This window comes from Rhinoraja longicauda, chromosome 9, assembly GCF_053455715.1.
Source record: "Rhinoraja longicauda isolate Sanriku21f chromosome 9, sRhiLon1.1, whole genome shotgun sequence".
NCBI classification, from domain to species: domain Eukaryota; kingdom Metazoa; phylum Chordata; class Chondrichthyes; order Rajiformes; family Arhynchobatidae; genus Rhinoraja; species Rhinoraja longicauda.
In genome coordinates this window covers 32,077,516-32,365,873 of record NC_135961.1, presented here as the reverse complement: position 1 = coordinate 32,365,873, position 288,358 = coordinate 32,077,516, and the positions used below count along the sequence as shown (strand labels likewise).

General features: G+C 44.8%; 5 protein-coding genes and 1 pseudogene across 7 annotated transcripts in view; 3 read left to right on the top strand and 3 right to left on the bottom strand.

The window, feature by feature from the left end:
* rgs7b (regulator of G protein signaling 7b) overlaps window positions 1–16,804 on the bottom strand; it is a 298,641-nt gene extending 281,837 nt beyond the window's left edge. For both annotated transcript variants that reach the window (XM_078405059.1, XM_078405060.1), the window contains exons 1-2: window positions 16,595–16,804; window positions 15,557–15,661 (exon numbers count right to left, since the gene is read on the bottom strand). In XM_078405059.1, coding sequence (XP_078261185.1) covers window positions 15,557–15,640 — 84 coding nt within the window. In that variant the 5' untranslated portion in view covers window positions 15,641–15,661; window positions 16,595–16,804. The remainder of the gene's footprint in view (window positions 1–15,556; window positions 15,662–16,594) is intronic.
* A 36,714-nt stretch (window positions 16,805–53,518) lies between these two features.
* On the bottom strand, window positions 53,519–89,969 carry fh (fumarate hydratase). Of its 2 annotated transcripts, none has more exons than XM_078405056.1 (10): window positions 89,161–89,550; window positions 80,749–80,883; window positions 77,784–77,894; window positions 72,745–72,921; window positions 71,727–71,909; window positions 69,916–70,081; window positions 67,399–67,602; window positions 65,568–65,695; window positions 64,409–64,562; window positions 53,519–54,667 (listed from the first exon to the last, which is right to left on the bottom strand). In XM_078405056.1, exons 1-10 carry the CDS (start codon window positions 89,254–89,256, stop codon window positions 54,525–54,527), a joined length of 1,497 nt encoding a protein of 498 aa, XP_078261182.1. In that variant the 5' UTR covers window positions 89,257–89,550; the 3' UTR covers window positions 53,519–54,524. The 2 variants fall into 2 exon arrangements, with proteins under 2 accessions (XP_078261182.1, XP_078261181.1); XM_078405055.1 differs by lacking the exon at window positions 89,161–89,550 and adding an exon at window positions 89,809–89,969 and having other exon boundaries at window positions 53,520–54,667.
* A 2,157-nt stretch (window positions 89,970–92,126) lies between these two features.
* Window positions 92,127–117,249, top strand: kmo (kynurenine 3-monooxygenase). Its single transcript, XM_078405057.1, has 15 exons — window positions 92,127–92,843; window positions 95,541–95,610; window positions 97,894–97,991; window positions 100,809–100,898; window positions 101,864–101,912; window positions 102,003–102,090; window positions 103,579–103,741; window positions 103,836–103,907; window positions 106,547–106,668; window positions 107,593–107,740; window positions 110,484–110,541; window positions 112,758–112,840; window positions 114,292–114,393; window positions 114,491–114,550; window positions 115,256–117,249. Exons 1-15 carry the CDS (start codon window positions 92,769–92,771, stop codon window positions 115,385–115,387), a joined length of 1,410 nt encoding a protein of 469 aa, XP_078261183.1. The 5' UTR covers window positions 92,127–92,768; the 3' UTR covers window positions 115,388–117,249.
* A 5,010-nt stretch (window positions 117,250–122,259) lies between these two features.
* opn3 (opsin 3) lies at window positions 122,260–152,044 on the bottom strand. The gene is made up of 4 exons (XM_078405852.1): window positions 151,521–152,044; window positions 125,857–126,176; window positions 124,784–125,035; window positions 122,260–122,642 (listed from the first exon to the last, which is right to left on the bottom strand). The coding sequence occupies exons 1-4, from the start codon at window positions 151,828–151,830 to the stop codon at window positions 122,340–122,342; spliced, it is 1,185 nt and encodes a 394-aa protein (XP_078261978.1). The 5' UTR covers window positions 151,831–152,044; the 3' UTR covers window positions 122,260–122,339.
* A 5,366-nt stretch (window positions 152,045–157,410) lies between these two features.
* LOC144597052 (uncharacterized) lies at window positions 157,411–161,045 on the top strand (annotated as a pseudogene).
* A 13,042-nt stretch (window positions 161,046–174,087) lies between these two features.
* Window positions 174,088–273,136, top strand: LOC144596954 (WD repeat-containing protein 64-like). Its single transcript, XM_078405851.1, has 26 exons — window positions 174,088–174,138; window positions 178,545–178,651; window positions 181,805–181,834; window positions 189,962–190,072; window positions 195,750–195,964; window positions 198,771–198,911; window positions 203,303–203,382; window positions 208,627–208,766; window positions 213,526–213,649; window positions 215,737–215,885; window positions 217,528–217,651; window positions 220,677–220,846; window positions 223,039–223,167; window positions 226,343–226,470; window positions 228,822–228,959; window positions 232,890–232,965; window positions 242,456–242,495; window positions 244,334–244,443; window positions 253,179–253,281; window positions 255,535–255,596; window positions 258,039–258,151; window positions 259,934–260,110; window positions 265,341–265,449; window positions 267,490–267,570; window positions 268,204–268,326; window positions 273,019–273,136. Exons 1-26 carry the CDS (start codon window positions 174,102–174,104, stop codon window positions 273,103–273,105), a joined length of 2,904 nt encoding a protein of 967 aa, XP_078261977.1. The 5' UTR covers window positions 174,088–174,101; the 3' UTR covers window positions 273,106–273,136.
* Window positions 273,137–288,358: the final 15,222 nt, after the last annotated feature.

The following is a 288,358-nucleotide window of genomic DNA, read 5'->3' as shown; positions in this document are numbered from 1 at the left end:
GCCATTCATTGTGATCATGGCTGATCATCCACAATCAATAACCCGTGCCTGCCTTCTCTCCATACCCCTCGATTCCACTAGCCCCTAGAGCTCTATCTAACTCTCTCTTAAATCCATCCAGTGATTTGGACTCCACTGCCCTCTGTGGCAGAGAATTCCACAAATTCACAACACTGTGTAAAAGTTCTCTCTCACCTCAGTTTTAAATGGCCTCCCCCGTGGTTTGTTTTATGCGGGGGTTGGGGGAAACGTTTTTTCAATCTCTTACCTCGATGGAGATGCAATTTTTTTTCCATATCTTATCTCCGTCCGCACTGCGGCCTAACAACATGGAGTTGGTGGCCTTTCCTGGAGACTGACCCGGCACTCCAAGCCACGGGAGTCTGCGAGTCTGAGGGATTAACATCGCGATCCCTTTGCCAGGGATTGAAGCTCTAACTGCGGGACCTGTGGACTTTAACATCGTGAAGCACGCAGTCTCTGGTAAGAAGCCAACTCGGAAGCACCATGCCGCGGAGAGTGTTTCAACCGCCCCGACGCGGTAGTTTCGAGCACCCCGACGGGTGCTTCGATCGTCAGCTACGGGGGCTTTGATCGCCCCAACTGCGGATGGTTTGACTGCCCCGACTGTGGGAGAACAAGAGGAAGATTGAACTTTATTGCCTTCCATCACAGTGAGGAATGTGGAATCCACTGTGATGGATGTTTATGTTAACTTTTATGTGGTTGTGTGTCTTGTTGCTTTTCACTTAGTATGGCTGTATGGTAACTTAAATTTCACTGTACCTTAATTGGTACATATGCCAATAAACTGATGTTGAAACCTTGAAACTTATCCATGTTCTCCAGAGATGCTGCCAGACCTATTGGGCTGCTCCAGCGCTTGTCTCTATCTGGAGATGAGGGCATATCTGGCCTCCTGCTCGCAACCCCAGTGTGAATCATGTCTGTGGCCGTTGAGTGACTCCTGTTGGTAGGCCCAGCACAACTGTGCAACAAAGTACAGCAGCCTCAGAACAATTACATCTAGGTTCAAAAATAGCTTCCTCCAATCAACCATCAGGATCTTGAACCACCCTACACAATCCTAACAGCAATCCTACCCACCAAAATATTAAAGACTTTGTAGAATGGTCACACTACATACTTTGGTTTGCTCTATTATGTTCTAGTTACCTGGATAACTGATAATTTGCTGGAGTACCTCAGCGGCTCAAGCATCATCTCTGGAGAACATGCCTATCTTTGCTCTCCAGAGATGCTGCCTGACCCTCTGAGTTACTATAGCATGTTGTGTTTTTTGTTTGTAAACCGGCATCTGCAGGTCCTTGTATCTACTTCATTGATCATTTATTGCATTACAATTTGTGGTATATTTATTTATTGAGTCATTGTATTACTGTGCCTGTAAAAAGTGCAGCAAGGAAGAATTTCATTGTTCTGTTCCTGGTGCATGATAATTAAACACTCTTAACTATTGAAAACAGAACTAGACATCATGAACAAATATATTCACTGAGGAAGTCAAAATGAATCTTGAACTCCTCCTTCATAGCTCCTCACCTCAGAACTGCTGAGGATATGTCAGTCTATGCAGAGGAGTTAATTTATTGCTAGGTTTGGATCACTGTGGTTTTATGTCAATCAATTTAATTTCCTTAGCATTTACACTACTAATCTCCCTATCGGATCTACAAAAGCTACTGAGTGACTGGATTAACCTATCCTTGCAATTATCGAAGAATAAATCTGACAGCTAAATTATCAGCTAAAAAGTCTTTATTTATCTTACAATCATAGTTGTGAAGTCTTAACTATTGAATATGCAAGTAATTAATAGATGAGGTAAATTAGTGAAATTAGCACAATGCCACAATAACCTTCTACTTACAATGTAGCAATTCAGGAGTACTTTGTTGCTGACTATACGTTTATAGCCAAGGTCAATGTCAGAGGTGGAAATAAAGTGGTCAGGTTTGTTGACGATCAGTCTCCTTGGATAGCTACTCATTACAGAGCCTGAAATTCAAGCATGTTGAAATATGCTCAGAAACCTATATGACCAGCGAGTGAGAGTGAGTGTGACTGAGCTTTAGGGAAAGGTTGAGCAGGTTAGGACTCTATTCCCTGGAGCGCAGGAGGATGAGGAGTGATCCATAAAGGTGTACAAAATCATGAGAGGAATAGATCGGGTAAATTCACAGTCTTTTGCCCAGAGTTAGGGGAATCGAGAACCAGAAGACATAGGTTTAAGGTGATGGGGAAAGATTTATTAGGTACCTGAGGGGTAATTTTTTCACACAAAGGGTGGTGGGTGAATGGAACGAGCTGCCAGAGGAAGTAGTTCCGGCAGGTACTATCACAACGTTTAAGAAACTTTTAAATAGGTACATGGATAGGACTGGTTTAGAAGGATATAGGCCAAATGCAGGCAGGTGGGACAAATCTAGATGGGATATGTTGGTTAGAGTGGGCAAGTTGGGCCAAAGGGCCTCGATCCATGATTCTTTGACCCTGCCATTATGGTCTGCTGTGGATGTATATTTTACCATTCAGCTAAGCTTCATCAGATGGCGGGAATAATCTTCCTGAGATGTCGCATAATCACAAGAAGCGCTCTCTTCATTTTGGATGAAATTACCCTCAGTGCCAGTAAGTGCATCTGGACAGGATGATTTGAATGTCACCTCTAAACCTTATGTAAGTGACATGCTTACAGCTGACTTTTACTCACTGAACCTTTTTTCTATCAAATGGGGTGTACTTTTATTTTTTAACATTTGCAGCCAACCTAAATATATCAATTACTTATGCAGCTTCCTGTCCAGAATCAATTATGGGAAATGCTAATAGAAATGGCAACTAAACTAAGAAATTAAATCTGAGTTTGCGTTTGAGTTTAGTTTATCGTCATGTGTACTAAGGTACAGTGAAAAGCTTTTGTCAGCTGCAAACCAGTCAGCACAAAGACAATACACGATTACAATTGAACCATCTGTAGTGTACAGATACAGGATTAAGGGAATAACGTAAATAGGTTTAGTGCAAGATAAAGTCCAGTAAAGTCGATCTTAGATAGTCCAAGGGTCTTGAATGAGGTAGATAGTAGTTCAGGCCTGCTCTCTCGTTGTTGGTAAAATGGTTCAGTTGCCTGATAATCGCTGGGAAGAAACTGTTCGTAAATCTGGAGATGTGTGTTTTCACACCTCTATACCCCTTGCCTGATGGGAGAGGGGAGAAGAGGGAGTGACCGGGATGTGACTCATCCTTGAGTCCTAGAGCTACTGTCTGAATGGTAGTGCTTAAAACACTACCTTGTTTGTCTCCAACTTGCAAATAAATCTATACAATTTTACTGGCCAATCTAAGTGAAATATACCCAGGCCTTTCTGTCAGTTACATAAAACAGACTCCAAATGAATCATGCACAGATGCCCAATACGAGCAAGTTACCTGGTTTCAGAACCCTTCAAGTCTTTGATAGCAAAGGGCTTGCACTGTAAACCACCTGAGAATGATCCTAGGGATGATTAGGTTAACATTTGATGAGCGTTTTATTGCACTGGGCCTGTATTAACTGCAGTTTAGAAGGATGATGGGGGAACTCATTGAAACTTACCGTATATTGAAAGGCCTGGATAGAGTGGATGTGGAGAGGATGTTTCCACTAAGGGGAGAGTCTAGGACCAGAGGTCATAGCCGCAGAATAAAAGGGAGTACCTTTAGAAAGGAGATGAGGAGGAATTTCTTTAGTCAGAGGTGGTGAATCTCTGGAATTCATTGCTACAGATGGCTCTGGAAGCCAAGTCGGTGGATATTTTTAAGGTGGAGATTGACAGATTTTTGATCAGTACGGGTGTCAGTGGTTATGGGGGAGAATGGGGCTGAATGGGGCTGAGACGGAAAGGTAGATCAGACATGATTGAATGGCACAGTAGACTTGATTGGCTGAATGGCCTAATTCTGCTCCTATAACATGAATTTACAAACCAATGAACCCAAATTAAGACATTATGCTTCAATTAACATGCCACCTTTGAACCTCTGGTAGTAATGATTTATTTTTCATTGCTGATAAGAAATATTTCTCAGGGCTACCCTTTTCTTCGCTTTTCATTGGATTTGAACCCAAGTTGCTTGAGGACATAAGCCAAGACGATCCTTGAGGAATTTCTTCCACATATCTTTCATAGGAAGATGAACAGAAAATGAAAACAAAAAGGAAAAGAGAAAGAAAAAGAAGAACTGGATGAAGAAAAGTCAAAAGTAAAATAAAAAAGAAACAAAACAAAGCAAAAGGAAAAGAAAAACAAAATGAAGAATTGCAAGAGCTGTCTTATTATTTCAGGATTAAAAGGCACGTATACCAACAGGAAAATGTTGCAAAATTAATTTAAAACAATTGAAACTCTCCCTAACTTTCACAGTTTCTTTATATTCACTCATGTTTAATAACATATTTTAATGAAAAGTGTTAAATTGAATGTGAATTATTATTATTAAGTTTAAACATTGTACCGATTTAGAGGAAACTCGTGACAATTTATCACTTGAAATTCCAATATACTGGTAACATCATTATATTGCCTTGAATTGCATGTACTTGGGATGTATAATAAATCCAATCTCATACATCGCCATCTCACCATCATGATTTGGAACGAGCCTGGAGCTGCATTCATTTGACAATAACATTGTCAGGATGCCATCTACTAGGACCTCAAGGACCCTGGCAATACAGTGGGCCATGCACTTATTTTATTCAAGTGAAAACTGTTTTGTTCCATACAAAGCACAGCTGGATTAGCAAAAGGCAACCAATTAAGTATATTTTCAATTGCTTGAGAAGTGTGAAGGCAGCATTACACTTGGTTTACTTTTTGCTGCTAGGTCTCGAAAAATATAATGGACAAGAAATTTGCAAAATCACATCTATTTACTTGAGTCATTAAATTCTACAATGGGAGGCACAGATAGTAGGGCTGCTCAGCGTCAGAAGCCCGGCTTGAATTCAAACCTCGAGTGCTGTCTGTGTGGAGTTCGCACAATCTCCCTATTACTTCATGGGTTTCCTCCAGATGCACTGGTTTCATCCCAATCACAAAGGTGTGCGGGCTTGTAGGTTAATTGTAAAATTGCCCCTGATGTGCAGAGAGTGGATACGAAAGTGGGATAACATAGAACTACTGCAAACAAATTATTAATGGTCGGCGTAAACCCGGTGGGCCAAAGGGCCTGTTTTCATGCTGTAAACTAAAATAAAGTCTTAACAAAAGAAGCAAATCATTATCTGGTTCCTCTCAGTTATTTTCAACATTTGGTTCACATCAATGACAGATGGGTAACATACCTATGAATGATCCACCTGGTATTCTGAGCAGCAATATTGGGCTTTATCTTGTCAATTGCTGGTTGAAATATAGTTTTTGTACAGTCACTCTGTATTTTCTTCTGGTGAATTGTTAGCGCAAAGTGAAATATTAAGTCAGAAGCACTTCAAATGCAAATCACACTATGTAGTATTCTTATTAGAATTAAGTATAATATAAACATTTAATGATTCAATTTCCTTCTTTACAATGAACACAGTGCCTGTAATTAAAAAAAGAGAACTACAGGCTGGAAGGAACCAGATACACTAGGGATTATTGAGGCTGGTCTACAAAAAAATCAAGACTGAGAATTAAACAATATCTCATTCATTTAGAAAATATAGTGAAGGGAAAGGAACAGAGGGAGTAACTTTGCTCATGAAGATAGCAGAAGAAAAAAAACAGAGGTGTCAATAAATCAGAAATACAATCCACAGGGATCGATTTGAATGGTAATAAAATATTAATCACGCTAATGCAGATGACGTCTATCTACGGATCACAAAACAGTGGAAGGAAGATGGAACATAGGTTAGTTATGATGCAAGTCAACACCTGCCTCAGTAATGGCCTGGACCCACTTCAATGCACCTACGACCACAACAGATTGACAGCACATGCACGCAATTTAAAGTATTGTGTTCAGTTCTGGGCACCATGTTTTATAGGAAAGATGTTGTTAAACTGGAAATGGTACAGAGAAGATTTACGATGATGTTGCCAGGGCTCGAGGGCCTGAACTATAGGGAGAGGTTGAGCAGTCTAAAACACTATTCCTTGGAGCACAGGAGGATGAGGGATGATCTTATAGAGGTGGACAAAAACATGAGAGGAATAGATTGGGTAGACGAAGAGTCTCTTCCCCAGAATAGGGGAATCGAGAACCAGAGGACATAGGTTTAAGTTGACGGGGAGCCTGAAGGGTAACTTTTTCACACAAAGGGTGGTGGGTGTATGGAACGAGCTGCCAGATGAGGTAGATGAGGCAGTTACTATTGCAATGGTTACAAAACATTTGGACAGGACAGGTTTAGAGGGATATGGGCCAAAATCAGGCAGGTGGGACTAGTGTAGATGGGTCATGTTGGTCTGTGTCGGCAAATTGGGCCGAAGGGCCTGTTTCCACGCAATATGACTCTATGACATGCTATCGCCACTCTGCGCTGTATCATTTGGACAACAGGATCGCACACATCAGGCCTTTGTTTGTCGACTGCAGCACGACAATCAGCACCACCATCCCTTCCAACCTTGTCAAACTTGACCCACGGAAACTGGGTCTTTGCTCTTCCATATGCAGCTGTATCTTCAATTTCATCGTTGGCAAACCTCAATTCAGTTCTCTTCAAAACTCCAAACACGTACAGGTTTGTATTTAGCTTCTGTAAATTTTAAATTGTTCCTAGTGTATAGGGTAGTGTTAGTGTAAGGGGTGATCGCTGGTCGGTGTGCTGAAGGGCCTGTTTCCGTGCTGTATCTTTAAAGTATGTAAAGAGTAACAGCAATAGACGAATAAAAAAAGTAAAATTAGTATGAGAATGCGGACAGGATAAAATTACTGGAAGTGGCAGAGTAAACAAAGGGACATAAAGTAATTATTTTGTCTCAGTGTTCACCAGGCAGAAGTCAGGACATACCAGAAGATGACATTTAAAATTATGAAGAGCAATCTTAAGTAAACTAAACAAACTCAAAGAAGATAGGACCCACAGTCCAAAGGAAATAAACATCACGTTATATAAAAAAATGAAGGAAAGTTAGAACAGAAATACTATTTCATTCAAAGAGTGGTGGGTATATGGAAAGAGCTGCCAGAGGAGGTAGTTGAGGCAGAATCTATAACAACATTTAAAAGACATTTGGACAGATACATGGATAGGAAATGTTTAGAGGGATATGAACCAAACACAGGCAGGTGAGATTAGTGTAGAAGGGGCACGTTGGTCAACATGGGCAGGCTAAGCCAAAGGGCCTGTTTCTGAGCTGCCAGAGGAGGTAGTTGAGATTTTTGCAATGCTTAAGAAACATTTAGATAGGTAAATGGACAGGACAGGTTAAGAGGGATATGGGCCAAATGCAGACAGGTGGGACTAGTGTAGATGGGACATGTTGGCTGGAGTGAGCAAGTTGGGCTGAAGGGCCTGTTCCATGCTATAAGACTGAGGATTAAAACAAATTGAAAACATGGCATAAATAAATAAATGGCACTATTGAACAGTCACATAACCATATAAGGGATAGTAGCTGGAGTAGGTGTTTACCTTGTGGCATGAAGGGGATAGATAGGGTGAAAGCACAGTCTTTTACCCAGGGTAGGGGAATTATGCTGGCGTTTGGTTCATATCCCTCTAAACATTTCCTATCCATGTACCTGTCCAGAGTAGGGGAATTAAAAACCAGAGGACATACGTTTAAGCTGAGAGGGCCAAGATTTAATACGAACCTGAAGAGCAACCCTTTCACTCAGAAGGTGATGTGTATATGGAAGAGCTGCCAGAGTAGGTAATTGAGGCATATACTATAACAGTATCTAAAATAAACTTAGACAGGTGCTGGGATAGACAATAGACAATAGACAATAGACAATAGACAATAGGTGCAGGAGTAGGCCATTCAGCCCTTCGAGCCAGCACCGCCATTCAATGCGATCATGGCTGATCACTCTCAATCAGTACCCCGTTCCTGCCTTCTCCCCATACCCCCTCACTCCGCTATCCTTAAGAGCTCTATCCAGCTCTCTCTTGAAAGCATCCAACGAACTGGCCTCCACTGCCTTCTGAGGCAGAGAATTCCACACCTTCACCACCCTCTGACTGAAAAAGTTCTTCCTCATCTCCGTTCTAAATGGCCTACCCCTTATTCTCAAACTGTGGCCCCTTGTTCTGGACTCCCCCAACATTGGGAACATGTTATCTGCCTCTAATGTGTCCAATCCCTAATTATCTTATATGTTTCAATAAGATCCCCCCTCATCCTTCTAAATTCCAGTGTATACAAGCCCAATCGCTCCAGCCTTTCAACATACGACAGTCCCGCCATTCCGGGAATTAACCTAGTGAACCTACGCTGCACGCCCTCCATAGCAAGAACATCCTTCCTCAAATTTGGAGACCAAAACTGCACACAGTACTCCAGGTGCGGTCTCACCAGGGCCCGGTACAACTGTAGAAGGACCTCTTTGCTCCTATACTCAACTCCTCTTGTTACGAAGGCCAACATTCCATTGGCTTTCTTCACTGCCTGCTGAACCTGCATGCTTCCTTTCATTGACTGATGCACTAGGACACCCAGATCTCGTTGAACTCCCCCTCCTCCTAACTTGACACCATTCAGATAATAATCTGCCTTTCTATTCTTACTTCCAAAGTGAATAACCTCACACTTATCTACATTAAACTGCATCTGCCATGTATCCGCCCACTCACACAACCTGTCCAAGTCACCCTGCAGCCTTATTGCATCTTCCTCACAATTCACACTACCCCCCAACTTAGTATCATCTGCAAATTTGCTAATGGTACTTTTAATCCCTTCGTCTAAGTCATTAATGTATATCGTAAATAGCTGGGGTCCCAGCACCGAACCTTGCGGTACCCCACTGGTCACTGCCTGCCATTCCGAAAGGGACCCATTTATCCCCACTCTTTGCTTTCTGTCTGTCAACCAATTTTCTATCCATGTCAGTACCCTACCCCCAATACCATGTGCCCTAATTTTGCCCACTAATCTCCTATGTGGGACCTTGTCGAAGGCTTTCTGAAAGTCGAGGTACACCACATCCACTGACTCTCCCTTGTCAATTTTCCTAGTTACATCCTCAAAAAATTCCAGTAGATTTGTCAAGCATGATTTCCCCTTCGTAAATCCATGCTGACTCGGAATGATCCCGTTACTGCTATCCAAATGCTCAGCAATTTCGTCTTTTATAATTGACTCCAGCATCTTCCCCACCACTGATGTCAGACTAACTGGTCTATAATTACCCGTTTTCTCTCTCCCTCCTTTCTTAAAAAGTGGGATAACATTTGCTATCCTCCAATCCACAGGAACTGATCCTGAATCTATAGAACATTGAAAAATGATCTCCAATGCTTCCACTATTTCTAGAGCCACCTCCTTAAGTACTCTGGGATGCAGACCATCAGGCCCTGGGGATTTATCAGCCTTCAGTCCCATCAGTCTACCCAAAACCATTTCCTGCCTAATGTGGATTTCCTTCAGTTCCTCCATCACCCTAGGTTCTCCGGCCCCTAGAACATTTGGGAGATTGTGTGTATCTTCCTCAGTGAAGACAGATCCAAAGTAACGGTTTAACTCGTCTGCCATTTCTTTGTTCCCCATAATAAATTCCCCTGCTTCTGTCTTCAAGGGACCCACATTTGCCTTGACTATTTTTTTCCTCTTCACGTACCTAAAAAAACTTTTGCTATCCTCCTTTATATTATTGGCTAGTTTACCCTCGTACCTCATCTTTTCTCCCCGTATTGCCTTTTTAGTTAACTTTTGTTGCTCTTTAAAAGAGTCCCAATCCTCTGTCTTCCCACTCTTCTTTGCTATGTTATACTTCCTCTCCTTAATTTTTATGCTGTCCCTGACTTCCCTTGTCAGCCACAGGTGTCTCTTACTCCCCTTAGAGTCTTTCCACCTCTTTGGAATAAATTGATCCTGCAACCTCTGCATTATTCCCAGGAATACCTGCCATTGCTGTTCTACCGTCTTCCCTGCTAGGGCCTCCTTCCAATCAATTTTGGCCAGCTCCCGCCTCATGCCTCTGTAATCCCCTTTGCTATACTGTAATACCGACACTTCCGATTTTCCCTTCTGCCTTTCCATTTGCAGAGTAAAACTTATCATGTTGTGATCACTGCCTCCTAATGGCTCTTTTACCTCTAGTCCCCTTATCAGATCAGGATCATTACACAACACTAAATCCAGAATTGCCTTCTCCCTGGTAGGCTCCAGTACAAGCTGTTCTAAGAATCCATCTCGAAGGCACTCTACAAACTCTCTTTCCTGGGGTCCATTTCCAACCTGATTTTCCCAGTCTACCTGCATGTTGAAATCTCCCATAACCACCGTAGCATTACATTTTTGACACGCCAATTTTATCTCCTGATTCAACTTGCACCCTATGTCGAGGCTACTGTTTGGGGGCCTATAGATAACTCCCATTAGGGTCTTTTTACCCTTACAATTTCTCATTTCTATCCATACTGATTCAACATCTCCTGATTCTATGTCACTCCTTGCAAGGGAATGAATATCATTCCTTACCATCAGAGCAACCCCACCCCCTCTGCCCACCTGTCTGTCTTTTCTATACGTTGTGTACCCCTGAATATTCAGTTCCCAGCCCTGGTCCTCTTGTAGCCATGTCTCAGTGATCCCTACAACATCATACTTGCCCATGACTAACTGAGCCTCAAGCTCATCCACTTTATTTTTTATACTACGCGCATTTAAGTACAACACTTTAACTTCTGTATTTACCTCCCCTCTCACATCGTTCACAATTGGCCCTGCCCTTAATTTCTTTTCCGCTCTAGAACTTCTGTTCCCATTCTTCCGAGAGTCTTTTGCAATATCTCCTGTATTCCCTTTTACCTCATCTTCATATTCACAATTTGTTAACCCCTCCCCCCCACTACTTAGTTTAAAGCCACAGGTGTCACACTAGCAAACCTGCCTGCCAGAATGTTTGTTCCCCTGCTGTTAAGATAGGAAGGATTTAGAGGGATATGAGCCAAATGGGCCAAAGAGACTAGCTTAGATGGGGCATATTGGTCGGCGTGGGCAAGTTAGGCCGAAGAGCCTGTTTCTGTGCTGCATTACTCTTTGACAATATATCTGCATCCACATGGAACAAGATGATAGCTGATCTTTCACATGCCTGCATTTGTCCATATTCCTTGATTCCCTTAATATCCAAGAGTCTACCAATCTTGGTTTTGAATGAGCTCTACACTGTCCTCTGCATGAAGACATCTTTATTTATCTCTGTTTTCAATGCCTAACCCTTGTTTTAATACTTCAGCCCATGTCTTGAGACACATCATCTGCCCTACGAGTATTAGGTAGGTTTCAATGAGATCACCTTTCATTCTTCTAAATTTGGGAGTATATGGATCCAATCTGATTACTCCCTACTCATAGAACCATCTTCCCAATCCAGGAATCATTCTAGTGAAGCTGCAACAGAGCCCCTCTATCACATATATGTTCTTAGATTGAGAAGCCACGACTGCATATACAATTCAATGTGCACTCGAATTAAGGTGAGGAGGAATTTCCTTAGTCAGAGGGTGGTGAATCTGTTGAATTCATTGCCAAAGATGGTTGTGAAGCCCAAGTCTTTGGGTATTTTTAAAGTGGAGATTGGCAGACTCTTGATTAGTAAGGGTGTCAAAGATTCTGGAGAGAAGACAGGAGAATGGGGTTGAGATAGATCAGACACGATTGAATGTTGGAGTAAACTCGTTGGGTCAAATGGCCTAATTCTGCTCTAATGACATGAATTTATGAACTCTATCTCATATTGAGCTCTATATTATTTTGTTATGGCTGAATGGGCTACAAACCATTTGCATTCTTAAATCTTGCTGGATCTGCATGTACCCTCTACTGATTCTCACATGAATTGTGCTCCACAGGTAATGTCAACTAATTTACCTCTGTTTGGGAATAGCTGATTCTTGAAGAATCTATGTAAGCAGGAAAAAAATCTTGCAACATCAAACATTCCACACCTTTTCCCTTTAGCAAACTTAAAGCACAGAAAAATTGCACAGCACCCAGTGGAAATCAATAGCAAATGATCTGAAAATAGTTGGTGACCTCTATAAACATCGGCGTCAACTGCAGATGGAACACATATTCAGCAGTGCAGGTTAGGAAAGATTTGGCTCGAAGGGCCGAATGGCCTACTCCTGCACCTATTTTTCTATGCTTCTATATTTTTTTCTATTAATAACCTACACACTTGAGCTCCAAAATGGCTGTGCAGGCTTCAATTCAACAGACTTGTGCCACAAATGTCTCTGCGTGTACAATTTATGCCATTTTGAAACCAATTCAGTTTCTGTAGCACCGACACTCACTCGTAACAAAAAGGAAATCATAAAACCCGAGATTTTCAATGTTAGATTGGTACCAATAGGTCACATTGGGAGTGCAGAGAATAAGGAACCTGCTGACAGAAGGAATGGATGAGACACACAGTGCTGATTGATTTGAAAGGTGCTTGAATAATGAAGGGAATAGGGGATTATGCTGATAGAGTTCGATGAGGAAAGGCAGGTGTAGGCTTGTGCAAATATTTTTGGCTGAATATTTATTCTAAGCAATTTTATGCATAGACCAATGCAAAAACAAAAACAAAAAAAATGATTGAAAATCATTTAATATAAAATGCACAACTGCATTTTCCATAGCTGCAATTAGTTTTTTTCTTTCATGTACTTGAGAATACCCCCAGCATAATTCTTAATGAATCAAATTTTAATCATGGTGATAAAATCAAAAACTGGTGGAACTACTGGAAAGTTAAAACAGTAACTCTGGAGAGCATAACAAAGTTAACATTTCAGGTTGATAAAAAATATTTCTGAAAGGTCACAAACCGAAAACATTAACTCTATTTCTATCTCCATGTATGCTGCCTGACCTGCTGTTTTTTTCCAGTATTTACTATATTATCTTTGATCCTGTGTAGTTATTTGCTATACCCTACGAAGCACCGTGAACTTAGAAAGAACGTTACACTCCCAGGACAGGTGATATTTACTCTCAAAATTGAATGTATAAGCTTGTGCCATACAAGTCAAACAGTGGCGCAGCTGGTAGAGCTGCTGCCTCACAGTGCCAGAAACCAGGTTAGATCCTGACCTTGGGTGCTATCTGTGTGGAGTTTGCACGTTCTCTCTGTAACCATGTGGGTTTTCTCCCACATCCAAAAGATGTGCAGGTTTGTAGGTCAATTGGCCTCTGTAAATGGCTTCTTCTGTGTATTCTGTACTAACCAGGGGATTGTGCTTATGTACAGGGATAGACTTGCTGAACGGTATGCAAAGAAAGTATTTCACTGTACCTTGGTACAAGTGATAATTTGTGGACCAACCACATTGATGCGATGGCCAGGAAGACACACCAACACCTTTACTTCCTGAGAAGGCCATAACTCCAATGATTCTTACATACTTGCAAAGATGCACTATGAAAAGCATACTGTCGGACTGCATCAATGCTTGGTTTGGGAACAACTCTGCCTAAAACTGTAAAATAAAGCAGAGAGATGTAGATTTAGCCCAGTCCATCACACAGACCAGACTTCCCACCACTGACTCCATCTACACTTCACACTGCCTCAGAAAATCAGTTAACATAATCAAAGACTTGTCCCATCCTGATCATTCCTTCTTCTCCTTGCTCCCAACTGGCACATGGTACAGGAGCTTCTAAGTGTGCAGTACCAGACTTAGAAACAGCTTCTTCCCCTCTATTATCAGGCTTCTGGACGGTTCTTCCATAAGTTCACTGTCCAATTCACCACTACCCCATTAAGGACATTAGACTTTGTCTATGGAACTGATGCACTACAATGTTGAGGACTATATTCTGCACTCTGTATCATGCACTTAACTCTATTTTGTGTACCTGATTTTGACTTAATTGCAGTTATGTATAGTATTATCTGATCTTATTGGATAGCATTCAAAACAAAGCATTTAACTTTACCCCGGTACACGTGACAATCATAACCTAAACCTAACTAATGTGAACAGGTGATCGATGGTCCACGTGAACTTGGTGGGACAAGGGCCTGCTTCCATTTTTAAAAAGGCAGAAAGTGCTGGAGTAACTCAGTGGGAACAGGCAGCATCTCTGGAGAACATGGATAGGTGGCGTTTCTGTTTGCATTCCGTCATTTTCAATCAATCAAAAATGAAGGATTAATGCAAGAAAGAGAAAATACAAGAAAACAGTGATGTTTCTAGCGTTGGGAAAGTCCGCGTTCTCTAGCCTGCAGCAGCTGATCTTTCAAGCAATGTCAGAACCATCTTATGTTGCTGCATGTCACTTGGATTTAAAAGTGGTTGTAAACGATGTCATTTAATCTTTCCTTCTGAATGCTTTTGTTTCCTTGCACCCATCTCCATCGCTGAAATATATTTTTCTCTATATAAAGCCTGCTACGTAAATACATCTTATTAAAATTATGATTCAGGACATTTGGTTCATCTGAATGTTAAATGATGCTACAACTCAAAAATCTTTAGGTTAATCAACGAAAATGTAATCAGATGTTAAAAGACATTGGATGCCATTAAATAACTGGGAAGAATATTTTCCGCTCAGGACAATGATAAAGCCATAAAAGTGCTGGAGTAATTCAGCGGGTCAGGCAGCATCTGTGGAGAACATGGATAGGTGGCGGCTCCGATCCAGACCCTTCTTCAAACTCAAGATAAAGAAGGGTCTCGACCCGAAACCTCACCAATCCATGTCTTACAGAGACGTTGCCTGGCCCGCTTAGTTACTCCAGCACTTCGTGCCCTTTTGTGTATTAACCCGCTTCTGCAGTTCCATGCTTCTACATTGACAAGGCCATGTTTTATCTAGCTCCCACAGTAAAGCCAAGGGTGTGGGCAAAAGCGGACTCTAAAAATCACACCAGGTTGTGTAATTCACGAAGCAAGAGTCTTCCATCATCACTGACACTTCATTTGCCATCGGCCCGCTGCGGTAACACTTGGACAAGCTCAGTCCTTGCATCTTCCAGTGACACACCTGCTGGCTGCTGGGCATATGGCAAAATGGGAGTGCGGTGCCAGCTCTGACTCAGAGTGCCTCTGCAACTCGACCACCTCTCAATCCAGAACAACGCCAGGGAAACCAGCCCCCAGTGGGGTTCGCGTCCCCCTCTCCTGCGGGACACAGCGCAGGAACTCACAAATCGCCCCCCCTCCCCCCTCCAATAAAAGAAGGTCAATCTGCTTGGGAACCCCGGAGTTGAACTGCCCTCGGCTCCAAAGCTGGGGCACGAACCAGCCACCCCCACTGCCAGACAGGGCAGACAAACAACTGCACAGAACCCAAACAATGCTTCTGCAAGGCGTTGCATCCTCCGCCACAAGTCTCTCCCTCTCTCTCTCTTTCTCTCTCTCACACACGCTCACTTGCCTTACCTTTCTATACACCAGCATGTTGGGCGATTCGTCCGCCGTCCCGTTGTTACTAGCGTTCTGCCCATAATTATTTCCTTGCGCCATCGCAAGATGTTCCCCGGGTTCCTGCAACAACAAAAAAAAAGATCTTATTTTTAAATCATACTTTTAAAAAAATTATTGTTATTATTAAAATGCAGGCAACCCGTTCAGAGGAGCCCTTGCTACAAATGAAATAGCAGCAGACATCAAATGCTGTCGCTGCAAAAGGACACCACAATACCGGGGGGAGGGGAGGGGAGGGGAGGGGAGGGGAGGGGACCTGAGGTAAACTTAGATCCTAAACCATTTACAATTTCACGACGGCCGCTTTAGAGGGTGACAGCGCGCCCACTGCAAAGGCAAGACATGGAAAGCGCGAAGGGACAAACCAAGCGAGTGCACTATAATGCAGCAGATTGCAAAAAAAATCATCAAAACAGCACTGCAAGTGTTCATTCGCTGCACGGTGCCTGTGTTTCCTCGCCAAATAATATATATATATATATATATATATATATATTTGCAAATGTGCTACTCCTGCCGTTTGCATTGCGAGTGCGTGCAGCAGGGTGCATCGTCAGTCCGGTGGGATGGGTGGCGTTGGGGTGATACATGCGGTACATTCAAGCTGTCACTCCCTCCCAGCACCTTACAAGGCACTTGGCTTCTTTTTACACAGCGAGCAAGGCGGTCAGCCCCACGGACAGCACCACGGACAGCGAACAAGGCGGTCAGCATCACGGGCAGCACCACGGACAGCGAGCTGAAGACCCGGCCAGCACCACGGACAGCGAGCAAGACGGTCAGCACCACGGACAGCGAGCTGAAGACCCGATCAGCACCACGGACAGCACCACGGACAGCGAGCTGAAGACCCGGCCAGCGTGCACTCATCGGTCAACCAACCGGTCAATGCAAACAACTCCAGCGCCCGGCGTCGCTGCCAAACGCTTGGATTCCGCTCCCCCCCCCCCCCCCCCGCCCCAGAGATTTGTATAACGAGTCGCTTATATTTACCTCAAGCACAGAGCACTGCACGGTAACAGCCAAAAGTCCTGATCTCTGCAACGCTTCCACCCGACCCCGGCCTCACACAATTCATTTGCGATTTGCAGCGAGGCTCTGAGAGGAGGGCAAGGCTTGGGAGATATGGTTTTGGTTTGCTTTCTCTCTCTCCCTCCCTCCCTGCCTCCCTCTAGTCAGCCTTGCTCCAGGAGATGTGTTGCAGCGCGCGCTCCCGGCTGGGGCTCGCGCTCCCCGCGCGCGTTCACGCGGCCGGCAACCAGCGCGCGCGCCCGCGCTCCAGGGCTCCGGACAGACAAACATCGCACAGCGTAGACCCCTCTCCCAGCACCGTGCACCGTGCCTTTCTTAAAGCTGCAGCCCACTAACTACACATTTCGGTCGGAATGCAAGTATGGATATATTAAACACATCTCATCAACTGCCACCAGCTGTGCAAATCTCCAATATATTTTTTTGTACCTTCAATTCTTGATCGTCAAGAATTCAATCTTCATTGCAATCACTTGGTGAAGGTCGAAGGGTCTGGATGATCTTGTCCCACGCTGTATGACTCCATGACTATGACTAAGTGCCTTCTGACAGCCTAAGCCGTGGAGTTCCTTTCCCACCCCTCTTAGTCATTAGAGTTCCTTTCCCACTCTTCTTAGTCATTAGAGTTCCTTTCCCACTGTCCTCCTAGATTTTAGTCATCTCCTCTAGCAGCTCCTAAATGAGTGAAGTTTGGAGAGAATCTAGGGGTTCGGGTCAGTGATCCCAAAACATTAGTAGGCAGATCCAACAGTAGTTAAGAAGCCCAATGACATGTTGGCCTTTATTATTAAGAGGTTGGAGTATAAGAATATGGAGGTTTTGTTACAGTTGTACAAGGTGCTGGTGAGGCCTCACGTGGTATATCGGGCACAGTTTCAGACCCCTTACCTAAAAGATTGGTCAAATCGCAATGAAGGCAGTCCAAAGGAGATCCACCAGATTAATTCCTGGAAGGAAGGGTTGTCCTAATAACCTAGACTAGACAATTTTATGGTGAGAAGTTTTGCACTTTGGGTGGTCAAATGTAAAGGGAAAGTATACAGTTAATAACTGCATTGCACAGAGGAATCTTGAAATTCAACTCCATAGCTCCCTTAAAATGGCAGCACAAGTAGATCAAGTGTTTTAGTTTAGAGATACAGCGTGGAAACAGGCCCTTTCGGCCTACCAGGTCTGTGCCAACCAGCGATCCTCGCACATTAACACTATCCTACACCCACTAGGGACAATTTTTACATTTACCAAGCCAATTAACCTACATACCTGTACGTCTTTGGAGTGTGGGAGGAAACCGAAGATCTCGGAGAAAACCCACGAAGGCCACGGGGAGAACGTACAATCTCCATACAAACAGCACCTTGTCGGGATCGAACCTGGGTCTCCGGCACTGTATTCGCTGTAAGGCAGCAACTCTACCGCTGCGCCACCGTGCCACAAAAGAAAATGTATGGCATGCTTGCCTTCATCAGTCGAGGCATTGGGGATAAGAGTCATGTTACAGCCGTATAAAACTTTGGTTAGTCTGCATTTGATGTGTCATGTGCAGTCTGGTCAACCCCAGTACAGGAAGGATGTAGAGGCTTTGGAGAGGATGCAGAAGAGGTTTATAAGAATGGTGCAGGATTAGAGTGTATTAGCTATAAAGGGAAGTTAGACGAACTTGGATTCCTTTCATTGTAGTGGCAGAGGTTGAGGGGAGGCCTGATAGAAGTATATAAAATTATGAGAGGCATAGATAGGGTAGACATTCAAAACCCTTTTCCCAGGATAGAATTGACAAAGACTAAGAGGGAATGGTTTTAAGGTCAGAGGAGGAAAGTTTAAAGTCGTGGCCAGGTTTTTTACACCGAGAGCGATGGGTGCCCGGAACGCACTGTCAGGAGCGATGGTGGAAGTAGATAAGATAATGACAATGAAGAGGCAATTAGATAGGCATATAGTGTAACGGACCGTAGGTAGACCCAAATGCAGCACACGGAACCAAGGAAGTAGTTTTAGAATGAGCTTTATTCCTACCTGCTAGTGGTCGGGGACAGAAGACTGAGGCGTTCACCAGGGCTACGACGAGGCATGAAGGTCGGGAGCAGGCAGGGTCGGCAACGGGAAATCAGTCCAAGAGAGAATGCTGGAGAGTCTTGCATGAGGGCTAAGAACAATCTGGCAAAGAGTGTGTGTGTGTACAGGAAGGGCTTATATGCTGGCTTGATTGGTGATCTGGAGCAGGTGAGTGAACAGGTGAGGGGAGTTGGCTTAACATGGTGGGCGTGGCTGGCAGGTGAGTGAACAGGACAGACTGTGACATATAGATATGCAGGGAATGGGGGGATATGGATTACATGCAAGCAGAGGAGATTAACATGCCACAGACATTATGGGTCAAAGGTTGAGTTGAGTTAATCATCACGTGTACCGAGGTACAGTGAAAAGCTTTTGTTGCATGCTAACCAGTCAGCAAAAAGTCAATACATGATCATAATTGAGCTATTCACAGTGTACAGATATGTGATCAAGGGAATAACGTGAATAACGTTTAGTGCAAGATAAAGTCAGTAAAGTCCAATCAAAGATAGTCCCCAGATCTCCAATGAAGTAGATAGTAGTTCAGGACTGCTATCCAGCTGTGGTAGAATGATTCAGTTGCTTGATTACAGCGGGGGTTCTTCCTCTGATGTACTTTATTCCACAGAGTTCAGAAGGATGAACGGTGACCTTATTCAAACAAATAAAATCCCAAAGAGGTCTGTCAGTGTTGAGGACAACATGTATGATTCATGGTCATACGGAATGGCAGGGTAGGCTTATGGAGCCTGCCGGCCTGTGCCTGCTCCTGCTCCTATTTCAATGGTGCTTTATTTGTCACTTGTACAACTGCACAGTGAAATTCTGTTTGCACATTTACACATGTAGGCACCACCATATTTTGGCACTATTTCCAAAGTCCAGTCCGCCCATGCGCCCGGCTTCCTGGAGCAGTCCTCGATCCAGGTAAGCCCAGGCTCCTGCAGGGCCTACCACTTTAGCGTCCGACCAGATCGGCCCACGAACCAACATCCCTCTCCTCGCCCGGCCATCTTTGTGTCCTGGGAACATCTCCTGCAGCCAACCTTGAATGCGCTGGAGGCAATACCTCGGTTCACCCTCCTACCGGCCCTTGCTCCTCGTCTCCAGCGGCTCCCTCCCAGTAACACCGTCCAATGAGCCTTTGGGTCCTCCGGGCATGTTCCCGGTTATGTGGTCCATCAGTCTGCTGAGTTTCCAGGGCAAAACCCCAGTTCCATGGTCGTGGCACCTCTGGAAGGACATTTCTTGTGTTCTAATCCACCATGCACCAGCTTTAGTTCAGCAACGCCATTGTGAAAAACTGTGGGATGTTTCACTTTGCTTTATTAGTTGTTTTGTGGATCATTTTAAGTGGTGTTGAACAGTGTAGTTCAAGTGATATTCAGTTCTATCAAAACAAAACATAAATACAGGGAATATTCAGCAGGTTAGGGGCCATCTGTGAAGAAAGAAACAAACCTGATATTTCCTGAGAACGAGTAACTGTTAGATGTGTAAAAGGTTTTTAGCAAGTACAGTGGCAGAAAGGGGTAAGAAGAAATTAGAAGGATGATCTATAATAGGACGATGAGCAATAATGGTACCATAGAGTGTGGGCCCATAAAAGCAAAATGCAGTTGGGTCAGTTACACTGCAATAAATAGGAGATAGACATAAAATGCTGGACTACCAGCGGGTCAAGCAGCATTTCTGGAGAAAAGGAATAAGTGATGTTTTAGGGCCATAGTCAATCACCAATTGTAAAACTCAGAGTGATAGATCTTCCTGAATAAAATGTTTAATGGATGAAGATGGAGATTATGTCATGGGTCAGCCATAACCTGGTTGAATAGGAGAACATACACAAGGGTCTAAATGTGCCCTTCTGTTTCTCTGTTCATAAAGGGCCTGTCCCACTATAGGCGATTTTAAGGCGACTGCCGGCGACTAGGCTGTCGCCGACAGTTCGCCGGGTGTCGTGGGCATGATCGTGAGGAGTCTTCCAAGCATCGTAGTGGATCTCAGCGCGTCGCTGAGAAATCATCCGGAGTGAAATTTCTTGGCGACAGCTGGCTTGTCGCCAGGTATCATTGCTTATTGCGGGCGCTGTGGCATGCTGTCCCCAGGTTTGCTAGGCATTTAGAAGCACATAATATTAAAATAAGTAAAGTCATTTCAAAATATCATAAAATACTTGTGTTTAACCAATTTATTTACCGTCAGGACATTTGACAGGTAGATTGGAGGCGACAGTTTGATGGTCAGGTAAGCGTGGGAATTTTGCGATGTTTATGGCCATCAGCCATTACATTTAAAGTGGGTTCCCAACCCAGATATGCAACCCAGAAACCAGATATGCATCTCCCGTACATTTTCAAAGAATGCCCACACACTTTTCACAAAAATCCACATAAACCACTTAAAACATTTTTTTTTTAATACAGCTATTAGTAAACTGGAAGTAAATCCAGTTTATGCCTTGTTACAGTGAAGCTTGGTTTTCAAGTAACCCATACAAGATGTTATAGTTCAAAACTCTCAAGTACTTACCAACTTGTCAGTGATTTCAGCGAAAATTAGGACGCCGGAGAAGTATTGACAGCGTGGGAATTTTGCGATGTTTCCGAAGACTGTGTAATCTAGACCTGACTTGGCATTGTCGTGGTCATTGTCGTCGGGTAAAATAAAATTTCAGCGATCTGCTACGACTTTGATAGTCGCCAAAAAAATCGCCTGGTGGGGCAGGCCCTTAAAGCTCCCAGAACTAGTCCACCAGGTTTCCTTTGAATAACTGAAAATCAGTACGATAGTTTGAAAAAGCATACCACCAAATCAGCATCTTCCCAGGTAATTGAGTGGTCTTCTCATCAGCTAGATCTTTGATCTCTCTTTAATCAGACTTGATTGGACTTCAATGTTATATCTTTACACTAAATATTGTACCCTTTAACCGTTATCCATGCACTTTGGACGTCTTGATTCTATTTATGTAGAGTCTTTACTTTGACTGGATAGCACACAAACAAAAGTTTTTCACTGTATCTCGTGACAATAATGAACTAAACTAATTTTTTTAGCGATAAACTCCAACTCCATTATTTCTGAATTCTAAATCTGCATATCAATGCAACCAGAATGCAATCCTTATCAATCACTTCCCTTTTTAATTCTTATTTTATACATTTTTTAGGATGTGGATGTTACCAGCTAATTCCCAATTGCCATTGACAAGATGGTAGTGAGTGACCTTCTATTACCTCTGTACTTTCTCTGGTGAGGATACTCCCACTATGTTATTGGGCAGGGAGTTGCAGGATTTAGATCCAGCAACAATGAAGAAACGTTGAATGTTGTTGGATTAGAGGGTATTATCTATAAAGAAAGGTGGGACAATCTTGGATTGTTTTCACTGGAGCATTGGAGGTTGAGGGGAGACCTCATAGAAAGAAGCATTTAAAATTATTAGCGGTACAGATAAGGTAAACAATCAGAATATTTGACCCAGGTTGGGGATGTCAAAGACTAGAAAGCATAGCTTGAAAGACAGAGGAAAAAGGGTTAAAAACTAGACCAAGTGGACCCTTTGGGCCCAAACCTCTCCTGCATTGGTGCAGCATCCTCCCCTCTCCTCTCCCCCCCCTCCACCCTCCCCTCCTCTCCCCAACTCCCCCCTCCCCCTCCCCTTCCCCCCCTCCCCCACTCCTCCCCCTCCCTCCTCCCCTCCCCCTCCCCCCTCCCTCCAACTCCTCCCTTCCTCTTCCCTTCTCCCCTTCCCCTCACCCCCACTCCATCTCCCTCAACCCCCCTCATCCTCCCTCCTACCCTCCTCCCCCACTCCCTCACTCCCTCACTCCCTCCCCCTACCTCCCTAGGAGATAGATTTCTTTAAAATGTGAATAACTTAAAAAATATAACACCAATTTCAATGAAACATCTCCCATTAGCACCAAAAGGACGACGGTGAATAAGGTGGGCCTCAAATTGTCACGCTCTCGTGTATCGTTTTAGCTGTAGCTCAGGAACAAACAAACAAACAAACAAACGAGAGTATTAGTATATAGATGTGCAGGGTAAGTTTTTCACATAGAAAGTGGTGGGTGCCTAGAACGCACTGGCAGGGGTGGCAGTGAGAGCATGTACATTTGTGATGTTTAAGAGGCTTTTAGATAGACACGCAGATATGCAGGGAAAGTAGCGACATGGATCACGTGCAGGTAGAGTAGATGAATTTAACTTGGCATCATGTGTGGCACAGACATTGTGGGCTAAATAGTCTGTTCTTATGCTGTATTGTTCTATGGTCTATGTTGATATATTTGTACGTTGGAAGTCCAATAAGGCCTCTATAATAAGGCTGCCTTGGACATTGGCAACAGGCTGTGACAGACAAAGTGGCTAATTGGATTGTTGCAGGGCACACAGTGTCTGAGATCAAAGGCATTGATGATAAACAGTCTGCGAGGCATTTGTCAGAAAAATAGGAAGGAGAGCAGCAGGTAGATGGATATGAAAGAAAAGGATAGCTGTGCTGATTGAAGAAGGCTTGAAAGAGGAGCGCTCCAAGGATTAGTGCCCCGGGTTCATTGTGTATTTGGATCATTATTTGGATTCATATGTAGGAAACACAACATTGAAAAAAACAAAAATCACCAACCTGAACGCTACCGTCCGGTTGCCCTAACTCCTATATTCATGAAGTGCTTTGAAAGGATGGTCCTCTCACACATCAAATCCAGCATCCCTGCCTCACTGGACTTGCATCAATTTGCATACAGGGCAAACAGATCCACAGAGGACGCCATCTCTCTGGCACTGCAAACTGTCCTGACTCACCTGGAGAGACAGGGCACGTACGTGAGGATGCTATTCATAGGCTATAGCTCTGCCTTCAACACGGTCATCCCCACCAAGCTCATCACCAAACTCCACCAGCTGGGCCTCAGCTCGTCGTTATGCGACTGGATCCTGGATTTCTTGATGGAGCGACCACAGGCAATGAGAATGGGCCCGCACCTGTCCTCCACTATCACCCTGAGTACCGGCACACCACAGGGCTGTGCTCTACTCCCTATTCACACACGACTGTGTTCCTGCATTCGACACCAACACCATTGTCAAGTTTGCAGATGACACAACGGTGATCGGGCTGATCACCAACGGGGATGAAACACAATGCAGAGCGGAGGTGCAGAACCTGGCGGACTGGTGCTCCGATAACAACCTGTTCCTAAACACCTCCAAGACCAAGGAGCTGATCATCAACTTCCGAAGGTCACATAATGGGGAATACGCTCCCATCTTTATCAATGGGGACAGTGTGGAGAGAGTGTCCAGCTTCAGGTTTCTGGGCACTCACATTTTGGAGGACCTCACATGGTCCAATAACACTGCTGCGCTGGTCAAGAAGGCACAGCAACGAATGTTCTACCTGAGAACACTGAAAAAGTCTGGTCTGCCCAAAAAGCTGCTGACGACCTTTTACCGCTGCATCATAGAGAGCATCCTAACGCATGGCATCCCTGTGTGGTATCTCAGCTGCACGGAGGCAGAGGCGAGCTCTTCAGCGTGTAGTCTATAGAGCTCAGAGGACTATTGGAACACAGCTACCAGCCTTGGAGGGCATCTACAACACATGATGCCTCAGGAAAGCCACCAGCATCCACAAAGACTCCTCACACCCCTGCAATAGTCTGTTCGAACTTCTACCATCGGGCAGACGATACAAGGCCTTCTATGCCCGCACCTCCAGACTCAGGAACAGCTTCATCCCCAGGGCCAAAGCTGCTATGAACCGGTCCTGCTGAGTCAGATGGTCACATCGCACAGTGACCCGGCACAGACATATAAGATAATTAGGGGATTGGACACATTAGAGGCAGGAAACACGTTCCCAATGTTGGGGGAGTCCAGAACAAGGGGCCACAGTTTAAGAATAAGGGGTAGGCCATTTAGAACGGGGATGAGGAAGAACTTTTTCAGTCAGAGAGTGGTGAAGGTGTGGAATTCTCTGCCTCAGAAGGCAGTGGAGGCCAGTTCGTTGGATGCTTTCAAGAGAGAGTTGGATAGAGCTCTTAAGGATAGCGGAGTGAGGGAGTATGGGGAGAAGGCAGGAACGGGGTACTGATTGAGAGTGATCAGCCATGATCGCATTGAATGGCAGTGCTGGCTCGAAGGGCTGAATGGCCTACTCCTGCACCTATTGTCTATTGTCTATTGTCTATTGACCTATTTGCACTATAATCTGTTTTAAAACAGTTTCTAATTTTGTTTCACTGGGTTGTCTAAATTTATACTGATTAGCTACTTAATTTATTGCATCGTATGGAAGTTGCATTCGCAATCTCGTTGTACCCCTGTACAATGACAATAAAGATATATTGTATTGTATTGTGAAGTTTGATGATAGCAAAAAGAGGAAGAGGGTTAACAATAACATAGAAGACTAAAAGACTTCATAAAGTTATGTAGATCACAGAGTGCTGGAGTAACTCAGTAGGTCAGGCAGCATCTCAGAAAGATAGGAATAGTCAATGTTTCAGGACAAGACCCTTTTTCATAACTTTATGAAGTCTTTTCGTCTTCAGATTGAGTCCATAACTCATTACTTGTGGACAGGTTCCTGGAAAGGGCAGATAAAACTTAATGTGGATATCTCACTGTGGGTGGCATGGTGACACAGCTGTAGAGCTACTGCCTTCCAGCACCAGAGACCTGGGTTCAATCCTGACTACGAGTGCTTGTCTGTACAGAGTTTGTACGTTCTCCCCGTGACCTGCGTGGGTTTTCTCCGAGATCTTCCGTTTCCTCCCACACTCCACAACACGTACAGATGTGTAGGTTGATTGGCTTGGTGTAAATGTAAAAATTGTCCCAAGTGTGTGTAGGATAGTGTTAGTGTGTGGGGACCGCTGCTCGGTGTGGACTCAGTGGGCTGAAGGGCCTGTTTCCTCGCTGCATCTCTAAATCTAAAACGGAAACTAAATCTTTGAGATATATTGAAAGTTCTGGCAGGAAAGGTGACATACAGTTAATGGAAAGAGTAAGATATGGTTGAACAGTGGGACCAGACATGTAAAGATATATAACGGGTTCCGTCTTTAGCAGTTTGGCAGAACAGTACATCAATTTTTTGTGGAAATTGTACTTTATTGATTTCAGTCCAAATGCACGTAAATAAAGCTGTGCAAAGGCCAACCATACTTTGATTACTAGAAACTGAATCATAGCTTCAAGAGTGAAGAAAATAAAGTTATATAACATTGAAAATTGTGAAACTACAGTATATTTACTGAAGTCATAGAATTGGAAGTAGTTCAAAAGATATTTAGAGTGAAAGAGTCATACAGCATGGATGCAGGTCCTTCAGCCCAACTTGCCCACACCAACCAACATGGCCTAACTACAATAGACCCACCTGCCTATCTTTGGTCCATATCCCTCTAAATCTACCCTATCCATGTACCTGTCTAAATGTTTCTTAAACATTTCTACTTATAGTTAACGATATAAAAATGAACAGCTTTTCCTTCTACACTCAGAATCCGCTAACCCATTGCACTCAGGACTTGAGTGATGCTGGACCAGTAGACAGAGTCACAGAGTGATACAGCATGGAAACAGGCCCATCGGACCAACTTGCCCACATGACCAACATGTCCCATCTACACTAGTTCCACCTGCCTGCATTGGCCCATATCCCTCTAAACCTATCCTTCCCATGTACCTGTCTAAATGTTTGTTAAAGGTTGTGATAGTCCCTGCTTCAACTACCTTCTCCAGCAGCTCGTTCCATACACCCACCACCTTTTGTGTGAAAAAGTTACCCCTCAGGTTCCTATTCAATCTTTCTCCACTTACCTTAAACCTGTGTCCTCTCGTTCTCGATTCCCCTACTCTGGACAGGAAACTGCGTTTACCCGATTATTTCCTCTCATGATTATGTACACCTCTATAAGATCACCCCTCACCCTCCTGTGCTTCAAGGAATAGAGTCCTAGCCTGCTCAACCTCTCCCTATAGCTCAGGCCCTTGAGTCCTAGCAACATCATAAATCTCTGCACCCTTTTCAGCTTGACAACATCTTTCCTATGACATGGCGCCCACAACACATTTTTAAACACATTTATGGGATCTGTTACTGTGATTAGAGAGAGACCAGCCTATTGGAGAAAAGAGTTAGAAGAAATGTTTGGACATAGAAAGTTAATGCGTCAATGGTGAACCCAGGATATAATATTTTGTCAATGGGAATAGTTTGGACCATACTTGATAATATCTTTAAAGTTATTGGACTGCAGTTTCCGGTTATAAAAATAAATAAATAAGACTCACTGGTTCATCCAGTTCAAATCCACTCACTGGATGTCTGGTTCCATACATAATACTTACATATAACTTACTGTCCTGGACCAGCCACATTGAGGCAATGGCTAAGAAGGCACGCTAACGCCTCTACTTTCCTTAGAAGGCTTAGGAAGTTTGGCATGCCCCCAACAACCCTCAGTAACTCTACAGATGCGCTGTGGAAAGCATCTTATCGGGATTCACCACGGCATGGTTTGGGAACAGCTTCATCCAAGACCGCAAGAAATTGCAGAGATTTGTAGACGTAGCCCAGCCCATTACACAGACCATCCTCCCTTCCATTGACTCCATCTACACTTCACGCTGCCTTGGCAAAGCCACCAGCATAATCAAGGACCAGTCTCACCCCGGTCACTCCCTCTTCTCCATCACCGATCAGGCAAGAAGTTTGAAAATGCATACCTCTAGATTCAGGGACAGTTTTTCCCATCTGTTATTAGGCAACTGAACTATCCTCTCGTGAGCGAGAGTACAGTCCTGACCTCCCATCTACCTCATTGGAGACCTTCAAACTATCTTTAATCAGACTTTACTGAACTTTATCATGCAGAAAAAACCTTATACCCTTTATCTTTTATCTGTACACTGTGGACGGCTGGATTGTAATCATGTATAGTCTTTTCGCTGACTGGATAGCATGCAACAAAAGCTTTTCACTGTACCTCAGTGCACATGGCACTAAGAAACTAAACTAAACATTATGGAAGCATTTAATAGTAAGGTGCAGAAGGCCATTCATTTTATGTTAAACTGCAATCTTGTTAATACTACATGACAGCTGCATCTCATGGACCTAGACATTATTCAATTATTTATGCAAGTCTCTTGAAAGATATTATTCATATCCACTATCCTATTGGGCAAGTCGTTACAAATTGTAATCCTGTTATATCAGTTTTGTTTTTGTTTCCTTGGGATTCGTTTTGCCCACCAACTTCAACCTGTGATTTCTGGCTAATGGCCAACCATTGGAACTATTTTGGCTTGGAAACTCCCCCTTGTTTGTTTGCAATAAAACACAGAGAATAGTGACATTGTACTTTGCTTCCAAAGTTCGTGTTCGTTTACAAAACATGATACGGTGCTTAGTGTCAAAAAATGCACTTCTAACAGGAGGTTTTGTAGGTTTCCTGTAAGCCGCAGATACCAGTGATTCTTGGGATGCATTGAGATTACTCAGTCTTCTCAACAAGGGCGGCACAGTGCCAGAGCCTGGGTTCGATCCTGATGGTGGGTGCTGTCTGTACGTAGATGGAACGTTGCCTCTGTGATCACATGGATTTTCTACAGGTGTTCGGGTTCCTCCCACACTACAAAGACGTGCAAGTTTGTAGGTTAATTGGCTTCTGTAAATTGTCCCTAGTGTGTAGGATAGAACTAATGTACAGGTGATTGCTGGTTAGCATAGACTCAGTGAGCTGAAGGGCCTGTTTCCACACTGTATCTCTAAACTGAACTAAACTGTCAGTTCTCGAGTGATTTAGCACTGTTGGGATGGCTGCCCAGGAGGAATCTGAGTGCTGTTTTTGTGCTTGTTTATTATGGATTATTTTATATCTTTTTTTAAACCCATTTCTTTCCAAGTTCATGGAACACACTGTAGTGTATGTAAAGAATGTCTGTTTTTATTGATTGGATATTTCTTCCCTCAGCCACCCGATTCATTGGATACAAGGTACAGATGAGCAGGGCGTGGAGGATAGTATAAGTTGTTTACATTCCATTAGCTGTTTTCTATTTCATTCCTCCTTTTTATCAATTTTCTCCAGAGCCCAAAGGCAGGATAGAGCAATTTAAATTGACATGAAAATGGAGAATCAAAAAATTGACAAAATAAGTGCAAATCAGTGTCAGCTCAGATCATTAGATATACTTTAGATGTCAATACTTCTTGTATAGAAAGGCTTCTCCTGCCACTCTTATTGTTCATGTACCACTCTGACATTCACAGTGGAATTGAGGTCAACATATGTTGCAACAAATATGTGAATTCCTCATCATTCCAAGCAAAGCATCGTAGATATTTTCCTTCATCAGCTGAGAGACAAGTGGGACAGTCTGTCATTCAGACCCACCATGAAAATCAACCCCTGCACTCCACATCACTGTACCTGACTGCAGTGTGAATGATTCCAAACCATATGACTTATTAAATAGCACACCTTTGGCCCATAGTGTCCACGTCGACCATCAATCACCCGTTCACACTAGTTCCATGCTATCCCACTTTCACATCCACTCCCTACACATGAGGGGGAATTTACAGAGGCTAATTGACCCACAAAACTGCACATCCTTGGGATGTAAGGGAAACTGGAGCTCCTGGGGAACCCCATGCGGTCCCAAGAAGATCTTACAAACTCCACACAGACAGCAACGGAGGTTAAGATTGAACCCATGCCTGCGGCGCTGTGAGGTAGCTGCTCTACCGGCAACACCACAAAAAGCATGGCCTGAAAAATGGATAGAACTATTTCATCTATAAAGGGTCTTGGTTGGTCATTTGACATCGGTAAACAAATATAGGGTAAGCCTGTTTCTTGGTACAGTAAAAGTCTGATAATCTACTTCCTACAGACGTTAGTGGTGCTGGACTGCCAGATGTTCTAGTGAGTTTTGCTGCATTGTTACTTTTTCTGATCTCAATTTAAACATCTTTTCATGTTGGTCAAACTTGAGCCAGTGCTCTGAATCATCTTTATTTTTACCTAGCTTCTCATATTATCTGCATATAGTCCCTTGTCGTTCTCATAATTAAAGTGTGCAATCTTTTCTGAAACTGTTTCCACCATCTGTTCCTCTGACACCAGAGATCAGTGCATGCTGAACCTTTCCTGTAGTTGGGTAGTTTCTTTAAGCCTCTGAAAGCTGCGCATTATTCAGCGTCGCTGTTTCCGCAAGGGATTACGAGAATGATTCCGGGGATGATTGGGTTAATGTGTGTGGAGCATACGAAGGCTCTGGGCCTGAACTCACTGGACTTTAGAAGGCTGAGGGGATCTCATTGAAACCTCACAGATAACCAAAGGCCTAGATAGAGTGGATGTGGAAAGGATGTTTTCAGTAATGGGAGAGTCTAGAACCAGAGGGGAAAGCCTCGAATAAAATAATGAACCTACAAAATAAAGATTAGGAGGAATTTCTTTACTCAGAGGCTGATGAATTTGTGGAATTCATTGCCACAGATGGCTGTGGAGGCCAATAGGTATTTTAAATGCAGAGATTAGTCGATTCTCGATTAGTAAGGGCATCCTAGTTTATGGGGAGAAGGCAGGAGAATGGTGCCGAGAGGGAAAAATTGATCAGCTCCTACATCTTATGATCTTAAGCTATAACTGACATTATTGTAAAAAGCACAAACACACACAAAGCACTGGAGTAACAGCTGGATAGTCAGCATCTGAGGAGGACATGGGTAGGTGATGTTTTGGGTTGGGCCCTTCTAGAGTGACGGGTGAATTGTGAGCTGTTCTGTTTCCTTTTCTAGGTGCTGGCCATACGACATGAATATCAGTGACTATATACCAGAATACAGGTTGAATATTTGAGTGATTTCCCCCATCAACTCCTGATCACGACAAAGGTGGCAGTATAAGGATGCCAATGATGGCACAGTGTCACAGAGGTAGAGTTGCTGCCTTACAGTGCCTAAGACCTGGGTTTGATCCTGACTACTGGTGCTGTCTGTATGGAGTTTGTATGTTCTCCCTGTGACTATGTGGAATTTCTCCAGGTGCTCCGGTTTCCTCCCACACTCCAAAGATGTACAGGTGTGTTGGCTTCGGTAAAATTATATATTGTCCCTAGTATGTAGAATAGTGCTAGTGTATGGGTGATCGCTGGTTAGACTGGATTCGGTGGGCCGAAGGGCCTGTTTCCATGCTGTATCTCTAAAGTCTAAAGTATATTGGTCTCCACAACCAATTTTCAATGTAGGGACACTGCCAACTGCAATCTGAATAATATTGGTTCTTCTAAACTAGCGCAGAGTATGTAACCTGAGCCAATATCCCGAGGACAGCTCCAACAATGAAATAACGGATTCAACATTAACTGGGAAAACCACTTACAAAACCCTTACAGTGTATGAGCAGCAGCAACTCAACAGCATTGAAAAGCTTCACAGAAACCCAGCGACCACTGTTAGTACCATGCTGGCTGGGGAGGCAATATCGCATCTCCACAGTCAGAGGACTCTCACTCCATCAATGTGTAGCTGGTCCCACATAGCCTCCCATGATGCTTTTCTTTGAGTCATAGAGTCATACAGCGTAGAAACAGATCCTTGGGCCCAACTTGCCCACGCCAACCAACATGGCCTATCGACACTAGTCCCACCTGCCTGCATTTAGAATGAAGGTGAATCCAGCCAGTTTAGGTCAATAGACATAGGGGGTCATAAATGAATAGGACAACATATGCCAGGATAAAGTCGCAGAGGAATAGATCGTTTTATTTTACGTCTGGTTAAAGATTGAAGGTTGGAGAGGAATGGTCATGTTTTGAAGTAACAAAGCAGTAACATAAATGCAATGTAAGAGTCAAAATATTTCCAGCGGTGGAAATTGCCATGCTTATTGATGGGGCAGAGATAGCCAGAACCTCAATCTGGGAAGGTACAACAGTAAGACAGGGAAATTATTTGGTCTCAATATATTACCAGAAGGAAGTTAATGTACCTTGGGAACACAGCTTGTGATGGGGGCTAAGACAGTCATTTCACACATTCCGATCTTTAGTCAATGCCAATGTTAAAGGCCTATTGCACATACACGGTGAACATCAAGGACTCCAAAAGGTTCAAAGACAGAGTGGTATGTTGAGGATGGCTGCCATCAGTGTAGATGTAGTATGTAACATCTTCAAGGATGGTTTTTAGTTTTAGTGTTAGAGATACAGCATGGAAACAGGCCCTATGGTCCATCGAGTCCACGCTCCAAAGATGTACAGGTGTGTAGGTTAATTGGCTTCGGTAAAATTGTATATTGTCCCAAGTATGTAGGATAGTACTAGAGTATGGGTGATCGCTGGGTCCAAGGATCACCCCAACACTACTTCTATCCTACACACTCGGGACAATTTACAGAAGTCAACTAACCTACGAACCTGCACATCTTTGGGATGTTGGAGGAAACTGGAGCACCTGTAGAAACCGCACGTGGTCACGGAGAGAATGTGCAAACTCTGTACAGACAGCAGCCATAGTCAGGATTGAACCCAGTCTCTTGCGCTGTAAGGGAGCAACTCTATTGCTGTACCACTGTGCCACCCATGGTACCACTGGTATTTTGTTCCCACCTCTCAAATCTTGGCCGGGTCCTCTGAATGTTCATGGCTCTTCCTGAATAGGCCGAAGTCAGTATGGCTTTGTGAAGGGGAGGTCCTGCACGACAAATTTTCTGCAATTCTTTGAAGAAGTAAATAGCAGGACAGACAAAGAAGAATCAGTAGATGTCGTTTACTTAGATTTTCAGAAAGCCTTTGATAAGGTGCCACACGTTAGGCTGCTAAGGAAGATGAGAGCCCACGGTATCAAAGGACAGATACTGGCATGGATAGCAGGTTGACTGACTGGCAGAAGACAAAGAGTGGCAATAAAGGGGGCTTTTTCTGGTTGGCTGATGGAGTTCCACAAGGGTTGGTGCTAGGGTCGCTACTCTTCACATTGTATATTAATGATTTGGACGAGGGGATTGAAGGCTTTGTGGCAAAGTTTGCGGATGATACGAAAATAGGTGGAGGGGCAGGTAGTGTAGAGAAAGTAGGACTCTGCAGAAGGACTTGAACATGTTGGGAGAGTGAGCAGAGAAGTGGCAGATGGAATATAGTGTAGCAAAGTGTGGAGTCATGCATTTTGGTAGTAGGAATAAAGGCGTAGCCTCTTTTCTAAATGGGGAGATAATCCATAAATCGGAGGTGCAAAGGGACCTGGGAGTGCTGGTGCAGGATTCCCAAAAGGTTAATCTGCAAGTCGAATCAGTAGTAAAGAAAGCAAACTCAATGCTAGCATTTATTTCAAGAGGGCTTGTACACAAAAACAGGGATGTAATGTTGAGGCTCGAAAAGGCGCTGGTAAGGCTACATTTGGGATATTGTGAGCAATTTTGGGCACCATATATGAGGATGTAGTGGCTCTGGAGAGGGTCCAGAGGAGGTTTACAAGAATGATCCCAGGAATGAGTAGGTTAACCTATGATGAGCGTTTGTCGGCACTGGGCCTGGACTCGCTGGAGAATGAGGAGGGACCTCACCTGAACCATACAGAATAGTGAAAGACTTGGATATAGTGGATGTGGGGAGGATGTTTCCACTAGTGAGAGAGTCTAGGACTAGAGGTCATAGCCTCAGAATTAAAGGACATTCCTTTAGGAAGGAGATGAGGAGACATTTTTTATTCAGAGGGTGGTGAATGTCTGGAATTCTTTGCCACAGAAGGCTGTGGAGGCCAAGTCAGTGGATATTTTTAAGGCAGAGATAAATAGATTCTTGATTAGTACAGGTGTCAGAGGTTAGGGGGAGAAGGCGGGAGAATGGGGTTAGGAGGGAGAGATAAATCAGCCATAATTGAATGGCAGAGTAGACTTGATGGGCCGAATGGCCTAATTCTACTCCTATCACTTATAGAAAATAGGTGCAGGAAGAGGCCATTCAGCCCTTCGAGCCAGCACCGCCGACCTTATGACCTTACGACCCTACGACCTAATAAGACTGTTTAAATGAGAAAAATAATAATTTCTTGATAAATTTTTCAATTCACTGAAAATTGGAACAAACAATTGAAACAATTGGAAGGATGCAAATGTTTAAAAAGGAAGACAGCTACTGGTATTAAAGTACAATTGTAAGTTTAAAAAAATCAAGATAACCGTGCCAAGAATATATAAGAAGATAACTGCAGATGCTGGTACAAATCGAAGGTATTTATTCACAAAATGCTGGAGTAACTCAGCAGGTCAGGCAGCATCTCGGGAGAGAAGGAATGGGTGACGTTTCGGGTCGAGACCCTTCTTCAGACTGAATATATTCTATTTGTTTGAAGTAGTTACTACTAAAACAATATAATAATGCTGGTAAGACTCTTTATCCTTATTTATTCATGAAGCATATTCTTCTTAACTGTGCATGTAAGATGCATGAAAGTGCAAAATTGTTTTTGTACATGAGGCTGTTGACAGATGGAATAAATTACATTCATTCCACCTGATGAAATATGGGTGCATGTTGGAATTAACAATTATAATTCGATTTTAAGAAGGATGGATGTCTGATAAATTGAAAAACGTTTGGCAGTGTAACCTAACATGCATGGAAAGCCAGAGAGCTGGGAAATCAACTGGAATATCTGTCCCAGAAAATCTATTTGGTTCAGAATGGAATAGGTTTGATTTCTTGACCACTTATTAGATTTTAGTCTTTAGACTTTAGAGATACAGTATGGAAACAGGCCCTTCCAAGTCCGTGCCGACCAGCAATCATTCTGTACACTAACACTATCCTACACACTAAGGACAATTTCCAATTTTTAACAAAGCTAATTATCCTACAATAAGATAGACACAAAAAGCTGGAGTAACTCAGCGGGACAGGCAGCATCTCTGGAGAGAAGGAATGGGTGACATTTCGGGTCGAGACCATTCTTCAGACTGGTTAGGGATAAGGGAAACGAGAGATATCGATGGTGATGTGGAGAGATAAAGAACAATGAATGAATGATATGCAAAAAAGTAACGATGATAAAGGATACAGTTCCATTGTTAACTGTTTGTAGGGTGAAAATGAGAAGCGACTTGGGAGGGATAGAGAGAGAAGGAATGCCGGGGCTACTTGAAGTGAGAGAAATCAATATTCATACCACTGGGCTGTAAGAAAATAACTGCAGATGCTGGTACAAATCGAAGATATTTATTCACAAAATGCTGGAGTAACTCAGCAGGTCAGGCAGCATCTCAGGAGAGAAGGAATGGGTGACATTTCGGGTTGAGACCCTTCTTCAGACTGAAGAATACTGTAAGCTGTAAGGGTCGAGACCCTTCTTCAGACTGAAGACTGTAAGCTGCCCAAGCAAAATGTGAGGTGCTGTTCCTCCAATTTGCCTTTAGCCTCATTTGACAATGGAGGAGACCTAGGACAGAAAGGTCTGTGTAGGAATGGGAAGGAGAATTAAAGTGTCCAGCAACCGGGAGATCAGGTAGCTTCGGGCAGGCTGAGCGAAGGTGTTCCGCGAAACAATCACAAACCTACAAACCTGTCTTTGGAGTGTGGGAGGTATCCGGAACACCCAGAATAAACCACACGGTCATAGGGCGAACATACAAAGTCCATACAGACAGCACCCATAGTCAGGATCGAACCCGGGCTCTGGTGCTGTAAGGCAGCAACTCTACCACTGCGTCACCATGGCGCCATGGGAAATAAACTGGAATATCTGCCCCAGAAAAACAATTTTGGCCAGAATGGAATAGGTTTGATTTCTTGGCCTCTTCTTATTAAAGTATAAGATCATAGGAAGACTGAAGTGGAAAGGACTTTCTTCCCTTTTGTAATCAGTGAATAAAGTGCAAAGTGTAAACTTGCTTGATAGAAAGATTATAGGGAGAATGAGAAAAAATGATTTCCCACACAACAGTTGTTGGGAATCAGGAACTCACTGCCTTGCTATAAAAAGGACTTTGATAATAACTTGAAAAGCTATAACCCGCAAGGAAATCAACCAAGGGATGGTGAATGGTCCATGGTTGTTCAACATTGATACAGTGAGCCAAATGATCTCCTTCTACACCACAACTTTCTATGATTCTGCCTAATTTATTCTGATTGTTGAAGCTATATAGTATACAACAACTCATATGAAACATAGAAACATAGAAACATAGAAAATAGGTGCGGGAGGAGGCCATTCGACCCTTCGAGCCTGCACCGCCATTCAATATGATCATGGCTGATCATCCAGCTCAGTAACCTGTACCTGCCTTCTCTCAATAGACAATAGACAATAGACAATAGACAATAGGTGCAGGAGTAGGCCATTCAGCCCTTCGAGCCAGCACCGCCATTCAATGCGATCATGGCTGATCACTCTCAATCAGTACCCCGTTCCTGCCTTCTCCCCATACCCCCTCACTCCGCTATCCTTAAGAGCTCTATCCAGCTCTCTCTTGAAAGCATCCAACGAACTGGCCTCCACTGCCTTCTGAGGCAGAGAATTCCACACCTTCACCACTCTCTGACTGAAAATGTTCTTCCTCATCTCCGTTCTAAATGGCCTACCCCTTATTCTTAAACTGTGGCCCCTTGTTCTGGACTCCCCCAACATTGGGAACATGTTATCTGCCTCTAATGTGTCCAATCCCCTAATTATCTTATATGTTTCAATAAGATCCCCCCTCATCCTTCTAAATTCCAGTGTATACAAGCCCAATCGCTCCAGCCTTTCAACATACGACAGTCCCGCCATTCCGGGAATTAACCTAGTGAACCTACGCTGCACGCCCTCCATAGCAAGAATATCCTTCCTCAAATTTGGAGACCAAAACTGCACACAGTACTCCAGGTGCGGTCTCACCAGGGCCCGGTACAACTGTAGAAGGACCTCTTTGCTCCTATACTCAACTCCTCTTGTTACGAAGGCCAACATTCCATTGGCTTTCTTCACTGCCTGCTGTACCTGCAACTTATGGTGCTTCATAAGTTCATAGGTTGTATGAGCAGAATACTGCGCCATTCAATCATGGCTGATCTATCTTTCCCTCTCAACCCCATTCTCCTGCCTTTTCTCCATAACCACTGACACCCATACTAATCAAGAATCTATCAATCTCCACCTTAAAACTATCCATTGACTTGGCCTCCAAAGCCGTCTATGGCAATAAATTCCATTGATTCACCACCCTCTGCGTAAATAAATTCCTCCTCATCTTTCTAAAGAAACGTCCTTTTATTCTGAGTCGATGGCCTCTGGTCCTAGACTCTCCCAAGATTTGAAACATCCTCTCTGCATCCACTCTATCCAGGCTTCTTGACATTCTGATAATCAGTGTTGAAAAAAAATTGCATAGGTTAAGCTTTACTGATTCCAAATGCAATGATTTGTAACAGTTAATGTGGTTGGATTGTGGTTGCCTCCAGTTTCCAGTCAGACCTACCTTCATCTGCAAAGGAGTTTTATCTACTTTTAACTGTAAATTGAGCCAATAAATCAGAGCTTATTTAAAATGAATTAATTTGTTTATGTTGGTAACTTAAGTGAATCCCTTCGGCTAAATTATTAAGAAATGGAAAGCAATAACCTGGTTGATAGAAGTTCAGCGAGGGCAAATACAAAATTATTTTTTTATTTATCTTAAACAACACCAACTACAATGGACTGTCAGAAGATAGTGTTATAAGGTAATAACAGATAGGTTCATACATTCATAAGTCATAGGCTATTTGGCCCATCAAGTCTACTCCTCCATTCAATTATGGCTGATCCATCTTTCCCTCTCAACCCTATTCTCCTGCCTTCTCCCCATAATCCTTGACACCCTTGCTAATCACGAATCTGCCAGTCAGATGTTGCCAAAGTGCATCTAACATTGGAGACAAAGCTAGGGAATAATCTCTTACAACAGGAAAAAGCTAAACAGACTGAGGATAATAATATCACAATCTTAATATCTTAATATCACAATTTACTGCTAAACAATGTCTGCTTATTAACAACATGGGCAAAGTTATCCTATAATGAGAATACATCACTTTTTTATGGTCTGTGAGCTGCTGGCAAAACCCGCATTTATGCTTAAAAAAAGGCACAAAGTGCTGGAGGGACTCAGCGAGAACATGGGTTATTTGCAACTTCAAAGAGTGCAACTTCAACTGGGTTGCAAGTGCCAGTTGAAGTTGCAAATACGCATGAGTCTCCTCTATATCGAATGGTAGCAATATTTAATGTCATCTTGCAAATGCCTTGTATCCTGAAGTACTATTATTGTAAATTAATACATGACATTGCCTTCTACTGTGCAAACATCATAGTTCATATTGTTGTGGGACAATATCTATAAAACCGCATAACATTTCACTTGTCATGAGGTATTTGCCGACTTTATAATTTTCTGTGCAATGTGATTAAAAAAATATCTGCCTGGCATGATTTATAAATTCCAATGGGGACAATAGACAATAGACAATAGGTGCAGGAGTAGGCCATTCGGCCCTTTGAGCCGAATGTGATCATGGCTGATCATCCACAATCAGTACCCCATTCCTGCCCTCTCCCTATACCCCCTGACTCTGCTATCATTAAGAGCTCTCATTAAGAGTATCTAACTCTTTTACTCTTTGGTGCAGTGGTTAAATGGCAGGATTTATAATCCAGAGAATGTGATTAAAATCTCAGCATAATACCCGTGGAATTTAAATACAGTTAAATAGTTTGGAAGTATGAACTAAGAAATAATTGTGAATAATGATTGTCACTTAACAACTAGATTGGTGCAAAATCTATGTTGGTTCATTAATGTTCTTCGGGGGAGGACATTAACATTTCTTTCCTGCTCTGGTCTGGATTCCAGATTCAATATGGGTGCCCATTTAAGGATGGGCATTCAATGCTGATCTTGCCAGCATCTCCCAGACTATTAAATCAGTGAATTTTTCATCACATCATTGGATAACTTTGACCATGATCTTAACCTGAGAAAACAAGGTGGTTGATAAAAGACTACAGAAAAGATGACATGAATTATTTAGTAACTCAGTGTCACCAAACTCTGATTGTAAATGCCTGACAACTATGGGATTAAGACAAGTGGAGGCGATAAGGAATTCAGCTCGATGTTCTCAGCATATTTTAAAGAAGGATTGATATCAGGAGTTTCAGTAAAAACAGGAAAAGTGAAAGCAGAGAGACAGTGATTGCTGGCTAAATCTGTATCGTATGCATAAAATATGAAATCAATAAAGTCTTCCGATAAACGGGAATAATATTTAACAGACTAAGTAATACCCAGAAATGTTATTCTTAAAAAATCTCCAGCCCTCTGAATACAACAGCACAGTATAACTAGAAATGCCTTTAATAATTTGTTTTGATAAATGTTATGAATTTTATCACAACAGAGAGATACTCGACTAAGTTACGTTTCGTTAACATATACTCTCACAATAATCAATAATTATTGGGTTGAGCAATTTTATTGTACTGAGCAAATGAGTGTCATTAAGCTTTTCATATATAACAAGTAAATCCGATTTTTAACTATTAAATGACAGATATTATGTCTTAATAGTTTGGTGTTGATGTGAAGGCTTTATCTCATTACTTCCTTTAAGATATCACACAGTAGATTCATGATATTGTTGACATCTTTATTTTCAGACATTTTCAAAATAGATTGGATACCTCATCAATAAGATTTAATCGCTGTTCTGTTGTTGGTAACAGATGTTCATAGAGGATATTCCTGCTGATTCTTTCTCAATTTAATTAAAATCAGAGCCCAGGGACAAAGCTGAAATGTTGTTTGCTGTGGGAGGAAAGTGGTGATTCTCACACACAGACTGAAAATTGACAACCCCTCGGTAGAGAAAATGATCCAAGTCTTCTCTGATATAGCCCATGAGGCGCTGGAGATTGTAGTTCATTTGTTCATAAATTATAGGAGCAGAATTAGGTCATTCAGCCTATCTAGTCTACTCTGCCATTCAATCATGGCTCATCTATCTTTCCCTCTCAACCCCATTCTCCTGCCTTCTACCCATAACCTCTTACCAATCAAGAATCTGTCAATCTCCACCTTGAAAATATCTACTGACATGGCCTCCACAGCCGTCTGTGGCAATGAATTCCATGGATTCACCACCCTCTGATTAATTGAATTATCTTTCTAATGGTACATCCTTTTTTTCTGAGGCTATGGCCTCTTGTTCTAGACTCTCCCACTAGTGGAAACTTCCTCTCCACATCCACTCTATCCAGACCTTCCACTATTCGGTCAGTTTCAATGAGGTCCCCCCTCATCTTTCTAATCTCCAGCATGTAAGGATGGTGGAACAGAGTTAACACTTCAGGTTGGAAACCTTTCACAAGAACTTTGATCTATTCTGTTACTTCTATTTCTCTTTCCACAAATGCTGCCTCAACTGCTGAATGGTTTCAGATTTTCTGAATCTATTCCAGATTTTTAGCATTTACGGGTTTTTTTTCCATTTATAAGAGTAATGTGTTTAGGTATCACTGTGAATTATTTACTCTGCCAAACATTACTTCCATGTGCATGGAGGCTCTTCTAACCAGACATTCCTGCACAAGTTGCTGTTCAAAATTTGCTGACGTATATTTGCTTTGTTTATGTATCCCTGGTGTTTTTAAAGTACAACATTCAATCAGTATGAGACATCTTACTCACCTGCAAAAACACACAACTGGAAACTACTAGCAGACTTTCATTTGGGAATCTTGTTCAGTGATTTATTGTTCACACTTTGGTGATAAAACTGACAGATTCTTGATTAGTACGGGCGATGGTTATGGGGAGAAGGCAGGAGAATGAGGTTGAGAGGGAAAGGTAGATCAGCCATAATTGAATGGCGGAATAGATTTGATGGGCTGAATGGCATAATTTTGCTCCTTTAACTTATGGACCTCCACAGTGTAGGCTATCTATGATCACATTAAATGGCAGGGCAGACTTGAGGTGCCTACTCCTGCAGTTCATATCATATCATATCATATATATACAGCCGGAAACAGGCCTTTTCGGCCCTCCAAGTCCGTGCCGCCCAGTGATCCCCACACATTAACACTATCCTACACCCACTAGGGACAATTTTCACATTTACCCAGCCAATTAACCTACATACCTGTACGTCTTTGGAGTGTGGGAGGAAACCGAAGATCTCGGAGAAAACCCACGCAGGTCACGGGGAGAACGTACAAACTCCTTACAGTGCAGCACCCGTAGTCAGGATCGAACCTGAGTCTCCGGCGCTGCATTCGCTGTAAAGCAGCAACTCTACCGCTGTTACTTTCTTTTAGTAGAAATGAAGAATTGCAGATGCTGGTTAATACACAAAAGGACACAGAATATCTTATCAGATCAGTGCAGCACAGTGGTGCAGTGGTGGAGTTGCAGCCTTACAGCACCGGAGACCCGGGTTCGATCCTGACCTCGAGTGCTGTCTTTACAGAGTTTGTACTTTCTCCCTGTGACCCGCATGGGTTTCCTCCCACATTTCAAAGTCGTACAGGTTTGTAGATTAATTGGCTTGTGTAAATTGTAAATTATCCCTAGAGTGTAGGATAGTGCTAGTGAATGGGTTGAACCCTGGCTGGTGCAGTCTCAGTGGACCGAAGGGCCTGCCTGTTTTTGCACTGTGTCTCTGGAGTCTAAAGTAAAATTCTCTGCAGAACATAGATAGGTGACGTTTCGGGATCGAGACCCTTCTTCAGACTTTCTTCAGACTTTTGCTCTTCTGTTCTCATAGCTTTTTGGGTAGACCGAGGAATTTACCCACGAGGTTTGGAATGGACATAATTTGAAGCAAATATCAAAACAGCAAATTGAAGATTTTGTTAATGAAATGTATCTTGGAGAAATTAGATCAAATTGAATATTTACTAATTGGTATCTTACTTTCAAGCAAAGCCAGAACTTTATCTAGGTCAACAACTGTAATCCAGTAGCTCTGCTTATTTCAAAGCAGAAACATGACACATCAAGAGCCAATACTATTCACTCAGACTGATAGGTAAGTGGAAAACCTGCTATCAAGTCAAAACCTAAACCAAGCTTAAAATCCACCTCCATTCCATTACCATGAGACCTTAAGACACAGCAGAATAGGCCCATTCAGTCTGCTCCATCATTCGATCACAACTGATCTATTTTTCTCTCTCAACACCATTCTCCTGCCTTCTCCCCATAACCTATGCCCTTACTAATCAAGAACCTACTTCACAAATACTCATTGACTTGGCCTCCATAGATGTCTGTGACAATGAATTCCACAGATTCACCATCCTCTGGCTAAAGAAATTCCTCCTTTTCTCCATTCTAAAGTCCTTTTATTCTGAGGCCGTGCCCCTTGGTCCTGGACTCTCCCATCAATACTTGTATTCAACTTGTATTCCTACTTGTATTCAACTGCTGTGCATATCATATATTGGATTTGAACTCATTAATGGGGAAAACCCATATCTAATTTTAGTATTGCAGTACATAAAAATAAGAGTTCAACTCTGATGGGAGTCCTCTCCAAATTATGACTGCTTTGTAGTGTGATTTCCAAATCCATTCTTCTATGAGGATCTCAGAAAATCCAGTTTTGTTATTTATACACTGCATTTGTACAGTAGTCTATGAATTATCATATATGTTATTGCTTCTCATCCACTAGCAGTCCCTGGTGGGTTTTGGATGGTCAATTGAGGGTAATAGACTGGCAATGGACTCAAATATACTCTGAATTGGTTGTATTGTGAAAAATTTCATTCACAAAGATAAAGGGTTCATGTTCATAGAGAATATCCAGTTAACGTGGAATGGTTATCAAGGGCATTTCATTGTGAATTGGAAGATTATTTTAATCCCACACAATTGATTGCAAAAACCATATCTGGAGTTGTATCTGCCTCATTGGTTTCAAGGAGATATTGAATGTTCAGAAAAGGATAATAAGGATGATCTTTGGACTTAAAGGTGTACTTTGTAGCGAGAGTCTGAAATCTGAAAGGGAATATAATGAAATTTATGGCGGTGAGAAATATGAATAATATAAATCGAAATAATTGATTTAACTCAGACTTTGAGTGCCAATTGAAGAACTTGAAGAGCAAATTAAATAACAGTGGAGATTTTCAGATACATTACAATGCCTGAAATAACATAAGGGATTTATACAACTGAAGAAAAAGCTTTTTAGCAGAATCAGCCAGTAGGCATATATATTTCACACAAATAAGTCTTAATCCTGGCTCTGACCTGACTCTGTAATTATGTGCACAGATTCATGCTCTCACAGTTTACCAAAATGTTTAGGTTTATAGAGGTTGTGTGGATATTATGATCGTTTATTTTTAGTTTAGTTTAAAGACAGTGCAGAAACAGGCCCTTCGGCCCACCGACTCCGGGCCAACCAACAATCCCCACACACTAACACTATCCTACACACACTAGGGACAATTTTTTTTCAATTCTAAGTAGCTTACAAACCTGTACGTCTTTGGAGTGTAGGAGGAAACTGGAGATCCCGGAGATAACCCACGCAGGTCACAGGGAGAATGTAGAAACTCTGTACAGACAGCACCAGGTCGAAACCGGGTCTCCGGCGCTGTAAGGCAGTAACTCTAGTGCTGCGCCATCATGCCACCCTTTTGCTGTGCTATTGAGCTCAAAGATAATGGGAATAAAGGTAATTGTTAAAATAATCAGCGTGGATTCATTTTTTTAACACAAATATCGAAAAGTACAGCATAGAAATAGGGCATTCAGCCCATAGAACGTAAAAATGTACATCACAGAAGCAAGGCCTTTGGCCTGCAATGCCTGTGTCTACATAATGTACCACATAATGCCAAGATAAACTAATCTCATCTGCCTACCCACTCAGATAGGTCTGTCAGTTCAAAGTCTGTTATCAAGTCAAAACCTACACCAAGCTCAAAATCCACCTCCATGCCATTACCAGCCACACTTGTATTTAACTGCTGTGCATGTCATACATTCCCCAGCATATCCTTTTCCCAACTAAAAGCCTGTTAAGCACCACTATCGTATCAGCCTCCTCCACCATCTCTGGCAGTGCGTTCCAGGCACTCACGACTCTCTGTGTAAAAAACTTGCCCAGCACATCTCTCTACCAAAACTCTCATTTGTTTGTTTGTTCCTGAACTACAGCCAAAACGGTACACGATAGCGCGACAATTTTAAGCCCACCTTACTCACCGTCGTCCCTTTGGTGCTAATGGAAGATGTTTCATTGAAATCGGTGTTATATTTTTTAAGTTATTCACATTTTAAAGTTTAAATCTATCTCCTAGGGAGGGAGGGAGGGAGGGAGGGAGGGAGGGAGGGAGGGAGGGGAGGAGGGAGGAGGGAGGGAGGGGGGAAAGGAAGGGGAGGAGGGAGGGGAAGGGGAGAGGGAGGGAGGGGAAGGAGGGGGAGGAGGATGGGAGGGGGAGGGGGGAGGAGAGGGGGAGGGGGGGAGGGGAGGGGAGGGGGAGGAGAGGGGGGAGTGAGGGAGGAGAGGGTGCAGGAGAGGTTTGGGCCCAACGGGTCCACTTGGTCTAGTCTCCTTTAAATGTTACACCACTCACTCTTGCATTCAAGAGAGAGCTAGTTAGAGCTCTTAAAGATAGCAGAGTCAGGGGGTATGGGGAGAAGGCAGGAAGGGGGTACTGATTGAGAATGATCAGCCATGATCACATTGAATGGTGGTGCTGGCTCGAAGGGCCGAATGGCCTACTCCTGCACCTATTGTCCATTGTCTATTGTCTATTGTCACTTTAAAGCTATGCCCTCTAGTCTTTGACACCCCTTCACAGTGACTGCTCCAGATATTACAGGTGCATGTTTAAAAACAAATTCTATCTTGTTTGAAAATGCCTTCCATTAATTGGTGCAGCCAAACCACATCAAACCATCCCATAAAATATGGCTACAAACTCCACCGATTCACCACCCTCTTTTCTAAAGGTACGTCCTTTGATTCTGAGGCTATGGCCTCTAGTCCTCCCACTCTCCCACTAGTGGAAACAGCCTCTCCACATCCACTCTATCCAGGCCTTTCAATATTCGGTTTCAATGAGGTCCCCCCTCATCCTTCAATAATCAAGCCATGCACAATGCACAGTTAAGGATGAAGGGTACAATATTTGTGCAAGATAAAATACGATTAAAGATAGTTCAAAGGTGTCCAATGAGATAGATGGGAGGTCAGGACCGCACTCTAATTATTGAACCGTCTTGTCCTGACAGAACACTACTGTGTAAAATGAGAGAGAATCGGACTTTATCTTACACTAAATGTATCCTGTATCCTTTATCTCTACACTAAGGACAGCTTGACTGCATTCATGTATAGTATTTTCTATCACTGGTTAGCATGCAAAATAAAGTTTTTCACTGTACCTCAGTACACATGACAACAATAAACTACTCTAAACTTGTCAGAACAGCCATATTCTTAAATCATGATTACCACACATGTGACTCTCACCACACTGTCATTATTGTACATCAATTTATCTTCATGTAAGTCAAGCAGAAATATGCCTGTAGGTATGTCTGTGAAAACACCTGTGCGTATGGTGACACTACGATGAATTCCTTCATTCCTCTGATTCACAAGGTTGTAAGAAGGAACCTTAATTAGGTCACCAATCTAGATGAAAGGTCTTGACCCAGAACGTTGACTGTTCATTTCCCTCCGCAGATGCTGCCTGACCCACTGAGTTCTTCCAGCACCTCTCCTTTCTTCGACTCCAGAATCCAGAATCTGCAGTCTCTTGTGCTGCAAATCTTAGTATTTATCAACTCCTTTGGTTCTCTAAATTAATTGTGATGTTACATGGAAAATTATTTATTTTAACATCAAGGGCAACTCTATTTTTAATATGTATCGCAGACAACAGGCATCCAGTTTGTCCAATAGGTTTGCTTCTATCTAAATGTGTCATACATGTGCATACACTAAACAGCGAGTAACAAGGCTAGAATAATTGCAGGTGATCAACACAAATCAAATGAATGTGTATTAGAAGTGATATCTGGTCTCATGGGCTATCAGTGGAGATGCTATTAGCTCTATCCCCAGGCAACCTCATGGGGCCAACTTCCATTTGTTCTTCATAAATATCTTCCACTGCAATGGAATCAATGCCTGCAGTTTCTTTACAGTGAAAAATCTGAACAATAGCTGGTCCCCAGTAATGCATGTAGCTGCTTGTTCCATATTAGAATTATAATGTAAAGAGTAAGGATTAATATATGACTTTCTATGCCAAAATTCAAATCTAAAATTATATATTTTTAAATTCTGATGGAAGGCTGTGCATTCTAAATCAAACAGGCATTTTCAATGCATTAGAAACATAGAAACATAGAAAATAGGTGCAGGAGTAGGCCATTCGGCCCTTCGAGCCTGCACCGCCATTCAATATGATCATGGCTGATCATCCAGCTCAGTAACCTGTACCTGCCTTCTCTCCATACCCCCTGATCCCTTTAGCCACAAGGGCCACATCTAACTCCCTCTTAAATATAGCCAATGAACTGGCCTCAACTACCTTCTGTGGCAGAGAATTCCACAGACTCACCACTCTCTGTGTGAAGAAATTTTTTCTCATCTCGGTCCTAAAAGACTTCCCCCTTATCCTTAAGCTGTGACCCCTGGTTCTGGACTCCCCCAACATCGGGAACAATCTTCCCGCATCTAGCCTCTCCAACCCCTTAAGAATTTTATATGTTTCTATAAGATCCCCCCTCAGTCTTCTAAATTCCATTGTGTAGAAAGGAACTGTAGATGCTGCTTAGAGGCATTTCCCTACCCTTCCCTCTTCTTTCAGTCTGAAGAAGGGTTCTGACATGAAATGTCACCCATTCTTTTTCTCCAGATATGTTGCATGACCTGCTGAGTTATTCCAGCACTTTGTGTTTATCTTCAATGTATCACCACCCTTGTTTTGAACAGAGGCACATAGCAACTTTGAGCACAAAGTTTCTGCGCCACATTGTGTCCTTTTTATTTGTAAACCAGCACCTGCAGTTCCTTGTGTAGGAAAGAACTGCAAATGCTGATTTATACCGGAGTAACTGAGCGGGTCAGGCAGCATCTCTGGAGAAAAGGAATAGGGCAATATGCATGCAAATTCTCTTGGTTGCACAATTTTACAATAAAAAAACAGCAATAATAATATAATGGGAATTAATTAGAATTACACGAATCCCTGAGAAGTTCATTTCTGCTCCACCAATACCTTAACAATAGTTTCCTGAATACTTCTGCATTATTTAGAGCACTTAAGTTTCCGTGAGCCAAATCAGAAATAGACCACAGCATGCATCAGATTTCTGGGGTATGGCTCAATAAAAATGCAAAGGAAAGTAAAAAATAAATGATGTGCATGCTATGTGATTCTTCATTTGCAGACGCAAAGTGAGTTTGCACTAAGGTAGATCACAAAATGCTGGAGTAACTCAGCGGGACAGGCAGCATCTCTGGTGAGAAGGAATGGTGGACGTTTCGGGTCGAGACCCACTCACTCCCCTGACATCAGTTTGAGGGGGTCATGACCCGAAATGTCCCCCATTCCTTCTCTCCGGAGATGCTGCCTGAATCCGCTGTTACTCCAGTATTTTGTGATCTACCTTCGATTTGAAACAGTATCTGCAGTTCTTTCTTACACAGTGAGTTTACACCATACTGGCAACAAATTAGCAAATCAATTAACACCAAGTTAATCAAAAATAGAATTCTGCTTATAGTTTAAACAATATAGAGATGAACAGCATTCCCTTCTAAAATCAGACTCCGCTAACCCATTGCACTCAGGACTTGAGTGATACTGGACCAGTAGATAGAGTCATAGTCATACAGCATGGAAACAGGCCCATCAGACCAACTTGCCCACACGACCAACATGTCCCATCTGCACTAGTTTCACCTGCCTGCGTTGGCCCATATCCCACTAAATCTGTCCTATCCATGTACCTGTCTAAATGCTTCTTAACGGTTGCGATAGTCCTTTCCTCACCTACCTCCTATGGCATCTTGTTCCATACACCCACCACCCTCTGTGTGAAAAAGTTACCCCTCAGGTTACTATTAAATCTTTCCCCCCTCACCTTAAACCTATGTCCTCTGGCGTTCCAGATTATAGGATGCTACAATTATTAAAACCCAAACATACTTTAGTTTAGTTGAGATTAGTTTAGAGATACAGCGCAGAAACAGGCCCTTCGACCAGCACTAGCACTATCCTACACATTAGGGACAATTAACAATCTCTGCCAAAGCCAATTAACCTACAAACCTGTACATCTTTGGAGTGTGGGAGGAAACTGGAGCACCCGGAGAAAACACGCACAGGTCATGGGGAGAACGTACACACTCCGTACAGACTGCACCAGTAGTCAGGATTGAACCAAAGTCTGGTGCTTTGAGGCAGCAACTCTACTGCTGCGCCACCCCTTCGCCCTGTTTTTTTCCCATTAAAATGCATCACAACGTTTCCAGAGAACCTGGTGAGTTTGAGTGTGGGGTGAGGGGGGGAGAATATGAGCTGTCCTGTCCTTGGTTCCAGCCATTAAATTAATCCATGTTCCTGACCCCCAGCACTCTGGACCCGAATCCATTCTCATCCCCAATCCATCCTCCATCATCCCTGACCCCTCCTGCAACTACTAACCCCTCCTGCAGCTCCTGACCCCTCCTCCATGCTCTGATGCCTCAACCATCCTCCACACACCCCCTCCATCCGTGTCGACCCCTCCTCCATCCCCCCGACCCCTCCTGCCAGCCACAGCCACCCGCCTCCCCGGCCCACAGTCTGGACTCAAGCTCCGCCTTCACATCCCTGGCTCCGGCCACACACCCTGCTCACACTCTGGACCTCCAGCTCATTATTGAGCGATGGAAGAGGGGTCCGTTTGGGGTTGGGGGGAGGGGGGGGGCGGGGGATTAAAGTCAGGGGGAAGGATAGGTTGGAGGTGGGGTCAGGGGTGCATGGAGGAGGGGGTCAGGGGAGGATGGAGGGGGGTCAGGGAGAAGGTGGAGAAGGGGTCAGGGAGAGGGTGGAGGGGTCAGGGAGAGGGTGGAGGGGTCAGAGAGAGGGTGGAGGGGTCAGGGAGAGGGTGGAGGAGGAGTCAGGGAGAGGGTGGAGAAGGGGTCAGGGAGATGGTGGAGGGGTCAGAGAGAGGGTGGAGGGGTCTGAAAGAGGGTGGAGAGGTCAGGGCGAGGGAGGAGGAGTCAGGGAGGGGGTGGATGGGTCAGAGAGAGGGTGGAGGGGTCAGGGAGAGGGTGCAGAAGGGGTCAAGAAGGAGAGTTTGGGGAAGATGGTGAGCGAGAGGATGGAGGAGTTCGGGTGGTGGGTCGGGCGGACGGAGGAATGGTCAGGGACAGGGAGGAAGCTCGTCGGGATGAAGATGGAAGAGGGGCAAATGGAGGTGGTGATGAGGATAATGGATGCAGTTGGGGGGTTGGGAATCGAGTGAGGGCGGAAGAACAGTGGTGTCCAGGGGAGTGTAATTAGGTGCTGGAGTCGGAAAGTCAGGGGTGGGGGTGGGGTGTCGAGACAAGGAGGTGAAAAGGATGAATGCCTTTTGACAATTGTATTCTGGGCTGCCTTTTTGAAATGCAATCATGAAAGGTATTCAACACTTGAGAACTGAAATTAATAGTGTCATAATTGCATAGCACCAATTTAACACAGAAGCAGCTTAAAATTACATTAAATATTTTGAATTATTTATTCACTATAATGCAGAAAATTACAGTATAGCACCATTGCTGAATCATTTTAGATATATCATGCAGCTTCTAAGTTTAATTCTGTGATTAATAGCACCTTTGCAGATCAAGTTAATGCGAAGCTGAATAATTCAAAAATATTAATGATGCAGCCGTCAACAGCCCTCAAACCCGAGCTAAATGGAGCCACGTCTAAGTGAATTAATGGCATAATCATGGCAAATCAATTTAAGTTAATTTATTCTCTCTATCTTACCTCTGCAATACCAAAGGCAGACTTGCTGTGGTATCTAATCCAGTAAAAGGATGAGCAGCACTAGATTCATCATGGATGTGACACCATTTGCAAGACCACCAGGCTCCACTTGTGTTTGGAAAGTGGGGGAGGGGATCCTCATATTTATCTTTCAATCAGTAACTCCCAAAGTGCAACAGGGGCTGCATTGAAATTCAGCAATTGCAGGTACCAGCGCAACGTTCAAGAAACAATTAGCAAGTACATGGATAGGACAGGTTTAGAGGGACATGGGTCAAACGCAAGAAGGTGGGACTAATGTAGATGGGGCATATTGGTCGGTGTGGGCAATTTGGTTCCACGCTGTATGAATCCATGACTAATTAAATATTGAGGAGTATTAATTCAGTTTTAGTTTAGTTTAGAGATACAGTGTGGAAATGCCCTTCAGCTCACCGAGTCTACGCTGACCATTGATCACCCCATACACTAGTTCTATCCTACACACTAGGAAACATTTACAGAAGCCAATTAACCTACAAACCTGTACATCTTTGGTATTTATTCACAAAATGCTGGAGTAACTCAGCAGGTCAGGCAGCATCTCAGGAGAGAAGGAATGGGTGACGTTTCGGGTCGAGACCCTTCTTCAGACTGAAACGTCACCCATTCCTTCTCTCCTGAGATGCTGCCTGACCTGCTGAGTTTCTCCAGCATTTTGTGAATAAATACCTTTGATTTGTACCAGCATCTGCAGTTATTTTCTTGTACATCTTTGGAATGTGGGAGGAAACTGGGGCACCTGGAGAAAATGTACCAACACCATATGGACTGCACCTATAGTCAGGATCTGGCGCTGTAAGGCAGCAACTTTACTGCTGCGCTAAGGTATGGTAAGATGGTCAATTTCACAATGTTTTACTTACACAGATATTCAATCTCCCAATAAAACCCAACTTCTCTACAACATTAATGATACCAAAATGATCAATTGGTAACCTCGAGAATCACCAGCTAGTATTAAATGGCGCAGATGGATCATGGCTTTGAAATGTTACAAATGTTGCATCCACCTCTCATGGAGTGTGACATTGGTTTCCCTAAAGAACGATTCAGCCATAAAGATAAAAGCCTGATGGATATCCCCAAGTAGAAAGTGGACATGAATGATCTTGTGCATGTTGTGATTGAATTGCACTTGCATAACACTGCACCTACACTTAATTATCTTAGGACCTGCTACAACTGCACACTGTAAATTGATAACAATTAAGAGCTACATCCTGCAAGAAAAAGTTTGCCGTGATACTTGCAAGACCAAAGGCAGTCGAGACAGTTTACAATCACAATGTTTAAAATACTTTTTATCAGTTAACAGGCAACTGGAGAGTGGTCCTCACCTCCCATCTACCTTATTGGAGGCCCTCAGTCTATCTATAATTGGACTTCACTGGACTTTATCTTGCACTAAATGTTATTCCCTTTATCCTGTATCTGTATAATGTGGACTGCTTGATTATAATCTTTTCACTGATTGGATAACACGCAACAAAAAGCTGTTCACTGTACCTCAGTACATGTGACAATAAACTGTGAACAGCTTGATTGAAATCACATATAGCTTTTCACTGACTGGATAGCACACGACAAAAAGCTTTTCACTCTACCTCGCTACACGTGACAATAATAAACGAAACATTTGGACTGGTATGTGGATAGAAGATTTAGTGGGAAAGGGGCCAAGTGCAGGCAACTAGGATTAGTTTGCACAGATATCTTTGTTGGCATGGCCTCTTTCCATGCTGTGTAACTCCATCATTGCTGATACCACTATATTGGAGTGATGTAAGGTTGCAGGACAGGGAGCTCGAGCAGAGGATGCCAGTGTGGTAGGATATTGGCTCACACCAGTAGCTTTATTTGTGTGCTGAATTCTGCTTCACAAGCTCTACATTTGAAAGTGAGAAATTACACTGTTAAGTTCCAAGTTGTTCTTCTGCTTCTTGCTAATAGCTGGAACGGCATTCCGTGTTTGAAAAGCAAATGCCTCACTCGATTACTGGAAGATGAACAGCGTTAAGAGATAAGAGGGGGTTATGGGGGAAGTACAATCAACAACACTCAAACTGCTTCATTTATTATACTTTATTTCTCAAAATATAACAGTTCAAGTCCCATATCACACTGATTCCAATTGTCGAGTACAATATATTGCTCAAATGCTCAAGATATCCCTCACCTTCAGATATATTTCTACAAAATATATTTGACACTTGTTCACAAGTCAATTAAAAATTAACTTTTAAAGAATGCACCTAGACTTCATCAGCAAGTTATATCATGTTATGTGTCCCCCTCAGCTTTGATCTTTAACATTAAACTTAGTCCAGTGCCATTCTATCATGCAGAATGCAAAATGGATAACCCAGATGTGTGTTTGGAGCACCAACGAAGCCAAGCAATATGGTACTTATGACAATTGCTGGTCTGCAATATTCAATCTGGTCATACCTGGCACTAAGAAATATTATACTGCATTCTGAACTGGTGTTTGTTCCTTATTCCTAAAATTCAAAAGCTAATTCAAAAAGGGCGGCACAGTGGTAGAGTTGCTGCCTCACACCACCAGAGACCGGGGTTCGATCTTGACTATGGGTGCTGTCTGTACAGAGTTTGTACGTTCTCCCTGTGACTGTGTGGGTTTTATAGGTTCATAAGTTATAGGAGCAGAATTAGGCCATTTGGCCCATCAAGTCTACTCCGCCATTCAATCATGGCTGATCTACCTTTCCTTCTCAACCCCATTCTCCTGCCTTCTCCCCATAACACCGGACACCCGTACTAATCTCTGGATGCTCCGTTTTCCTCCCACACTCCAAAGACGTCCAGGTTTGTATGTTAATTGGCTTTTGAATATTGTGCCTAGTGTATAAGATAATGCTAGTGTACGGGGGTGATTGCTGGTTGGCGTGGATTCAGTGGGCTGAAGGGCCTGTTTCCGTTCTGTATTAATCTCTAATTTCCACGATTGTGACGACTGCCAACAGAAACTCTGCTCATCCAGCAGTCAAATAAGTTACATTGTGCGGTTGTTGTGACACTGATGCAAATATGGCATTATGCTTAGATAGGGAGAGAGCAAAGAAGAGTAGAAACCATCAGGAATCAGTACAGATTGAAAGGGAGGAGGCAAAAATTGACCTAACAATAAGTAATACATCAATGATCAATTGATACATCAATTGAGATTTGGTGATATGACAGCAAAGATCAACATGTTTTAGTCCCTTACGAATTTGTCTGATGGACATGCCGGAGCAGGAGATGGAACTAATTGGACAGCATTGGGAGACCCATCTTAGACACACTGGGTGCAAGCATCCATTGAATTTGATTTTATGATGGTGTTTATTTTATAAGCATTGTGCCTATTTTCCCCAGGGGAGGAAAAAATTAGAAATTTGGTTGTTTACATTTTAAACATTAGTATCGTATTGTTTGTTGTCGTGTCTACTACATTCCAGTGAAAAACATTGGGAAATACAATGCAGACTGGAACAGAGAATGAGGCCACATGCAAAATAGAGAAACAGCACCTCATATTCCGCTTGGGTAGCTTACAACCCAACAGTATGAACATTCAATTCTCCAATTTTAGGTCACCTCTAACAATCATCCTTCCCCCCCTTCTTCTCCCCCACTACACTCTTCTGGGCCCCACTTGGACTTGCATCTATTTCTCCCCTCCCCCTCTATTCCTTCATCTGGCTTCACAATTCACAACACTCGAAACACATCCTGCTTTTTTTTCATCTCTAGCCTTTTCATCCCTAGCCTTTGCCCACCCATCTATCAAACACCCGCCCCCTCACCTATGTTTTGTCCTGCCCCTCCTCTCTTCCACCTTTCTTTCCCTCGCCTACAATTGGTCTGAAGAAGGGTCCCGACCTGCTTTCTCCAGTGATGCTGCCTGAACCGTTGAGTTACTCCAGCACATTTTGTCTTTTTTTTTTTAGCAAACCAGCATCCTCAGTTCCTTGTTTCTACACATTGAAACATTTATAGGAATTTAAAAGGAATTGTTACACCTCCACTACATGATATTCAATGCTGTCTGTATTTTCCTCGTATTGTCAAGTTTAATGGAAGCATGTATATGAAAGCTTCATCTCCAGCACACTGGACACTTTGAGGCATTTCTTAATGCAAAAGAAACCCTAAACTATTTTAATTTGCCACATTAGATCAGTTAAAAATAAAATCACAACTGCGGATGGTTCGAACAGATGGTTGTCAGCCAGGTGAATGGGGCACGTTATGCATCCTTATCCCTTTGTTATTAGAGAATCAGGTCACTTCTTCTTATCATGTCAGGAACATGTTTTAAGAGTGTTGTATGGTGACACAAGGGTTAAAATATGCTGCCTTGAACGTTCTCTTGAAGTCAACAGAAGCGATTTCAGAAGTGGAGTTTATCACATTTATTGCAGACAACACACATCAGGTTCTGTCTCCGTTGTCTGTTATGAAAAGCCGTGCACAAGGCAGGACACGGCTCCAGATGGGCCTCTTCAATTAGCAGCTGCGACTGCAGCAGTCAAAATATTCCATATTATATCAAGTTATGTGCTTCTCCTCTTTACCCTAGCCCCGTCATTCAGTCCCAAAATAGTACACTCACCATAACATTTTCCATGCTAAATAACAAAGATTGCACAGAAGAACGGTAATTAAGGAGTTTTGCAAAACATTTATTTCCCAGTGCTATGAAACAATTGGAGCCAATGCACCGGCAAAAAGTTACTTGGGGCCAAGCATTTCATGCGGTTTGACCCACTGATCGAACTCCTCTGCTGTAAGGAATCCTAACTTGACGGCCATTTCTTTTAATGTCGTGCCTTCCTTGTGGGCTGTTTTGGCAATCTTGGCAGCTTTATCGTAACCTGTTTACAACAAAAAATTAAAACCATCATTCCTCAGTTATGAACAGTCCAGACATCTTCTCACAATTTTTGGGCAAGCAGGGTATTAAACCTCTCCCACAAAGAAATCCACATAAATAGGCTACATTCCCATCTTTCTAAACATGAAACTTGCTAAAACAGTCTTATTATTCAAAGACGTACACTAGTTGCTGTGGAAGGAATCCAAATTACTGCCCTACTGCTCAGGAAACATACAGAGCAAGACCAGTGAATCAAAATGTGTAAACAAAAAATTCTGTCAAAATCACAAGCAGACCTGTCTCAAAGTTGAGAGAGAAAATCCACAGATAAGCTGAAGGTAATCGTCACATTCAATTTGGTGATGATCAGGATACTTCATCACTATCCCTGTCCAAATCTAGACCCATCAAAATGGACAGGTGATGTTTCGGGTTGGGACCCTTCTTCAGACTGGTATATCTTCAATCTTTGGCATAAACCAGCATCTGCAGTTCCTTCTTATTACTTTATAGAACAGTACCGCACAGGAACACTGTGCTGAACATGATGCCAAGACCAACTCTTACCTGCCTGCCCATAATACGTCCCTCCATTCCTTGTATTTATCAGATGTAAAGGAAGGCTGATGGGAGGGAAGTAGCCTTAGGATTTCTCAATCGTGTACCTGGAACTGAGGGTGGTAGTGGAACGGACACGATAGTGGCGTTTAAGAGGCTTTTAGATAGGCACATGTATTTGCAAGGAATGGAGGGGTATGGATCATCTGTTGAGAGATTAGTTTAACTTGCCACCATGGTCGGCACATTACTGTGCTGTCGTGTACAATGTTTCTATTTCCATACCCAAAGTTCATGGAAATTTCCTCCAGATGCCTCATCCATTGACCCAACCTCCCTCTACTGATGGATGGATTTCTCTGCATAGTACATTACTTGGAGGTGTCACAGAGGGCATGTAAGGCATAGAATAAACCCTCTAAGTGGGAGTACCAACATCTGTCACTAAATTACTTATTTTATTATCTACGCTAAGGACATGCTTACCCGACTGTGTTTAGGGCTGGTTGAAGGCTGGTAATGTTTGCCTTCATTGATAGGGCATTGAATATAAGGGTCAGTGAGTCATGATACATCTCGATGGGTTTTGTGATGGGACACATTTGGAGTATTGTATGTAGTTATGGTTGCCCCATTACGGGAAAAATGGTTAGCCAGAATGTTGTCTGGAAACAGGGATGTAGGCTTTATAGGGCACTGGTTAGACCATGTTTGGAGTATTGTGAGCAGATTTGGACCACATATCAGAGGAAGGGTGTGCTGGCATTGGAGAGGGTCCAGAGGAGGTTTACGAGAATAATCTCAGGAATGATTGGGTTAATATATGATGATTGTTTGACGACACTGGGCCTGTACTCGCTGGTGTTTGGAAGGATGAGGTGGGACCTCATTGAACCGTACAGAATAGTGAAAGGCCTAGATAGAGTGGATGTGGAGAGGATGTTTCCACTTGTGGAAGAGTCTAAGACCAGAGGCCATAGCCTCAGAATGCAGGAGCGTACCTTCAGAAAGGAGTTGTGGAGGAATTTCTTTAGTCAGAGGGTGGTGGATCTGTGAAATTCATTGCCACAGATGGCAGTGGATATTTTTAAGGTGGAGATTGACAGATTCTTGATTAGTACGGGTGTCAGGGGTTATGGGGAAAAGGCAGGAGAATGGGGTTGAGAGGGAAAGATTGATCAGCCATGATTGATTGACAGAGTAGACTTGGTGGGATGAATGGCCTAATTATGCTCCTATGACCTATGAATACATGAACATATAGGGTTTTGGCTACAGGGAGAGGTTGCATAGACTTGGTTTGTTTTCTATGGAACAGTCGAAGGGAGACTTAATAGAAGTATATAAAATTATGAGGGGCAAAGATAGGGTACAGTCTGAACCTTTTTCCTCAATGTGGAAATGTCCAAAAGTAGAGGGCATAACTATCAGGTGAGACGGAATGTTTAATGGAAATTTGTGGGGATCATGTTCGGCGCAAACATTGTGGGCCGAAGGGCCTGTGCTATTCTGCTGTACTGTTCTAATCAACGCAAAAGATTAACAAATGGATCTCTTCCTCACCAATTAATATATCATATCTGTGTTTCCCCACATCAGCACTGTAAAGTGAGTGTGCCATTGTTATTATGAAGAACTGAGCCTCAGCTTCACACCCACAACCCAATAAACACTCAGTTCTGCTACCTATCTAAGTGCACCAACTACAACTCAAAAACGGCATGCGAGAGACTGCTTCACAATACTGCTGCAGCAGCTGAATGATAGCCATCCATAACACAATTTGGAGTGCAGGAGGATAGGGGGTGATTTTTGAAAAGTGTACCAAATCATGCCAAGAATAGATCGGGTAAATGCACAGTCTTTTGCCCAGGGTAGGGGAATCAAGAACCAGAGGACATAAGTTTAAGGTGAAGAGGGAAAGATTTAATAGGAAACTGAGGAATAACTTTTTTTACATAAAAGATGGTGGGTGTATGGAACAAGCTGCCAGACGAGGCAGTTGAGGCAGGTAATATCACAACGTTTAAGGAACATTAGACAGGAACAGTGCCCTCCATAATGTTTGGGACAAAGACCCACCCTCTGTACTCCACAATTTGAGATTTGTAATAGAAAAAAAATCACATATGCATATTGTCAGATTTTAATAAAGGCCATTTTTATACATTTTGGTTTCACCATGTAGAAATTACAGCAGTGTTTATACATAGTCCCCCCCATTTCAAGGCACCATAATGTTTGGGACACAGCAAAGTAATGTAAATGAGTCATGTTTAGTATTTTGTTGCATATCCTTTGCATGCAATGACTGCTTAAAGTCTGTGATTCACGGACATCACCAGTTGCTGGGTGTCTTCTCTGGTAATGTTCTGCCAGGCCTGTATTGCAGCCATCTTTAGCTTATGCTTGTTTTGGGGGCTAGTCCCCTTCAGTTTTCTCTTCAGCATATAAAAGGCATGCTCAATTGGGTTCAGATCGGGTGATTGACTTGGCCACTCAAGACTTGACCATTTTTTAGCTTTGAAAAACTCCTTTGTTGCTTTTGCAGTATGTTTGGGATCATTGTCTTGCTGTAGAATGAACCGCTGGCCAATGTTTTGAAGCATTTGAACTTGAGCAGATAGGATGTGTCTATGCACTTCAAAATTCATTATGCCACAACCATCAGCAGTTGTATCATCAATGAAGATTAGTGAGCCAGTACCTTCAGCAGCCATACATGCCCAGGCCATAACACTCCCACCACCGTGTTTCACAGATGAGGTGGTATGCTTTGGATCTTGGGCAGTTCCTTCTCTCCTCCATACTTTGCTCTTGCCATCACTCTGATATAAGTTGATCTTTGTCTCATCTGTCCACAAGACCTTATTCCAGAACTGTAGTTGCTCTTTTAAGTACTTCTTGGCAAACTGTAACCTGGCCATCCTCAGGCATGTGAGTGAGGTGCAAAAACAAAGAGGACAAGGGCCGAGTGCTTACGTGAGGTGGACAGCGGGGGGTCAAAAACTTGGAAATGTTTTGAAAATTTACACACAAAATGACCAGTTTCAAGCCTCTTTTAGTTCATTTCAAAGTAAAAACAGACATCAAAAAATAATGTGAATATGTCACTGTATACTAATAACATTTAAGAAAATTCACACATTAATTGATAATCAGGCCAAAAAGATGGTAATTGGCTTTTCTGCTGTGTTTTATGTTTTAACCCTATCTTAATTAATTGAGTTATATAATCTTTCACTTAAATTTAATATTTACTCATTACAGTTCCATCACTGATTTTCTGGCACTCTTGGTTCCAGAGCTTTGCTGGTTTATCGAGCCGGCTATGGGGATAGATTTTGCTGGCTCCAGAGCCCCGGCCGCAGGTTGCAAATTCAACCCACCGATCGGCCGTGGAAGTCCCGATGTGGTCGAGATTGGCTACCTTGCCCAGCCTAGGTGTCACATTTTCGGGCAGACTTCCAGAGTGGGCGGGGGATTTCTCGCTGAACTCCTAGCGACCTCCAGCGGAACCCTAGTGTTCATTACAAGTCTATACATCGTTTCTTTTCTTTTTTCTCTCGATCCAATTTTTTCTGTTGGTAAACGCGATTTTGGCAAAGTGAAAAACGCGGAAATCATGCAAAAAGGGCAGAAAATTGATTTTAAAAACGCGGAAATCCGCGGAAAGGCGGAAAATTCACATGCCTGCATCCTATTTTTGCTGCTAACCAATGGTTTGCATCTTGCAGTGTAGCCTCTGTATTTCTGTTCACGAAGTCTTCTGCAGCCAGTGGTCATTGACAAATTCACACCTAACTCCTGAAGAGTGTTTCTGATCTGTCGGACAGGTGTTTGGAGATTTTTCTTTATTATAGGGAGAATTCTTCTGACATCAGCTGTGGAGGTCTTCCTTGGCCTGCCAGTCCCTTTGCGATTAGTAAGCTCACTGCTCTCTTTCTTCTTAATGATGTTCCAAACAGTTGGTAAGCCTGTTTGGCTGATGTCTCTAACAGTTTTATTGTTGTTTCTCAGTCTCAATGGTTCTTTGACTTTCATTGGCACAACTTTGGTCCTCATGTTGATAAACACCAATAAAAGTTTCCAAAGGTGATGGAAAGACTGGATGAAAGACTAGGTGCTGAGAGCACTCTTATACCTGTATTAAGGAGGCAATTAAACACACCTGAGCAATTACAAGCAATTGTGAAGCCATGTGTCCCAAACATTATGGTGCCCTGAAATGGGGGGGGGGGGGGACTATGTATAAACACAGCTGTAATTTGTACATGGTGAAACAAAATGTATAAAAATGGCCTTTAATAAAATCTGACAATGTGCACTTTAACCACATGTGATTTTTTCTATTACAAATCACAAATTGTGGAGTACATTGGCAAATAAATAAATGATGGGTCTTTGTCCCAAAATTATGGAGGGCACTGTACATGGATAGGACAGGTTTGGAGGGATATGGGCTAAATTCAGGTAGGTGGGACTAGTGTAGTTGGGGCATGTCGGTCGGTGTGGGCAAGTTGAGCCGAAGGGCCTGTTTCCACGCTGTATAACTCTATGACTCTAATCTAAGTATCATCAGATTAATAAGTACACAATCTGCGACTCTAAACCGGTTACGCGAGATACTGTTTCATATCCCAGCAACTGAATAGTACCCGGCCATACCCTATAACCCATTGGCCCAGTACTACCCTCACTCCTCCAGCTGAGTACAATCAGAGGACACAGTCAAGCCAATATGGAGCCAAACCAAAATTTGCCAAGAGTGAGATAGATGCCAAGCTGCTGAAACAACGACACAAGATTAAATGCACAATGGACAAAGGCAGGACAACCAACAGATCGGATTAATCCTCAGCATGCCCTAACAATTGGAATCTTGAATAGTGTGGACAATTAAGAGATTAAGGGTTTCTTAAATAAATTAGCCGAGAGCGAGATGTCAAAGTGGTGAAACCACCCCACAAGATTAAATGCACAATAGTTAAGAATCCAGACAACCAACACATATGATTAAAGTTCTACAGCCCTAACAATTGCAATCCTGTATCCTGCAGACAATTGAGAAATTATGAGTTTCGCAGAAATTCTTAATGACAGCAAATGAATGCAAGGGAAGTCTTAAACTTCTGTAACTATCTTCATCCAGAAGCATCTCATGGCTGGGTTCAAACAAATTAGGCCATTCGGCCCATCAAGTCTACTCCGCCATACAATCATGGCTGATCTACCTATCCCTCTCAACCCCATTCTCCCCATAACTCCTGGCTCCTGTACCAATCATGATTTCTCAATCATGTGCCTGGAATCAAGGGCTGGTTTCCAGGGGTCCAACATCACCAAAAACAGTCAGCCTACTCAATTCATTCTGCACAACATTGATAAAAAGATAAATTCAAATAGCCCAGCATAGGTTAGAGATCCCAACAACATCTCAATTGTGATACACGTGCTTGTGTAATTGAACTGGACACACTGTTCCAAAGGAGATCAGTGGTGCTGTGGTTTAACTACTTGGTTGTGTAATGTTCAGTGCTACTTTATTAACTCCTGTACAAGGCTGAGGTTGAAGAAACCACAGGAAGTTACAGAACTGTTGTTTGGGTAAGAAACTCGTGTTTTACGAGAATGATCCTGGGGATTGTTGGGTTAACGCATGAGGAGCATTTGAAGTCTCTGGGCTTTCCTCTTTAGACTTTACTTTAGACTTTAGAGATGCAGCAGGGAAACAGGCCCTTCGGCCCACCGTTCACGCCAACCAGCGATCACTCAGTATACCAGCACTAGGGACAATTTACATTTTTTTACGAAAGCCAATTAACGTACAAACCTGTACGTCTTTGGAGTGTTGGAGGAAACCGGAGCACCCGGAAAAACCCCATGTGGTCACAGGGAGAACGTACAAACTCTGTACAGACAACACCCATAGTCAGGATCGAACCCGGGTCTCGAGTAAGGCAGCAACTCTACGGCTGCGCCACTGTGCCGCCACACCACTGTACATCCTGGAGTTTAGAAGGATGAGGAGGGATCTCATTGAAACCTACCGGATAATGAAAGGCTCAGATAGAGTTGATATGGAGAGGATATTTCCAGTGGTGGGAGTCTAGAACCAGAGGGGAATGCCTCAGAATTAAAGGATGCAGCTTCAGAATGGAGATGAGGAGAAACTTCTTTAGCCAGAGGGTGGTGAATCTGTGGAATTTGTTGCCTCAGGCAGTGGTGGAGGCCAAGGCATTGGGCATTTTTAAGGCAGAGATTGATAGATTCTTGATTAGTAAGGGTGTCAAAGGTTATGGGGAGAAGGCAGGAGAATGGGATTGAGGGGGGAAAATAGATCAGACATGATTGAATGGCGGAGTAGACCCAATGGGCTGAATGGCCCATTAATGCTCCTATGTCTTATAGATGTTGTCTTATGGGATGCTGGCATTAAAGCAAGGCAAGCATTTACTGCCCTTGAGAATACATGATGCGCAAGAAATACTGGCCCTATCAACCTTGTCTATATCTCAACAGATGAATAGGAAATCCTTCTGTGTTCTTTGATTTTACACTGAACACGAGCAGTGACTAGAGTACTGATGGCATTGGAATTAATAAATTTATGAAGGGAAAATCATGCTTGACCAATCTTCTGGAATTTTTTGAGGATGTAACTAGGAAAATTGACAGGGGAGAGCCGGTGGATGTGGTGTACCTCGACTTTCAGAAAGCCTTCGACAAGGTTCCACATAGGAGATTAGTGGGCAAAATTAGAGCACATGGTATTGGGGGTAGGGTACTGACATGTTAAGAAAATTGGTTGGCAGACAGAAAGCAAAGAGTGGGGATAAATGGGTCCCTTTCAGAATGGCAGGCAGTGACTAGTGGGGTACCGCAAGGCTCGGTGCTGGGAGCACAGTAATTTACAATATACATTAATGACTTGGATGAAGGGATTAAAAGTACCATTAGCAAATTTGCAGATGATACAAAGCTGGGTGGTAGTGTGAACTGTGAGGAAGATGCTATGAGGTTGCAGCGTGACTTGGACAGGTTGTGTGAGTGGGCGGATGCATGGCAGATGCAGTTCAATGTGGATAAGTGTGAGGTTATCCACTTTGGTGGTAAGAATAAGAAGGCAGATTATTATCTGAATGGTGTCAAGTTAGGAAAAGGGGATGTACATTGAGATCTGGGTGTCCTAGTGCATCAGTCACTGAAAGGAAGCATGCAGGTACAGCAGGCAGTAAAGAAAGCCAATGGAATGTTGGCCTTCATATCATATCATATCATATATATACAGCGCGGAAACAGGCCTTTTCGGCCCACCAAGCCCGCGCCGCCCAGCGATCCCCGCACATTAACACTATCCTACACCGACTAGGGACAATTTTTTACATTTACCCAGTCAATTAACCTACATCCCTATACGTCTTTGGAGTGTGGGAGGAAACAGAAGATCTCGGAGAAAACCCACGCAGGTCACGGGGAAAAGAGTAGTTGAGTATAGGAGCAAAGAGGCCCTTCTGCAGTTGCACAGAGCTCTAGTGAGACTGCACCTGGAGTACTGTGTACAGTTTTGGTCTCTAAATTTGAGGAAGTATAATCTTGCTATTGAGGGCGTGCAGGGTAGGTTTACTAGGTTAATTCCCGGAATGGCGGGACTCTCATATGTTGAAAGACTGGAGCGACTAGGCTTGTATACACTGGAATTTAGAAGGATGAGAGGGGATCTTATCGAAACATATAAGATTATTAAGGGGTTGGACACGTTAGAGGCAGGAAACATGTTCCCAATGTTGGGGGAGTCCAGAACCAGGGGCCACACTTTAGGAATAAGGGGTAGGCCATTTAGAACAGAGATGAGGAAAACCCTTTTCAGTCAGAGTTGTAAATTTGTGGAATTCTCTGCCTCAGAGGGCAGTGGAGGCCAATTCTCTGAATGCATTCAAGAGAGAGCTAGATTGAGCTCTTAAGGATAGAAGCATAGAAAATAGGTGCAGGAGTAGGCCATTCGGCCCTTCGAGCCTGCACCGCCATTCAATTTGATCATGGCTGATCATCCAGCTCAGTAACCTGTACCTGCCTTCTCTCCATACCCCCTGATTCCTTTAGCCACAAGGGCCACATCTAACTCCCTCTTAAATATAGCCAATGAACTGGCCTCAACTACCTTCTGTGGCAGAGAATTCCAGACTCACCACTCTGTGTGAAGAAATGTTTTCTCATCTCAGTCCAAAAAGACTTCCCCCTTATCCTTAAGCTGCGACCCCTAGTTCTGGACTTCCCCAACATCGGGAACAATCTTCCCGCATCTAGCCTCTCCAACCCCTTAAGAATTTTATATGTTTCTATAAGATCCCCCCTCAGTCTTCTAAATTCCAGCGAGTATAAGCCTAGTGGAGTCAGGGGGTATGGGGAGAAGGCAGAAACGGGGTACTGAATGATCAGCCATGATCACATTGAATGGTGGTGTTGGCTCGAAGGGCCGAATGGCCTACTCCTGCACCTATTGTCTATTGCTATCATCACAATACAGACAATTACCCCCAATTCACACTTCTTATTGATTTACAGAGCCGTAGCTTCTGAGACTCGATGTTCCATTGACACAGTGTTAACTGAAAAAGTCTGGATCAGCTAGACTATTATCTTAGGTCCTCTTTAAAGGCAAGAGCCTGTTGTTTAAAAATGCTGGGCACAACAACAGACCCAAAACACTTACTTCTCACCCTTTGAAAGTTTTGAATCCATGTTGTCCAGAGACGCTGCCTAACCCGCTGAGTTACTCCAGTACTTTGTCTCTTTTTTTTTGTAACCCTGAAAGTGTTGTTTATTTTTAAGTCTACAACGCCGCTCACAAACAGCTGGAAACCTTTCATTTGATATCCCGATTCGAGTCAAAAGGGATTCTTTCGACTTAAGGTCAGGGCCTTCTTTCAAAGATGAGAGATGATTTTGTTTTGTCTTTTATTCGTACCCAGCACTACACGGCGACATGCTAGGTTTTTGGTTCACAGTGTAAGCCAAGTGACATTAGAAAATCAGTCCTGGAGTCATGTACCATGCAGGGACTGTCAACCGCAGCAGGAATATTGATCCAAGTACTTCACTCTAGTTCCAGCTCTGTCAGCAGTTTCACAAATGGAAGACAAGAAGACATAACATAAACAATTTAAATCTGTTCTCTTACCGATATGTGGGTTAAGTGCTGTAACCAGCATTAGTGATTCGTTCATTAATTTGTTAATCCGTTCAGTGTCAGCCTGAATTCCCACCACACAGTTGTCTGTGAAGGAGACACAGGAATCTCCAATCAACTGGGCTGAATTCAGCACATTTTTAATCTGGAAGAGAACAACAAAATATATCAACTTATCTCAAAATTTAGAGCATACAGTTTAGTTTACTTGAGAGCCCGTGCTTGCTGGAGTTTAGAAGGATGAGGGGGACCTCAGCTATGTAGGCCAAGTCAATGAATATTTTTAAAGGCGGAGATTGATAGATCCTTGATTAGCGCGGGTGTCGGGGGTTATGCGGAGAAGGCAGGATAATGGGGTTGATAGATCAGCCATGATGGAATGGCGGAGTAGACTAGATGGGCTGAATTACCTAATTCTGCACCTATAATAAGATACAGCCTGGAAACAGGCCCTTAGGCCCACTGGGTCCGTGCCGGCCAATCGTATGCTAGTTTTATGCTATACACAAGGGACAATTTACAGGAGACAAATACCATACAAATCTGCACGTCTTTGGTGTGTGAGAGGAAACCAGTGCGCCCGGAGAAAACCCACATGGTCACAAGAAGAAAGTACAGACTCCATAAAGAAGTAGTCAGGATCGAACCCGGGTCTCTGGCATTGTAAGGCAGCAACTCAACCACTGTGCCACCCCAGTTAATGTGAAAAAGTGAAAATTAGCACGGCTTTGTGACCGTAACAAGAAATAATAATCTTCCTTGACTTGTCCCCCAACCCAATTATCATACTGACATGCAGGTGCCTTTAGTTCAACATGTTCGAAAAATGGCTCAAAGGACATGACAGAAGAATAAGTTATTTGGCAATGTTTACAAAAGTCCTTATGCCAGCAGCCATTTGAACTTTCTATTTGGGTATATGGCCTCCTCCTTGGTCAGCAGGCACGAGTTGGGCCAAAGGGCCTGTTTCCATGCTGTATGACTCTACACAAAGACATAGGCACCAAATACAACTATAGTTCAAAGACAATCAACCAACATTAGAGACACATGGTACATGCCTTCACTGCCCATCCCATTGCAAATCACTCATGAACTGACCAGCAATGAATTCCTTCAAATAATAAAAATCAGCTTTCTTTTTACTTACCATCATGGGCTTGAAAACATTCAGCTCAAAATGACCATTACTTCCTCCGACAGTAACGGCCACATGATTTCCCATGACTTGCGCTGCTACCATGGTGATAGCCTCACATTGGGTGGGGTTCACCTTACCTTTCAAAACACAGAAAATACTTTGTGAAAACTAAAGGCAGATGCCAACAGAAATTAAGATTTTATTTGAATCATTGAGTTAACTTTAGAGATACGCAAGAGATACAGGTCCTTCAGCCCATCGAATCCACGCCGACCAGCGATCACAGCATACACCAGCATTATCCTACACACTAGGGACAATTTACAATTTTTTTGTTAACCAAAGCCAAATTACCTACAAACCTTCGAAATATGGGAGGAGACTGGAGCATCCGGAGAAAACCCACGCGGTCAACGTACAAACCCCGTACAGACAGCACCCGTAGTCAAGATCAAACCCAGGTCTTTGGCACTTTAAGGTAGCCACTCTGCCACTGCGCTATCTTGCAGCCCCAAATTTAAACCGCAAAAACACAGCAGCTAAAAAAAAATCCATTGACTACATGAGGTGGAATCCCTCATGAGCGTGTCCATGATCCCAATTCATCAGTTTGCTGTGGTTCTCTCACTTTCTGCATACACTCAAAACATTCATGTTTTCCCAAACTGCACATGAGCATTGGAAACTCTGAACTCAAATCCGAGTCCTTCCCGACCAGAAGAAAGGGAACTCTAACCAGCATCTAACCAGCAAGAAACCAGTTCCTTGTTTCTAAAAATGATTACATATTTGTCACTGGTCCCAGTCAATGATTGGGCAATTCCAGTCGAGCAATTCGGTAAAGGACAGGGGCTGATTTTACACACACATCAATGTGGATTTGTTGGCTTTGTTCTGTTAAAGATCTCCTGAGTCCATGAACCAACTGAAATCTTTTGCAGATGTAAACTCGGTCCCAAAGGCACTCTTTTGCATTATTTATTTAGTTTAGGAATACAGTGTGAAAACAGGCCGTTTGGCCCACTGACCAGCGATCACCCACCCTATGTTATCCCACTTCCTTATCCACTCCCTGCACTTTAGACCTTAGAGATACAGAGTGGATACAGAGTGGATACAGCCCCTTCGGCCCACTAAGTCCGCGTTGACAAGCGATCACCCCGGAAAACTAGCACTATCCTACACACTAGGGACAATTTACAGAAGCCAATTAACCCGCAAACACGCACGGCTTTGGAATGTAGGAGGTAACCAGAGCAACCGAACAAAACCCATAGTCACAGGGAGAACCCTACAAACTCCGTACAGACAGCATGTGTTGTCAGGATCAAACAAATGTCTCTGTCGCTGTAAGGCAGCAACTCTACCGCAGCGCTACCTCACCGCTCACTTTAGTTTAGAGATACAGTGTAAATACAAGCCCTTCGGCCCACTAAGCCCATGCTGACCATCGATCACCCGTTCACACTAGTTCTATGTTATCCCACTTCCTCAAACACTCCATATGCACTGGGGGAATATTTACAGAAGCCAATTACCCTACAAACCTGCACGTCTTCAGGACGTGGGAGGAAAACGAAGCACTCAAGAGGAAAGCACGCTGGTCACAGGGAGAAGATGCAAATTCCACACGGACAGCACCCGAGGTCAGGATCGAACCCGGGTCTCTGGTGCAGCTCTACCAACCTTAAAAATGAATCCTGCTGCAATCAAGCCCAAGCTGGATGTTATCCTCTGCAGTTGTGCCTCAAAAAGGCATTCCAGCCACACACAGAAGTCTGTAACGTATCTATATCTATCTAGCTGGCACTCTTCTCCAGAGTGTAGACTGTGGAATTACCTGGCATGATGCTGCTCCCTGGCTCATTCTCAGGCAAGATGAGTTCCCCCAATCCAGAGCGCGGTCCAGAGCCCAGAAAACGAATATCATTGGCCACCTTCATCAAACTGCAGGCAACCACGTTCATGGCACCGCTAAGTTCAACCAAGGCATCATGTGCAGCAAGGGCTTCAAACTTATTGGGTGCAGTCACGAATGGTAAACCTGAAAACAAAAGCAACAGCAATTTCAGTGGTCATTTGCTGCAGTTTGGTGCTTATTGATCGGGGAACAAACACTCGATCTAGCTTGTGCTGAGTGTTAACTGTTGCCAGTGTAACTGCAACATAGCACAGACATTAGTAGAAATATAGAACTGTACCAGCTGGTTAACACACAAAAGGACACAAACTACTGGAGTAACTCAGGCAGCATCTCAGGAGAATCGGAGGGGCAACTTTTTCTTACACAAACGGTATGGGTGCATGGAACGAGGTGCCAAAAGAGTTGAGGCAGGTACTTTGACAACATTTAAGAAACATTTAGACAGGTGCATGGATAGAACAGGTTTAGAGGGATATGGACCAAACACAGGGAGATGGAACTGATGTAGATGGGACACGTTGGTCGGTGTGGGCAAGTTGGGCCGAAGGGCATGTTTCTGCACCGTATGACTCAATAACTATAAAATGGATGGGTGATGTTTCAGGTCAAGACCATTCTTCAGACTGAGAATGAAGAAGAGCCTGGTCCCGAAACATCACCTATCCTTGTCCTCCAGAAATGCTGCCTGACTTGCTGAGTTACTCCAGCATTTTGTGTCCGAAAGCACAGGCATTGCTCTCTACAAAAGGTCTTTCCCAGCATTTGTCAGCTTCATTCCACCACAAAGAAGTAACTGTAATTAAATTTCTGATTTTTGGTGACGTCTAACAACTTCCCCTTCCCTTTTCTCCCCCACCTCCCCCTCCCCTGTGACCCACCTGGACTGGCACCTATTTCTTCCCTCCCCTACATTCTTTCGTCTGGCTTCACAATTCTTCAATCGTTTTCTCTCACACCTTGTTTTTTTCATCTCTGGCTTCTGTCCATCCATCTGCCCATCAGAAATCCTCTTTCCTGTGTTCACATATTACCTGCCATGCTCTGTCTTGGCAGAGAAGCTGCCTCAGAAGGCAGTGGAGGCCAATTCTCTGAATGCATTCAAGAGAGAGCTAGATAGAGCTCTTAAGGATAGCGGAGTCAGGGGGTATGGGGAGAAGGCAGGAACGGGGTACTGATTGTGGATGATCAGCCATGATCACATTGAATGGTGGTGCTGGCTCGAAGGGCCGAATGGCCTACTCCTGCACCTATTGTCTATTGTCTATAAAAAGGTGTACTTTCCTAATCTTGTTAAATTCCATTATATCAAATTGCATCCAGTGAACTGGTACAACAGCGTGTCTCATGCTTAATTACATTGGTATGAATTTCTGCCACAATATGCACTGTACATGGAAGAAGGCTCCTCATACAAGATTTTTTACAAGTGAGTCACCTTTCAAAAACTGCAATTAATGCTTTGGAGACCTCTGAATCCATTTTCAAGGTTTTACTTTGGGTCACCAGTATTTGTGGTTTCCCTTTCCAGCACCGTGCAATGTCCAGCATGAGATCTGTCCCTTTCACATTGGCTTTTGGTTTGTTATTGTCATATGTACCGAGTTTCAGTCCAAAGCTTTGTTTTGCATGCTATCCAAACAGAACAGAGTGGCACAGTGGAGCAGCAGTCAAGCTGCTGCCTTAAAGCTCTAGCGACCCAGGTTCGATCCTGACTACGGGTACTGTCTGTACGGAGTTTGTACATTCTCCATGACCACGTGGGTTTTCTCCTGGTGCTCTGATTTCCTCCTACATTCCAAAGATGTACAGGTTTGGAGGTTAATTAGCTTTGGTAAAAATTGTAAATTGTCCCTCGTGTGTAGTATAGTTTTAGCGTACAAGGCGATCGCTGGTTGGCGTGGATTCGGTGGGCCGAAGAGTCTGCTTCCACGCTGTATCTCCAAAGTCGTAAGTCCAAAGAACAGATGGAGTTCTATGTAGTCAATAAAGTCAAACTAAAGTACAGTAAATAGAGCACAGGGAGAAATACTGTGTAGAACATAGTTCTCAGCATTGTAGCGCGCTAGTTCCAGACAAAATCTAATATCCTCAATGGGGTAGAGGTGAATTGGACAGTACACTAGCTGATGGAAAGACTGTTCAGAAGCCTGATGACCGAGGCGAAGGAACTGTTCCTGAGTTTGGCAGGGTGGGCTTTCAAGCTTTTGTTCCTTCTGCCAGACGGGAGCAGGTAGAAGTAGGAATGACCCGGGTGGGACAAGTCTTTGATTATGTTGGCTGCTTTTCTGAGGTAGCATGAGTGTAAATGGAGTCAATGGTGGGATGTCTGGTCTGTGAGATGGACAATTGTATGTAAACGATAGTAACATTTCAACATTTTGAATGAGAACTGCATTAATAGTTAAAGCAGTTAGTATTTGAAGCACAATTTACCTGTGAACTCTGAAACTTTGGCAGCCACCTTCTCTGCGAACCCAATCCGTGTGTTCAACCCAGTTCCCACTGCAGTCCCACCAGCTGCTAGTTGGTATATCCTTGGCAATCCACCCCTAATCCGTTCCATGCTATATTTCATCTGCTGGACATAGCCACTGAATTCCTAAATTGAATGAAAACCAAAGGCTGTGAAATCCAATCAATGCCTTAAAGATAACTCAGAGAGCTTGAAAGAATATTTTGCAGCAGAGCGCAAATGCTCACAGTAATCTGAAAAGAACTGTTTTACGAAGACCGTATTAGCAAGTTAACCTTTTACTTTGGAGACACGGGTTCTAAATCACGTTAGATTTATGGCATCAAGACCTCCTTGCGCTTGGCCAATCTCAAATCCTTTCCTGACACACCAGAAAATCAGCAACAATTATCCACAAATAAACAATTTCACTCAAAGAAGCTGCAAAACCACTGGTGCACGTAACTTTAATAACCCCATGGCTGAACTGAAGAGTGTTTGGTTCCCCAGGGATGCTCTACCGTGACAAATGGGCACACATTTCAAGGCGTGTAGGAAGGAACTGCAGATGCTGGTTTACACTGAAGACAGACACAAAATGCTGGCGTAACCGCAGCCAATGATGGACCATTGTGGGCTTCATGGCCATCGTGCTGGCTCGAATTTGTTCTGTACCTTTTCATACATCCAGTTTCCCTCTCCCCCGACTCTCAGTCTGAAGATGGTTTGTGACAAAAACGTCACCTACACATTTTAAGGCTATATTTGGAGTATTTATTGTATTCTACTTTGTTCACCCTGCTATGGGAAGGATGCTGTGAAGCTGTTAAGTGCATGGAGAAGATTTACCAGAATGTTGCCACGACTTGAGCTACAGGGAGAGGTTGGGCAGGCTCGGTATTTATCCCTTGGAGTGCAGGAGGCTGAGTCCAGTCGAGATCTTTCTTCAGACTACGTGTCTGACATCTGCAGTTCTTTGTTTATACATTGCACACAAACTCCTTTTCTCAACTGAGCTATTCACTCAATTTTTTTTCTGAGAGATTAATCCCTTTCGGATTCCTCTAGGGTTATTGTTTTCATAACAACTGCGAGATTTCACAGAACAGAGTATTGTATTCAGTTTTGGGCGCCATGTTATCTGAAAGACGTTGTCAAGCTGGAAAGGGGGCAGGGAAGTACACGAGGATGTTGCCAGGACTTGTCGGCCTGAGGGAGAGGGAGTCTTTTCCGGCTGGGTTTTCTCCGGGTGCTCCGGCTTTCTTCCACACTCCAAAGGCTTACAGGTTTGTGGCTTCTGTAAATTGTCCCTAGTGTGTAGGATAGTGCTAGTGTATGGGGTGATCAATGGTCAGCATGGACTCAGTGGGCTGAAGGGACTGTTTCCACGCTGTATCTCTAAAATTTACAAAAAGCAAAGCAGGCTAAGACTCTATTCCTTGGAGCGCAGGACGATGAGAGGTGATCTTATAGAGGTGTACAAAAACATGAGAGGAATAGATCGGGTAAAAGCCGAGAGACTCTTGCCCAGAGTAGGGGAATTGAGAACCAGAAGACCTAGATTTATGGTGGGGGAGAAAGATTTAATAGAAACCTGAGGAGGTAGTTGAGGCAGGGACTGTCACAACATTTAAGAAGCATTTAGACAGGTACATGGAAAGGACAGGTTGAGAGGAATATCGATCAAACGCAGGCAGGTGGGTCTAGTGTAGATGGGGCATGTTGGTCGGTGTGGGCAAGTTGGGCCGAAGGGCCTGTTTCCCCACCCGTGTTACTCTATAACAATACCCACCTGCCCGAGGGTCAGAGGCACCGCGTCTTGTGTATGTGTCCGGCCAATCTTGATGATGTCAGCAAATTCCTTGGCTTTGGCATCAAGAGCATCGTGGAGCTTCTGTATACCAGGTAGAAGCACCTCGTGGACCTCTTTGGCTGCAGCAATGTGCATGGCTGTTGGAAATGTATCATTGGAACTCTGGCAACAAAGAGCAGATAAAAACCAACTCAAAACTTGGAATAATTCAAACATGACCATTTTATAAACTGCATTTTAAGGTAACTTGCAACTAAAGACTGTATGCATAATTCCTTATTTATTTTTAATTAAATGCAATCATATTAAAATGGTCGGGGTTACACTTTTGTAAAAAAAAAAAAATCACAAGATACTCAAATTATTGCCTGCCAATAATTCATTTTTAAAAAACTGCTTACGTTGGAAATCTAAAATTAAAAAACGTTCAGCGTGTCAGGCAGCATCTGTGGATATAGAACAGCACAGAGGCGCAGCGGGAGAGATGCTGCCTTACAGCAACAGAGACCTGGGTTTGATCCAGACTATGGGGGCTGTCAATACGGAGTTTGTATGTTTTCCTGGTAAGTTTCCCGTGGGTTTTCTCTGGGTGCTCCTGTTTCCTCCCACACTCCAAAGATGTACAGGTTTGTAGGTTAATTGGCTTTGGTAAAAGCTGCAAATTGTCCCTAGTGTGTAGGATAGTGCTCGTGGATGAGGATCGATGGTCGGCACCGACTTGGTGGGCTGTGCTATATCTCTAAACTAAACTGAATTAACATTTCAGTCTGAGACACAAACATCAACCTTACTTCGTTTCCACAGATAATGCCTGACTTGCTGAGTATTTCCAGTTATATTTTTTGTCGTAAAATTATATCCAATTATGTACAAGATAACAAATGCTATTCAGATAAAATAGTGGTCGCATTACAGACCCCTTTTGCTCATTTTTATGGATCATGAAAAGAAAAAGTCTAAGTTTCAATAGGGACGGGATTGTGTCCCTGACCAGTACCTGGCTCTTGTTTACATGGTCATTGGGGTGGACTGGATCCTTACTGCCCAGTTTACCTCCAAGAATCTGAATTGCCCTGTTGCTGATCACTTCATTCACGTTCATGTTGGTTTGTGTTCCTGACCCAGTCTGCCATACAACCAGAGGGAAGTGATCATCCAATTTTCCAGAAATCACCTGCATGATAACATAATACTTCAATTTAAGGTTCTTTCAACATGTCGACATGACAGTGTTAACTTTTATTTCGTGTTGGCAACAATGAATATCATAAGTAAGTTGCTCTCCCCATCACGATACAAATCACTCCCATCAGGCAGAAGATGCTGAACCTTCAAAGCACGTTCCACCAGACTCAGGCGTCTATCTTTGGTTTAAACCAGCATCTGCAGTTCATTCTTACACAGCCTCTTCCCCTCTGTTTCTGAATCGTCCTTCCACAAGTTAGGGTACTTTCCAATTCATCTCTTCCCCATTGTGGACATTGGATAGTATCTCTGGAACTGTTGCGCTGCAATGCTATTGGGTGGCACAATGGTAGTTGCTGCCACACGCCCCATAGACCCGGGCTCAATCCTGACTACAGGTGCTTGTCTGTACAGTGTTTATACCTTCTCCCTGTCACCTGCATGGGTTTCCCCCGGGTGCTCTGGTATCCAAACTCCAAAGATGTACAGGCTTGTAGGTTAATGGGCTTGGTACAATTGTCCCTAGTGTATGTGTAGGATAGTGTTAATGTGCAGGGATCGCTGGTCGGCACGGACTCAGTGGGCCAAGGGCCTGTTTCGCACACTATCTCTGAACTAAACAAAAATGCTGAGAAACATATTTTGTACTCTGTATCTTCCCCTTTGCTCTAGCTACTGCACTTGAATTGCTTGATCATATTTTACATAGTATTATCTGATCTGATTGGATAGCATGCAAAATAAAACTTTTTACTGTATCTCAGTACACGTGACAATAATAAACCTAAACTTTTGGCTTTGGAACTGATTCGCTACAAAGCTGGGAACTATACTCTGCACTCTGTAATTTGCCCTTTGCTCTATCTATTGTACTTGAGTTTGACTTGTTTACATTTATGTACCGTATTATCTGAGATGTTTGAATAACATGTAAAACAAAGCTTTTCATTGTACCTCGATACACAACCATAACAAACTTAAACCTAAAGAATGTTGCACGTTATAAAATACAAGGACGAGGTCATACACACCTTCCACCCTGATCAATCATCACAACCAACCTTGAACATATTCCTGCCCAAACCTGTTCTTCTTTGCAAGTAATACTATGCTGCACTATAATATCTAATACAACACTTTGAGCTTCTAATCACACTTCAATGTTAAACTTAACCATGCATTTGAACTTAATGCCACCACTGCATGGTCCTGCAGTGTGACGAGAAAATGCCACCCACTGGCCAAACCTTAGTATGGCAACAATAGTGGTTCGAGAAGTACCAGTAACAGGGAAATAAAATTGTGTGCAAATCACCGTAATCCTTTATCACACAAATATTATATATTCTGTAATGATCGGAGTATTATGGAGTAAGTATTAATTTCTTGAGTGTAGATAAGCTTTCAGTGGGATTTTTCTTGAGTGTAGATAAGCTTTGAGGTGCAACTAATCAACAAAGGCACCTTGAAATGGACATATCAAGAATCAAGACTGTTTTGTTGTCATATGTCCCAGACAGTACAATGAAATTCTTACTTTTGCAACAGCATAACTGGCATGTAAACATAGTACACTGTAAACAATATAATAAACAAAAGAGAGTTCAGTACAGTGGCACAGCGGTAGAGTTACTGCCTCACAGGGCCAGAGACCCGGGTTGATTCCTGACTACGGGTGCTGTCTGTGTGGAGTTTGCACGTTCTCCCTGTGTTCGCGTGGGTTTTCTTCAGGAGCTCCGGTTACCTTCCATACTCCAAAGACGTACAAGTTTGTAGGTTAATTGGCTTCGGTAAAAATTGCAAATTGTCTCTAGTGTGTAGGATAGGGCTAATTTACGTACACGGATCGCTGGTCGGCCATGTCTCAGTGGGTCGAAGGACCTGTTTCCGTGCTGTATCTCTACATTAAAATTATATAATATACACACACACATGCATCCATACACATCAAAACAAACAAATAATAATAATGCAAAAAGTCAAAACCAATGCCCCCAAATCTCTGTAGTTTAAAACGTATGTGGAAATTGTAGGGTTTAATAGCCTGATGGTTGTCGGGAAGATGCTGCTCCTGAACCTGGACGTTTAGTTTTCAGGCTCCTATATCTTCGTCCCGATGGAAGGAGTGAAATGAGAGCGTGGCCAGGGTGGTGTGGGTCTCTGATGATGTTGGCTACCTTTGTGAGGCAGCAATTCCTCCTGTAGAAAGAACCCTTCCATGGTGGAGAGGTCAGTACCCATATGGACCATGTTCTTTTGAATAACCCTTTGAGACTAAAATGTTCTGGACTGGTGATTTGGAGTCAATACCAATAGCATCAGTATTTGCTACATGCTAAACTTAGAACACTTCAGCACAAGATAAGGTCATTCGGCCCACAATGTCTGTGCTGAACATGATGTCAAGATAAATTAATTTATGTCAAGATAAATTAATTTCATCAGCCTGCACATGATTTATATCCCTCATGCTTTGCGCATCCATTAGCCGGCCTAAATGCCTAATAGCTGTCACTATTGTATCTCCCTTTACCACCAGCCTGGCAGTGCATTCCAGACACCCATTACTCTTTGTGTAAAAAACTTGCCCTTCACATCTCCTTTAAACTTCATCCATCTCACATTAAAGTTCTGCCCTCTAGCTTTGACATTTCCACCTGGGGAAAAATAATCTGAAAGTCCCCATCCATGCCCCAAAATTTTATATTCTTCAATTAAATATATTCCAAAATCTCACACACTTGTTACACAAGTTAATCATTGTTAAATTTGTTTAATGTTGTAATGAGAAATTGTTGATCTGTTCCTCAAAACCCAAACACAAATAACTTAAAGTATCCTACTCCATTTGGACTGTTTAATAAAAGCAGAACTGACAACTAGAGAAGACCACTTAGTAATACAGGGTCCATTCAATCCAAGGAAGACACAATATCAACATGGGCTTAAATCAGTTTCATGAGACTCATGTCACAAATGTGTTCTGTATAATTTCTCTTTCATGTAATTTTCTGAAAAATATCTATAGTTCAGTAATATTCAAACGGGTGATTAAATTTGATTTTACAGGACCATAAATCAAGGTACTTAGTGAAGCTGACAACAAATAAGAATGTCTTCAAGAGGTGGCAAAAACGTTGTCGCTCTAGTAGGATTGTCACTCACTTACAATTTCAGTGCAAACTTCCAAAGCCGTGTAGGCATTGATATAATTTTCTCTCATGATACTTGGTACATAACACTTAGTCTTAAATGCGGCACAGTAGCGCAGCAGTAGAGTTGTTGCCTTACAGCGCCAGACACCCGGGTTCGATCCTGACTATGGGTGCTGTACGGATTCTGTGCAGTTTTGGTACAGTGCTCCGGTTTCTTCCCACACTCCAAAGATGTACAAGTTTGTACGTTAATTGCTTTGGTAAAATTTCAAATTGTCCCTGGTGTGTAGGATAGTGCTAGTGTACAGGGTGATCGCTCGTCGGCACAGACTTGGTGGGCCGAAGGGTCTGTTGCCGCCCGGTAAGTCTAAAGTAAACTCTTGCATAAGGTCTCAAACTCCTTTGTGAGTTTATGGTTGAAATGAACTAGGCTGAGTTAACATGCAGTTATGCAATTTGGTGTAGGAATGTCAGAGTGCAGTAGCTTTTTGAGTATCTCTCCACAGACAGCTAGCCATCGTGGTAAAGATAGAAAGACATCGTCTTTCCTTTCACTACATTCCCTAAACACAGGTCCACCAACAATTTTCCGGCAACTACTGCTCCGGCATCTCCTTTAATCCGACAAAATTACGAGAGTACAATTGAAGTCCCCCACAAAAACATTGCGCCTATGCCAATTGAGGCGACTGATCTCGACCTCATCAGACTTCCAAGGCCGATCGTCAGGTCAAATTTGCTCCCTGCGGCCGGGGCTCTGGAACTCCAGCCCAGCCGGAGCTGGCACATCCAGTCCCACAGCCGACCTCTGAGGCCAACTTTGCAGGCCAGTATCTCGATTCCCCAACTGCCTAGGTGGACATTTCCCGTACCGTTGGGACTACTTTCCAAGGCAGTCACCTCTGTTGGACTGGCAAAATGGATAATCCAGAAAGGCTCTGGAACCAAGATGTGGACCTGTTTTTACCAGTTGCTTTGGAGCACCTAAAATAACTACTGCAGGTCTTTTTTTTGCCACTGACCATGGTCTGTGCCAGCTAAAATGCTTGCTTCCCTTCAAACCCACTAGATCTGCCATCTGTTCTCAAGTCCACCAACTCAGCCAGGATTGGGTTCTTCCGACCATCATTGGTGGAGGAAGATTTCACATACGATCATGGTTTTTACGAGAATGATCCCAGGAATGATTGGGTTAACAAATGGTGAGCGCTTGTCGGCACTGGGCCTGTACTCGCTGGAGTTTAGGATGAAGGGGGGACCACATTGAAACTTGCCGAATAGTGAAAGGCCAGGATAGAGTGGACGCAGAGAGGATGTTCCCAATAGTTGGAGAGTCTAGGACCAGAGGGCATAGCCTCAGAATAAAAAGACATACCTTTAAAAAGGAAATTAGAACTTTCTTTAGCCTGAGGGTGGTGAATCTGTGGAATTCATTGCGTCAGACGGCCAAGTCAATGGATATTTTTAATTCGAATATTGACAAATTCTTGATCTGTATGGGGATCAAGGGTTATGGGGAGAAGGGAGGGGAATGGGGTTGAGAGGGAAAAATAGATCAGCCATGATTGAAGGCCAGAGTAGACTTGATTGGCTGAATGGCCTAATTCTGTTCCTGGAACTAGTGGGTCAGCGCAGACACGGTGGGCTGAAGGGCCTGTTTCCACACTATATCTTTAAAGTCTAAAGATCACGCTACCTCATCTGCTGCCTTCATAATACCATTCGCAATCTTTGGGTCCAACCCATAGTCCACATTCACTTCTGCAGCAGCTCTTTTCAAAATGCCAAAGGCTTTTATCACTTGGATCTGTGAACAGAAACAGTGGAAACAACATCAGTTTAGTTTCGAGATAACTCGCGCAAACCGACACTTCGGCTCACCGAGTCTGCATCGACCAGCGATCCCTGCACACTAGCACACTCCTACACACTGTGGACAATTTACAATCTTTACCAAAGCCAATTAACTGACAAACCTGTGTGTGTTTGCTATGTGGGAGGAAACCAGAGCACCCGGGGAAAACCCACACGGTCACAGGTAGAACATAAACTCTGTAGAGACGGCACCCATAGTCAGGATCGAACCCGTGTCCCGGATGCTGTAAGGCAGCAACTCTACCACTGAACCACCATGCCACCCAAATATCATTCTTTTACTTTCTCTCTCCACTATCCTACAGAAGGGGTGGCACAGTAGTAGTGTTGCTGCCTTACAGCGCAAGGGGCCCGGGTTCAATCCTGACTACTCTGTACGGAATTTGCACGCTCTCACTGCGACCACGTGGGTTTTTACCGGGTGCTCCGGTTTCCTCCCACATTCCAAAGACATGCAGGTTAATTGGCTTCCTTAAATTGTCCTTAGTGTGTCGGATAGAACTAGTGTATTTTTTCATTTGTTTTCATTTCATTTCTATTCAGATTGTAGTGACTGTGTACTGCTGGAGTCCAGCAAACAATGTACGGATGATCATTGGACTGCAAGGACTCTGTGGGGTGAAGGGCTTGTTTCCACGCTGTATCTTTAAACTAGAAAGGTTTTGTTAAAATATTGTATTTGGAAAAGGCATATTGATTGAATCAATAAAGAATGCAATTTCCTTATGGTTTAGGTAAACATTTCTGACAGATCACGTTATCTATTTCACTGTAGCAGACATCGCAAACAGGATCTGTTGATATTGTGCTGGACAAAACTGTGATTACACTGCTCAGTGCGTCACTGTGCAGTGGGGAAGGACAGCTCCAAATGAGCTTGCTGAAGTATACACAAAACCCCTGCTTGCTGGGCACCAGCAGTTCACAAACACTCAGTAGTTCACAGTCACTACAATCAGAATAGCATTTAAATGAAAACAAATAGGTCGGCGTAGACTCGATGGGCTGAATTTTCTGGGCTGAGTTTTTCTGCTGCATCTTTCAATTAATGAGAGGAATAGATTGGGTAGATGCACAGTATCTTGCTCAGAATAGGGGAATCCATAGGTTTAAGGCGAGGGGGAAAGATTTAACAAGAAACTGAGGTGTAACTTTTTCACAAAGAATGGTGGGTTTATGGAACGAGCTGCCAGAGGAGGTAGTTGAGGCCGTTCCTATCGCGACGTTTAGGAAACATTTAGACAGTGCATCGATAGGACGGGTTTAGAGGGATATGGGCCAAATGCAGGCAGGTGGGACTAGTGTAGATGGGACATGTTGGTCAGTGTGGGCAAGTTGGGCTAAAGGACCTGTTTCCACAGCGTATAACTTTATGAAATGAAAAAAGGTTTAAGTTAAGTTTAAGTTTATAAGTTTATTGGCCAAATATGTGCATATTCAAGGAATGTGCCTTGGTGCTCTGCTCACAAATGACAACACAAACATACAGTTAATAATTAAGAATAAAGCATAAACATATCAAAACAATAAGGATACAACATTACGGTCTAAACATGTGGGTGAAAATAAACCAGAGCAACAAAGAGACTACAGACTTTGGTTATTGAGTAGAACTACTACTCGTGGAAAAGAAGCTGTTTTTATATCTGGCTGTGGCTGCTCTGACAGTCCGGAGTCGCCTTCCAGAGGGAAGTGCTTCAAAGATTTAGTGGCCATGGTGAGAGGGGTCAGAGATGATCTTGCCCGCTCGCTTCCTGGCCCATATAGAAATATGCTTTTCTGGTAGGTATTAATATTGGTTTTATTATCATGTGTAGCGAGATACAGTGGAAAAACTTGGTTTTGTGTGCTACATAGGGGAGAACCTTATTTCCCGGGATAGAAATATCAAATATTAAAGGGTATAGCTTTAAGGTGAGTGGAGCAAAGCTTAAAGAGATGTGCGGGGCAAGTTTTTTTTTTTTTTTACAGAGGGTGGCGAGTTCCTGGAACGAATGCTGGAAGTGGGTAGTGGAGGCAGATACGATAGGGACATAGACAGTTTTGGATAGGCATATAGATTATCCAGGGCTTTGAGGGATATGGATTATGTGCAGGCAGATAAGTGCTGATCTCGGCATCATGTTCCGCAGACATTTTGGGCCAAAGGGCCCGATCCCTTGCTGTGATGATCTGTGTTATCCAGGCAAATCATACCGTGCATGAGTGCATCAGGCGGTACAAAGGAGAAAATCGACAGTGTCATAGAGTCATGCAGTGTGGAAACAGGCCCTAAGGCTCAACGTGCCCACGCTGACCAACATGCCCCATCTACACTAATCCCTGCGTTTGTCCCATATCCCTCTAAACCTGTCCTACCCATGTATCTGTCCACATGTCTCTTAAACGTTACGATAGTATCTGCCTCAACTACCTCCTCTGGCAGCTCCTTCGATATACCCTCCAGCCTTTGTGTAAAAAAAAGATACTCCTCAGGTTCTTATTAAATCTTTCCCCCCTCACCTTAAAACAATGTAATCTGGGTCTTGATTCCCCAACTCTGAGCAAAAGACTGTGCGTTTACCCAATTTATTCCTCTCATATTGTGATGATATAGAACCATTTATAGCATTAAAAGTGCGTAATATAGGATTAAAAATAGAGAAAATCCAGATAAAATAAATGCAAGGAATGCAACAAGGTATGCAATTCAGCATTAACTTAGGAGAATACAAATTAGTTCTCCTCACCTAAGAAAAGATAAACTTACCATAGAGGGAACTATACTGTATGGACATTTTACTTACTGGCATCCTCTCAGAAATCCCACCGATTTTAAAGTTCATCATTGATCTCACTGTCTGGGCTCCATAATATCTGTCATTTGGCACCTTCAACTCACCAAAGGTATCATACTCAATTCTGTACCCTTCAGAACTTTCCTGCAAAAAAATCAAAAGGCCAATTGTGTCAATTTCTTAAGTAAGCGCATAAAAAGAGATTGTGTAATTAACAAATTAAATCGCAAATCCCATTATGCCATCCCAATGACATAAAACTTAGTCTTGAGTCAGAGGGTGGTGAATTCATTACCACAGACAGCTGTGGAGGCCAAGTCAATGGATATTTTTAAGACCGAGATTAACAGATTCTTGATTAGTAAGGGTGTCAGCGGTTATGGGGAGAAGGTAGAATGGGGTTGAGAGGGAAAGGTAGGTCCGCCATGATTAAATGGCAGATTAGACTTGATGGGCCGAATGGCCTAATTCTGCTCCTAGTACTTATGAGCTTTACAGACCACAGACAAAATTACAGTAATGACATAAAAGATTACAGGAGGAGGACATTCAGCCTATCATGCCTACACTGGCTCTATATGAGAGCATTGTGGCACACTTACCCAGCTGTAGAGTTGCTGCCCTACAGCGCCAGAGACACGGGTTCGATCCTGACCATGTCTGTGCAGAGTTAGTACCTTCTCCCTGTGACCGCGTGGGTTTCCCCTGGGTGCTCTGGTTTCCTCCCACATCTCAAAGACTTGCAGGTTTAGTGTAATTGGCTTCTGTAAATTGCCTTCAGTGTGTAAGATTGAACAAGTGCACAGGTGATCAATGGTCGGTGTGGACTCGGTGGGCCGAAGGATCTGTTGCCATGCTGTATTTCTAAACTAAACAATCAACCAACCCCACTCTCTTTGTGGTCACGAAATGTGTTTCTTTTAAAGTATTTTTCACAGTTTCCTTTTGAACAGAAGAATTTAAATGATCTTTTTGGATTAATTGCAAACAAGTTGATTGATTGTGGTCTCTTTTAACTCAAACAACTTGCATTTAAACAACTCTACAGTATTAGGTTTGTGATATATCCTCAGGTGCTTTATAGAAGCACCACTTGGTTTAGTTAGAGATACAGCAATGGAAACAGGCCCTGAGGCCCACCGAGTCCACGCTGATCACCAGTTCTATCCGACACACTAGGGACAATTTGCAGAGGACAATTAAGGTCATAAGGAATAATTCAGCCCATCAAGTCTACTCCGCCTTTGACAAGGTCCCACACAAGAGATTAGTGTGCAAAATTAGAGCACATGGTATTGGGGGGAGGGTATTGATATGGATGGAGAACTGGTTGGCAGACAGGAAGCAAAGAGGAGGAATTAACAGGTCCTTTTCAGAATGGCAGGCAGTGACTAGTGGGGTGCCGCAAGGCTCGGTACAGGGACCCGTTATTTACAACATATATTGATGATTTAGATGAGGGAATTAAATGTGACATCTCCAAGTTTGCAGATGACACAAAGCTGGGTGGCAGTGTGAGCTGCGATGAGGATGCTATGAGGCTTCAGGGTCACTTGGATAGGTTGGGCGAGTGGGCAGATGCAGTATCACGTGGATAAATGTGAGGTTCTCCACTTTGGTGGCAAGAACATGAAGGAAGATTATTATCTGAATGGTGTCAGATTAGGAAAAGGGGAGGTCCAACGAGACCTGGCTTGTACATCAGTCACTGAACGTAAGCATGCAGGTACAGCAGGCAGTGAAGAAAGCTAATGGCATGTTGGCCATTGTGAGAGGATTTGAGTTTAGGAGCAATGAGATCCTACTGCAGTTGTACAGGGCCCTGGTGAGGACACACCTGGAGTATCGTGTGCAATTTTGGTCTCTTAATTTGAGGAAGGACATTACAGCTATTGAGGGAGTACAGCATAGGTTCACCAGGTTAATTCCCGGGATGGCGGGACTAACATATGATGAAAGAATTGGTCAACTGAGCTTGTATTCACTGGAATTTAGAAGGATGAGAGGGGATCTTAGAGAAACATATAACATTCTTAAAGGATTGGCCAGGCTAGATGCAGGAAAAATGTTCCCAATGTTGGGAGAGTCCAGAATAAGTTTAAGAATAACGGATAGGCCATTTAGGACTGAGGTGAGGAAAATTTTCTTCACCCAGAGAGTTGTGAATCTGTGGAATTCTCTGCCACAGGAGGCAGTGGAGGCCAATTCACTGGATGTTTTCAAGAGAGAGTTAGATTTAGCTCTTACGGCTAAAGGAATCAAGGGATATGGGGAAAAAGCAGGAACGGGGCACTGATTTTAGATGATCAGCCATGATCATATTGAATGGTGGTGCTGGCTGGAAGGGCCAAATGGCCTACTCCTGCACCTATTTTTCTGTTTCTAATCATGGCTCAACTATCCTAAACCCATTCTCCTGCCTTTTCCCCATAACCTCTGACACCTGTATTAATCAAGAATCTATCAATCTCTGCCTTAAAAATATCCACTGACGGCCTCCACAACCTTCTGTGGCAAAGAATTCCACAGATTCACCACCCTCTGACTAAAGAAATTCCTCCTTATCTCCTTCCTAAATGAACATCCTTTAATTCCGAGGCTATGACCTCTGGTTCTAGACTCTCCCACTAGTGGAAACATCCTCTCCACATCCACTCTATCCAAGCCTTTCACTATTCTGTATCTTCACTATTCTAATTAGCCTACAAACCTGCACTTCTTTAGAATTGTGGGTGGAAACTGGAGCACCGGTAACAGAGAGAACGTACAAACTCTGTACAGTCAGCACCCAAACCTGACCTTTATAACGTGCTCTAAGGTGGCAACTCTACTGCTGCACCACCGTGCTGCCCCTTGACATGAGCCACGGGATCAAGAATTAGTTTAGGTGATCAACAACCTGGTCAGAAGCTATGAGTCAGGTTACAGTTCAGCCACGGTATCACGGAGAGGATACTAAGTCATCTAAAAACGGTGACCCAAAACGTCAACTGTCCATGTTCTCCAGAGGTGTAGCCTGACCCGCCGAGTTACTCCAGAACTTTGTGCCCTTCTATGTAGACATGCATTCCTTGTTTCTGAGTGGGTTTACCAAGTCAGAAGGGTAAACGTACAACTCCCATCTCCCTGGGTGGATTTTGAAAGGCATCATAGAGGAGTCAATAGAGACATGAAGCAGAAAGATTATGCAAGGGAGACGTTTCCATTACAGATGCGTCAATTAATTAATAATTAATTCATTGTAAACAATGTGCAGTGACAGAATGATTTGCAATAAGATAAAATAAATATTTGCAGTCAACGTACAAAACTAATTTACTCATAAAAACAGGGCCCATTTAAAATGCAGATTAAACAAGAATTCACAACAGAAATCCTTGCCAATATATAATTTCTCCTGAAAAAATAGTGTGATTGGAAATAACATAAACCTATCTCAGGCATCTAGTTCAGTTAGGAGGTGCAGCATGGAAACAAGCCCTTCAGCCCACCTTATCTAAAGCCCACTGATTCTACACCATTGATCACCCATTCACACTAGTTCTATGTTATCCCACTTTCTCATTCACTCCCTACACACTAGTGGGCAATTTAGAGAGCCAATTAACCCACAAACCTGCGCGTCTTTGGGATATGGAAGGAACCCAGAGCACCCGAAGGAAACCCGGGCGATCACAGGGAGAACGTGCAAACACCACATGGACAGCAGACGTAGTCAGGATCTGTGGCGCTGTGATACAGCAGCTCCACCAACTGAATTAACCAATCACCTTCACTCTTGCAAGGAATGTCGTGGTCTATTTTAAAATATTCCGAAAAGATCATTCTTCCCCCTCAAAATGTTCAACTAACTGTACCCTCTTCCAATGTCTTGAGTGAGTTTAGTTTAGCTTAGAGAGACAGCGCGAAAAAGGGCCCAAAGGCACACCGAGTCCAAGCCGGCCATCGATTCCCATACATTAGCACTACCTTACATACTAGGGACAATTTACCATTTTTACCAAGCCAATTGGCCTGCAAACCTGTGTCTTTGGAGTGTGGGAGGAAACCAGAAATCCAGGAGAAAACCCAGGTGGTCACGGGGAGAACATACAGACAGCACCCGTAGTCAGGCTCTAACCCGGGTCTCTGGCGCTGTAAAGTAGCAACTCAACCATTGCGCCACCATGCCACTCTCGAGGTGTGACCAATATTTATTTTGTCAATGTCTTTAACTGAATTTCCTTCAATTTTGAAACTGGATAGGTTAGGCTTGCTTTACCCATAGCAGAAGACTGTATGGAATGATGGAGGGCATGGATGGGGTGGAAAATGAGAAATGTCTAAAACTAGAGAACATTGGTTTAAAATGAAGAATGCAGGGTGTAAACAGGATCTGAGGTAGAAGCTACGCACCCTGTGAGTGGAACATCTGAGAGGGAGGGGGATGCGAGTAACCACACAACCTTAAAAATTATCCAGTTGAGCAACTAAATCACCAAGGCATAGAAGGCTATGGACCAAGGATTAAGATAGATGGATACTTGGTGATTGCCATGGTTATGGTAAACCGAGGAGCCTGTCTTTAAGATCATGGACTCCACAACTCTCGATTGGATGGAAAAACAAGACACAAAGTTGTGGAGTAACTCAGGGATCAGGAAGCATCTCTGGAAAACGTGGATAGGTGACATTTTGGGTCGGGACCCTTCATCGGACAAAACGTCACCTATCCATGTCCTACAGAGATGCTGCCTGATCCGCTGAGTTACTCCAGCACTTTGTCTTTTCATGTGAATTAGCATCATCAGTTCCACGCTTCTCAGGATTATATGGAATTAGTGAGTCCTAAACATCAGTTAGAACTTGATCATAGTACTTAAAAATCCCATCATAAATAGGAACATGTACAGTACTTAAAATATTAAAAAGCATACTGCATTAATTTAAACAACTGTTTCAGTTTGAGATTCAAAGGGCACGATAGAACACCAAGTAACCTTTATCAAAACTGCTCTTTAATAGTTTGAGGTGGAATTGTTGAAGGCTGATTAACAGCTAAGCTGTTAACGCTGGAGCAGAGCTGATTATGAGCAATAGCTCAATTACAATAAATAAATAAAACCCCAAACAGGGGTCTTGAAATCACAAATAAATTACACTCCTACAGAAGTGATACTGTGGAAACAGGCCCTTCGGCCCAACTTTCCCACACCACCCAACATGTCCCATCTGCACTAGTCCCACCTATACATGTATCTGTCCAATTGTTTCTTCATGGCCCCTGATTTTTGATTCCCCTACTCTGGGCAAGAGACACTGTGCGTCTACCCGATCTATTCCTCTCATTAATTGAAAGATACAGCATGAAAAACAGACCTTTCTGCCCATCGAGTCTACACCCATCATCAATCACCTGCTCACACTAGTTCTGTTATCTTCCTTACTCATCCACTCTCTTCACACTATTAACAATTTAGAAAAGACAATTAACCTAAAACACGCATATCTTCGTGATGTGGGAGAAAAACGAAGCACCCAGAGGAAATCCACGTGGTCACAGGGAAAACACACACGCTCCACACCTAGACAGCACCTGAGCTCAGGGTCAAACCTGGGTCTCTGGCACAGTGAGGCAATGGCTCTACCAACTGCACTACTGTTGACCATAATCAAAATTATTCCTACAACTGGACGTTTATCTCTATATGACACAAAGAGATTACCGCTTCTAGTTTGATGCAAATTGTAGTCCTAATCTGATTGGAAAGATGTTAAAGCAGTGTCCATTGGATACAACAAAGGTTAAGAAGCCCAAGAATAGTTTGACAGCAGGACCAATAATTGCTGCCAGAGCCAACTGCTCTACTTGCAAAGCTATTTTAGTCAGCTCTGATACTGGATACCAGTGATCCAGCAGAAGCTATTGATTTATTTTCCTGCCTTCAGAACCAAGCAGTAAAGTCAGAAATAGTCCACAACAATGTCATTTTCAGTTTCATGAAGAGAAATAACCTCATTAGTCCCATACTCCACAATACACTCTTCAGAAAAAAAACCCATTTTACGTTAGACTTTTATGTAAGACAAGGTCGGCACAGTGGCGCAGCCTCACGGCACCAGAGATTCCACTAGCCCCCAGAGCTCTATCTATCACATGCTGGATCCACAAGGTCGGCACAGTGGCGCAGCCTCACGGCACCAGAGATTCCACTAGCCCCCAGAGCTCTATCTATCACACATGCTGGATCCACAAGGTCGGCACAGTGGCACAGCCTCACGGCACCAGAGATTCCACTAGCCCCCAGAGCTCTATCTATCACATGCTGGATCCACAAGGTCGGCACAGTGGCACAGCCTCACGGCACCAGAGATTCCACTAGCCCCCAGAGCTCTATCTATCACATGCTGGATCCACAAGGTCGGCACAGTGGCGCAGCCTCACGGCACCAGAGATTCCACTAGCCCCCAGAGCTCTTTCTATCACGTGCTGGATCCACAAGGTCGGCACAGTGGCGCAGCCTCACGGCACCAGAGATTCCACTAGCCCCTGGAGCTCTATCTATCACACATGCTGGATCCACAAGGTCGGCACAGTGGCGCAGCCTCACGGCACCAGAGATTCCACTAGCCCCTAGAGCTCTATCTATCACATGCTGGATCCACACAAGATGCCGGTCTTGAACTTACATATGTGCAACTGGATGAATCTCCTAATTTACCAGCTTTTATTCCTGTCATCTCTTTATGACTTTCTTTCATGCACCACAATTACATACAACAACCTGTATGCTTAAGGACATCTTGAAGGGAATGTGATAAAATAAATGCAATTTTTTTTGGCTAATATTATCGAACCTTTCAAGTTTCACACGATCAAGTTCTAAAGTATTTTGGGGGGAAAAACACTGAATATTTTGGGGAAAAAACACTGGATTTACTCTTTTCAGTTACTGAATCTGTTAGCAATAAGGAACTGCAGATGCTAGTTTAGATGCTAGTCTGAAGAGACGTCCCGAACTGAAATATTACCTATCCACCACATTCTCCAGAGATGCTGCCTGACCCGCTGAGTTACTCCAGCACTGTGTCCACTTTTTACTGAATTTGTTAGTTTTCAGAGTAAAACCTTTGGGTTCAAAGTAATTATCCATTCACAAAAAGCCTCATAAGAGGCCTCAATTGCCGAAAGAAACATAGATAAAGGACAAACGGGAATCTCTTAACCTACACGATCCCTTTCTGAATTGGAAGAGTGTCATTCAAAAGCATGAGAGTAACCTCCACAGGTCTCTGTCTGAAGAAGGGTCTCGACCCGAAACGTCACCCATTCCTTCTCTCCAGAGATGCTGCCTGTCCCGCTGAGTTACTCCAACATTTTGCATCTACCTTCGATTGAAATCAGCATTTGCAGTTCTTTCCAACACAACCCCCAAAGGAAGTTCTGCTGTTCAAGGCAGTGGCTAACCCAAGAGAAATTAGCAGAGGTATTAAATGCCGTAATTGGCAGTGACACTTTATAAATAAAACACCCACACATTGTCAGTGTCATAGAGCACAGAAAAAGGCTCATCAACTCAACTCGTCCATGCCAACCAGGATACAATAGACAATAGGTGCAGGAGGCCATTCGGCCCTTCGAGCCAGCACCGCCATTCAATGTGGATCATGGCTGATCATTCTCAATCAGTACCCCGTTCCTGCCTTCTCCCCATACCCCCTGACTCCCGCTATCCTTGAGCTCTATCTCGCTCTCTCTTGAATGCATTCAGAGAATTGGCCTCCACTGCCTTCTGAGGCAGAGAATTCCACAGATTCACAACTCCCTGACTGAAAAAGTTTTTCCTCATTTCAGTTCTAAATGGCCTACACCTTATTCTTAAACTGTGGCCCCTTGTTCTGGACTCCCCCAACATTGGGAACATGTTTCCTGCCTCTAACGTGTCCAACGCCTTAATAATCTTATACGTTTCGATAAGATCCCCTCTCATCCTTCTAATACCATCTTAGTTGGATGGTCTGAAGTGTCCGGACCCAAACTGGCACCTGTCCATCTCCTCCACAGATGTTTCCTTCCCGCTGAGTTACTCCAGCACTTTGTGTTTCGTTCAAGATGCCCCATATAATCTAGTCCCATTTGGCCACGTTTGATCCACATCCCTCTAAACCATATCTACCTAAACACTCTAGTCATGAAAACCCCATAGAATAACCTGCCAAAGGCAGGGGACAAAACACAATCCACAAAAAATTATAAAAGGAAGTTCATAAATATTTTACTTTAAAAAAAAAAATTGAACGGAGTTCAAGTCAATGGTTGCCCTCTTTCAAAGAGCAGCTACGGGCAAACTTCACATAAATTGTCATGTCCGATTTTGCAACAATTTAACGTGACAAACTACAACAACCGACAGTGGCAGTGTGAGATGGATTGCAACATACTCGCAAAGAAAAATGTCTGCCTCCTGCACTCCCTACATGTTCTCCGCTGCTTGCGAAGAATGATTTTGGGTCGACGGAAGCAAAATTGTTATCCATCTGCTTAACAAGTGGATTGCCAACTGCACGCAAACTACGGCTCACTGTTCTTATTTAAAATATGTGGCGTTTAAGAGAGTTAGGAGCCGCGTAGGCCTGTTGAGTTTCCTGGTTTTGCGAGCACGGTCCGCTTTAACAGCAAAGCAAATGAAACAGCAAATTAAAAAGCGAATTGCTGTTTTTTTTAAAGGAAACGTTCCTTATAATGAGTTCAAAGCCCGAGAAGTTGCAGAGCGCTGCTGCCTGTCTTCAGTGTGACCCTGTCCCTGGCGAGCGGCGCTGCAGCCGAGCTCCGGTGACCTTGTCCGGTTGGAACGTTGTCCGGAGAAACCCGGGGCAACCCCGGGCTGCACGCGCCTGATTGACAGGAGGACCACGGCACCGCAACACGGGGAGGGGAATGCATGCATGCATGCATAATGCAACGTTTTAACAGCAAAGCTTCGACCTGGTTGCAAGCCGAGTTGTGTATTGCAGGAAAGGCCGCACGACGTGTGCGTCCTTGTCTGCTTTTTGTTCGGGGAGAGGGTCATTCGGCTTAATTGCACTCACCATCCTTTTACTGATTGCAACAACAGTGGCCGGGAGCGAGTTTTTGGGAAATAGCTGACAGCCCTGTGTTACTCGGAGTTTGCTGTGGACGCACTGGAGGTTTCGGACAAAGCGGAACATGGTGCAACGGAGGACAGGGGGGAGGAACTCGGCGCGGAGTTGGAAAGGCCGCCAGAGGGAGTCGTGCAACGAGACCAAACTCGTTGCAACCAGACTTTTCGCTTTACCATTGGGAGTTTCGTGCAACTAAATATCCGAAAAGCCTTAAGATTTCACATGTTTGACTTTAACCATTTTTTTTTTTTTGCATCTGAACTTTGAATATGTTGTAAAGATGATGAAACCTGAACTTTGATGCATTGCCTAACTTTAGAATTGATAAAGTTCCCAAAGTAAAGTTTACAGATTCACGGCGTTGATAACATCCAGAAATCGAGTTAATTTGATACGTGATGTGTAGAAGGCGTTTTGACCCCTCCGCAAAGAAAGTCACATACACAACAATTATACACAAAACACGCGTAGCCCAATACCGGTAATCATAAAGTTTTTTTAAAAAGTGCAGATATTGCTACCATGACATTAAAAAAAACACAGAAATGTTGGAAATACTTGGTAGGTCGGGCAGCATCTTTGGAGAACTCTTTTCTCCAGGGATGCTGCCTGAACCGTTGAGTTAATCCAGCACTTTGTGTCCATTTGTTATAAACCAGAATCAGCAGTTCTTTGTTTCTACCTCACAAGTTTAACTTTATTCACTTTCGCCAAATCAAAAAGGAGAGTAAGAGTTAACCGGTCGTCATTTTGTCTTGGTTTCATTCCAATTCGAGCCCCCTTTCTAATATCTAATGGTATTAATGCTGTTTCCTGTTCAAATGTCTCATCACCTTTGCTATCAAATTCACCAGCTCTTCCTTATGGAGACCTCACCTCCCCGCACACTGTTTCCTCCAGCACTACATTCCATTCTCCACATTTTCAGTCTCCGTTGCATCTGTTCTAATGGTGACACACATTTTTTGCACCAGTGTTTCAGAGATGTCTCCCAACTTGTTCCTCCTCCAAAGGTTGTCTTACACGCCTACTTCACTTCTGCGTACCTGTCCAGTAAGCATTGGAGTCCCCTTTATCCTCGCCCATCAGTTTACCACCTTCCACGGGACAGCAGATCAGATTCCACAATTTTAACCATCTTCAGTGAGATGCCGCCAAAATTCTTTCCCACTCTTTCGGCAATGCAAAGGCATCATTCCCCCCACAAACCATTCCCAAAATTCACGTTTTATTCATTTGTCATGCTGATTATGGGTAAATTAAGGACGCCATCTGGCCTTAACATCGCGAAGGTAGAGATATTCCACACCACTCCCCACTTTTTATAAACAAACTTTAGATTTTAGAGATACATTGTGGAAACAGGCCCTTCGGCACACAGAGTGCGCCAACCAGCGATCAACCTCATACACCAGCATCATCCTACACACCAGGGATAATTTATCATTTTTACTGAGGTCAATTAACCTATAAATCTGTACGTCTTAGGTGTTGCAGGAAACCGGAGCACCCAGAGAAAACCCACGCGGTCACAGGGAGAACGTACATCCTCTGCACAGACTGCACCTGTAGTCAAGATCTCTGGGGCTGTTAGGCAACAACTCTACTGCGACGCCACCCTATAAGGGTGGTTAGAATTTTTCCTCCATGGCAGAGATGTACAAGACCAGATGGCATAAGTTTTAAGTTGAGGGGTAAGAGACTTAATGGAGGTCTGAGGAAGAATATTTCCACCGAGAGAATGAGTGCAATCTGGAATGCACTGCATGTAAAATGGGTTGAGTTAGCTCTCTTGCAACATTTAAGAAGCATGCGAATGAGAAACATGGACGGGTATTTAAATCACCAAGGTCTTGTAGGTGTGAACTAAGGCGGGTAATTGGGATGGGTATGGATGGAACCTGATGGGTTTCATAAACACGGTGAGCGAAAGGGCCTGTTTCTGTGCTTTATGGCACTGTGACTCTACATCCCCAGAGAACAAATTATAAAAATCCAAATAAAGTATTTATTTTTGTAGTAAGGAACTGCAGATGCTGGTTTATATCGAAGATAGACACAAAATGCTGAAGTAACTCAACGGGTCAGGTAGCATCTCCGGAGAAAAGGAACAGGCGATGTTGCGGGTCGCGACCCTCCAGACAGGTAGAGAAGGCCAGAACATATCATTACTTCTTTGTTTAGTTTATTTTCTAGAGTTCGAAACTCTCTTTGAACGTTTATTTTCCACCCTCAGTTATCCAGTTCTTGGTCATTCCTGTTTTGAATCAAATGTCTGCTCATTTGTCTATTTCCACAGATATTAACAGACTCTGAACGCTAACAGGGATTCAGATTAGTGTCGAGATACAGAGCGGAAACAGGCTCTTCGGCTCACCGAGTCCACACTGACCCAACACTATTCTGCACACACTAGGGACAATTTACAATTTTTATCAAGCCAATTAGCCAACAAACCCATAGGACTTTGGAGTGTGGGAGGAAACCGGAGCAAACCCACGAGGTCACGGGGAGAATGTACCAGATCCGTACAAGAATGAACCTGGGTGGGTCTCTAGTTTGTAAAGCAGCAACTCTACTGCTCCCCAGGCTGGGGAGTTTTATCAGATTTCCAAAGTTCACGTTTAGCTTGCAGCGCTGGAAGGGATGAAATAAGCCAAGGACAAGATCTGACGCTAGGAACTGAGAGAGAGAGAGAAGTCGCTGGTGTTTCATCATGCTGCATTTCTTGTTTATGACCACAAGCTGGTGCCCTCCAAGCCAAAGTTGGGGAAGTTAACCTTCAGCTTGGAGTTTGAGATCACAGTCTCCTTTCGACATGGAGTGAAAGCCGACTGGTTGTCAATGGTTCAGAGAGGTCTCGTTAATTTATATGAAGTCAGTGGGTACCTTGTGCTGTCTGCAAGATGTCATCTGGACCCAGTCTCCAATGCTACGAAAATGAAAACACAAAGAAAGTTGCGATTGTTGGAGGTGGCTTGGTAAGGTTCAGATACCTTTTTAAAAAAATCTAGTTGGTCACAACCAAAGATACTGGAGGAGCAAGATAGACCACTCGACTCTAAAAACCGTAGTAGGGCATGGGTAAATTTCAACACCATTTTATTAGGCAAATTCTGTGTGCTAGACTGGGCAGTGTTTACAACTCTCTGCGACTTCTTCGTATATAAAATGTTTGCAAACAATTATTTTTGTTCAACTGCTTGATAAGTTGATAGTTGACATTTATAACTATTTCTTGATGAGTTGCTGCTTTGTGATCTTTTAACTTTGGATGTTACTGATTGAATATTTGCACTAGAGATCCACTCTGTATCTGGCCAATTGATCATTTTTAATGAACTGTTCTTCTTTGCATTCTCTGTTAATTTTAATTTCACCTCCACAAGCTGTATCTCTTTTTATTTTATTTTAAAAAGTCATGGAAGCAGAGGGGGGGGGGGGGGGGGAGGAGGGGGGGGGAGGAAGGGGGGGGAGGGGGGGGCGGAGGGGGGAGAGGAGGGGGGGAGAGGAGGGGGGGGGAGGAAGGGGGGGAGGGGGGGGAGGGAGGGGGGGAGGAAGGGGGGAGGGAGGGGGGGAGAGGAGGGGGGGGAGGAGGGGGGGGAGAGGAGGGGGGGGAGAGGAGGGGGGGGAGGGGAGGAAGGGGGGGAGGAGGTGAAGAGCTGGTATAAATCAGATAAATTATCTTTTCATTGGTTAGCTGATATGTGAAACAGTGCAACCCTGTATATTGCACACAAAATGATGTCAATCTTGCCATGAATGACAGAAATAAAAAGTCATCCTTGGTTATGAAGTTCATTTTTGAATGATGTAAAATTGAAGGGGGTTGGTGCAATATACTGCTAACCCACAAATGTGTTGTTATGAGATATTCACATTTGAAAAATCCATAAATCACAAAGAAAATGAAGGTGCCTATATTATTTGACCAACTTAACAGTTGAATTTAAATATGAAATTTTTATAGGTTGTAGGGTAGTGGGTAAGGATCCTGTTAATATATATAACTCATTTTTCATAAAAGTGAGGGTTAGCACTATATTGCACCGACCCCCTCAATTACATGTTAAATTCAAAACTAAACTATGGTAACAATATACATTATTCATGTCTAAAGCTAGCACTTCTGTATCAGTGTAGGTATGTATGCATTACATTTTATTACACTAATATAGAATAAAAAAATATCTTGTCATGTGTTCATAGTTATTTTATTCACAATATTAGGGTTTCTGGAAATAAGTGGAATCGCCATTGTGGTTTATGTACATCATGTGAAAAATAAGATGAAGAGAGAAATAAAGCATTTCTTTAAATCAAAGTTGCTTCTGATCCATGAGAAGGAACTTTGAGATCTATTTATCTCTGTCTTGCCTCTCACACAAACACACATACACACACAAACACACGTTCATATATATAAATAAATATATATATATATACAAGGGGATCTGCGCGAAATAGGGGGCTGGGGAGGAAGGATGGGAGGGAAATGGGCAGAAACTAAGAAATAATAAAATCAGAGAAAGTAATCAGGGGGAAAACATGTTGATAGATGAGATATTTTCTGCATTTTAATGGTATCATCATAATGGTATTCCCCCACAACGCAGATTACACTGCGAGAGGCATAGCGAACGGTGGGTTTTGCCTACTAAAATGGTGGACGTTCCGCTCCGTTGCGTACTATACTTCAGTATAGGCGATTTCGACGGAGTGGTTCATTTTGCTCCTCTAGTATCTTTGGTCACAACCATATAACAAGATTCGAGGCACACGGAACTCGAATTGTGCCCTATTGAAAGCAATGCAGTGGTGTTTCAGAGGAGAGTGAAATTTACAATTCAAGCGACTAGGCTTGTATACACTGGAATTTAGAAAGATGAGAGGAGATCTTATCAAAACGTGTAAGATTATTAAGTGGTTGGACACGTTAGAGGCAGGAAACATGTTCCCAATGTTGGGGGAGTCCAGAACAAGGGGCCACAGTTTAAGAATATGAGGTGCTGTTCCTCCTTTTCTCCAGAGATGCTGCCTGACCTGCTGAGTTACTCCAGCATTTTGTGTCTATCTGTACTGTTCTATGTTCTATGTGTTTTTCCAATCACGGTTTTCTATTCTTTGCTCTTTCCATACACTAACACTAACTATGCACAGCCAGGTGGCCCAGCAGTATTTCAGTGTAGCAGCCAGATAGCTTTTAATCCAAAGATAGATACAAAATACTGGTGTAAAGGTCTCGACCCGCAACATCACCCATTCCTTCTCTCCAGAGATGCTGCCTGTTCCGCTGAGTTACTCCAGCTTTTGTGTCTATCTTCGGTGTAAACCAGTATCTGCAGCTCTTTCCTACACTAGCTTTTATTCCAGTTATGATTCATACTGACATAATTTTTGTCAACTGTGGGAAAGCTCCTGTTTCAGAACAACCAGGTCTGAGTGTGCTCAGGAGCATGAATGGCAGGCAGATTGACGTTTTGCAGTCATCCATTTGTGACATTAATTGATGTCGTCATTTCTCTCCCATACACTTTTATCAGAAATGAATACTGCTGAAAACCACAGTATTTCTCTGCAGAGAAAGATAACATTTGCTATGAAAAGTAGTGATGGGGAATGTTTGTTAATATGTTCTTTATTTGCAGAGAAACAAACTCATATATTTTGTTCCCCAGGTTGGTGCTTTAAATGCATGTTTCTTTGCAAAACGAGGCTTCCAGGTGGAGGTGTACGAGGCACGGAAAGGTAGGGTTCACTTCTTCACATTTTGTTCTCATACATTGAGATCAAATTTGCTGTGTTGTCTTACTTACAGTTATCATCAGAAGTATCCACCTATTATTCACTTGTTAAATAAACAACGTAGACAGACAGACAGAAAGCAAAGAGTGGGGATAAATGGGTCCCTTTCAGAATGGCAGGCAGTAACTAGTGGGGTACCGCAAGGCTCGGTTCTGGGACCGCAGCTATTTACAATATACATTAATGACTTGGATGAAGGGATTAAAAGTGCCATTAGCAAATTTGCAGATGATACAAAGCTGGGTGGTAGTGTGAACTGTGAGGAAGATGCTATGAGGTTGCAGGGTGACTTGGACAGGTTGTGTGAGTGGGCGGATGCATGGCAGATGCAGTTTAATGTGGATAAGTGTGAGGTTATCCACTTTGGTGGTAAGAATAGAAAGGCAGATTATTATCTGAATGGTGTCAAGTTAGGAAAAGGGGACGTACAACGAGATCTGGGTGTCCTAGTGCATCAGTCACTGAAAGGAAGCATGCAGGTACAGCAGGCAGTGAAGAAAGCCAATGGAATGTTGGCCTTCATAACAAGAGGAATTGAGTATAGGAGCAAAGAGGTCCTTCTGCAGTTGTACAGGGCCCTAGTGAGACCGCACCTGGAGTACTGTGTGCAGTTTTGGTCTCCAAATTTGAGGAAGGATATTCTTGCTATTGAGGGCGTGCAGCGTAGGTTTACTAGGTTAATTCCCGGAATGGCGGGACTGTCATATGTTGAAAGACTGGAGCGACTAGGTTTGTATACACTGGAATTTAGAAGGATGAGAGGAGATCTTATTGAAACGTATAAGTGGTTGGACACGTTAGAGGCAGGAAACATGTTCCCAATGTTGGGGAGTCCAGAACAAGGGGCCACAGTTTAAGAATAAGGTGTAGGCCATTTAGAACTGAGATGAGGAAAACCCTTTTCAGTCAGAGAGTTGTGAATCTGTGGAATTCTCTACCTCAGAAGGCAGTGTAGGCCAATTCTCTGAATGCATTCAAGAGAGAGCTAGATAGAGCTCTTAAGGATAGCGGAGTCAAGGGGTATGGGGAGAAGGCAGGAACGGGGTACTGATTGAGAATGATCAGCCATGATCACATTGAATGGCGGTGCTGGCTCGAAGGGCCAAATGGCCTCCTCCTGCACCTATTGTCTATTGTCAGCAAGACAGGCAGCATCTCTGCAGAGAAGGAATGGGTGACATTTAGAGCTGAGACCCTTCTTCAGACCAGCATCTGCAGATCTTTCCTACACATAAGTAGTCACATTGCCACACAGCCCAACAGAGCCCATCATAAGATCATAAGTGACAGGAGCAGAATTAGGCCATTCAGCCCATCGAGTCTACTCTGCCATTCAATCATGGCTGATCTATCTCTCCCTCCTAACCCCATTCTCCTGCCGTCTTCCCATAACCTCTGACACCCGTTTCTTCCCATAACCTCTGAAACCCATCTGGTTTAGGTTTATTCATATCAGGTGTATCGAGATACAGTGAAAAGCTTTTGTATGCTATACAATCGGAGGAGATAACACTGTACATGGATAGAATCATATCAAACTCCAGTACCAATGGCAGAGCAAAGGGGAAAATACCGAACATATCTCTCAGCATTGTAGTGCACCAGTTCCACAGACAAAGTCCAATATCCAAAATGGGGTGGAGGTGAATTGGACAGTGGCTGAGTTCAATGATCAAGATTGCCCAAGTAAACTAAACGAAGGCTGCTTGGTCTGAAGCGACGAAAAACCAACTTTAAATACTTGATACTGGAATACTGCTGCATTCAAACTTACTGACTTTCATAGAATTTTGCAATGCAAATTATGGTTGTTCAGTTCATGGTACATGCCATCTCTTTGGAACAGCTGCATAATTAGTATCACTCTTCTGCTCTTTTCCATGGCTTTGCATGATTTCCCATTTCAATGGTATGCTAAACTCCTTAAAGTTGTTCTTGATTCATGTCACTTATGATCTTATGATGGGCTCTGTTGGGCTGTGTGGTAATGTGATTTTCAGAGTATTTCTTGAGGATCCTGCACCAGAGGGTGACTAATCAATGGTGAGATATTTACGAGAGAATTATCCTGGCAGACCAGTAAATAAAGATAATTACCGTTATTTTATTTTTTTAATGAATGCTTATTTATTTTTGCTATCCACTTTGCTGCTGTCACCCTGTTGTGGGACAAATAAAGTACTTATTATTATTATAATTTCCAAATATCTATTCCCTTTCTGACAGATATTCGAACTGCTAAAAATGTACGAGGAAGAAGTATCAACCTTGCCTTGTCGTACAGAGGTCGGCAAGCTCTCAAAGCCATCGGAATGGAAGATCAGGTATGGTGTATCTATCTATTTTTCCATGAATTTATTGGAATTCAATGATACTTTAATGTCACATGTACATAGGTGCATTGAAACTCGTTGTTTTGTATACAGTACACAAAGTATGCAAAGAGTCGCCACATATAGGGCGCTGACAAAGTTACAAAAGTATTCATTGTGGTCCCGATGGTTCCTCTTTGTTCTTGGCGGGACTCACGCGACCTGTCTTCGGCCAATTTCCGGCACAATGAATTACATCTGAGCACATTTTATTCTTTATATCAAGTGGAGGATTAATTGCCTGTTTGTATACAGTCTGTCGAACCAAAATTAATTTCATGGATTCTCACAGTGTTAAAGTGTAGTTTTAAGCTGATGAATACCATGTTAGGAATTAAAACAAAATGAGCTCCATAGTTGAAGTTGAAGGGGTTCGAGCACAGGTCTTGTAAACCAGGGGTCGTGTTCAAATCACTCTGGAGCCTACCTTAATTTTGCCTTCGGGTTGGCAGAGTGGTGCACAGATGGGTAGAGCTGCTGCCTTACAGCGCCAGAGCTCCGAGTTCGATCCTGACCTCGGGTGCTGCCTTTGCGGAGTTTGTACATTCTCCCTGCGACTCTCTGGTACTCTGGTTTCCTCCCACATCCCAAAGGTTTGCTGGTTAATTGGCCTCTGTAAATTGTCCCCAACTGTACAGGGAAAGTATTCAAAAGTGGGATAGCATAGAACTGGTGTGAATGGGTGATCAGTGGACAGCATGAACACGCTGGGACGAACGGCCTGTTTCCTTGCTGTATCTCTCTAAACACTAACTTCTACATTTGTTCGCTTCTGGCAACTGTTTCCTGTGATTTGCATTGAGGGAACGGGCTGCCCTGTGTATTACATTTCGCTGGCTGAAGAGCAGCATGATTAGACTTCACAAAACCATTCTAGATGCAAATGTTAGTTAGATGCAAATATTGGTCATTAAATGCAAATATCTAGATTTTTGGTCGTCATGGATCTTAAATTGTAATATTTAATGTGACCACGAACAAGGTTGACGTGTTCAACATAAATGTTACTGGTGAAAAACATAAGGTCATAAGTGATAGGAACAGAATTAGTCCATTCGGCCCACCTAGTCTACTTTGCCATTCAATCATAGCAGATCTATCTCTCCCTCCTAACCACATTCTCCTGCCTTCTCCCCATAACCCCTGACACCCGTACTAAAGATATCAGTTGACTTGGCCTACACAGCCTTCTGTGGCATTCTTTGGCAGGACTCTGGGGACTGTTTTAGAGGAGAGGGATCTAGGGGTGCAGGTGCATTGGTCCTTGCAAGTGGCATCACAGGTAGTTAGGGTGGTCAAGAAGGGTTTCGGCACTTTGGCCATCATCAGTCAGAGTAGTTAGTATAGAAGTGTAGGAAAAAAACCTGCAGATGCTGGTTTAAATCGAAGGTAGACACAAAATGCTGGAGTAACTCAGCGGGTCTGAAGAAGGATCTCGACCCGAAACATCACCTATTCCTTCTCTCCCGAGATGCTGCCTGAGCCGCTGAGTTACTCCAGCATTTTGTGTCTACCTTTAGTTAGTATCGAAGTTAGAAGGTAATGGTACAGTTATAAAAGAGATTGGTGAGGCCACATTTAGAGTATTGTGTTCAGTAATAGTCATTGTGACAGCCTCTCCCTCAGATATCGCTCTGATTGCTATCACTAGCTCACAGGCCAGGAGAGGCCAATCCCCAGCATCATTGCTAACATCTGGGTCTAGTTAGCTGATATTGGTTGGCCACTTGATCCTTGTCAGCCTACTCTCTATAAAACCCAGGTATTCTAGATTGAAAGAAGGGAGAAGATGAGAGAAAAATCAGGAAAGGACGAAGGAAGAAAGACAAAGGAGAGAGGGAGGAAGGGAGTGCCTTCCTGCTAGTTGTGTTCCCCTGTCGAAGGTTGGAGGAAGACTGAGCCATTGGGATAGAGCTGAGACCACCAGTGCCACCGTGTGGTCAAGACTGGACTGCCAAGAAAGAAGCCCTAGGCAACCAGCACTTCTACACCAAGGCTAAAACTGAGTGGCTGGGTTAAGCCTGAGATGCCAGAACCTCTTCCTGCCCGCAGACAACGAGGGACTGTACACGCACGCACGCACGCACGCACACCCCCCCCCCCTCTGCCAGCGTCGCCTCTTCAAGCTCAAAGTTGAGCCGCCAGGAAGAAACTTGTACAGTCAGTGCCTCCTCTCGAAGCAAAGGGTCAACTGCAGGAAGAAGCCTGAGATTGCCATGCCACTACTTTCAAAGACCAGGACTAAGGTGCTGGGACAAGCCCAAGATTGCCAGCGTCATTGCACATGAGCTCTGACAGTGAGGGGCAGTGACCCCATGTGCTCCTGGATGTTCTTACCATTGTAAATAGAATAAACCATGTGAGTTCACCATGTGAGCGAATGCCAGTGTGGCCATTGCGAAACCCGGCGTCAACCCTGACGTTACATCACAGGAAAGATGTTGTTAAGCTGGAAAGGGCGCAGAAAAGATTTATGAGGATGTTCCCAGGACTCGAGGGCCTGAGCCATAGGGGCAACCTTTTTTCACAAATGGTGGTGGATGGAACGAGCTTCACGAGGAGGTAGTTGATGCAGGTACCATCACAATGTTGAAGAAACATTTAGATAGATACATGGATAGGATAGGGTTAGAAGGATATAGACCAAACAATGGCAGGTGGGATTAGTGTAGATGGGGCATGTTGGTCGGTGTGGGCAAGTTGGGCCATAGGGCCAGTTTTCATACTGTAAGACTCTGACTCTGCCTCTGTTTTAATTCTCTGTTTAAGGTGGTTTCCAAGGGCATTCCCATGAATGCAAGGATGACCCATTCTCTTTCGGGCAAGAAGTCCTCGATTCCTTATGGAAAAAAGGGCCAGGTAAATTTTGTGCTTGGAAAGGTGGCCAATATTACATAAAATGCCTTTTATGTTTATGTACACTTATGAAAATAACAACATTTACCAACTGAGATGACCCACGTGAGTAAGTATAAATAAAACAGTTTGAAGAAGGGTCTCGACCCAAAACGTCACCCATTCCTTCTCTCCCAAGATGCTGCCTGACCTGCTGAGTTACTCCAGCATTTTGTGAATAAATACCTTCGATTTGTACCAGCATCTGCAGTTATTTTCTTATACTGAGTGTATAAATACTTCCCTTGTAGCAAATGTGATGGACGGTCATAGTCATACAGCATGTTAACAAACCCTTCGGCCAACTTGTGCACACCAACCAACATGTCACGTCTACACGTCCCACCTGCCTGACGTGGACTTTGTGGTCTGAAGGGCCCGTTTCCATGCTGTATCTCTAAAACTAAAATTAATTAACTAACTAACGGCACTGTGCCATCAACTGTGAGATAAAGTTACAAATTGACTATGCTCATCCATTATTTTTTTTTGCAACTCGCATCTCTTGGTACATGTACAGATGACCGCCCCCTCCACACCCCCACCCCGGATTAAAACATTATTCCCGTTATCATGTATGTGTACACTGTGGATGGCTACATTGTAATCTTGTATTGTCTTTCCGCTGACTGGAAAGCTTGCAACAAAAACCTTTCACTGTATCTTGGTACACGTGATAATAAACTAAACTAACCAACTCTGTAATGGTGGGATCGGCCGAATTAAATTCTTCTTGTAGCAATTTGAGCCTTGGCGTCAAAGTGCAAAAGCAACCTTTTTAATATGCGTGCAAACATATCAAAAACGACTAGGCAGTTGCTCTCAATTGTAACCCTGCTAAACTCACACATGTGATGCTGTACAGTGACTGTGTTTGTATTGTCACTGTGTAAGCATATTATATTTGAATTTCTCTTGTTACTTTCCAGTACATCCTGTCAGTGGACAGAGCAAACTTAAACCGAGAACTGTTATTTGGTAAGTTAATGCTTCAAAACTTCTTCCAAAATGGTTTTGATCCACTTTGAACCATCCTGCTGAAGTGCGTTTGACATATTTGATTTTCAGCGGCTAGCCAGTACCCAAACGTTAAGTTAAACTTTGAAGAGAAATTGCAACACTACAGCTTGGAGAAGGGGTCACTGACTTTTACCAGGTAACTTTTATTGCCAGTTCATCTGCATTTTGAAAAAAAAAAAGAATTTGTGTGTTTACTCCGCAGTGTGAGATAAGACAGGCGAATAGTTGTGGACAAATGCAAAACACTGGGGACAGAACCGCATGAAGTGTTCACAAGGGAAGTGAGGAATTAACAAAGTGTGGACAGTGGAAGCTGCACCAACTTGCATGCTTCAGTTTGGTTCAATCTGAGCAATTGCTTTTTCCAGAGAACCTAGAACAGTACAGCACAGGAACAGGCCCTTCAGCCCACAATGTGTTGAACATAATGCCAAGATAAACTAATCTCATCTGCCTTCACATGATCCATATCCTTCCATGTCCGGACCCTGTTAGGACAAGCCCCTGGAACAGCTGAAATCTGTAGAACAGACTCGAGCTGAAACGTCATCTATCCATGTTCTCCAGAGATACAGCCTGACCCGCTGAGTCACTCTAGCACTTGTCATAGAGTCATACAGCACAGAAATAGGCTCTTCGGCCCAACTTGCCCACGCTGACCAAGATGCTCCATTTACACTAGTCCCATTTGCCTGCATTTGGCTAATATCCCTCTAAACCATTCCTATCCATTCACCTGTCCAAATGGTTTTGATTTATTTGAAAAGTGAGGATTTCAAATTTCTTTCCCAGCCTGCCTGCAAGCTAAAAGTTTTTTTTTGTTGGTATCTTTATGTTAAATGTCATATAGTGTGGGAACAGGCCCTATGGCCCAACTTGCCCACATTGACCAACATGTTACATCTAACGAGTCCCATCTGCCTCCGTTTGGCCCATATCCCTCTAAATCTATCCTATCCATGTACCTGTCTAAATGTTTCTTAAATGTGCGTTAGTACCTGCCTCAACTAACTCCTCTGGCAGCTAGTTCCATAAACCCACCACCCTTTGTGTAAACATAAGTTACTCCTCCGGTTCCTATAAAATCTTCCCCCCCTTACCTTAAACCTAGGTACTCTGCTTCTTGTTTCCCCTACTCTGGGCAAGGGAATCTTTTCCTCTCATGATTTTGTACACCTCTATAAGATCACCGTCATCCTCCTGCGCTCCAAGGAATAGAGTCCTAACCTGCTCAACCTCTCCTGTAGCTCAGACCCTCGAGTCCTGGCAACATCCTCGTAAATCTTCTCTGCACCCTTTCCAGCATGCCAACATCTTTCCTATAACACACTACCTAAAACTAAATACAATACTCTAAATGTGGCCTCTCCAATGTCTTATATAACTGCAACATGATCTTTGAGTCTTTGTCTTTTGTTTGTATTTAACCAGCATCTGCAGTTCCTTGTATCTCCTGTTCTCTTTAATTTGTTACTTTATCTTCTCATCTTTTTAACACTGACAGCTGGAACATATCTTTGTTTTAGAAAGTTTTCCCATTGCAAGTTACGAAACATTTAGTGTTGAAGTCTCCCATGCTTAATGTAATCTTTAGTAAAATGATTATGTTTTGTGTTCATGCCAGACCTGATAGCTCCTTTGAAGTTTCACATGATCTTGTTGTTGGATGTGACGGAGCTTTTTCAACCGTAAGGAAACAGTTCATGCGACAGCCCAGGTTTGATTATAGCCACATATACATCCCGCATGGTTATAAAGAGCTTGTCATGCCTCCAAGAAATGGTGATGTAAGGTTTAGTTTCAATAAGCCCAATTTCTTCCTACCTATTTTTATCTCTGTCTGAAGAGGTCAACATTAAAGATTAGAATGTTTCCTTCCAGTTTGCAATGGAACCCAATTTTCTACACATATGGCCCAGAAACACCTTTATGATGATTGCTTTGCCTAACCTGGTGAGTATTATCCTGTATTGGAGGGAACTGCAGATGCTGGTTTACACCAAAGATAGACACAAACTCCCAAAGACTGGAGTAATTCAGTGGGACACGCAGCATCTCTGGAGAGAAGCAATGGGTGATGTTTCAGGTTGAGCCCCTTCTTCAGACTGAGAGTCACAGAAGAGGGAAACTGGTGATTTGGAAGGGTAAGGTGTGAAAACAACAGATCAAAGCAGACGATGATAAGGAAATGTAAAATGGTTCATTGTGGGCTGAGGGGAAGGTGACACTGAGGCATTCAAATGGTAAAATTAACCAGGAGGACAGTGAAACTACTCGGACAACTAGGGTGAGGGAGGGACGAGAGAAAGGGTTACTTGAGGTTAGAGAAATCAATATTCATACTGCTGGGTTGTAAGCTGCCCAATCAAAATATGAAGTGCTGTTCCTCCAATTGGCCTCACTCTGGCAATGGAAGAGGCCCAGGAGACAAAGTTCAGTATGGGAATGGGAGTTAAAGTGTTTGGCAACCAGGAGATCGCATAGGCCCAGGCAGATTGAGCAAAGGTGTTCAGCAAAACGAACGGCGAGACCGAGCGCAGACTTGAAAGGGACTTCTGTAGGAATACAATGCCAAGTTGAGTATAGAAGTTGGGATGTCAAGTTGGGAGAGTATAGAGAGTTGGAAGGTTGGGAGAAGTTGGCAGTTATATAAGATGTTGGTGAGGCCATTCAATTCTGGGCACCATGTTATAGGAAAGATGTCAAGTTGGAAAAGGTGCAGAGATTTACAAGGTTGTTGCCAGGGATCTAGGGTCTGAACTTCTGGGAGAGATTGCGCAGGCTTGGACTTTATTTCCTGGAGCGCAGGAGGATGAGGAGTGATCTTATAGTGTTGTATAAAATCACGAGAGGAATAGATCGGATAGAAGCGCGGAGTCTCTTGCCCAGAGTAGGAGATTCGAGAACCAGACAGCACAGGTGTAGGAGCCATTTTGTGTTTATTAGCTATTTTAGCATATTATATTACTTTGTCTTCGGCTGTATTATTTTTTAGACACCAAGAGGTTGTCTTGAGTTTAATATTAAGCTTATGTATTGGACTGGGAGGACCCAGAGGTGTGGTTAGGGTTATGGTTATGAGTATAAATTCTTCTGGCACTGACGTAATGCTGTCATCAGGATCAGCTTAGACACAGGGATCTTAGCTGCCATTGAATATACGAGAAGTGCCTGCTGGATATAGGGTCTAGCAAGTCAGTATAGGTCACGAAGGAACGACGATAAGATATTAAATTCTTACCAAGTTAATGAAAAGAGATATGTTAATATGTTTTTATTGCAACTGCAAATAAATGACCAACTAACTGAAATGTCGTGAAGATCTCTCTGCTGGTATTTGCGTCAAGAAGTATCTCTCCCGTTCCTCGTCAACGGTAAGCTTGAAGTCTTTATAGGAAAGGTGAAGCTGCCAGAACACATAAGGTGAAGAGGGAAAAAATGTATTGGATCTAAGGGGTAACTTTTTTACGCAAAGGGTGGTGGGTGTATGGAACAAGCTGCCAGAGGAGGTAGTTGAGGCAGGGACTCTCACAATGTTTAAGAAGCAATTAAGAAACATCAGGCCAGGTCTAGAGGGACAAGGGCCAAACACAGGCGAGCGGGACTAGTGTAGGTGGGACATGTTGTTCGGTGTGGGCAAGTTGGGCTGAAGGGCCTGTTTCCACACTATATCACTCTATGACTCTGTAATGTTCCAAGACTTGGAGTTCCGATTACATTAATTCCAGTAGTGGTTTTCTTGACAGTCCATAAGTACAGAAATTATGAGTAACAACCTTTGGAAATTTTTAAATGGTAAATTAATAATTGTCAAATAGTGACTTTAAAATCATTGGGGACTATTGTTAGAAATTGTGATTGCATGCAATTGATCTTATGGAATAGGTACAATCAAAAAAAGACCTTGTTGGATCCATATGTATGGTGCTATTTTAAATGGGGAGAGGGTCAAATTGAGAGGAGTCAAAAAGAGATGTTGAGGGTGAGGACAAGTTCTGCTAGGCTGAGGAGAGTGTTGGTACAGGAGGAAGGAAACTGATTGAGACTCTGTTTCAAGGATGAATCGGAGGGCCTTGAGAACTTTCTGGTTTGGAATGAAGGTGTAAAGGTACTGAATGTCCAAGGTAAAGACGGGCAATCGTGGCCGAGGAACTGAAAGTTGTTGAAGAGAGTGTGAGGTGTCTCGGATGTAGATCGGGAAGGACAGGACCAGGGGGGGAGGGGGGGGGGATAAGATGGAGTAAAGGTATTGGAGATGAGTTTAGTTTGGAGATACAGTGTGGAAACAGGCCCTTCGGCCGACCGACTCCGCACTGACCAGCGATTCCCGCACATTAACATTAGCCTACGCACACTAGGGACAGTTTTACTCTTATACCAAGCCAATAAACCTGTACTTCTTTGGAGTGTGGGAGGAAACCAAAAATCTCGGAGAAAACGCACACAGGTCACGGGGAGAACGTACAAACACCTTACATGCAGGATCAAGGGGGGGGGGGGGGGGTGGGGGGTGGGGGTGAAGGGAGAGAGAGGGAGGGAGGGAGGGAGGGGCTGGTGGATGATAACTGACATTTCCTCTGTTGCCTTAACAGGACAAGTCATTTACGTGCACTCTGTTCATGCCTTTTGAAAACTTTGAGAAACTGACGACAGGAGATGAGGTGCTTCAGTTCTTCAAGAAATACTTTCCAGATTCCATACCTCTGATAGGAATGTAAGACTTTCTTTTAAATCAAGATAATTGCTCAGCAGTTTTCTCTTTAACCAAGTTATCATTGAATCTCATAATGGTTACAATACAGAAGGAAAGTATTAGGCCTGATAAGATTCAGCCATCAATTTGTATGAGCAGCCAAGTTTGCCCACTCCCTGACCTCTCCCCTGCAAATTCTTTCTTTTTTTCAATACACTTCCAGCTTTCTTTTCAAAGCCACAAATGTATCTGCTTCCACCATGGCTTCTTGCAACACATGTTAAATTCTAACCATTTGCTCCATTTAAAAACTCTCTTCCTCCAGTCACTGTTGGTTCTTTGCCTCTCACCTCCACTCTCTGTCCCTCAGTTCTTGGCCCATCAATTGGAACAGTTTCTCTAAATCCTCATTAGTTTAGAGATACAGTGTGGAAACAGGCCTTTCGGCCCACTGAGTCTGCACCGACCAACAATCACCGTACACAAGCTGTATGTTAGAGTTCTATACTTTCCTATCCTTCTATCTGTCCAAATGTTTTTTAAAAGTCGCAATTTTATCCACTTCTGTAGCTTTTTCTGGCAGCTCATTCCAGATGTGGACAACCCTCTGAGGGAAAAGGAAGGTTGCCCCTGAGAATAGAATAAGCATTGATAAGCATGATGCTTTTGTTTTACTAAAATGTCAGTGATCCGACCATGATATTAAAATGCAGTGTCCATTGAATAAATCCCAAATCACTGAAGTAGAGACAATACATGGATTCATAATCTAATCCAATTCCTTTCTGGAGAGTGAACAGGCGAAGGGATGAGTGGACTAGATGGGAGGGTGGATTTAAACAAAGGAAAGCTGGAGAGTGTAAGATTCTCCATGCCCTTGTTTGAGCTTTTATGTTCACTATTGTCAAGGGTTGCGGATGACTGCAATGTGCCTTTGTTTTCTAGTGAGTCGCTGAAGCAGGATTATTTCCATTTGCCAGCCCAGGCCATGATCTCGGTCAAGTGTTCCACCTATCACATTGGGGCCAAGTGTGTTCTGATGGGCGATGCAGCTCATGCTGTCGTTCCTTTTTATGGGCAAGGCATGAATGCCGTAAGTGTTGAATATCACGCCTGCACTCCAATGCCTCCTGATCTTTAGACTTTAGAGATATGTAGGTTAATTGACTGGGTAAATGTAAAAAAATGTCCCTAGTGTGTGTAGGATAGTGTTAATGTGCGGGGATCACTGGGCGGTGCGGACTTGGTGGGCCGAAAAGGCCTGTTTCCGCGCTGTATATATATGATATGATATGATATGATATAGCGTGGAAACAGGTCCTTCTGTCCACTGAGTCCTTGATCACCCGGTACACAAGCACTATCCTACACACTAGGGACAATTTTTACCAATGCCAATTGACCTACAAACCTGTACGTCTTTGGAGTGTGGGAGTTAACTGACCTTGAAACCTTGAAACCAGAGCACCCGGGGAAAACCCAAATAGTCACGGTGAGAACGTACAAACTCCGTACAGACAGCACCCATAGGCAGGATTGAACATGGGTCTCTGGCACTGTAAGGCAGCAACTCTACCACTGTGCCACTGTACCATCCCTAAATCCTGAGTACTACCTGCCGTAGCAGGTTTACAAAACCTAATTTCATCTGTACCTGAAATTCTTTTAGTTACTTCTGTCTGAGTTTTAATGATTTGAAAAGTTGTGAACTAATTATCTTATCAAACTTTACAATAAGTGCAGTGACTGGTGTGACCAATTAAGTTATAGGAAGGTCTCGATCCGAAACGTCACCTATCCATGTTCCCCAGAGAAGCTGCCTAATGCACTGAGTTAATCCAGCGCTTTGTGACTTTTTGTGTATTCACCATCATCTACAAGGAAAACACTGGATAGGAAGTAGATGGAGTTTTACACCCAATTATGGTTGTCATTCTTTAGGAAGAGTGTGGAGGCTCTAGAGAATACACAGAAAAGATTTACTGTCCTTGAACAGTCATGCTTCATTGTATGGCTCTCGCTGTGAAAATCAAATGATCTTCACTATTTTGTACCATCCACCAACTGTCTGAACATAGTTTATTTCAATCAAGATAATTCTATCCCCAGGTCATTGTGAAATTCTATTCTAGTTAATAGCAGTGAGATCTATACCAATTCAATATGCCTTTCGGTTCTCTTAATTAGTTCAACTAATTAGTTTTTATGATTAGTTTAGTGTAGAGATACAGCGAAGAAACAGGCCCTTTGGCCCACCGAGTCCGTGCCAACCAGCGATCCACGTGTATTAACACTATCCTACACACACTAGGGACAATTTACAATTATGCCGGGACAATTTACAATTATGCCAAGCCAATTAACCAAGCCTGTACATCTTTGGAGTGTGTGAGAAAATCGGAGCACCCGGAGAAAACCCACGCCGGTCACGGTGAGAACATACAAACTCCGTACAGTCGAGCACGCTTCAGGATCGAAACCAGGTCTCTGGTGCTGTAGGGCAACAACTCTACTGCTATGCCACCATGCTGTCCTGATGAATATTTTAATTTTGGCTTTGGTGCTTTTATTTCTTTAGTTAATAATTGTTTTTAATGCAAAACCTTATTTGCAACTGTTGAAACATCATCACTCACATTAAGCAGTTTTTCAAAATCATCACCGATCCTGAAGTATAAATGTGCCCTGAAGGGGATTTATTGTAACTGACCAGATTCTTAGCTAAGGGTTTGGAAAGGCAAGGAGAAGATTTGAGTGATGTTGAAATTACTTTGACAAAATAACGCATGAAAAATCAGATTGATTTTGGTCACTTTGTATCAGAAAAGTCCAGTTGAATAATTTAGTAAATTTAGCAGTTGTGACCTACCTAGCTCATTGGAGACTCAGACTATCTTTAATCAAAGGCATCTGAAGCATCCTATCACCAACTAGAGAGTGGTCCTGGGCTATTATCTACCTCATTGGAGATCCTCAGACTATCTTTAATCGGACTTTTCTGGACTTTTATCTTCCATTTAACGTTATTCCCTTTACCCTGTATCTGTGCACTGTGGACAACTGTGGTAACCATGTATAGTCTTTCCACTGACTGGATAGAATGCAACAAAAAAAGCGTTTCACTGTACCTCAGTACAGGTGACAATAAACTAAAATAAAGGGTTATACCCATTATCCTGTATCTGTAAAATGTAGAGTACATGGATTGTAATCATGTATAGTCTTCCCACTAACTGGATAGCATGCAATAAAAACATGTTTCATTGTACACGTGACAATAAACTAGATTAAACTAAAAAAAACCAACTATTAGTTTGGAGAATAGGTATATCGATCGCTATATTTAATGAGGACATACATCTTTTCACCTTCCATTTGATGGAGGATATCACCTAAGTGGTGTACTGCAGAACATGGGAAGGGTAAGGCCTGCATTGGAAGCTGAATTGTTTTCGTGTGGGTTTGGCTTCTCATGACAAGCGTATAAAGAGGGAAGATAGACACAAAAAGCTGGAGTAACTCAGCGGGACAGGCAGCATCTCTGGAGAGAAGGAATGCGTGATGTTTCGGGTCAAGACCCTTCTTCAGACTGGTTAGGGATAAGGGAGATGAGAGATATAGACGGTGATGTGGAGAGATAGAGTCGGTGAGCAGGAGGAATCACAGAGGGGGAGCAGCGAGAGAGGATGTTGCAGAACTCTCGTCGGAAGCGAAGAGGATAACTTCTTCAAAGTAGACCTACCTTGAGGAGATTTTGCAGTGGAGCAGACGAAATTTGTAAGAAGGAACTGCAAGTATCAATTATCTCTGACTTTTTCTTCCTCTTTTTCTTCAAGGGTTTTGAAGATTGCATTGTCTTTGATGAATTAATGGACCAGCTTCACAATGACCTTTGTGAGTCTATTAATCTTGTGCAGATTGCGATGTTACAACATGATCTTTCTACAGTGCCATTAACATCATCATTGTAAACATTGCTAGCTCCTCGTCTGAGTAGTAGGTACATGAAGCGAGGTGCCAGAGGAGGTCGTTGAGGCAAGTACTATAACATCATTTAAAAGAAATTTGGATCGGTGCATGGAAAAGAAAGGTTTAGAGGGATACGAGCCAAATGCAGACAGGAGGGGCTAGTGTAGATGGGGCATCTCGGACAGCATGGACAGGTTGGGCCAAAGGGCCTATTTCCATGCTGGATGACTCTATGATGGATTAGCATCAGCTTTACAAGAATGTGTTGGAATTTCACATAGCAAGTGTGCACTTTAGATTGGGGGTACTGCAGAAAATACAGTCTCCTTCCTCCATTCTAACCTCCCTCCTATTGACTCCATTTACACCTCGTCAAGGCCACCAGCATAATCAAGAATGAGGCTCACCCTGGTCACTTCCTCTTCTCCCCTCTCCCAAAAGGCAAGAGGTACAGAAGTGTGAACATGCACATCTCCAGATTCAGGGACAGTTTCTTCCCAGCTGATAATCAGGCAACAGAACCATCCTACTAACAACTAGAGAGTGGCCCTGAGCTATTATCTACCTCATTGGAGACCCTCAGACTATCTTCAATCGGATTTTACAGGACATTATCTTGCACTAAACGTTATTCCCTTTATCATGTATTTGTGTGGGTGGCTCGAATGTAATCATGGATAGCCTTTCCTCAACAAAATCTTTTCACTGTACCTTGGTACAAATGATAATAAACTAAACTAAGCCTGTTAAAATCGGTATTTGGGTACAAGCATCCATAATTTAAATGAAAATGCTTTTTCAAAGAGACATCTAATTTTTCTACTAAAAAAGGAGAACTGCTGGAGGAACTCAGTGGACCAGGCAGAGTCTATGGAGGGAAATAAACAGTTGATGTTTTGGGCCAAGTTTCAGTCCAGGTCTTGACTCGAAATGTCAACTGTCCATTTCTTCCACAGTTGCTGTCTAGACTGCTGAGTTCCTCCAGCAACTTTCCTTGTCTTTGCATCAGATTCCAGAGTTTGCAGCCTCTTGTACTTTTGTCTCAAGAGAGTCAAGAATGTTTTATTGTCATGTCTATTGGCAAGAGTGTGTAAACAGGCTCTTCGGCCCAACTTGCCCATGCCGACCAACATGCCCCATCTACATTAGTCCCACTTGCCTGCATTTAGTCCACATTCCTCAAAACCTATCCTATCCATGCAGCTGTCCAAATGTCTTTTAAATGTCATGTGCCTTATGTCCCGAAATGGAACAGTGAAATTCTTACTTGCAGCAGCTGCATAACAGCTTTGTAAACACAATACTCAATGGATAATATAATAAACAAAATAAAAATAAATTCAATACCATTAAAAAATCCAATATAATGCAAAAACAAAACAAAGGCCAAAGTTCCTAATGCTACCCAAGCAGTTTGGAGTTTAGTCTCATTTTGTTAATTGAGTGTTTCATTCATTTATACAGAAAGTGTGTCAATAATAAACTAAGATCCAAAGTGCTGGAATAATTCAGCGGGTCAGACAACATCTCTGGAGAAGGTGGATAGGCAATGTTTCGGGTCGGGACCCTTTTTCAGAGACTCATGAAGCTGTATACTTGAAGATGGGTCCCAAGAAATGCTGCCTGACCCAGTGAGTTACTCCAATTCTTTGTGTCTTCGGTGTAAACCAGCATCTGCAATTGTTTGTGTCACAATAACATGATTTTATATGTGTAGGGAGGATCTGCAGATGCTGGTTTCCACTGAAGATGGACACAAAATGCTGGAGCAACTCAACGGGCCAAGCAGTCATCATACTGGTTTCACAGTTGTCCTGCTTAGGTCACTGTTCTCCACTCGTTATCACCTTTTTCACAGCCAACAATGGACCATTGTGGGCTCCACATTTCCTAGATGCTGGCTTTAATCTGTTCATTTTATACTTTTCATTCATTTGTTCTTTATACCTTTTCTACCTCTGGTTTTCCACCCCCTTGACTCAGTCTGAAGAAGTGTCTCGACCCAAAACGGCACCTATTCCTTTTCTCCAGAGATGCTGCCCAACCCACCTAGTGACTCCAACAGATCTTTTATATCATATTCCAGTAACAAATTGATGTTTTGAGGAGCCTTTTAAAACAGGCGCACTTCTACATTGCAGCTAAATGCCTTCCTGAGTTTACAAGGCTGCGTGTTCCTGATGACCATGCTATTGCAGATCTGGCCATTGACAACTACGTGGAGGTAGGTGGCAAATAGTTTCAGGGATTCTATCTGCAATAAGTACCTTTCAATTTGATGTCATGTTCCACAGTGGGAGTTGGGATTGTTTTGATTTCTGAACTTACACTTTCTAATGGTTGTCATTGGATTACAGGGATAAATCAACAACTGCACTCCATTGTATAATGATCTCCTGATTTTACTCATGTTACAAAGGGCTGATTAGTTAATTGAAAGATACAGCATGGAAACGGGCCCTTCGGCCCACCAAGTCCACGCCAACCTTCGATGACACATTCACATTATTTTCTATGTTATTCCACTTTCGTATCCACTCCCTACACGTGAGGGGCAATTTACAGAAGACCGTTATCATAACTTTGGGATGGGAAGGAAACCAGAGCTCCCAGAAGAAACCCACATGGTCACAAGGAGAACATGCAAACTCCACACAGACAGCACCCAAGATCAGGATCAAACCTGGATTTCTGGCGCTGTGAGGCAACAGGTCTACCAGCCGTGTAACTGTGCCACGCAGGATAGTTAGCAGATTGAGGCAAAGTTTGCCAACAGCAACTTAATTCTAGTTCAAACTTAAGAGGATTTATTTCGCTTCTCTGAGGTTGGGATAATGTACCTTCTGAATATTACTGACTTCATCTGTCAGAGAGAATGTAAAGATGAAGGAATTTTATTCAGTCTCAGTTTTGTCACTGGCTGTCAGCTACAAAATCTGTGAATCATGGCATGGAAACACAGGCAGGAGGAGAGCATGAGCAACTCTGTGGATGGGGCCAGTGAGTATTTCAGAAAGTGAGTGCCAAAACTGTGGGTGGCAGTGTAGGTTCAATATTGACCTCTGGTGCTTTCGACTTTAGAGATACCGCATGGAAACAGGCCCTTCAGCCCACGGAGCCAACGCTGGCCAGTGATCACCCATTCACACTAGTTCTATCCTGTGCACCAGGGGAAATTTACAGAGGCCAACTAACCTACAAACCTGCACGTCGTTTGGAATGTGGGAAGAAACCGGAGCACCCGGAGAAAACTCACACGGTCACAGGGAGAAAGGATCAAACTCGGGTCTCTGGTGCTGCGAGGCAGCTATTCTACTGCTGCCTCAGTGTGCCGCCCCTAGAGCTGCTGCCCAAAAGCTTCAGCTCGTGGTCAGCATGGATGGGTTGGGCCAAAGGGCCTGTTTCTGTGCTGTGACTCTTGACACCCAACTCACAAAGGTGGACTCTGACAATGGAGGAGGCCTAGAACAGAAAGTCTGAAGGAGGGTCTCGACCTGAAATGTCACCCATTCCTTCTTTCCAGCGATGCTGCCTGTCCCGCTGTGTTATTCCAGCATTTTGTGTCTATCTTCTCAAAGGTGGAAGATGTTCTTTGTCTCCCTCGCCCATTCACTCTTCAGTTTTTGGGTCTGATCGCAAAGTGATTCAGTGTGTTTTCTTTATACTTACTTTCAGATGCGCGAGCATGTAAACTCAAAATGGTTTATATTCCGTAAATATGTGGATACTTTCCTCCATTTCTGTATGCCGAAGACCATTGTGCCACTCTACACCATGGTGAGATACGTGTCACTTCTTAAGCCTTGTATATTTTATAAGATGAACGGTACAATCACCTCAGTTTAAATTCTTTCCATTGTTGCTTTTATTTTAGGTGACCTTTAGCAGAATACGTTACCATGAGGTGATAAAACGCCATAAATGGCAGTGCAAGGTATTGGACTTCAATTTTGTTTTTGAATGGACTTATTCTGAAAAATAAGGGATGGATAATACAATAATTGATTGTGATAATTGATAATTACAATAATTAGCAAGATGTTGCTGGCAGTGTGATTCCTGCCAATGTTATCTTATTGCAGAAAAAAGGAACTGTAATGCTGGTTTACAAAAAGAAGGCAGAAGGTGCCTGAGTAACTCAGCGGGTCAGGCAGCATCTCTGGAGAAGATGGATAGATGACGTGTCCCACCCCGATCCTTCTTCAGTCATCTATCCACGTTCTCCAGAGATGCTGCCTGACCAGCTGAGTTACTCCAGCACTTTGTGATGTTATAGACAATAGGTGCAGGAGTAGGCCATTCGGCCCTTCGAGCCAGCACCACCATTCAATGTGATCATGGCTGATCATTATCAATCAGTACCCCGTTCCTGCCTTCTCCCCATACCCCTTGACTCCGCTATCCTTAAGAGCTCTATCTAACTCTCTCTTGATTATTGCAACATTTAAGAAACTGTTAGACAGGTACATGGATAGGACAGGTATTGAGGGATATGGGGCAAACACAGGCAGGAGGGACTAGTGTAGATGGGACATGTTGGTTGGTGTGGGCAAGTTGGGCTGGAGGACCTGTTTCCACGCTGTATCACTCTATCACTCCAAGGCTGCACTTGTCATCAAGCCCGTTCTTTTCCTTGCAGGTCATCAATTCCATTCTATTTGTTATGGGAGTATCGGCAACCATAACAGGAACAGTACTGCTTTTCCACTACTTGCCCAAGTCGCCTTACCTCCTGGAGCTGCAGGACTGGAATTATTGCTTCAAACAATAAACCAAATAATTGCAGTTTTAAAACAAAAGACAAATGGGCTCACTGTGTGGAATTTACAAATAATGATCATAATATGGATTTGCAGGTACACGGAAAGTTTGGAGCTGATGAAAAATGCTTGTTGCCCACTGACATTTAGCACTGCCTGTAATAAGTACAATTTATTAATGATTTATTTATTAATCATCACACCAGTCTTGTTCTGTCTTTCTCATTGGCATCCCAGGGTAGCACAGTGGCACAGAGTCGCTGCCTTACAGCGCCAGAGACCCAGGTTCAATTCTGACTATGGGTGCTGTCTGTGCGGAGTTTGTACGTTCTCCCTGTGTCCATATGGGGTGTTTCCGGGTGCTCCAGTTTCCTCCCGTATTCCAAAGACGTGCAGGTTTATAGGCTAAATGGCATCTGTAAATTGCCCTTAGTGTGTTGCATGCGAAAGTGGAAATCGTAGAACTAGTGCACGGGGTGATCTTGGTGTGTCGAGGGGCTTGTTTGCACACTTTATATCTAAACTAACCTAAATCAAATCCTGTGTTTGCCAGGAGGTTTTTTTTTGTGCCACTGCACCCCAATATTAACAGTGCAGCCTGCTTCCTATGCTCTCCTGTATAGCATGCAAGGAATCATCTTCCTTCGCAAACTGGGTGGAATCCTTGAAATTTGAAAGGCAAGGCTGCCTGTGGTGGGTGGGATGCTACTGATCATATTCAAGAAGGTGGCAGCAGCCAAAATAAGAGTGTTACAAATTGGCTAATCTTTTTCCTGTACGAACTCTTTAATAACTACGGCCGCAATTAGCAGCAAAACAAAAAGAAATGTCAGTTAAGATTTTGATTAAAGAAAATTTGACTCATCAAAGCAAAATAAGGATTAAAAACAATAAATACCTCTGTATAATCCTCGAAACATGTATGGACATTTTTACTTGATGAAATGCTACCACAAGTTGAAATACTGAACAACGAGAGATTAGTTGCAACAAACTGCCTCAGACACGCACCATTAAACTCCCACAAACAAAGCCCAATGAGTAACAACAATGTTGAATATCAGTAGAGTAGATGGCTCATCTTCAAAGCTGACAGATTTTCATTCTGTTGATGTTCACCTTGCAGTCGCAGTTATACAAGAAAGTGGTGACACTTGTAATAACACAGGAGGCCGCAGGAGACTGGAGATGCTGTAATCATGAGCAAATAAAATAAAGCATTGGAAGAAACTCAGCAGGTCAGGCAGCAGCATCTAGTTTTGGAGATACGGCACAGAAACCAGCCCTTCGGCCCACCGAGTTTGCGCCGACCAGTGATCCCCGTACACTAACACTATCCTACACACACTCAGGACAATTTACAATTTTACCAAGCCAATTAACCAACAAACCTGTACATCTTTGGAGTGTGGGAGGCAACTGGAGTGCCTGTGGGAAAAACTATGCAATGAACATACAAACTCTATACAGACAGCACCCGTAATCAGGATCGAACCCTTGTTACCGGTGCTGTTAGGCAGCAACTCTACCATTGCGCCACTTGAGGTAGAGATATAGCATGGAAACTGGCCTTTTGGCCCACTGAGCACACTGCACTGGTACACTACACACTGAAGCCAATTAACCTACAAACTTTTTCTTGTGTCTTTGGAGTATGGGAGGAAACTGGAGCTCCCGGAGAATACCCACACAGTCACAAGGAGAACGTGCAAACTCTGTACGGACAGCACCCAAAGTCATGATGGAACCCGGGTCTGACACTGTAAGGCAGTAACTCTACCTCTGAGCCACTGTACTGCCCTCAAAACTCCTAATGCAAAATTTGTACATCTGCTTTCATCAAAATAAGCCAATAAAAGCCCACATTCTTGATCTTCTGGGAAGAGTTCCTGTCTGTTTTCCATTTTATTTTGGATCAGATCGTTGAGACAGGCACTTGAAAGCAGGACATTTAGATTCAGTGATGAAGATGGACTACAATAAGCACATTATCTGAGAGAAGTGTAAACACTTGCTGTAATTTGCTATTTTTATTTCAGCTGAGTAAAAACTTTTCTACTGGTCCAAAGTGCATCAAGTTTAGTTTACAGAGAATGTAAATATTAACAGTCAAAACAATGCAAAATGCAGCACTGGTCATCGTGTCTGATACAAGTATGTGCACCCAGAAAATGTCGAAATCTGCATGTGACAAAGTAGATCTGTTTTGGTCCATGCCTGCAGTTACCTCTGCCTGTTCATTTATTGATGAGGCTATGCTGGAATGATAAAAGCTGATGCATTTGTCAGTACTACAGATCTTGCATTGGTTTAGTTTAGTTTAGAAATACAGCACGGAAACAGGCCCTTCGGCCCACCAAGTCCGCGCCAACAAGCGATCCCCGCACACTAACACTATCCTGCTAGGGAGATTTTACAATTCTACCAAGCCACTTTACCTACAAATTTGTACATCTTTGGAGTTTGGGAAGAAACCAGAGCATCCGGAGGTATACACTGGAATTTAGAAGGATGTGGGGATCTTATTGAAACATATAAGATAATTAGGGGATTGGACACATTAGAGGCAGGAAACATGTTCCCAATGTTGGGGGAGTCCAGAACAAGGGGCCACAGTTTAAGAATAAGGGGTAGGCCATTTAGAACGGAGATGAGGAAGAACTTTTTCAGTCAGAGAGTGGTGAAGGTGTGGAATTCTCTGCCTCAGAAGGCAGTGGAGGCCGGTTCGTTGGATGCTTTCAAGAGAGAGCTGGATAGAGCTCTTAAGGATAGCGGAGTGAGGGGGTACGGGGAGAAGGCAGGAACGGGGTACTGATTGAGAGTGATCAGCCATGATCGCATTGAATGGCGGTGCTGGCTCGAGGGGCTGAATGGCCTACTCCTGCACCTATTGTCTATTGTCTATTGTCTAATGCATGCGGTCATGGGGAGTAGGTACAAACTCCGTACAGATAGCACCCGTGGCCAGGACTCTGACGCTCTAAGGAATTGATATTTTTTTCACATCTTGATGTTATGAGTCCACAGCTGAACGTTTTTAGACTTTGTCGAGCAACTTGCAATTAATCTGTAACAAAAAATCAACAAGACCTCAACAAGACCTTTGATCCAAACGCACAACCTCTGTAAGGGCAATCACCCTTTCTCCACTTTAATTTTTGGGACTGAGCTATTGGCAAACATTTAAAATCCCCGCTCTTCCTGAGCCGTGGTGACTACACTTCTTCCCACCCCCTCTTCTGCAGAGTTTTGGTTGCAAACTACAAAAACCATATGGTACTTTACTGTCACACGTAATGAGATAGTGAAATTCATTTTTGTCTACACTACAGTACGTATTACAGTACATAAGCACATCTCAGAATCAGGTACGATATATAGTAATAGTACACTGAGACAATATATAGCGTCGCCAGGTTCAGCCCCATTTTCAAGTCCCAGTTGTTATAGGTGTAGATCTCTTAACCTGACCATGAAGGCCTGTTGTCCTGGCCCCCTTTGCAGGATCAGTGTGGCCAAGCGTGGCCGTTGATGTCCTCCAGCACTGCTCCACCACTCTGTGCCGCTGCAGGCTGTTTCAGATCCACAAGCAAGGCCTCTTGGAGTTGCGACCGATCCAGCCGAGCCCCAGGTGGCTACAGGGCTTCCAGCGGCCCACTCCACCGTCGCACTGCCTCCTGCAGCAGGTCTACTTACTGGCCCTCTGTTCTGACTCCCTCCTTCATGCTCCTCAGGACGAGCAGGGGCTGGGCTTGGTGGCTTCCCTCTCCAGGCAGGTTCCCCGTTCCACGGCGGGTGAGCTAGGACTGCTGTTAGGAACAGCCAAGGCTCACTGAGAGACCTTCTACCCCCCGGCTCGCATGGAGATCTTGCGAGTCATTACATGGGCGAGAGTCCAGAGGAGATGAAGCAGGATGTCACCAGATCAGGAGAGATTTAATAACATAGGGGAAAAAAACGTTCTGGAGTAACTCAGCGGGTCAGTCAGCATCTCTGGAGAACATGGATAGGTGATGTTTTGGGTCGGAATCCTTCTTACAGACTGTGGTGGTGGTGGGGGGTGTGGGTGGGAGAGAGAAAACTGGAAGAGTAAAGCTATTGGAGTAACAGCAGGTCAAGGCAGCATCTCTAGAGAAAGGAAATAGGTGAATAGGATGGGATAGGTCGAGACTCTTCCTCATCCTGATGTTGATCACCCCTCATCCTCCAGGGAATAAAGTCATAGCCTGCACAACATCTCCCTATGGCTCAGGTCCTAAATGTGGCTTCATCAATGTCTAATACAAATGTAACATGACCTCCCTACTCAATACCCTGATTGATGATAGCACTCTGACTGAGCACTAGTGCATGTATTTGCATGTTACATTCCTCCCTTATTGATGAGAAACAAAATGGAAGAAATAAAATGCAGCACACCTGCTTTGTTTTGGCACAGTTATCTAAAGGTTGGGTCAATGGGCCATGTGGTGCCAACAAGTTATAGTTCCTCAGAGCCTACTGTTGAACCTGGGCTTTCTTGGCCTGTCCTTCAGGGAAAAGAAAAGCCACGAAAAGAAAAGCCACGACCAAGGGAACCAAAACATATCTGAGAAAATTACGGAAGAGTTACTTGATCGCAAAATAAGGTGATATTTATTGCTCAAATGCAACTTTTTTTGTTCAACAAGATGGCAGACCAATTTTTTGCAATATTGAAGCATAGAACTTGGGAGGTCATGTTGCAGTTATGTAAAACTGGCGAGAGGCTGCATTTAGAGTATTACTAGACCAAGTTGGGCCCAAGCCTACATTGGTGCAGCACCCTCTCCACTTCCCCACTTCCACTCCCTCCCCCCTCCCTACCCCCCTCTCCTCCCCTACTCCCCTCTCTCTCTCCCATCCCCCTTCCTCCCTCCTTCCCCTTCCCCACTTCCCTTCCTCCCCCCACTCCATGCCCCCTTATCCTCCACCCCGCTCCCTCCCTCCACCCCCTCCCTCCCTCCACCCCCCTCCCTCCCTCCTTCCCTCGGAGATAGATTTAAACTTTAAAATGTGAATAACTTAAAAAATATAACACCGATTTCTGAAACTTCTTCCATTAGCACGAAATGGACGACAGTGAGTAAGGTGGGGCTAAAATTGTTGTGCTATCGTGTCCCGTTTTGGCTGTAGTTCAGGAACAAACAAAGAAACAAATGAGAGTTTTAGTAAATAGATGTTCAGATCTGGGCACCATGTTATAGGAAAGATGCTGTCAAGATGGAAAGGGTGCAGAGAAGATTTATGAGGATGCTGCCAGGATTCGAGGACACGAGCTATAGGGAGAGGTTGAGCAGGCTAGGACTTTATTCCTTGGAGAACAGAAGGATGAGGGGCGATCTTATGAAGATGTACAAAATCATGAGAGAAATAGGTCGGGTAGACGCACAGAGTCTCTTGCCCAGAGTAAGGGAATTAAGAAATAGAGGACAGAGGTTTAAAGTGAGGAGGCAAAGATTTAATAGGAACCCGAGGGGCAACTTTTTCCACACAGGTGGTGCTTGAATGGAATGAGCTGCTGGAGGAGGTAGTTGAGGCAGGTTGTATTGCAGCATTTAGGAAACACAGGACAGGTACAAGGATAGGACAGGTTTAGAAGAATAGGGGTCAAATGCATGCAGGTGGGACTAGCGTAGTTGAGACATGTTGGGCCGAAGGGACAGTTTCCACACTGTATAACTATTCCCTTACATCCTTCTTTGGGGTGTTCTAATTGGAGAGCTTATTTACATATCATTTAACATTTAAAGTTTGATACTGTAAGTGACGGATGATTAGAACTAATCAGATCAAGGTTGGTGTGAACGTGAACGTGTTCCGCATACGTCTCACAGAAGACCAGGAATGCTCAGCAAACCATGGAACCCGACCAGAGGACCCAAAGGCTCGGCGCACTGTGGTGCTGGGAGAACGTGAGGAGGGTGAACCGGGATAATGTCTCCAGTGCCTTCAAGGTCATCTGCAGGGGGCACCAACGGGACACAAGGATGGCCGGGTGAGAAGAAACATAGAAACATAGAAAATAGGTGCAGGAGTAGGCCATTCGGCCCTTCGAGCCTGCACCGCCATTCAATATGATCATGGCTGATCATCCAGCTCAGTAACCTGTACCTGCCTTCTCTCCATACCCCCTGATCCCTTTAGCCACAAGGGCCACATCTAACTCCCTCTTAAATATAGCCAATGAACTGGCCTCAACTACCTTCTGTGGCAGAGAATTCCACAGACCCACCACTCTCTGTGTGAAGAAATGTTTTCTCATCTCGGTCCTAAAAGACTTCCCCCTTATCCTTAGGCTGTGACCCCTGGTTCTGGACTTCCCCAACATCAGGAACAATCTTCCTGCATCTAGCCTCTCCAACCCCTTAAGAATTTTATATGTTTCAATAAGATCCCCCCTCAGTCTTCTAAATTCCAGCGAGTATAAGCCTAGTCTATCCAGTCTTTCTTCATATGAAAGTCCTGCCATCCCAGGGATCAATCTGGTGAACCTTCTCTGTACTCCCTCTAAGGCTAGAATGTCTTTCCTCAGATTAGGAGACCAAAACTGTACACAATACATCAGGGATAATAAGAGGGATGTTGGTTTGCAGACCACGCTGGTTGAGAGCAACAGAAGGCCTTGCAGGTGCCTGGGACTTCCTTGGATCAGGAACTGCTCCAGTAGACCGAGCGCATAGGCGATCGGACTTTGCACTTGTGGAAAAGGGGGCAAAACGTGGGGGCTGCTGCATGTGCAAATGTACAAGAAGAATTCCACTCTGCAGTTGCACATGTGACAAATAAAGCACCATTGAACCGTTGAAAATAAAACACGGACTGCTAAAATATAAATAACACAATTTAATATTGCTTTTCCTCAGGACTTAACTGTACAAACCATCGCGATGCCGTGTCTCAGTCCAAAAGGGTCCATGGCACAAGCAATCCTTCCTGATCATGTCAACATTCAATGTTTCCTCTTGATGCTCTTTCCTGTCTCAAAGGTCTCACCTGGACAGCATTGGGGTTGGTGGCATTAAGTTCAGCAGTGCTACCAATATCCTGAGTTTCGTCATTTGTTATGATGAAGATTATCGATGATGAACTGAATGTCACTCTCTTTTTTGGCCTGTCTGCAACTTTTTCAGAAGTGACAATGGGCTTGATCGGCGTGTCACTTCGGACTCTAACGGTGCGATCTTTAATTGCCCACTTGATGCTCGTAAGACGAGAGCAAAGGAGTTGCATGAGGCACCATCGATACTGTTGAGAGGATCACAGAAATGTCAGTTTTACTTTAATTACTGTTCATGAATTAGAGTCAAAGAGATATACAGAGTGGAAACTCTGTATATTGGCCCAATTTGCCTAAACTGATCAACATGCCCCATCTACACTAGTCCCACCTGCCTGCATATGGCCCACATCGCTCTAAACCTGTCCTACCCATGTACCTGTCTAAATGTTTCTCAAATGTTGTGATAGTACCTGCCTCAACTACCCCTCCAGCAACTTGTTCCATACACTTACGATCCTTTGTGTTAAAAAAAAGCAAAAGCCCTCCAGGTTCCCATTAAATCTTTCCCCACTCAACTTAAAGCTTTGTCCTCAGGTTCTCGATTCCCCAACTCTGGGTAAAAGACTGTGCTTCTATCTTGCCCATTCCCCTCATGGTTTTGTATGTAGAGGCAGAACTACATGTGATGAGGTGGCTGTGAATAAGAGTATGAATGATTAAGTAGAGGAAAAATATAGTGAGACGTTTTGGGCACCAGATATGAGGAAGGATGTGCTTGGGCACCTATATGAGGAAGGAAGGAAGAGGGTCCAGAGGAGGTTGACAAGAATTATCTCAGGAATGAGGTTAACATGGATGAGCATTTGACGGCACTTACATTTACCCTGCCTAGTCCTCTCATGGTCTTATGCACCCCTCTGTGAGATCATCCCTCATCCTTCTGCACTCCAAGGAATAAAGTCCAATGAAATTGTAGTCCAATTCCGTAGTATTGCAGCAGATTACTGGTCCAAGAATATAAAGACCTGGATTAAAGGCAGACACAAAATGCTGGAATAACTCAGCGGGACAGGCAGCATCTCTGGAGAGAAGGAATGGGTGACGTTTCGGGTCGAGACCCTTCTTCAGACTAATCAGTCAGAAGATGGGTCTCGACCCAAAACGTCACCCATTCCTTCTCTCCAGAGATGCTGCCTGACCTGTTGAGTTATTCCAGCATTTTGTGTCTGCGTTCGATTTAAACCAGTATCTGCAGTTCTTTCCTACACAATACCTGGATTAACATATCTATCAAATCGGCAGGAAAATTGCACTCAGTTGATTAGATAAATATGGATTGAAGCTACTGGATTATCACAAAACCCAACTGATTTATGTTTCTGATTTGGCCTATACATGATGTAAGAACAGTAAGGGTGGCACTGAAGTTTGTGTTATGTCCCCATAGTCCTAGAGACCCACGTTTGACTGTGGCTTTGGGTCCCCGTGATGGAGATAGGGAGAGATCAAGAAAGGAGAGAGAAATGTCAGAAATAGTTAGTGTACTTGGAGCAGGGTGGAAGTTAAGAGGAAAGTTAATGAAATCAATGTGTTCTGCATGGGTGCAGGAGGCAGCCACAATGCAATTGATGTACTGAGAAAGAGTTGGGAAATGGGCCGGGGTATATTTGCAGCAAGGCGTGATCTTTGCAATGAACAAGAAGACAGGCACATCTGGGGCCCATGCAAGTGTCCATGGCTACACCTTTGACTTAAAATGAGAGGAGTCCAAAAAAAATTGTTAAGGGGGAGGGCAAGTTCTGCCAAGCAGAGGAGTGATAGTTGAGGTGAACTTCAACTAGGACAGCACAATGGCACAGTGATAGAGTTGCTGCCTTACAGTGGCAGAGACCTAGGTTCCATCCTGACTACAGGTGCTGTCTGTTTGGAGTTTGTACGATCTCCCCATGACGGCATGGGTTTTCTCCGGGTACTCCACCTTCCTACCACATTCCAAAGATGTGCAGGTTTGTAGGTTAATTGGCATCAGTAAACATTGTAAATTGTCCCTAGTGTATACGATAATGCCAATGTACAGGGATTGGTCGGCATGGACTCGATGGGCCGAAGGCCTTTTCCAATTTGTGCCCCTAAACTAAATTAATTGTGTCTCCGTTTAATTAACAACAGAGGGCTTGGAAGCCTTCCTGATGGGTTCAGGTGATGTAAAGCCACTGAATGTTCATGATAAAGGTGAGGTGATGGGGATATAAGAATTAGAAGTCATCACAGTGGTGAAGAACATGCAAGCTGTCTCAGATTATTCACTCTCCAACAACCAGGCTAAAGTGAGGGAATTCAAAATGAGCTGTTCCTTCTATCGAGGATGGTAAGTATCACGACTTACCTTTCTGCTCGTGAAAGTATAAATGATGGGATTCGCTGTTGTGCTTGATTTAGCAAGTAGTGAAACTATAATGGCTACGGTGGGCGTAATGGCATCGGTGTAACCGTAAACCACCATAAAGGATGTCACGGCATAGGGCAGCCAACACAAAAAGGCAACAGTGATCATGAAGAAGCACATCTTGGACATATTCTTCTCGTACGTTAAGATCTTTGCAAATCGGGTTGTCTGGAGGTCTTGAATGTTTCGAAGCTGCAGGAACAAGAAAGCCGAGGTCATATTTGGAAATAGATAAACCAGATAAGATTGCTTTCCTTGGATGTGCATCCTGATTATTGGGGAAGGTTCTGATTCATGCAGGAATGCAATGCCCAAGGTTCTTCACCCAACACTGTGAATTCCCAGTGTCGTCACTCTGGATTTTATTCAACAACAGTGACCCAGTATATGCATACATCTCCACAAATAATTACAGCACAGGGGCCAAAGAGTTGGTGAATGGTGCAGTACTAGGTAGTTTCTCTTTTCCTGCTCTAGGGTTACCTCTGAAGTACCTTTAGAAAGGAGATGAAGAGGAATTTCTTTAGTCAGAGGGTAGTGAATCTGTGGAATTCATTGCCACTGGCAGCTGGAGGGGCCAAGTCTCTGGGTATTTTTAAAGCGGAGATCGACGCATTCTTGATTAGTAAGGGTGTCAGGGGTTTTGGGGAGAAGGCAGGAGAATGAGGTTGAGAGGGAAAGTTAAATCATCCGTAATTGAATGGTGAAGTAGACTCGCTGGGTCGAATGGCCTAATTCTGCTCATAGGACATGATCTTATTATGAAGAGCATAGCACTGAAGCAGAAGCTCCTATTGACTCAATCAGACCACGGGTGAGTGGGCACCCTCAATGTCTGCCCGTCATCTGACAAAAAAACATTGTCATTACAACAGCAATTGTAAAAAGGCTTTCAGAACATCTAGACTAACATGAAAAGAAAAGATGCTGCTTGTGTCTTCAATAGTAAACAGTTTTCATCAGTGTTCACTCTGAATGTCCCCTTACATTGGACAGAAAAGGTTTTAACTTACCATTATCATGGTGTATAAAATATTCCCATAGCAGTAAGCTATGACGCTTACAGGGACAAGCAGGCATGCCAGGAATAAAAAGAGGATAAATGAAGTGTCACTGGGGCTTTGCGAGTCCCAGTTCACTGAGCAGCCAAGTCTGTGGACCTCCAGAGTATATCTGTTCCAGCCAATTAATGGGGCTCCACTCCAAGCCAACGAGTACAGCCAGATATAAGTGACGGCCCGCCAAGCCCAGGGGAAGTCAATCGCCGTTGCATTCACCACCCGGAGGTAACGCTCATATGCCAAGACAGTCAGCGACATTATTGATGAAATTCCTGCAAAATTAAATGAGATGTGGATACATTAAATTCTTTCCACTGACTCCATTTACACTTCACGCTGCCTCGGCAAGGCCACCAGCATAATCGAGGATCAGTCTCACTTCCTCTCCTCCCCTCTCCCATCAGATGAGAGGTACAGAAGTGTGAAAATGCACATCTCCAGATTCAGGGACAGTTTCTTCCCAGCTGTTATCAGGCAAATGAACCATCTATTACCAATTAGAGGGTGGTCCTGAGCTACTATCTACCGCACTGAAGACCCTCGGACAAACCTTAATTGGACTTTACTTTGCACTAAATGTTATCCCCTTTATCATGTATCTGCACACTGTGGTTGGCTCAGTTGTGATCATTTACAAGTCATCACGCTGACTGGTTAGCACACATCAAAAGCTTTTCACTATCTCAGTACACATGACAATAAACTAAACTAAACTAAATATACCTGGCATCAACTCATTCCTTTCTTCCTGGTACTCCCTAGTTTTCAACAGTGATTTGCTATGTGGCCCTATAGTTTTTATTGTTCTTTACAATAAAATAATGTCTTTTATTAAAGAATAGAAGTTGTAAATCATACAACTTATCATACAATCATACAACCTCTCCTTATCCAGTGACCCAAAGTTGCCTTCTGCATAGAACAATAATCACACCTCCAGGTTCGGGGGCAGTTTCTTCCCAGCTGTTGTCAGGCAACTGAACTATCCTACCAACAACTAGAGAGCAGTCCTGATCTACCATCGACCTCATTGGAGACCCTCAGACTATCTTTAATCGGACTTGACTGGGTTTTATCTTGCAATAAACATTATTCTCTTTTTCCTGTATCTGTACACTGTGGATGGCTTGATTGCAATCATGTATATACTTTCTGCTGACTGGATAACATACACAATAAGCGTTTCACTGTACCTTTGTACACATGACAATAATAAACGAAACTAAAAAACCCAAACTAAACTTCGCAAATCCACAGTTCCAAGAAAATCTATCATGAAAGCAGAGTCATTCGAGACAAGTTAGATAATGGTAGAACATCAAACTTATGTAAAATGGGAAAACAGTTAGATGTCTTCCTTCTTTGGAGTTAGTGTAGTAGCAAGAATCTGGGCTTTAGCTGTCGGGATTGGGGGTCTACTATCCGAAAACTTTCATAAACGAAATAATAAACAAAGAACTGCAGATGCTGGTTAATACACAAAATGACAAAGTGCTGGAGTAACTCAGCAGGTCAGGCAACATCTCTGGACAACATGAAAAGGTGACATTTCAGTCGGCATCTTCTATAAAATCAATTAATTCTCTTGTAAATTGTTGATCATTATCTTTGGAGATTTGAGCCGTTTCCTTCAAAAAAGCTATTGACCATGAATACCACAGGCCATTAAAAGAAGCAACAAAAAAAAACATGGCAAAAAACAAACTGTTGGAGGAACTCAAGTGGTTCAGACAGCATCTGTGGAAAGAAATGGACAGATGGTGCTTCAGGTTGGGACCCTTCTCCAGACTGCTACGGTAACAGTGTGAAGAAAGGTCTCAAGCCAAAGTGTCATCAGTCCATTTACCTCCACAGATGCTGCTTGACCTGCTGAGTTCCTCCAGCAGATATTTGCCCAAGGTTCCCGCAAATTCGGTCTCTTGTATCTCCAGTAGTTCATGACATTGGATTCAGTCCCATTTCATGGTACAAGGGGCAGATAAACTTTGACCGTCAGCATTAGTAACAACCAAACTTTTCAAGTTGTTGTGCAACCCATCATCTGATGTGCTCTTGGAGTTAATATTTACACAAAATGACCTTGGATTTTGTTAGAGCAGTGCAGGCTTTGAAAATTGCTGTCCTCCCCATCTACCCACTCACTCCCTGTCACGGTTAATTTAAGTTGCAGGTTTTTGATTGAAAGATACAGCACGGAAACAGCCCTTCAGCCCTCCAAGTCCATGCCGACCATCGATCACCCGTTCAAACTGGTTCTATGTCATCCCACTTTCACATCCATTCTCGACACAATCGGGGCAATTTACAGAGGCTAATTAACCTACTTACTTGCACGTCTTTGGGACGTGGGAGGAAAACCGGAGCACCTGGAGGAAACCCATGTGGTCACAGGGAGGTAGACACAAAATGCTGGAGTAACTCAGTGGGACAGGCAGTATCTCTGGAGAAAAGGAATGGTCACAGGGAGAACGTGCAAACTGCACACAGACCTCATCCGAGGTCAGGATTGAACCCGGGTCTCTGGCGCTGTAAGGCAACAGCTCTACCGCTGCACCACCATGCTGCCATTAAAGTGGGGGCAGGTAATTTTAGACTTCTGCTCCTAATCCCTTGAGTTCTTGTGCAGAGAAGGAACAATTGCAAGCAAATTGTTGGATCAGGTATTAATGAAAATCAAAATAACACACTCCAGCAGATGAGGGAATAGCAGTCTGGTTTCTTTGTTGACTGCCTTCGTCTCATTATTCTTATCTTATGAGGCAATTAAACTGTATGCATGGCAAGAAAAAACACTGCCAAAATGCCACAGATGTGGCATTATGTAAAGCATGCTTCCATTTATCAATATAGCGTCATTGGAACGCAAGAAGCTGGAAAACAATTAATTAGGCAGCACAGTTTTACACAATGCCCCTCGGGTATCATGCATCCAACAAACAAAGTTTATATTAACATTGAAACATAGAAAAATAGGTGCAGGAGTAGGCCATCCGGCCCTTCGAGCCAGCACTGCCATTTAATTTGATCATGGCTGATCATCTAAAATCAGTTCCCCATTCCTGCTTTTTCCCCATATCCCTTGATTCCTTTAGCCCTAAGAGCTAAATCTAACTCTCTCTTGATAACATCCAGTGAAATGGCCTCCACAGCCTTCTGTGGCAGAGAATTCTACTCTCTGGGTGAAGAAGTCTTTCCTCATCTCAGTCCTAAATGGCATATCCCTTATTCTTAAACTGTGACCCCTGTTTCTGGACTCCCACAACATCGGGAACATGTTTCCTGCAACTAGCCAGGCCAATCCTTTAAGAATGTTGTTTTTCTATAAAATTCATAAAGGGATGTTAATAAACTGCAGAATAATACCATTTTTATTGACAGACTTTTCTTTAACAGCAACATTAAATTTTACTCACAACCTCTGGACATGGATTTTTAAAAATGTCCTGAAATACAGTCAGTCATACAGCATTGAAACAGGCTCTCACGGCCCAAATTATCCATGCCGCCCAAAATGACCCATCCAGGCAAGACCAAATCCAACAGTATTTATTGGTGTAGATAGACACAAAATGCTGGAGTAACTGAGCGGGTCAGGCAGCATCTCTGGAGAGAAGGAATGAGTAACGTTTCAGGTTGAGACCCTTCTTCAGACATCTTGACCCGAAACGTCACCCATTCCTTCTCTCCAGAGATGCTGCCTGACCCGCTGAGATACTCCAGCATTTTGTGTCTTTGTTTTAAACCAGCATCTGCAGTTCCTTCCTACAGTATTCAATGAGGTTTTATTTGTCGCATGTGCAACTGCTCAGTGAGAATCTTTTTGCATATTTACACATGCAGGCACCGCCATGTTTTGGCGCCATTTCCAAAAGTCCAAAGTACAGTCCGCCCGCGTGCTCAGTCTACTGCAGCGGCTCCCGATCCAGGAAAACCTCATCTACAAGTGTAGACTAAATGTGTAGGAAGGAACTGCAGATGCTGGTGCCCCTACCACCTTAAAGCTATGCCCTCCAGTCTTTGACATTTCTACCCTGGGATAAAGGCTCTGACTGTCGAGACACAAAAAGCTGGAGTAACTCAGCGGGACAGGCTGGAGAGAAGGAATCGATGACATTTCGGGTTGAGACCCTTCTTCAGCCAAGTGTAGACTGTTGGGTGTATTGGAAGCAAAAAAAATAGGTCCCTTTCAAGGAATTGAAAAAACTGAAAGAGAGAAATTCTGGCTCTATCCCAGCTACTACTGTTTCTTATTTATCATTCATGGTTCATTAAAATCTTAGTTATCTTTTAGTCCTCCCCCAGATGAGGGGACAGCGCCAAAGTTAAACCTTATCTTTCCCCTTGTTTTACCAGGCACTTTAATTTCTGCTGGCTTTGTTGCATTTAAAGACATTGAAATTGTTTTAAGTACATTTTGTTCCTTTGGTGCACCATCTTTATGATGTGTGCAAAAAGTCATCATAGCAAGATCGCCTGAAATACAAACAGCAGATGCAAGAAACATTTGGCAACTTAGGCAGCATCCGTCAGGAGAGGCAGCATTTTAGATCTGTGGTCTTTCAATTAACTACAAAACAGTCTTCAAACAAATTAAATTAGGGAAAGTTTAAGGAGTGTTTGTCAGACAGCATGGAAACAGGTCCTTCGGCCCTAATTATTCACACCACCCAAGATGCCCCATCAAAACTGGTCCCAAATCCAACGGTATCTATAAGTGAAGAATTCCGGGTGTATTGGAACCAGAAAACAGGGTCCCCTTTCAAGGAATTGAAAAAAAAAAAGAAAAATGCTGCCGCTCTCCCAACTTCTGCTTCTTGTTTATCAAGAGTGCTTAGAATTGTTAAGAAATGTTTTTAAAAGGATGTTGGTGCCAGCAAGGGTTTCCATTTATTGCCCATCTCTAGATGTCCTTCCAAAGCAGAAGGTTGGCTGCCCTTTTGAATTGTTACAGTCCTTTTTATTCAGGTACTACCCTAGTGCTGTGGGAGAATATCACAATATAAATCCAGTGACACAGTGGCGTGGCACAGTGGTAGAGTTGCTGCTTTACAGCACCAGTAACCTGGGTTCAATCCCAACTACGGGTGCTGTCTGTATGGAGTTTGTACTTCACCCTGTGACTGCGTGGGTTTTCACCGGGTGCTCCGGTTTCGTCCCACATTCCAAAGATGTGCAGGTTTGTAGGTTAATTGGCTTCTGCAAATTGTCCCGAATGTGTAGGATAGAACTAGTGTATGGGTAATCGCTGGTCAGCGTGGACTCGGTGAGCCGAAGTGCCTGTTTCTGCGTTTTATCTCTAAACTAAACTAAAAACTAAACACAAAATGCTGGAGTAACTCAGCGGGTCAGGCAGCATCTCGGGAGAGAAGGAATGAGTGTCGTTTTGGGTTGAAACCCTTCTTTAGACTCAGGGGAGGGGCCGTGACAAAGATAGGATGTAGTAGGAGACAGGAAGACAAGTGGGAGAACTGGGAAGGGGGAGGGGAAAGAGAGGGACAGAGGAACTATCTGAAGTTAGAGAAGTCAATGTTCATACCACTGGGGTGTAAACTGCCCAAGCGAAATATGGGATGCTGTTCCTCCAATTTGCACTGGGTCTCACTGTCTTAGCTGACCCGCTGAGTTCCTCCAGCATTTTGTGTCTATCTTTGATTTAAACCAGCATCTGCAGTTTTTTCCCTAAAAACTAAACAAATGTGTTCACACAGCTATAAGTGTCTGTGTTATCAGCATAGCATAATGCTTCCAGCATGTTTTACAAGTTATTTTACACAACTTTTCAGAACTTCGGACATTGCACCGATAGAGAGAACTGTATGAAGAAGGTCCCAACCCGAAACATCACCTATCCTTTTTCACTGGAGATGCTGCCTGACCCACTGAGTTGCGCCAGCACTTTGGGTCGAGCCTTGCAATCGGGTTCTTCTGGTATTTAAACCCAACACAAAATTAGTGAAACAGCTCCCCCAGCATTTCAGACAAGGATAAGTCATGAGTAAGTGAAGTCTGTGCTTCTTCAGCTCATCAGCACTAACTTTTAAGGAAAATAAAACCTCGCCTCTAAAAGAGAGAGAAAAAAAATACCAGGCGCTTGTTCCTATTTTCGCCCATAAATCATCCCTTTCCTCCCCAAAATGAAACTTGTTACCATGACATTCCACAAGCCAAACATGACACCCAGACAAGGAATGGGTCTAATCATGACCATTTAGCCATATGAAAGGCACAGTGGCACAGCGGTATAGTTACTGTCTCACAGCACCAGTGACCAGGGTACAATCCTCTATACGGAGTTTGTACATTCTTCCCACGACCGCGTGGGTTTTCTCTGGGTGCTCCAGTTTCCTCCCACATTCCAAAGACTTCAGGTTTGTAGGTTAATTGGCTTCAGTAAAATTGTAAATTGTCGCTAATGTGTAGAATAATGTTAGTGTACGGGGGTGATTGCTGGTTAGCGCGGAGTTGGTCGGCTAAAGGGCCCGTTTCCATGCCTTATTTCTAAAGTCGAAACCATCCCTTTCCTCCCAAAAATGACATTTGTAATCCTGTCATTTCACAAGCTCATCATGGCACTTAAAGAAGGAATGGCTTTAACCATGGCCATTTAGCCAATATAAAAGGAGTATCAGCAACCTGAAAATCAGCAGCGTAGCAGAGGAGAAAAGAGATGGACTCCCATCATCATAAACGTGGCAGCAGCCCATTCCCAACAACCTTCCAATGATCTTGGGCATAAAAGGGACACAAAGTGCTGGAGTAACTCAGCGGGTCAGGCAGCATCTCTGGAGAATACGGATAGATGATGTTTCGGGTCGTGACCCTTTTTCAGACTCTGAAGGTCCCAACCCAAAACGTCACCTATCCGTGTTCCTGTTATGTACTTTTCCATGTATTGGCATAGTATTTTTGTCTTTCTGTAATATTAATAACTATTATAGCAGGTACTCTAAGCAACATTTAAGAAATATTTAGACAGGTACATGGATAGAATAGGTTTAGTGGGATTTGGGCCAAATTCAGGCAGGTGGGACTAGTGTAGATGGGGTATGACGGTCGGTGTGTTCCCACGCTGTGTGACTCTATGACTAATATTACTAAATGCATTCTCCAAAACATTTCAATATCTGATTGCCAGCTGATTTATTGCCAGCTGATTGCCAGGGTCTTTGCAAAAGAAAAAAAGCTGGCAGTTAAATAATGTGGAGGATGTTTAAGAATGGCCAAGTGAGAATATAGCAATAAAGTGCAGATAACATTGAGGATGAGCAACACAATGTGGTCACTCTAGCTATGGACATAGCTGGCATGCCTCTCGAGAGGGTGGAGAGGGTGTGTAGAGTAATAGTTGCCAAGGCGAGTACAAGTCAGAGTGTGCAGCACAGGCACTAGCTCCTCAGTCCATGCAAAATGTTTTCACTCCACGAAGAGGAAGGTGGCACAGCGGTAGAGTTGCTGCCTTACAGCACCAGAGACCCAGGTTCGATCCTGACTACAGGTGCTGTTTGTACGGAGTTTGTACTTTCTCCCTGTGGTCTTACGGGTTTTCCCTGGGTGCTTCGGTTTCCTCCCACACTCCAAAGACGTGTAGGTTTGTAGGTTAATTGGCTTTGGTACAAATTGTAAATTGTTCCTCGTGTGTAGGATCATGCTAGTGTACCTCGTTCGTTCTTTGTCCCTACCTAGTGCCAGGGGTGATCGCTGGTCGGCGTGGACTTAGTGGCACGAAGGGCCTGTTTCTGCACTGTATTTCTAAACTAAAACTAAGCTCTGGGTGTGAGGAAGCTACAAGTTAGTGCTTTTACTTGAACTGTGTGGAAAATGTAGCAATTTACACAAGTTTACTCCATAGTAAAGCTGCAGGAGTGCAGTGAAGATTTACACGGATATTGCTAGGACTTGAAAGCCCGAGCTATAGTGAGAGGTTGGACAGGCTACAACTTTATTCTTTGGAGCGCAGGAGAATGAGGGGTGATCTTATAGAGAGAGGTATGCAAGATCATGAGAGGAATAGATAGGGTAAATGCTCAGTCTTTCACCGAGAATAGCAGAATCAAGAACCAGACATCGGTTTAAAATGAGAGGGGAAAGATTTAATAGGAGCCCAAGGGGGCAACCTTTTCGCACAGAGGGTGGTGGGTATATGGAATGAGTTGCCAGAGCAGGTAGTTGAGGCAGGTACTTTAACAAAATTTAAAAGGTACTAGACCAAGTGGACCCGTTGGGACCACAACTCATTGGGTTGCCATTGTGATGTGGGGGGGGAAGAAAATCGCGCTTTTTTCTTTAAAATAAATGGCTTTAAAAAATAAATAAAAATCTCAATGAAAATTGTGATTTTTCTTTAAAATTGTGTTTTTTTCTGCATTGGTCTTGCACCCTCCCCTCCCCTCACTCCATCCCCTCAACCCCTCTTCTTCCCCACCCACTCCCCCCCTTTCTCTCCCACCCCAGTCACCCACTCCATCCCCCCTTATCTCCCCACCCTCCATTTTTAGGGGCTCTCTGGCGGCGCCGCCATTCCCGCCCGTCGGGTTTCCATTGTGACGTTGAACATGGAGGTATTACTGCGCATGGGCGGCTGACGGGCACAGCAAGTGGAAAAGGGATTTATTAAAGTTTAAAATGTGAATAACAAAATATAACAATTTGAACGTTAATAGGATTTCTTGATACACGAATTTTTAACATCAGCATCATTTTCCCTTTTCACAACAGGAAGGAGTTGGCGAAAATCGCCACAACAAAATGTAAGAATGCCGCCAAAAGGCTCATCGTTCTTTTTGCATAGATCTCGAAAAGTTCTGTCCACCACTTCAAAGCTCTCCCTCCTAATCATCGGGCACTCATCCCGAACAATCAGTCTCACACTCCTGATCAAATGAACCATGTTGGAGTTCTTCGCAATGTTGCACATGGTATTATTGGTCACTTCGATGGGTATCTTGAATCGAGAATGTACAGTTCTTCCACCAGGCATCAATGTAGCTGCTATACCAGAGGATGCTACAGCAAAAGGAACATCAACTTGACCTCGAACTTTGGAGAGGATCAAATTGGTGAGAATTGTTTTGCCCATTCCTGCTGGTGTATCAATGAAAAACATTGAAGGAACATTCGTCAGGCTCGAAGGGCCGAATGGCCTACTCCTGCACCTATTTTCTATGTTTTCTATGTTTCCAAGCAGCTGCATACATGGTTATACATTGCTCTTTGCTCAGCATTCAGTAGAGGCTCCTTCTCTTCAATAAATCACTGTTGTTCAGGTCTTTTTACTCCAGTTCACTCAGCAATTCTGGATTGTCACCATCAAGGTTCATCCTTCCATGTCTTGGTAGTGGCACATATAAGTATCTCAGTGTCTTGTTGTAATTCACAAGCTTGTCTTGAATATACAACCGAGCCTGATCATGATGCCTCTCATAAATCATGATATTTGGATCATCGACTGTTCCCCGTTCTCTTTGAAGGTAATCTTCAGACATTGAATTCTTGAAGCGATCCCATAATTGTCGAGAACTGTTGATCTCAGCAATCGTCAGCAAAACAAACAAATCTCTCATTGCTTCGGGGAGTCTTGTCCGCTCAGCATCTTCCATCGTCTAATGCCAATGGTCGTCAGTTTGCAACAAACCTCTTTCTATACAGACGTCTTTGAAGGAAGGAAGAATATGTCCGTCATGTGTCCTCGATGAATCGAAGGATACTGGCCCTTTTATGTGATGGAGAAGCAGTCTCAAGTAGTAGAGATCACATCTTGGGAGGCGCATTCCCAATCTCGTTGTACCCCTGGGTACAATGACAATAAAGATGTATTGTATTGTATTGTATTGTATTGGAGAAACGGTATACACTCGTCCCAGAATGTTGGCTTCAAAAATACCTGGAAGATCTTCCACTATCTTCCCAACCTTCCTTCTTTGCCATTTCTTATTGTTCCATGTGTAAAATCGGGGTACATCAGCGTAGTACAGTGTTCTTGCAAATTGATCTCGAGAACACAATTCCATGAATTCAGTTAACGTTGTTCTCGTGATATCCTCATTTCTCACCAGCCGACCAGCATCGACTCTGATGACACCTTGTTCTTGTGGTAGATGTACCTGGAGTTGAATGACAGCGGGGAGTCTCTCATGAGTTGGAAATCCAAGAATTTTAATCCCACTGCTTCCGACGGACCAATGTATCTGCCAGTAAATTACTGTGCAATTTTGTCATCCCTGTTAACTTCAAAAACTGCTTGATCACTCCCCTTCAAAGGTGTACTTGAACACGTATTTGACCGACTTTACAGAGGAGCATTTCTCAACGTTGATGTGACATTTGAACAACTTCAAGAGTTGAGCATTACAGGGCACCACCCATTCAGAAGTAATAGGTTGATCCTGGCGTCCTTCTTGATGTCCCTGAAATCCTCCCATATCCAGAGAACGTCTCCTGTACAGAGGATGTGACTCAACTCCACACCTTATGCTTTCGATAAACGGCTTCGGGAATCTCTTTCTGCATCTTCCATTCTTCCAACATTGAAAGATGTGGTCGCAGTATGGTTCATGAACAGACCTCCCAACACTTTTTACAACAAAGAAAATTGTTTTGTTTTGTTTTTTCTATTTTGGTTTTTCCATACACATTCCAAATCTCTGGATATTGCATAAAAGAACAATGGTCATGTATGACTAAGTTATGAAGAAAGAGTTTCATTTAAAACTGCACATACCTAAATTTTCATTGAAGACATACATGCTCCAGTGGTCTTCAACAGCAAATCACAACGGCCCGGCGGGCAGTGAGGTGAGGCCCGGGAAGCGGCTAGGCGAGGCCCGGTGAGAGGCTAGGCGAGGCAGGGGCCTGGCGAGCGGTGAGGCAAGGCCCAATGAGAGGCGGGGCCTTGCGAAGCATGGGCCCGGCGAATGGCGAGGCAAGTCCCCGGCGAGTGGCGAGGCGAGGCCCAGCGAAAGGCGAGGCCCGGCGAGGCAGGGGCCTGGCGAGGCGAGTCCCAGCGAGCGGTGAGGCAGGGGCCCCGCGAGCGGCGAGGCAAGGCCCAACGACAGGCGGGGCCTTGCGAGGCATGGGCCCGGCGAATGGCGAGGCGAGTCCCCGGCGAGTGGCGAGGCGAGGCCCAGCGAAAGGTGAGGCCCGGCGAGGCAGGGGCCTGGCGAGGCGAGTCCCAGCGAGCGGTGAGGCAGGGGCCCGGCGAGCGGCGAGGCAAGGCCCAACGAGAGGCGGGGCCTTGCGAGGCATGGGCCCGGCGAATGCGAGGCGAGTCCCCGGCGAGTGGCGAGGCGAGGCCCAGCGAAAGGCGAGGCCCGGCGAGGCAGGGGCCTGGCGAGGCGAGTCCCAGCGAGCGGTGAGGCAGGGGCCCGGCGAGCGGCGAGGCAAGGCCCAACGAGAGGCGGGGCCTTGCGAGGCATGGGCCCGGCGAATGGCGAGGCGAGTCCCCGGCGAGTGGCGAGGAGAGGCCCAGCGAAAGGCGAGGCCCGGCGAGGCAGGGGCCTGGCGAGGCGAGTCCCAGCGAGCGGTGAGGCAGGGGCCCCGCGAGCGGCGAGGCAAGGCCCAACGAGAGGCGGGGCCTTGCGAGGCATGGGCGCGGCGAATGGCGAGGCGAGTCCCCGGCGAGTGGCGAGGCGAGGCCCAGCGAAAGGTGAGGCCCGGCGAGGCAGGGGCCTGGCGAGGCGAGTCCCAGTGAGCGGTGAGGCAGGGGCCCGGCGAGCGGCGAGGCAAGGCCCAACGAGAGGCGGGGCCTTGTGAGGCATGGGCCCGGCGAATGGCGAGGCGAGTCCCCGGCGAGTGGCGAGGCGAGGCCCAGCGAAAGGCGAGGCCCGGCGAGGCAGGGGCCTGGCGAGGCGAGTCCCAGCGAGCGGTGAGGCAGGGGCCCCGCGAGCGGCGAGGCAAGGCCCAACGAGAGGCGGGGCCTTGCGAGGCATGGGCCCGGCGAATGGCGAGGCGAGTCCCCGGCGAGTGGCGAGGCGAGGCCCAGCGAAAGGTGAGGCCCGGCGAGGCAGGGGCCTGGCGAGGCGAGTCCCAGCGAGCGGTGAGGCAGGGGCCCGGCGAGCGGCGAGGCAAGGCCCAACGAGAGGCGGGGCCTTGCGAGGCATGGGCCCGGCGAATGGCGAGGCGAGTCCCCGGCGAGTGGCGAGGCGAGGCCCAGCGAAAGGCGAGGCCCGGCGAGGCAGGGGCCTGGCGAGGCGAGTCCCAGCGAGCGGTGAGGCAGGGGCCCCGCGAGCGGCGAGGCAAGGCCCAACGAGAGGCGGGGCCTTGCGAGGCATGGGCCCGGCGAATGGCGAGGCGAGTCCCCGGCGAGTGGCGAGGCGAGGCCCAGCGAAAGGTGAGGCCCGGCGAGGCAGGGGCCTGGCGAGGCGAGTCCCAGCGAGCGGTGAGGCAGGGGCCCGGCGAGCGGCGAGGCAAGTCCCAGTGAGTGGCGAGGCGAGTCCTACAATAGTCCGTTTTTTTCTCTCTAAATTACATCATCCACAGTCTCTTGTGACTCCAACTGGCCACTACATTTTAAGTTTGTGAACAGAATTCAGCACTTGCAAAATTTAACTTGAGGCAAATGAAACGATATAGGGTTAATGAGGGAGAGTTGTAAAGAGATAATATCATGGCTGATCTATCATTGAATTGTAGAGTAGGTGGGAGATGCCAAATTGTTCAGTACATACAAGTGTTCAGGCCTCCAATATTGAACAAGATGCAATTTATCTTACATCCTCCCCACTCTCCTGCCTATGTTCAGCCAAGGTTAAAAGAAAAACAAAGAGAGAGACAAACACAAGGAGCTGCAGATGTTGGAAATCTTGAGTTGAGCTTAAAACTGCTGGACGAACTGTGTGGGTTAGGCAGCATCTTTGGAGGGAATTCCTTCCCAATTTCCCACTGAGTTGCCCCAGCACTTTTGTGTTGTATTCAAGGTTAAACTAACGTCATCCCACCTTGAGCTGGAATATGGCGTTTGCCCAGGGTGAGGGAGAGGAGAGGGGAAAGATGTCCCTGCTCACGCCATGCACTTAAACATGAATCTCCCACTTTCCCCACAGTAAGCTCTCTACTTACCGTCCCGCCATCTTAGTAAAGGAGGTCCGGTGAGGGGGAAGGAAAGTGAGAGAGATTGAGAAACGAACAGGAGGAGGAAAAAGGCACCAGAGGCGTTACAAATGCGTGATTAAAACTTCGCTTTATTTTCTGTCGGAGGTTTTGGGGGGGGGGAGGATTTTGTTTTTTTTAAAGATAACGTCGACCAGTTCCACGGATGCATGGCCGTGTACAACAGCAGCTTGCACAGGTAGGGGAGGGGATGGAGGGAGGATGGAGGGAGGGAGGATGGAGGGAGGGGGGAATGGAGGGAGGGAGAGGATGGAGGAGGGAGAGGATGGAGGATGAGGATGGAGGATGGGGATGGAGGGAGGGGGGGTGGAGGGATGTCATGATGACGAATCATGATGATGATATGCAAATATGGTGATGTGTGTATCAGGTGACTGGAGAGCAGGAGAGTGTGCTTGCTGTGTGTGCTGAAGGCTGCAAGGCCTGGAAACAATAAACAGTCAAACGAAGTAATGTAATCACCACGGATTGTGTCTGCTTCATTATTACACATCTGAGACACAGATGTGACATTGGCGACGAGGATATTTTGGATATTCTGGATATTTTGGATTCTGAATCCGAGACTACCTGCTGGAAAAAAAAAAAGTTACAAAAAGGTTGTTATGGCTGTTGCTGGAGCTGATTTCTTAGCACTTCGTGGAGTTCCACACTTTGATCCGACGGGTGATGCGAGTACTGTCAGCTTGAAATGGAAAGCTTGGCTGGAGGAATTCGAGGCCTACGCCGACAGTCGCGGGCTCTTTCTTGATGAGAGTACGCCGGCGCAGAAGGCACAGCGGAGAGCGTTGCTTCTCTTCACTGCGGGGCTGCAGTTCGAGAAATGTTTAAAACACTCCCTGACACCGGTATGAAGGATGACTATAAGAAAGCTGTTGATACATTGAACAGTCATTATGTGGTGGTACCGAATGCTACATTTCAACGCCATTTATTCCGCAAAACAACCCAGGAAGAGGGCGAAACTGTTGCTCAATTTGTGACGAGACTCAGACAGGTGTCTGTAGGTTGCAAATATGTGGCTGCTGATGTGGAGAACCAGATATTGGATCAGGTTGTCCAGCATTGCAGGTCAGACAAGCTCAGGAGAAGGCTGCTAGAAAAAGGTGGTGAGTTAAACTTAAATGATGCTTTGTCGATTACGGCAGCACTGGAAGCTATTGAGGGACAATTTCACAGCATGAAATTAAAAGATTCCAAGACTGGGCAAGTTAATTGGTTGTCCCACGGGAGACAAAGAAGTAAGCCTGAACGTGAGATTGAGTGTTACAGGTGTGGCAACATGGGTCACGTAGGGAAAGATGCATGTTGTCCAGCAAAAGGTAGAACGCGTAGGAAATGTGGAGGCAAAGATCATTTTGCAAAGAAATGCAAAAGTAAGGCCAGGGACAATACAAGGGATTACAAAAGTGAATCTTCCAAGGCAAGGGAGAAAGTGAAGTCCAGTGACAAGATAGGCAGACCGTGGCAGAAAAAGAAGAGTCACGTCCGTCACGTAGAAGATGAGTTCGGAAGTGATGAGGATGGTGAGCATGCTATTAAAAGGGATTATCAGTTTGCATTGAATGATAGCCATCTGGAAAAAGTTGCAGTGACCATCGGAGGTATTACAGTGCCAGTGATTGTAGATTCTGGTAGCGACTGCAACGTAATTGACAGATCACTGTGGGAATGCTTGAAACAGCAGAAAATCAAGTGCATGTCAAGGAGGTGTAGTAGGAAGTTATATCCATACACCACAACTGAACCGTTGCAGACCATTGGATGTTTCACGGCTGACGTAGAAGTCGGTGATAGAAAAGCTGTTGCAGAATTCGTGGTGATAGAGGAGAAAGGAGAACCCCTGCTCAGCAGAAATACAGCTCGAGAGCTGGGAGTGCTTTACATCGGAGTGCATGTCAATTCAATGCAGTCATATGAGGACATGAAGCAGGAATTTCACTCAGTATTCCAAGGAGTTGGAAAATTGAAAGGCCGGCAAGTGAAGTTAGCTGTTGATGGAACTGTTAAGCCAATAGCACAACCAGTGCGGAGAACGCCATTTGGACTTCGTGGAAAAGTAGAAGCTAAAATCAAGGAGTTGATTGATCAGGACATTATCGAGCCAGTTGAACATTCAACACCATGGGTGAGTCCAGTAGTGACAGTGCCGAAACCCAATAATGATATCAGACTGTGCGTGGACATGAGGAGAGCCAATGAAGCAATAATCAGAGAAAGACACCCAATTCCTACAATCGAGGAAGTCCTACAAGAGTTATCAACTAGTAAAGTGTTCTCCAAAATTGATCTCAAGTGGGGATATCATCAATTGGAATTACATCCAGAGTCAAGAGAGGTGACAACGTTTGTCACTCACTGCGGATTGTACCGGTACAGAATGCCTGTCTTTGTTTCTATTGACACTTGTGCAACGATACCCTATTAAACAAAGTAATGCGCAGCAAGCAGCCACGCCGACCACAGCTCACCCATCCAATGGTTCTATCCTATGCACGAGGGACAATTTATAGAAGCCAATTAACCTACAAACCCGTGCGTCTTTGGAGGGTGGCTGGAAATTAGAGCACCTGGTGACCCACGCGGTCACAGGGAGAATACAAACTCCATAGAAACTGCACCTCTAGTCGGGATTGAACCCGGGTCTCTAGTGCTGTGAGGCAGCAACACTGACGCTTTGCCCCTATGCCCTCCTGATGTTGGAATCTGCAGCAAAGTGATGGGTTCAGGGAGCATCTGTGGAAGGAAAGCCGAGGCAGGTCCACAGGTTCTGTGGTCCTGAGTGAGATTCCAGTGGGCAATAGGCAGGACAACAAGCATGGTTTAACGGTTCTTTATTATCACGTACTGTGAAGGAATTGCAAGAAACTTGAGCAAAGTGCTGGAGGAATTCAGCGGGATCAGGCAGCATCTTAGAGTCATAGAGCATGGAAACAAGTCCTTCGGCCCAACCTGCCCACACCAACCGACATGTACCACCTATGCTAGTCCCACCTGCCTGCGTTTGACCCATATCCCTCTAAACCTGTCCTATACATAGACTTGTCTAATTGTTTCTTAAATGTTATGATAGTCCCTGCCTCAACTATCACCTCTGGCAGCTCATTCCATAAACCCACCACATTTCGTGTTAATCTGTGGAGGGTAAGGACAAGGCAGAGTCCTGATCCGAATCAATCGGCGCCTGCCATTCCCTCTACAGGTGCTGCCTGACTACTGGATTCCTCCAGCACCTTGTGTTTTGGAGAACGGATGCAGAACAAATGCCCCTGGTCCTTACTTTTTTTTTTTCCTGGTCAGATGTGCAGCACTTTGGTCAACGTGGGTTGTTTTTAAATGTGCTATACAAATAAATTGACTTGACTTGACTTGACTTTGTCCCCATTGCCCTCCACTTCCATGGGTCATTCTTCACAATTTCCACCAGCTCCAAGATTCCATCACCGAACACATTTTCACCTCCTCTCCCTCTTTCGGTATTTTGAATGGATTGCTCCCTAGACTTGTTAGTTAGGGACACACACAAGTGGTTCTGCAACGGTAAGATTCCAGTGGGCAATAGGCAGCACGCAAGCATGGAGATCTATTGAATCATACTACAATGTCTTTAATCCAAGAAACCTGGCAGGTGAGGCAAAGGAACTCAGGGCAACGAAGCACATATGGGGTTGTGATATTACAACCATTACACAAACCTGTTTAAGGAAAGACTGAAGAAGGGACCCGAACTGAACAGTCGGCTATCCATTCCCAGCAGAGATGCTGCCTGACCAGATAAGTTCCTCCAGCATATTGTGTTTTGCTCAAGAATACAGCATCTGCAGTTCCTTGTGTCTCAATGTTTAAAAGATGGGCATAGTTAGCAGCATGATCGTACAGTGTACAGGTGCTCTAGGTGTGCTTCTTCTTGCGTTTGAGGCAGCAGAAATTATGTAACGCCCTCCAGGCGCTGTAGCCAATACAATGTGCTGTTGTCGAGGACCGTGAGGTCTACCCCTCCACCAGGGGGACGGACAGTGCAGTCGAAAATGACGTGCTGCGCTGTTTGCTGGTCTGCTCCATACACGCAGGCTGCTGATGAACGCAGCCCACAACGATGCATGTTGGCGTTGAACCGCCCGACCCCTGTGCGGAGCCAGTTCAGGGCGACCCACTCTTTGCGGGGCATGTCCGAGCCGAATAGGGCTGTGGTGTTCGGTGCGACAGTGAATTGAGGAGGTCGCGATGTCTGATCCCAGCTGGTTCTCCATGCTCCTAGTATGTTGAAACCGGAGCCACAGAGGGTCGCTGCATGACGGGAGAAAGGGCGATGAGACGACAGGCGTTGAGGTCCCAGTTGCTGTGAATCCTGGGTGAGATGGTGCAAAGGATGTTTGGCATCCGATGAGGTCTTGCACACCAGCCAATGAGGTTTAATTGAAATCGGTGTTATATTTTTAAAGTTATTCACATTTTAAAGTTTAAATCTACCTCCTAGGGAGGGGAGAGGACGGAGGGGGGAGAGGAGGGAAGGAGGGGGGAGAGGAGGGAGGGAGAGTGGAGGGAGGCATGGGGGAGAGGAGGGAGGAGAGGAGGGAGGGGGAGAGGAGGGAGGGGAGGAGGGAGGGAGAGGGAGGGGGAAGAGGAGGGAGGGGGTGAGAGGAGAGATGGGGAGAGGAGGGAGGGAGGGGGGAAAGGAGGGGGGAGAAGAGGGGGAGGGGGTTCGGGCGCTGTGCGAATGTGGGAGGGGTTTGGTCGCAGCTGGTCCGCTTTGTCTAATTAGTCTGATCTTTAACTGCTCGGCGGCGGCTCTGGGACTGAGCGGTGAAAGAGACGCCCATGGCTGAGAGCGGCAGCAGCAGCGGTGATGCTGAGCGGGAGCTGAAGGCTCGTCGGCGACGGCAGCGATAGAGACGACCGGGGTTTAGAGCGGCAGCAGGAGCAGCGGCAGCCATGATGGAGATGCCCTGGATTTAGAGCGGCAGCGGGAGCAGCAGCGGCCATGATAGAGACGCCCCGGGGTTTAGAGAGGCAGTGGGAGCAGCGGCGGCGGTGTGATGGCTCAGCGGAGCTGGAGAGCGGAGTGGCGGCCATGATGGAGACGCCCGGGGTTTAGAGTGGCAGCAGGAGCAGCGGCGGCCATGATGGATCCGCCCTGGGTTTAGAGCGGGAGCAGCGACGGCGGTGTGATGGCTCAGCAGAGCTGGAGAGCGGAGTGGCGGCCATGATGGAGACGCCCGGGGTTTAGAGCAGGAAGGAGAAGCAGCGGCGGCGGCGCGATGGATCAGCGGGGCTCTGAGGCCTAGCAGTGAAGGAGACGCCCGTGGTTTGGAGCGGCGGCAGCAGTGATTGCGGGGGCTCCGGGGCGGAGCGGCGGCCATGATGGAGATGCCCGTGGTTTGGAGCTGTAGCAGCGGCAGCAGTGGTGATGGCAGCGTGGGGTGGGGACTCCGGGGCGGAGCAGCGGCCATGATGGAGACGCCCGGGGTTTGGAGCGGCGGCGGTGATGCTCCCCTCACTTGGATCACGGAACCAAACGGGCGTTTGGCGGGAAGTGGGAGCTGAACGAAAATGATGATCCTCCCCCAACTGCGCACGCGCAGTCACCCGGCCGCCATCTTACTTAAGTGTAGGCACTGGTCTGGAGGCCATCTTTACGTGGGGACCGGCCCCAACTCCGCATGCGCAGGCTTTTTAAAACTTTAAAATGTGAATAACTTTAAAAATATAACATCAATTTCAATAAAACTATCATTTTTATCATTAAAGCATCAACGGTGAATAAGGTGGGCATAAAAATGGTGCACTATCTTGTACAGTTTTGGCTGAAGTACAGTCACAAACAAACAAACAAATGTGAGTTTTAGTATATAGATATGGACAGATACATGGATAGAAAAGGGTTAGAGGAATATGAGCCTAACACAGGTGGGTGGGTGTAGTGTAGATGGAACATCTTGGACAGCATGGGCAAGTTAGGCCAAAGGGCCTGCTTCCACCTGAATGACTGACTAGTTGCACAAAGGTCATTATCTTTCTCAAGCAAATGCATGTAATTCACACTGGTAGCAAAGAACAAAATTCAGGTTTTGGGGAATAAATTGGTTTTGGAGCAGCTGAGGCATCATGACACCAACTGATAATTGTACAATGATCAATTCCATTCACAACATTGCAAATGTAGTCCAGCACAAAGAACAAGATAATATTCAGATAAGAACATAGATCAGTACAATACAGCACAGGAGCAGGCACTTTGGCCCACACTGTCCGTGCTGATATGATGCCAAGATGAACTAATCTCCTCTGCCTGCACATGATCCATATCCCTCGATTTCCTGGATACCCAAGTGCCTAAACGTCACCATTGTCACTGCAGTGCATTCCAGGCACCAATCACCCACTGTGTAAAAAGGTTACCATGCACATCTCATTTAAACTTTGCCCCATCACCTTAAAGCTATGCCCTCCAGTCTTTGACATTTCCACCCTGGGATAAAGGTTGTGACTGTCCACCCTGTTTATGCTTGCCATCATTTTATATCCTTCTATCAAGTCACCCTTCAACTCTGACACTCCAAAGAAAACAACCCAAGCTCTCTTTATTGCCGATACCCTCGAATCCAGGCAACATTCTAGTAAACCTCGTGCTTCCCTCTCTAAAACTTCCACATCCTTCCTGTAATGGGGCGACCAGAACTGTACACAATGCTCATGTGGCCTAAACAAAGTCCTATAAAGCTGCCACATGGTTTTCAGCATCATATACTCAATGCCCCGACTAATGAAAGCAAGCAGACCATATGCCTCCTTCACCACTCCATCTACTTGTGTCGCCACTTTCAGCAAGTTATAGACAGACCCCAAGATCCCTCTGTACATCAATGCTGTAATTGCCATTAAATGTATACCTTCCCCTTACATTTGACCTCCCAAAGTGCAACACCTCACACTTGCTTGGATTAAACTCTATCTGCCATCCATTCGTCCGTTTCTGAAAGTGATCTATATCCTGCTGTATACTTTGACAGTCTTCCTCACGATCCACATTGCCAGCAATCTGGTGGGTTGTATGCAATTTTTTTACCAACCCATCTACTTTATGGCCAAGTCATTTATATCACAAACAGCAGAGGTTGCAGCACAGATTCCTGCGAACTCCACTGGTCACAGCAGCCCTAATGATAGCCTTCCACCACAATCCTCTGTGCTCTATCAGTAAGCCAGATCTTAATCCATAAGATCAAGTCGCTGTGAACCCTGTGCATCTTAACCTTCAGTACCAAGGTCCAATATGGCCCCACCTCCGCAGGGGATGACTGTATCCTAGATCAGTGTAACATAGTCATTTGATGTTTATTGTGTTGGTGATGCGAGCCACAGGGTGTTACATGTGTCTAGTGCCCTGGTATAAATCCAGATGCTGCTGGCTAGCAATTTTTGCAAAAAAGGGAGCCGAGTGCGTAAGCCTCCCCCTGCCAGTACATAACCTCTGCATCATCAAGACTCTCGCAGCGCCTCCTCGTGGCAACACATAGTAACTGGGGCCACCTTCAGTCCCAGGCTAAACTGCGTGGGTATCTCGGAGGAACTTTGGCCCCCAGAGATGCGACATGCAGGCCCACCGGCATGTGGACACGTCCTGGCGCCCATCAACCAGGTCCCAGCTGTGGGTTAAATAGCACCCCGCTGCCTTGTGGGTAAGGCTCAGGAGAGCCAAAGGCACTGGAGCTGGAGTCCCTAAAGACGGTTGGCTGATCCCTCGTGCATCCGTCTTCCGGCATCTCCTGCAACTGAGTAGGCCCCAGACGTAGCAGCCACGCCGTTCCTCTGGAATCAGTCTATTAGGTCGAGTTTGTACCCCATTTACCTGCCCAGGCTCAGTGGCCAAATCAAATGGAGAGGACACTTCATCCTTGCTGGGCACAGTGAGGTGGAACCACAGATGAAAAATTCCCCTCTCCAAGCAGGACAACGACAAGCAGCACCATCATCTCTCGCAGATGGGCGGATGCCAACTCTGATGTTTAGTAGTAAAAATGCCTAGCATTTTTTTGTATTATGGGGGGGAGTGTTTTGTTATTGCTTGTTGTGTAAATATTATTGTAACTAATTGAATAAATTTAATTTTGTAAAAAAGATGCCATCCTATCTCAGCGTGATGCCACTTTTAGGGAACTGTCGACTTGGACTCCGTGGACCCTCTGCGCTGTAATGTTCCCTTGGGGCTACCATTCACTGTGAAGGCACTGCCCTAGTTCGACTTCCTAAAACGCAAAACCTCACGCAGCCAAATTCAACTCCATTTGCCATTCCTTAGCCCACTTGGCCAGCTCACTCAACTAGGATACTACCTATTTCAATGTCATTTGCAAACTTGATTATCATGACTTTTACAATCATATCCAAAGCATTGATGTAGAAGACTAGGAACAATCAGCCCTGATCCACAACACTAGCCCATTAGGCGGTACAGTAGCACAGTGGTAGAGTTGCTGCCTTACAGCTCCAGAGACCCAGATTTGATCCTGACTGCAGATGCTGCCTGTATGGAGTTTTTACGTTCTCCCTGTGATCGCGTGGGATTTTTCCAGGTGCTCCGGTTCCCTCCCAAGCTCCAAAGACGTACATGTTTGTAGCCTAATTGGCTTCAGTAAAATTGAAAATTGTCCCTGGTGTGTAGGACAGTGTTGGCATACAGGGTAATCACTGGTCGGCACTGACTCAGTTGGCCAAAGGGCTGTTTACATCTTGTATCTCTAAAGTCTAAAAGGTGTCCAGTCCAATAAACAACTCTCCACCAGCACCCCCTCTGCTTCCTGCCATAAAGTGAGTTTTGTTCCATTGCAACAGGGTTTAATGAGGCCACACCTCAAGTGTGCACAGTTTTGATTCCCCTTACTTGGAAGGGATGTAGTGGCAATAAAGGCAGGAGATTAATTGGGCTAATTTCTGGGAATGAGAACACTGTCTTATAAGGAGAGACTAGATGGTTGGGTCTGAATTCCCTGAAGTTTAGAATGATGAGAGGGGTGACCGTATTCAAACAGAAGTATCCGAAGGGAACACAAGGAAACCGAGATGATGGAATCCTGAGCAACACATTAAGTGCTGGAGGAACTCTACCAATGACGCGTCTTCTGTGGAGGGAATAGGTCGGCCATGTTTCAGTTCAAGAGCCTACTGCAGCCTGATTGTACTAGGGGGGGAGAAAGCTGCAAGCTCTAAAAGAGAAGGTAGACACAAAATGCTGGAGTAACTTAGCGGGTCAGGCAGCATCTCGGGAGAGAAGGAATGGGTGACGTTCCGGGTTGAAACCCTTCTCGACCCGAAACGTCACCCATTCCTTCTCTCCCAAGATGCTGCCTGACCCACTGAGTTACTCCAGCATTTTGTGTCTACCTTCGATTTAAACCAGCATCTGCAGTTTTTTTTACCAGCTCTAAAAGAGAGGTGGGGTGAGGCAAAGCCCGGTATTTGATCGGTGGATACAGATGAGGGGAGGGGTGGTTTGAATAGCAGATGGGTGGAGTAAGTGGAAAAGGCTGCAGGTAAAAAGGAGGCAAAGGGGTATCAGATAAAGAGAGGATTATAATGTAAATGGGGGGTGGGGGGGATGTGTACCAAAGTACAGTGAAGAATTAATCTCGTTGGGTTGGAAGCTACCGGAGAGAATACTACTTGCTGTTGCTCCAGTTTGTGTGTGGCCTCACTCTGGCGTTGGAGGAAGCCCATGACAGAAAGATCGGTATGGAAATGGAAAGGAGAACTAAAATGGTTACCAAACAGGAGATCCAGCAGGCCCTGGTAGACAGGAGACTATTAAGCTGCTGAGGGGTTTTGACCATGTTCTAAGTGCCATCTCCCCCCCCTCCCTCCCCAATCACCCGACTCCTTTCCCCTCCTTCATACACTCATTTCCCATGCAGAGTCCTTCATTTCCCTTCTATTTCCACTCCCCTGCCTTTTTCCCACCTATTTCCCACCTGGCCTGACATTTCAGTCCTCTCTTTTATCCGATACCCTTTTGTCTCCTTTTCCCCCCCCCAGCCCATCCAGGTTGAGATGTTATCACTCTCGGAAAAGTCAAAATCAAGGGGACAAAATAAGGGGTTGGACATTTATAACTGAAGTGCGTTGATATTTCTTCTCCCGGGGGCCGGTGAATTTCCAGATTTCTCTCTCCCTGTTCCCAAAGAACGGCGGCAGAGAGGACAAATTAATATTTCAAAGAATTAAACTTTAGGGCACGGTAGAAGAGGCTGAGACTGGCGTAGGTCTGCCGAGGTAGGAACCTTGAGGTTGGCACGAGTCAGGCCAACATTGGAGTCGGGCCGAGGTGGACAGGCCGCGCTGCTGAGGATAAAGGGAGGGCCGGTGGGGGGCCACTAAGAACTAAAGGGGGCTCGGCGTGTGGGGGGTGGGGGGGAGTGGCACCAAAAACTGAGGGGGACCGGGCATGGGGGATGCCGAGAACTAAGGGGACCCGGTGGGGGGGGGGGGGGGGGGGGGAATAGGAGGATGTGAAGAGGGGAAGAATACTTTTTGTAACTTTGCTTGCGTACTTATGGCAACTTTATTGTGTACTTTATATGCAAAAACAAAGAATTTCACTGCACAAGTGACAATAAAGAATCATCATGATCATAATGATTGATGGGACAGGCGCAAAGGCCCTGAAGCCCATTCCTGCTTCTATTGATTTGTGTTCTCTTGATAGTGGATAACTTTGACCATTTTTGTAAACCATCCCATGAGCACCTTAGTTGCCAGTTCCCTTCTACGTTTTCTGCATCCCATTTCCCTCCTTTGAGCCACTCCATAAAATGTTGCAGGTGATAATGCTCCGGTCAAGTGCTGCAAGGGAGCTGCAGTGTGCTGAAGACACTTCTGGAATAGAGGTTAGCGTCGATACATGCGGCGATACATCCGCATTTGCAGCACTGCGTTCAGTTTTGGTCACCCTACGAGAGGAAGGATGTTGTTCAGCTGGAATGGGTGCAGGGAAGATTTAACGAGAATGTTTGCCTGGGCTCAAGGGCCTGAGCTATAGGGAGAGGCTGGGCAGGCTAGCGCTTTATTCTGTGAAGCACAGGAAGCTGAGGGGTGGTCTAATAGAGGTGTACAAAATCATGAGGGGAATTGATAGGGTGAATGCAGGTCTTTTACCCAGAATAAGGGGAAATCAAGAACCATAGGGCATAGGTTTAAGGTGAGAGGGGTAAGTTTTAATTGGAACCCAAGGAGTAACTTTTCCCACTCAGCAGATGGTGGGTATATGAAATGAGCTACTGGAGTAGGTAGTTGATGCAGGTACAATAACAACAATTAAAAGACATTTGTATGGGTACACAGTAGGAAAGGTTTAGAGAAAGATGAGTTAAACACAGGTATGGTTGGAATGGATGAGTTGGGCCAAATGGCCTGTTTCCATGGTGTATGATTCGATAAAGTTTGCTATCTCCCTGACCACAAGATGACCACAATACAGGCCGATGATTCCTAAAGAGCAAGGCACATGAAGTGGTTTGTTTGGAAGGTCAGCAACTAAAAGAAAATTCTAGCTCCTCACATTTAAGAAACATTTAGAAACTTGTATAGGACAGGTTTAGAGGGTTATGGGCCAAACGCAGGCAGGTGGGACCAATGTAGATGGGGCATTTTGGTCAGCGTGGGCAAGTTGTGCCGAAGGTTCGGTTTTCACAATGTTTGACTCTATGATTCTCATAAGGTCATAAGGAATCGGAGTAGAAATAGGCCATTATGCCCATCAAGTCTACTCCGCCATTCAAACATGGCTGCTCTATCTCTCCCTCTTAACCCCATTCTCCTGCCTTCTCTCCATACATAACATATGACTCTCTCCTCTATTGCTGGGTGTTTCCAACATTTCCAGTTGCTAATGAAGATCATTTGGTACAGACACTTTGCAACTCCTCAGCAGAGTTTCAGGAAATGACCCTGAAGTGAGGGGAGCAGAGTGAGAGAGGAGGGGGAAGGGGAGAAAAGAGGGGGGAAGGGGGGGGGGAGAGGATGGGGGAGAGAGGGGGGAAGTGGGAGGGGGAAGGGAGGGAGATGGGGGGAAGATAGGGGGGAGGGGGAAAGAGGATGGGAGAGAGGAGGGAGGAAGGGGGGAGGGGTAGGGAAGGGAGGGAGGGGTAGGGAAGGGAGGGGTAGGGAGGGAGATGGGGGGAAGGGGGGCAGGGAGGGGAGGGGGTGGGGGGAGAGGGGAGGGGGAGGGGCAGGGGAGGTGGGGGAATGGGGGAAGGGGAGGGGGAGTGAAGGGGGGAGGGGGGAGGGAGGAAGGGGGAGGGGTAGGGAAGGGAGGGAGATGGGGGAAGGGGGGCGGGGAGGGGAGGGGGTGGGGGGAGAGGAAGGGCAGGGGAGGGGGAATGGGGAAGGGGAGGGGAAGTGAAGGGGGAGGGGGAGAGGAGAGGGAGGAAGGAGAGTGGCGGGGGGGGGGGGGGGGAGGGGGGTGAAGGGGGGGCTCTCCAGTGGATCTCCCACAGTCAGGGGAAGGGATGTGCACTCACCAAACAGCGTGTTGCTAAAGCCATCCCAGGTGCACGCACTGTTGTCCCATCCCCATCTCCCCTTCACACAGGAGACCAAGGTGAAGGAGATTCCGAAGACCGACAGCAGCAGGTCACTGATGCTGATGTTGACGAGGAAGAGGTTGGCGGGACTCCTCAGCCTCTTGAATTTGCAGTAGAGCACCAGCATGAGGAGGTTATTGCAGAAGCCCACAGCACCCACCGTGCCCACGACCACCGCCAGCACCTTGTAAGCGCCGGCGCTGAAGAGCGTGTCGGCGCGGATCGCAGTGCCGTTCGCTGTGTTCATCGCTGCACGATGCTGGACTCCGACATACTGCGTGGTCGCCACTCGCCCTCCGAGCCTGGGCGCAGGCAGTGAGTTGTGCGGTTTGTGATCCAGACTCTGCAGGCTCTACCAAGCGCGGTGGGGATCTCTACATTTGAGTCGCGGCTGCCCCTGCGAAGGCGTCATGCTTTTCCCACGTCAGCAGCGGGAAGGAGTGGAACAGCCTCTGGCTGCAATTCACCAGACCGGGGCAGTGTTAGAAACTCGAAATGCACTTTTCATTTACATTATTGTAGATTTCATTGACTGCTAAACAAAAATAGCAAACAGCGGCAAAGTTTATAATTGCAAATGCCCTTTCCAATTATATAATTCTTAATTTTATTGATGTTAGATAGAGCTCTAGGGCTAGTGGAATCAAAGGGGTATGGGGAGAGGGCAGGCACGGGTTATTGATTGTGGGTGATCAGCCATGATCACAATGAATGGCGGTGCTGGCTCGAAGGGCCAAATGGCCTCCTCCTGCACCTATTGTCTATGTTTCTATTGACTGCTAAACAAAAATAGCCATTTGCCAAAGACGGGGGCAAAGTTTTAGATTGCAAATGCCCTTTCCAATTATACTATTCCTGGTCTCGTTGACACCCAAAGCTTTCTCGGAACTCGTTAAAGACTGGGGCAATGTTTGAGTGCAAATGTACTTTTCAATCATATTATTCTTGCTAGACACAGCATTTTGTGGAGTAACTCAGCGGGTCAGGCAACATCTCTGAAGACAAAGGATGGGTGACAATTCAGGTCGGAACCCTTCTCGTCACACACCCTTTTTTCCCCTCCAGAGATGCTGCCTGCCCGGCTGAGTTATTCCAGCATTTTGTGTTTACCTTTGGTATAAACCAGCATCTGCAGTTCCTTCCTCCATACATTATTCTTGATATGGGTTGACACTAAAACGTTCTCGTAACTCGATAGAGAACGGGGCAATGTTTTCGACTGGAAATATACTTTTCAATCATATCATTCTTGATTTCGTTGAAACCAAGGCTGGCTGCCAAACTACAGTGGTAGTTCACCGGGCCATGGTTTAGACTGGAAATACACCCTTTCCCCCCAATTATATTATTCTTTATCTCGTTGACTACTGAACTAGAGTAACACTTCACCAAAAACTGTGGCAATGTTACATCGAACATGGGACAGTGCAGCACATGATCCATACCCCACTATTCCGGTGGCGCAGCGGTAGAGTTGCTGCCTCACAGCGCCAGAGACTGCAGATGCTGGCTGAACGGAGTTTGTACGTTCTCCCTGTGACTGCGCGATGCAAAGACGTACGGGTTTGTAGGTTAACTGGCTTCGATAAAATTGTAAATTGTGTATAGGATAATGTTAGTGTGCTGGTTGGCGTGGACCCGGGGGGGCCGAAGGGCCTGTTTCAACCCATTATCTGTAAACTAAACGTAAAAACCACTCTCTGCACTGCCTTGTGCCTAATCTGCAGGTCTATTGAACGTTTAGACTGGAAATGTACTTTTCGATCATATTATTCTTGATCTGGTTGTCTAAACCACTTGAGCGATTCGCCAAAAAATAATTGGAGCATGTTTTTGGACAGCAAATACACTTTGCAATCATATTATCCTTGACCTAATTGACACTGAACTACATTTGATGGGAATTCTCCGCGGCGGTGTCCTGAACAAAGCGGCAGTGTTCGACTGATACTAATCGGTTAATAATGGACGATTACTGTCAATGGGCTCAGAGTCATCAGTTGGCGAACAACTTCGCTGCTTTCCAGGCATCATTCCGAACACGTTTATTAAATGTACTAATGAACCCGAGATTAACGGTCGAATTGTTTATGTTGTACATATATAGAACGTGTCTGTCATGGTTTGTCTCTCTGAACTCCTGACTTTATATGGCAATCGGCACAATCACACTTAATCTTCAATGGATAAATGAACCAGCAGCCAATCGAGTTATTGCAGATAGGGATGGTGCCAAACCACACTGGGGAAATCAAACGTACAAGTTAAGAGTAAGTGATCGAATGTGTCCTTTATCATAAAATAGTCACAGAAAGATACAGTGTGGAAACAGGCCCTTCGCCCCAACTTGCCCATACCGGCCTACATTGTCCCAGCTATACTAGTCCCACCTGCTCGCATTTGGTCCACATCCCTCCAAACTTGTCCTATCCATGATCCGTCTGACTGTTCCTTAAATGTTGGGATAGTCCCAACCTCAACTATATCCTCTGACAGCTTGTTCCATACACCCACCATCCTTTGTTTGAAAAGGTTACCCCTCAGATTCCTATTAAATCTTTTCCCCTTCAACTTAAACCTATGTCCTCTGGTCCTCGATTCACCTACTCTGGGCAAGAGACTCTGTGCATCTACCCGATCTAAACCTCTCATGATTTTATACACCTCAATAAGATCACCTGCGCTCCAAGGAATAGAGTCCCAGCCTATTCAACCTTTCCCTATAGCTCAGACCCTCTAGTCCTGGCAACATCCTTGTATATCTTCTCTGTACCCTTTTCAACTTGAGGGCAGAAAAGGGTAGAATCACTGGAAATATTGTTAAACATTTGACCTGCTGCATGATTTTCCCCATTCTTGACACTTGGCATTTTAATGTGAATATTCTCGAGACAGCACCTGTAGTCAGGATGGAACCCGGGTCTCTGGTGCTGTAAGGTAGCAACTCTACCGCTGACCGCTGTTGGTGAATTGCTTCCTTGAACTGCTTTGGTCCTTTGGTAGATAAGTTCATAAGCTCATAAATTATACGAGCAGAAGTAGGCCATACAGCCCATAGGATCTACTCAATCAAGGCTGATTTATCTTTCCCTCTCCTGCTTTCTCTCCATAATCCTTGACACCCTAACCAATCAAGTATCTGTCAATCTCCACCTTAAAAATACATACACATTGATGGCCTCCACATTTGTGGCAATGAATTCCACAGATTCACTACCCTCTGACTAAAGAAATTCCTCCTTATCTCCTTTCTAAAGCACGTCCTTTTATGCTGAGGCTGTAGCCTCTGGTCCTAGACTCTCCCACGAGTGGAAACATCCTCCCCACATCCACTCTATCCAGGCCATTCACTATTCAGTATGTTTCAATGAGGTCCCCTCACTGAGATCAGTGCCATCAATGAGATGCCCTCATAGTGGATTTGGGCAGGAGTTTGGTGATGAAGGATTGGGTTATCACCTTGGAATGGTGTGCAACTTGCAGAGAAGGTGTTGGGGAAGTTGTTCCCACCCAGCTGATGCCGTGGGGGGTGGAAATCATATGTTTGGGTGATGTAGCCACTAAATTATATGATGCTAATGGATGATCAAAACACAAAGTGCTGGAGGAACTCAGTGAGTCAGACAGCATCTGTGGAGGAAATGGACAGAGGATATTTCTGGTCGGGGGCCTTCTTCAGACTAAATAGGGGAGTGGGGTGGGGAGAAAATTGGAAAAGAGATGAGGACAGGACAGAGTCCGGCAAGCGATATGGATACTGGTAAGAGGGGGATTTTTATTGGCAGATGGTTGGACAAAGGCCAGAGATGAAAAGACAAAAAGTGTAAGATAAGGATGGAAGGCGCATGAAATGTGAAGCCAGAGTAGGGAATAAATGGGGGAATGGTGAAAGGGGCCTGCATCCAGATTGGGCCCAGAGAATAGGTTGATACAGGTGAGGGGGGAGTTTGCCAGGTAGGCAGAATAACTGACAACAATCTGGAGGTGAAAAGGGGACAAAAGGTGTCAGATAAGGAGAGAAGTGTATCAGTGAAATGTGCAGCCATCCCCTCCATGCCCACTAGGGGCAATTTACAGAGGACCAATTAACCTGCAAACCCGCACGTCTTCAAGATGTGGGAGGAAACCAGAGCACCCAGGGGAAATCTATAGGGAGAACGTGCAAACTCCACACAGACAACACCCAAGGCCAGGGTTGAACCTGGGTTTCTGGCGCTGTGAGAGGCAACAGCTCTAATAAAAGCCAATGCCTAGATAAAAGGTGTTACAATGTCCTCCTGTATTGTCTCTTTGATGAAAGAGGATCAAATTATGTGAGAGCATGTTCCACACATTCGCGAGGAAGATGAGTTAGCTTTGCCTATTCCTTCCATACTAATCTTGCATATCTTTTCATTCTGAGGAATAAAATTACAGAATTGTAATAATGCCTTGCGCTGTACAAAATATATTCTCTGCAAACTAAAGGATCAGTTAACAGTTTTAAGTTCCATTTAACATATATGTGACAGACAAAACATTGAACCCAATGAATAAACTATTTTGACAAAAATGTTTAATTTTAGTCACATCATGTCTAATAATGTTCCTGTATGACTTATGTGACTAAAATTAAACATTTTTGTCAAAATAGTTTATTCATTGGGTTCAATGTTTTGGGTTCAACTAACTGTTTAATCAGACCTCAATATGACTGATTAAACAGTTAGTATTCAGTCTAAACATTGAGAGAAAAAATGCATTTTAATGTGATACTTGATTCAAATTTGATCCAGTGAGGAAATAGATGATGACTAATTGTAAAATAACTCTGGCTTGAAACCTTTAAGGAGGCTTAAAAATATTTTTCCCAAAGACGTCCTTACCTCTCATTCTACTTTATTACAAATAGAAAATTGACATGAAAACCAATTAACAAAGATGCTAATGGATGATCAAATTATTGAGTTTTTATAATAGTTTAGACATTCTTCATTGGTGCAGCACAATTGAGAAAAAAAAATAGGCAAAATTAAAAACAGGCAAAATTAAAAATGGAATGGTTTAGCCCATGGAAAGTCCTGAGTTTGCAAAAAGAGACAGGTTTGGCTACAACCTACAGGGGTACATCCTCAGTGCATCTTCTTGAGATCTTTTTAGGAATACAAAATGCAAATCTAGTGCAGATTCACAGGCTGATTAAATTGCAGAGAATTGTGGAAGCAACCCAGATCACCACGTAAACCAACTTCCCTTCCATTGACTCTATCTACACTTCATGCTGCCTCGGCAAGGCCACCAGCATCATCAAGGACGAGTCTCTCCCCGGTCACTCCCTCTTCTCCTCTTTCCCATCAGGCAAGAGGTACAGAAGTGTGAAAACGCACACCTACAGATTCAGGGACAGTTTCTTCCCACCTGTTATCGGGCAACTGAATTATCCCATCACCAATTAGAAAGCGGTTCTGAGCAACCATCTACCTCATTGAAGACTATCTTTAATGGGACTTTACTGGACTTTATTTTGCACTAAACATTATTCCCTTTATCATGTATCTGTACACTGAACATTGTACACTGGACACTGTATACTGGACACTGTACACTGTGGCGGCTGATTCTTTTCTTGAATTTACATTCAGTGCAAAAACATAATCTTTGTTAGAGGAAAAAAATAACTGATAGAAAATCTATTAGAGAAAAAGGACACAAAGTGCTGGAGTAATTCAGCAGGTCAGGCAAAGTCTCTGAACACCATGGGTAGGTGATGTTTCTGGTTGAGACTCTTCTTCGGACTAACTGTAGGGGGGAAGAAGAAAGCTTGGACAGGGGAGAAGGGGAACGAAGCATGGCAGGTAATAGGTCGACACAGGTGAAGGGGATTATTTGACAGGCAGATGATTGGAGCAAAGGTATGTAAGAAAAGTAGGTGTGGGACAGGTTTGATGATTTACCAATTGTGAAGCCCGGGGAGAGGAAAGTAGCCGGAGGCGTTGGGGGAGGGGAGGGGGAGGGGAGGGGGGGGGGTGAGGGGGGGGTGATGTTGGTTAGAGGGGAGAAGTAGGTGGGGGGGGAATTCAATGTTCATATCATTGGGTTGTGAGATGCTGGCTGACCTGCTGGGTTACTCCAGCACTTTGTGTATTAACCAGCGTCAGCGGTTCTTTGTTGCGTAAGTTCATAAGTTATAGGAGCAGAATTGGGCCATTTGGCCCATCAAGTCTACTCCGCCATTCAATCATGGCTGATCTATCTTTCCCTCTCAACCCTATTCTCCTGCCTTCTCCTCATAACCCCTGACACATCTATTTCTACAGAGAAAATTTGTGGTCTCCAATATTAAATTGTTATTTTATATATGTGGTGCTGTTCTCTTGTTGCATATTTGCCTTTCTATCAGTGCAAGCATCATGTCCTGGGAATGGAGCATAGAATCTGTTCCCAAAACATTCTGTTTTGTTTTCCACAAAAGACCTCGGGCAAGATGAATAGTTAAAACACAAATTGTCCCACATCACACCAGAAATTTTCTAATTAATCTGTATTTACAGTGCAGTGCAAATAAAATTGACAATGCCATGCAAAGTGCAACTGGTACAAAGAGTATTAGGTATCTGTATGCATATGTGTGGGAGTAGCTTGATGTGTGTATACCGACAGGTGAGAAAATCTCTCTACCAGCATTATTCATGTTATTTGTCATCAGAAGCCATTCACTTCTGATTTCATATAGACAGAAGATTTAAAATTCAATGCAACTCATTATGTTTTATCTTTCTTTTTGCAGTCCCTTTTACTAATTAGACCGGGAGCAATAGTGATGTCAAGCGTTAATGATAACAGAACTAATCATATTTTGTTGCTACGGTTTAACTGTGTGCCACAATTGAATCCAAAATTTGTTCACCATTTAAACGATAATGGATAATAACAGACTGGGAATTCACATCAATTTTAGCCTTGTTGTCAACAGTAGCGATCGTAAACAATGTGAACAACCATATCACTCCACTTAGTATTTCTAAGTTCATAAATGATAGCAGAATTAGGCCATTCAGCCCATCAAGCCCTTTCCGCCAGTCAATAGTTGGTTGATCTGTCTTTCCTTCTCAATCCCATTCTCCTGCTTTCTCCTCATAACCTCTGCCTTCTCCCCATAACCCTTGACACCCATGCTAATCAAGAATCTGCCAATCTCCACCTTAAAAATATCCATTGACTTGGCCTCCACAGCCGTGAATTCCGCAGATTCACCACCCTCTGACTAAAGAAATTCCTCCTCATCTCCTTCCTCAAGCTACGTCCTTTTATTCTGAGGCTGTGCCCTCTGGTCCAAGACTCTCCCATTAGTGGAAACATTTTCACATTCACTTTATCCACTCTAGTATTCTGTCAATTGTGCTCGGGTGGAATAGTATAGTGAGCTGGAACTATGTGTATTACAGCAGACCACACATGGTTTTTTTTCTATCTAGTAATGGATAATAGCAAGGCCAGCAATTATTCCTAATCTCGATTTGTTCTTGAACATATTGACTTGGCAAGCTAATTCATACCACAGTCAGTTATCAAATCATATCGCTACTTGTCAAGGGTCACATTCTCCTCTCTCTCCATTAACTTCAACCCCTAAACCTTCCCACAAGGTAGTTTTAGTTTAGTTTAGAGATAAATCACAGAAACAGGCCCTTTGGCCCTCCGGGTACGTGCTGATCAGTGTTGCATTAACATACTCTACACACTAGAGGCAATTTACAATTTTTACTGGCCAATTAACCTATAAACCTGTACGTCTTTCGAGTGTGGAAGAAAACCGGAGAACCTGGAGAAAACCCACATAGTCAAAGGGAGAATGTACAAACTCTGTACAGCCATCAGCCGCAGTCAGGATCGAACCAGAGCATTGGAGGTTGGGGTTGTATTCAGGCAATAAACAAGCACAGGAGGCAATCTCAACAAACCAGGGCAGGGTATCACATCTGCTTTTCCAGAGCCCTGCCATTGTTGAAAAAAGTCCTTAATGCATAAAGTCATAGAGTGGTCTAGCGTGGAAACATGCTCTTCGGCCCAACTTACCAGCCGACCAACATGCCCCATCTTCACTCGTCCCACCTGATCGCACTTGGCCCATATCCTTCCAAACCTATCCCATCCATGCATCTGTCTAAATACCTCTTAAACATTGTGATAGTACCTGCCTCAATTACCTCCTCTGCTATAACTCGGTGCACATTTTTTCAACTGCTTGTAGTTTCTTTTAAATCCATGTCCTTTGGTTGATAGAGGAAACAATTTTTCTATTTTGCTCTATTCATGTTTTAATGTTTTAATACATTTTAACTTTAAATAGTTCCTTTAACAGTTCTGCTCCAAAGTTATGTGATCCCTGATAGTCGTGAAGAGTTAAGGTCCACCCAGATGGCAGTGTGTAGTTGGAGATGCAGGGTTGATGTCCTGGGCATTCAAGAGCATTGTCATGTCCACCAAGACGTGGAGATCAAGTTTGACAAAGCGGATGCATTGCAAGGACCTCATCACATCGTCAGCGTGGAGAGGTCCCATAAACATCACTGCTCAGGGAGGAGTGGGTCTGCTAATGAGTTGGAGAGCAAGGAACGCACTACAGGGTGTCCACTCTGTCAGTCCTCCAGTTCTTATTGCTGAGCTTAGTGGTAACCCTGTCACCACTGTCATAGTGTGCTACTCCCCTCACAACAGCAGCCATGAGGCCAAAGTGGAACAATTCTACTCTGTCCTCCAAGTTGCGATAGGGCGAGTATCTGCGCACAATTTCTGGCTGTGCTTGGGGACTTCAATGCCCGCCTTGGACCGGAGGATGTCTGTTACACCTATCACACTGGTGACACTAACTGGAATGGCCAACACCCAGCCAGCTTTCTCCAGGAGTATAGTCTCCTAGCAGTCAACACCATGTTCAAGAAGCGACGAGGAAAGCTGTGGACACATTGGGACCGGTGCACAGAAGAAAAGTGCCAGCTAGATTACATCATGGTGCAACGCAAATGGTGCAACAGTGTCATGGACGCTGAAGCGTACAGCACCTTTGAGACATTGAGCTCGGATCGCCGAGTGGTAATCCGAGTGATGCTTAGCCTGAGGCAGCCTAAATCTAAAGGCCCCATTGAGAAACTGGACTGGAAGTTGTTTTCCTCTCGACCACATCTACAGGCCCAATGCACAGTAGAGGTGGTGACCCGCTTCCAGATGCTGGAGGAGGAGAAACGAGAAGAAGAGGAGGAGGAAGAGGAGAGGGGAGGAGCTGAGTCGAGGGAAAATGCTACGACTCACTACGAACGGTTCATAGAGGCCAACTCTGAAGCAATGAAGAGTCTACCCAAAGTGAAGCGTGTGAAGAGAAGTCGCAACTCTGAGCACCCAGAAGTTGTTGCAGCATGGAAAGTAGTTGTAAATGCCAAGAGGCCTACACGAGGAGCAGGAATGAGCAGCTCAAGGAGGACCTGAAGGCAGCCAAATCCCAACTCTTTGAGGTGTACGACAAACTGAAGGAGGAGGGGGTTGCAGGAATGATAGAGGGAGTAGAGGCTGCCAACGATGGCAAGTGGTATAGCGAGGCATGGAGGGTCGTGAACGAGATCAGTAGCAGGAGGAAGGCCAAGTCAGGTCAAGTCAACGGGAACTCTCCAGAAAACCGAATCAACACGTGGTTCACCCACTTCAAGAACCTACTTGGATCACCTCTAACTGTCGCTGAGACGAGATGAGGAGATTGAGACTGTCCTCATGGATGTACAGATTCACGACTGCAACTTTACCTTGGAGGAGCTGCGAAAAGTGAAGACTTCGCTGAAGCAAGGGAAGAGTCCAGGCCCTGATAACATCCCTCCAGAAGTGTTGAAAAATTGTGAGCTTGTGACATCATGCTCAAGTTCTACAACACAGCGCTAATGACGAATGTCAAGCCAACACAATGGTCATAATCCAACATCATCCCTGTCCCCAAATCTGGGAGCCTGAACAAGACTAACAACTATCGTGGCATCATCCTGACATGTGTCTTGGCCAAGGTCCACAACCGCTTGATTCTCAACCGGATTAGGGCTGCTATTGACCCGAAGCTACATTCCAATCAGAACGGCTCACACGGTCACACAGATCTTTGCCCTCCAAAGAATCATTGAGGAGGTGAAGAATAACAACCTAACCTTCATTGACTTCAAGAAGGCGTTTGACTCGATTCATCGATGCAAAATGATGAGGATTTTGATGGCTTATAGTATTCCATCCTCGTCTCCTGAGAGCCATTGAGGATATGCACTTGGGCACCATGGCCACGGTTATCACCCCGGATGGGACCTCGGCTTCACAGTCACCCCAACTTCGAGAAGAATTGGGTCAGTTAACTTGTCAGACCTCGTCTTCGCTGATGACATCGTCCTGCTGTCAGACCAAATTGGGGAGACACAGGAGCTGCTCGGCAGGATTGAGACAGAGTTCGAGAAAATGGGCCTCCACCTCAATGCCAAGAAGACAGAGTACGTGGTGTTCAACAGTGGTGACCATGAGCCTCTTAAGACCAGTGGCGGTGCATCTCTCAAGAAAGTGGAGGACTTCAAGTACCTGAGAATGAGGATGCGGAGCTCGGAGAATGACATCAAGGTTCGGAATGCGCTCGCATGGAAAGCCCTCAATAACATGGGGAAAATCTGGCATCTCGGATGTCTAAGGGTCTCAAACTGAGATTCTTCCATGCAACTATAGAGACAATATTATTGTACGGGTGTGAGGTATGGACTCTCACTGGAGCACTGTCCAAGTCTCTCGATGGTGTCTACATCCGAATGCTCAGAAAAGTTCAAAATGTCAGTTGGTGGGACCACACCACCGACGCCCAGCTGTATGGGGAGATTCCACCTCTGACCGAGAAGATCAGGTCGAGAAGGATGAGGCTCGCTGGTCATTGCCACCGCCACCCAGAAATACCAGCAAACAAGGTTGTGCTGTGGGAACCCACCCATGGAAGACGGAAGCAGGGACGACCAAATGCTGAAGACGTTGATGGAAGACGCACAGGTAGAGACAAAAGAGGAGCTTGCCAGCTGTATGGAGGACAGAGGTGTGTGGTGCGTCCATCACCGTGCCTGACAGATACCAGCACCACTGCATCGCTAATGTTTTCAACGATTTAAATTTTCATTTTTTAAATTGTAATTTCTTTTAAATCCATGTCCTTTGGTTGATAGAGGAAACAATTTTTCTATTTTGCTATATTCATGGTTTATTTTAAATAGTTTCCTTTAATAGTTCTGCTCCAAAGTTAAATGATCCCTGATTCCCTCATCCCATCTTTTGTGACCACAACTGTATCTTTACAGCACCAAAAACAGATTTACAATGATATACAGTTTTGCCCTCGTGTAACCCATGGTTGAAAAATGTAAGTAGCCTGTATAATGAACAGTGCTGTCCGAATTGTGGTTCCTTGTCTCCATGCTATCATCATCATGTTCATTACTGGTGATCTTCATATTCTGATCTTCCTCCAATTATTTTATCAATAAATGCTCACCAATATAGATACAAAAGCTAGAAAGCACCTACCACCAGACTTGGGAACTGCTTTCCCACTGTTATCAGACTGAACACAAGTGTATAGTCCCAATCTACCTCATTGTGGACATTGGAGTTTTTCTCTTTGCATTAGGGCGGCACGGTAGCACAGCAGTAGAGTTACTGTCTTACACTGCCAGAAACCCGTGTCCAGGTTCAATCCCGACCATGGGTGCTGTCTGTATGGCGTTTGCACGTTCTCCCCGTGACCGCGTGATCTTCAGTTTCCTCCCACACTCCAAAGACATACGGTTTTGTAGGTCAATTAGCTTGATATAAATGTAAATTGTCCCTGGGGTGTGTAGATAGTGTTAGTGTGCGGGGATCGCTGGTTGGTGCGGACTCAGTGGCCGAAGGGCCTGTTTCCGTGCTATATTTCTAAACTAAACTAAACACTCCCTGTTTTACTTGAGTACAGTTTAATTGTACTTGTGCATCATTGATCTGATAGCACACAAAAGCTTTTCACTGTACCTCTGTGCATGGGAGAATAAAACAATACAATACCATGGTAATATAACGCAGTGAGGCACAATGGTTGGTGCAGATGATATTGTTGAATGCAATGGTAACCTGATTCACTGGTTGTGGGAAATCCCACTGCTTCTCAAGCAATTGTCTGTAAGGTGAAGAAACATTTGCAAGTGCATTAGCGCAACTGTCTACTCAGCATTGCTCTTGAAAGTGATGACAATAGACTTGTTTTGTAGAGAGCACCAAAGCCATTAATGATGCCTCTGTGAATCAGTAAGTGCTTGAAATTGCAACGTACTAACCAATGCATATCCCTTTCTCTTCAACCCGTTTTCCATCATCTCGACAGTATATTAGTTTTGTTTTAGAGATGCAGTGTGGAAGCAGGCTCGCTGGCCCATCGAGTCCACTGACCATCGATCGCACTAGTTCTATGCTCTAAGTCTGAAGAAGACTAAGTCGACCCGAAACGTCACCTATTCATTTTCTCCAGAGATGCTGCTTGACCTGCTGAGTTACTCCAGCATTTTGTGTCTATCTTCTATGTTATCCCACTTTTGCATCCTACACTTTAGGGGCAATTTACTGAAGCTAATTAACCTACACATCTTTGGAATGTGGGAGGAAACTGGAGCACCCAGAGAAAACCCACACGGTCACAGGAAGAAACTCCACACAGACAGCACCTGTAGTCAGGATTGAAACCGGGTCTCTTGCTCTGTGAGACAGGAGCTCTGCTGCTGTTCCACTGAGGAGCCCAAATATCATATTGTATATATCATAGGCAAGCAATCTTCATTCCAAGTTTGTAATGGTTCCATTATGACAACAAGAGCACTGCTTGAACTTAGTCTTATGTCTCCATAGTTTTACAGGTGGATTTACAGGGTCGGATCCATCCTACAAAACTCTTGTGAAGCCATGCAGAAACAAGGAACTGCAGATGCTGGTTTACAAAAAAAAACTACAGAAAGTGCTGGAGTAATTCAACGAGTCAGGCAGCATCTTTGGAAAACATGGATAGGTAATGTTTCGGGTTGGGACCCTTCTTGAGATGGGGTTACTGCAGCACTTTGTGTCTTGTGATGACACGTCAACTTCCCTGCATTGTCAGACAAGTGCAGATAGTATATTATCAGGAAATCTAATCACTATGAACAGAAGACTTGTTGGTGTACAGTTTCAGTGTGAAAATAGCTATCCAATCATTTCCACAACTTTGTTCCTTCCCAAAGCACTGCAAATCATTAATTTATAAGTACATATCCAAATCCATTTTCCAACTTGCTATTGAATCTCTCAGGTTGAAAGATCCAGATAATGAGTCATAGAATCTTAGTCATAGTCATGCAGTGTGGAAACAGGCCCTTCATCCCATCAAATCCGCGCCAGACAGTGACCACCCTGTATACAGACATTATCCTACACACTAGGGCCAATTTACACTTTTCTGAAACCAATTAAACTACAGACCTGCACGTCTTTCGAATGTGGAAGGAAACTGAAGTAGCTGAAGAAAAACCTATGTGGTCACAGGGAGAACGTACAAACTCCGTACAGATAGCCCCCGTAATCAGGATCGAACCCGGGTCTCCTGCACTGTAAGGCAGCAACTCTGTGTCACCGTGCTACCCCAACATTGGTAAAGTAGACAGTGCAGACCAATATTTGAAGTAAATTGGACAGGAGCCAATTTTCCAAATGGTTATCTGCAGTACAAACTCATATGAAAAAGGCTCAGACTATCCCATCCTCATGCCTGTCTCCCCTATCAATATTATCTGTATCCTTACACTAATATCTTATACCCTTGATTCACTTTACGTAAACTAATCTATAATTTTCTATCTTGAATATATAGTAAACCCTTGTTATGACGGACCTCTTTATAATGTATTTCCGTTATAGCAAATGGACCTACTGACTTTCGGTAACTCAACGGGTCAGGTAGCATCTCTGGAGAAAAGGAAAAGGTGACGTTCAGGTCGGGACTCTTCTTTGTTTAAAAAGAGTCCCGACCCGAAACGTCACCTCTCTATGTTTTCCAGAGCTGCTGCCTGACATGCTGAGTTACTCCAAGATTTTGTGTCTATCTTTGATATAAACCAGCACCTGCAATTCCTTTTTATTGCATTTTGTCAACAGTTCCATGTGGCTTCATTTTATCAAGGCCTTGTAAAGGAGGCTCATTTGACAACAAAATCCCTAGTCACTTTTGATGGACTGTTTTGGTTTATTTTAAATGTTTAGAATGGTAGTTTGAACTCCAAGTTTGGAGCCAAAAGACTGACACCTATTGGCAAAAGTAAATATTAAATACTGAAGTTTATTTTGACTTTGTACTTCTTAATCTAAAATAATTACGCCCATATTTATAGTGGGTTTGACACAGTTCTAATTAAATGCAATAAAAACAGAAAATGCTGGAAATACACATCAGATGAGGCAGTAAAATGCAGCAATGGGTATTAATTAATGTTTCAGGTTACTGTGCTTTCATTGGAAATGTTTAATTATAGAGTCAGAATCGAGTGATCTATTGAAAAGTTGAATTACTAGGTAAAATATCATGATCATGGTCACTTTTCTTAAGCACTACTTTCAGGAGCCACCTATATTTACATATCCTAACAGAAGTATACAGTGAGTAGGTCCACCCTTGGTTCCAGATCCTTGCCGGTTTATCCGTTTTGCCGGACCAACAGAAGTCACGTAATAATGATACAATACATCTCTGACCTACTAATTTTACACCTTCCATGTCTTTAAAGCACCAAGGACTGCTAGAAAGTTAAATGAAACAAATGTTAAATGTAAGTTAAATGTACAGCGGAACTTGCACAGTATTTCTTCCATGGGCAACCCAGGCGGCGGTTAGCGAGTTGCCTATGGAACGCCCGATGAGGGATTGGCAGCCATCCATGGGGCCGAGGTGCTGCTTTCTTCGTAGGATTGCCGGGCCGACCGAATCTGCCCAAACCCTGGTGGGCCGGTCACGCCCACTGCCCCCACCGTCCAACGCAGGTCTCATAGAGGAGTCGAACGGTACGGGAACGATCTGCCTAGGCCGTCGGCGAGACGATATATGAGGCCGAAAAGTCGGCCTGGGACGTCGGCAATAGATCTGTTGGCTCCGGCCGAGCCGCAGATCTAGAACCCCGGGCGCAGGCGGCAAATTCGACCCAGCGATCGGCCGCAGAAGTCCTGGATAAAGTGGATGTGGCAGAATCCAGGACCAGAGGCTATAGCCTCAGAATAAAATGATGTACCTTTAGAAAGGAGATGAGGGGGAATTTCTTTAGTCTGAGGGTGGTGAATCCGTGGAATTCATTGCCACAGACGGCTGTGAAGGCCAAGTCATGGGGTATTTTTTAAGGTGGAGACAGATAGATTCTTGATTTGTTATGGTGTCAGGGGCTGTAGGGAGAAGGCAGGAGATTGGGGTTGAGAGGGAAGGATAGATCAGCCATGTTTTTAAGAGAGAGTTAGATTTAGCTTACAAAATGCTGGAGTAACTCAGCAGGTCAGGCAGCATCTCGGGAGAGAAGGAATGGGTGACGTTTCGGGTCGAGACCCTTCTTCAGACTGATGTCGGGGGTGGGACAAAGGAAGGATATAGGTGGAGACAGGAAGATAGAGGGAGCTCTGGGAAGGAGGAGGGGAAGGGAGGGACAGAGGAGCTATCTGAAGTTGGAGAAGTCGACGTTAGCTCTTTGGGCTAAAGAATGTGGGGAAAAAGCCAGAACAGGGTATTGATTTTGGATGATCAGCCATGATCACATTGAATGGCGGTGCTGGCTCGAAGGGCTGAATAGCCTACTCCCTGCATCTATTTTCTACGTTTCTATGATTGAATGGTAGAGTAAACTTGATGGGCCGAATGGCCTAATTCTGCTCCGAGAACTTATGAACTTATGAAGTCCTGATGAAGTCAAGATTGGCTGCTTCACCCGGGCAGGATTTCAAGTGCCCTCTCGGAATTTTGTCCCGGTTAAAGGAAACGCTTGACCATCATTTGGTAATAAACTCGACGGTGGATCTGTATTTAGAGCAAAACAGAATAATGATGCACACACACAACAATATACACGAGACTTTGCAGACCTTTGGGGCATTGGTAATAAATTCTACAGGCTTACTGGTGCAGTTATACATCAGATGGTTAAACAACCTATCTACAAACAAAAATATCTTCAATAATTCAGGCCGTGGTTGCTGCAGTAAAAAAATATTAGCCAGGATTTTATGCTCAAACAATTTGTCGAGTTAAAACCAATCTTTAACCACTTGAAATGCAGCTGAAATAGAGGGGTGAGGCATGGATATCAGTCAATTGCGACCACATCAATAAAGCACTGCATTGAAACACAGGCCATGAGGGCGAGCAAAATAAAACAATCAATAAGATTTAACTCTCCAAATCCAGCTGTTCTTTACTGCGTCTGTTGTTAAAATGCTTCAATGTCCAATGTCCAAATATTTTTTTACCGCATAGTATGATTTCTTTTAACATCAGACTTTTTCTTTTACCTTGACCACCATTAGCTAGGATCCAGTCTAATGTATTTTCTGGAGGTGCGTTATTGCTGTACTTCTACAATACGGATGGCACAGAATCTCAGCGGGTCAGGCAGCATCTCTGGAGAAAAGGAATAGGTGACATTTTGGGACGAGATGCTTCTTCAGACTGAGAGTCAGGGAAAAGGGAAACAAAAAATATAGACGGTGAGAAAGAGAGATATAGAACAAATGTTTAGTATGCAAAATTGTTGGCTGTTGGTTAGGTGATAATGAGTTATGCAGACAGTGAAACTCAACAGGACGACAGCGAAACTAGTATGACTAGGGTGGGGGAGGGGATGCAAGGTTTACGTCAAGTTAGAGAAATCAATATTCATACCACTGGGTTGTAAGCTGCCCAAGCAAAATATGAGGTGCTGTTCCTCCAATTTACGTTTGGCCTCACTCTGACAATGGAGGAGGCATGGGACAGAAAGGTCAGTGTGGGAATGGGAAGGGGAGTTAAAGTATTTGACAACCAGGAATAATGTTCATAAGTTCATGTGATAGCAGCAGAATTGGGCCAATTGGCCCATCAAGTCTACTCTGCCATTCAATCATGGCTGATCTATCTTCCCCTCCTATTCCCATTCTCCTGCCTTCTCCCCATAACCCCATGACACCCAAACTAATCAAGAATCTATCTATCTCTGACTTTAATATCCAATGACGGCCCCCACAGCCTTCTGTGGCAATGAATTCCGCAGATTCACCACCCTCTGACTAAAGAAATTCCTCCTCATCTTCTTCCAAAAGGAACATCTTTTTATTCTGAGGCTGTGATCTGGTCCTTGACTCGCCCACGAGTGGAAATATCCCTCCACATCCACTCTGTCCAAGACCGCAAGTCTTTCTGAGGGTGATAGGATGATGAGCAACCACCGTTCACGAGAAGCCTTGGCCTTCAGTTCCTTATGCATTGACTAGACGTCACAATGGCACCGAGGTCACGCCTAGTGCTGATGTGACAATCGCTCGGCCGGGTCACCTTATGATTGGGCTGTAGATGTCAGGTTGCTGGGGAGATGGCAGAGGTCGGAGTGCCGTACATGCCCAGGTGTGTCCAGGTGACCCCTCACCTGATCATGGGCACCCCCCGATCTCAGGAGTTCTAAATCGCATTTCCCTCCATTGCATTCAGTCCAAGGCTGAGCAGGGGATCTTCCTGAAATATTACAGATTCATCGAGTTTTCTTTTTTTAAACGAAGACAAGGGGCAGGAATTCTGGCACAATGTCGACGGAAACTCTTCTTTCACATCAGGCACTTGACGTCCCGTATGTCTTGCCCTTGTTCAGAGAGCAGGTCACCAAATTCCGCAGAATGGTGGTAACAATGATGCAGAACCTGAACGACACTGAAAGCTATAAAAAGATGGGGGATTTTGGTGAGTGTTCTTGCACGTCCACAATGCAATAGTGGCCGTTCAATCAGATTGGTGGGAAGGCACATTCTGACAGTTTACCTATCATCATTGCAAACACAATCGGGCAGCACGGTGGCACAGCAGTAGAGTTGCTGCCTTACTACAGAGGGTTCCATCCTGACTACAGATGCTGTCTGTACAGAGTTACATGTGAGCTCATGGGTTTTCTCCCGGTGCTCCGGTTTCGGTGTAGGTTTGTAGGTTAAATGGCTTTGGTAAGATTGTAAATCATCGCTAGTGTGCAGGATAGTGCTATTGCTAGTGATCGCACGGACACAGTCTGTTTCCACACTTCAATCGTAAATTGTCCCTAGTGTGTAGGGTAGTGCTGGTAGTGTGTTCTTTCCCACTGTTCACCTTCTCCACCTCAGATTCCAGCATCAACAGCCTCTCGTGTTTCCACTCATCTCCCTCCAGTCTCTGTCTCTAGTTCAACCCTCCCCTCGTCCCACCTGCTCCATCTGCCCATCCCCCCCCTTATCTGCTTCTCCCTCTCACCTGCCTACCCCTGCCTCACCATCTGTCTTGCTCCCTTCGACCAGCCCTATCTCAGTCCTAGTATGGTTCAATGGTTCATTTTTTTATCATGTACCGAGGTACAGTGAAATTCTACTCTACCTGCGCCACAATGTTATGTTTTTAACTAACCCTGTCATTAAAGTTGAGCATTAAAGTTGGGAGGTCATGTTCCAGTTATATATGTTGGTGAGGCCACATTTGGAGTATTGTGGTCAGTTCTGGGCACCATGTTATAAGAAAGGTGCTGGAAAGGGTGTAGAGAAGATTTACAAGGATGTTGCCAGGACTCGAGGGCCTGAGCTATAGGGAGAGGTCGAGCAGGCGAGGACTCTATTCCTTGGAGTGTGGGAGGATGAAGGGTGATCGCATCGAGATATACAAAATTATAAGAGGAATAGATCGGCTAGACGGACAGTCTCTTGTCCACAGTAGAGAATCGAGAACCAGAGGACATAGGGTTAAGGTGAGGGGGGAAAGATTTAATAGGAACCTGAGGGGTAACTCTTTCACACAAAGGGTGGTGGGTGTATGGAAAGAGCTGCTGGGGGAGGTAGTTGAGGCAGGTACTGGATAGGACAGGTTTAGAGGGATATGGGCCAAATGCAGGCAGGTGGCACTTGTGTAATGGGGACATGTTGGTCGGTTGGTCAAGTTGCGCAGAAGGGTCTGTTTTCCACGCTGTGTAACTCTTTGACTCTAAAGTTAGTAAATTTGAAATCTGTTTTTATTCCACAGTTCCTGCTTGACTAGCTGAATATTTCTGATATTTTCTATATTTATTTTGGATTTCCAGTATCCAAAATACTTTGCTTTGATATTTGCATTTGAAATTTATTTATTTTTACATATATCTTGCAATGAATTTGTTACTTTTTTAAACCAGATTCTATCACATATGAACAGTTTTATGAAACAGTTCAACATCTCTTCAAAAATGAACTGAAAACTGAAAGCGTAAAGACTGTTTTTAAGAAGATCAATAACAATCTGGATACACATGCTGACTGGACTGAAGTAAGTATTTTATAAGGAAGAATTTTTATACATTATTTTCACGCTATTATTGTTTCATTGCATTTGGATCGTCATCTTTGACCTCAAAACGTCAACTTCAGCTGCTCCGATGAGGTTGTTGAAATGTAAGACCATAAGACCATAAGACATAGGAGCAGATTTAGGCCATTTGGGCCATCGGGTCTACTCCACCATCTGGTCAAGGCTGATTAATTTTTCTCTTTCAACCCCATACTCCTGCCTTCTCCCTGTAACCTTTGAAGCCCTTACTAATCAAGAACCTATCAAACTCCGCTTTAAAAATACCCTATGACTTGGCTCCCGCTGCCATCTGTGGCAATGAATTCCACAAGTTCACCACTGAAAGTGCAGGCACTGATATTCAATCAATCTCAATCACAATCATACTTTATTAGCCAAGTACGTTTTGCAACATACGAGGAATGTCATTTGCCATACAGTCACAACAATAAAAAGCAACAGCACACACAAAATACATTTTAACATGAACATCCACCACAGTGACTCCTCCACATTCCTCACTGTGATGGAAGGCGGAAAAAAGTTCAATCTCTCCCCTCTTTGTCCTCCAGTGGTTGGGGTCTCTAACCTTCCATTGACATGGCGATCATGACCCCCATAGCCGGCAGCGGGCCACCTCGTCGAGGCGATCAAACTCCTGCATCGGGGGGGGAGCGGGGGGGATTTCAGTTCCCCCGCACTGGACGATCTACCGCGGGTCGGGGCTTGTCGAACTTCATGCGGCTTGGAGCTCCTGACCAGTCTCGAGCTCCTTGATGTTAAAGTCCGCAGGCCGCGTTGGAGTGTCGCTCCAGGCTTATGCAAATTCAGGAAAGCCAGTACAATACAGATTTGGAGGGATTTTTGTGACGTGCATTATATAGGCATGTTAAAGATGGCGCCATAGCATGGTGACTCTATGCAGACTCTTCGCAGAGAAGGATTTATAACCTAAACATCTGATTTAAAGTGCTCAGAAACGATCTGAGCAACTGATGTACAAATCAAAGTATAGAGGGGCAACACAGTGGTACAGCCTTAGAGTTGCTGCCCCACAACGCCAGAGATCTGGGTTCAATCCTGACTACAGGTGCGGTCTGTACGGAGTTTGTACGTTCTCCTTAGTTATTATTAAGTGGGTTTTCTCTGGGTGCTCTGGTTTCCTGCCACATTTCAAAGATGTGTGGGTTTGCAGTTTAATTGGCTTCTGTACCTTGTCCCTCATGTGTAGAATAGAATTAGTGCACACAGACCTGGATGGAACCTGGCTCTCTGGCGCTGTGAGGTAGCAGCTCTACCAGCTGCGTCACTGTGCCGCCCATCTTGTTGTTATTATTCTGTGAATATCATGATTTTTTTTTTGATTTGCCCACAGTCTGGATTCTATTTTTACTTTTCTCTGAATTCATTATTATTTCTGGGATGTATTTACATTCTCAGGTATCTTAACTATTATTAAGTGGTTGTCTCTCTTTGAAAATTCCTCTCAGATTTACTTGAATCACAAAGTGGATTGAATGGTGCTTTTATTGTCACATATGCTAAGTGCTAACGCGGTGAAAAACTTTTACTTACAAACAATCCAGTTGAGTATTACCATTAGATCCCCAATTAGCAAATGTACAGAAATAGTCTACCGAGGCCCCATGCAACAGGCTTAGTTTTGGCGCCAATTTCCAAACTCCACACTTTAGTTCGTATGAGCGGTGGCTGTTGTGCCATTGTTCTGCAATGTAGCACCCATCCCTCCCTCCACCATGATTCTATGATTCAGTTTTTATGATGTTTTTTTTCCCTTGCATTTAAAGAGGACTGAATTTAAGTCATTTCCGAGTGCCCTTGTGGCAAATATCTTCTGAATAAAGATTAAAAGATGGAAAGGCTTTCTGTTCAATCTATTGCTACAATGCTCAAAGCAATCCCAGGCACAAAGGCAGCCAGATTACTCATGAAGTCCTGGTCATGAACAAATTCTGTGTGCTGTCTGCCAATGGTAAATTAATATGGGTAAAACATCTCATTATATTTCCACCCATGTTCCAACGCTCTGCAATTTAGCACCCATCTCTCCACCATGATTCTATGATTACAGTTTGCAGCCAGTGCAAAGACGTCTAGTTTAGTTTAGTTTATTGTCAGGTTTGAGATGAGGAGGGGGGAAAGATTTAATGGGAACCTGAGGAGTAACCTTTTTCACACAAAGGATGGTAGGTGAATGGAATGAGCAGCCGGACAGGTACATGGATAGGATAGGTTCAGAGGGATATGGGCCAAAAGCAGGCAGGTGGGACTAGTTTAAATCGGTCATGTTGGTTGGTGTGGGCATGTTGGGCCAAAGGACCTGTTTCCTCACTGTATGATTCTATGACTCTATACGTACCGAATTACAGTGATAAGGATTTTTGCTGCATGCTATCCAGTCAACGGAAAGACTATATATGATTACAATCGAGCTGTCCACAGTTTATCCACAGAATAAAGGGAGGTAGATAGTAGATGGTAGCTCAGAACTGTTGTCCAGTTGTTGATAGGACGGTTCAGTTGCCTGATGTATAACAGTGACGGAAGGCAGAATCTAACAATGCAGCGAAAGCTTTTTGAGTTTTCTTATGACTGGATGGAATTAGAATTGAGATGGTTTGCCATTTAGGGTGGCACAGTGGCGCAGTTGGTAGAGTTGAGAAAGTTGGCTAACAGAATTAGTGTGAATAGGTCGGTGTGAACTCAATGGGCCAAAGGGCCTGTTTCCATGCTGTATCTTTCAATTCAATTCAGTTCAATTTTTGTTGACAAGAATGACATTTTATCGTTATTTAACTTGTATCTTAATAATAACGATATTTGTAAAGGAAAGTTTAATTACTATAGATTTTTTGCAGCTTTTTGGCTATTTTCCATCACAAGGGGAGGATATCATGAGAGAAGCACCAATATTTATGCTCTCCAGGCGACAATGTATTGAACAGAGAGAAGGTAATACAAATAGTTTCTGCAAAATTATTAGTTATTTAGCAATTAATTATTTAGAGTACAGAATCACTTGGACTTTGCTATCAACAAACAAATATGTATCAAGTACCTTGCTGTTCTATTGGGGGAATATGTTTGTAGTATTTAGATAATGATGTAATGATGAGATATGAAATAGGTGTAGTGTTATAATGTATAATATAATGTCATAAAATCAAATTGGAGTCATACAGAGTGGAAGCAGGCCCTTCAGCCCAATTTGCCCACTCCGACTAACATGTCCCATCTACACTAATCCCACCTACCCACGTAAACCTATCTTATCCATGTACCTGTCTTAAATATTTTTTAAACGTTGTGGTAATAGCTGCGTCAACGACCTCCTCCAACAATTAGTTTGATACAGTTACCACCCTTAGCGTAAAAAAAGTTACCCCTCAGGTTCCTATTAAAACTTACCCCTATCACCTTAAACCTATGTCCTCTGGTTCTTGAATCCCCTACACTGGGCAAAATACTCTGTGCATTTACCCGGTCTATTCCTCTCGTGATCTTGCACCTCTATAAGATCATCCCTCATCCTCATGCGCTCCAAGGAAGAGAGATCCCAGCATGCTCAACCTCTACCTATAGCTCTGACCGTCGAGTCCTGACAACATCCTCGTGAATCTTCACTGCAAGCAGTTTCCAAGATTTTCAAGCCTGTGGTTCACAGGCGTCCCTGAAGCATGTGACACACGTACCGGTGACAACAGTCCTTGTGCAATGCCTATTTGAAAGCTACACTGCAAAATTGATTTGTGGTCAGGCAATTATCACCACGGAAAGCAGAGGTTAAAACAGGGACAGCTGCGCAATTTGGAGGGATCATCAATAATTTGCAGCTTTTTTGTGGCTTTGCTGCAGGAGAATACTTTGCGTTCATAGGAGGCAAAGATTCCTTTAATCCTGGTTAAAGGATCTGCGTAAAAGCTGATCCCAGTGTTTCCCGGGAATGTCCCCGGGGAGCAGTGCATCGCCAGTGTTCCTGGCAAGTGGGGCCAAGCCCTCCAGTGGGCCATGTAGGCCAGGGTCACTTTTTTCACAAAGGGTGGTGGGTGTATGGAACAAGTTACCAGAGGAGGAAGTTGAAGCAGGTACTATCGCAACGTTTAAGAACCATTTACACAGGTACATGGATACATTTTTGAGGGATATGGGCCAAATGTGGGCAGTGAGACTAGTGTAGATGGGACATGTTGATCTGTGTGGGCAAGTTGGGCTGAAGGGCATATTTCCATGCTGTATGACTGTATGACACCCTTGCTATTCCTTCATCGTTACTGAGTCAAAAACCTGGAACTCCCTCCCTAACAGCATTGCAGGTAAAACCATACCTTAAGGACTGCAATAGTTCAAGAAGGCGGTTCACCACCTCCTATAGTTTTTTTAGTTTTAGAGATACAGCATATAAACAGGCCCTTCTTCCCACCGAGTCCGCGCGGACCAGCAATCACCTTGCACTGGTTCTATCCGGCACACTAGGGACAATTTATAGAAGCCAATTAACCTACAAACCCACACGTCTTTGGAATGTGCAGGGGTCCTGGGGAAAACCCATGGGGTCACAGGGAGAATGTTCAAACTCCGTGGAGACTGCACCCGTAATCAGGATCGGACCTGTGTCTCTGGCATGGCACTGAACAGCAGCAACACCAACTGATTTGCCACTGTGCTGCTCCCTAGGGAAATTAGGAATGGGCTAAACAACTTGTTCAGCCTGTAAAGCCATCATCCCTCGAATGAATAATAAAAAAAATGGTGATTTATTACCAGGAACAGAAAAAGAGCAGGAGAGGGGCCAAGCTCTGACTTGGCAATGGGAGAGGAGGGATATGAACAAAAACAATGTGGATATGAAAGTATAACTTTTAGTTTAGTTTAGTTTAGTTTATTATTATGTGTACTGAGGTACAATTAAAAGCTTTTGTTGCGTACTAACCAGTCAGCAGAAAGACAAGACATGATTACAATCGAGCCATTCACTATGTACACATAAAGTTCATGATAAAGGGAATAACGCGAATAACGCTTAGTGCAAGATAAAGCCAGTAAAGTCTGATCAAAGATAGTCTGAGAGTTTCCATTGAGGTAGAAGGTAGTTCAGGACTGTTTTAGATTTAGATTTTAGATCTAGACATACAGTGTGGAAACAGGCCCTTCGGCTCACCGAGTTCGCGCCGCCCAGCGATCCCCGCACATTAACACTATCCTACACGCACTAGGGACAATTTTAACATTTACCCAGTCAATTAACATACATACCTGTACGTCTTTGGAGTGTGGGAGGAAACCGAAGATCTCGGAGAAAACCCACGCAGGTCACGGGGAGAACGTACAAACTCCATACAGATGGCGCCCGTATTCAGGATTGAACCTGAGTCTCCGGCACTGCATTCGCTGTAAGGCCGCAACTCTACCGCTGCGCCACCGTGCCACAGTGTTGAGGAACTATAGTTAACTTGGTGTAGCAATCAATTGAAGCTGCCCACAATCCCAATCTGAAAGGGGTTTATTGCAAAGAGAGATAGATGGTTTCATATGAGATCAGTATAGATTTCTTTTCACTGAGCTGAGCAATGGCAGTGGCAGTGAATGGAGCGTTTTCAATTTCAGACATACATCCGTGAATGTTTCTTCCCTTCTTGGGATGCATGTTAGGAGTAAGCATGTGAAATTCCTTTACTCATACAGTTATAAATGTTTGGAAAGTTAAAACTCCAGATGAGTATGGATGTAGAGTCCTTTTGCATATTTAAAGCTGGCATCAATAAACATTTTGATGCACAGGAAATTTTGGGTTTGAATTTAGATGAAAGATTAAAATCTGCGCAGCAGTAGAGTTGCTGCCTCACAGCACCAGAGACCTAGTTTCGGTGCTGTCTGTAGGGAGTTTGCATGTTCTCCCTGTGACTGTGTGGGTTTCCTCAAGGTAGATTTAGATTTAGGTAGATTTAGAGATACAGCGCAGAAACAGGCCCTTCGGCCCACCGGGTCCGTGCCGCCCAGCGACCCCCGCACATTAACACTATCCTACACCTACTAGGAACAATTTTTACATTTGCCCAGCCAATTAACCTACAAACCTGTACGTCTTTGGAGTGTGGGAGTAAACCGAAGATCTCGGAGAAAACCCACGCAGATCACGGGGAGAACGTACAAACTCCGTACAGACAGCACCCGTAGTCAGGATCGAACCTGAATCTCTGGTGCTACATTCGCTGTAAGGCAGCAACTCTACCGCTGCTCCACCATGACCGCCGGTCACGATTTTCCCGGTCACGGTACTCCGATTTCCTCTCACATCCCAAAGACGTGCAGGTTTTAGGTTAATTGGCTTCGGTAAATTGTCCCTAGCGTGTAGGACAGAACTGGTGTGCAGGATGATCGCTGGTCGGCATGGACTCTGTGGGCCAAAGGGCTTTTTTCCGCGCTCTATCACTAAATCAAACTAAACTGAACCAAACTATAATTATTCACAATATTAAATGGTGAACCAGGCTCAATGGCTTGCATAGTTTATAGAATTTCATAAATGTAATAGTTTGCGTTTGTACAGGCTGAACAGTTAGCTGCTCTCTCAGCAATCTGTTTTCCTGCAACATCCTCTTGGAATTAACAGTGGAATGACAAAATGCCAGAGAACCATGCAAAAAAAATTCTCTTTAACCTACTCCTTTAATGGCTGTGCAAGTTAGATTGTGAATTCATTCCTGGACTCCCATGATACCAAAGAGGCCAGGAGCTTACTTTTTGATGGATGCAAGCTGAGATTTGCTGGCCATAGTTTATCGCTGCATATTGAAAACACTTGCATCCTGACCGCTTCCCGTTTTCCTGGGCTTGGTAATTTCAACAGCATTGCAGTGACACCTAATAATCTAGGTTGCCTTACAATATCTTGCATTCCATGAAGAGTCAGAGAGACATACAGCACAGAAACAGACCCTTTTGGCCCAACTTGCCCATGCCAGCCAACATGCCCCATCAACGCTCGTCCCACCTGCCTGCATTTGCCCCGTATCCCTCCAAACCTATCCTATCCATGTACCTGTCTAAAAGTGTTTTAAACGTTGTGATAGGACCTGCCTCAACTACCCCCTCTGGCAGCTCATTCTGTACACCCACCACCCTTTGTGTAAAAAAAGTTACCCCTCAGGTTCCTATTGAATCTTTTCTCCCTCACTGTAGACTTCATTAAATTAGAGTTTTATTACAATTGGTTTCGATATTGTCAATTAGACTTTGTCATAGGATTGCTGACAAATAAATGGAGCAATGATACACGTGACAATTGCAGGTAAAATGGGAAAATTGTGGATTTTTGAGAATAATGATTTTACTGGAACCATTGAAATTTGTCTTAACAGAAGAAAGAAGGCGGCACGATCATCTCCAGTGTATAATTTGTGTGCCACAGGTTGATCAAGTGATAGCAGCCACTCAAAAAGGAGCAGTTTTAGTTTATAACCGTCAAGTAAGTTTGAGAGCTACATTCCTCTCAGTCCTAATCATTCAGTCATACAGTGTGGAAACAGGTCCTTCCATCCATCTTGTTTCATACAGTGTGGAAACAGGTCCTTCCATCCATCTTGTTTCATACAGTGTGGAAACAGGTCCTTCCATCCATCTTGTTTCATACAGTGTGGAAACAGGTCCTTCCATCCATCTTGCCTCCACCAACCCATAAGCCCTTTCCACACTGGTCCCACTTGCCCGCGTTTGACCCCATATCCCCCTAAACCTGTCCTTTCCATGTATCTGTCTAATTGCTTCTTAAACTTTGTGATAGTCCCTGCCTCGACTACCTCCTCCAGCAGCTTGTCCCATACACCCACCACCCTCTGGGTTAAAAAGTTACCCATCAGATTCCTATAAATCCTTTCCCCCTTCACCTTAAACTATGCCCTCGGGCTTTCTGTTCCCCGACTCTGGGCAAGAGACTCTGTGCCTCTCTCCAATCTATTCCTCTCATGATTTTGCACACCTCTACAATATCACCCCTCACCCTCCTGCACTCCAGGGAGTCCCAACCTGCTCAACCTCGCCCTGTAGCTCAGGCCCTCGAGTCCTGGAAACATCCTTGTAAATCTTCTCTGCACCCTTTCCAACTTGGCAGCATCATTCCTACAACATGGTGCCCAGGATTGAACAAAATTCATCTAAATGCGGCCTCACCAACCATCTTATATAACTGCAACATTACCTTCCAACTCCATACTCTTCATAGTTTAGAAAAATAATTGAGTATGTGAAGTGATCCTCCAGTTCAATATTACAGTAAATGTACCAAAGATAGACACAAGGTGTTCAAGTAACTCAGTGGGTCAGGCAGCATCTCTGGAGAAAACAGATAGGTGATGATTCAGGTCTGAACCCTTTTGCAGACTGTCGCCACTGAGTCACTCCAGAATGTTGTATCTATCTTTGGTATGAACCAGCATTTAAGTGTAGCAGTTCCTTCCTACACTTAGAGTAAATGTACAAAGGACATCGAACAGAGCACTTCAACTTTATTTATGATTTTTATTTTGGGAACTTTACAGTTTTCGGCAAGGCCAACATTTATTGTTCATCCATAAAATTACAGATGGACAACAAACGCTGGTCTCAGTAATCGGAGGTGCAAAGGGGCGCGGGAGTGACGGTGCAGGATTCTTGAAAGGGTAATTTGCAAGTCGAATTGGTAGTAAGGAAGGAAGGTGCAATGTTAGCATTCATTTCGAATTGATAGCTTTATTTTCTTTTGCAATTTCTGTAGAACAGAATGTGAGAAAAATTCTGATTTTCAATTCATTATTTACCATACATAACTGGTGGGTTAAAATAAAGTTAACATCTATTTGCATCCTGCAAAAGGCACTGGAATGATGATGATGATGTGTTGCAAAACTTAATGGGTTATGTGGAATGTTTATTGATCAGATGTTTTTTGCACTCTGAGAGACCTGCACATGCAGTTGTTGGTGTGACACCCCACACGTACACATTGGGCTGTTTAATGACTTCTTTCATTAACATACCAATCAAAATGTTATTGGATCACAGATTTTATAACATAACTAGACCAAGTGGACCCGTTGGGCCCAAACCTCTCCTGCATTGGTGCAGCACCCTCTCCTACCCCCCTCCCTCCCCTCCCCCTCTCCCTCCCCTCCCCACTTCCCCTTCCCCCTCAACCCCCCTTATCCACCCTCCTCTCCCCCTCCCTCCATCCCCCCACCTCCCCCTCCCTCCCTCCCTCCTCCCTCCCTCCCTAGGAGATAGATTTAAACTTTAAAATGTGAATAACTTAAAAAATATAACACCGATTTTAATAAAAACTACTTGCTTTACCATTAAAGCGACAATGTGAGTAAGGTGGGCCTAAAATTGTCACGCTATCGTGTACCGTTTTGGCTGTAGTTCGATCACAAATAAACAAACAAACAAGAGTTTTAGTATATAGATGATGCCCCATCTGTTAAAATGTTTCATTCCCTAGTCTGTGTTACCAAATACAAAGACTTTTAGGTGACTAACTGTCACAGCTAATTACTTAATCGAATAAAATTGTAATATCATCACAACTAAAAGAGAAGTTTCCATACTTATATGGAATATTATGTTAACATGCAGTTTACAAATTTGACAATTTACAACTGCTGGTAATACCTGTGAAAGTTCATAGCTGAATTTGAACTGAATTTCCACAACACGCGAGAGACAATTTATATTTTTTACGGCACCCAAATCTGTACGTCTTTGGAGTGTGGGAGGAAATTGGAGCACCCGGGGAAAACCCACGTGGTCACAAACTCCGTCCAGACAGCACCCATAGTCAGGATCAAACTCGGATCACTGGCGCTGTAAGGCAGCAACTCTACTGCTGCACCACCGTGCCAGGCCTAAAATTGGAACCTCACCCAGCTTAATCTCTTTTTGGGTTGAACTGAGGTGGGACAGAGCACAGGCATCCAATCAGCAGAACACCTTTATGCAATCAGAAGCTCATCCCAATATATGACAAAATTAGTTTTATATTGACAGGTACATGTATAAAATAAAGGAAGAATGGCTAATGTATACACACTGTGAACAGTGCCAAATTAGCTGAGGGTGCAGTCCACTTATGTTGCCAAATATAGACTGACACATTCTGACAGCAGCACTTTAACCATTGTGCTTTAGATAGTTGCTCAGTGAAAAGCCAAACCCCAGACCACATGAATTGTAATGTCTTAAATAATTAATCACGCATCCTGGCTTCTACAACATTTCCTGCCTCCCTTATTCTCCCCTTCCTCCCATTTGGCAGTACATCTCCATTATGCTCAACACAAAAAAAAATATTTTTGGAGACACAAGGAACTGCAGATGCTGGAATCTTGATCAAAACACAAAGTGCTGGAGGAACTCGACAGGTCAGGCAGCATCTGTGAAGGGAACGGTGACGTTGCAGGTCGTTTCTGAAGCCTCCATTGGTTCATTTGTTACTAGTGTATTAAGATATTAGTCTATTCAGCGAAATTGGACAACATTATCCAAAAGTTATTGTAATAGCTTGCGGGCAACCAATATTTAAATAAGAAAAATACCTTTCCGAGCCACTGGTAATCACGTTGATTTTAATTTCCAATTTATTTTGCAGATGAAGCTTCAAACAAATACAAGCATTGGGGTGAGTATCTTATTATTCCAATTAAGTGAAAAGTAACATCCATGAGAACATCAAGGGCAGCACAGTGGTGCAGCGGTAGAGTTGCTGCCTCACAGCAGCAGAGACCCGTGTTCGATCCTGACTATGGGTACTCTCTATATGGAGTTTGTACGTTCTCCCCGTAACCGCATGGGTTTTCTCCTGGTGCTCCAGTTTCCTCCCACATTCCAAAGACATGCAGGTTTGTAGGCTAATTGGCCTGGTAAAATTGTCTCATGACTCAGTGGGCCGAAGGGCCTGTTTCCGCGCGGTATCTCTAAACTAAACTAAACTAGTGGCAATTCACATATGACAGTAATGGAAAATTGATTACGCAGTAAACATAGCTTGGTGGGTGTTTACATGTGAACTGTGTTATATTTTCAGAGACATCATTACAATGGGAGGAGTTTACTTATCAGAGATCCCTAATCAGGTCAATGATCTTTGAGGACTGTAGTGTTGAATGTTACTGGGTAGTATGGCTGGGGAGAGCAGGAAATCCCTCAGCGGCACACTGTTACCCTAAAGCCGATTTTGGACAAACTAATCAAAAAAGTAATCTCCTCACCTGCGTGCTGCGCTAAATCGTGATGTTAGCCTTGACTTAGCGATGGTAGTCTCATATTGTCATTGAGTGATGAGATGTAATACTGATATCCCACCTAGCCTCTTCTGAATAAGAAGTCATCAAATGCAAGTGAGAGAGGTAAATTTAACAGAGATGTAGCAGGCATGTTTTTTGTACACAGAGCATGATAGGTGCCTGGAATATGTTGCCAGGGGTGATAGTGGAGGCAGTATTCAACTGTATGGCAAATCAAATTCCTCGTATGTTGCAAAACATACTTGGCTAATAAAGTATGATTATGATTATGATTATGATGAGTATTCATGTGTAAGAGGCTTTTAGATAGGCCCTTGCATATGCAAGGAATGAAGGAATATGGATCAGCTGCAAGCAAAGGAGATTAGTTTACATAGCATCATGTTCAGAATGGACACTGTGGGCTGTACTGTTCCATGTTTTATGTGCCATGAGTGAGGGATTTCTTCCATGTTCGAGCCGGTCCTTCCCTCTTAACCATTGTCATTCAGACAGCAGTTATTCACTCAATGATAGATGTGGAGTTTTCTTTGCACAACTTAGCTTTGTACGTCCTATGTTGCAACAGCAGCTAGTGTTGTTGTGAAACCTTTCAGTGAGACCCAGAGTGCCAAAGGGAAGTGAAATAAATGCAATTTTTAAATTTAAATGTTAAAGAATTTATCACAGCACAGATAAGTTTCAAGTCTCAGCTAAAATCATAGAATCAAACAGTCATACAGTGTGGAAACAGGTCCTTCAACCCAGGGCTGTCTTAACGCATGGGCCTGATGGGCACTTGCCTGGGGGCCCACGAGCATAGGGGCCCCATGCTGATCTGTGTAGGTTAAGTGACTTGCAATAAATAAATACTACTTTAAAAATGTAGGTTCAATAAGTGCTTTTTTCGCAACATTTTCGGTCACTAAGTGCTTCTCACAGCGATCTGTAAGTGTTTTTCGCAACAATGTAGCACCCTAAGTCCATCGCTAAGTGCTTTTCGGTAAGTGCTTTTCGCCGGCACGACGGGGGGGGGGGGGGGGGGGCTGGTAGGGAAAGGGGGGTGGGGGAGAGTAACGGTAGGGGCCCCAGTACACTGCTTTGCCCGGGGGCCCATAATGCTGTAAAAACGGCCCTGCTTCAACCCATCTTGCCACTCCAACCAACCTGCCCCATCTACACTTGTCCTGTCTGCGTTTGGTCCATATCCCTCCAAAGCTACCCTATCCATGTACCTGCCGAAATGTTTTTAAAATGTTGTGATAGTACCTGTTTCAATTAACTCCTCTAGCAGCTCATTCCACATACCTACCACCCTTTGTGTAAAAAAGTTGACCCTCAGGTCTCTATAAACCTTTCTCCCCTCACCTTGAACCTATGGCCCTTGGTTCGTGAACTAAGCCCATTGTTTTTTGATAATTCAACAGATAAGCACAAAAAAATCTAAAGGAACCTAGAACTCAAAGCTGCAAATAGTTTACAGAACTGAAGATGGACGAGTTCCAAAGATTTCCGATTTATAATTGTAAATGTAAAAAATATATTATTCTAACTGCAAATTATGGAAGAATTGATCTTGACCTTCATTTCAGTTTTTCCTCTACTTAATCATTCATACTCTTATTCACAGCCACCTCATCACATGTCCAGTGCCCTCCATAATGTTTGGGACAAAGACCCATCATTTATTTATTTGCCTCTGTACTCCACAATTTGAGATTTGTAATAGAAAAAAATCACATGTAGTTAAAGTGCACATTGTCAGATTTTAATAAAGGCCATTTTTATACATTTTGGTTTCACCATGTAGAAATTACAGCAGTGTTTATACCCAGCCCTCCCATTTTAGGGCACCATAATGTTTTGGACACAGCAATGCCATGTAAATGAAAGTAGTCATGTTTAGTATTTTGTTGCATATCCTTTGCATGCAATGACTGCTTCAAGTCTGCGGTTCATGGACATCACCAATTGCTGAGTGTCTTCCCTGGTGATGCTCTGCCAGGCCTGTATTGCAGCCATCTTTAGCTTATTCTTGTTTTGGGGGCTAGTCCCCTTCAGTTTTCTCTTCAGCATATAAAAGGCATGCTCAATTGGGTTCAAATCAGGTGATCGACTTGGCCACTCAAGAATTGACCACTGTTTAGCTTTGAAAAACCCCTTTGTTGCTTTAGCAGTATGTTTGGGATCATTGTCTTGCTGTAGAATGAACCACCAGCTAATAGGCCAAACACGGTCAGGTGGGACTAGTGTTGATGCGGCATCTGGGTTGGCATCGGCAAGTTGGGCTGATGGGCCTGTTTCCATGGTATGACTATGACTCTGCATCTCCTCGCGTGACCTTTCTATTGACTCTTCTGTTATGGGATCCCACCACATCCACTTTATTCCTCTTTTCAGTAATGGCTGTTGCAGAATGAAATCTCAAACTCTTTGAATGAAGAATGCACTCTGTCGCAAATTAAGATCAAATACTGCATTGCTAGTCTAGGCAACAACAAAAAATGAAGCCAAAGCACAAATATTTAAGAATCAGATCTCAGAGGAAGATTGCTCATGATGATTAAAGCACCAGGCTTAATGTCTGGCAATAATATCTGATCAATATCCATCAAATGGGAATCAAGGCGATGCCATTAAATTATGTCATGTCTAAAAAAGGATATGGTGCCTGGTCTAGTATAACATTTGCCATTGCTCCCTATTATTTCCTGTGTGCCCAACATTTACAAATTTGCAGAGAACACCACCAGATATCAAATAATGATGAGACGGTGTACAAGAAGAAGATTAAGAACCCTGTAACTTGGTGCAAAGACAACAACCTTTTTCTTCAATGCTAGCGGGGCAAAGGAGATCGTGATCGACTTCAGGAAGCGCAGCTGTACACATACCCCAGTACACGTTTGCGGCGCCGAGATAGAGATGGTTGAACGCTTCAAGTTCCTAGGAGTAAATATCGCCAGCAACTTATCCTGGACCAGCCATATCGAAACAATGGCCAAGAAAGCACACTCCTTAGGCTTAGGAAGTGCGACAACTCTCCCCAACAATGCTCACTGATTTCCACAGATTCGCCATAGAAACAGGGCCCATGGCATATGTTATAAAGGAACCTTAAATTTAAAAAATACACATAAATATTAAAACATAAATTATTTACTTTTTCAATTTCAAATGTCTAAAGTAACACAACTACAATTTAAAAGTCACATTTTCTAGATTTAGCATAAGCAAATTTGTTGATGATATTGGAAATGTCTATTTCACGCAGAAGTTCATGTCCAATGCTCATTAGAGTGAGATTGTTCAATCTGTTTTGCCCCATGGTGCTCCTTAGTTCATTTTTAATCCTTTTCAGTTTTGAAAATGAGCGTTCTCCACTGCAGTTGGTAACCATGAGTGACATATAGATGCGCAAGGCAATTTTCTACATTTGGAAAACAAGACTCCAAAGGATTGTCAGTTATCAAACGGTACAACTGTAACTCTACAAGGTCTTGTTTGGTGCTAATATGAGAAGCAAGATCAGCTTTCAACAGTTCAGTAAACTGCACAAATTATTCACCAAGACTTTCTTCCAGATCAACCGGATATGATTTGATAAGATTTGATGAGCTCTTTACAATCTCTTCAGGTGTAAACGACTGTAACTGATGAAGGAATCCAAATACACCATTCACCTTTTGATAAACTTTCTGGCGTTTTGACAGGGCAGAAAGCAAGCTATCAATAATGGCAAGAAATGTTCGGCTTTTAAACTTCTGAGAAGGCGTTTGAGATTCAACAAGTGGATCAAGAGTGGATTCAAGTGGATTCAACAAGTGAAATCATCATATGCGGGATTTCACTTGTGTTCTCTTCGAGTTTGTGTTGATAATCTTCACACTCAGTCAGATCCTTGGCTTTTTGCTCAAAGTCTGAAAAAGTAGACCACATAGCTTGAATATATCCATGCAAGGATTTATAGAGTGCACAAGCTGTGTCAAGTCTTGGCCAGAAGATTGCAAAGAAGCACTGGTCATTTGAAAACACTGTAATACTTGATCCCACAATATGACCATTATTCCTGTTTCCAACTTCATGGTTGAAAGTAGTCCACGAGCCTGTTGTCGACACTCTGCCTTCTGATCATTGTTATTTGAAATGTCATCCAAGACTTGTTTTATTGCCGAAAAGCTGTGTAAAAGGTGCGTTTGTTGCATCTGCATGAGCTGACCACCTGGTATCTGACATTCTTTTCACAATGGGCGAATGAGCACCACCATCAGATAATGCAGCAGAAAGGAGATCCCACCGATAAGTAGCAGCAGAGAAAAATGTGTACAGGCTTTCTACAAAGTCAAAGAAAATTAACCCTTCTTGACAACATTCAGCAGCACATTTTCCAACCAAATTTAGTGAATGTGCAAAACATGGAATGTAATCCGCAAACTCTTTCAGCTCTTTAATTCGTGCTTGTAAGTCACTATACTTGCCACTCATGTTGCTGACATTGTCATAACATTGACCACGGCAGTCTTTTATATCAATGTCATTTTCCTTTAAAAAGTCAAGTAAACTTTGAGCGAGCTGTTTAGTACTATGACCTTCCATATCCAAAAACAATCAAAGTCAGCTGGTCCACATTAGATATATCTGGAGTAGAATCCAATGAAACAGAATAATACTTGTATTTCTTCACTTCACTGATAATGTGATCCAGTATGCTGGATCCAATCAGATTGATGAATTTCTCACATGTTGTTTGTTTTAGATAGATATGATTTATGTCCCTTTCCTTTGTTTGCATGAGTATTTATATGCTCTGCCAGAAAAGGGTCAAACTTGGCCAGTAATTCTAATAACCCCAAGTAATTTCCATTATGAGGAGAGCCAACAGTTTCATCATTAGCACAAAATGAAAGGCCTCGTTCTGCTAAAAACGTTACAACTTCAATTATTCACTCTAGAAGTGTGTGCCAATACTTTTGTTCAGTCTCCATTTGTTTCACAAGTTGGGAATCGACACGTTCACTTTTGTTTTTGTGCATCGACAGTGAAATTAAAGCTTGTCTCTGTGAGGAACTTTCTTCACGTCGACGTAATAGATTGCTTGGATTTTTCCAGTCATTAAACCCCTCTTCACTAAACTTTGATGAACATCCTGAAGTCATAACCTTGCATGGGAAACAGAATAGGCTTCCTTTGCTTTCTGAATAGCATAACCAATTTCTTGCATGTTGCTTGTTTGTAGATTTATGAACATATGTGAAATAAGACTTCTGACAGTGCCGAGGATTCTTTTCATTGTCATGCAATCGCAGGGATGAAGAGAAGTCACTAGTAGCATGTTGACATTCATCACTCCCCTTGGCTATCCAATATTCACGATCACAATCATCTAGATTGTTTGGCCATTCACCAATATCTTTAAAGTACTTTGTCTTTTCACTTGTTCTTTCACATTCAATGGATGCTGGCTGTTGCTGTATCATGCCTTCTACCACACTAGTACTAGTTGTTCCTATATTTCCAGCTTCAGCCGTTTTTGCACCATCACCATGAACATTTAAACATTCTGTCAACTTATGTGTTTTTGATATCACAAGTTGGTCTCTTCTTTCTTTTTCTTCTTTCTCTTTACGTTTTGAACTTCCAGAAGCATAATGACGTCCAATATCTCTGGCTCTTTTGCTCATTGCTGTCTGCAATGGAAAAAAAATTCAATGAAATATGCATTTAAAAAGAAATGGTTTATGTAAATAAACATGTGAACGTCAGGAAATAAAAAGGTATGTGTCGTGTTTTCAGGTGCCGAGCTGATGTAACACAGAATGTATTAAAATAAACTTTATTTGTACAGGAACTAATAATACAACCACGTAGAAGAAATAAAGCAGTAACAACACCTAAGCAAGCAAGAAGAGTGAATCGACCACCCCATCTCACCCAGCAACCCGGTGCCAAACCATCACACCCTCACACCCCGGCAAAACTGACCCTCAGCACCCCCTCCCCCCGCAACCCCCTCACACCCCGGCAACACTGACCCTCACACACCCCCCGCAACCCCCTCACACCCCGGCAACACTGACCCTCACACACCCGGCAACACTGACCCTCAGCACCCCCTCCCCCCCGCAACCCCCTCACACCCCGGCAACACTGACCCTCACACACCCGACAACACTGACCCTCACACCAGTTTCTGCCCCAAACCAGCCCCAACCCACCCCTTGTCAAAGCACCAATTAATGGTGCTCCCCCCACCCCTCAGTCTACCCTGGTCTCTCACCTCTGTGCCACTGCCACTGCCTGTCTCTGTGTTGCTGCCGCTGCCACTGCCTGTCTCTGTCTAGCTGCCACTGCCTGTCTCTGTGTTGCTGCCGGTGCCGGTCTCTGTCTCTCTGGGTGTGTGTGGGGGGGGGGTGAGGGTCTGTGTCTCGGGGTTGGCGGTTGGGCGGTGACACGCCGGCTGCCCATTGGTCCGTGCTGCCCCGCCAGCACATTCAAACCGTGGCGGTTGGGAAGTGGCGCGCGCAACACAGCGCCCCTCAGTGGGATGCCGATTTCAAGCATTTAGCTTGCAAGCATTTAGTGCGGGGCCCTCGAAAGTGCGGGGCCCGTAGTAAATGCTACTTTTGCCACTATGTTAATCTGCACTGCATAGAAAGCTCTTAATTAGACTTTACTGGACTTTATCTTGCGCTAAATATTATTCCCTTTATTCTGTATCTGTGCAGTGGATGGCTTGATCGTAATCGTGTATAGTCGCTCCGCTGACTGGATAGCACGTAACAAAAAAACCTTTCACTGTACCTCGGTGCATGTTACAATAAACTAAACTAAACTAAACTAAACTAGACGATGTACTCAGACTTTGTGTCCATTGAACTGAAGTGCACTGATGTCTTCTGAAGATGGAGGGGTTACTGCAAATCATTCATGTGAAAATCGATTGAGCATTACATCTGTCGTAACAAGGAGACAGCTTGCCAAACATTGAATGATATTTTGCAGCTACAATGACAGCCAAGCAGTCAGCGTTCACCCGCATTTCACCGTGAGACAGACAGCAGCAGCCACAGTACACTTATGCTCAGTTACAGCAAAAATTCTGAAGTTTAGAGACGCAGCATGGAAACAAGTCTTTAGCCCACTGAGTCCATTCCGACCATCAACCACCCTTACCTTAGATCTATGCTATCCCATCCTACACACCAGTGGCAATTTACAGAAGCAAATTAACTACAAACCCGCACGTCTTAGGAATGTGGGAGGGAACTGGAGCACCTGGAAGAAACCCACGTGGTCACGGGCAATATGCAAACAACACACAGACTGCACCCGAGATCAGTATCGAGCCCGGGCCTTTGGCACTGTGAAGCAGCAGCTCTTCCAGCTATGCCACTGTGCTGCCCATTCTGGTATTCGTTTTTCTTTATGCACTGATTGATGTAGAAATGGATATTGTGCACATGTCGTGGCAAATGTTATACCAAATTCTGGAAACTGTTAATTATTTAATTATTTTCATCTAGGTTGCTTCTCCGGTCTCTGGCTGCGATTATCTTAGCCAGTTAAAACGAATCGTAGTGATCACCGAAACAAGTATTGTTATCTGGGATCATAAACCAAAGACCAAAAATCAGGTGAATCTTTGTGCCTTGCCCTCCGAATGTCTTGGAAATTAGAGGTCATCACGGCATCATAACATTTTTAATAAATAAAAGACATGATTTGGCTAAATATGGCCAGACCTATGCTAAGTGTAATTGGTATGCTACAAAATGCTGGAGTAACTTTGCGGGTCAGGCAACATCTTTGGGGAAAATGGACCCTTCTTTAAACCTGACTCGAAAAGTCACTTGTCCATTTTCTCCAGAGATGCTGCCTGACCCGCTGAGTTACACCAGCATTTTGTGTCTGTCTTTGGTATAAACCAGCATCTGTAGTTCCTTTTTATTACTACATGCAATTAGAGTTAGTTAGTTCCACCCTACTGTAGAAACAAGTCTCATGAGTCTCACCCTGACATCCCCTATTCTCCCCTCTCCCATCAGGCTAAAAGTACAGAAGTTTGAAAGAAACATACCTTCAGATTCAGGGACAGTTTCTTCCCAGCTGTCATCAGGCAACTGAACCATCCCATCACCAACTAGAGTGCAGTCCTGATCTGCCACTAACTCTTTGGAGACCCTTGGACTATCTTTAACCGGACTTTAATGTACTTTATGTTGCACTAAATGTTATTCCCTTTCTCCTGTATCTGTACACTGTGGACGGCTTGATTGTAATCATGTATAGTCTTCCTGCTGACTGGACAGCGCACAACAAAAAAAGCTTTTCACTGTACCTTGGTACACATAACAATAAATTAAACTAAACAAGGGACAGCAGATGCTGCTTCACCAAGGAAAGACACAAAGTGCTCGAGTAACTCAGCTGAAGGGAGTGTTTCGGCACTTTATCTGGAAACTAAACTAAACTTAAGAGAGTCACAGTGATACAGTGTGGAAACAGGCCCTGTCGGCCCAACTTGCCTACATCGCCCAACATGTCCCAGCTACATTAGTCCTACCTGCCTGCGCTTGGTCCATATCCCTCCAAACCTGCCCTATCTATGTATCTGTCTAACTGTTTCTTAAACGTTGGGATAGTCTCAGCCTCAACTACATCCTCTGGCAGCTTGTTCCATACACCCAACACCCTTTGTGTGAAAAAGTTACCCCTCAGATTCCAATTAAATTATATCCCCTGCACTTTGAACCTATGTCCTCTGGCCCTCGATTCCCCTACTCTGTGCATCCACCCGATCTATTCCTCTCATGATTTTATACACCTCTATAAGATCATTCCTCATCCTCCTGCGCTCCATGGAATAGAGACCCAACCAACTCAACTTCTCCCGATAGCTCACACCCTCTAGTCCTGCCAACATCCTCGGAAATCTTTGCTGAACCCTTTCAAGTGATAATATCTTTCCTATAACATGGTGCCCAGAACTGAACACAATATTCTAAATACGGTCTCACCAATGTCTTGTACCACTGCAACATGACCTCTCAACTTCTATACTCTTGGCAAGATCCTCAGCAGCATTGGGGTACAGAGAAATCTTGACGTACAACACCACAGCTCCCTAAAAGTGGCAACACAAGTAGACAGTGGTAAATGAGGCATATGGTATGTTTTAATGCCCCGACTGATGTTCATTATAAGTCATGATGCAGCTTCATAGAACTTTAGTCAGGCTGGATTTGGAGTATTGTGTGCAATTCCAACCGCCCTGTTACACAGAGGCTTTAGAGAAGGTTTCGTTTAATCTAAGCTCATCCACCTGCCATGTTACCTCAGTTTCCCTCTCCGTGGTTGCTGCCTGAGTCTTACAAGATGTACTGCTTTTATTGGGGATTGCCGTTATTTATGAAACAAAATGTCCAAGACCAAATGTTCCTCACCGAGTGCCAACTGTGGGAGCAAATAGAAAGGCCACGTGGAGTTGGTGTTCGAAGTAACAGGCAATTTATTGAAACTGGTGTGCATCAGGAAACCAGTCAAAGCTGATCTCCTGAGCATGACTTTGGTACAGCTTTTACATTCTCAGCTGACAAGAATCTAGGAGAGGAGAACCTGGGCAAATAAAGCTGGTCAAAGGCCATTAAAAGACAAATGAGATCGAACTACAAAAACATAGAGGAAGCAATGAGTATATTCCAAAGTGCTGAGAAAAGCATGCAAGTCATGCAAAAGTATTTCCTAGATTTGCCATGGAATTGTCAGGGTTAAAAGATGTTTTTATGATTATTGTACAAAGACAAAGAGTGAATTTAGCAGAGATTAAAATTTGAGAAACAGAAAATAGTGAAGTATATGAAATGTTGGAGTAACTCAGTGGGTCAGGCAGATGCTGCTTGACCCGCTGAGTTACTCCAGCACTTTGTGTCTTTTTTTGTAATCCCAGCATCTGCAATGGTTCAATAGTTTCTTTATTGTACCAATTGTACCAAGGTACAGTGAAATACTTCTTCTGCATACAGATCAGTAAGATGCGCAAATGCAGGCATGCGCACAATCCTCCAGTTAGTACAGAATGCACAGAATAGCCCACTGAGTTCATATGCAATAGGCGGCATTTTGGCGGCATTTTCAGGACAAGGAACAAGAAACAGTTCCTTGTTTCTAAATAGCGAAGGATTATTTGCACTGGTGAAACTGTAGGGAGTGGGCATAACTATTGAATAGTTAAAAGTATTATGGAATGCAGTGTTATTTTGTGATAATAAGCACTGGCACCTCGAAGAAGTTAAACATGATTATTTTGTCTTCTAGCCATCTGACAGGTATTTTTATTGGTTGTGACTGCTGGCACCTATTTGTCCACAAAATAGCACTCATGGATTGTCATCTTTTTCATGCAAGAATGTGTCTTATCACATTTATGATTTATACATGCAAGCCCTTGTAAACAACTTTATTTTGAATAGGAAAGAAAAGATTACAGCAGCATTTCCTACTGTGTATTGTGCAGCAGCAGTGATACATTACTTTTCCTATTTTACAATATGAAACAAACCACACAACAAGACAGAAGGGTCTCGACCCGAAACATCACCCATTCCTTCTCTCCCGAGATGCTGCCTGACCTGCTGAGTTACTCCAGCATTTTGTGAATAAAAACCACACAACAAGACAGCCTTAACTGGTGTTAAAAATAAAACAAAGTGCTGGAGCAACTCAGCGGGACAGGTAGCAAATGCCCACTTGCAATAGATTGATCAGTGCAAATAATCCTTCACTATTTCGAAACAAGGAACCGCTGAGCTTTACAAAAATGGACACAAGTGCTCAAGGTACTCAGTGGGTCAAGCGGCAAGCCTGAATCACTGAGTTACTCCAGCACTTTGTATCCTTCATTATTTGCCTTTTTCCAAATTTAGCAATTCTGCTGGATCTACCCTTTGTCTCTTTACAATAATCCTAAAAACATACCTTTTGTTCCTGACAATACCTTGGAGTATCCTTTCTCCTCCCTTCTCCAACCCCTCCCTCCCCCTCCCCTCCCCCTCCCCCCTTCCCCTCCTCCTTCCCCTTCCCCCTCCCTCCTCCCTCCTCCCCCCTCCCTCCACCCCCCACCCCCTCCCCTCCCTAGTAGATGAGCTGAGAAAACATTTCTTCACACAGAGAGTGGTGAGTCTGTGGAATTCTCTGCCACAGAAGGTAGTTGAGGCCAGTTCATTGGCTATATTTAAGAGGGAGTTAGATGTGGCCCTTTTTGCTAAAGGGATCAGGGGGTATGGAGAGAAGGCAGGTACAGGCTACTGAGCTGAATGATCAGCCATGATCATATTGAATGGCGGTGCAGGCTCGAAGGGCCGAATGGCCTACTCCTGCACCTATTTTCTATGTTTCTATGTTTCTATGAATAACTTTAAAAATATAACACCGATTTCAATGAAACTTCTTCCATTACCACCAAAGGGACGACGGTGAGTAAGGTGGGCCTAAAATTGTCGCGCTATTGTGTACCGTTTTGGCTGTAGTTCAGGAACAAACAAACAAACAAACAAGAGTTTTACTATATAAACATAGCACAAAAAGTAAGGAAATTTGTGTTTGGTAGATTATTTCTTTGTTGTAACAATGCTTATTCGCAATAAATCTTATACCGTTGGAAAACCTGTTTATTTCCCTTTTAAATGGTGCCACATTTGTAAGGAACATGCATTTGTGGGATGAGCAGCAGAGCTGAGTATATGGGTTGCACCCATGAAAAATTTGCCAAATCTTCTCTGCCAATGCCAAACAGCTTATTCTGCTGTTGCTATTGACTCTTGTTTTGAGCTTCTGGTACCCCCAGGTGCTGACAATCAGGTGCCTGATTGGCACCTGATTGGCAGCATCTGTGAGCATGGGCCCTGCTACAGTGGTCAGTAGGTGTCTGCTCCAAGAATCGGCATGCCACGTTCCATATAACGGGGGATGTCAGAGACAGGCCGCGAAGTGGGCGTCCCAAGAAGACGACACCCGAAGAAGACCGTTTCCTCACCCTGTCAGCACTTAGGAACCGTAGGCTGTCTTCTACAGATTTGCAGTCAAGGTTTGCAGGACGATATGGCCGACAGCTCTCTGCCCAGACAATTCGGAACAGACTGCACGCAGCCGATCTCCGGTCTCATAGGGCTGCCAGGAGGCCTGCCATGACTGCCCTTCACCGTCAGGCCCGTTTGCGCTGGTGTTGGCAACACGTGCACTGGAACCTGAACATGTGGAGGAAAGTTATGTTCAGCGATGAGTCCAGATTCTGCCTACGGCAGTTGGATCATAGGGTCAAAGTGTGGAGAAGATGCGGAGAACGCTATGCTGATTGCTGCACCGATAGAGTAACATCTTTTGGTGGAGGCAGTGTGATGGTGTGGGGCGGCATCTCCCTCACTGGAAAAACGAGGCTTGTCATCATTGGAGGCAATCTCAATGCAGAGAGATATCGAGATGAGATTCTGCAACCAGTGGCAATCCCATATCTCCACAGTCTGGGACCGAACTCTATCCTCCAAGATGACAATGCTCGCCCCCACAGAGCAGGGTTTCTCAGAGACTACCTCCAGAATTTGGGAGTGGAGAGGATGGAATGGCCTGCCAGCAGTCCTGACCTCAACCCCATTGAACACTTGTGGGATCAGCTTGGGCGTGCTGTTCATGCCAGAGTGACCAACACAACCACGTTGGCTGACTTGCGACAAATGCTGGTTGAAGAATGGGATGCCATCCCACAACAGTGTGTGACCAGGCTGGTGACCAGCATGAGGAGGAGGTGCCAGGCTGTTGTGGCTGTGTATGGTTCTTCCACACGCTACTGAGGCTCCTGTTTATTAAATGAATAAATTGTTAAATTGCCAATATGTCTTGTTTCTTCAGACTTCAATCATCCAATCCACCAAACAACACCAAACAAGAGTCAATGGCAGAATAAGCTGTTTGGCATTGGCAGAGAAGATTTGGCAGATTTTTCATGGGCGCAGCCCACATACTCAGCTCTGCTGCTCATCCCACAAATGCATGTTCCTTACAAATGTGGCACCATTTAAAAGGGAAATAAACCGGCTTTCCAACGGTATAAGATTTATTGCCAAGAAGCATTGTTACAACAAAGAAATAATCTACCAAACACAAATGTCCTTACTTTTTGTGCTATGTTTAGATTGCCTCCTCTTTGCTTTTGTAGTCAGGTTCTCATTTGTTTTATAATGGCCTGCATCACCGATGAACATGGATAGATGACGTTTCGGGTTGGGACCCTTCTTAACTGGTGTTGCCATTTTTCAACAGACTAATTTCTTCACCCTTAAACCCATGCAAAATATCATGCTCTGCGTCTGCACAGTGACCCAATCTGAGGACACAGGTGAAGATTCCATTTTGATCGGTGATGATGCTGGGTTTGTAAACCTGTTAGTTGTGGGAACTGAAGACCTCAATCTCCAGAAAACCAAAGAGAGAAACGCTTTGCAATCCCAGATCTTGGATCCACGCCTACTCCGTCGGTAGGTCTCACAAGGGCTTAAAAGTAGAAACAAGGAACTACAGATGCTGGTTAATACACAAAAGGACACAAAGTGCTGGAAAAACACAGTGGATCAGGCAGTATCTCTGGAGAACAGGGATATCCTAAGACCAGAGGCCATAGCTTTAGAAGAAAAGGATGTACCTTTGGAAAGGAGATGAAGAGGAATTTCTTTAGATTTAGAGAATCTGTGAAATTCATTGCCACAGACAGCTGTGGAGGCCGTCAATTGATTTTTTAAGGTGAAGTTTGACAGATTCTTAATTAATAAGGGTGTCAGGGGTTATGGGGAGAAGGTAGGAGATTAGGGCTGAGAGAAAGAAAGATCAGCCATGATTGAATGGTCGAGTCGATTTGATAGGCCGAATGGCCTAATTCTGCTCCTAGAACTTATAAACTTATGAACTTATATGCATGCTCTCCAGAGATGGTTCTTAACCTGCTGAGTTACTCCAGCAATTGTGTTCTTAAGTGTTTAAATGGTTTTATTCAATTTTGAAAGGTTGTGATTAATGGTTCATTTCCAAACATTGCTGAAATCGATGAAGTCAAATATTGATTATTAATGAATACCATGATTGGGCCTCATAGATTCTGCTATGAAATCAAGTTAAATAATTCAAAGTAAGATGTATTGCAGTTTATAAACCTCCAAGAAAATGATAGTTTTGGAGGATTTCTTGATCCATATTAATTCATTCATTGTGAAACAGCTTCAAGTCTAGTTTAGTTTAGTTTGTTATTGTCACATGTACCAAAAGCTTTTTTTGCTGCGTGCTATCCATTCAGCAGAAAAATTATACATGATTGCAATCAATCTGTCCAGAGATACATGGTAGAGGGAATAATGTTTAGTGCAAGATAAAATCCAGTAAATTCCAATGAAAGATAGTCCAAAGATCTTCAATGAGACAGGCAGTAGCTCAGGACTGCTCTAGTTATTGGTAGGATGGTTCAGTTGCCTGATAACAGGTAGGAAGAAAATGTTCTTGAAGGTGGTGATATGCATTTTCACACTTCTGTACGTTTGGCCTGATGGGAGAGAGGAGACAAGGGTGTGACTCATCCTTGATTATGCTGAGGCAGCATGGAGATGGTGTTAATGGAAGGGAGGTTGGTTTACATGACACAGAATACCAGAGTAACTCAGCGGGACAGGCAGCATCTTGGGTCTTAACCCGAAATGTCACTCATTCCTTCTCTCCAGAGATGCTGCCTGTCCCGCTGAGTTACTCCAGCATTTTGTGTTCACCTTTGATTTAAACCAGCATCTGCAGTTCTTTCCTCCCTGTTGCATCTTCTAGCTCTTGCTTCCAAAAGCTCAACAATGCTACCAAGAACGGGATCGAGTGGCGTAAATAGCTTTGTTACTCACCTGAACCAATACAATTACTCCTTCAACTGTGTAAAATAGCTCATTACCAATTGAAAATGAAGAATGGCGACACAAGGAATTGCAGATAGAGTCCTAGAGTCATTCAGCATGGAAACAGGCCCTTTCAGCCCAACGTACCCACACTGCGAACATGTCCCATCTACACCAGTTCCACCTGCCTGCTTTTGGCCCATATTTCTCTAAACCTATCCCATCCATGTACTTGTCTAAATGTTTCTTAAACGTCGTGATAGTACATGCCTCAAGTACCTTCTCTGGCAGCTCGTTCCATGCATCCACCACCCTTTGTGTGAAAAAGTTACCCCTCGGGGGTTCCTATTAAAGCTATCCCCCCTCACCTTAAACTTATGTCCCCTGGTTCTCGATTCCCCGACTCCGAACAAAAGACTCAGCAGGTCAACAGCAGAGGGAATGGATCGGCAACGTTTCGGTCGGAACTCATTCTCAGAGATATATGAACACAATCTTCCTAAATAGTAATATCTCTGGTTCTCAGTCCAAAGAGACTGCCTGACCCTGTCAATTTCTGATTTCATTTGAGATGGATGCATTATGTCTTGTGAAAGGCTTGTTGTAACCAAACTCTGTGCCCCTGATTAAAACATGCCATTTGGTCTCCTTTGTTGTGCAGCGTAGTTATCATCTGGTAGAGCTGCTGCCTCACTGCTCCAGAGACCTGGGTATGTATGTTCCTGATCTCAGGTGAGGTCTGTGTGGTGTTTCCATGTTCTTCCTGTGATGGCATGGGATTCCTCCGGGTGCACTAGTTTCCTTCCACATTCCAATGACAAGTGAGTTTGTAGGTTAATTGGCCACTGTAAATTGTCCCAAATATGTAGGGAGAGGATGCAAAAGTGGGAAAACATAAAACAAGTGTGAATTGGTGATGGTTGGTATAGATTTGATAGGCTGAAGGGCCTGATGCATGCTGCATTTTTAAACCAAACTAAAGTAAACAAAATGGACATTTTAGAGATACAGCATGGAAACATGCCCTTTGGTCCAGCTAGTCCCTAATGACCAACCTGTACACACTAGTTCTATGTTATTTCACATCCTACACTCTGGGCAATTTACAGAAGCCAATTAATCTGCAAACCCGCATATCTTTGGAATGTAGGAGGGAACCGGAGCACCTGGAAAAAATCCATGCGGTCACAGGGAAAAACGTACAAAGTCCGCACAGACAACACCCGTAGTCAGGATCGAACCGCTATCTCTGACGCTGTGAGGCAGCAGCTCTACACCGCACCGGTGTGCCGCCCCTCTGTGGTCAAGCCTTTAGACCAGTACATGAACCCATAGTCTTTTAACTTTGACCCTTACTCATAATAGTTTATCGTCTTTGATAAGATATGTAATATCTTTCCCTTTTGTTTAATTTTTTCAGTACAATCTTACGTCGGAAACTCCATCACGAGTGGGTATTGAGAGTGAAGTATTTTCCACATTTGAACTCCTTTGTGAGCTGTTCTTCAGATAGTGTACACTCAGTGGTCCTGGATGACATACGCAAACTCGCAGACTGTCAGTAAGTTACAAATATATGTGTGTGTGTGTGTGTGTGTGTGTGTGTGTATGTGTATTTATATATATAATTTTGTTAATTTGGCTAGATTAAAGGAGGTGCCAGATCATCAGTTGCTGGAATATCCGTGGTGTACTCCACTAATTTTTCTGGCAGGGGTATAATTAGTAGGTCAGAGGAGTATTGTTGAAATATTATCCTGGGTAACGCGGGGAGCCGTGCAGTCCGTGGAGATTAAGGACTCGCCCGTCCAGTGGGCCCGATTCGCACAGTGGGCCCGATTCACTCAGTGAAGAACTGAGACGCCCCCTGGAGGCCATGGAGAAGCCGGGCGGCAAAGCCTGCCTGGCCCAATGGAGCCTCGGTGGCATCGTTGGAGTCTCAGCTGCGGCCTGGAGCTTCGCAGTGGCGATGGTGCCTCGGCAGCAGCAGTGAGCCTTGGCGGCGGTGAGCCACGACGGCGGTGAGCCTCATGGCCGACGGACCCTCGCGGCGGTGGCGATGGAGCCCCACGGGGGATCGAAAATCAGTATCCCATTCCTGCTTTTTCTCCATATCCCTTGATTCCTTTAGCCCTAAGAGGTAAATCTAACTCTCTCTTGAAAACATCCAGCGAATTGGCCTCCACTGCCTTCTGTGGTAGATAATTCCACAGATTCACAGCACTCTGGGTGCCGAAAATTTTCTTCATTTCAGTCCTAAATGGCTTACCCCTTATTCTTAAACTGTGACCCCTGGTTCTGGACTCCCCCAACATCGGGAACATTTTTCCTGTATCTAGCCTGTCCAATCCTTTAAGAATTTTATATGTTTCTATAAGATCCCCTCTCATCCTAAATTCCCATGAATACAAGCCCAGTCGACCCATTCTTTCATCATATATCAGTCCCGCCATCCTGGGAATTAACCTGGTGAACTACGCTGCACTCCCTCAATAGCAATAATGCCCTTCCTCAAATTAGGAGACCAAAATTACACACGATACTCCAGGTGCGGTCTCACCAGGGCCCTGTATAACTGCAGTAGGACCTCCTTCTCCTAAAGACAAATCCTCTCGCAATGAACAAATAACAAAAGTCATATAAACCTTTTCTATGTTTTTTATGTATTAAAATTGATGTTAAAATGATTATTTCGGTGTTATGTTGCAACAGCTCTTTTATGTATTATTTTGATCATATTATTTTGGTCTTGTGTTGTAACGGCTCTTTTGCAAACTTTATGAGTATTTCTTCATTTTAATTTTGGATCCCACTAAATGTCCCTGATTAAGCCTGTTTCCTCAATGATTGGGCTTTTTTTTGGATTACTTGGAGAATGTTCAAATCAAATATCCCCAGTCATTAATTTCTTATGAATTATAAAACATAATGTGCAAATAGATGGAAGTTATTCTGTCTATTTGCACTCTCTATTGCAATGATGTTTCGCACTGAGGAAGCTAACATTACCAACAACTATAGAGTGGACCTAGGCTACTATCTACCTCATTAAAGGCCCTCAGACTATCTTGAATCAGACTTTACTGGACTTTATCTTGCACTAAGCATTATTCCCTTTATCATGTACACTGTGGATGGCTCGACTGTAATCATGTATAGTCTTTTGGTGACTGGTTAGCATCAACATAAAGCTTTTCGGTGACTGGTTAGCATCAACATAAACCTCGGTACACATGACAGTAAACTAAACTAAACTAAACATTAGTAGCATATGCACTTGGGAAATCAAGGCTTGCATGTGGTTACCTGTGAAGGCCCAATCAACAAGATATACTTTGGAATATATTCTTACAAAATCATACTTAGAAAATAGGTGGCACCGTGGTGCAGCGGTAGAGTTTTTGCACTTTAGTGGCAGGGACCCAGGTTTGATCCTGACTACGGGTGCTGTCTGTACAGAGTTTGTACATCTCCCTGTGACCGTGAGGTTTACTCCGGGAGCTCTAGTTTTCTCCCCATTCCAAAGACGTGCAAGTTTGTAGGTTAATTGGCTTCTGTAAATTGCCCTCTGGTGTACGGTTGATCGATGGTCGGCACGGACATGGTGGGTCGAAGGTCCTGTTTCCACACTGTATCCACACTGTATCTCCGAACTAAACTAAAATATGTGAAAGTGGGATCTCTCATTACAAGAAAAGACATATTGCTGCTGCAAATGAATTCTCTTTCTACAGCCCCCTGGCTATTATCACCTCCAAACCAGCTCCACCATAGCATCCAAGCACCATCCTACACATAGCCTCTCCTCTTCTAACAACAGTGTACTCAATTAACCTACATACTTGTACTTCTTTGGAGTGTGGGAGGAAACCGAAGATCTCGGAGAAAACCCACGCAAATCACGGGGAGAACGTACAAACTCCATACAGACAGCGCCCGTAGTCGGGATTGAACCCGGGTGTCTGGCGCTGCATTTCATGTAAGGCAGCAACTCTACTGCCGTGTGCAGCCTAGGAGCAGAATTAGGCCATCTGCCCATCATGTATACTTCACTATTCATTCATTGCTGATCTATCTTTCTCTCTCAACCTCATTCTGCTGCCTTCTCCCAATAACCCCTGACACCCATACTAATAAATGATTTGTCAATCTCTGTCTTAAAAATATTAATTGACAGCCCCCACAGCAGTCTGCGGCAATAAATTCCACAGATTCACCACCCTCTGACAAAATAAATTCCTCCACATCTCCTTTCTAAAGGTACATTCTTTTATTCTGAGTCTATGGCCTCTGGTCTTAGACTCTCCCACTAGTAGAAACATCCTCTCCACAGCCACTCTGCAGGCCTTTCACTATTCGGTAAGTTTCAATGAGGTACCCCCTCATCCTTTTAAAGTCCAGCGAGTACAGGCCTAGTGCCATCAAATGCTCCTGATATTTTCACCCAATTATCCCTGGAAACAGTCTCGTTAACCTCCACTGGGCTCTCTTCAACCACAGCACATCCTTCCTCAGATACGGGGCCCATAATTGCTCATAATACTCTAAAAGCGGACTGACCAGCGCCTTACAAAGCCTCAGCATTACATCCCTGCTATTATTGTCTAATCCTCTCAAAATAAATGCTGACATTGCATTTGCCTTCCTTACTACTGATTTGACCATGGTTTCCTTTTGATGTTCACTTGCAGGCATATTGGTTTCGTTAATGTCATATTCTAAGCCACTTCGCAAGGGTGCTGTTAAACATGGTTTAACCATGAGCAACATCATGAGGAGGAACTCAGCAGTTCAGGCAGTATCTCTGGAGGGAGTGGATAGATAATGTTTAAATTTGGCCTTATAGTTTAGTTTAGTTTAGCTTAGTTTAGAGGTATAGCATGGAAACAGGCCCTTTGGCCCACCTGGTCCACGCCGACCAGTGATCCTCGCACATTAACACTATCCTACACACACACCAGGGACAATTTTTCTTTTAACATCTACCAAGCCAATAACCTACAAACCTGTACGTCTTTGGAATGTGGGAGGAAACCGAAGATCTCAGAGGAAAACCTCGCAGGTCACGGGGAGAACGTACAAACTCCATGCAGACAGCACCCGTAGTCGGGATAGAACCCGGGTCTCCAGCGCTACAAGCGCTGTAAGGGAACAGCTCTACCGCTGTGCCACCGTGCCGTGTATATATTGTCAGGTGAAGACCTTTGTTTTACATGCTATCCACACAGCTCAGATATACCATACATAGATGCAACCAAGTCAAGTCAAGTCAATAGTCAGAGCAAAGGGGAAGATACACAGTGCAGAATATAGCATTGCAGCATGTTGTAGCGCGTCAGTTCCATTCGCAATGCATCCACCAGCATGGTGTGTTTTGCTCATGTATTCCAAGGGATATTGCCAGTACGTCGCTGTGTCTGAGCTCTGCATAGCTGACCAAAATATGGACGTGCACATCCGAAATACACTTACATCTCTCCTTCTATGTCATCCAATACAGGATGGAGTTGTCATGGAAACTGTGAATGTCTGCTATAGGATAAATACCCTCAACTACCAAAACAATTTCACGGAAAGACACAAAATGTGTTCAATAGTATGAAGAGTGGTCCTGACACAAAACAGCACCTATCCGTGTTCTCTAGGGATCCTTCCTGACCCGCTGAGTTACTCCAGCATTTTGTTGTCTTTTCTTGGTTCACGAGTTCACAAGTTCACAAGTTATAGGAGTAGAATTAGGCCATCTGGCCCATCGAGTCTACTCCGCCATTCAATCATGGCTGATCTCTCCCTCCTAATCCTATTTTCCTACCTTCTCCCCACAAGGAACAAGGAACCAGCATCTGCAGTTCCTTGTTTCGAAAATAATAATTCCACTGCGGTTTTATGATTGCATTGTGAGCTTCAAGTCAAATATTGTTCCATTGACTTATTCTTTATCTCCAAATCTAGGCCCATTAGAACGTTGGCAGTCCCACGAGGAGTTAATGCTTTTGATTATTGTGTGAAAGCAAATACCTTTGTTACTGGTGGTAAGTATCAAAATGGGATATTCTGAGCATTCATGTGGTGTTTCAGCGGTATGTTCTGCATGGATGATTTGTGTTTGATCGATTGTGTTGCATACATTTTAATCACATAATCGGTTCATTGTGGCTTGAAATATGTGACAAAAATCGTAGTCTTCATTTGCTAGTTCTAAGGCAAAGAATTACTAATCACGTAAATTGCTCCTTTTGTGTCAGATTATAAGACTGCCTGTTCAGTTTTTATTACTGCTTTGGCTGTAATTGATGAAGGTATAGAAATAATGATCATGCTCATAAAATTGAAAATATAAATTATTTTTCTTGTTCTACGAGTATAGAGATAAGCATGCTGTTACCCTTTGTGCTTCTCTGTTTCTCTGTGAAACCACAATAATATTACCACAATAATTTTGGCTTTGACGACATCCTACATTGTAGACTCTGCTTTATCTTACTATAGCTGAAAGGCTTGGATAGAGTGGATGTGGTGAGGATGTTTCCACTAGTGGGAGAGTCTAGGAATAGAGGTCATAGCCTCAGAATTAATAGACATTCGTTTAGGAAGGAGATAAGGAGAAATTTCTTTAGTCAAAGGGTGGTGAATCTGTGGAATTATTTGCCACAGAAGGCTGTGGAGGCCAAGTCAGTTGATATATTTAAGGCATAGAAAGATAGATTCTTAATTAGTACAGGTGTCAGAAGTTATGGGGAGAAGGCAAGAGAATGGGATTAGGAGGGAGAGATAGATCAGCCATGATTGAATGACGGAGTAGACTTGATGGGCCGAATGGCCTAATTCTTCTCCTATTACTTATTACCTTATGACCTTATGATCTGTGAATGGGAACAGAGGGAAGCATGGGACTGTTGATGGACAGAAGATTGAGGTTATGAGTACTGCTATCAGAACATAGAACAGTACAGCACAGGAACAGGCCCATCGACCCAAAATGCCTGTGCCGAACATGATGCCAAGAGCAATTCCTATCTACCTGCACATAATCCATATCCCTCCAATTCCTGCATATACATGTGCCTATCCAAAAGACTCGGAGATGCCACTATTGTATCAGGGATTGTATCTGTCTCTACCACCAAGCCAGGCAGCATGTTCCAGGCACCCAACACCCACTTTGTAAAAACACTTACCCTGCAGTACTCCTTTAAATTTTGACCCTCTCAGCCATGCCCTGTAATATTTAATATTTTCATCCTCAGAAGAAGATTCTGATTGCCGATCCTGCCTATGGCTCTCATCATTTTATATACTTCTATCAGGTCTCCCCTCAACCTACGTCACTCTGAAGAAAACAATCCAGGTCTGTCTAACCTCTCCCTGTAGCTAATGCCTCCTAATCTAGGCTTCATTCTGCTAAACCTCCTCTGCCCCCATTCCATAGTCTCCACATCCCTTCTGTATTGGGGATGGCCAGATAGAATACTACAAATGGGGCCTAACCAAAGTCCTATAAAATTCATGTTCATTAGTTATAGGAGCAGAATTAGGCCAATTGGCTCATCATGTCAACTCTGCCATGGAAAAAGAAGATTGTTCGCCCTTTGAAATTAGTTCGATTTTATTCGCCAATAATAAAATAAGTAAGAAAACCTATAGTGAAAACCTTATAATAGATAGTGGAATACGTATTTGGAAACAAATAAAGAAAACATTAAAATTGGAATGTATACCACTAGCTCTTACTATTGTAAATAACATCACATTTAAACCTTCAATGATAGATAAAGGTTTTTTACAATGGAAAAACTGTGGAATTAATAAGATGGGAGATCTCTATAGGGAAAAAATTTTCCTTTCATTTCAAGAATTACAACAAATTTATGGATTACATTCAAAAGATTACTTTAGATATTTACAAATTAGAGATTATGTAAAAGCAAATACACATGAAATTAGAAATAGAAAGACAGAGATTTTAGATGAATGTTTAAATAAACACCCAAATACAGAAAAATTGATATCATATATTTATAATATTCTACTGGAAAACGACGCTCCAAGTACAGAAATATATAGACAATCATGGGAAAATGAATTAGGTCAAATTATTAGACCTGATATATGGGATGAAAGTTTACAACACATACATCACTGTTCGCTAAATGCTAGACACTCTCTTATACAATTTAAAATATTACATAGACTACATTATTCAAAAGCTAAATTACATAGTATTTTTCCAAATATATCTGCCATTTGTGACAAATGTCAGCAATTGGAAGCTAACTTAACGCACATATTCACAAACTGTGAAAAAATCACTAAATTCTGGACAGAAATATTTAAAATAATTTCGAATGTTGTTAATATGAAGCTGATCCCTGACTCAAACTTAATAATACTGGGAATATTAGAAACAGATCAATTAATAACAACGAATCAAAGAATTTTTATTGATTATAGTTTAATAATTGGGAAAAAATTAATACTGAAATTCTGGAAAGGTCCTACATCCCCTACAATTAAAATGTGGATTACAGGAATGTCGGAGACACTTCATCTGGAAAGATTGAGACTTGTACTAATGGACAGGTTGAATCTTTTCAGAGGAATATGGTCTCCATTTATTGTATATTTAAAGGGTCAAAATGGCTTGGTGCGAGGACCTGACCGTGGCCTGAATAATGGAATGGAGGAAGAATTATGAATAATAAATCATGGATATATCTCCAATGATAGATAACTTTTTTAATACTCCATTCATTTCTCCAATTTGGATCTCTTATTTTTATTTTATTTTTCTCTATCTTTCCCTCTCTAAAAAAAAGTATAGAAATATGTAGGACATAATTGTTAATATTAATAATATCACGAATGTATGTAATAAGTAAATTTTATTAATATGTATTTATGTTTAATAAAAATATTTATCAAAAAAAAGAAGAAGATTCTGATTGCCGATCCTGCCTATGGCTCTCATCATTTTATATACTTCTATCAGGTCTCCCCTCAACCTACGTCACTCTGAAGAAAACAATCCAGGTCTGTCTAACCTCTCCCTGTAGCTAATGCCTCCTAATCTAGGCTTCATTCTGCTAAACCTCCTCTGCCCCCATTCCATAGTCTCCACATCCCTTCTGTATTGGGGATGGCCAGATAGAATACTACAAATGGGGCCTAACCAAAGTCCTATAAAATTCATGTTCATTAGTTATAGGAGCAGAATTAGGCCAATTGGCTCATCATGTCAACTCTGCCATTTAAACATGGCTGATCTATCTTTCCCTCTCAACCCCATTCTCCTGCCTTCTCCCCATTGTCCCTGTCACCCATACTAATCAAGAATCTGCCAACCTCCGACTTAAAAATATCCGCTGGCTTGGCCTCCACAGCTGCCTGTGGCAATGAATTCCACAGTTTCACCATCCTCTGACTAAATAAATTCCTCCTCATCTCCTTTCTAAAAGTACTCCCTTTTATTTTGAGGCTATGGCCTCTGGTCCGAGACTCTCCTTATATCGGATTCATCCTCTCCGCATCCACTCTATCCAGGTCTACATCATGAATTGTAAAGGAGCATCATGAACCGGTATTGAATGGAGGTGGACAGAGAAGGCAGAAGGGGGATCTACTTCCTCCTGTTTACACTTCTATCTCAAGCAAAACACAATGTGCTGGACGGACTCAGTGGGTCAAGCAGTATCTGTGGAGGGTAGACACAAAACTGCTGGAGTAACTCAGTGGGACAGGCAGTGGAGATAAGGAATGGGTGACATTTCAGCTCGAGATCCTTCTTACGCTGATGCCTACATACAGCATCTGTGAAGGGAACGGACAGATGACGTTACGGGTCAGGACCCTTCCTCGCATTGATTGGAATAGGAGGGAGAAGCTGGAAAAGGTCGGAGTGGGGAAAAGCCTGGCTAATGAGAGATGATACGGCTGTGGGGGGGTTCATTGGCAGATGGGTGGGGTAAATGGCAAAGGCTTGAGGTTAAAGGGAGACAAAAGGGAATCAGGTAAGGAGAGGAGCAGTGAAATATAAAGCTGGAAGAAGGGATGCGAGGTGGACACAGAGGAGGAGAAAGAAGGGGGAGGAAAAGGAAATTGGGGCCTCAGGGTTGGGAGATGAGTGCATGGAGGGTGACCGGTGTGGTGGCCAGGTCATTGGGTATTTTTAATGGGGAGATTGCAGGTTCTTTATTGGTAAGGGTGTCAAAGGTTATGGGGAGAAGGCAGGAGAATGGATTGAGAGGGGAAGATAGATCATCATCATCATCATCATCATATATATACAGCCGGAAACAGGCCTTTTCGGCCCTCCAAGTCCGTGCCGCCCAGCGATCCCCGCACATTAACACTATCCTACACCCACTAGGGACAATTTTTACATTTACCCAGCCAATTAACCTACATACCTGTACGTCTTTGGAGTGTGGGAGGAAACCGAAGATCTCGGAGAAAACCCACGCAGGTCACGGGGAGAACGTACAAACTCCTTACAGTGCAGCACCCGTAGTCAGGATCGAACCTGAGTCTCCGGCGCTGCATTCGCTGTAAAGCAGCAACTCTACCGCTGCGCTACCGTGCCGCCGTGATCAGCCATGATTGAATGGCGGTGTAGACTCGATAGGCCGAATGGCCTAATTCTACTCCTTTGACTTATGAACTTATGAACCTCTGTCCCATTATGGGCCAATGGGCCTGTTCCTGTGCTGTACTGTTCACTATGTTATAGGAAATATGTTATCAAGCTGGAAAAGGGTGCAGAGAAGATTTCCAAGAATGTTGCCAGGACTTTTGGGCTTGAGCTAAAGGGAGAGGTCGAGTAGGCTGGGTCTCTATTCCCAGGACAGGGGGTTAAGGGGCGATCTTATAGAGGTGTATAAAATCATGAGAGGTACAGATTGGATTGATGCCCAGAGTCCCTTGCCCAGAGTAGGGAAATCGAGAACCAGAGCACATAGGTTTAAGGTGAAGGGAAAAGATTTTATCGGAATCTGAGGGGTATCTTTATCACGCAAAGGGTGGTGGGTGTATGGATCGAGCTGCCGGGGGAGGCAGTTGAGGCACATACTATCCCAACGTTTAAGAAGCAATTAGACAGGTACTTGAATAGGACAGATTTAGAGGGATATGGGCCAAACGCGGTCAAGTGGGACTGGTGTAGATGGGACATGTTGGTCGGTGTGGGCAAGTTGGGCCACACTGAATGACTCCATGACTCTATGTTCAACATGTCAATATCTAGTGTTCCGAAAATGAAGCCTCTCTTATTTCATGTCTAGGTGAAGATAAAATTGTTCGACTTTGGAATCCAAATATGTTCGGCAAACCAAAGGCAATGTTGAGTGGCCACAACTGTATCATTACTGAGGTAGTAATTAATGAAGCTGATCAACATATCATTAGCCTCTCAACTGAAGGGGTGAGTGACTGCTTTGTGCCATTTGCTTTGTTATTTAGATGTTGCCAATGGTGTACCCTTCATTTTCTGAGTCAGTGCCGAAACGGAGTAATTATATGTCGGTCCACTGACAGTGGACACTCCTTGGTGATTGTGTCAGCTCTGCCTTGATTAATAGTATGCCTCGTCTCTGACTCACACTGCAACAAGTGCACACTCCACCCAAACAACCCACCAATTCAGCCTCGGTGAGTCATCTTTTGGAATGAAGCATTAATTTAAACTCTCATCTTCTCTCTCGGAAAGACGAAGTAAGAATCTTTGACATCCCGTTTCTTCTCTTTTCAACTTCATTACCCACAGAGTTGAAACAAGGGACTGCAGATGCTGGTTTACAAAAAAAGATCCAAAGTGATGGAGTAAATCAGTGAGTAAGGCAACATTTCTGGAGAACACAGGTAGGCTACTTTTCTGGTCGGGACCCTTCTTCAGTCTGGTGATGTTTTGGGTCATAGGTGATGTTTTGGGTAGGGACCCTTCTTCAGTCTGGGGAAGGGTCCCGACCCAAAACATTACCTATCCATGTTTAGGCCATTTCAGGTTGGGACCCTTCTTCAGATTGAAGAAGGGTGCTGTCCCAAGACATCACCTATCCATGTTCTCCAGAGATGCTGCCTGACCCATTGAGTTACTCCAGCACTTTGCGCCATTAAATTTATCATTACCAACTGACTACCTATTTAATTAATGTCAATGGCTTGTCTAGGTGTTAATTGACTGCTTGTTTCCCCACCTTAAACATCAAATATACGTTAATATGCACTTCGCAACATCATGTCAAGAAACATACCAAATAAATACAACCTTTTCATTATCTTTACCTCACAAATCCACCTACTCTTCTCTTTGCTTTCAGGTTAATAATGAATGCATACCAAAGAAATCATAATCTTTTCTCTTCACATTGTTGACTGGACATCTGCATACTTTTACAGTTTTCTGTTTTCTGTGCTATTACTCATCAGATGTAAATTATTTCAGTGCCCTGTGACAATAAACATTGCAACATGTGTTTATGAACTACACTTTTCCTGTTTAGTTTTTTTTTTTTTAGGGATGCAGCATGGAAACAGGTCCACCAGGTCTGTGCCGACCAATGAACACCCATACATTAGTTCTCTCCAACACTATAGGGACATTTACAGCAGACCAATTAACTTACAAACCTGCACGTCTTTGGAATGTGGAATAAAACCAGAGCACCTGTTTCTGTTCTGTTTCTGAATGTTTTACTTGTTGAGTTTGCGGGGTTAGCTGGTTTCACAGCAGCTTTCACAAAAGGCAAATAATAATGACAAATGCTCTAGACAGTGAGAGTGAAGTCCTAATGTATTATTTTCCAAGAATGTGTGGTGATTATAGACTGAAAAGAGGAACGATACTGACAATGACTAATTATATAATGTCCTACAACAGCAAACTATGGAGTGGGTAGAAGGGAGTCTGAACTAATTAAGTAGGTGTTAGGATTTTCAAAAAGAATTTCAATGTCAGTCTGGTAATTCCTAAAAATGCCGATTCCATTAAATACACTCACAAAGTTTTCTCTTGAGGGAGTACTGCACACAATTAGAAACAGGGTTCATAAAATCAACATAAAGGCCGAGTTTCACGGAAGTTATGTACCTCCATCTGAAGGGAAGACTGAACGGGCTGGAGAACATGGATAGGTGAAGTTTCGGGACAGGACCTTTCTTCAAACTGATTGTATGGTTGGGGGGGAGGGGGCGGGGGGCTGGGGGGGGGGCAAGAAAGTTGGAAGAGAGGAGGGGTAGGACTAAGCCTGGCAGGCAATAGGTTGAGGGTTTTCTTTCAATAAGCACACCTCTATTTGAAGTCGTGGTGAAGTTGTGAAGGAGAAAATCCCACAAATCAAACTAGTTTCACTTGTTAAAAGTGGGCAAAATCAGAAACTGCAACCTGTATTAGGTCATCAGAACCCACATCATATCTTTGGTAGGAATTTGTTGCTGTGGAAATATAACTTTGGCTGTTTGCAGCAAAGGTGTGGGTAATTAATTCACCTTTCGTTCACAACTTTGCATTTACACACCTTGTCCTGTTACCATGGCTTTATCCTATTTACTTCAGAGATCCAGCATAGAAACAGGTCCTTCAGCCCACCGAGTCCATGCTGTCCAAGATGCCCGATTTAAGATAGTCCAATTTGCCTGGATTTGGTCCATATCCTTTTAAACCTTCCCTATCCATGTACCTGTCTAAGTGTCTTTACAATGTTGTTATTGTACCTGCCTCAACTATCTCCTCTTGCAGTGCGTTATGGAACGCACTGCAAGAGGAGATAGTTGAGGCAGGTACAAATCACCATCTGAGCAAAAAAGTTGCCCTCAGGTTTCTATTAATTCTTTCCCCGCTCATCTTAAAATTGTCCTCTGGGTCTTGATTCACCCACCCTGGGTAAAAGTTGCTGTGCATTCACCCTGTCAATTCCCCTCATGATTTTATAAACCTTCAGAAGATCATCCCTCAACCTTTAGTTCACAACTTTGCATTTACACTGCATGTCCCACTACAACGGTATTTTCCCTATTTAGTTTAGAGATTTAGCCCTTTGGCCCACCATGTCCATGCTAACCATCAATCACCTATTCACAATAATTCTGTGTTATCCCACTTTTGCATCTACTCCCTACACACTAGGGGCAATTTACACCAGCGCCACTTAACCTACAAACCCACCCATCTTTGGCATGAAGGGAGAAACTAGAAACATGGACATTTTAACACAGTCAAATCAGTTTGATTTGTAGGATTCCTCTGATGGTTTTCTCTGTAAAATGGTCCCTTCAGGAGCGCTGGGAAAGCACATCCGAGGTCAAATGGGAAAACGGTTTAATTGAAGAGATGAAGTTTGTGACTTAAAGATGAAAATGTTACAACTTCAATTGGGAAACGGAAATATTTGTTCAGATATTTTCACCATAGTTTTTATTTTGCACCATATTGTATGTAGGTTAATTGGCTGGGTAAATGTAAAAATTGTCCCTAGTGGGTGTAGGATAGTGTTAATGTATGGGGATCGTTGGGCGGCACAGACTTGGTGGGCCGAAAAGGCCTGTTTCCGGCTGTATATATATGATATGATATGATATGATATTGGGGTGTTTTGTTTAGTGAATTTTTAAAAAAACGGTTATTAGGTTATCTGTGGAGTACTGTTTACAAACCTGTTGTACAGTTACAAGAAAGAATTTCTGAAGAAGGGACCCGACCCGAAACATCACCTATCCATGCTCTTCAGAGATGCTTCCCGACCTGCCGAGTTACTCCAGGACTTTGTGTCCTATTGTCTAAGAATTTCTGTTCTGTTTCAGTACATATGACAATTAAACACTCTTCATTCTTTCTTTATTCTTGAGCAGTGTAAAATTGATCACCTCTGGGTTTTTTCTCTTCCACCCACAGCAAAAGTCTTGTTGGAGAGGTGAAAGACGATCATATCACTTACCTTCCTTTATTTTGGAACAACAATCCTGTGCAGTATTTATTTTAGATAATGAAACTGAAGTCCTTGTGTTTTTGTAAAATAAACATACAACCTTAATTCTCACAGGTTTTTAATTCAGCAAGAACAGAACTCTTCAAGCTATTGGCTAACAGAGGCTCACATTGATATTGGCTCCATGGTTCAAAATAGCTTTTCCTGGTCTTTTGATCACGTTTTAAATTTGTTTTCATAGATTAGAATGGCTTTAGAACATAAAACAGTGCAGTACAGGAACAGGCCCTTCAGCCTATAATGTCTGTGCCAAGCATAAACTAAACACTTTCTGTATGTGATCCATCTCCCTTCATTAATTACCTCCATTCCCTCCATTCTCTGTTCATCCATGTGCCTGGTAACAAGCCTATTTTAAGCCACGATCAGATCTGCCCCCACCACTACTTATGGCAAGGAATTTCAAGTGCAATAACTCTTAAACTCTGCGTTAAAAAAAACTTGCCCTGCCCATCTCCTTAAAACTTTGTCCCACTTACCTTAAAGCTGTGCTCTGTAGTTTTTGACCCTTGGAAAAAGGTTTGGACTGTCTACTCTGTCTCTGCCTCTTGTAATTTTATGGTTTTCCCCTCAAACTGCATTGCAGAAAAAAATAATCCAATTTTGTCCAACCCCTCCTTATAAGTAGTACCCTCTGATCCAGGCATCATTCTAGTGAAAAGGACGCACAAAGCACTGGAGTAATTCAACAGGTCAGACAGCATATCTGGAGAACATGGATAGGGGACCCAAGATCCCCAGCTGAAACTTTACCTATCCATGTTTTACAGAGGTGCCTGACCTGCTGGGTTACTCCAGTGCTTTGTGCATTAACCAGCATCTGCAGATCCTTATTTCGTCATTCTAGTGAACCTCTTCTTTCAAAGCTTCCACATCCTTCCTGTAATGGGGCAACCGGAACTACATGCAATACTCCAAATGTGACCCAAAGTCCTAGAAAGCTGCAACATGACTTCCTAATTTTATAATCGATGCCCTGACCGATAAAGGCACGCTTACCATATGCCTTCTCTCCCACTCTATCTACTTGGGCTGCCACAGGGAGCTATGAACTTGAATCTCAAGATCCATTTGTATATCAATGCCGTTAAGGGTACTTTACCTGTTGATATTCATTTGTGTTTAAAAAAAATCTAACCACAAAGGAAGTAGAAATGTAGCTAATGTTGTCTCCCACTTTATCTTTTCTTGTCTTGGAAGATGTTCCGAGTCTGGGATATTCAGACGATTGCTGTCCTGCAAGTCTTCATCTTGGGTGAACATCAAGTAGATCGGCACTTCAACAGCATGGTGTTTGACCATCGGCGTAAGCGATTAATTGCTGGTAGGTTAGCAAGCTGCGAAAAATGGATTACAAGTTATAGAGTCAAAAAATCACAGAATCACACAATCTGGAAACAGGCCCTTCAACCCAATGTGCCCACATTGACCAACATGCCCATCTACATTAGTCCCACCTGCCAGTGTTTGGCCCATGTCCCTCTAAACCTATCTTCTCCGTGAACCTGTCTAAATGCTTCTTAAACATTGTGACAGAACCTGCCTCAACTACCTCCTCCGGCAGCTTGTTCCATATACCTACCACCATTTATTTGTGTAAAAAAGTTGCCTCTCGGGTTCCTATTAAATCTCCACCCCCCTACACCCCCTTACTTTATACCAGGTTAATAATTAGTGGTGTTTAGTTTAGTTTAGTTTATTGTGACATGTACTGAGGCAAAGTGAAATGCTTTTGTTGTCTGCTAACCAGTCAGTGGAAAGGCAGTAGATTATTACAATTGAGTCATCCAGAGTGTAAATGGAGTGATAAAGGGAATAACGTGAATAACGTTCAGTGCAAGATAAAGTTCAGTAAAGTCCGATCAAACATAGTCTGAGTTGTGTAAGAAAATAACTGCAGATGCTGGTACAAATCAAAGGTATTCACAAAATGCTGGAGTAACTCAGCAGGTCAGGCAGCATCTCAGGAGAGAAGGAATGGGTGACGTTTCGGGTCGAGACCCTTCTTCAGACTGATGTCAGGGAGGACGACAAAGGAAGGATATAGGTGGAGACTGCAGGGCACGGAAGGACAATTGTTCTGAAAAGCAGCAGATAGACTGTTGGAGCCTGTGCAGGGCACGGAAGGAAAATTATTCTCCAATGAGGCAGATAGTAGCTCAGGAATGCTCTCTAGTTGTTGGTAGGGTGGTTCAGTTACCTGATGATAGTAGGAAGAAACTGTCCCTGAATCTGGAGGTGTGCATTTTCACACTTCTGTACCTATTGGCTGATGAGAGAGATGAGAAGAGGGAATGTCAGGGGTGAGACTCATCTTTGATTATGCTGGTGGCCTTGCCAAGGCAGCGTGAAGTGTAGATGGAGTCAATGGAAGGGAGGTTGGTTTGTTTGATGGTCTGAGCTCCGTCCACAATTCCAAGTGTTTATGTCCCAGAATAGTAGTGCAGATATTTCCAGGAAAATCTAGCCCTCTCTCATTTCAGCATCAAATTTAAATGCTCAATTGCAAATTGACACAAATAGAACTCTGGAGTGAAATGTGAACCTGGAGGGAGGGATGTGGGTGAGTGAAGATAGAGAGGGGAGAGGAATAAAAGGGAAATTATTAACTGAGGGATAGGAGTTGAATGTACGGAGAAGGGGAAAGGAGCAGAGAGACTTGGGAGGGGGGTGGGGATTGGGACAGGCAACTGTGGAGGCCAAGTCAATGGATATTTTTAAGGAGGAGAATGACAGATGCTTGATTAGTACAGGCATCAGGGGTTGTGGGGAGAAGGCAGAAGAATGCGGTTAAGAGGGAAAGATAGATCAGCCATGATTGAATGGTGGAGTAGACTTGATGAGCCGAATGGCCTAATTCTGCCCCTAGAACTTATGAAATGGGAGAGTACCAGTGGGAATCAGGGAGGGAAAGAAAGAGAGGGTCGGGGGCGTGTCACTCAGAGAATTCAACGTTCGTACCTTTGGGTTTTGTAAGCTACGTAAGCGGAATATGTAGAGCTGTGCCTCCAGTTTGCGTTTGACCATACTCTGGCAACAGAGGAAAGGCCCAGGACAAGAAGGCCGGTATGGGAATGGGAAGGGGAAGCTAAGATGGTTAGCAACTGGGGGATACGGCAGGCTTGGGTTAACTTGGGTAAATCTGCGTGTACAAGCGCAGACGTGCCCACAATTAAACTAGATTGTAATCCCGGGCTTTTCGCTGACTGGATGGCATGCTACAAAAAAGCTTTTCACAATAACAGACTAAACTAAACTGAGACGCTCGATGCCTGTACATTTCTGTGAGATTTGATTCCATTATGATTTACCTAATGTCGTCAGAAAATAAGTGATCTGTTTAAAGGTGATTCCACTGATGGTAATACAAAGGGAGGCATATTTATTGTGTGCATTTACTTGATTATCCAGGCTCCGATGCAATAGACCTTGTGCCACTCACGTCTGCTGTACAGGATAGCCTGCAGGTTCCAGTTTCTCATGATCGATCCATTAATGTTCTGGTCTGCAGCAAAGCTACTGGCATGGTTGTCACCATTTGTAGTAAATCTGTTATTAAGGTAAGTGTTTATCTGCGAAATAGCAAATTAACCATTTAAAAAACTGAGAAGGTAGACAGAAAAAGCTGGAGTAGCTCAGCGGGACAGACAGCATCTCTGGAGAGAAGGAATGGGTGACGTTTCGAGTCGAGACCCTTCGCTGGAGTCTGAAGAAGGGTCTCGACCCGAAATGTCACCCATTCCTTCTCTCCAGAGATGCTGCCTGTTCCTCTGAGTTACTCCAGCTTTTTTGCTAAACCTTCAATTTAAACCAACATCTGCAGTTCATTCCTCCATATTAAAAAAATGAGACTGGATTTCATTGTGAAGAAAGACACAGTTAGGACAATTTCTAGAAAGAAATCATGTGCTAGCTGATTGGGAACCACATCAGTTCCTTACTGAGGGAAGACACCATAAGTTCATAAGTCATAGGAGCAGAATGAGGCCATTCGGACCATCAAGTCTAGCCCGCCATTTCATCATGGCTGATCTTTCATATAGATCAGTCCTGGGAAAATCAAGGTATATGATCATAGTATATACTATGATAGATCATAGTATATGCTTCTATAATATACACTTATACATCAGGGAAGTACATACGATTATGAGAGGCATAGATGGGATTGGCAGCCGGAAAACCTTTTCCCAGAGTGGAAATGTCAAACATTAGAGGGCATAGGTTTAATGTGAGAGGGGCAAAGTTTAAAGGGGGAAGTGCAGGGGAAATTTCCCACCGGGAGAGTGGTGGGGGGGGGGGGGTGGGGGGGGGGTGCCTGCAATTCGCTGTCAGGGGTGATGGTGGAGGCAGATATGATTGTGATTTTTATGAGGCTTTTGGATGAGAACATGGACAATCAGGAAATTGTGGGATATGGATCTCATGGTAGCAGAGATTAGTTTAACAGCATCATGTTGGGCACAGGCATTGTGAGCTGAAGGGCCTGTTCCTGTGCTGTAATCTTCTCTGTTTCATGTTATCACTTGTGTGCGCAGAAATGGAAGCGAATTGAGAGGAGCTAAAGATAATATTAACCTCATTTGTGCATGAAAAAATAGGGGGAACACCAGGATAAAATCAACTTGTACAAATCCAGTGCGACTTATATAAATTAAGGGTGACATAGTGGTACAGTGGTAAAGTTATGTACCACAATGGTACAGAAGTAAAATGTTCATAGAGTCATAGCATCAAACATGTCAAACACAGAGTGGAAACAGGCCCTTCAGTCCAACTGGTCCATGCCGACCAAAATCCCCCACATCCAGAGTAGACACAAAATGCTGGAGTAACTCGGTGGGACAGGCAGCATCTCTGGAGAGGAGGAATGCGTGACCTTTTGGGTCGAGACCCTTCTTCAGACCCGACCCGAAACGCCACCCATTCCTTCTCTCCAGAGATGCTGCCTGTCCCGCTGAGTTACTCCAGCATTTTGTGTCAACCTTTGATTTAAACCAGCATCTGCAGTTCTTTCCTACACATCCCCCAACTCCACATTAGTCCTACCTGCCTGCGTTTTGGCAAGAGTTGATATGTTCCTTAAACTTGGGTGCGGAAATGTGCAAATGGATTTTATTGATTTGATTGTGACTCTTTGTGAAGGGAACTAGCTATGGTTTTGAGCGGCAATAAGACTGCATTTTTTGGGGTTTTCTACAGGTCTGGAGTGTGCAAAGCGGGAGGAAATTGTATCATATTGCACATCCTCATGGACGTTCGGTGGAGGTGACAGCGGCAGCAGTGGATGACTTTGGAAAAGATCTAGTCACTGGAGCAATTGACGGTGAATCATTTTGGTACCATTTTTTATATGCGAACAGACAAGTGAGTCCAGAATGTGCAGAATGTAGAAACAAAGAGCTGCAGATGCTGATTTAAACTGTGGGTAGACACAAAGTGCTGGAGAACTCTAGCGGGTCAGGCAGCATCTCTGGAGAAAAAGGATGGGTGACGTTTTGGTTCGGGACCCTTCCTTATAGGGTAAGGGGAGTAAAATAGTCAAGATGTTTGATGTCTCGCCCACAGTTAGAGATAAAAAGGTCCATAGAGGGTAGATGGCCTTCTGAGGGAGCCCAAGAGGAGGAGCAATGTCCCAATCTGAAACGCCACCCATCCTTTTCCTCCAGAGATGGTGCCTGGCCCGTTGAGTTACTCCAGCACGTTCTGTATTCATGAGAGTACAAAATCAGCATCGTGGAGCCCTTCTCTTCATGGAATCACACAGCATGGAAACATGCCCTTTGGCCCAACAAGGTCATACGGACAAAGATGCCTCATCTAAGCTCATCCCATTTGCCAGCTTTGTCTCTCATGCCTCTAAATGTTCCCATCCATGTGTCTGTTCAAGTGTCTTTTCAATGCTTTAGGCCTTAAGGTGAGAGGGGAAAGATTTAAGAGGGACCTCAGGAGTATAGTTATGGAATCACACAGTATGGAAACAGGCCCTTTGATCCAACTTGTCCATGCTGACCAAAATATAGAGATATGGAGAGATATAGAGATATAGAGAAATATAGTGGAAAGGATGTGGGAAGATTGTTTCCACTGGTGGGAGAGTCTAGGACCAGAGGTCATATTCTAAACCAATTCTAAACCAATTAGTGCCCTACCTGCACCAAAACACCATCCTGGAAAGGTTCCAGTCAGGTTTCAGAGCCCACCACAGCACAGAGTCTGCCTTGTTGAAGGTACACAACGACCTGCTTCTCGCCATCGACACCGGCGACTGTGCAATCCTGCTCCTTCTCGACCTCAGCGCAGCGTTCGATACAGTGGACCACACCATCCTTATTGACCGTCTCCGGTACGCGGTTGGCATTGATGGCACTACCCTGAGCTGGTTCGCTTCGTACCTCAAAGATAGGAGTTTCGCCATCAACATAGGCAGTTATTCCTCTGCTCCAGCTAGCCTCTCCTGCGGAGTTCCACAAGGCTCCATCCTAGGCCCCATTCTCTTCTCTCTATACATGCTCCCCCTTGGCCAAATCATTCAAAGGCACGGCATTTCTTTCCACTGCTATGCCGATGACACTCAGCTTTACCTCCCCCTGAAACCCAACAATCAGTCAAATTTAAACAGCCTCTTACACTGCCTTGAGGACATAAAATGTTGGATGGCACAGAACGTCCTCCAATTAAATGAGAGCAAGTCTGAGGTCATCCTATTCGGCCCCCCCGACTCCATCAAATCGATAACAGGCAGTCTTGGAAGTCTATCCTGCCTAGTCAAACCGCATGTCAAAAACCTCGGCATGATATTTGACTCTGCATTAAAATTTGATAAGCAAGTCAACGCTGTGGTAAAAGCCAGCTTCTTCCAACTTCGAACCATAGCTAAAATCAAACCTTTCCTCCAATTCGACGACACAGAAAAAATCATTCACGCTTTCATTTCCTCCCGCCTAGACTACTGCAACTCCCTATACACTGGGATCAGCCAATCTTCCCTGTCCCGCCTGACGGGTACCCGTAAAAGGGACCACATCACCCCGATTCTGGCCTATCTCCACTGGCTCCCTGTATGGTACAGAATCAACTTCAAGCTCCTCCTATTCATGTATAAAGCCCTAAATGGACATTCCCCCCCCTACATCAAAAATCTTCTAACCCCCCTCTCTAACTCCAGGTCCCTCAGGTCGGCCGACTTGGGGCTACTCATTATCCCGCAGTCTAGGCTTAAGCTCAGGGGTGACCGCGCTTTTGCGGTTGCAGCTCCTAGACTGTGGAACAGCTTCCCTCTCCCCATCAGAACTGCCCCCTCCATCGACTCCTTTAAGTACAGGCTCAAAACCTATTTCTACTCCCTAGCGTTTGAGGCTCATTGAGGAGGCGCTGTGAACTGTTTGCGTGCTACTGTATGTTTCATTTTTTTTTCCTTAGTACCTAATCAGATGTACAGCACTTTAGTCAACGTGGGTTGTTTTTAAATGTGCTATACAAATAAAAATTGATTGATTGATTGATTGATATTAAAGGGCTCTCTTTTAGAAAGGAAGTGAGGAGGAACTTCTTTAGTCAGAGGGTAGTTAATCTGTGGAATTGATTGCCACAGAGGGCTGTGGAGGGCAAGCCAGTGGATATTTTTAAGGCAGAGATAGACAACTTCTTGATTAGAACAGGTCTGAAGGGTTATGGGGAGAAGGTAGGAAAATGGGATTCGGAGGCAGAGATCAGCGATGATTGAATGGCAGAGTGTCTCGACGGGCTGAATGGCCTAATTCTACTCCTATGTCTTGTGAATTTGTGAATATCCCAACTGTGTTAATCCCCTTTTCCTGCATGTTGTCCATATCTCTTTAAAAGTTTCCTATCCATGTAGCTGTCCAATGTATTGTGTCACGTTCCATCAGTAATGGGGGTACATAATGTTCAGGATTTACGCAGAACCCACAAAACTGAGTGTCTCACCATTTATTGAGGTTATTTATTATCTAGTTCAGTTTAGTTTAGCTCAGTTTAGTTTAGAAATACAACATGGAAAACAGGCACTTGGGCCCACTGAGTCCATGCTGACCATCGATCAACCAAACAATGTTATCCCATTTTCGCATCCTGCAAACTAGGGGAAATTTGCAGAAACCAATTAACCTACAAACCCGCGCATCTTTGGAAAGTGGGAGGAAACGGGAGCACTCGGAGGAGACCCATGCGGTCACAGGGAGGACATTCAAACTCCACATGGACGGCACCTGTGGTCAGGATCAAACTTGGGTCTCTGCCTCAGTGAAGGCAGCAACTCTACCACAGCGCCACCTTGCTGCCCAGTTCATCCAATGTAATTTTTCTTTCGTTCTTTTAAAAAAACACAGGCTCATTGATAACTTGGGAGTTAAGAAATGGAGAGAAAATAAGAAGTCTACCTCCAGTTACAGAAAACACTGAAGAAAATAAACGAATTTCACATCTGTTCTATATGAGTTTGAATGAACCGCAGATAATAATTGCTGTGGGTTGGAACAACACCATCAAAATGATACAGGTTTTTAAGATTTACTACTAAATTGTTAAGATTATCTGTATGATATAGAGACAGTAGGCTTACACTTGCAACGTGGAACAATTAAAACAAATAAACATCTAGCTTCCTGCATCCTGGTGAAATACAGGAAGCTAGAATCACTCAAAGGAGAAGGGGGAGAAGATTAAAAGTCTTGGAGATGTTCAAAATAATGAAAGAGAAACTATCCATGACCAGCAAGGTTTAGTTTAGTTTAATTTCAGGAAACAGGCACTTTGGCCCACCAAATCCACGCCAACCAACGGCCACCCATCCACACTCGTTCCATGTTATCGTACCTTCGCATCCCACACATCAGGAGCAATTTAAAGGAGCCAATTAACCAACAAACCTACACGTCTTTGGGAGGAAACCGGAGCACCCGGAGAAAACTCACGTGATCACAGGGAGAACGTATAAATTCCACACAGACAGCCCTCCTAAGTCAGGATCAAACCCGGGGGTCTCTGACGCTGTGAGGCAGCAGCTCTATCACTGTGCTATTGTATTAATAACCAGAGATGATAGATTTAACATAATTGGCAAAAACAAAGGCGGTGTGATGACAAGAATACTTTTTTGCCCAGAGAGGTAAATTTAGATTGTGAATTAGATTGTGAATCTTTAGCCAATAATTTTAGCTGGCTGGTGACTGGAACCTCCTTTCCACAACAATCACTTGCAATTTTGTCACAGAATCTATCTACACTCGTCCCACCTGCCTGCATTTGGTCCATAACCCTCTAAATCTATCCTACCACATACCTGTCCAAATGTTTCTTAAACATTGTGATGGTAAAGGGCCTGCCCCACTTTAGGCGATTTTAAGGCGACTGCCAGCGACTAGGCTGTCGCCGAGAAATCATCCGGAGTGAAATTTCTCGGCGACAGCTGGCTTGTCGCCAGGTATCGTTGCTTATTGCGGGCGCTGTCGCATGCTGTCCCCAGGTTTGCTAGGTTCCCTTAGATGCATTTAGAAGCACATTATATTAAAATAAGTAAAGTCATTTCAAAATACCATAAAATGCTTGTGTTTAACCAATTTATTTACCGTCAGGACATTTGACAGGTAGATTGGAAGCGACAGTTTGACGGTCAGGTAAGCGTGGGAATTTCGCAATGTTTATGGCCATCAGCCATTACATTTAAAGTGGGCTCCCAACCCAGATATGCAACCCAGAAACCAGATATGCATCTCCCATACATTTTCAAAGAATGCCCACACACTTTTCACAAAAATCCACTTAACCACTTAAAATCTTTTATTTTTAAATGCAGCTATTAGTAAATTGGAAGTAAATCCGGTTTATGCCTTGTTACAGTGATGCTTGGTTTTTAAGTAACCCATACAAGGTGTTATAGTTCAAAACTCTCAAGTACTTACTGACTTGTCAGTGATTTCAGCGAAAATTAGGACGCCGGAGAAGCATTGACAGCGTGGGAATTTTGTGATGTTTCCAAAGACGCTGTAATCTCAACCTGACTCGGCATTGTCGTGGTCATTGTCGTCGGGTAAAAGAAAAGTTTGGCGATTTGCTACGACTTTGACAATCGCCGACAGTCGCCTTAAAATTGCCTCAAGTGGGACAGGCCCTTCACTGCCACAACAGCCACCTCTGGCAGTTTGTTCCATACATTTACCACCCTTTGTGTAAAAAAGTTACCCCTCAGGTTCCTATTAAATTTTTCCCCATTCACCTTAAACCTATGTCCTCTGGTTCTTGATTGCCCACCTCTAGGTAAAAGTCTCTGTACGTTGGCCCTATCTATTCCTCTCATGATCCCATACACCTCCATACATACGACCCCCCCCTCCCCCCCCCTCCCCCCCCCCCCTTTCCCCTGCATTCCAAGGAATAAAGTCCGAACCTTCTCAACCTATAGCTCAGGCCCTTAAGTCCCAGCAACATCCTTGTAAATCTCTGCGCCTTTCCCACCTTAACAACATCAACATAAATAATCAACATGTATAGTCTATTCCAGGACCTCAAGGGATTTTACCCTGAGTGGTTAGAATATGAATGGAACCTAGCAGAGCATGGGTTTCTATATTAATTCTAATGACTCTGTCCCATTATAAGCCACTTCAGGGTAGCGAAGCCAGAGCATATTGAAACTTCACCACTGAAACTTTAAGGTAAATGTATTCAATGTCTGATCATTTTTCCCCAAAGGGTGGACAAGATGAAACTTCTCTCTCAGTTCTAGGAACATTTCCAAACATAGCCATGGAAATAGAAAACAGTTTATTCCCTTTTAAACAGCGTCAAAGTCCCAGTGGACAGTCCAGTATCATGAAGCAGGTAAACTTTACTTTATTGACATTTTATAACTTATTCTACCAATATTATGGGGCATTTTACTAAGTAATTTTCATTTAGTTTAGAGATATAGCACGGGGAAACAGGCCCTTCGGCCCACCGAGTCCATGCCGACCAACGATCCCTGCCCTCTAACACTATCCTACATTAGGGACAATTTTACCAAGGACAATTAGCCGACAAACCTGCTGGTCTTTGGAGTGTGGGAGGCAACCGGAGCACCCAGAGATCCATGCAGGTTACAGGGAGAAGATAAAACTCTGTACAGACAGCACCTGTAGTCAGGATTGAACCTGGGTCTCTGGCGCTGTAAGACAGCAACTCTAACACTGCGCCTCCGTGCCTCCTAATATTAAGTGATAAGGTCCAGGTTCAGGAGTAGCGTCTTCCCTACAACCACTAGGCTATTCGGAATTTCATTCAAATATGCACTTGTCTGGTGTATAGTTTTGAATGACAATAAAATTCTCACTCACTATTACAAACTTCCAAATAAGCTCCGGACTACATAGACTTGAGGGCGTTATTTTTTTATTTGCATTGTTATTGCTTGTTTGGTTTATTTATATGTATGTGTGTCTGTGTATATATGTCTGTGTGTATGTACTGTATATATGTATGTATGTATGTATATGTGTTTTATACACACACATACACACACACACACACACACATATATATATATATATAGGTAAAACTTTATTGTTATTCATTTGAATTGAATTGAATTAAATTGAATTGAATTGAATTGAATACATTTTATTAGCCAAGTATGTATACATACAAGGAATGTGCCTTGGTGCTTTGCTTGCAAGTAACAACACGATATACAGTAAACAATTAAGAATAAAACATTATAATTTAAACATGTGAAGAATGAAATAAAATACCAGAGCAAAAGGAGGCTACAGACTTTTGGTTGTTGAGTAGAGCTACTGGTTGTGGAACGAACCCAGGTCCCTACTGGTTGAGCAGAGCTACTGCTACTGTGTTTACAAAGTCCTATGCTTATATATCTGCTGTTCATGTTCATAAGTTATAGGAGCAGAATTAAGCCATTCGACCCATCAAGTTTACTCTGCCATTCAATCATGGCTGAGCTATCTTTGGCTCTCAACCCCATTCTCCTGCCTTCTCCCCATAACCCCGTCACCCTTAATAATCCAGAACCTGTCAATCTCGGTCTTACAATATCCAGACTTGGCCTTCACAGGAGTCTGTGGCAATGAATTCCACAGATTCACCACCCTCTGAGTAAAGAAATTCCTTCTCATCGCCAATCTAAAGGTTCGTTCTTTTATTCTGAGGCTATGGTCTCTGGTCCTGGACTCTCCCACTAGTGGAAACATCCTCCCCACATTCACTCTATTCAGGCCTTTCACTATTCGGTAAGTTTCAATGAGGTCCCCCCTTATCCTGCTAAACTCCAGTGAGTACAGGCCCAGCGCCTTCAAATGATCATCATATGTCAACTCACTCATTCCTGGGATCATTCTCGTAAACCTCCTCTGGACCCTTTCCAATGCCACACATCCTTCCTCAGATATGGGGCCCAAAACAGCTCATAAGTAAGGGTGCCAGTCAACATTTGAGAAGGTTGGCATTAAACTCATTTAAGTAACCCTTGCCTTCCCTCTCTCTCCATCCCTCCCTCACCCTAGACGTCCTGCTTAGTTTTACCGTTCATATCCCCTCGGTGTCACCACCTCCACAGCCAACAATGGACCATTGTGGGCTCTTTGATCATCAGTGCCGGCTCTAATCTGTTCTGTATACCTCTAGTTTCCCTCTCCCTTCACTCTCAGTCTGAAGAGGGGTCTCAAACCGAAATGTCACCTATTCTTCTCCAGAGATGCTGCCTGACTCGCGGAGTTACTCTAGCATCCTATGTCTATCTGTGGTGTAAACCAGCACCTGCACTGCCTTCCTTCACAATTCAGGGAGAGATAGGAGGAAATTAAGAACATCGGGCAATGGTTGATAGAACTTTGTGATCTCAATCTGGGCATTGAGGAAGCAACACATGTTCTTGTAACTCCACGATCAGCAAAACGATTTACTTGCCTTTTGTAATTGTTGGCACTAAATCTCATCTTAAAAACTGCTCTTGATTGGAAGATAGGAATTTCCTAATGCCCGATGTCGTCAAATGCAATCTAGTTTAGCAAAAAGGCCTCCAGCAATTCCGTGCCCATAATTTGCGAAGCTGTTGGCGTTCACTTCAGAATAGGCGAGGAGCAGCTGGGAGGAAGCTAACAGCGAGTGGAGTAGACTCGACGGGCTGAATGGCCTAAGTCTGCTCCTCTGACTTATGAGGATTCATAATTGGAGTTTCACTGTACCTTAATTTGTACACGTGACAATAAACTGACCTTTGAACCTTTGATCTAACCAGGAGACACAAGGTATATTGCAGGTGCTAGAATCTGGGGCGACAAATAATCTGCAGGAGGAACTCAGTGGCGCCAGGCTTGATACAGGGTTATAACCTGAAATGTGGACCATTCCTTTCCCCCAGCAGATGCTGCTTGGCCTGCTCAGTTCCTCCAGCAGATTGTTAGTGTGTTAACAGGTGCAAGAATAGGCAAGGCATTGAGGAATATGGGCCAAAGCGGGGAGGTGGGACTAGTATAGATGGGACACTATGGTCAGCATGGGCAAGTTGGGCCTGTTTCATGCTGTAAGACTCTATGCCTCAAACATGTATGGCCACCAGTGTAACTCTTATTGATTTGCAATCACGTTTGATTGGCATTATAAAACTCAAAGTTATTGTCCAACCTTAACACCCAAAATTAACAAAGCAATTTCCTTTTTATTTTAAAGATACAGCTTGTAAACAGGCCTTTCAGCCTATCGAATACTAGTGCTATCCCATCCTACATACGAGGGGGGATTTTCAGTGAGGGAGGGTAGGAGAGGGTAAGGACAAAGGGGAAACTGGTGCATGGTGGAGGGGAGGGAGGGAGGAATGTGTAACCTTGTAAGTGCCCTTTATGGGTGAATGTTTTCACACCTTGGCGAGGTATACAAGCAAAGAATTTCACTGTGACTTGCCACATGTGACAATAAAATATTCAGTTCAATTCAATTCAATACAGCCGCTGAATGGAAGATAGCTGATCAAATTCTAATGATGTGGTTTGCATTGTTTTAGGGCTACCCGGATGAGGTAGGATTGTGTGGCATTGATTTCCTGGACAGTTATGCTGAACACTTGTTAGCAATTGGGTGGTCCAACTTGATCATAGTATGGAATTTTGAAACAGCAGCCATCTTGCAAATGTAAGCAAGTAAAATATCCCTTGAATTCTTTCCGCTGAATAGAGATCATATTGAATCTGCGATTTAATATGCCAATGGCTGAGGCTTAATGTGGTACAATGTTCCCGCAAATGAACTGAGAACATTAGACCATTCCATGCCATTCGAAGTGATAATATTTGTGGCAGCTGTCCTAGACTCAGATTTTAGTTTAGTTTAGTTTAGTGATACAACCTGCAATAGAGATGCACCCCATCCATGCCGACCAGAGATCAACAATTTGCTAGTTCTATCCGAAACACTAGGGACAATTTACAGAAGCCAGTTAACCTACAAACTTGCACGTCTTTGGAATGTGGGAGGAAACCGGAGCACCCAGAGGAAACCCACGTGGTCACAGAGAGTGTGTACAAACTCCGTACAGACAGCATCCGTAGTCAGGAACAAACCCGGGTCTGGCACTGTAAGGCTGCAACTCTACCACTGCCCCACTGTGCCACCCTTAAATCTCCATTCATTATTTACACACAAGCAGCCTTTCCCACTGATCACTGCCCATTCTGCCAAAGGAATTGTGAATTATTGACAAGCCGTGAGCTTCCGCCGAGTCCGTGCCAACCAGTGATCACACATACACTAGTTCTATCCTACAAACTAGGGACAATTTACAGGAAACAATCAACCTACATGTCTTTGGAATGTTTGAGGAAACTGGAGCACCCGGAGAAAACCCTTGCCTCGTGTGCCCCATTGTTCAATGTTAACACTCGGGATGTGATCAACGCCGGTGTGACTGGACTGAGCAGATGGTGATGAGCCTCTTGCTTCAGCCACACAGCGATCTTGGTTGAAGTTGATGCTACAAATCAGTTAGCGTAACTACTGAAGAGGGAATTTAAAATGACATGTCTATTTGTCCATGCTTTTCACACCCTTCTAAACAGGATGTAGAAACAAAGAGCTGCAGATGCTGGTTTATACTAAAGATAGACACAATGTGCTGGAGTAACTCAGTGGGCCAGGCAGTTTCTCTGGAGAAAAAGGATGGGTGAAGTTTCGGGTCGGGACCCTTCTTTGGTCCCGACCCCAAATATTACCGATCCTTTTTCTCCAGAGATACTGCCTGACCCGCTGAGTTACTCCAGCACGTTGTGTTTGTCCTTATAGACAGGAGAGGTTGTTTGTCCGGTCGCTGCTATTTATTTTTTTACCAGGGTAGGGGAATCAAAAACAAGTGGGCATCTCTGTAAAGTGAGAAGGACAAGATTCAATATGAACCTGAGGGGCAACCTTTTCACTCAGAGGGTGGTGGGTATATGGAACGAGCTGCTAGTGGAGGTAGTTGAGGCAGATACTATAACAGCATTTAAAAGAGACTTGGACAATAAATGAATGGGAACAATTTGGAGCGACATGGGCCAAATGTGGGCAAGTGAGACTATAACAGCATTTTAAAGGCACTCGGACGGGTTTAGAAGGATGTGGGCCAAAGAGGAGCAGGTGGGACTAGCTTAGATGGGGCATCATAGTCGGCATGGATGAGTTGGGCCGAAGGGCCTGTTCCCATGCTGTATAACTTTATGACTATTCGCATTCAGGAAACATGTTCCCAATGTTGGGGGAGGCCAGAACCAGGGGCCACAGTTTAAGAATACTGGGTAGGCCATTTAGAACGGAGATGAGGAAAAACTTTTTCAGTCAGAGAGTTATAAATCTGTGGAATTCTCTGCCTCAGAAGGCAGTGGAGGCCAATTCTCTGGATGCATTCAAGAGAGAGCTAGAAAGAGCTCTTAATGATAGCTGAGTCAGGGGTATGGGGAGACGTTAGGAATGGGGTACTGATTGTGAATGATCAGCCATGATCACATTGAATGGCGGTGCTGGCTTGAAGGGCCAAATGGCCTACTCCTGCACCTATTGTCTATTGTCCATTGTCTATTTACTCATTGACTCCATGGAAGAAATTCTGATTACATATCCACTCACCTGAATGGATGTATCTGCAACAACCATTGCTCTATAGTTACGACAATGAATCTTTTAATAAAATCTGGCCTTCGATTCTGGTTCAGCTGTGATGTAGAATGCGAATAGTTAATCTGTTGGATGGGGTGCTGATCATAGACTGCGGAAAAATCCTTAGAGTCATACAGCATTGAAACTGGCCCTTTTGTCCAGCTTGCCAATGGGGAAGATGGGCCAAAGGGCCTGTTTCCACACTGTCTAACTCTATGACTCGATAACTCTATGACTCTAAGTAAGAATTTCATTGTTCCATTTTGTCGAAAGATGGTAATGAAGCACTCTTGACACTCGACAACATGATTTTCTCAAATGTACTCTTAACACCAGTTGTCTGCTTTGGATTCTAGATTTAATGAAGAACAACTTTCCGATACCATGGAAGCAAATGAACAGAATGATTTAATAATGGATGTGGAGTCATCCAAGGTTCAAGTTGTCAAATTTATTCCCATCAAAAAAACATCTATTGAACACGAGGCTGCTAGGTAAATGATCCAATTATTTAATAAGATTTTTCTTTTTAGATTCTTCTATTTTTATAGAATGCAAAATGGTGCAAAAATAGCTGAAAGGGTCTGTATGAGAAAATGGACTGTCAGAACTGACCGATATCCTCTGTTTGTAAAGCTGCTTATTATATGATATAACTCCAATAATCCGGCATCCTCAATAATTTTGGTAGTGCTTGGCTGACAGATTTTCCAGATTATTAGTTATTACTGTTAATATCCTAGCGCATTTTAAAATGTTAAAATAGTTTACTTTAAAGAGGTTCATTTTAAGGGGGTTATTTTATCGAGGTGAATGAGTTCACAGCAAACAGGGTCCCATTGGGGTGAAGGGGTGTGCAGGAACCAAGATCCCATTGAGGTGAAGGGGTGCGCAGAAAACAAGGTCCCACTGGAGTGAAGGGGTGCGCAGGAACCAAGGTCCCATTGAGGTGAAGGGGCGCACAGGAAACAAAATCCCACTGGGGTGAAGGGGTGCGCAGGAAACAAAATCCCACTGGGGTGAAGGGGTGCGCAGGAAACAAAGTCCCACTGGGGTGAAGGGGTGCACAGGAAATAAGGTCCTAATGGGGTGAAGGGGTGCGCAGGAAACAAGGTCCCATTGAGGTGAAGGGGTGCGCAGGAAACAAGGTCCCATTGAGGTGAAAGGGTTCTGATTTGTTTTCAAGGGGGAAAATGGAAAGCAACCATATATTTAAAGGCAGTACAGAAGTTGGGACCTGGTATTTAAAGAAAATGCAGAAAAAAATAAGAGTGCAAGGATGTCAAATGAATACTACAGAACTGTACAACTTCCCCAAGCAAAACACAAAGTGCTGGAGTAACTCAGCAGGTCAACCAGCATCCGTGGAGGGATTGGATAGGTGTCGTTACCAGCCGGGACCCTTCTTCCGACTGATACAACCTGCCTATTTTTGAGTGACATCCTTGCACTTATTTTTTTCTGCATTTTCTTTAAACACCAGGTCCCAGCTTCTGTACTGCCTTTAAATATACTAAGGTCGCTGTCCATTTTCTCCCTGGAAAACAAACCAGAACCCTGTTTCTTGCGCACCCCTTCACCTCAATTGGATCTTGTTTCCTTGTTTTACGAGGTTAATCCCTGGGATGGCGGGACTGACATATGAGGAAAGATTGGAAAGACTGGGCTTGTATTCACTGGAGTTTAGAAGGATGAGAGGGGATCTTATAGAAACGTATAAAATTATAAAAGGACTGGACAAGCTAGATGCAGGAAAAATGTTCCCAATGTTGGGGGGGTCCAGAACCAGGGACCACAGTCTAAGAATAAAGGGGAGGCCATTTAAAACTAGGGTGAGAAAAAACCTTTTCACCTAGAGAGTTGTGCATTTGTGGAATTCACTGCCACGGAAGGCAGTGGAGGCCAATTCAATGGATGAATTTAAAAGAGAGTTAGATAGAGCTCTAGGGGCTAGTGGAATCAAGGGATATGGGGAGAAGGCAGCCACAGCCATGATCACAATGAATGGCGGTGCTGGCTCGAAGGGCCAAATGGCCTCCTCCAGCACCTATGTTTCTATGTTTCTATGTCTACTCCATTATTCGATCATGGCTGATCTATCTTTCCCTCTCAACCATATTCTCTTACCTTCTACCCATAACCCCTGACACCTGTACTATTCAAAGACAAAAGATGAAAAGACAAAAAGCGTAAGATAAGGATTGTAGAGGTGTGAATTATGAAGTCAAACAAAGGAATTTAGGTGGAAGGGAATGAAGAGGAGAGGGAAGGGGAGAAATGGGTGCAAACCTAGTTGGGGCACAGGGAAGAAAGACAATAGACAATGGACAATAGACAATAGACAAAAGGTGCAGGAGTAGGCCATTTGGCCCTTCGAGCCAGCACCGTCATTCAATGTGATTATGGCTGATCATTCTTAATCAGTACCCCGTTCCTGCCTTCTCCCCATACCCCCTGACTCTGCTATCCTTAAGAGCTCTATCTAGCTCTCTCTTGAATGCATTGAGAGAATTGGCCTCCACTGCCTTCTGAGGCAGAGAATTCCACAGATTCACAACTCTCTGACTGAAAAAGTTTTTCCTCATCTCCGCTCTAAATGGCCTACCCCTTATTCTTAAACTGTGGCCCCTGGTTCTGGATTCCCCAACATTGGGAACATGTTTCCTGCCTCTAACATGTCCAACCCCTTAATAATCTTATACGTTTCGATAAGATCCCCTCTCATGCTTCTAAATTCCAGTGTATACAAGCCTAGTCGCTCCAGTCTTCCAACATATGACAGTCCCGCCATTCTGGGAATTAACCTATTAAACCTACGCTGCACGCCCTCAATGGCAAGAATATCCTTCCTCAAATTTGGAGACCAATTTGGAGACCAAATTTGGAGACCAAAACTGCACACAGTACTCCAGGTGCAGGTGCAGGAAAGGGTGGAGATAAAGTGGGGACGAGAAGAGGGGTACATGTTTGTAGGTTAGTTACCTAAAATTGGAGAATTCAATGTTCATGTGGTCAGGTTGTAAGCTACCTGGAATATGAGGTGCTGTTTCTCGAGCTTATGTGGCCCCACTCTGCCAATGGAGGAGGTCCAGGACAGTAAGGGTAAGTGTGGGAACGGAAAGGGGTTTAAACAGTGTTCAACCAGGAGATCCAGCAGGATTTGGCAATCTGAGGCAAGTATTTGGCGAAACAGTGGCATAGTCTATGTTTGGCCTTGCCGGTGTAAGGAGTGACACATCGGGCACACCGAATGAACAAAGAACATCGAACAGTACAGCAGGAATAGGCCCTTCGGCCCACAATGTTTGTGCTGTACATGATGCCAAGTTAAACAGATCTCATCTGCCTGTACATGATCCATATCTCTATTCCCTGCACCGTACCTATCTAAAAGCCTCTTAAACGCCACTATCGTATCTGCCTCCACCACCACCCCTGGCAAAGTGTTCCAGGCCCCCAGTACTTCTGTGTAAAAATCCTTACCCCCGCACATCTCCATTAAATTTTCCCCCTCTCACCTTTATAGCTGCGCCCTCTGGTGTTGGACATTACCGTCTACCCTATCTATGCCTCTCATTATTTTGTAGACTCTCTGACAGCCCAGATAAAACAATCCAATTCTATTCAACCTCTCTCTCTGTAGCTGAAACATTCTAATCCATCCAGCATTCTGGAAAAATCTGCAGGATCTCATGTTCTGCTTCCTGATTATTGTCACGTGCGCCGAGGTACAGTTAAATGCTTTCATTGTTCCGTGCTATCTAGTCAGTGAAAAGGCTATACATGATTACAATCAAGCAGTCCGCTGTGCACAGACACAGGATAAAGGGTATAACGTTTAGTGCAAGATAATGTCCAGTAAAGTCCGATCAAATACAGTTCGAAGGTCTCCAATTAAGTAGATGGGAGGTCAGGTCTGCTCGTTAGTTGGTGAGAGGACAGGTCAGTTTCCTAATAACAGCTGGGAAGAAACTCCTTGAATCTGCAGGTGTGCGTTTTCAATCTTCTGTATCTTTTGCCTGTTGGGAGAGGGGAGAAGAGGGAATGTTCGTGTGGAACTGATCCTTGATTATGCTGCTGGTCTTGCCAAGGCAGCGTGAAGTGCAGGTGGAGTCAATGGAAGGGAGGTTAGTTTGTGTGATGGTCTGGGCTGTATCCGCAACTCTGTGCAATTTCTTGTATAGACAATTGGATGGAGCTGTTCCCAAACTATGCTGTGATGCATACTGATTAAATGCTTTCTATGGCACATCTGTAGACGTTGGTGAGGGCTGTTCTTAAGTTCTGAAATTAAATCATTTTGTTTTCATTGTAAATGCTGAAGCGCTGGATCAATAACAAGTTGAGATGTCAAGGACGATTCCAGTAGTTGGCAGCCCTGCTTCATGCATTCCCTGCCTTATCCTTCAATGCTTTATCCTCAGGGTACAGCCTGAGGTCGTGTCCCAGGAATCAATCGATCTTATAAAGGACGTATCAAAACTCAGCATAATGTTCAGGGTAAGTAACCCTTTGTATAAGTCATTGTTTAAGTTAGTTTAGTTTAGTGATCCAGCATGGAAACAGGCCCTTCAACCCACCGAGTCCATGCCAACTATTGATTATCTGCTCACACTATTTATCCCACTATGCACTGGGGGGGGGGGATTTACAGAGGGCCAATTAATCTACGAACCGGCACGGGATGTAAGAGGAATCCAGAGCACTTGGACGAAATCCACACGGTCACAGGGAGAATGTGCAGACTCCACACAAACAGCACCCGAGGTCAGGATCGGACGTGGGTGTCTGGCGCTGGCTGTGAGGATTTGATTATTTTCGAAGGATTTGTTTGGCGAGGACAGACGAAAGCAGTCAGAATTTGCTTTTTGGAGTTCTGTCGGAAAGCAGAGACTCTCTTTGTTGAAAGAGTCCTCTAATTGGGGAGGATTTGTTCGTATTTTCTGAAAGTCGTAGGAGCGGCAGTGGCTGGCGGAAGGCCAAGTTGCACTTGAACTGGTGGGAGCTGAGTCTAGAGCGGTGTTTGTGGTCTGTAGCATCGGAAAGCTCCCTCCCACACCGACTTTGCCCGGTCCAGGTGTGCCGGGTAAGTACGGCAACAGTGCATTGGATTTTCGTTGAAGCCGGGAGGGCGACCGAGATCTGGGGAAGAAGCCTCCGGAAGCTCCATTTTCTACGACGGGAGGATTGGCACGGACTTTTCCCTATCTTATCAGGAGGAGACTGCTTCTGTTGCTTTGCCAGGAAAGCCTTCACAAGACTTTAAACTGCTGCAAATGCGTGGAGGTGCAGCAATAGCAGAAAGACTGCTTTGACTTATAAAAAACTGAGACGTTTTGTTTTGCTCCACGCCCTAAAGATGGCGGCCCCTAAGAATTATGCAGCTGCCGTACAGTCGGCAGTCTCCGTGACTAAGGGCCATGAGTTGTTGGGGCGTATACATGGGGTGAAAGTGACCTTGCAGGGCAACATTACCTTCAAGGCTGTGCTAACCGCGCTAGGGGAGACTGTTGGCAAGAAGGCCATAATCGCAGGGGCGGTGGTCAGTGGGAAGGCTGTTGTCATCCTAAAGACTGAGCAGTCGGTGGCTACCGCACTGGAAAGGGGGATCGCGGTGGCTGGGATTTACATGGCGGTGGACCCATGGGGACGGCCCGTGCTGCCGGTCATGCTGTCCAACGTTCCCCCTTATGTTCCGGACGGGCTCCTGCTCCCACATGTAACTAAGCTGGGGGAGGTGCGGTCTGGGCCCACCAAACTGTTGCATAGGTTGGATGATCCCGAGATGCAGCATGTATTAACGTTCAATCGCCGCGTGTACATACAGCTGGCACAGGGGATTGATATGGAGGGGAGTTTTGAGGTTGAATGGGAAGGATTCTGCTATCGCGTGTTTTGGAACACGGGCCAAGCACGCTGCCATGCATGCAAACAGCAATTGTCCCAGGCCCCGGGCTGCCAGCTCTACCAAGGTGGCCCAGGAAGGCAGTGCTGGCCCATCTGGGGCTGCTGGTTCTACCACGGTGGCCCGTGATGACTTTGTTCCCTTGCCCCCAACCCCCATTCCCCCACCACCCCCATGTCCCGTACCTGTGGCGGGGGATGCCGGTGCAGTGTGGGGGGTGGATGAGGGGCACTGGGAGAGACAGAAGAGTAAGAAAGTTAAAAACAAGAAGAAGAACATTCAAGCGGGACGCCAGGCAGAAGGTCACCTTAATGAGGGTCCCCCTGCAGTAGATATTATCGAGCTCGCCTCTGAGCCTAACCCAGGGAAGCCTGAGGGTCTGAAGGCTGGAGAGGATGAGCAGGTAGATGGCGGGGCGGAGGAACAGGCTTCAGTAATGGAGCTGACTGTATCACCGCACCCTAGTGGTTATAAGAGGAGGAGGCATGGGTCCTCTGACACGGAGAACGGCCCTGAAGGTCAGGGGCGACCTGAAGGGAGGCGTTTCTCCCCTGTTGAGGCAGAGTACCCAATGCATGCTTCCTGTGGGCAGGAGAATGCCTCCGTAGTGCAGGGACCACCTGAGAGTGGTGACACACTACCCCAGGGGGCTGTTCCCCCAGGGAGTGCGTCCGCTGGCTTAGAGGGTGACCAGGGGAAGATTGATGGGGGGGACTTGAGTGTGGGGGTGGGTCACCAGCCTGTGCTCCCCGTTGAGGCTACGAGTCCTATTGAGAGGTGTGCTGCCCCACCGGCTGAGGGAGCAGGGGAGACTCCGGGAACATCGCCCCCTGAGGGCCAGAGCGAGGTGGTTCCCCTGGTGGTGGGGGACAGGGACTCTCTGGGTGACGGTGCTGGGGCGGGTGCCCTGGGTGCGAAGGAGGACAGGGTCATTTCGGATCGTGTCCTTCGGTCGGACTCCAGACGGGCCCGCTCACTGCCCGCCCCGGAGACTTCCTCCGACATCACTGCCCCCAATCCGGTTACAGAGGGCGGTGGGGGTGTGCAGGAGCCTGGCCATTTACCAGGCAGCTTGCCACAGTTAGAGGTACCGGTACCTGCCCCCGTCACTGATCCTGGGGGTGGGATGGTGACGGAGGGGGGACCGGGTGATGTGGCCGACCCGCCCACCTCACAGGGAGGGGTGAGCGAGGCGGCTGGGAGTCAGAACTATCCAGACTCGGGCTCAGACATTGAGTGGGAGGAGGAGGGGGACGTGGAGTCCAGCGACAGTGAGTTGATGGACTGTCCCACCCGCAGCCCCGTGTCTCGGCTTGTTGATATCTGGGAACTCCGGAAGTTTCTGAAGGACAGCAGAGGGAAGAGGAATAAGGCAGATCTGGCTGTCGACCGCTGGTCGGACCTGACGGTACCCTTGCAGTCCATTTATGCCATCCTTCAGGAGGAGGAGAATGAGGCAGGTGTATTGAAAAATGAGCGGCGCCAGCTCCAAGAGCTTTTTAAGTCCCTAAAGAAAGGGCAGAGGGCTCGGGGCGGCTCCACTCCGTCACGGGGGGCTGGTAAAAGTTCTCGTGCGCTTTCAAAATGAAGCTCACTATAGCCAGCCTGAATATTAATGGGGGCAGGGGGTCTCTCCGTAGGTTTCACCATCTCTCGGTGCTGAGGGACGGGAGGTACGCGGTGAGCTTCCTGCAGGAAACACACACTGTGGCTAGTGACGAGCCCACCTGGCTCCTGGAGTGGGAAGGGGGGGTCTACATGAGCCATCTCACCTCCATTTCGAGTGGAGTGGCCTTCCTGTTGGCCCCATCTTTCCAGCCGGAGATCGTCAAGGTGCAGGACATTGTACCAGGCCGGTTGTTGTATCTGGCCGTGCGCCTGGATGGCGTGCCGTTACACTTTATTAATGTGTACGCCCCCAAGAGCGGTGCTATGCAGACGCGGTTAACACAAGAAGTGACCGCGCTGTTGAACACCATCGATCGGGGGGAGTGTGTTTTCCTTGGGGGTGATTTTAATTGTACCCTTGAGGCGAGAGATCGCTCTGGCGTTCAGCGCGATCCGGCAGCAGTAAAGACATTAAGGGAGTTGGTGGACTCTTTTGAGCTAGTAGATGCTTGGATGAATTTCCATCCCGACTCCGGCGCCTTCTCGTACAGGTTTAAGGGGGGTGGTTCCCGATTGACCGTGTATACGTGTCTAAGGACTATGTGTCCTGTGTCTCGGCAGCCTCCATGCGGTTGGAGCCGTGCTCGGACCACTGCCTGGTGCGAGTGGACTTTATCCCGACGCGCACACGGGCAGGGTCCACGTACTGGCACTTCAACAACCGGCTGTTGGAGGAGCGCCGGTTCCGGGATTCATTCAAGCAGTTCTGGGCGGAGTGGAGGGAAAGGCAGGGGCGTTTCCCTTCCCTAAGGCAGTGGTGGGATGTAGGGAAGGCTTACGTCTGTTTTGCCAGGACTACACGAGGGGGTCGACCAAGGGGCGGGACTCCGAGATCGGACGGCTTGAGAGAGAGTTGCTCGACTCGGAGTCTCGCCTGGGTCAGACGGAGGGGGACTCGTGTGAGTGGGAGGAGTACCAGGAGAAGAAAGGGGCACTGAGGGACTTGCAGCTGAGGAGGTCCTGGGGCGCGTATGTGAGGTCGCGAGTCCAGATGTTGCACGATCTGGACCGCGCCTCCCCCTTTTTCTTCTCCCTGGAGAAGTGCCGAGGTGCCCGCAGGCAGTTTGTCGAGTTGCTTGTGGACGATGGCTCCTCCGTCACGAATCCGGAGAGGATCGGCGCCTCAGTTTGGTCGTTCTATGACACTCTGTTCTCCGAGGGAACATCTAGTGGGGAGGCACAAGGGGTGCTGTGGGAGGGCTTACCCGTAGTGTGCAAAGAGGTGGCCGAGCGCCTCGATGTTCCCCAAACTCTGGAGGAGTTGACTGGTGCCCTGCACCAGCTCAGGAGGGGCAAGTCTCTGGGGCTGGATGGGCTGACTGTGGAGTTTCTTCGAGCCTTCTGGGGTGTCCTGGGGGGCGACTATGTGAAGGTGTTGGGGGAGAGCCTGGCGACCGGGGAGATGCCCTTCTTGTGGCGCAGGGCAGTCGTCGTCCTGCTGCCCAAGAAGGGCGATCTCCGCCTCTTGAAGAACTGGCGCCCTGTCTCTCTTCTCAGTACGGATTACAACGTTTTTGCACGGGCATTGGCCAATCGCCTGGGGCCCGTGCTGTCCCATGTGATCCACCCTGACCAGTCCTACACAGTCCCGGGCCGGTCCATCCAGGACAATATCCATCTGGTCCGGGTCCTGATCCATCTGTGCCAGAGGGCTGGTCAGTCAGTTGCCTTTCTCTCCCTTGACCAGGAGAAGGCGTTTGACCGGGTGGAGCACGACTACCTTCTTGGGACTCTGCGGGCGTTTGGATTTGGACCGCATTTCGTGGCCCGGGTCCGGCTCCTATACGCTGCTGCAGAGTGCCTGGTCAAGATCAATGGCTCTTTGTTGGCTCCCATTCACTTTGGGAGGGGGGTTCGTCAGGGATGCCCCATGTCCGGCCAGCTTTATTCCCAATGTGTGGAGCCATTCCTGTGCCTCCTACAGAGGCGGCTGGCAGGTTTGGCTTTGCCGGGGCCGGGGGTGAAGGTGGTTCTCTCGGCCTATGCCGACGATGTGCTACTAATGTTCACCGACCCTGTTGACCTGCGGAGGATGCGTGAGTGCCAGCGGGTGTTCTCAGCCGCATCCTCCGCCAGGATCAACTGGGGGAAGTGTGCTGGGTCGGTGGCAGGTGGACTCCCTGCCGGAGGAGATGGCAGTTTTTGCGTGGAGCACCACGCACCTCCTCTATCTGGGGATCTACCTGAGTCCCACTGAGGGGGCTTGGCCGGCGAATTGGCAGGAGCTGGAGGCGAAGGTCATCGCCCGTGTGGGGCGCTGGTCAGGCCTCCTTGGTGTGTTATCATATTGGGGTAGGGCTGTGGTCATAAACCAGCTGGTGGCCTCTCTGCTGTGGTACCGGCTGGCCACTCTGGTCCCGTCCTCTCGTTTCATCGCCATGATACAGAGGAGGTTAGTTAACTTCTTCTGGGGTGAGAGGAACCACTGGGTCTCTGCTGGGGTTCTGAGTCTCCCGTTGGAGGAGGGCGGTCAGGCGCTGGTCTGCGTCCGCACTCAGGTGGCAGCCCTCCGACTCAGGACCCTGCAGAGGTACGTGTACTCCGAGTGCCCTCCCAGATGGCACTCGCTGGCCACATACTTTTTCTGCCGGGGGCGCTGCTTCCAGGAGGGATCACGGCTCCCGGTAGCGGGCATGAATCAGTGCGCTAGGCGGGAGTTGTCTGGTTTTTACCGTGATCTCCTGAGAGCCAGGAATTTGGTCACCTTCAGCCAGGGCGCTGCTCCTCAGGGGGAGGGGGGTGCTGTGGTTGTGAGGGGGGCCGGTCCTCACCCTGTCATGGTGGGTGTCGGGGAGAGGCGTGTGCGTGGAGCGATTCCAACCGGGCTTATCCCCGCTCCGTTGGAATTGCTCATCGGGCCCACGGCCCGGGTCCCTTCCCGAGAGCCGGCCCCACGCAACACGAGCCGGCTTTCCCAGATGCCCAGCGTGCCGTTCCGTGACGCGGAGAGGCGCGTCTTGTACAGGCTGCTCTTGCACACTCTCCACTTCCTCGCTCTCGTCTTCCGTCCGGACACCCCCGTGTTACCACCTGACGGCGGGAGCGGTCCCCAATGGAGGTCTCTCTATAACGGTGTCCTCCCGCTTTACATCGGGGACCTGGGGTGGAGAGTGTTGCATAAGGCTGTGGCCTGTAACAGGTACTTGAGCCGGTTCACGGTCTCGTCTGCCGCCTGTCGCTTCTGCAGCGAGGAGGAGACCGTGTACCATTTGTATACAGAGTGCGTGAGGTTACAGCCCCTGTTCCAGTATCTGAAGGGGCTGCTCCTCAAGTTCTGGCTCAATTTTAGCCCTACGCTTTTAATTTTTGGGCACCCGGTCGGTACAGAGGGGGGAGGGTCAGGAGGGAGGAGGGGGTCTCCCTGTCGGTCTGCTCCTGGGCCTGGCCAAGATGGCCATCCGCGGGTCCAGGCAGCGGGCAGTCGACGGCCTCACAGAAGTCGGCTGCCTACCCCTGTTCCGGGCTTACGTCCGTGCCCGTGAGTCCCTGGAGAGGGAACACGCGGTGTCCACAGGGACTCTGGAGGCCTTCCGGGAACGCTGGTCGCCGCGGGGGGTTGAATGTATTGTTGACAGAGATGGCGGGATTTTAATGTGATAATTGTTTATTTTGTAAACTGCCGATACAGGCGGCTTTGTTTGATCACATTTTGCTTAGTATCTTTGTATGTTTTTCTTTGGAATAAAACTTTTATATTAAAAATTTTTTAAAAAGAGGTCAGGATCGAACCCGCGTCTCTGGCACTGTGAGGCAGTAGCCCTGCTACTGTGAGGCAGTAGCCCGGTCTCCTCCTCACCACAGAAGTAGCCCTGCTACTGCACCACTGTGCTGCCTGATTTGCATTTGTAGTCCCACCTGCCCACACTGACCAGCATGCCCCATCTACATTAGTTGGGTTGCTATTAATTACTTAAATTATTGCATCGTATGGGAGGCGCATTCCCAATCTCGTTGTACCCCTGGGTACAATGACAATAAAGATATATTGTATTGTATACATTGATAATCGTTTCCTTTCGAAATGATCTTGGATTAGATTTTCCTGAATAATTCTAAATCACTCATCCCTCGGGAAAGGTTCTCATCTCATTCCCAGCCATAATCTCCAAACGTCCCCTGTAGTCAATTCTCGGCCATTAACTATTCCTATCAATATAATTTTTTTTGGTGGGTGGGTTGGTTAGCATCATATCTGTGAGGTCAGATTGCTGATGAGTGCAGTTAGGGGGCCATAGTGTCACGCAGCCTGGAAACAGGCCTTTTGGCCCAACAAGCCCGTACCGACCAGCATGCCCCCTCTACACTAGTCCCATCTGCCCACACCGGCCAGCATGCCCCATCTACACTAGTCCCATCTGCCCACACCGACCAGCATGCCCCCTCTACACTAGTCCCATCTGCCCACACCGGCCAGCATGCCCCATCTACACTAGTCCCACCTGCCCACACCGGCCAGCATGCCCCATCTACACTAGTCCCACCTGCCCACACCGGCCAGCATGCTCCATCTACACTAGTCCCACCTGCCCACACCGGCCAGCATGCCCCATCTACACTAGTCCCACCTGCCCACACCGGCCAGCATGCCCCATCTACACTAGTCCCACCTGCCCACACCGGCCAGCATGCTCCATCTACACTAGTCCCACCTGCCCACACCGGCCAGCATGCCCCATCTACACTAGTCCCACCTGCCCGTACCGACCAGCATGCCCCATCTACATTAGTCCCACCTGCCCACACCGGCCAGCATGTCCCGTCTACACTAGTCCCACCTGCCCACACCGGCCAGCATGCCCCGTCTACACTAGTCCCACTTGCCCACACCGGCCAGCATGCCCCATCTACACTAGTCCCACCTGCCCACACCGGCCAGCATGCCCCATCTACACTAGTCCCACCTGCCCACACCGGCCAGCATGCCCCATCTACACTAGTCCCACCTGCCCATACTGACTAGCATGCCCCATCTACACTAGTCCCACTTGCCCACACTGACCAGCATGCCCCATCTACATTAGTCCCACCTGCCCACACCGACCAGCATGCCCCATCTACACTAGTCCCACCTGCCCATACTGACTAGCATGCCCCATCTACACTAGTCCCACCTGCCCACACTGACCAGCATGCCCCATCTACACTAGTCCCACCTGCCTGTGTTTGTCCCATATCACTCTAAACTTATCCTATTCATGTACCTGCCTAAATGTTTTAAAACGTTGTTATAGTTCCTGCCTCAATTACCTCCTCTGGCAACTTGCTCCATATACCCACCACCCTTTGTGTAAAGAAGTTGCCCCTCGGGTCCCTATTAAATCTTTCCCTCCTCACCTTAAACCTGTATTCTTTGGTTCTTGATTTGCCTGTCCTGGGTAAAAGATTCTGTGCATTTACCCTATCTACTTCTCTTATGATTTCTTCATGAATCATTAAATTTCCATCACTACAATGCAAAGTCAGAATTTCTTCCAATGATGCCAAACTCTTCAGTAGATCTATCCCCCATATTTACAACCTCACCATTCACAGACCTTGAGCTGCGGTTTTTCACCAACCAAACCTAAAACAATGCAACTGTGCAATTCTGATTCCAAATATCTTTTGATGTTACTTGGTAGTATATTGGAACATAAATGCAAAGTGGTAGTTAGCATGGCAGGGACTGGCTCTATTGACCAGTTGATTGACAAGGAATTATCTTCCAGAGAGTACAGCAGTACAGCATCGTGATGTTATGATTCTACTACAGGTTAGGGCTGAACTGATTTGGGTTAATATGCCATCAGTTACCTTGGACAGGTACATGGATAGGAACGTTTTAATAGGGTTTTCATTTGGACAGGTCCACGGATGGGTAAGTTTTAAAGGGATATGTGTCAAACATGGGCAAATGGGACTAGCTTAGATAAGCATCTTGGTTAGCATGGGTGAATAGGGCTGAAAGGGCCGTTTCCATGCTTTTTGATTACACAGCATGCTTTTTGACTACACGACTCCATGCTTTTTGACTTATCTACATTTATGGAATGAACTTACCTGTTGCAAATTCCATAAGTTCTTCACTATTGTAATTTCAATAAGATGTGCTCAGTATCCTAAAATAGTTTATAAGCTGCCACAAATCTTTTAGATTTGTAGAAAATTGGAGCAAATCATAGAGATTTTGTAATTATTCTAATGTTGACCAATATACATAAACATATTATTTAGATTTAGTAAAGATTTCAAAATTATTTTAAGATCGCTAAATACACATAATTATATAATTTTAATCTGTGAGTTATTTTTTGCTGTATCTTATTCTAGGGAAATGTGAAATTTATTTAACCTTGGCAATCAACTCAGTTGGTTACTTAGATTTTTGTAAATTGTAAAATCTAACCATTCTCTTCTAAATTGTTTTATTGCATGCAGTTTGCTGAGAGCTACACAGCCTCTGAATATAGCCAAGCAGGTAAGGTTTTCTTGAGGGTTAATTGATTTCTTAATATTTCAAAATTTCATTATGCCTATTTTAGTTTAGAGATACAGCATGGAAACAGGCCCTTCGGCCCACAGAGTCTGCGCCGACCAGCGATGCCCGCACATTAACACTATCCGACACACACACACTGGGGGGTTTTTGTAAACATTTATAAGCCAATTTACCTACATACCTGTACGTCTTTGGAATGTGGGAGGAAACTGAAGACCTCGGAGAAAACCCACACAAGTCATGGGGAGAACATACAAACTCCATAAAGACAGCACCCATAGTCGAGATCGAACCCAGGTCTCCGGCGCTGTAAGCGTTGTACGGCTGCACCACCATGCAGCTGTAGGGTTTGTGAAAGATTTTGTCCAATCCCATTCATTATCAACAGCCTCTTAAATGCCGCTGTCATATCTGCCTGAATGGCTGCACGGTGGCGCAATGCTAGAGTTGCTGCCTTACAGCGCTTACAGCACCATAGACCTGGGTTCGATCCCGACTGCAGGTGCTGTCGGTATGGAGTTTGTACGTTCTCCCCGTGGACTTTCTCTGAGATCTTCGGTTTCCTCTCACACTCCAAAGACGTACAGGTTTGTAGGTTGATTGACTTGGTATAAATGTAAATTGTCCCTAGTGTGTGTAGGATAGTGTTAATGTGCGGGGATCGCTGGTTTGTGTGGACTCGGTGGGCCGAAGGTCCTGTTTCCGCACTGTATCTCTAAACAAAATTAAACTAAACTAAACTAAATCCTCTGTGTAAAAAAGTTGCCATGCACATCTCTTTTAAAACTTGCTCCTCTCACCTTAAACCTATGCCCTCAAGTATTTAATGTTTCCATCCTTCTTCCAGAAGAAGTTTCTGACTGTCTACCCTATCTGTGCCTTTCATAATTTTATGTACTTCTATATAAATATCCCCTTGGCGTCCAACACTCCAGACAAAAGTTGCCGTACACATCCCTTTTAAACTTTGCCTTTCACACCTTTAAGCTATGCCCTCCAGTATCAGATTTTTCCATCCTGGGAAAAAGGTTCTGACTGTCTACCCAATCTATGCTTCTGTTAATTGTACATACCTCTATCAGATCACCTCTGGAACATTCGGCATTCCTGAGAAAACAATCCAAGTCTGTCCAACCTCTCCCTGTATCTAATACCCCCCTCATCCAATCAATGAAAGTGATAGCATCTGGGAAATTGTCTAAAACAAATTGGATGGAATAAGCAAATACGAAAAACAGCTTAATTTTCTGCTGAAGAAATTTAAAATTAGCACATTTCACTTGCAGTCTAAAACATGTGGTGCAGCGATAGAGTTGCTGCCTTACAGTGCCAGAGACCCGGCTTCAATCCTGATTATGGGTGCTATCTGTATCGATTTAATACGTTCTCCTTGTGACCGCGTGAGTTTCTCCCAGGTACTCCGAAATCCCCCCCACACTCCAAAGACGTGCAAATTTGTGGGTTAATTGGCTTCTGTGAATTCTACCTAGTGTGTGGGACAAAAATAGTGTACGGGTGATTGCTGGTTGGCACGGACACCGGCAGGCCGAAGGGCCTGTTTCTGCTTCTCTAAATTAAACTAAACAAAACTAAATTCTATGAGCAGCAGAGGATGGAAGAGGCAAATAAGAAAAACAGCTGAACTTTCTGTTAAAAAATTAAAAATTGACACCTTTCACTTGCAGTCCAAAACATTTGAAGACCCTGACTCTCATATGTTTTGGAAGTGAATGTGTACTCCACCATTTGCTTTTACTTTATATTGTCCCATAAAAGGCATGTCCTGGTGAACACTCTGCTTCTCGTTTATTTAATAGAGCTCAATCCACCAGCACCCGAGGAACCTGAACCATTGCCTGCAGTGGAACCTAGTCCCATTCTACTATCAGCTCATCAGGACGGGTCTGTTCAGTTTTGGAGTTTAGAGGTAATATTACATTTTTTGTCCTTGAATTATAAAATCATGGCGACCATTACTTCCCTTGGATAGAAGATCCTTGGATTTTGAAGTCAGATAGGATGTTGGTGAGGCCGCATTTAGAGTATTCTGTTCAGTTTTGGGCATCATGGTAGAGGAAAGAGTGCAGAGAAGATATACGAGCCAGGACTCGAGGGCCTGAGCTATGGGGAAAGGTTGAGCAGGCTAGGACTATTCCTTAGAGTGCAACATGATGAGCGTGATCTTATAGAGGGGTGATCTTATAGAGGTGTACAAAATCATGGGAGGAATAGATCAGGTAAATGCACAGAATCTCGAGCCCAGGGTAGGGGAATTGAGAACTAGAGGGCATAGGCTTAAATTGAGGGGCCGAAATAGGAATATCTTTTTTACACAAAGGGTGGTGGGTGTATGGAACGAGCTGCCAGAGGAGGTAGTTGAGGCAGGTACCTCAACTATTCTCTACTACCTCAAATATTTTAAGAAATATTTTGACAGGTACACGGATAGTATAGGTTTGGAAGGATATGGGCCAAACATAGGCAGGTGGAACTAACGTAGATGGGACATGTTGGTCGGCATGGGCAAGTTGGGCTGAAGGTCCTGTTTCCACACTGTATGACTCTATAACTGTGAGAGTTTACTGCTGGAGTTAAATTTTGTCTTTTGGAAGCACAAAGTCAGAAATCATATTTTTGTGTGAGGATAGTAGATTGTGTTGTTCCAGCTCATAAAGTAACCTGTAATCAAACTTCTGTGGACATTAGATTTACCAAGTGAATTGCAAAGTCCATATTATTGTTCTGATATCCTCCATATGGATATGACAGGTTTAGAGGGATAGTATAATGAGCATTTGACGGCACTGGGCCTTTACCCACTGATGTATAGAAGGATGAGGGGGGAATCTCATAGAAACTTACTGCGTAGTGAAAGGCCTGCATAGAGTGGATGTGGAGAGAATGTTTCCACTAGTGGGAAAGGCTAGGACCAGAGGGCACAGCCTCAGAATAAAAGGACGTACTTTTAGAAAGGAGATGAGGAGGAATTTCTTTACCAGAGGGTGGTGATTCTGTGGATTGCATTGGCACAGAAGGTTGTGGAGGCCAAGACTTTGGGTATTTTTAAAGCAGAGATTGACAGGTACTTGGTGGCACAGTGGCTCAGCGGTAGAATTGCTATCTCACAGGGCAGGGACCCAGGTCCGATCCAGACTGAAGGTGCTGTGTGTATGGAGCTTGTATGTTCTCCATGTGACTGCATGGACTTTTCCCTGGGTGCTCTGGGTTTCCCCTCATACTGCAAAGACGTACAGGTTTGTAGGTTAATTGGCTTTGGTAAAATTGTAAATTGCACCTAGTGTGGAGGATAGCGCTAGTGTTCAAGGGAGATCGCTGGTCAGCGTGGACATGGTGGGCTGAGGGGCCTGTTTCCTTGCTGTATCTCTAAAGTCTTAAGTTTAAATTCTTGATAAGGAAGGGTGCCAAAAGGTTACGGGAAGAAGGCAGGAGAATGGGGTTGAGAGGGAACGATAGATCAGCCGTGATTGAATGGCGGGGTAGACTCAATGGGCCAAATGGACTAATTCCGCTCCTATGACTGATTGTAGTGTTCCAAATTGTGAAGCCAGAGGAATGAAAGATAAAGGGTGAGGAGAGAAATAGATGAGAGACCAAGTAGAGCACGGGGAGGGGAGTGGGAGAGGGGATAAATAAAGGGTGTGGGGGGAGAAAGTGGAGGGGGGAGGGGGATTATGTTTAGAGGTTACTTAAAATTGGAGAATTCAATGTTGATGCCATTGGGTTGTAAGCTACCCAGGCACAATATGAGATGCTCCTCCTCCTGTGTGTGTGTGGCCTCACTCTGGCAATGGAGGAGACCCAGGACAGAAAGGTCAGTATGGGAATGGGAAGGGGAGTTGAAATGGTTGGCAACGGCTAGATCCAGTATGGCTTGGAGGACCGAGAGTAAGTGTGCAGCAAAACCGGTCGCCGATAAAACACTTCGTCTCACTGATTTATATACTTCTTCCAGACGATGCTCACATTTATTAAATCATGCCTGCTATTCTATATTTAGTCATTTCCTGCACTTTAAGGTTGAACCTTTTGCTGTAATATTTACAGCAATGGACAGGTTCGGTATGAAGCTGTCACTATCTTATTGAAGCACCAGAACCAACCTCCCTCTTTCGATCAAAATCAAGCAACAACTGCTTAGATCTTGTGAATGCCACCTCACTATTGTAACCGCTGACGCAAACAGTTAGATATCGGGAAATCTGGACCCCGCATTTTCATTTTGCTTGATGTTCCATTGCGCCATTTGCCAACAATAACTAACATTTGGTTGAGCCTTTGCTTCTATAAAAGACTCAATCGAGCATAATGTTTTCGTTATAAAATGGAGTGGGCAGGAGTCCAGGGATGAAACCTCAACAAACAAGGAGATATGAGATGAATATAACTGCAGCACAGTACAAACCAGCAGTTACTCTCCGGTTAGTCACTGAGTCTGAGATCGGAAGGTGGGGTTTGGTCAATAAATTAAGCGAATTCTCCCTTAATAGGCATGATGCACTCTGGATCTCTCTTTGAGTGACTGGTGACTCATAGTATGTTTTTTTTGTAATTAAATGCAGCATATAATAAAACCAGTCATTGTATTTGCCTAATATCTGTACTTTATTCGCGATTAGTTCAAACAACTCAACTCACCGGCCCACTCTTTGCACCCGTCTACTCCAGCGGCTCCCTCCTCCTCAGGGTCGAGCTTGGCAGTTTCTGAGCTTACCCCCCCCCCCCCCCCGCAGGCCGCGGCCCACCAGGTCCTTCTTTGCGGTGGCGATCCAGGCCTGCGACCGCACTTGGCCGCATGTGGCCCACCAGGTCTTTATTCATTCTGCGCTGAGGCGTGTCTCGAGAACCTTCTGCCATGCTGCAATGCATCCAGGGATGGGATATATCTCTTTGCACACCTACCAAACATTGCTTCGTTCTTTATTGATATTTACACAGTTGCAATTTTGATCCTTTCCCATACAAATATGTCTCTATTTAACTTCAAATTCCTGCTGGCACAATTCCACAATCATTTCAAACCATTTGGTTCCTTAATTATCCCATTGTTTGTGCTTTGCGATTTAACCAATTTGTCCATTTCACAAGATGCCAGTACCTATTTGGTCGTTCTGTCCTTGGTGCAGCTCACAATAGGATGGTTTACAATGGGTAGCTCACAGGGCTGGAAAATGGTGGTGCAACGGTAGAGTTGCTGCCTTATAGCACCAGGGACCTGGGTTCGATCTTGTCTGTACGGAGTTTATATGTTCTTCCTGTGACCATGTGTGTTTTCTCCAGGTGTTCTGGTTTCCTCCGATATTCCAAAGACGTACAGGTTTGTAGGTTAATTGGGTTCAGTAAAATTGTAAATTGTCCCTCGTGTTTAGGATAGTGCTGTTGTACGGGGTGAGTGATCACTGGTCAGCGTGGACTCAATAGGCCAAAGGGCCTGTTTCCGTGCTGTATTTCTAAACTAATCTAAACAAAACTTTCTCAGATATGTTCTAGGGGAACACGGCCTTGCTCCTCACATCCATCATCGCCGGTTGCATTCTCTCCAGTCTCTGGACTTTGTGGGACAAGCTTGGGGAGAAGGCATTTAAGAGATTTTTATGGCAGAGATTCATAGATTCTTGATTAATAAGGGTGTCAGGGATTATGGGCAGAAGGCAGAAGAATGGGGTTGAGTGGGAAAAATAGATCAGCCATGTTCGAATGGTGGAACAGACTCAATGGGTTGAATGGCCTAATTCCACTCATGTCTTGTGATCATCATCCCCGCCCCTGTTGGGCATTCAGTACAGAGGCTTGAAAGTGTGCTCCAGCAGATTCAGAAACAGCTTCTTCTCTGTTATCAGGCTTCCAAATAGTCCTTCCATAAGCTAGGGCATTGTGCAATTCTTCTCTACCTCATTGCATACATTGGACTCTGGAATTGTTGCACTATAACGATCTATATAGACCTATATTCTGCACATTATATCTTTCCCTTCACTCTACCTATCAATCACGAGTTTGACTTGATTGTATTTATGGATAGTCTTACCTGGTTTAATTAGATACTATGCAAAGCAACCCTTTTCACTGTGCAGGTGAAAAAATAAATCTAAACTTTAGACTTTAGAGATACAGTGTGGAAACAGACCCTTCGATCCACTGAATCCATGCCGACCAGTGATCACTCCATTTTCTGGCACTATCTTACATGCTAGGAACAATTTGCATTTTTTTTACCAAAACCAATTAACCTACAAACCTGTATGTCTTTGGAGAGTGGGAGGAAACCAGAGTTCCCAGGGAAAACCCACACGGTCACAGGGAGAACATACAAACTCCGTACAGACAGCACCCGTAGTCAGGATCAAACCCGGGTCTCTGGCGCTATAAGGCAACAACTCAACCGCTGCGCCACAGTGTTGCCCCTACTGCTGGGCCACTGTGCTGCCCAAAAATAGGGTTGAGAGTGAAACATAGATCAGCCATTATCAAATGGCGGAGCAGACCCCAGACCCTGAACTGACACTGACGAGGCATTGATTATATGAACATCCTTTACTGTGCTTCTTGGGTCTGTTGCTCCTGGTGTCTCTTCCAACCAGCAGAGTATCCTCCCAGAGCATGATGGGATACTTGACATGTCTCTGGCTGCAATAGTCTGCAGCACCAAACTTGCTCAATGTTCTTAAATACAATAGGAACATTCACACAGTGTTGCTCAGACCCTGCTGTGGGCCAACTTTTTGTAATGGCCTGTGGGTTTGTATAGTTTGGTTTGGTTTGGTTTAGTTTAGGTTGGTTTAGGATTCAGGATATTCAGGATATCTTTATTTGACGAAATTTAGTCACCCACAGTCCAACAGTCCAGGGGCGTGGCTGTGTTCTGCAGCTGCGGCTCACCGGCAGTCTCTCTGTCTTTTTTTTTTTTTTTTTGTCTATTGTCATCGTTTAATGTACGTTTTGTTCTATTTTTAACTCTGTGTATGTGGGGGGGTGGTGGGGGGGTTGGGGGAAACCTTTTTTCTAATCTCTTCCTCAACGGAGATGCGACCTTTACCGTGTCGTATCTCCGTTCGCGCTACGGCCTAACATCGTGGAGTCGGCGGCCTCCAGCTGGGATCGACCTTGAAGACTCCGGTCGCAGGGCCTGGACTTACCATCTCCGAGGCTTCGGCCGTGGGCCCTGCAGACCGCAACATCGGGAGTTCGCAGGTCCCTGGCTGGCGACCGGTTTTTGGGAGCTCCAGCCGTAGCAGCTTCGACCGCCCCGAAGCGCGAGGTACGATCGACCCGCTCGCAGGCCCTTCATCACCCTGCGTGGCCCGGCCGCAGCACTTTCCATCGACCGGTGGGGGCTCAGGACTTTCATCGGCCTGCTCGGCTCGGCCCTGGGACTTTCCATCGCCCAGTGGGGGCTCAGGACTTTCATCGGCCTGCTCGGCTCGGCCCTGGGACTTTCCATCGCCCGGTGGGGGCTTCAAAAAGTTGGGAGCCTCGATCACCTCGTGGCACCACGGGAGAAGAATGAGGAGGAGATAAGACTTTTCTTTGCCTTCCATCACAGTGAGGGTATGCCTGGAGCAATCGCTGTGATGGCTGTTTGTGTAAAAATTGTATCTGTGTGTCCTGTGCTTTTTGTTGTCTACTGCCGGACCCTGACGTGAGAGGACGCTGGCGTTGTTTATTCGCCGCTTTTCCGTTAGGATAGTTTGTCTGTTTGTTTTTATGTTGATTGTTTTTGTAAAGCGCTTTGAGCACCCGATAAGGCGCTATATAAAATAAATGCTTATTATTATTATTATTATAACAATAAAAGCAGTAAAATAAGCAAATTACACAACCCCAACCAACACAAAAAAAAAGAAACATCCATCACAGTGAGTCTCCTCCAGACCCCTCCTCACTGTGAGGGAAGGCCAGAATGTATTTTCTCTTCCCCTGCCGTCTTCTCCCGCGGTCATGCTGGTGTCGTTGCCACGTTTCAGGCCGCGCCGGACGGTGAAAGGTCCGCAGCGGGCCAACCCCCGCCCCGCGATCCGGGGCGGGCGAACACGCTGCCGCTGCACGTCGGGCCGGTCATGGCTCCCGACATTGAAGCCCCCGCCGAGCAGAGAAAAAACCCGCGGCCTATTTCAGGCCGCGCCAGACGGTGAAATGTCCGGGGCGGGTCGACCCAAGCCCCACGATTCGGGGCGGGCGAAGACGATGCCGCTGCCGGAGCTCCCGATGCGGCCCGAGCCTAAGGCGAGTCGCAGCCGCTCCCGCAGCCTCCGAGGACGGCCGGCTCCGCTGATGGTGAGTCCGGTCCGCGGGCTCTGCGAACCAGAGCCCTGGAGGCCACCCGCTCCAGGAGTTGGGCCGGTGGTAGGCCGTAGCAAGAACGGAGACCCGACCCAGAAAACAAAGGTCGGGTCTCCGTTCGGAAGGGACAAATTAACAATTTTACAGTTCCCCCCTCCCCCCCACACACACACATAGTACACAACCACAAAAACACGACATCACATCTACAATTAAGACAAAAAAAACAACAAAAACACAAAGACAAATGGACCACAGGTAAGCCGCAGCTGCTAGGGCAGCGCCGCCATTTTGGGACAGTTTGGTTTATTGTCACGTGTACCAAGGTACAGTGAAAAGCATTTTTCCTGCGTGCTGTACAGTCAGTGGAAAGACTATACATGATTACAATAAGCCACCCACAACGGACAGATACAGTATAAAGGGAATAACGAAAATGCAAGATAAAGTCCAGCAAAGTTCAATTAAAGATAGTGCAGCTTTGTATGTTAATTAGCCTCTGTAAATTGTTCTTGGTGTGTAGGGAGCGGATGTGATAGCGGGATAAAACAACAAGTGTGAATGGGTGATCGATAGTCGTCGTGGACCCGATGGACCAACGGGCCTGTTTCCACGCTGTTTTTTTCAATCAATATGGTCAAATATGGCAACATTTCTTAAGAAGTTCTGAAAAATGTCTGAAGAAGGATCTCGACCCAAAATGTGACCTATCCATTTTCTCCAGAGATGCTGTCTGACTTGCTGAGTTACTCCAACACTTTGTGTCTACCTTTGGTATAGACATAATATACCAAATATTTTGATGTATACCACATTTGCTATAATTCCTTGTTACTACTGGACTGGTGATGGTTTCAAATGGAGTCAGTAACCTCACTGCAGTACTTATGCTGGCAATGTGGTCACTGTTAATGTAAACGGGGTCGTTTGCTTTTTTCAGGCAATGATCCTGACCATAAAATGAAAATTATGGACAACTGATGTGATTGTGCTGTAAGGGATGGATGTCCACATTTGTAAAATGGACACAACTTGTTTCTTGATAGCCGGTTTATATTTCCCCTATCAGTGCTATGAGGTTTATTGAGTACTAACTGATTTGTTTTGCAATGGCACCATCTGTAGTCTTTCAAGAGCATTTCCATTTATACTTTATTATTATCTCACAAATATGTTTTTTTTTACATTATAAGACATAGAAGCAGATTTAGGCCATTCAGCCCATCGAGTCTGCTCTGCCATTCAGTCATGGCTGATCTATTTTTCCCTTTCAACCTGCCTTCTCCCGTAACCTTTGTCACTCTTACTAATCAAGAACCCGTCAATCTCTGTTTTAAACATACCCAATGGCTTGGCCTCCACAGCCATCTGTGGCAATGAATTCCACGGATTCACTACCTTCTGACTGAAGAAATTCCTCCATATCTCTTTTCTAAGGTATGCTCCATAAGTTCATAAGTCATAGGAGAAGAATTAGGTCATTTGGCCAATTGAGTCTACTCTGCCATTCAATCATGGCGGGTCTATGTTTCCCCTTTTGTCGTTCTTATAGCTCTGACTTTCCAAGGGTTAATGGTATAGATGCAGGTTTTATTATTGGAAATTTCAAACTTTAGTTTAATAATTTTATTATTGGAAATTGGATGGGGTGGTACAATGGCACAGCTGCTAGAGCTGTTGCCTTACAGCGCCAGAGACCCGGGTTTGATCCTGACTATGGGGGCTGTCCGTGTGGATTTTGTACGTTCTTCCTGTGACAACATGGGTTTCCTTCCAGGTGCTCCGGTTTCCTCCCACATCCCAAAGATGTGCGGGTTTGTAGGTTTATTGGCCTCTGTAAACTGCCCTTAGTGTGTAGGGAGTGAATGAGAAAGTGGGATAGCATGGAACTCAAATGAATGCGCGATCGAAGGTCGGTGTGAACGCCTTTCGGCTGAAGGGCTTGTTTCCTTGCTGCATCTTTCAGTCAATCAATCAATCCTGCTAGATAATTCATAAAATGCTGGAGTAACTCAGCGGGTCAGGCAGCATCTCTGGAGAAAAGAAATAGGTGACATTTTGGGTGGATACCCTTCTTCAGACCCAGAGACAGGGGAGGGAGAAACGAGAGGTATGAAAAGGTACATAGAACAAATGAATGAAAGGTATGCAAAAGAACAAATCAAAGGCAGCAACGATGATCAAGGAAAGGTTGAGCCCACAATGGGCCATTGTTGGCATCCAGTCCAAGTGAGAAATCCTGATATGAGGGGAGGCCTGATACACACTTACATCTACATTAGCACACTAGCGCTCCTGAAATATCACACTCCAATTGCATTGTGCAGTGCAATCCATTGTGGGTTTATTTTCATTCTCTTACAGGGTATACAGTTGGATAAGATCTTGCCCACCCTTCAGTTTTGCCATCCTATCACTGCAATTTCAGTCGCTAATACAATGCCTCTTGTCGTGGCTGGAAATCACAGTAAGTTGATTCATCCTTAACAACTTCCTTTACACAGGTTTGTATTTGGCTTAAGCAAGTGTGTTGTGTTCTGATCATTAATCTGCGTTAAAATTGGTTGAATTGACTGTGAAGTTAGCCTCCATTAATACCCTACCATGATCAACCGGAGAAAATGAGAATTGTAGGCAGTGATAATACACAAAATATTACAGAGTTTAATTTTGTTTAGTATATTTTAGCTAGGTTTAGTTTAGTTTGTTTTAGTTTGGTTTAATTTAGTTTGTTCGCACCTGTACCGAGGTACAGTGAAAAGCTTTTTGTTGCGTGCCATCCTGCCAGCGGAAAGACAATACATGATTATAATCAAGCCATCCACAGTTTTGACCCAAAACGTCACCTGTTTCTTTTCTCCAGAGACGCTGACTGACCCATTGAGTTACTCCTTACTGTCTATCTTAGTTTAGTTCAGTTTAATTTATTGTCATCTGTACTAAGGTACAGTAAAAAGCTATTTTTGTTGCGTGCTAGCCTGTCAGTGGAAAGACTGTACATGATTACAATCAAGCTGTCCACAGTGTACAGAAACAGGATAAAGGGAATAACGATTAGTGAAAGATTAAGACCAGTAATGTCCGATTAAAGTTAGTCCTCGTGTCTCAAATGAGGAGATGGTAGCTCAGGATCACTCTCTAGGTGGTGAAAGGATGGTTCAGTTGCCTGATACAGTTGGGAAAAAATTGTCCCAGAATCTGGAGGTATGCATTTTCACACTTCTGTGCCTCTTGTCTGATGGGGAAAAGGGAGAACAGGGAGTGTCCAGGGTGTGACTGGTCCTTGATTATGTTGGTGGCCTTGCCGAGGCAGCGTGAAGTGTAGATGGCATCAACAGCAGCAAAAGAGACTTGAAATGGGCGGCACAGCTGGTACGGCTGCTGCCTCACAACGGCAGAGACACAGGTTCAATATTGACCTTGGAGTGGAGTCTGCGTGTTCTCTCTCTGACCATTTCCTCAAGGTGCTTTGCGTTCCTCCCACATCCCAAAGATGTAGATTAATTGGCCAGTATATTGTCCTCTAGTGTGTGCGAGTGGGTGAGAAAGTGAGATAACGTAGAAAGACACAGTGCTGGAGTAAATCAGCGGATCATGCAGTATCTCTGGAGAACATGGATTGGTAACGATTCGGGTCGAGACCCTTTGTCCAGATGAATTTGAGGTCAGGGGGGAAATTAATGAAGTTCATGAGTTCTGCATGGGTACAGGAGGCAGCCCTGAAGCAGTCATTGATGTAGCGGAGAATAGTTAGTAACATAGAAAATAGGTGCAGGAGTAGGCCGTTTGGCCCTTTGAGCCAGCACCACCATTCAATATGATCATGGCTGATCGTCCAAAATCAGTACCCGGTTCTGGCTTTTTCCCTATGATTCCCTGAGCCCTAAGAGCTAAATCTAACTCTCTCTTGAGAGTTGGTGGATAGAGCCAGTGTGTGCCTGAAACAAAGACTGTTCGATGTAACTAACCAAAAGGCAGGCATAGGTGGGGCCATTGTAAGTGCCCATGGTTACACATTTAACTAGAAAACATTGATAACATAGAACTGTGTGCAAAAAAGGAATTTCACTGTACCTATGCAGTCACAGTCATACATCATGGAAACAGGCCCTTCGGCCCAACTTGTCATGCTGACCAAGATGCCCCATCTACACTGGTCCCACCTGTCCACATTTGGCCCACATCCCTCTAAACCTTTCCTATCCATGTACCTATCCAAATGTCTTTTAATACCTGTCCAAATGTATTTTTGACCATGTGACATGTGACAATAACCCTTGACCCATTGAACTATTGTGATGGGTGATGGTCAGTGTGGACTCGTTGGGGCGAAGGGCTTATTTCCAAGCTGTCTTTCAATCAATCAATATCTGCTTTCATTGCTCTGCCCTCTTTATCCCTTCATCTTGAAGACACCCATCTCCATCTATGTTGTCCTGAGCTTATCCAAGCTGAAAACCAGATTAAATATCAAGCAATACTTCCCTCCAAAGTGTATAACTGCCTTTCATGCACAAAGGAGGTGGTTACTCTCTCAGAAGGACATGAAGTGCAGGAGTAACTCAGCAGGACAGGTAGCATTTCTGGAGAATATAGATAGGTGATATTTTGGATCGAGACCCTTCTTCAGACTGATTGCAGGCGAATATAAAGCTGGAAGATCATAACCATGGCTGGAGGTGATGTGTCTTAAAATTAACCAATATGTGTTTTCATACAGAGGGATACATAATAATTTGGGATATTGAAACATTGATCACCGATCCATCGGCACGAAATAAGGTATGTTTTGTTGCTTAACTTAGCTAAATTCAGAGTTAAGAACTTAGTTATTGAGAATGAAATTGAGTGATAATTAAGGAAGTGTGTGGGAATGAACTGCAGATGCTGGTTTACACCAAAGATAGATACAAAATGCTGGAGTAACTCAGCGGGACAGGCAGCATCTCTGGAGAGAAGGAATGGGTGATGTTTTGAGTTGAGACCCTTCTTCAGACAGTGTCAGGGGAGAGGGAGTCTAGGGATATGGAGGGATCAGGTGTGCAAACGACAGATCAAAGCAGATGAGGCTGAAATGTAGAATGGTTCATTGTTAGCTGAGGGGAAGATGACAAGGTAATCAGTAAAATTAATCAGAAAGACAGTGAAACTAGTCGGAGAACTAGGGTGGCAGAGGGACGGAGAGAGAGGGAAAGAAAGGGCAACTTGAAGTTAGAGAAGTCAAAACTCATACAGCTGGGGTGTAAGCTACCCAAACGAAATATGAAGTGCTGTTCCTCCAATTTGCATTGGGCCTCACTCTGACAGTGGAAGAGGCCTTGGACAGAAAGGTCAGAATGGGAATGGGAGGAGGAGTTAAAGTGTTTAGCAACCGGGAGATCAGGTAGACTGAGTGGAGGTGTTCAGCGAAACGATCGCCGAGCCTGCGCTTGGTCTCGCCGAAATACAGGAGTCCACACCTGGAACAGCGGATACAGTAGATAAGGTTGGAGGAGGTGCAAGTAAACCTCTGCCTCACCTGAAAGGACTGCCGAGGTCCTTGGACGGAGTCAAAGGAGGAGATATAGGGACAGGTGTTGCATCTTCTGCGTTTGCAGGTGAAATAATAGTACCTGGGGAGGGGGTGGTTTGAGTGGGAAGGGATGATTTAACCAGGGAGTTGCAGAGGGAACGGTCTCTATGGAAAGTGGAGATGGGAAGATATGGTGGGATCCCATTGGAGATGGTGAAAATGTTGAAGGATTATATGCTGTATGCGACGGGTGAAAGGTAAGGACTCCGTCTCTGTTGCGACCAGGGGGAGGGGGAGCAAGAGCAGAGCTGCGGGCTACTGGGGAGATACCTGTGAAGGCCTCATCTATGATAGAAGAGGAGAATCCCCGTTCCCTAAAGAATGAGGACATCTAGGAAGTCCTGGTATGGAACACCTCATCTTAGTCGCAGATGCGGCATAGACGGAGAAATTGGGAGTAGGGAATAGTCTTTGCAGGAGGCAAGGTGGGAAGAGGTGTAATCTAGATAGCTGTGGGAGTCAGTAGGTTCATAAATGATGTCCATGAATAGTCGACAGTATCTGCTGTGATGGGGACGGGAAGATCAAAAAATGGAAGGGAGATGTCGGAGATGGTTCAAGTGAATTTGAGTGCAGGATGAAAATTGGTAATGATTTTAATGAAGTCTGTGAGTTCTCCATGGTTGCAGGAGGGTAGTCCCGATGCAGTCGTCAATGTAACAGAGATAGAGTTTGGCGATAGGGCCAGTGTACGCCTAGAACAAGGGTTGTTCGACCATAGCTGGGGCTCATAAAAGTGCCCATGGATGTGGATGAAGTGGGAGGAGTTGAAGAAGAAGTTGTTGGGTGATAATGAAAGAATCATGGAATGATTTCCAGTAAGTTCCCAGTAATTGGAGAGTCTCGGACCAGAGGGCACAGCCTCAGAATGAAAGGGCGTACCTTCAAAATAGGGATGAGGAAGAATTTATTTAGCCAGAGGGTGCTGAATCTGCAGAATTCACTGCCACAGATGGCTGAGGTGGTCAAGACATGGGATATTTTTACTACAGAGATTAATGGATTCTTAGCTAGGAAGGGTGTGAAAGGTTGCGGGGAGAAGGCAGGAGATTGAGGCTGAGAGGGAAGAATAGATCAGCCATGATTGAATGGTGGAGCAGCCTCGATGGGTTGAATGGCCTAATTGTGCTCCTATCTCTTATGGTCTCATGAAATGGTCACAGGAGGTCATTTGGCCCATTCTTTTCATGTTGGATCTTGACCAGAGCAATTCAGTAGTTCCACCTCCATCCTTGTGAACTCGAAAGGATAAAAAAAAAGACTGTCCAACCCTATCTCATCCTTTGCTCAAATCTCTGTATCAAATGGTGGCGCAGCAGTAGAGTTGCTACCTTACAGCGCCAGAGACCCGGGTTTGATCCTGACTACAGATGCTGTCTGTATGGAGTTTGTACGTTCTCCCCTTGACTGCGTGGGTTTTCTCCATACTCCAGTTTCCTCCTACACTCCAAAGGTTTGTAGATTAATTTGCTGTGGTAAAAGATTGTAAATTGTCCCTAGTGTACAGGATAGTGAAAGCGTGAGGGGATCACTGGTCGGCACGGACTCGGTGGGATGAAGGGCCCGTTTTCGCGCAGCATCTCTGAACTAAAATTTAAAAATTGCCAAGTTGTTTGGAATTACGTAAGATCAACTTTACTATATTTTTGCAGGAGCCCATAAATCGTATCATTAGCTGGAGAGCTCATATTTTGCCAATAGTCAGCATTGTCTTCTTGGAGGAAGTAAATGTTGTCATTTCTGCATCGGTAGATTCTTCTGTCAGGTGCGTAACTGGATTGACATTAAACTTGGGGCCAGCATTTGTCTTAATGCACTCCTTTTACATGATGTGGTATCTTTTAGTTTAATTTAGCGCGGAAACAGGTCCTTTGGCCCACCGAGTCCGTGCCGACCTGTGATCACCCCATACACTAGCATTATCCCACTATCCTACACACTAGGGACAAATTACAATTTTTACTGAAGCCAATTAACCTACAAACTTGTACGTCTTTGGAATTATGGGAGGAAACCGGAGCACCCGGGGAAACCCCACATGGTCACGGGGAGAACATACAAACTTTGTATAGACAAACTTTGTATATCGAACCTGGTTCTCAGGCTCTGTAAGGCAGCAACTTTACCTCTGCGCCACCGTGCCACCCAATGTAGACAATACAATAGACAATAGATGCAGGAGTAGGCTATTCGGCCCGTCGAGCCAGCACCACCATTCACTGTGATCACGGCTGATCATCCACAATCAATACCCCGTTCCTGCCTTCTCCCCATATCCCTTGACTCCGCTATCTTTAAGAGCTATCTAACTCTCCCTTGAAAGCATCCAGAGAATCAGCCTCCACTGCCTTCTGAGGCAGAGAATTCCACAGCTTCACAACTCTCTGGGTGAAAAAGTTTTTCCTCATCTCCGTTCTAAATGGCTGACCCCTTATTCTTAAACTGTGGCCCCTGGTTCGGGACTCCCCAAACATAGGGAACATGTTTCCTGCCTCTCGCGTGTCCAATCCCTTAATAATCTTATATGTTTCAATAAGATCCTCTCTCATCCTTCTAAATTCCAGAGTCTACAAGCCCAGTTGCTCCATTCTTTCAACATATGACAGTCCAGCCATCTCGGGAATTAACCTCGTGAACCTACGCTGCACTCCCTCACTAGCAATGTTAAATGTAGTTGATTATTTTGTGATTTAGATCATTAGATTATCTATCAAGGTATGGATTCTTTCCTCTGAAGAAAAGACCCAGTTATTAATTTATAGAAATGATCAACCAACTTCTATGAATGCATGAGCTTTATTTCCAAATATTTTTCCATCAATTCATATTCTTACTCTATCATGGCAGTTTGTGAACTTAGGATAGCAATTTGGCTGCACTAAACTTTGCCTCACAGCACCAGACCTCCTGACTGCAGATGCTTGTCTGTGCAGAGTTTGTACGTTCTCCCTTGGGTTTTCTTCATGTGCTCCGATTTCCTCCCACATTCCAAAGACGTGCAAGTGTGTAGTTTAGTTGGCTTCTGTAAATTCCCCCGAGTCTGTAGGATGTAGAACTAGTGTGAACGGGCAATCGATGGTTGGCGCGGACTTGGCAGGCGAAAGGGTCTGTTTCTATACTGTTTCCTAGTATCTCTGAACAAAACTAAACTAAACTAAACTAAACTAAATTAAACTAAACTAAACTAAACTAAACTAAACTAAACTAAACTAAACTAAACTAAACTAAACTAAACTAAACTAAACTAAACTAAACTAAATTAAACTAAACTAAACTAAGATAGACACAAAATCCTGAAGTATCTCAGCGAGTCAAGTAGCATCTCTGGAGAAAAGGAATCGGTGACGTTTCAGGTCAAAACCCTTCTTCAGACTAAACTAGTTGGGTTTAACAATGTGGTTTTAGGGGAATTGTAACACAAACCCTTTTCCTTTATGTTTATCACATGAATTTGAGCACAAAGACATCTCGGAAGATATACTCATGTGACAGGTTTTTGTATTTGAATGAACAATATCAATTGATTAATTGTTTGTTTGTTATCCAGGGTTTGGTATTCATTAAATGGCCATTATATTGGATACTTTGGACAACACAGTTTTTTACATCTAATGAATCCCATTGAGTTCGTTTTACCCAGTGATATAACTGAAGCCCCAGTGGAGTCAAAGCAATCCCAGAAAGCAGACCATTTGGACTACCCTTTGATGTTGGATTGGAAAAGGTGAGATGATAAATAATGCATTGGACTGCAATATTTTGCAATATCTGACAATGTAGTAAGTGTATAAAGGAACTGCAGATGCTGGTTTAAACTAAAGATGGACACAAAAACCTGGAGTAACTCAGCGGGACAGACAGCATCTCTGGAGAGAAGGAATGGGTTACGTTTCGGGTCGAGACCCTTCTTCAGACGGAATGTAGTAAGTTTACCTCAACCTGAAATCTCTGAAAATGTATCACTAAAATAGAATTATTCTGCACCATTTGATGAGTTGCCTATACCATTGTTTATTTTTCTAATTTATTTAACCATGAGGTGTGTCCGTCATGGTACTAGCCTTCTTGCACACCCCATATTGGCCCTAAGCAGATGCATTTGAGGACAGTTAAAAGTTAATTGTGTTGCTGGGAATCTGGGTCACCTGTAGATGGCAAATCTCCTTCCCTGATGGACATTGGTGAACCAGGGGTTTTTATTCATGTTTTTTGATAGTTGTTCACAGATACCAACTCTTCCTTCTGGCTTGCACTCTCAAGAATATATGATCAAGGTCAGAAACGGTTTCCGTGCTGTGTGGAATTTGCAACTCTGTAAAATCTGCTCTGGTAACATTGAAGGGTTAAGGTTGCTTTTGAAGGTGGTGAGATCTCCCTGTTGGTTGACTTTACCATCTCCCTGTTGGTCTGGCAAGATGGCCATTCACGGGTCCAGGCAGCGGGCAGTTGAGTGTTCTACCCGAGTCGGCTGCCTGCCCCTTTTTCGAGCTTACGTCGGTGACCATGTGTCCTGGAGAGGGAGGACAAGGTGTGGATGGGGTCTTTGGAGGCCTTCCGTGAACAGTGCTCACCGCGGGGGCTCAGGTGCCTCATGGATACGGCTGACAATGTTATAGTTTGATGGTTGCAATCTGCATGAATAGCAGTTATGATTAATGTATCACTTTGTGGGTTGTGCATATGTAAGAAAAGCTCCTTGTAAAGGAAAGAAAAGTTGATGTTGACATCGGAAGGGCATCTAGGCCTTTTTTACATGATAGTTTAATTTAGTTCCATTTATTTATTGTCATGTGTACAGAGATACAGAGATACAGTGAAAAACTTGTTCTGCATGCTATCCAGTCATTCATACTCTACATACTGTACCATAGTGGGAGAGTCTATGACCAGAGGCCATTGCCTCAGAATAAAAGGACGTACCTTTAGAAAGAAGAGGAGGAGGAATTTATTTCATCAGAAGGTGGTGAATCCGTGAAATTCATTGGCACAGACAATTGTGGAAGCCAAGTCAATGGATACTTTAAAGGCGGAGATTGACAGATTCTTGTTTGGTAAGAGTGGTTTTGGGTTATTGGCAGGAGAATGGGGTTGAGAGAGAAAGAAAGATCAGCCATGATTGAATGACAGAGTAGAGTAGGTTCTGCTCCTATAACATATGAACTTATGAACTTATGAACATGAGCGCAATTTTGGAACAGCATACAAAGAGTTATTACGTTCTGGCACCATCTTGCAATTTCCAAGTCCCTGAGAAGTCTGATCTTGGCCCAAGGGGATATGCAATTTCTTTTATTTCTTATTTTAACGTCTGACATCCTGACAGTGTTTGATCGATGAAGTATCCAAACTCAGATCCTGGGGGGTCAGGGCTTTCTCCATCGCTGCTCCCACCCTATGGAACTCACTACCCCAAACCGTCAGAGACTTCTCCACACTCACCACATTCAAAACATCACTGAAGTCTCACCTGTTCAGTACTGCCTTCAACCACTAAAGGTCACCTCACCTTATGTCTCCTTTCTCTGTTTGTTTACTTATTTATCTATTTATTCACTTCCCTATGTTCTCTAAATCCCTGTAAAGCGTCTTTGAGTATATGAAAAGCGCTATATAAATGTAATGCATTATTATTATTATTATTATAAGTATGGGACACCACGGGATCTGCCAGGTCTGCCTGGGAGGCGAGATGGATTACTTGTAAAACGTTACAGCTGAAATGTGGCATCATGGATCACATAACATTGCTTAGTGTTACATTGGAAGTCAGCACCAGAGACCCAGGGTTGATCCTGACTACTGGTGCTGTCTGTATGTAGTGTGTACATTCTCCCTGTGACTGTGTGGGTTTTCTCCGGTTTGCTCCGGTTTCCTTCCACACTTCAAAAACGTACAGGTTTGTTGGTTAATTGGCTTTGGTAAAGATTGAAAAATGGTCCCTTGGATAGTGTTAGTGTACAGGGATCACTGGTCGGTGTGGACACAATGGGTTGATGGGCCTGTTTCCATGCAGTATCTCTAGACTAAACTAAACTAAAAGTCCACTCCAATTACAGCTTTCCTGGTGGAATTTTAATGCACCACCTTATGATCCAGAAGAAAGAGTAACCCAGATTTCCAGTTCCAGATTTGTAATTGGAATTGTAATTAATTTACTAGCCAAGTATGTAAAAACATACAAGGAATTTGATTTGCCATACAGTCATACCAAAAAAGCAACAACACACACAACTACATAAACATTAACATAAGCATCCACCACAGCGCACTGTGATGGGAGGCAATAACGGATTATCTTCGTCCCTCCTGTACTCCCGCGGTCGGGGCAGTCGAACCATCCGCAGTCGGGGCGATCGAAGCTCCCACATCGGGGCCATCGAAGCTCCCGCGATCGGGGCGGTCAAAGCTCCTGCCGTTGGAGCTCCCGAAGTCAGTCCCCGATGTTAAGTCCGCAGGCTCCCGTGATAACATCGATGATGAAATATATGATAGTAGCATATGATGCCTCTAATGGTAGTCCATGTTTTGGGGTCACTGAAGACTTTGACTTCAGGTCTCCAGCACCTCATGAAGCTTTAAATCTGTGTGGCATAGGGGATGATACCAGCAGTGACCATACTGACACTCGCAATAGGGCAAACTCACATGGGTTATTCTGGATAGAGTGAATGTGGAGAGGATGTTTCCACTAGTGGGAGAATCTAGGACCAGAGGTCGTGGCCTCAGAATAAAATGATGTTCCTTTGGGAAGGAGATGAAGAGGAATTTCTTTGGTCAGAGGGTGGTGAATCTGTGGAATTCATGCCACAGAAGGCTGTGGAGGCCACGTCAATGGATATTTCTAAGGCAGAGATAGAGAAATTCTTGATTAGGACGGGTGTCAGGAGATATGGGGAGGGCAGGAGAACGGGGTTGAGAGGGAAAGATAGATCAGCCATGATTGAATGGCCGAGTAGACTTGATGGGCTGAATGGCCTAATTCTGCTCCTATCACTTATGGTCTTATTTACAGTGGTCAGAAAGCCCAGGACCACATGTGATCACTGTCTCACACCGTCAGAGCGCATGTGCGATGCCGCTGGCAATCTTGGGTTTGTCCCAGCAGCTTCATCCTGGTCTTTGAAGGAAGAGGCGTGGCGATCTCAGGCCTCTTCCTGCAGTTCACCCTTGCCACGACAGGAGGTGCTGATGGTACAGGTTTCTTCTTAGTGGCTCAGCTTTGAGCTTGGAGAGACAACGCTGGCAGTCTGTGGATTATCCTGGTGGCCAATCTTTGCCTACGTGTTTGTGGACATAAATATTTTTTCCCCACATTGTTTAAATGACATTTTATTGTTTTTGAATGTTGTAAAAACATTCATAGTACCTTGACAGCCAAGCCAACATAATCTGGGGCATTAGCTTTACTATCTGTCTAAAGACTTTTGGGGCTGTATTGCGAGTAGAACTTGTCCTGATCTTCCCCCCTCACTGGTGCAATGAGCCTTGGTATTACAGATCAGAAAGGCTTCAGGCTGCAAGTCAACACTTGGGTATATGCAGTGGGCGGCTAGCTGATGGAACCATGTCTTTGCCCATTCCAAGCCAGTTTCTCTCAAGTTACTGTCAAATTCATCATTAATTGACATCCACAATGCAGGAGACACAAGGAACTGCTGAATCTCGAACAAAGCACAACAGGCTGGAGGATCTCAGCAGGTCAGGCAGAATCTGCGGAGTGAATAGACAGGCAACATTTCGGGTCTTCAGACTGATTGTGGTGGGGAGGAGAAAGCTGGATGGGTGAAAACAGGGTGTGCCCTGGCAAGTGATAGGTGGATACAGGTGAGGGTGGTTGGATTGGCATTAATGGGTAAAATGTGACAAAGGTGCAGGTATCCATTCCCTCCACAGATGCTGCCCAACCCGCTGACCTCCTCCAGCACTTTGTGATTTTTTTTTTCCAACATGAAGGCCTTCGAAGGGTTCATTTTCCTGAAGTCCAATTAGAACTATAGTCCAGAGCACGTAGCAGTTGATGTGGTTTTTTCTCTGAATCTGTTTGTGCATCAAAGATGTACTTGTTCTTGATTGCCTGACCATAAACAGTTGAAGCTCCAGACCTTCTTTTACCACTCTGTGGTTCAATGTGAGTTGAGTTGAGTTGAGTTTAGTTTATTGTCACGTGTACCGAGGTACAGTGAAAAGCTTTTTTTTGCACGCTAACCAGTCAGTGGAAAGACAATACTCATCCGCAGATACATGATAAACGGAATAACGCGAATAACATTTGTGCAAGATAAGTCTGATCAAAGATAGTCTGAGGTTTTCCAATGAAGTCCAATGAAGTCAGAGGGTCCCCAATGCGGTAGATAGGTTGTTGGCAATATGGTTCAGTTTCCAGATAACAGCTGGGAAGAAACTATCGATGAATCTGGACATGTGCATTTTCACACTTCTGTACATTTTGCCTGATGGGAGAGGGGAGAATAGGGAGTGGCGAGGGTGCAACTCATCCTGTATGATGTTGGTGGTCCTGCTGAGGCAGCGTGAGGTGTAAATGGAATCAACAGAAGGCAGGTTGGTTTGTGTGATGGTCTGGGCTGCGTCCACAATTCGCTGCAATTTTTTGCAGTCTTGGATGGAGCTGTTCCCAAACCAAGCTGTGATGCATCCCGATAAAATGCTTTCTCTGGCGCATCTGTAGACGTTGGTGAGAGTTGTTGGGGGCATGCCGAACCTCCTAAGCCTTCTAAGGAAGTAGAGGCATTGGTGTGCTTTCTTGGCCATTGCTTCAGTCTGGCTGGTGATATTTACACCTAGGAATTTGAAGCTTTCAACCATCTCTACTTCGGTATCATAAATGCATAACGTCATTGCGTTTGACTGCAGTTAAAATGTCCACCATCTAATTGCACCAAGCAGCTTAATTTAACTCATCCTCGATGTCAACCTTTTTTTTCTTTTTGATTTAGATGGAAACCATTTGATCGGGAAAGTTATTTAATGAAGCTGCAGCAACAGCGCAAAACTCTCGATGTAGATCAAGACAAGAAATTCTTCAAATCGATTACTTTACCAAGGGTAGGAATCAAAATGTGTTTTAATGAATGTTTCACTTGTCCCGTAATAAATATATTCTTCCTCACAGCAAGATTCCCTCACTCTCCCAGCCTGCATTTACCTTCCCAATTCCTGCATTCATGAAATTGTTTTTCTCTATAGTGTTACAATCTTCGCATTCTCAGCAACAGATTACTTTGTATTCTATATAAGAATACACTATGTACATCTGCTTGCACTTTTAGATTATCCAGTGTAATTGATAATTTATTGTATTATTGTTTATCATATTGTTTATTATATAATTATCAGTTACGTTAATGTGTCTGTTAAGCTGCAGCAAATTTCCATGTTCAGGAAGGAACTGCAGATGCTGGTTTAAACCGATAGACACAAAAAGCTGGAGTAACTCAGCAGGACAGGCGGCATCTCTGGACAGAAGGAATGGGTGACGTTTCGGGTCGAGACCCTTTTTCAGACATGTTCTGTTCCCAGTGCATGTGATAATTAAACACTCATGACTCTCGCCTCTTGCCATTGTTTCTTTCTTTATTGACAGTTGTACAGGTGACTTTTGACTTAAACTTGGTTATCATGAGCTCTCTCTCCAAAAATGCACACTCGACCCGACTGAACAAAAAACAACTGTCTCATCTCCAATCCTGGCCGTATACTTTACTTTGTTTAACTTTTGAGAAACAGCGTGCAAAAAAACCAGCCCTTCGGCACAACCTGACCAACATCCCCCATCTACACTAATCCCACCTGCCTGTGTTTGGCTCATATCCCCCCAAACCTATCATATCCTTGTACCTATCTAAATGCTTCTTAAATGTTGCGATAGGACTTGCCTCAACTACTTCCTCGTTCCCTACACCCAGCGGCAGCTTGTTCCATACACCACCACCATTTGTGTGAAAAAATTACCCCTCAGGTTCCTATTAAATTTTTCCCCACCTCACTTTAAACCTGTGTCCTCTGGTTCTTGATTCAGCTACTCTGGGCAAGAGACTGTGCTTTTACCCAATCTATTCCTCTCATGATTTTGTACACATCTATATGATCACCCCTCATCCTCCTATGCTCCAAGGAATAAGGTCCTAGCCTGCTCAACCTCTCCCTATAGCTCAGGCCTTTGAGCCCTGGCAACATCCTTGTAAATCTTTTCTGCACCCTTTCCAGCTTGAAAACATCTTTCTTATAACATGGTGACCAAATCTTGACAACATATATCCAATAACATGGGGACCAAAACCTGACAACATCTTTCCTATAACATGCTGACCAAACTAAGATCTGATGCATAGACAGTCAGGTTAATGAAGACTGCCTCCTTGATGACCCTAAGCCTATCCTTGATTGGACTTTGCTGGCTTTACTTTGCACTAAACGTTATTCCCTTATCATGGAACTGTACACCGCAAATGGATTGATTGTAACTATGTATTATCTTTCTGCTGACTGGTTAGTACGCACAAAAGCTTTTCACTGTACCTCGGTACACGTGACAATAAACTAAACTAAACTAATTTACCATCAGCAACATGTATCTTTGGCAGACCATCAGGGCTGATGGTTTGATTAAAGCTTTAGAAAGTGTTTCTACTAACATTGTGATCAGGCCTCCAGCAGAGGTTGTGAGCTCTGGAATATCACTGCTGTCCCTTTGATCGGCATTGCATTCATTCGATGGTTCAATGGTACTTTATTGTCACATGTACCTTGGAACAGTGAAATTCCTTTCTTACTTATAGTTCAGTAAAAATCTTACTATTCATCGGCACAATCATACTTAAGTACATGAGTGTAAGATAGTAGATTACACTGAGACAGTACACAAGAGTCGTCATGTTTCTGGTGCCATCTTGTATCTTTCAAAAGCAAAGTTGTTAAAAGTGTTCAGAGTCTTAACTTGCCCTTAAAGGCCCTTTGTCCTTACGGCGGCACTGGGTCAGAGTGATCCATTCATCATTTTCCAATCATTTGTGTATGTTTTAAGCTTCTTAATTAATGGTAGTTGAAAATGTAATGAATGATTCTTTACTGCTTGATTCCTAACAGCTAAAACAAAAACCAATGGAAAGTTCCACATCGGGCACCAGAGCGATGGGGGCTGTTTTTCGGGCTCTTCCTGTGTACAATGTAAGATAATCCTCATTGTGTTTACAGAGCAAATGACGTGCTTGATAAGCTGTTAAATGAAGTCTAATATATAAAACCTCAATGGTGTATATTCCACCAGACATCCAATTGCAAAGTACTTATGCCTTTGAAAATTGATTTAACCCAGAATTAAATATGATTCAATTATTCAGTACTTTATTGTCTAGGTACAGTAAAATCTGTTGGTTTTGCATACAATACACCAAGTACACAAAGAGTTGCCACATATCCGGTGCTGACAAAGTTACAAAAGTACTAATTCGAGTCCCGATGGTCCCTCTTTGCAACTTTTTCACCACAAGGCTGGTGGGTGTGTAGAACAAGCTGTCGGAGGAGGTAGTTGAGGCAGGAATTATTGCAATGTTTAAGAAACATTTAGACAGGTACATGGATAGGACAGGTTTAGAGGGATAAGGGCCAAATGCAGGCAGGTGGGACTAGTGTAGATGGCACATGTTGATTGGTGTGGGCGAGTTGGGCCAAAGGCCCTGTTTCCACTCTGTATGTCTCTATGACTATTTCAGAGGGTGAAGGAGCCAATTCAGCCCAACAAATGAGTGAGACAGAAAGTGACACCTGGTATAATTCTTCAATGTCTTGGTGTTTTCACAGATGGATCCTTTATTCGAAGTAGACCAGTTTAAGAACGTAACATTTCCTGAAGAAAAGCGCCGTGACTCCCTCCATAACATTTTTGCAAGAGAAAAGAAAGTCACCATTTTAACCACGAAAGCAGTAAGTCAGATAGAATAATATACAAGAATAAAATGGGCATTAAAAGTCTGTGGAGGAGTCCTGAAGTGAAATGTCACCTACCCATGTTCTCCAGAGATACTGTATAAGTTGCTCCAGCAGTTTGGGTCTTTTTTCTGTAAAAAATGTATATTAATTGTAATGTAAAACACAAAGTGCTGGAGGATCTCAGCTGGCGAGGCAGCATCTGTGGAGGGAATGTATAGGTGATGTATGTTTAGCTTTGTTTATTGTCATGTGTACCGAGGTACAGTGAAAAGCTATTGTTGCATGCGGAAAGACTATACGTGATTACAATCTAATCATCCACAATGTACAGATACATGCTAAAGGTAATAACGTTTAGTGCAAGATAAAGACAGTAATGTCCTATTAGTCTGAGGTAGATAGTAGGCCAGGACTGATAACTCTGTAATGGGTAGTGAATCTTCTTCCCTACCTAATACTTCGTCTATCCATTTCCCTCCACAGATGTTGCCTCATCCACTGAGTCTCTCCAGCACTTCATGTTTTGCTCAAAATTCCAACACCTGCAGTTCCTTCTCTATATTTATTGTTATATTTATTATTTCATATTCTTTTTAAAAAAAAATTTTTTTTTCACTTTTAACCACTCTCTATGAAACCTGCTATGGTTGATTATTTTGTATAATTTTTGGTGGCCTAGACTTGGAGTGTAAAATGTAACATGATGGCCAGTTTCAGAATGTCCCGTTTTAGATGCTTTCTGTCCTACTCATGAAAAGACACTTGGGAAATACTGTTTAAAATTATATCTCTATTGTTGATGCAAAACGATTTAATTTTTAGCCCATTTCTAAATGTGAAGTATAAATTGTAGAATATTTGCCACATTTGAATTTAGCCAATATAATAACACCTCCAAATAATCTATGTCTCTCCCAGTTGTATATACTTCTATCAGGCCTCCCCTTATCTTCTCCAGTTCCAGAGAAAACAATCCAAGTTTGTCCAACCTCTCTTTATAGCCAATGTGTAGAAACAAAGATCTGCAGATGCTGGTTTATACCAAAGATAGACACAAAGTGCTAGAGTAGCTCAGCAGGTCAGGCAACATCTCTGGGGGAAAAGGATAGATGACTTTTCGGGTCAGGACCATTCTTCAGACCTCTGAAGACTGTGAAGATGGATCCTGACCTAAAATGTCACCCATCCTTTTTCTCCAGAGATGCTGCCTGACCCGCTGAGATACTCCAGCACTTTGCGTCTATCTTTTTATAAGCAACACCCTTACTCCAGTCAGCATTCTGACAAACTTCTGCACCCTCTCCAAACCTTCCACATCCTTCTTGTAATGGGGCGACCAAAATTGCACACAATATTTCAAATGCAGCCTAACTAAAGTCGTATAAAGCTGTGAAATGACTTTCTGACTCTTATACTCAATGTCCCATACCACAAGCCTTCTTTATCACTCGATCTACTTGTGTTGCCATTATTGGGGATCTACAGATTTGGACCCCAAGATCCCTCTGTACATCAATGCTATTAAGTGTCTTGCCATTAACTGTGTAGTTTCTCCATGTATTCGATCTCCCAAAGTGCAACACTTCACGCTTGCTTGGAGTAAACTTCCAGCGTTGGATTAACGTAGTAGCAAAAGTAGAATTTGCTACGGGCCCCGCGCTTTAGAGAGCCCCGCGCTAAGTGCTTGAAATCGGCATCCCACTGAGGGACACTGTGTTACGCGCACTGCTCCCCAACCGGTGCAGTTAGAATGTGTTGCCAACGCCGCGGTTAGAATGTGTTGGCGGCGGGGCTGCGAGGACCAATGGGCAGCCGGCGCGTCACCGCCCAACCGCCCAGTCCCCGGCCCTCTTACTCCACACACCTCCGGCCTCACCAAAACACCTCACTCCTCCGGACCTCTCTGCTCGAATATTGGCCTTGTCTCCCCACACATCTCTGCCCTCTCACTCCTCGCTCATCGGCTCTTTTTTCTCGTCCCCGGGCCACTTTCACCACCTCATTACCCCCCCCAAGCCGACCCCCCCCTATCTCTCCCACTCCTCCGGCCCTCCTTCTCCCTACTCCTCCGGCACTCTCTCCCCACTCCTCTTGCACTTGCTCCCCCGAATCCTCCGCTGCTCACTCTTCCGCATACCTGCCGCCTGTTCTTTCCCTACCCCTCCGTCCCTCCCTCTCCTTGCTAAGGCCTTCTCTCTCTTCACTCCTGCTATCTTCTCTCTCTCCCCACTCCTCCGGCTCTCTCTCTCCTTCTCCTCACTCCACTGGGCGTCTCTCTCCCCAATCCCCCTTCCCTCTCGCCTCCCAGACTTTCGTCCCTCCAAATAGCTATTGTTCCAGTCCTCTCTTCCGCCAATCCACCTCCCCCTTTTATTCACTGTCTTGTCCCACTCTCCCTCCTCTTCTCCATCCCACTCTCCCCCCTGTGCATCTCCATTACTCTCTCCCCGTTTCCTCCGAACCTCTTTCCCCCACACCTCCATCCATGCCCCCTCCTCTGGCCTTTACTTTCCATTTCTATAGGCACTTTCCCTCATACTCGGCCTTTCCTCAGCCCCTACCCGTCCATACCTCTCTCTCTCTCTACTCTTCTGGCCCATACTCCCAAAATCCTGCCACTCCCTCTCATCCATCCCACAAGCTCTTTCTCACCAATCCCCGGCCTTCTCTCATCACTTCCTGGGCCCTGTCTCCTCCTCCACTCTTCTACCACCTCCTCTACCCACACCTTGCATGCCTCTCAGCATCCACTGCTACAGCACTCCCTACCCCTACTCCGTCCCTCTCACCCCTATACCTCCAGTCCTGCCTCTATTCACTCCTCCGGCCCTACCTTTTCCACATTCCTCCAGCCCTCCCTGTCTCTACATCTCTGGCACCCTCGGCTCCCACCCCTCCGGCCCTCTTCTCACAATCCTCCGTCATTCTCCCCATGGTGGAGCAGCGGTAGAGTTGTGATTCCCACCTTATTGTTTCTTAGCTTCATTCATATTAATTCAATTTCTTGTTTTTCAAAGTTTAGATCCTTTCCTCTCTTCTACCTATATTCCATTCTCTCATATCGGGGATACTGTTTTGATTTTGCCTGAATCATCTAAAAATTAAATACCCAGAATATTTAATTTGCATGTTTGTTCCTTTGCAACCACTTATCCAATGGATATTAAATAGATTTGTTTCTATTTTTGCCAATAATTTATGAACCTTGCTATGATAACTACATGCATTCAGATGAACATAGAGATTAGCACAGTACGGCCCAGGCACATGGCCTTCAGCCTACAATCTCTGTGCCGTCCACGATGCCAAGATTAGCTCTTACCTGCCTGCGCCTAATCCATATCCCTCCATTCCCTGCATATCCATGCCTATCTGTAAAGTTGCTTAAATGCCACTATCGCATCTGCCTCTCCACCATCACGTCTAAATTTTCTCTCAACAGCATCAATCCCCCACTAATCTTTTCATCTTAAAACCTTATCGACATCTCTTACACCTACACCTCTGCAATCTGCCAGGACTTTAGACTTTAGAGGTGCAGCGTGGAAACAGGCCCTTCAGCCCACCGAGTCCATGCCACCCAGTGATCACCCCTTTACACTAGCACCGTCCTACAATTTTACCAAAGCCAATTAACCTAGAAACCTGCACGTCTTTGGAATGTGGGAGGAAACCGGAGCTCTCGGAGAAAACTCACGCGGTCACAGGGAGAACGCACAAACTCAGTACAGTCATCACCCTTAGTCAGGATTGAACCTAGGTCTCTAGCGCTGTAAGCAGCAACTCTATCGCCACACCACCATGCCACCCACTTTGGGACATGATTCCCAGCCGAACTAAATGAATCCACTACCTATTAAACAGCTCCCTGTTTCCCAGAACTGAAACCAGTGGCCTACTGGATATTGGGAGAGTGAATCTGGGGTTAAAAATATACAGAACATAGAATTGTACAGCACTGAATGGGCTTTGGCCCACAATGTTTGGGCCGAACATAATACCTCGTTAAACTGATCACATCTGACTGTACATGATCCATATCTCTCTATTCCCTGCATTTACATGTACCTATCTAAAAGCCTCCTAAATGCCACTATCGTATCTGCCTTTCCACCACCTCTGGCATTGCGTTCCACGCCCCCACCATTCTCTGTGTAAATACAAACTTGCCCCACACATCTCCATTAAACCCACCCAATCACCTTATAGCTATGCCCTCTAGTGTTTCCCCTGGGAAAAGATTTTGACTGTCAACCCTATCTATGACTCTCATAATTTTATATACCTATCAAATCTCTCATCAACCTCCAACGTTCCAGAGAAAATAATCCAAGTCTATCCAACCTCTCCCTGTAGCTGAAAGCCTCTAAACCAGGCAGCATTCTGAACAACCTCATCTGTACCCTCTGCAAAGCCTCCACGTCTTTCCTGTAATGGGGTGACCAGAACTGCATTCAATACTCCATGTGACCAAAGTCCTAAGGAGCTGCATCTTGATTTCGTAACTAATACACATTGTGCCTAACAATAGCAAAGGCAGGTTTGGAGGGTTGCGTGGTCCATTGCTGCTCTCATTTCCCATATTCTCATGTACAATATTTGCGAGAAAGGTATTTTGAAATGTTTATTAAAAATGAAATTAAAGCATTGAAGGCCTCTATCTAAACTCATATTTTTGCATTGCAGGTTGCCAAGGGATCTATTATCCACCCTATTCAGACTTGCTATACATTTAATGCTACTACTGCCCCACCTCCTTACGTGATGCTTTGAAGATAAGAATTACTACAGCCAGAGCCAGTGCAGCATTAATCGCTACTAGTGGTCTTCAGATCTTTAGAAAGCAAGTGATCATTTTTAAGTAGGACTAATGGACAACTTGGTTCGATTCATTGGAAACTTTTAGTTCCGTTGAAGTAAATTAAACTGCAGTGTATTGATTCTGTTATATCTGCTATTTACAAGTATAGTCTTTCAAGGATGGTATTAAGAAAAGATATGGTTAAGAAGAGGTAATGATTGAATGGGTAATTCAACAGCTATCTTAACCAAGTAAATCTTACTGACAGCATGGGAACAGCCCTTCAGCCCACAATCTCTGTGCCGTCCACGATGCCAAGATTAGCTCTTACTTGCCTGCGCCTAATCCATATCCCTCCATTCCCTGCATATCCATGCCTATCTGTAGCCGAGTCCACCCTGGCTCATCGGTCACCCAATCACATTAGTTCGATGTAATCTCAGATGATAGACACAAAATGCTGGAGTAACTCAGCGGGTCAGGCAGCATCTCTGGAAAAAAGGAATAGGCGATGCTTCGGGTTGAGATTCTTCTTCAGACTTGTAATCTCACTTCCACATTCACTCCCTACACACTATGGGCAATTTACAGAGGCCAATTAACTTACAAACCTGCACGTCTTTGAGATGTGGGAGAAAACTGGAGGAAAAAGGGTAGCACAGTAGTGCAGAGGTAGAGTTACTGCCTTACAACACTGGAGACCTGGGTTCGATCCTGACTACGGGTGTTGTCTGCATGGAGTTTGTACATTCTCCCTGTGACAGCATGAGTTTTCTCCGGGTACCTCCCCATCCCAAAGATGCAGAGGTTTGTAGGTTAATTGTCTTCGGTAAAAAATGTCATTTGTCCCTAGTGTGTAGGATATTGTTAATGTACGGGGTGATCGCTGGGTCGCATGGTCTCAGTGGGCCTAAAGGCCTGTTTCCACGCTGTATTGCTAAAGAAACCCACGCGATCTCAGGGAGAATGTGCAAACCACACAGACAGCACCCGAGGTCAGGATTGAACCCAGGTCTATGGCACTGCGAGGCAGTAGCTTTTCCAGCTACATTGCTGTGTTGCTGTTCTATGCAACTGCTAACAGCATCCTTTTTAAAATAGAGGTCTGACAAGACCAACAAAAATAAATTTGGGGTGAGTAATTGCTAAATCATATCATCGTAAAAACTGTATCAATATCAACATTTAATTTGCCCTCCAAACAATCATGGGCAGCAAAAGTGTCCCATAATAGACATTCGATTGTCATGCGTGATCGATGGTGCGTTGAAACCAGTCATCTCTTACGCTGAAGCAAGAATTGGGTAAATGGCTATCAGAGCAGAATTTAGACAAGCCAATCTTGAAAATGCTTTTATTATAAAGCTAATATGCATGGCTTAAAGGATGCTTACTAAATGTTTAAACATGGATAATTCAAGAATCAAGAATGTTTTATAGTCATATGTCCCAAAACGGAACAATAAATTCATTACTTGCAGCAGCATAACAGATGTGTAAACAGTATGTCACAGTTTTCAGACTCCGATACCTTCTTCCCGATGGGCAGGAGTGAAATGAGAGTGTGGTCAGGGTGGTGTGGGTCTTTGGGAGTATGGTCAGGGTGGTGTGGGTCTCTGATGGGAGTGTGGTCAGGGTGGTGTGGGTCTCTGGGAGTGTGGTCAGGGTGGTGTGGGTCTCTGATGGGAGTGTGGTCAGGGTGGTGTGGGTCTCTGGGAGTGTGGTCAGGGTGGTGTGGGTCTCTGATGGGAGTGTGGTCAGGGTGGTGTGGGTCTCTGGGAGTGTGGTCAGGGTGGTGTGGGTCTCTGATGGGAGTGTGGTCAGGGTGGTGTGGGTCTCTGATGGGAGTGGTCAGGGTGGTGTGGGTCTCTGATGGGAGTGTGGTCAGGGTGGTGTGGGTCTTTGGGAGTGTGGTCAGGGTGGTGTGGGTCTTTGGGAGTGTGGTCAGGGTGGTGTGGGTCTCTTTGAGTGTGGTCAGGGTGGTGTGGGTCTCTGGGAGTGTGGTCAGGGTGGTGTGGGTCTCTGATGGGAGTGTGGTCAGGGTGGTGTGGGTCTCTGATGGGAGTGTGGTCAGGGTGGTGTGGGTCTTTGGGAGTGTGGTCAGGGTGGTGTGGGTCTTTGGGAGTGTGGTCAGGGTGGTGTGGGTCTCTGGGAGTGTGGTCAGGGTAGTGTGGGTCTTTGGGAGTGTGGTCAGGGTAGTGTGGGTCTTTGGGAGTGTGGTCAGGGTGGTTTGGGTCTTTGGGAGTGTGGTCAGGGTGATGTGGGTCTCTGGGAGTGTGGTCAGGGTAGTGTGGGTCTCTGATGGGAGTGTGGTCAGGGTGGTGTGGGTCTCTGATGGGAGTGTGGTCAGGGTGGTGTGGGTCTCTGATTGGAGTGTGGTCAGGGTGGTGTGGGTCTCTGATGATGCTGGTTGCCATTTTGAGGCAGCGACTGCTGTAGATCCCTTCGATGGTGGGGAGGTCAATGCCCATGGTAGACTGGGCAGTGCCCACCACTTTTTTTCCAATCTGCAGACAATGGGGTGCATTCTCCATTGCTCACCAGGGATTATCCTCATGTGAATTGTGTAATTGTGTCACTGCAATTCTGTTTGTGCTGTATGACCCTATTTAATAGGATCATGGATATTTATCTGCAACTTCACCTCCACATGCTGTCAAAGAAAGTTCCAAAGACTCATAACCCTCTGAGAGAAAATATTTTGTTCTGAATGAATGAACGAATGGATCTTCCGGTTGATAACCATTTTACCTCACCTTCCCATTCCCATCCCGACATTTCTGTCCCGGGCCTCCTCCAGTGCCAGAGTAAGACCATACGCAAGCAGGGGGAACGTGGGCGGCACGGTAGCGCAGCGGTAGAGTTGCTGCTTTACAGCAAATGCAGCGCCGGAGACTCAGGTTCGATCCTGACTACGGGTGCTGCACTGTAAGGAGTTTGTACATTCTCCCCGTGACCTGCGTGGGTTTTCTCCGAGATCTTCGGTTTCCTCCCACACTCCAAAGACGTACAGGTATGTAGGTTAATTGGCTGGGTTAATGTAAAAATTGTCCCTAGTGGGTGTAGGATAATGTTAATGTATGGGGATCACTGGGTGGCGCGGACTTGGAGGGCCGAAAAGGCCTGTTTCCGGCTGTATATATATGATATGATATGATCGCCTCATATCCCTCTTGGGTTGATCAACACAAAATGCTGGTGCGACTCAGCTGGTCAGGCAACATCTCTGGAGAAAAGGAATAGGCGATGTTTCGCATAGGGACCTTTCTTCAGACTGGGTGTGAAGGAAGATAGGCACTTGTGTCTATCTTCAGTATAAACCAGCATCTGCAGTTCCTTCCTTCACATTATGTCTCCCTCATGGTTAGTTTACATTCTAAAGGTATAAACATTGAATTCTCGAATTTTAAATAATTCCGTCTCCACCCTTCATTCCCTTTCCCATGCCCACCGCCCCCTGAGCGCACATATTTCTCCCATCATCTCCCATCTTCTCCTCATCAGCCACTCTGCACCTTCACCCTCATTCATACACTCATCACCCAACCCCGAGTCCCACAATTCCCTTTTATTCCGCTCTTCGCTGTCCCCTTCCACCCACATCCCTCCCTCTGGCTTTACATTTCACTTGTTCTTTCCTTATCTGCTCCAGCGACTAGGCTTGTATACACTGGAATTTGGAAGGATGAGAGGGGCTCTTATCGAAACATATAAGATTATTAAGGGGTTGGACACGTTAGAGGCAGGAAACATGTTCCCAATGTTGGGGGAGCCCAGAACCAGGGGCCACAGTTTAAGAATAAGGGGTAGGCCATTAAGAACGGAGATGAGGAAATACCTTTTCAGTCAGAGTTGTAAATCTGTGGAATTCTCTGCCTCAGAAGGCAGTGGAGGCCAATTCTCTGAATGCATTCAAGAGAGAGCTAGATAGAGCTCTTAAGGATAGAGGAGTCAGGGGGTATGGGGAGAAGGCAGAAACAGGGTACTGATTGAGAATGATCAGCCACGATCACATTGAATGGTGGTGCTGGCTCGAGGGGCCGAATGGCCTAATCCTGCACCTATTGTCTATTGTCTATTTTTGCCCCCTTTTCACCTTTCCCCTAGTCACTTACTCCACCCATCTGTCAATAAACCCCCCCTGACCTGTATCCACCTATCACTCACCAGGCCTTGCCCTCCACCCACCTCTCTTCTCTACCTTCTTCCCCCAATCCAATCTGTTTGCAGAAAGTTCCCAACCTGAAACGTCTTGTCCATATATACATAGAAGCATTGAAAATAGGTGCAGGAGGAGGCCATTTGGCCCTTCGAGCCAGCACCGCCATTCATTGTGATCGTGGCCGATCATCCACAATCAGTAACCTGTGCCTGCCTTGTTCCCATCTCCCTTGATTCCACTAGCCCCTAGAACTCTATCTAACTCTCTTTTAAATTCATCCAGTGATTTGGCCTCCACTGCTTTCTGTGCCAGAGAATTCCACAAATTCACAACTCTCTGGGTGAAAATGTTTTTCCTCACCTCAGTTTTAAATGGTCTCCCCTTTATTCTTAGACTGCGGCCCCTGGTTCTGGACTCCCCCAACATTGGGAACATTTTTCCTGCATCTCGCTTGTCCAGTCCTTTCATAATTTTATACGTCTCTCTCAGAACCCCTCTAATCCTTCTAAACTCCAGTGAATACAAGCCCAGTCTTTCCAATCTTTCCTCGTATGAGAGTCCCACCATCCCAGGGATTAACCTCGTGAACCTATGCTGCACTGCTTCAATAGCAAGGATGTCCTTCCCTCCACAGATGCTACTGGACCCATTGAGTTCTTCCAGCACTTTGTGTTTTGCCCAAGATGACAGCATCTAGATGGCACAATGGCGCAGCGGTCGAGTTTCTGCCTCACAGCGCCTGAGACCCGGGTTCGATCCTGACTACGGGTGCTGTCTGTACAGAGTTTGTACGTTCTCCCTGGGACCACATGGGTTTTCACCGGGTGCTCCGGTTTCCGGCCACATTCCAAACATGTACAGGTATGTAGGTTAATAGTCTTTGGTAAAATTGCCCCCCGTGTGTAGGATAGTGCGAGTGTATGGGGTGATCGCTGGTCCACACGGACTCAGTGGTGAAGGGCCTGTTTCCACGCGGTATCTCTAAAGTCTAATGTCAAAGCCTGCAGTTCCCTGGGTCTCCAGGTTATCATCTCTGTTGTCTTTAGTGTTACTTTAGTAAACAGTTTGCTCAAGGCACCTTTTATGGGGCATGATAATGGACCACAACTGAATTTCTCAATTAAACTGTTAGGATCCTATTTTGCAAGCATTCATTATTATGCCCAGAAGCAGCCAGTATTTTGTAACATTCCAAAGAACAACAGGCTTGAGTCTTGTTTATCCCTGAACCAATCACTGTTCGTGCACATAGCTGATGTTGCACTATGCAGATCAAGACCCAGAATCAGGAATAATGATGTCTTTCATTTATTAATTGCTGGCTGAAATCATCAACATATTTGAACAGGTTAAACCAGGCTTGATTTCACTCAGTCAGATAGGACAAAGTTCTGATTGTGCGAATAATTGCTGTGGTTCTCTCTTGAACGGAGTTTATTAGTGTCTTAAAAAGAGATTTCACAATGGCATAATCGTAACAGTACAGCTCAGGAATTGGCCCTTTGGCACGTAATGTCTGTGCCGAACATGAAGCCAAGCTAAACTAATCTCCTCTAAACTAATCTCCTCTCAACTAATCTCCTCTAGACAATCCTGTCAGGCTGGATAGATTAGATGCAGGAAGGATATTACCAATGTTCCCGATGCTGGGGGAGTCCAGTACCAGGGGTCACAGTTTAAGAATAATGAGTAGGCCATTTAGGACTGAGATGATGAAAAACCTTTTTCACCCAGAGGGTTGTGAATCTGTGGAATTCTCTGCCACAGAAGGCAGTGGAGGACAATTCACTGGATGTTTTCAAAAGGGAGTTAGATTTAGCTCTTAGGGCTAAAGGGATGGGACATGGGAAAAAGCAGGAATGGGGGACTGATTTTAGATGATCTGCCATGATCATATTGAATGGTGGTGCTGGTTCGAAGGGCCGAATGGCCTACTTCTGCACCTATTTTTCTATGTTTCTATGTTTCTAATGGCAGAGAACTCCAGGACTCCAGGAGTCACAGTCCAAGGCTATGGGATAAGTCAGGTAGGACGGAGATGGGGAGGATTAGTTCCAAAGTCTAAATTCTAAAGTATCTGTGGTCCCTAGTTTCTACAGGAGAGGAAATGTCTTATTTCATTTCTAAAACTTATATCTGTAAGGGGTTTCTGCGCCGAGCTTTCGCCCGACCTAAGGTCCCCGTGCCTTGCTCTGATCCCTTGACCAGGCCGTGCACACTGGTTCCCCGTGAGCGGTTCGACCCACTCACCCCTTACGGTTCTAGACACTGGGCTTAGATGCAGGAGCTCTTATAGTGCAGAAAAAATTCAACCAGACCAGATTTTAAAACCAGGGTTTAAATGAAAAAGGCTTTTATTCAGCACTTGGGACTATTGTCCATGAATACTTATACAGTTCTATAATACATGACTATGAAACACATACCGAATCACACGAATACTTATAACTATGAATCATAAAACACACACAGTTCTATAAGACATATACACGAATACCTTTTACTTATGAATTCTTAAACACAGTTCTGCAAGACACATACACGAATACCTTTTACTTATGAATTCTTAAACACAGTTCTGCAAGACACATACACGACTGTAAGATGGGGAACGCACGACGCATCGCAACCTTGACCAACACATATTTTAGTACACACCCAACGTTTATTCACAACCACCCTCCCCTCTACACTAAACTATGTCCAGGATATGTAGGATTTGGAATGCATGCTCACCATGGGGCTATTACTGGGGTTACTGGCTGTTCGTTTGGCAGTATTTCTCCTCGAGTTGCGTGCTTGTTCCTCTCTCTTGCATCCGTTTTTCTTGCCTGTCTTTTCTTCCTCCTGCATTCGTTTTCTTGCCTGCTTGCGTTTCTTGCAGGTTTTCTTCTAGCTTCAGCTTCTTCTTCCAGTATTTCTTCTTCAGTTTCAGTTGACTTCGAACCCGGTTTTCTCTGCGCTTCTTGCCTCCTGTCCGTCTTAACTTTTTCACCCAAAGTAGTGGCCAGTTATACTGTTTCTGACCCGTCCTATCTCCCGCCAGATCTTGGAATCTCTTTGTTCAAAAAGATATGTATGAGGTTTTCTTCTGATCTGCGCTTATGTTCGGGGATACCGGGGATGGCCAGAAGGTGTAAATTGGGATTTCATTGTGAGGTGATGGGTGTTAACTGGTTTCCCATCACCTACCAGGTAGTTTTCTATGGGCTATTGTGCCCCCTCACTGAGATGAACTGTTTAGGTCGGCTTGGGGCATTGTGAGTATGCTGATGTCAGCGCCCCAGTGTCTGGACTCCGACCTGGTTTCGTAGGTTTCTGCATGGCCAATACCCATCCTTTGTTCTGGCCATGGCTTTGCAGAAAACCTAGAGACTGGGATGTAAGGTTTTTACCTTTTTTTTGTGGCTGGTCACGAGGTCCTGCAGCCATTTTAGGACCCACAGATTGTGACATCCTTTGGTAAACTGACTGCAGCCTTTCTCCGCTATCAGCCCCAGTCTCCCGTTTAAAATGTCCAAACTGCAGCTCTTTGGTTTTGTGTTGATTTCAGAATGAGGGAAAACTTCTCAAATCTTACAGTCCCTCCTGTTGATTTGCATAACCCCAGCTTATCGAATCAATTAAATAATGTGGTTGAGCAATGTTTTCCCGATTCTCCATATCCAGACCCCTGAGGTTTTAACTAAACTAGTGTTTCATTGCGAACGTACAGTCCCCATCTCTTAGGCTGACCTTTACTGCCCGTGTCCCGGGCAAAACTATATTACAAGTATGTACATTTTCATGTCGGACATATACACCTACACCTTGTCCCAGGCCGATGCCTCCGCCATCCTCCTACTGGTGTCAGCTGTAATGTAGGACACGAAAACAACACAACAGCAAAACGATACATTTTGTACATTTCTTCACAATCACTCTTGATACAAATTTGAAGAAAACAATACAAAAAACACAGTTTATACAAATTTTAAAGGGGACAATATAAAACACAGTCTACTCGGTGTGGAGGGGGGCACGTCCTCCTAGCAGCTTGCGGCTGGGTCCTGTTCGCCCACCCGCACGCAACGGTCTCTCCATTCTCCTTGATATACCCGGTAAGTCTTTCAGTTTCCCTGGGGTACCACTCCGGCAACCGCACCTCGGTGAGGTTTAAAATCACCGAGGCTACCGCATAGTGCACCCCCTGGTACAATACCTGGTCAGTCGGTATCAGTACCAGGCCATTCCCGGGCCCCTTAGTGGTTTTTGGGCACTCACCCTCCTGTGCTACTGCCAGCGGAACTGTGGGAGGTGTCATGCGTGGTCTGGTGATGAGTTCAGTGGCGTTTACCGGGATCGGGGAAAGGGGGACCCCACAAGCCCGCGAGCTATCATCCCACCTCATCCCCTTACCGTCATCCTGCCACTGTCTCTGAAAAAAATATGCTGTTGCCCGTGGGGCAACGATACCTTGAACCCCACATACACATATAAATCCCCTCATCCGGTTCCCACCATTTGTCCCAACACACACTCAACTGTTCTTTAGTCCCAGAAATAGTTCTGTGAGTGTTGTTGTTAAGTCTCTCCCACTCAACAGTGGAGTTGGCCATTGTCCTGCTCATTTTCCTCAGCCACCACCGCCTGCTCGCGGGGACCTTCCCCGTGCATACCAGGCAGATCCTTTTGCCAACGGTGGCGCTGATCTTTTGGGCGATGATCTTGATTCTCGGGCACAATAATGAAGAGTCCCGATAAGCAAAACCTGGGGCGCTGGAATACTCTGAAGAGTTCGATCCCAGCCACCCCGGCCACCGGCCTTCATGGAAGTAAACTGCGGTCTCCTCCGCTTCTCTCCTTCCAGTCCCATCGGTCGCGATGGGAGCCGTGTCCCCGGAGCAGCCGTAGATGATGATGTCCTTGGTGTGGCCCCGATAGGTCCACCCACATCCGATCGCCGTGGCAAAGATCCACCATACGAGTGCCTCCTTCCACTCCAGAAAACAGATAAAGAAGAATGGTATAGCCAGCCTCTTGGGGAGCGCTTGGCTTTGTTAAACGCCTCTGCGGGCGGGTCTCTTGACCCCCAGCCTGCACCCCACACCCACACATCCTGGACGCATCAACTTTATTTAAACGCTAACTATCCCCACAAAACTTATCTAAAATACTTAAACTTATCTAAAATACCTATCCTTATCTATATTACCTAAAATATCCATATCTATAATAGCTTATCCTTATCTAAATTTACCTAAAATATAATACAGTGCCGCCTTCCCCGGGCGGCTCCGCTAATCCCTGTCAGGGCTGCAGCGGTTCGTCTCCTGCGGCTGCACCACGCTGTCTCCCACCTTTGATGCTCCGCAGCCTGTCGCTGCCTGGCGGGGGCTACACCTCCGCTGAAACGTAAGCTCCCTCCTCCCTACTTGGCTCCCTTCCCTCGGGGCGTGATCGACCTCTGGCCAAAACTTTCTAAGTTGGGGTTTCCTGCTGGATCTACGGAGGATCACCTTAGGCACTGCCCCCTGGACAGCCTGGCTGAGGACCGGTTCCTGCCGTGCCGCAGCTCGGGTACCCCCCGCAGCTGCCGACCCTGGCCCTTCCTCATCCAGCTCTGCCCCCTTGGTGCTGGGTATACCCGCGGCATCCGGCCTCACTCTACCTGTACCTACAGGTGGTGAGCCTTCGCTCGCTACCCCCGCCTTCCTGGTGCATGAGTCGGGGACGTTACTGTCGTCCCCCTCCGACTCCTCTTCCTCTGTAATGGGATCCAGCCCCTGGTCGAGCTGATCAGGCTCTTCCTCACCTGAATCCCACCCAAAACGGGAGACCCTCCATTCCTGGAGAATGTCCTCCCCCCTCACGCAGGCAGCCTTACCTGTCTGCGTGGCCTGCCTCATTCTTGGCTCGGAGTCCCCACTCACAGGGCTGGCCCCTGTGGTTGACCCCTGTGCCCCTGGTCTGTACAATTTACATTGGTTGACATGGAACCACTTACTCCGCCGGGGCATCTTCACGGCGTAAACCATGGGGCTGGCTTTATCTACAATGCTGTAGGGCCCCGTGTAGAGTGGTTCGAAACTACCTACCCTAGCGTAGTTCCGAACCATCACTAGTTCTCCTACCTCCCACTCCTGCAGCTTGCGTGGCTCCAGCAACAGCTTGTTGCCCAGGTGCTGCCTACCCATGTTCCCAGCCGCCTGCCCGTGGACCTGTTTTAGATGCTCGAAGAGGTTCTGGACAAACCTGTCCCTCTTAACCTCTTCGAGCTGACCCTCCGTGAGCACTGGGGCCAGAACATGAGTGGGAGTGCGCATAACCCTGCCAGTCATCAGCTCGTACGGGGAATACCCCGTGCTCTTAGACTGGCTGGCCCTGATCCCCATGAGGACTAGAGGCAGGACCTCCGCCCATTTTTGGGGCGAGCCCGTAGCCTCCTTCCTCAGCCTTTCCTTCAGGGTCCTGTTCATACGCTCCACAATCCCTGATGACTGGGGATTGTGGGCTACGTGCCACTTCCCCTCAATGCCCAGGAGCATGAGGGTGTTCTGCATTACCTGCCCTGTGAAATGACTCCCTTGGTCGGACTCCACAAAACGAGGGAGCCCCCACCGTGAGAACACCTCCCGGACCAGGATCTTGGCAGTACCCAATGCCGTAGCTGCCTTGCAGGGGAAAGCCTCCACCCACTTAGTGAACACGTCAACGAGGACGAGGCAGTACTTATAACCTCCTTGGGTGGTGGGCAAGGGCCCGATGTAGTCGATCTGGATCGACTGCCATGGTCCCTCCACCCTCCTGACGTGTCCCATGGGCACTTTCCTTTTCTGGGGGTCTGGGTTATTGGCAGCACAGACGAGGCAGCTGGCACAGAACTCACGGACCTCGTCCCTAAGCCCCGGCCACCATCCCGCCTGCTCTACCCGCTGCCAAGTAACCTCCGGTCCGGGGTGCCCTGCCCCTGGACCCTCATGTGCCAGCTGGAGGAACTCCCTCCTGTGCTGCTGTGGCACAACCCACTGTTCGGCATGGAAGAGCATGCCTTCTTTTACAGAGAGGGTCTCCTTACCGTAGAGACCCTCTACCTGCTTGCCCTCGCTAACTGCTCTGAGGACGGCTTTTAAAACAGGATCCTGAGTTTGGACGGTCCTCAGGTCCAGAGGTAATGTGACCTTTGGGGTCCCGACGTTACCCTCCTTACCCTGGATCACTGCTATCTGCCTGTGCCCATAGGGGTCCCAAAAAATGCCACTGCGGGCGCCCTCCTTGGCCAGGACGTCCGCCTGCTTGTTGCCCTCCCACCGGGGCTCTGTAGCGGAATGAGCCTTCACCTTATGGATGTAAACCTCCCTTTTCTCCCCTACTGCTGCTAAAATCTGCTCTAGCAGGGGTTTGACAGTTAAAGGCCTCCCGTCTGAGGAAGTGTATCCGCGACGGGACCAGATGGCCAGGTACTCTGTACACGAATTGCATGTGAACATACTGTCCGAGCAGATCGTGTACGGGGTTGGGAACCTCTCTGGGTGGGTAATTACGTACGCCACCGCGGACAGCTCAGCCTGCTGCGCGCTCATGAGACTGGGGAGCTTAATTGCCAAGGCAATGCCTGCCTTGGGGTCATAAACTCCACATCCCGTGAGTCGTTCGCCAGCTGACACCGTGCTGGAGCCGTCCACATAGATCTCCCGGCCTGTGGGATGGATCCCAGCCCGTAAACCTATGTCGACGTCCCAGACCCCCTCCACGGAACACCGATGGGCCGTTCCGGGATATATTAAATTTGCCGCGAGCTTGGGCTCGCACAGACCTTCAATTCTCAGATTCATCTGTGACAGGAGGAGGGTCCAGCGCGCGATGCGGGCGCTGCTGACAGTCCCATCCTTGATCCTTCCATCCAGAAGCATCTGGGTGGGTGTGTGATGGGTGAGGAGAGTGATTGGAGAGGTACCTGTGAAGATTAAAGCCCTCTTCACAGCCCAATGCGTGGCTAAAAGGTGCCTCTCGCAATTGGAGAAACTCCTCTCCACATCGGTGAGCACCCTGGAGGAGTACATCACTGGTCGCAGCCTACCGTGCCGTTCCTGCAGCAGCACGGCACTCAGGCTGTCCCCACTGGCTGCCACTTCCAGAGAAAACCCTTTCTCCCCATCTACGGCTCCTAAGGCTGGTGCGGTTTGCAGATCTCCTTTTAACTTCTCGAACGCGGCCTGGCAACCCTCATCCCAAGCCCACTCCACTCCCTTGTGTAGGAGTCGGAGTAGCGGGGCTGCGGTGGCCGCGTAGTCCTCGATGAAGTCTCTGCAATACCCGGTTAGTCCCAGGAAAGACCTCACACCCGTTACTGTATAGGGAATCGGCAACTCCTGCACTGACTCCCTCCTTGCCTGATCTATGGCTCTTTCCCCGGCACGGATGGTCAGACCCAAGAATTTTACTTCTGGCAGACCGATCCGTGCCTTTTTCGGATTTATTTTAAAACCCTTCCTAGCCATCAGCTCCAACAACTCGGTCAGCAGTGGACCGTGCTCCTCCTTTGTGTCTGTGAACAAAAGGAGGTCATCCACATACTGCACGACCTGGTGGCGCTGGCTAAACTCTCTCAGGCTATCCGCCATACACTGATGAAAAATGCTGGGGCTGTTGTGGAAACCCTGTGGCAAGCAGTTCCAGGTATACTGTTGCCCTTTAAAAGTAAAGGCAAACTTGTACTGGTCCTCCCGCCGCAGCGGAATGGACCAAAACCCATTGGAAATATCCAGCACCGTGAACGTGGTCGCGGATGCTGGGATACTTCCGATGAGGTCGGCAACTGCTGCCACCGTGGGTGCGCAGGCGGGGATGTTACTGTTGAGGACCCGGTAGTCCACCGTAGCCCTCCATGAGTTATCCGGTTTCCTAACCGGCCACAATGGAGAGTTTACGTGTGTGGCTATTGGCCTTAGTACGCCCTGCTGCACCAGTGAAGATATGGCTATCTCCAGATCGGGTTCTGCCTCCTTGGGGAAATTGTACTGCTTCTGGGGTCTGATCATGGGGTCCCCGTCTATGCTGACCTCGAACCCCACTACCCTACCACAATCGTGTTTGTGGGTCGCAAACGCGTTCAGGTTGCTCCCCACACACTCTTGTAATTCGGCCGGGACCTCTGCCACCATGCGCTCGAGATCGTAACCCTCGGGCGGCTTCATGGTGCACAGAGTCCCTTTCCCCTCCTTTCCCCTAATCACTATTATCTCCCCTTTACCGCCCTTGTCCACCCAAAGGCAGTGGTTCCGTAAGTCCATGAGGATCCCATGGCTTACTAGAAAATCGGAACCAATGATTCCCTTTCCACCCCCTTCTGTCCACTTCATTAGGATACACTCCCATGTGGTGCGGAGTGTCCCCAAATGAACGGACAGCGGGATGGAACGCGCGCCAGCCTGTTCCTTCCCTGTGAACCCCGCCAGTGCGAAAGGGACCCCTGTGGACAGGGGAGAGTCAAAGGGTTCCTCTGTGTGGACCACGGTGCATGAAGCCCCCGTGTCCAACAGATAATTGCCCCTTTGCTTCTCCACTACCATCTCCACAAGCGGCCTCTTCCACGCATCGTAGCGGAGAGGACACAGATAGGCGGGCTGTGCGGGCTGATGTCATTGGGGAATCTCCAGTGTCCCTCCCGTACCCTGGGAGCCGGTAGCGACTGCCACCTTCCCCTGTGCTGTCATGAGGGACCGCATCACCTCGATCATTGTCTCGATGATCTCGGGCTTAACTGGGACATCGGCTCGCTGGGTGGTGCCAACCCTATCCCCCTTAATGTGGACCCTGCAATCCTTTCGCCAGTGCCCCACCTTACCGCACTTAAAACACTTGGACTGTGCGGTAGGGTTACCCTCCTGTCGCCACCCCTTTTGGGCCGGTGCAGTAGCCTCCGCTACGTGCACCTTCCCTTTTACTAACCGGGTGGTCGTACTCCGGGTATTCCTATACCCAACCGTGAGACGGTCCAAAACCGCCTCCTCCGTGCTATTTGTGGGATCAAACCAGGCTTTCGCCTGTTCCCTGACGGCCGCCAGGCTGTTTGATACCAAACATCGGAGCCACTGGGCTCTCCCATTCCCGGCCAGGTCATCCCGCGCGGGGACGTGCGGGCAACTACTCTGATATACCGTCCATAGACGCGCCGCAAAAACTCTTGGGGGTTCTCCCTCCATCTGGAGGGTCTTCCCTAATCGGGCAAAAGGACCCTCATCCCCCACCCCCAAGACTTCCAGGACCTCGTCCCGCAGGAGATCGTAGGTCCTGGTCCCTCTTTTACTCTCATCTGAGAGGCATTGGAGGATCGAGCTGTCTAGGGAGAACAGCAACAATTTTGCCCGTTCTCCCTCGTCGCAACCGTTGATTGCGGCGGTTTGCTCGATCTCCCTGAAATGTATTGAGGGGTCCCCTGATCCGGACAATTTTGTAACATGCCCGATCATGGCTCTTAAATGCTGGGAGTTGTGGGGCACCACGATCTCGCTCTGAATGGGTCCTGTGTCCCCATTGTCCAGGGGGGGTCCCCGTCTGGTTTCCAGGACCGGGCACATGGGTGCCGGTGCCGAGTATTCTACCGGGAGCTCCTCTCTCTCTCTCTCCCCTACACTACCCCTTTCCCAGTATGCCTCGTAGCTAGGGGGATCGCGGAGTTTGGGGGCTGAAACCACCATGGTCTTTCTAAGGATCGGAACCGGGACCTTCACACCCGCTAGTGACTGGCCCGCTGAGGGGTTCATTAAACAAACCAGCCCGCTTGCTTTATTTAAAGCACTCCGCAGACCCTCTATCTCCTGCAGGCATGCCCCGTGGTCAGCCCCTTCCGACCTGTCCTCTAAAATCATTTTGTAGGCTGCCCTAACCCCCTTGAGGTTTTCTTCCTGGGTCTCCAGCTGGTGGCTCAGGGAAGCGCACTGCTCCCGGAGCCTGCCCTCACTGAGCATAGCCTCAGTAGCCTGACATTCCATGAGTTCTACCCTAGCTTCGTGGCGGTTGGTCACGACCCGGCGCTCTTTGTTTAAAGAGTCCAGAGCCTCAATCAGCTGGTTCCCACCCGC

What these genes read in the sequence shown, in the direction of transcription:
- fh (XM_078405055.1), bottom strand. Translation starts at nt 89,928, where the DNA reads ATGTTCCGCTTTGTCCGAAACCTCCAGTGCGTCCACAGCAAACTCCGA. An exon ending in TTATGAAGGCAGCAGATGAG is followed by an intron (nt 72,922 to 77,783) that starts GTAGCGTGATCT and finishes GTTATCATGCAG; the next exon opens with GTGATTTCTGGAAAATTGGA. An exon ending in ATGTTTTCAAGCCCATGATG is followed by an intron (nt 64,563 to 65,567) that starts GTAAGTAAAAAG and finishes GTTCTCTTCCAG; the next exon opens with ATTAAAAATGTGCTGAATTC.
- kmo (XM_078405057.1), top strand. Translation starts at nt 92,769, where the DNA reads ATGTCATCTGGACCCAGTCTCCAATGCTACGAAAATGAAAACACAAAG. An exon ending in CTTATGGAAAAAAGGGCCAG is followed by an intron (nt 100,899 to 101,863) that starts GTAAATTTTGTG and finishes GTTACTTTCCAG; the next exon opens with TACATCCTGTCAGTGGACAG. An exon ending in ATGGGCAAGGCATGAATGCC is followed by an intron (nt 107,741 to 110,483) that starts GTAAGTGTTGAA and finishes TTTTTCTTCAAG; the next exon opens with GGTTTTGAAGATTGCATTGT.
- opn3 (XM_078405852.1), bottom strand. Translation starts at nt 151,830, where the DNA reads ATGAACACAGCGAACGGCACTGCGATCCGCGCCGACACGCTCTTCAGC. An exon ending in TTTTATACACCATGATAATG is followed by an intron (nt 125,036 to 125,856) that starts GTAAGTTAAAAC and finishes TTGTTCCTGCAG; the next exon opens with CTTCGAAACATTCAAGACCT. An exon ending in ATACTTTCACGAGCAGAAAG is followed by an intron (nt 122,643 to 124,783) that starts GTAAGTCGTGAT and finishes TCCTCTCAACAG; the next exon opens with TATCGATGGTGCCTCATGCA.
- LOC144596954 (XM_078405851.1), top strand. Translation starts at nt 174,102, where the DNA reads ATGCTCTCCAGGCGACAATGTATTGAACAGAGAGAAG. An exon ending in AACCAAAGACCAAAAATCAG is followed by an intron (nt 190,073 to 195,749) that starts GTGAATCTTTGT and finishes ATTTTTCAACAG; the next exon opens with ACTAATTTCTTCACCCTTAA. An exon ending in AATCGATTACTTTACCAAGG is followed by an intron (nt 265,450 to 267,489) that starts GTAGGAATCAAA and finishes GATTCCTAACAG; the next exon opens with CTAAAACAAAAACCAATGGA.